Source organism: Microcebus murinus, chromosome 4, assembly GCF_040939455.1.
Source record: "Microcebus murinus isolate Inina chromosome 4, M.murinus_Inina_mat1.0, whole genome shotgun sequence".
In the NCBI taxonomy this organism is placed as follows: Eukaryota; Metazoa; Chordata; class Mammalia; order Primates; family Cheirogaleidae; genus Microcebus; species Microcebus murinus.
Genome location: NC_134107.1, coordinates 78,739,350 through 79,027,707, shown reverse-complemented (window position 1 = coordinate 79,027,707; position 288,358 = coordinate 78,739,350).

Here is a 288,358-nt window from a genome sequence, read left to right as displayed (position 1 = left end):
AATTTATCTAAGGGCAACTTGCTGCTAAAAAAAGAGCTCCGCTTGAAGCCTTCTAGCTTACACAGCAGGAGTTTCTAGAAATTTTACCTCTAGTAAGGAAACTCTTATTTATGGAATCAAAGATCCTTGTTAACATTTTGACTGCTTGGCTTGCAGGCAGAAAACTTTTATTTTTTTCTGTTGCTAGATTGGTACTGTGTTGCAGGAGACTGGAATGTATGTAGAATTAAGCATCGGTCCTAAATCTAGGAAATACAGTAAACCAAGTGAGCACAAAAAATATCTTAAAATAAAATGTTTTTCTTACCAATTTAAAAGTAATAAATACTTTTTACAGAGAGATTTGTAAGTAGTAGCTATAATTAAACTCTATTAAATACGGTATTCTTCAAAGGTTGGTCGTGGGCATGCCCATGCTGGAATATGGGAAGCTTAGTAATTATATTAAGGGAAATTTCACTCAGTCTAAATATTTTTTTTACTAAGTTGACAAAAGGGATCAAACACACATTATGAATAAGAACACTTTATTTTTTAATTAGATAGAAATGAGGGGGAAAAAGCTAATTCCAATATCAATTAGTAGTAAATATCCCATGATAATATGATGTGGTTTACTCTCAGATTATTTTCTACAAAAGGGTTCTGGATTTACTTCTCCATCCTATCTGATAAGTATGGAGAAGAAATGGATTGGGCTATCCCTGCCACATGGTAGATAGACCAAAGAATAGTTTCCTTAACCAGTGAAGAGCAAATATAAAGACGAAGGATGTACTGGTAATGTTTATGAGATATAAAAATAAGAACATAATTGATCATTGGACTAATTCTTTGGTCCTAAGCCTATCATTTCTCTCTTCTTCTGTCTGCCTTTCCATCTCTTTGCCCTCTCCTTAACAAGTTTTAAGTATTAAACACAAAATATAAGCTAAGCACTATCTGTACAAAAGAGACTTACAATTTAGTGAGAAATAGAATCATCAAAAGAGATAAATAAACCACAATTGAGGCAATGCTGTTACAGTTATTAACATAAATAGAAAAAGTGTTGTGGGGTCAGAGAGGGCCTTTCTGTTGATGGGCTATTTGGGCTGGGTCTTAAAGAATGAGTAAAAGTTTGCATGAAATAAAAAAAGAGGTGAGAAGATATTCTAGGTAATGACAGTAGCATATAAGAAGGTTCAGAGCTGCAAATTAAAATAACACTGATGTAGCCATGTGAAGGTAAAAGTTAAGCAAAAAGTTAGATGTACAGAAGGCATTGATGAGTGATAGCCTATGGCTGGATTTTGTTCAGTAGAAAAGGGATGTCTTTATTTTTAAATTTTAAAAATATAGTCAACATATAATTAAAGAGCTTTTAAAATGAGAAACAGGATATTTTTATTTAAATATAATAACTTGGGGAGGAATATTAATAATTACTAGAAGGGAAGCTTTAAGAGTCAAAGGCAGACATGATGAGGACCTGAATAAATGGGCAGTAGGTATAGAGAAAAGTGGCCCAACTTGATACACTTGAATAACATTCAGCAGGATTTGAAATGAGGTATATTTGATTTTGACAACTATTGATTTGATCACTATAATGAAATTTGAAATTTATGATCTCAGCATTCCAGAACAGACATTTTGTATTTACAAGAGGAATTTTTATGTATTTTTAAATTTTATTGTCACTCTTTGTGGAGGAGGCAAGTGCCAGGTGCCCCTTGTCAGCTCTCTTTATGACTTTTTGTAAAAAAAAAAAAAAATTGTCTTTCTTAATTTACATTTTGTTCAGCAGGGATTCTCAAACTGTAGTGAGTTATATAATCTATTCTGTAGCTTATAAAAAGTGCAGCTCCCAAAAATATCAACCTGCTTATTCAATCCTATGACACAAACACTTTAAGAACAAATTTTTTATAAAAGTTTTCAATTGTATATTTTCTGTTTTCTATGATATATATCTTTTTAGGTTTCCATGACTTGACATATTGGTATTAATGGTTATCTTTGTATTTACACCCACATTTAATTCAAACTTTCATTGCTTTTCTGTCAATATTAAATGGTATCCTTTGACTCCCACACCTAACCTGCCCAGTAGTCAATGAATTGAGTCACTTTTCCTTTTTTTCTTACTCTTCTCTTCTCATTTTAGTTTTTTCTATTTGTCAAACCATATAATATTGACATATTCTTTTATTTATGTTACCACCCTTAATTGGGTCTTGATTTACAATTTGAAGTGATAAATGATTCAGTATCTTTTCTTTAAAGTTTCTCCAGGTATCTGTGGTTGGGATGGCATTGATCCTCTAGCAGAATTCTCAGAAACAGCACCTATGCCCAGTGTACTCTGGAGTTCTCAGATGTCTCAACTGGTTTTCTATGTTCTTGTACTTTAAGGACAGTTTGGCATAATATGAAATCCCTGCTTCATATTTTCTTTCATACATTTCTTAAAAAGTGTTCCTTCACTGTTGCCTGGCTTTGTACATTTTTTGAGAAAGATCAATATTTTTTTCTTGTTAGTTATTTGATCTTATTGTCTGGAAGTCCTAAGGATTTTCTTTTTCCAAATTTTAAATGTCAATACTTTTAACTAGAATATATCTCAGATTGATTGTGCTTGTCAAGACTATGAGGTACCTATGAGCCCTGCATCAACGTGTAGTTTCAGTCTCAGCTCAAGAAAGTGTCCTTGGATTATACTATAGAGAGTTTTATTTCCCCTGTTACGTTTAGTTTTGTTTTTCTATTCAGGTACTCCAATGTTTGTATGCTGGATCTTCTGTACAATGTCCCCCAGTTCAACTTACCTCCTTTCACTCTTTTCTTGAATTATATGTATTCTCCCATTTAATTTTCTACTTTTAATATTCCTTATTTCCCTATTAAATGTTCATACCAGTATATTCTTGCTTGGATATCTTGGTCTTTAATCTTTATTTCTCATATGATTCAGCCCTTTTTCTTATATTTCTTTCCTGAGTTTAAACAAACAACTATGATTAAATTTTTGTAATTTTTAACCCATACGGTTTTAATTTTTGAATGTCTAGCTTAAGATTTTTTTCATATCTAAAATGGCTCCTATGACAAGATATAATTCCATTTGAAGAGTTGTATTACTATTTTTTCTGATAGTTAATTTTTGAATAAAATATAAGCTATAATATTGCATTTACATTTTCTATTTACAGTAACTTTGTAAGACATTCATTTTTTTTCTTTTTATATCTCCTATATTTAAGCATCTGTGAAAAGGATTCGTACTTTATAAGTGCCTCCTTGTCTTGATTAGAGGAAGCACATTTTCTTTCGTAAAAGATACTTGGTCGTGGTGGTAGGGATTAGGCATGTTTTCTGTTTATCTTTTTATTTTTTTAGAATTATGAAGTTTTTGTTTCATATTTCCTTCTTCCCCTACAATGCTATTTTTCCATGGTTAATCACACGTACTCTTTACCTGATTATACCCAGAATCTATGGTTCCTTAAAGACAATACTCCCCACCAATTTCAAACCGTACCCTACTTAATACAAAAAAATGTGCTCATTAGGTTTGTGCTTAGTATTAGATTTTCTGTTTCTGGCATTATGTCTGTGTTTCATCTTATTCCTCCATGCCTACCTTCTCTTTTTCATTGGAATCTTATATTCTTCCTTCTTACATTCACTGGGCCCATTGTCTTGAAATTTCCCTACTTTCAGGTAATTCGAAGGTATTGGTATTCTCTCATTTCTAGGAATGCTAAAAGTATGGTACATATATTTTTCTTTTTCTTCTTGATTTGGGTAAATGTTTGTATAGATTTAAAATGAGAAAATTGAGCAATTCTCAAGTATTTTTAGGGGATTTTTTTTTTTTTTTTTTTTTTTAGGAAAAGGTAAAAGCAAAGTGATATGCTAAAGTGAAGATATTCTGCCATGGTTGAACTGAAATATTGTGGGTGAGATTATAAAAGATTTTTGATCTTTTACAACTCCATCTGACAACATTTGACAGAAGTATAGCGTAAGACTAGAGCTAAAGAAAAATTCCATTTCATGTCAGTTTAATGAAACAAAAGGGAGCTCTGGGCCTGGACTATAAGCCTGGGAATAAAGTACATGATACTAGTATGCCATCCTGAATTACAATGACAGACTGGATTAACCAGGGAAGAAGGTTAGTAAGACATCTGCTGAGATTTGTAGCTTATGAATTCTAGAATCTATTAAACAGAAGTCTTTACGTTTTTTTTCTTTTTCTCTCTACATGAAATTTTATTTCTGTTTCTCCAAGGCTTCAGAAGAATTTGGCTAACTCTTACAGATTGGTATTGGATATATGTGAAGAATCAAGAAATAGTACCAATACCACATTTAAGGGAGAGGTAATAGCAGCAGTAGACTAGACAAATGAGTTACAAGACCGTAAGAAATGATTTGCAAGGCTCTATGGTATTCCAAAGCAGAATTGCTAACCATTATGATAGATGACAACCAGGATAGATTTAAAATTTTATTTTTAATTTTATCATGGGTACCTCATAGTTGGATATATTTATAGGGTACATGTGATGTTTTGATATAGGCATACGATGTGTATTAATCAAATCAGGGTAATTTTTCAAACATGTTCATTAAGAAACAGAAATTGTCGAATACGAACAAACTTGTATATATGCATTAGAAGTTAGAGTTCAGGTTACTCTTCTAAGTGGATCACAAAGAAACTTGATGTTCACAGGCTAGATAATTTGTGAATATTTGATATGCATATTAATCATCCAGGGCTCTTTTGTTCCAAGTAATTAAACCCAATGTGAATTAGTTAAAGCAAAAATTAAAGAAAATACCATCTTTCAGAACCAAGTCATTTAAATGGTAAGTGCAGGTCTTGCCTAAAGTTCTTAGTTGAATGGAAATAACTGTGTTTGTGTGTGTGTGTGTATGCTGTATAAGGACAGATTATGTAAGTATGTATTTGTCTAATATTATAATTGTGTGTATTTTGCATTGCATCCTACAACTATCTCAGTCACTCAAAAAATGCCAAGAAATAGTTACTTGCCTCTCATTTTTCTTGAGGCTATGTAGTAGAGATATCATAACTTTTCTGCACTTTATACCAAGAAACTAAACACTTGCCTTAACACAAATATTTAAGCCTTCATGACCTTGGATTAGGCAATGATTAGTTATGGCACCAAAATTACAAGTAGCAAAGAAGAAAATATATAAATTAAAATTCATCAAAATTCTAAACTTGTGTACTTCAAAGGACACTGTCATGATAGTAAAAAGACAATTCACAGAATGAAAAAATACAAATTTTACATTTATTAATGACTTATATCTAGACTACAGAAAGAACACTTAGAACTCAACAATAAAATCACAAATTATCCAACGAAAAAATGGCCAATGGAATGAAAAGGCATTTCTTCAAAGAAATGTGTTTTTTTAATGTTGGCCATTTGTTCTCTTCAATACAAATGGCCAACACACTAAAAAAATGTCCAATATTACTAGCCATTAGGGAAATGCGCATAAATGCCACTATGAGGAAAAACTTCACATTCACTAAGATAACTATAATTAAAAAGACAGTTATGACAAATGTTGGCAAGAATGTGGAGGAAATGGAAACTGGAATCCTCACACACCATTAGCAAAAATCTAAAACGGTGCATTCACATTGGTGAACAGTCTGACAGGTCCTCAAAAGACTAAAAGTAGACTTACTACCCCCACTCCCAAAAGAAATGTAAACATAGATCCACACAAAAACTTGTACATGAGTGTTCATAGAAACATCACTGTTAAAAGCTAAAGGGTGGAAACAACTTTGAAGTCTATCAACTGATGAATGCATAAACAAGACATATCAACACAATAAAAATTATTTGCTAATAAAAGAAATAAAGTACTGATACAAGCCACAACATAGATGTCCCTTGAAAACATTTTGCTAAGAAGCCAGTGAAAAATGATTATATATGATTAAATTTATGTGTAAAGTCCAGGATAGGCAAATCAGTAGAGAAAGTTAGTGGTTGACTACAAGGAAAGGAGAAAATAGTATGTGAGTACTAAAGAGTGCAGTGGGGAGACTTTGGGGGAGATGATGAAAGTTTTCTAATATTGATTGTGATGATGGTTACACAACTTTGAATCCACTGAAAACCACTGAACTCTGTATTTTAAATGTGAAGTTAATGGTATATAAATCATATTTCACTAGAACCATCATAAAAAATAAGATAAATTATATTCTTTAGACATGTTTGATTCTTTTGAAACTAGGGAATAAACTCCCTCTGTATACTCTAAATTATGGAAAGTTCACTATTAATATAAGCAGAAAGATTATTTTTCCTTTCCTCACATGAAAATAGAAATCAATCAATCGGATCTCATAGGGAATCCAAAAACAGTAACTAAATTGAGCTCCCAAGATTTGAAGAGCTTTTCCAGAGACTTATAAATGCTGTCAGCTTCTTCAAAGCTTGTTCAGAATACTAAGTAGCTTGGGAATCCAGGTTATCTTTGTCATGCTTTTTGTGATAGAGTTTACTTCAGGACTCAGCATTCTTGTCTATTTTCCATTTGTACCTTTTTGCTTCTTATTCCTCATTCTCTGGACTGCTTTTTCAAACTTCAGACAAAAAAAAATCTCATTGAATTTCAATTTAGACATCAGCATTTTGCTGCTCTAATGCTTGATATGTAATTTTCATAAGTAGGCATAAAGCTCTGTAGTTCTTACAAAAGAAATGTATTTATAGCATAATCATGTAACATAGTGTGTATCAATCAAATAAAAACTGCTTCAGTAAACAGAAGTTAAAAAAATTCACTGCTATGGCTTGAATGTGTCCTCTCCAAAATTCAGGTATTTCCAAGTGTGAGAGTATTAGTATTAAGCAGTGGGGCCTTTAAGAAGTGATTAGGACATTCCCTCCTGAAAAGAATTAAGGCCTTTATAAAAGAGTCTTCATGCAGCATCACGACAGCTTGCTCTTCCACCTTTTGCCATGTGAGAATGCAGCATTTCTCTCATCTGTTTTGTGCAGTACTTCCCAGATAAATGAACATGCCAGCACCTTGAATAATCAAGGACTTCCCAGCCTCAACAACTGTGAAAAATAAATTTCTCATTTTTAAACTACCCAGTTTCAGGATATTTTTTATAGCAGCACAAACGTACTAAAGCACTTATCAAAATAGTATGTCACCTGAACCAATTGGATTTTTGTCAATTAGTATCTTAGCATTCAAAGAAACATACTTGTTCAGTTCAACAAATACTTAGTGCAGTGTTATCAGGGATCATCTGGATTCTGGAGACAAAATATGAATCGAATACTGTCTCTGTTTTTCAGAGTTTTAGACTAAACAAGCATCCATTATAAATGTGTTCGAGAATTCCCCCAGTTGATATGCAGATTCATGTGGAAACATGATCTTCCACATGAAATTTGCCCTTCCACAGAACTTGTGTTACTAACCTTTTTAAATAGTCATTCAGATTAAGATTGATGTCATCATTCCTTCTGGTAAAACAATATTTTGCTTTCTTCGCACATATTCCCAGTACTGTTATTCTAGAACTATAACCAGAAATTATTCAAAGTCATAAATGTGGCTATTAGTGTTCCTGGACCTTATTTTTAATGTACTGAAGTCCAATTTCCATTTTGAATACAAGCCTAAATGTGCACATTGTATCACTGAAACAGAAAATGTCAATTTGACAAAAGCACTATTTAATCCATGAAAGAGCTATGCCTAGGGTAACCATAAAGTCAAACTTGACTGCCTTGATTGCTTGGAGATAAGACTTTCAGGGATCTTTAAAATATGAGGCCATGAAATATACTACCATAAACATGGTCTCACCTTCTAGTTTTCCCATTTCTATGTGCAATTGCTTACCCCATGATGGGGTGGGAAATAAGCATTAAAATAGATATTCAAAAGAAAATTTACTTTGAAGGGAGGGGCTGTGATGACAATAGAAGGAAATGAAAAGATCAGTGTTAACTATCAACTTCTATGGTGTCAGACATTTGCTGTTTATGGGCCAGAAATTCTTTGGATTATAGCAATTTTAAGGCAGAAGCTCATCCTGTGGATTATGAAGGGATAGCTTCAAATCCTCTTATAAATACTGTCAGTCTCCACAACATTCAACATTTTGCATGACAACATTCAGCTACTCACAGAAAGAATAGCCAAGTATCACTGGTTAGTTGGACTCTCATACTGACCAGAACTGAATTTTTATTGCCAGTATCTTAAACCCTCAGTGGTGAGTTACTTTGAAAATAGATCCATTAATGTTTAATAGTTCATATGATAAAAGTATATAAAAAAAGCATGGGTCTTAATCACTAAAAATACTTATTTCTTTACAGTAACACTGTCCAAAAGCTGAGAACAACGTAGCTTAATTCAACTAAATAGTTATTGAGCACTATGTACTCAATGATGCAAAATATTAATATATAGCAGCTAGAGGAGAACATACTGATAGAAGTGAAAATTGAGACAAGATAGCCTATCAGTGATAAAAAGACAGAAAGTGACAAAAACAAAAAGAAATAATTAGAGTTCTCTAGCACTACTTAAAATATTTGCAAATAGACAAAAACCAGAGGGCATGACTTATAATTTATCATGTCAACTCATGTATGACAATAATTGTGGATCATTGAAAAACTTTAAAAGTTCGATTTAGTATTTTAAAAGATAAAGGAATGGTGATATAGCTTGGCAATCACTTTTTAAGAACAACTTAAATTATTTCTGTTATAAGGTCAACTTTAATTTTCTTGAAATTCACATATAAACAATAATTCTTTCTCTAATATTACAAAACAAATGAAATGTCAGTGTGCATGTATCTGCAAGTGTGCATGCACATATTATTTATACAGTTAAGTCTTACTTAGACACAGCCAAGAGATCATGCTCTATTCTTACCCAGACTTGTTCAATGAGTTCTAACATCACATCTGTGTGTATCGGTAGGGGAGCTTGTATGTTACCCTGAAATAAATATTTGTAATGAAAACACTTCTTACAACTGTAGCTACACGACAGCCTGCATGCAAATAAATATAAATTGAAATATCCAGTTTTACTCAGGATGGCATCATTTTTAACCTTAAAACAATGACCCTTTTAATAATGCCATATATAACCTGGGTTAGTTTCACAATAGGCAGCCAACTATTAACCAAAACTTGAGGGTAGGTGAAGAGTTTATAAATCCTCAAAATATCACTGTTATTACCAATGACAATGACTAAAATTAGTGCTTTTTCAGACTAGTTCATTGGAGTTCAAAATAGTTTGGTCTAATAATATATCCCTTATTAGAATGAAAATACTCAAGGGACAGAAGCATTTCTTAAGCTGCTATCAATGTCCTCATTAGTGGGGTTTAACTGACAGCTAGCAGAGGTGCCCGAGGGAAGAGAGGGCTGGAAGGCACAGGGACCACAGATGAGCAACCTTGGATCCACAGTTTGGGCCCAATATTGCCCTTAACTTACTCTATACTTCTGACAATATTAAGCTTTTTCCTCTTTATTTTCTTTGACTGGTTTTCATTAAAGTCTCACTTTGTTGGTCACTGACTTTGGGGATTCTGTGAGACCAATCATGATATATTTGAACAAGTCAATTTAAAGATAAATTAAAAACAACTGAATTTTCTTCTAACATTTTATAATGTATTCATCTATAAGTTTATATACCTATAGTAGTTTGGAGCTGGAAAAAAAACACTTTAAAAATAAACTGCATTTATATTTTCACTTCTCAAAATTTAATTTGTAATAGTAATATATCTATAGAACTTAAAAAGTAATATAGTATTATAAGGCTTATTATGAACAATATCTATCCCCTATCTCTACCCCCCTTCCTTCTCTTTAGTCTTATTCCCAAGATAAATCAGCTCAAGATTTTAACTTTTTAAATGTTTCTTTTTGTATTTGCTTCCATGTTTTAGATGAGCACCACCCTTAGATCAGGAAAGCATGGATTTAGTTCTAGGAAAGTGGTCTAATGATCAGATGACAGCTGCCAGGCTATGTAAGTATTTCTTTCTTGGGATCATGTATGATTGAACTGTCAAAATGGTGCCAACTTGCTGATTTGGGGTGACTTTCATTTACATCAGACACAGAGTGAGTTCAGATTCTGAGCTACCCACAGTCCACTGCTGACCCTTGGTCTAGAGCCATGCACTAGGCCTGTGCAATGGATGTGAATCCACTCACCCACCCGTGTTCCATCACCCCACTGGCTCAGGCCACAGCACCCAACAGTAGGGTGCAGTGATGATAGGCACTTACCCTGTATGACCCTTGCTGCTGGTACCACCCACTAGTGCCATACTATTTGTCAGGCAGTCCTCCAGGAGTGGCTATCCCATCTCCTCCAAGAATTCTCAAGGCTTTTGCTTTACAGAACCACAAGCCCTTCTAATCAGTTTCCTCTATGGCCTCTAATGGATGAGGAGTCATCATGCTCCAGGGTCAGTCTTCAGCTGTGCTAAACAAGAAACACTCCTTCCACAAATGGGACCACTCTTCTTCTTCCATCCATCTCTCCTCACTTACCTTCCTGCCAATGGTGGTGGACAGAATTCAGGGATGTGGCCAACCCATCCAAGTAATTCAGGGATTATAGTCTAAAGAGTACAAGAGTTCTTCATGGTTGGAAGGGTGTTTTTCTACATTTACACTATAAAATTTTAAATGGTAAATATAACAAAAGAGGAAACTATCATTCACATACTTCTGCATACTCTAGTTACCTAGAGTAACTTGCATTTGTGATCATCATCAATGTAATACACTAACAACTTCTGAGAGTCATTTGAAAGCTATATTAACAGACAATAATGTAACCAGCATTAAATGAGTGGAATTACGAAACTACTGTAGAGAAAATCTGTTTTTCAGTACAGACAGATCCCGAAGAGGCATGGCATTATGACTGATAACAGTATTGCTATCTTTTTCTCATATAGCGGGCTATGAAATTTGTCAGGATGGCATTTTTGTTGGTAAAGAACAGAATATGGTTCCTAGACCTGAATAGGAGATGACACCTGTACACTATGATATAAACATGTACCTCTTTACATATTTTATAAATCAAATCCCTATATTTGGCATGGGCTCATTAATTTTGCCACACATTTTCAACCAAATTGTTTACATAAACTAGGCCTCACCAATCCCATATATCCCTAGGGGAGTTCCTGCTTATTAACTAAGCAATGCTATTTCTTGATTTCACAATTTTTACATTATCTTTTGAATTTCTGCTATGGAAAACCAGAAGTGATCTTATATTTATATTTCTTGCATTTTATGCCCTGTCCTCACACAGAAACACTTTCCTTACCCTGCCTTTATCCTAGCAATTTCATAATTTTTGGTTAAATATTTCAGTTTGCATTTTTATGATATATCATTGTATAATTATATTTTATTTTGTTTTTCCTAGGATTTGTTCATTTGTAAAATAAAGATAATAAAATTACCAAGTTGATATGGTTGCTATGAGGTTTAGTAAATTAATATGTACAACACACTTAATATGTACTTAATATGTACAACATGGTTACCTGCCATAAGTTAGCACTCCACAAATGCTTCGTATTGTTATTTTAATACCTAGCATTTATTCATTCTCCAAACTCTTGGAAAGAGCTGAAAATCTTCTCAATGTCGCCAGGTGATCAAGCAATTATAGGATTTTTTTTTCTTCTCTGTAACCCTCATAAAAATTGTATCTGCCTGCACTGGTCTCTACTGGGAACTTTCTAGACTATTACATAGTTATCATCCTGGTATTTCTCTTTGAACCTCTTGAATATTAGAGTCTTTATTTATTGAATTATAAAACTTTCTCTTTCTTAATTTATTGTCTCATTTTTGTGGAACATCTCAATAAACTATTTAAAAATGTGCATGGGAGCTAAAATGTCCAAGTTCATATCTGAAAATATCTTCACTCTATACTGCACTGGAATAGTTTGTCTCAGTGTAAAATTTTAAGCTGGCAAACAGTACTGTTTATACTGGTTCCAAATCCTTTGATGTTATATTGATGTTCTCTCTTGGATAGATGTATATATGCATCTATATGAAGATATCTATATATAGGCATAGATATTATCCCTTTTAGAATGTTTAGGGGCTCCACTTTATTTTTAGAGTTCTAATACAGCACATGTATATGACTTGTTATGGGTGACTTTTTATTAATTTCATTGGGTCCTCAGTGGCCTTTTCAATCTGGAATCACATGTCACATTTATTCAGGGAAAGTTTAATTTTTTGATAATATATTTGATAATAGCTTCCAATCCATTTTATCTTTTATACTTTGATATTCTCAGTTTAAATCTCTAATTTACTATGCTTTAGTCACCATTTCTTCTAGCTTTTAAGTCAGATCCTCAACTTCCTCAAATAATCCTTAAAAATTATTATATTTCTACTAAAATGCACTTCTACAAATTTCCAATACCTAGTTCTAAATTCTCTGAATGTCCCATTTAAAAATATACATATAGCATGATGCCATATCTTCTCTTAATATAGTTGCTGGTAATTCTGTATTTGTTGTTTCTAAAGTTTTCTTCTCTCCAAAATGTCCATCTATCCTCACAGTGTTTTCTGTTTTGTTTTGCATGCATATACACACACATCTGGCTTGGCCTCTGTCTTTAAATTTAGATAATTTCCTCAAATGTGTTAGCTGTCCACTCCTATGTAAGATTGACTTATTTAACAATTAATCAGAATATATGTAGTATGAGAAGACTCCAAATATGAATGGGTTTTACATCAAACCATTTTATTTGATTAGCCATATATACCAGAATTAGAAGTTTTTTGTTTTGGTTCATACTGTTCCTCCCTCTAATATAAGCCTGGCTTCTCAGGATAATAAGCTGAGTGAGAGAAGTGGGAGGAAGTCTCAGAGATTAGGAAGAAGACATTTACCTAGTCTTCCTGTTTTAATATATCTTCACATACCCTCAAGCTCTCTTAACTTTGCTCAACATGTTCAAGTCTAGAAGTTATTAGTTTTAATTTTCCATAGAGTAGACTGTTTTCCTGTCAAACTAGAGGAGGGATGGTCACCTTGCTATATGGAGTTAAAAATGATATGTTCAACAAAAAAAGAACAAATTAGGAGTCATCAACTTATCAGACTTCAAGCTATACTACACAAAGCTATAGTAACTAAAACATCATTGTACTGGCAAAAGAACAGAGACATAGACCAATGAAATAGGACTGAGAACCCACATATAAAAAAACAACCTCATAAAGGCATCTAATCTTTGGACAAAGCAGACAAAAACACATACTGAAAAAAAATAATCCTTGTTCAATAAATGATGCTGGGAAAACTGGATAGCCACAGGTAGAAGACTGAAACAGAATCCACATCTCTCACCTCTCATAAAAATCAACTCATAGTGGATAATAGACTTAAACCTAAGGCATCAAACTATAAGAATTCTAGAAGAAAATGTTGGAAAATTCTTATAGACATTGCCATAGGCAAAGAATTTATGAATAAGATACCAAAGGTAATCACAGCAACAACAAAAATAAATAAATGGGACCTGATCAAATTAAAAAGCTTCTGCACAGCCAAGGAAACTATCACGAGAACAGACAGACAACCTACAGAATGGGAGAAAATATTCACATGCTATACATCCAATAAAGGTCTAATAACTAGAATCTATATAGAATTCAAAATCAGTAAGAAAAAAATTAAACAACCCTATTAAAAAGTTAGCAAAGGACATGAACAGAAACTTTTCAAAAGAAGATGGACTAATGGCCAATAAACATATGAAAAAATACTCAACATCTCTAATCATCAGGGAAATGCAAACCAAAACCATAATAATATGTTACTTATCTCCAATGAGAATAGCTTTTATCAAAAATTCCCAAAACAATAAATGTTGGCATGGATGTGGAGAGATAGTAAGTCTCACACACTGCTGGTGGGACTGAAAAGTAGTACAACTTCTGTGGAAAGCAATATGGAGACACCTCAAAGAACTAAAAGTAGAACTACCATTTGACCCAGCAATTCCAGTACTGGGCATCTACCCAACGGAAAAAAAGATATTCTATAAAGAAGACATCTACACTAGAATGTTTATAGCAGCATAATTCACAATTGCAAAGATGTGGAAACAACCCAAGTGCCCATCAATCCATGAATGAATTAATAAAATGTGGTATATATGTACTATGGAGTTCTACAAAGCCACATAGAACAATGGTGATCTAGCACCTCCTGTATTATCATGGATAGAGCTGGAGCCCATTCTACTAAGTGAAGTATCACAAGAATGGAGAAACAAGCACCACATGTACTCACCATCAAATTGGTATTAACCGATTAACACTTACATGCAAACATAGTAATAACATTCACTGGGCGTCGGGCAGGTGAGGGGGGAAGGAGGGGATGGATATGTTCACGCCTAATGAGTATGCACCATCTTTGGGATAGACACACTTGAAGCTCTGACTCAGGTGAGGCACAGGCAATATACATAACCTAAACATTTTTACCCTCATAATATGCTGAAATAAAAACATGATCTAAGTGCTTTTTTTAACAGTTCAAAATATTCTTCCTTGTTTCACTCCCCATTCCCTTATCCCCACATTGTGAGTGAACTGTTGTCTCTACTTTCCAAGACTTTTCATGGTTTTGCAACAAAAATAAGTTTGCTTATTGCTGGCTTTTGCCTGTGCCAACTTTTCGATTTCGGCTTTCTCTGCTGTGCTGGGTTAGCTACTACTCATCATTTCCCCAAATTTGAAAGTCATTTCTCATATTATCTCCTTAGCTTTTCCCCAAAGTGTCTATAACTTAATAATTTAAAAAACCGTTATACTCAAAAAGATTTTTGATAGAGCATACAAAAACTGAGAATGTTCTGCCTACTATGTTTAATAATTTCTTTATTTTATAGTTGAATAAATGTTTAGGTAGTTTATATGCTTGACAGTTTGAAGCACATAGTACAAATTCCATTCCACCTGTTGTAATTATTGCTGATGGTGTTAATACACTGCTGTTACTGGAATTTCGTGTTCTTGCAATTGTTCCTTCCAAGGTCCCCCAGAAAGATAATGGCAAAGGTGGAACTCAAGCTCTAGCCTTCTCGATTTCCTCCTTCATTCATTTCATAAATAAGGCATACTCAAAAGCTTTGACCCTTTCTTTAAATAAAATTATCTCTAATACATACATCTTGATGCAGGGCAGAACATATAGAAGCCACCAGTAGATAACTTGTAACCTGGAATCTAAGCTTATTTTGTGATTTTTAGTGTGCAGCTTTCATCTTAAAGTACACATGGATTTAGATTTCTGATTCCAGTTTAGAATGACTATCTTCTTAAATATTTTGGGAGCATCCACAAGGACATAAACTATTTTTTCAGGTGCTAAGACTGAAGATATTCATTGTAGTCCTACCCTGAAGAAGTTTACTTGCTAGAGCTTAAAGAAATGAATCGTAACATAATCAGATACCTGAGCTAATGGCCCATGAAGAACTAATTGAGAGAACAGAGAAGGTAACAAACATTTTATCAGAAGAATCAGACTTCCCTATAAAGGTGTGAATTTAGTTTGTATGGACAGTAAGGAGTAGGCATTAGACTCACATTGCAGCAAAGAAAATTGGGAGAAGAATGTCATAAAGACATATGAAGTTCTGTTCATATGTTCACTATGATCACAGCAGGGATTTATACCCTTTTGTAGTCAAAGTCTCATACATTCCAGTCAATTCTGATCATTCCTTGGCTCTGTGACTTAAATTTTGCATGCTACAAACCAAATGCTGATTTACACACATTGCATGAGCAATTCGGCTCAGTACACAGTTTGAAACGAAAGTAGATTTTATATGTCTATTAAAATAGTAAAACATTTAAGGTACACTAGAGTAGTAATGGAAAACCACACATCTAGAAGATATGTGTAAAGGTGTTGGGGGCTGATTCTGGTGTTATGCCTTATACTAATCATTCACTATAGTCTATATGTGCTGCCTGAAGCAGCAGTAGTCAGCATTTTCTTTAGGCACGGTTGCTGCCTTGTGACATGATAAGAGGCCTGAGTTGTTGCACATAAGCAAATGCTCCCAACTCCCACATGGAGGGCCCCGTGGTGGGAGTCTGGAGGCCATGAGAACAAGAACAAGAAGAACTCTCCCAAGAACTGGCCCCCGATTGACGGTTAGTAGTGAATGATGGGTAAGACTCCCCCCCATGGGGGGGAAGACCTAAGACAGACACGACCGTGGGGGCAAGGAATGAGCTGCTGCCTGGGATTGAGACCAAGCAGCACTTCAAATGGCTGCATTATTTTATGTTGTCTATCTCAGCCTTGGCTTTTGAGCTCTGTCCAGCACCTTAACTTTAGTAACCATTAGAGGTTTGCGACCATGGGAAATTGTTCCCTTTTGAAAAAACTCTGAAATTAACTGATATCACTGCTATGTTCAGATGCTCACGTACAAGGAACTAACCTTGGGTCTTGGGGGGCATAAAGATAAAGCGATCGGTGCATTGGCCACTTGAGTCATTGTCGCGTTTGAGTTATTTTATGTTCTGTGTTCATCCCCTGTCCTGTAATCGGGCCACATCAGAAAGGACTATTGGAAAATAAGATGAGAGAGCTAGGATGAGAATTGAACTTGATTCCATCAACAATAAAAAGCCACAAAGAAGATATATTTTAAAATGATGCCATCAAGCAAATTAGTGTCATAATGAAATTTGCTTTATAGGACATTATTTCTACAGTATGGAATATAAGGTAGAGTGAACAGAAACTCATTCTTTGGCCTATGGTGTCCGTTTTTTTTTTTGTTTTTTTTTTTTAGCTTCAGATAATCTTAATTTATTTTTATTTTTTATTTTTTTTTTATTTCGGCATATTATGGGGGTAAAGATTTTAAGGTTTCAATAAATGCCCATTACCCCCCTCCCCCCACAAGTCTGAGTCTCCAGCATGACCATCCCCCAGATGATGCACATCTCACTCATTATATATGTATATACCCGCCCCCCTCCCCCCTGCCCAATACCCTATTACTGTAGTACCTATATGACCACTTAGGTGCTGTTCAGTTAATACCAATTTGCTGGTGAGTGTATGTGGTGCTTGTTTTTCCATTCTTGGGAAACTTCACTTAATAGTATGGGTTTCAGCTCTAACCAGGAAAATATAAGATGTGCTATGTCACCGTTGTTTCTTAGAGCTGAATAGTACTCCATGGTATACATATACCACATTTTATTAATCCATTCTTGGATTGATGGGCACTTGGGCTGTTTCTACAGCCTTGCAATTATGAAATTGTGCTGCTATAAACATTCGAGTGCAGGTGTCTTTTTTGTAGAATGTCATTTGTAGAGTGTCTTTTGGGTAGATGCCCAGTAATGGGATTGCTGGATCAAATGGTAGGTTCACTTGTATCGCTTTAAGGTATCTCCATATTGCTTTCCACAGAGGTTGAACTAGTTTGCAGTCCCACTAGCAGTGTAGGAGTGTTCCCCTCTCTCTGCATACACACTTAACCTATGTCAATTAACTCCCTATAATTTATATGCCAAGTTCTCCCCTTACCTTAACAAGAACTGCAAACTAGTTAGCGTTATCCCCGATTTTCACTCCCCACAATTCTATAAAACTTGGCTCATACCATAATGCAGGGATGGTCTTCAGGTGTGATGTGCCTCTCTTTCACACAGACTAATGCCTCCCCCTTTCTCTCTCAGCCCAGAGTCCACAAACCACATACTTAAATAGCATCATTCACTTGACCTGTTTGGGAAAAGAGTGTTTAGAAATTGTTAGAAATTGCCATTCTGAAAGTTGACATGAAGTAATGAGCACACCAAGCAAACAATTTTCAGAACATACGCTCTGCCAGCACAATCTATTTTAGACAAACAATGGGAAGCTTAAAATAGCCATAGTGTCATGGTGGCCATTTTGAAATGAATAAAATGTTTTAGGTGACAAAAGGACATGTTTGCTCTCCTTCACAAGGTCACAAGGGAGACTGAACAAGTTTCTGTGATGTGCTCTTAGAAAAACAATAATGTGACCATGACTTCGTAAGTATGAAAGTCATATTTGTAGTTTCTAGAGGCTTTTGGGTGTTATTTTTTTTAACTCATGATAAATGTTCCTTAGCAACTTAGCAATATTTCCATATAATTATTCTTCCTTTTAAAAATGTACCTCTTTTTATAAGGTTATTACTTTGCATGTCTCAGTATAAAATAAATCTAAATACTACATATGTACATAAGAGTAACCTATTTAGCTGCAGCATTATGAAGGATGGCATTTTAAAATCAATAGTGTGAGGCATAGAATTAATTAAACTGTGCCACATAAATTTCTAAAACCTCATTATAGTTTATATCTACACTGTATGAAAATTATCTCTTGCCTATAGAAACTTAAAATATAAGGGTTGGAAAAAATTATAAAGACTTTTTACATTGCTCACAGTACTGGCATAAATCAATAGCACACTTAAAGGATCTACATGAACAGAATTTAATAAAAGGGCGCATCATAGAGTTTGGGTGAATCAATAAATCCATAATAGATGGTAAACTACCCAAGGACTATTAATAATGGGAAGCCCTGACCACCATTCTCACCACTGGCCTGATAGAACAAGGGGCTAAACAGAATTTGGCAGAGGAGCCAATGAAGACAGGCTAATGAACTTGAGTCATAGCCGTAGAGGTGTACAGCCATTGCCCAAACTACTAGCCCACCATGGGGAGGGACATGAAATAGCAAGGGACAGTCATATCTTTCTTTCCTTTTACACAGTTTCATATAATGTTAGTCCTTTTCCAGAAATCAAGAGAAAGTGGGGCTCATATATTGTTCTATAGAGATTAGCCTCTTGGCACAGAGCCAAAAAAACTAGAGAGCAACAATTGTGGGTACACTAGTGCTTTTGACACTCAACATTCATCACTAGATAACATTCCTATAATTCATTAAGATGAAGAAATGCCTATTTTCCCAGGAAGGAAAAATGCAATGTCTCATCAGCCACCATATTATAGCAGGGCATGGTTATAAGAATAAAAATTAATGACCAATTGTATCGGTATATACATCTGTAGAATAAAAAGAGGGTAACAAAATTAGTGAACATAAAACAGAGCTACTACAGTCCACACTTCCTAGCTGGTAATAAGACCTACATCAGTAATCATTGCTTACTTTTTATACTTCATATTCTATCTTCCTCTGCCCTCTGCCAACACTGCTAACAATTATTTTATATTTTTCTTTTCTAAAGGGATGACTCAAATATCTAACACTATAATTTCCAAGTCCTTATAGGACCTAACTTCAGAAGGCTATTTCTGCTTCTTATTAATCTTTATTACTGAACACAGGAATACTGAGTTATACCCAAGTGACTCTCCATTTTCCATACATAGTCCTACATGCTACATTATGCAGCCATCTAAATTACTCTAGGTTGTAGGGATCAAACATCCTGATCCATATAGTGGTTCAGAGGCATGCTGATTTGGTAGCATGAGAAGGGTAAAATCGTCTGTGGGCAATCTCAGCTTCTAAAATGAAGATAGTCAAGGCTGTGTTTTCTAGAGAAATTACTATTTTTCTGGAGCACTAGTACCTCCAAACCCACTAAGCCCGAGACTAGGAACAGGAAGAAAGAAATTATATTACATTATTAGGTATAATTATATTATACATTATACTATAAATTATATTATATAAAAATTATATTATTACATTATTAGGTACATTATTAGGTATAATTTTAAGGAAAGGCCACTGCACTTGCACCTCTTGATTTCCAGATCCTTGAAAACTGAAAAATCTGAAAAGGTCACCCTAAATTGGCCTTTAAGACATATATTATACACTGTAGGAAAGTATACCAATGTAAGGAGTTATTTTGCATCTTGCTCTGTAATTGAGACTTCAACAGGTCTTTCTGTAATTCTGTCAGTCCAGATGATTTTGAGTAATGGAGAGCATGGTACAACTAGTCAATGTCATCAGTGAAGGTCCATTGTGGCTTGCTGAAAGAGACTTACTGATGTCTACAGAATGGGTCAGCTTCTCAACCTGATTACTGATAAGCTTCTTCATCCTGGAAACCAACCAGGTGGAATTTATATGAATATAGATATAGTCACAGTATGCTTATTCTTTAAATACCTCTCTGGAAGACTCCGTTACGATCAGACTTTATCTTTGTTCCAAGTCCCTGGAAAATTGGCCAACCCATTAACCATTCTCCATGAGTCTGCAAGGATCCATACTCCAGGCCATTTCTTGTTCTAGACAAAGTAGACAAGCAGATTTGCTGTCCAAAGTTCTTCTCACTGTTAAATTTACCTTCCATTTTATTGACCACGGTCATCTGTAAGTGAGGTTGTGGTTCAGCACTGTGTACTTCCAGCAGTGCCAAATACCATGCAAAGTCATTTATATGCCAGGACTAGACATAGTTAACTGGGCCTTCTGTTAACTGGACATAGGAAATCCCACATGAGGCCATACATTTAGGTTTAGAGTGAGAGTGTTTAAAGCAGATACTATAGAATTATGAGACATATTCATATACAACCCTCTTGTACCTCCAAGACCTCCTTGAGTGCATTCATGATACATGATATTCATTTAATAGAATGCTTACCCATATGACCAACTTTCTAGTTGAATGGATAACACGTTTTATAATGGACATCTTAGGTTCAATATTCACTTAGTGGTCCCAGTTCAGGCATTCTATCTCTACATTGGTCCAACTGAAAGATAGGAATTGTTTTACTAAATGTACAATTTTTGTCAGCAGATTATAGCATGACCTTATTTCAACACTTGTGAGTCTTTGCTGTGATCTCCCATTGGGACTCTCTGAAGGCTTCAGTCTGTATCTCTATATATTATGGATTGTTCAGGCATGGTTTAGTCTGCTGGATCACCTAATCCAAGTGGCAAACCTGCTTGTACCACAGCCTGGATGTGATATAAAGCTTTTTTTCTCTGGCATTGCTAAACTGGAAGCATTATGAACTCTCTGGTAAATGTATTAGAGAATCATATCCTTTTTTGTCTCTGAAATCTAGAAAACTTCACCAAATATTCTTCTTCCAATGTAATCAGGGGTTCAATGAAGAGCAACTTGTCTTTCACTGTAAAAGGGATCTCCTATGTGCTCAGAAAACTTGACTCCTACAATTTTCAAAGATGTGGCATACCATTGAACTTTCTTATAAGTTCTGGTACTCTTTTGTCTAAGGTATCTAGGATATTTCTAATTTTCTGCTCACCAGTTCAATTTGCATACTATCATCAGAATATTGGACAAAGATGACATTCAGAGGAATAATAAGATGATCAAACTTCCTTGATCTATGTGATGACATAGAACATGACAGCTGATGCAAGCTTGAGCTAAGACAGTAATGGTATACTGTTTTTCCTGAAAGATAAAGGCAAACTGTTTCTGATATCTTTACTGATTATACTGAATATCAATCATGTCTTAGATCAAGCTACATACCAATATTTTGTTGATACCAGTCTGGAATAGTAGCTATGACTACTACTATTGAATAAATAAATTTACAATTATCTAGTCTTCTTCCAATAGTTAATTTGACTTTCTCATTAGGTCTAGAAATGAGTTACATGAAGATATATAAAGGATCCCTACTAATGCAGCTTTAACATTACTGATGCAAGTATTTTCTACAATTCCTCCAACAATGCATTATTGCTTTTGGTTACTATTTGGCTGAGAGGAAAGATGAGGCATGGCAGGTGACAATTCCAGGGATCCTTCCTACCATGGTACTCCACTGATATAGTAAGAAATCAACTGGAGATTGTGCAAGTTAGTATCTATTCTCACTCTACATTCTAGGACAAAGTAAATAACTGGAAGATAGGTCCATAGATGCACTTGACTCCCTTTGAAATTGACTTGGACCTGTGACCTGAATACCATAATCACAGAGGTGATTAGACCACTCCAAGCAGTTTCATATACGTAAAAATCAATGTAAGACTCATACTATGTTTGTGTGTGCGTGTATGTATGTGTGTGTATATATATATATAAAATATTAACCTGATCCTTCCCAACTTCCTTTTTTTTTCATTTTAGGTTTTGAATAAGAATTTTAGGTTTTGATTTTTATTTCAGCAGAAAATATGGCTCTAGGGGTATGTCTACCTTCCTACCTTCAGACAAGTCTTTTCTTGAAAATACTCAATGACTCTTGCTTTCTATAAAATCATGCCTCCCTCATTAATTCATTCAACATATATTTACTGAGCACATGCTAAGAGCTAAAAAAAAAATCACATTCAGCCGTAAGGATAAAATGAAACTTATATTCTAAGTTGAAGACACACATAGTTAAATATTTAATTATAGTATGAAAATAAAGACAAAGAAAAAGTATACTAGAGAAAACACATATAAAAGTGACATTATTTTGTTTGAGGGTCACCAAAGACCTCCGGGGAAGCAGATTTTTTTTTAACTGAAAGCTGAAGGATACATAAGGCATCAATCAAGCGTAGGGATGTAGAAGGGAGGGAAGGTGTGAAAGAGTAGTGAATCCTAAATTCTAGGCAGAAGAGTGCAAGAACAGTTTTAAAGAAGGTAGATATAAGGTAGGATTCAGGAAATTATACATCAATGATCAGACTCATAAAATTTTAGTATATCAATGAAAGTTTTTATATTTAAAATAAATATACAATAAAATATATTTTACACTATAGTAGGAAGTGGACATCAATGCCTGGAGTAGCTCCTATAGTGTACTTGTTGACAGACACAGATTTCAGCAGTTAAAACAAGCTAGGTTTCTTATAATTCAAAAAGTTGGACTTAATTTTAAGCTTTTCTATTCAATCCTTCCTTGTATACAAAGTAAAACTGGTAATTACCTTAAATTGTGATGGTAAATTTATAAACATATACATGGAAAACCAAGATTAGATTCATATAGCTTTGAGGATACATATAGATTCAAAGATGTATAACAACATATTGGAATAGTATTCAAGAGGGGCAAAACATGGAAGGGGGAACTAAGCAAGAGAAGGAAGACCTTCAAGGAGTAATGAAGATGTATGTCATAAGCTGAGGTGTATGATTAACTCAATGTTTGTATCTGAAATACACCAATTAAGATGAAATCAAAAACATCATACTCAATAAGATGTATCTGAAGATGACATACGTGTGAAACTTGTGTGTAAATGTAGATAGTTGCCCTTGAAGTATTTATGATATAGTGATTTTTGTATGTGAACCTCTACTATGAGGAAAATACAGACTTAAACCTAAGGCACAAAACGATAAGAATTCTAGAAGAAAGAATTGGAGAAACTCTTACAAACATTGCCCTAGACAAAGAATTTATGAAGACGACCCTGAAGGCAATCACAGATGTAACAAGAATAAAAAAATGGGACCTGATCAAATTAAAAAGCTTATGCATAGCCAAGGAAACAATCATGGAACAGACAACATACAGATTGGGAGAAAATATTCTTATGCTACATATTCAATAAAAGTCTAATAACTAGAGACTATATAAAACTTAGGAAAATTAGCAAGAAAAAAATCAAACAACCTTATCAAAATTTTGGCGAAGGACATGAACAGAAACTTTTCAAAAGGAGACAGAATAATGGCCAACAAATATATAAAAAAATGCTCAACATCTCTAATCATCAGGGAAATGCAAATTAAAACCACAATGAGATCACTTGATTCCATTGAGAATGGCCTTTATCAAAAAGTCCCCCCAAAATAAATGTTGGCATGCATGTGGAGAAATAGGAACACTTACACACTGCTGGTGGGACTGCAAACTAGTACAACCTCTGTGGAAAAAAATATGGAGATACCACAAAGAGATACAAGTAGAACTACCATTTGATGCAGTAATCCCATTACTGGGCATCTACCTAAAGGAAAAAAAGACATTCTATAAAAAAAAGACATATGCACTAGAATGTTTATAGCAGCACAATTCACAATTGCAAAGATGTGGAAACAACCCAAGTGCCCATCAATACATGAGTGGATTAATAAAAAGTGGTATATTGGTACCATGAAGTTCTATTCAGTCACAAAAATCAATGGTGATCTAGCACCTCTTTTTTTTTTTTTTTTTTTAAATTTCGGCGTATTATGGAGGCACAGATTTTAAGGTTTCAATAAATGCCCTTTCCCCTCCGCTCCCACCAAGTCTGAGTTTCCAGCATGACCATCCCCCAGATGGTGCACATCTCACTCATTATGTATGTACATACCTGCCCCCCTCCTCCCTCCCACCTGCCTAATAACCTATTACTGTAGTACCTATGTGTCCACTTAGGTGCTGCTCAGTTAATACCAGTTTGCTAGTGAGTATCTGTGGTGCTTGTTTTTCCATTCTTGGAAAACTTCACTTAGTAGCATGGGTTCCAGCTCTAACCAGGAAAATATAAGATGTGCTATATCACATCTTATATTTTTTCTATATTGTTTCTTAGAGCTGAATAGTACTCCATGGTATACATATACCACATTTTATTAATCCATTCTTGGATTGATGGGCACTTGGGCTGCTTCCACAGCCTTGCACTTGTATCACTTTAATATCTCCATATTGCATTCTAATAGTTTCATACCTTAGTTTGAAGTCTGTTACGCAGCATGAGTTGATTTTTGTGAGAGGTGAAAGGTGTGGGTCCTGCTTTAACCTTCTACAAGTGGCTATCCAGTTTTCCCAGCACCATTTATTGAAAAGGGATTCTCTTCCCCAGCGTATGTTTTTGTCTGCTTTGTCAAGGATTAGATGGCTATATGAGGATGGTTTTATATCAGGATTCTCACATCTGTTTCACTGATCAATATTCCTATTTTTGTGCCAATACCATGTAGATTTAATTACTACAGCTTTGTAGTATAGTTTGATATCTGGCAAATTAATGCCTCCCATTTTGTTTTTGTTGCCTAGAATTGCTTTTGATATTGAGGGTCTTCTTTGGTTCCATATGAAGCATAAAATTGTTTTTTCTGTATCTATGAAGAATGATGTTGGGATTTTAATAGGTATTGCATTAAATCTGTAGATCAGTTTGGGTAGTATAGACGTTTTAACGATGTTGAGTCTGCCGATCCACGACCATGGTATGGATTTCCATCTGTTTACATCCTCTGCTATTTCCTTCCTCCGTGTTTCATAGTTCTCCCTGTAGGGGTCTTTTACCTCCTTGGTTAAGTATATCCCTAGGTACTTTAATTTCTTTGTTGCTATTGTGAAGGGAATTGAGTCTTTGATTTAGGTCTCAATTTGATTGTTGTTGGCGTATATGAATGCCTCTGATTTCTGTGTATTGATTTTGTATCCTGAGACTTTACTAAATTCATTGATCAGTTCCAGGAGTTTCTTGGTTGAATCTTTGGATTTTCTAAATATAATATCATATCATCAGCGAACAGTGAAAGTTTGATCTCTTCTGCTCCTATTTGAATACCTTTAATTCCACTTTCCTGTCTGATTGCTATAGCCAGGACTTCCAGCACTATGTTGAACGGAAGTGGAGATAGTGGGCAGCCTTGTCTGGTTCCAGTTCTAAGTGGGAATGATTTCTATTTTTCCCCATTCAGTATGATGTTGGCTATGGGTCTGTCATATATGGCTGGTATCATTTTTAGGTATGTTCCTTCTATGCCTATTTTCTTAAGTGTTCGTATCATGAAAGGGTGTTGAATTTTGTCAAAAGCTTTTTCTGCATCTATTGAAAGAATCATGTGGTCTTTGTTTTTGCTTCTGTGTATGTGGTGAATTGAATTCTCTGAGACTTTGCTTGTCTGAGAATGACTTAATTTCTCCTTCATATATGAAGCTTAGTTTTGCAAGGTATAAGATTCTAGGCTGGGCATTGTTTTGTTTCAGAAGAGTGAGAATGGGGCCCCAGTCTCTCCTTGCTTGTAAAGTCTCATTAGAGAAGTCTGGTGATATTCGAATTGGCTTTCTCTTGTATGTTACTTGCTTCTTTCATCTTACAGCTCTTAGAAGGGCCTCTTTAGTTGATATTTTGGTCAGTCTGATGACTACATGTTGTGACGTCTTCCTGTTTGCATTGAATCTCCCAGGGGTCCTCTGAGCTTCTTGAACTTGTATATCGAGATTTTGAGCAAGGCCTGGGAAATTTTCCTCTATTATATCTTCAAATAGCTTGTCTAACCCGTGATTGAGTGTTGTCTTCTTCCCCTTCTGGTAGCTTTATGACCCTCACATTAGGTTTCTTCACATAATCCCACATCTCTTGTAGGCTTTGCTCTTTTCTCTTGTTTCTCTGCTCTATCTCTGTGACTGATTTATTTAAGTGGAGGGTGTTATCTTCAATCTCTGAGATTCTTTCTTCTGTTTGATCTACCCTGTTCTTGAGACTTTCTACTATATTTTGTAGTTCCCTGAATTGATACTTCATTTCCAGGAGTTTGGTTAAACTTTTCTTCATTGTGTCGATTTCTTTAGTAAACTTTTGTTCCAGGTCCTGGAGGCTTTTTGTGGTTTCTGTGTGTTCATTACTGACTTGTTCTTGCAGGTCCTTGAATTTTCTTATGAACCACATTTGAAATTCCTCTTCTGTCATTTTGGTTGCCTGATTTTCGTTGGTGTCTATTTCTAAGGGGCTGGTGCTCCTCTTTGGGGGTGTGTTTTCCATTTGGTTCTTCGTATTGCCGGAGTTCCTTCACTGAATTCTTCCCATGTCGATCAGTTGTTTCTTTCCTTTAGGTTTTTGTTTGGGTATTCACACACCTTGTTTAGTTTCTGAGCCAGTAGGTGGTGTCTGTTGGTGAGTTTTGACCGCTCCCTGTATAATGAGTCAGTAGGTGTTGTGAAAAGGGTGTGCAGGATGTCCTCCCTGTCAGTAGGTGGCGCTTGCTTGGAGGAACAGGCTACACTGTTGTGTCCTGTTATCAGCTCTTGTTCCTGTAGAGAGGCACTCTAGTGCCTCAGGTGGTCGGTGGGGCCCTGGGACTTCCAGGTGTGTCCTTTTCTCCCCCTCAGTGAGGGCTGTTCTAGGAGAGAGTCTGTGCGGAGCTGGGTTGGGTAAGCCTCCCCTCAGGCACCACCAATGTCATTAGCAGGAGTCAAAGTTCTGTTCTCTGCTTCCAGGAAAAGCTGTCAGGGAGGGGTTGGAATGGCCCCACTCAGTCACAAAGTCTACATGTGGGGGTGGGGTTGTCTGAGACCTGCAATCTGGAGCTGGCCTTGCTTCTTTCCACCCTCCCCAACTCCACAGCTACTCCTGGGCCTCTGCCAGCAGGCCAGACCACAGGCCACCAGGCCTCCCCTGACTGTGATGCGGTGGGGAGGTTCCCTGTGCAGGAAGGCCACCTGGGCTGGGCTCATGGCCTCCCTTTGGGAGGAGGGTTGCCCTCTAGAATGCTGATCTGCCCCTGAAGGCACACACACCTCAGTAGCCTGTTCACGGATATCCTTTTTGTGCCCTGGGCAATGTGAGACCTCGGTACACAGAGCCTGGTCTGCAGGTCTGACCTCTGAGCCCCAGAGTTCAAACTATATCCTCACCGGGGAGAGGAGTGCCAGTCCCAATTCACCCACAGGGAGCCCAAGCTGGGTCTATGTCTCTCAGCCTCAGGGCCTGCCCCGTTCTCCTGGGATCACTGTGCCAGCAGCACCTGGGAGGGCTGGCGGGTAGGGAGCTCACAGTCTGAGTTTCCCTTAGTCAGCTGCTGGGCCCCAAAAGGGAAGGTCCCGTTCCCTGAGGTGCCTCGGGCTGGTGGCTATATTGTCTCTCTGGGCAGCTGTGGGTAGGGTCGGCGGAGGGGAGAATGAGGCAATATGGCACCTGCTGCATGGCTCGGGTCTGTGCACACGGAGATGCCCAAGGGATCTGGGAGCCTGGCGCCGTGTCCGCCACTGGCCCACTGCTCACTGGTGGTGGCCATCCCTGAGCTGGTGTCTGTAGGTCTCTCTACCCGCTGGGGAGCCGACCAGCAATCCGAGATGCAGAGAAGGGAAAACTTGGTCGATCCACCTACCCTTCCCGCTGGTCTCCGGGCCACTCTGGCGGTCTCAGCCTCCAGCTCTCCTCCGCTGCCACCTCCCGTGGAGTCTCCCATGGTCTCAGGTACTCCTCCTGCCGACTCTCGTCCGCTGTATGCTCGTCTTCTTGCTTCTTTCTTCTAATTTCTGCTAGCATCTGTCTTTTCTGCAGAGACACTCTATCTGGCAGTGTTTCTTGTCTCCCATCTTGATTCCCCCTCCCCTAGCACCTCTTATATTACCCTGGATAGAACTGGAGCCCATTCTACTAAGTATCACAAAAATGGAAAAACTAGCACCAGATGTACTCACCAACAAAGTGGTATTAATTGATCAACACTTACGTGCTCATATAGTAGTAACAGCCATCAGATGTTGGTTAGGTGGGACAGAGGAGAAGAGAAGGATATATTCACATCTAATCAGTGAGATGCACACTATCTGGGGGATGGACATGCTTAAAGCTCTGACTTGGGTGGGGCAAAGGCAATATATGTAACCCAAACATTTGTACTCCCATAATATGGTGAAATATAAAAAAAAAAGAAAAAGAAAATACAGTGCTAAAAAGAGGCCAATTTAAATACAAAGGATTATGGCAAGATAAAACTTCAGAGGGACAAAGAAGTCAAATCATACAAGTTTTTGAAAATGATATTGAAGATACGGGCCTTTATGCTAAGAACCCTGGAAAGATATTAAAGCGTTTTGGAAAAAAGTATTGGCATGATCGTATTTACATTTTCATGGATGCAAGGAGCAGACTTGTAAAGCTATAGTTTAGCTGAGAGATGACTGTAGATTTGAAAAGGGTAAATATTGTAGAAAGAGTGAAAACTGGATAGAATCCAAAAGTATTTTTAAAGTTCCTTTCACCCTCCCCTTTGATTATCAACTTTCTGTAGACAGAATATTTAGACATTAATGTTTACAAAGAATATAGTGGTAATACTTTTAACAGAACAGCGCAGGAATAACTTGTTCATTGTAGAAACTATGAGGCATTGAGAACAACTTTTAAATGAAATCGGTAAGCTTCACTGGCAGGGTGTAAATTGAACACCTTGGCATTCCTCTATTCCAGTGCCACCTTTTATTTATTTATTTATTTTCTTTTTATTTCTTTCTCACCATTATACTAACAAGAACAGTGCCACCTTCTTAATAGCTAGGTATGGAAAGAGTAAAAGAAGTCAGATTGAGTGTAAATGATTATTACTTGATTTATAAAGAAATCAGCACTAAGAAATCTTTAGACATTAATAGAATATCATTATGTGGCTAAGTCATACAACATAAAATTTTTAATACAGAAAGCCATGCATTTTTCATGTAAGTACTGGTTTCCCATTATGTTGAGAACAATGGGGAAGCAAAACTCAGAAATCATTAATCAACCACTTTACAAGTTCAAACAACTATAATGAATCTCTATAATGGACAATTTTTTGCACACATTAAATCACATAAAGTTATATAAACCATTGTCATGAAATGATCTGATTCATGTATCTGGACAATTCCTTAGGTTCTGTTATTTAAACCTGTGGACCTCTTATCTTATGCCATGTCTCCTTTCTTACTTCAAAATGTAATTGTGTGCCCTGATTAAAATATTACAAACTACAGATACTTCCCTACACCCAAAGGCAAGGTATACCATAGGGAAAAACAAAAACAAAACACAGGACTCTCAACCTTGATTAATCAAACTCTTAAACTCATGTTGGCAATAAAAATATTTTTGTAAAATGTGAAATAATGGCACTTTTTACCAAGATTCAACAAGTATTAATCAATTGGGGATTGTGAGGGTTGGTATTGTGTGTTACTCGGCCAAACTATATTCCTCCATTATTCAATAAAACACTAATCTAGGTGTTAACTGTGAAGATATTTGTAGATGTGATTGAAATCCATAATCGGTTGACTTTAATGAAAAGATATTATCCTCATCTTGGTAGTCTTGATGCAATCAGTTGAAAGACTAAGAGCAGAACCAAGGCTATTCTGAAGAAGAAATTCTGCTTGTAGATAGCAGCTTCAGCCCACGCCTGTCACCTGGAGAGTCCCAGCCTGCCATATCTCAGATTTCCCTTGCCAGCATTCACAAACATGTAAGTCAGTTTCTTATAATAAACCTCTTACTATGTATTTCTTCCTGGTTCTATTTCTCTGGTTGAATCCTAACTGATAACAGAGATATTTTGTAAGTATCAGCTTATGTCCTGCTGGTTAAGAGGGAGAAGAGCTCTGTAGGACTCTTACTGGTACAACTTATGTAAGAAAACATGGTTCTACCTTTTCATTATTAACACTCCAATAAGGAAATTTTCTGGGATGTGAGGAGAGCGGGAAGAGAACACAAAAATATCCACTTGTAGAAGGCTAAAGCAGGACCCACACCTTTCACCTTCTCACAAAAATGAACTCATGCTGGATAAAAACTTAAACCCGAGGTATGAAACTATTAGAATTCTAGAGGAAAATGTTGGAAACACTCTCCTAGACATCGGCCTAGGCAAAGAGTTTATGAAGAAGTCCCCAAGGCAATCACAGCAACAACAAAAATTAATAAATGGGACATCATCAAACTAAAAAGCTTCTGCACAGCCAAAGAAACAGGAAAGGAAACAGACAACCTACAGAATGGGAGAAAAATTTTTGCATCCTACGCATCTGCTAAGGGGCTGATAACTAGAATATACTTAGAACTCAAGAAACAATCAGCAAGAAAATCAGCAAGAAAAAAATTGAATAACCCCAGTAAAAAGTGGGCAAAGGACTTGAACAGAAACTTTTCTAAAGAAGACAGAAGAATGGCCAACAAACATATGAAAAAATTGCTCAACATCTCTAATCATCAGGGAAATGCAAATCAAAACCACAATGAGATATCACTTAACCCCAGTGAGAATGGCCTTTTTCAAAAAGTCTCCAAACAATAGATGCTGGCGTGGTTGCGGAGAGAGAGGAACACTCCTACACTGCTGGAGGGACTGCAAACTAGTTCAACCTCTGTGGAAAGCAATATGGAGATACCTTAAAGCGATACAAGTGAACCTACCATTTGATCCAGCAATCCCATTGCTGGGCATCTACCCAAAAGATCCAATGACACTCTACAAAAAAGACACCTGCACTCGAATGTTTATAGCAGCACAATTCATAATTGCAAGGCTGTGGAAGCAGCCCAAGTGCCCATCAATCCAAGAATGGATTAATAAAATGTGGTATATGTATACCATGGAGTACTATTCAGCTCTAAGAAACAACGGTGATATAGCACATCTTGTATTTTCCTGGTTAGAGCTGGAACCCATACTACTAAGTGAAGTTTTCCAAGAATGGAAAAACAAGCACCACAGATACTCACCAACAAACTGGTATTGACTGAGCAGCACTTAAGTGGACACATAGGTACTACAGTAATAGGGTATTGGGCAGGTGGGAGGGAGGAGGGGGGCAGGTATGTACATACATAATGAGTGAGATGTGCACCATCTGGGGGATGGTCATTCTGGAAACTCAGACTTGTGGGGGGAGGAGGGGAAAGGGCATTTATTGAAACCTTAAAATCTGTATCCCCATAATATGCCAAAATGAAAAAAAGTAAAAAAAGAAATCTATTGTAAAAAAAAAAAAATTCATCAAACTAAGATGCCATCCTAGTACCATCTGATAGTATCTGGCCTACCTCTTCCTTCCAAATCTCAAGAATAGCAATCCTTAATTTCATTTTCCATCATTACTAGATTACTAATTTACCATCCAGGTGTTTTTAGGCCGATAATTTGATTTTTACTGCTTTATATTCATGAAAGTGAAGTGGAGGTGGGGGGACAGAAAAAAGATGGAAAGTAAAAACACAGCTTTCATAAAGAATCAGAGATAACAATGGAGAAACTTAACAGAAAGAAATATACCCTGTTCTCTAGCTTACAGATATAGTTCATTTATCTAGAACAGGCATCCTCAAACTATGGGCTGCTGGCCACATGCAGCCCACTGAGGACATTTATCTGGCCTGCCAGGTATTTTTGCCACCGCTGCCTGTCCTGCTTAGCAGCCGACTAGTCCTGGGCCCACAGCGCACATGTGTGGAATGTGCGCCGCACTCTCCAACGGCCCTCCACTGGTCTGAGAGACAGTGAACTGGCCCCATTTAAAAAGTTTGAGGAACCCTGATCTGGAACATATGGTCCTCTATAAGGCAGACACTGCTGAATTACTAATTTCCCTTCTCTTGTGAATAAATCCATCATTTCCCTACTATGCAATACTTTCTATACCACCTCATTTTTTCAAATGTACAGTGAAAGACAGGAATTCTCTCTCAGAATGTCTTCTCAGTTTCAGGATTTGTTCTGAGGTTCTGTATCTTTCCTGAATGAGTGGCACATGGAATGACCAGCCCTGGATTGAGGCTCTCCAATACTGTCTTATCTCAGTAAAACATAACAATGGCAATAATCATCCAAGAGTTATGCAAAGTAGCTATTAGAAATTCTAGAGCTAAATGGCCGTACAATGTAATAGAGAACACCATTATGCATGTTAAAAAATAATTCTGGGTGCTATTCTCCATTTCCAAAATTGGTTATGTTTCCTATAGCCCTCCAATTTCCCTAGTCAATTATAAATAAAGATCTTTGTAACCTGCTGCTTGCTGGAGCATTAGAAGTACCTGCTGTCTACATAGGTCAAACTAGAAATTTCAAAATCATAGGGAATATCTCCCTATAGTTTTCAGTTTGATAGCTGCTACTGACTCATAAATGGAGTAGTATCTTTATTTGGTGTTTTACTAGGTAAAGGGAGCTCCGGGGGCTTTCTCTTGGCTCTTTCTACAATAGATATTATCCCATAGTCAAAGGATGAAGGCAAATGGAAACGGTATGATGTTGAAATATCAGCTCCAAATACACATGCAGAAATACATGGTATTTGTTTGAGCATCCACTTGAACTATCATGCCAATATTTAGAAATATCTTCGGTTCAGCTGACTTTATAAACATCCACGATACCAGTTGTAAGAAATAAATTAGAAAAATCTTAAAAATGAGCCCACTCTAAAGCCAATTTAGCTTGGTAAATAGTGATACCTCCTCTCTGGAATGAGTGATGAGGACCACTCATTGAACATATTCATCCTATTATTACTAATTCCTTATTCAATAATAACTCTCCCTTCTTTGAAGAGAATCTGAGTACAGGATTATGTTGCAAAACAACTCTTAATTATGGTGAGTCAAAGCAGTCTGATTTTGTTTGGGATTCACATGTTATACAAATCAGGCAAAATTTCAGTGGATTTCTTAACTACTATTATCCTTCAGATCTTACCAATTAGTCCCAACCAATGTTATCTCTGGATGAATCTATTCTGGTGTCTATGCAGTACCTGACATTTGTGCAGGTAAATGTTCCACTTTGTATTTGCTAACTGCATGGCCCTTCCTGATTTCTGACACAATAGAGTCCTCTCATTTCTTATGAAATCAGATGTAAAAAGCATTTCTAACCAGAATTTACAGCTTACAAAGAAAATTCACCAAGGCATTTTTCAAAGAATCTTAAGACTCTCTTACACTGTATTTCTCAAAATAAAAATGACTGTCTTCTAACCACACTCAGGGAAAAAAATAGGGGACATATGTAGGTTGATCACTAGTAAAACATATTCTTTAAACATTCCTATCTCCAAACTTTTGATTTATACCTCTAGATCTCAAAGTTTGATCCTCTAACCATATGACAAGAATTCTCTGAAATGCTCCTTAAAAAAATGCATATTTCTGAGCATCAATCTATTCTTAATGAATCAGATTTTCTGTGAGGTCTGAGAACATATAATAACAAACAAAGATCTTCTGAAGAACACTACAATGTGACAGCCACTGATAATTTGACCAAAACATTTTTGGCATTCAACTTCAGTTAGCATGATCCCTTTCAATCTAAACTATAATCGGACAGTTGAACAAATAGTTAGAATTATTCCCTGAAAGTAAGGGTAAATTCACTAGATCTAAAATTAAATTCTTATTTCCCAAGGGAAAAAATTCACTCAGTATCCATTCCGAGAGATTTTTCAGATATCTATTGATACAAATTAGAAAGACCTTGCAATTATTTTAATGTATATGAATTCTCTGTAAGAGTGTGACTTTGCAATTAGAAAAATGAGACATATTGGGTCCCATGTAATTCTGGAGAAATGAGGACTTGAGGGCTAGAGCATGAGAAAAATGTACTGTATTTTGTAAGAAACTTGCTAAGTTAAAGAAATTATAGCATCTTCAAAAAAGGAAGAATCTGATGTGACAAGGGAGAAGATACTGTTTCATCCAATAACAGATGTTCATATAGGTTAGAAAGTCAAAGAACTGAAAGTCCTTGAAATCTTTATTTCCATCATAATTCTCAGGGCTCTACTCATTTATGATCAATGTCATATTTTCACTTAAAATATATGTTGAGTTTATGAATCTGATATTAAAATTTGGAATTTTATAGAATTAAACTGTGTTTTCAGCATAATAACCAGGTACGAGTTTCTTCTTGCAAAGTCATGGAAAATCCTTCAGTTTTAGTCTGTGCTATGAATTAAGAATTTAGGATTGTGTGTTTGTCATTTTTTTCTAATTCGTTTAATGCTACTAAAAGCAGAATCCTATTTCACAGTTTTTGAATTCTTCATGCCCTCATGTAGTTCTAAGGTCAGAAGCAACTTAAAACCTAAAGTGATAACTGCATCAGGCATTTTATTCCAGCTGAATAGAGGTGACAACTCAATTAGGTATTTCATCACTACATACTAGGGATGTCAGATTTGCTTGTCCTTGTTCTAACAAAATTTTAATTGATTCATGCTCAAATTAGGCCAGTTCACAAATCTTTTTTTCTTTTTTTGAAATCTTCCTTACCCCCATTTCTTTTATTTATTTCTTTTTAAGTTTCCTTCTAGTCTTTTATTTTTATTTTATTTTTTTTTATTTCAGCATATTATGGGGGTACAAACTTTAAGGTTTCAAATAATGCCCTTGACCCCTCTCCCCCCACTTCCTGAACCCAATTTCTTATATCAAGTTAGTTTCTTTATTGCAAATAATGATAAATAATTTTGTTTAACTTAAGCAGAAAATGAATTAATTGGAAGGATAGGAGAGGTCACATGATCTAGAAGATAGTCCAAATTTGGTAGTCAGGAAACAAAGCAAAGCAAAATGAAAATGAAATGCTTGTTTATAATAATGCATCTCATCCCCTTACTACTACATCTTTATAGCCTACGCCTGCCTCTAGAATCACAGCTCTTGGTACCTTATACTCTCCTATTGAATTCCAGCACACTTGGCCAATACTCACCTTGGTATTATTGCTAGACTCTATTTTTCTTCCAAATCTTTTAACTGAACTTGCATTTTGTAACACTCATTTAAAAGTTAAATCCAAGGTGAAAAGACGCAGTTGACAGAACTTAAGCAATATTCACTTTCCATAGGAGCTAGAGAGCTGAGAGAAGAAACATCTACTCTCTATTTTCTTCATCTTGCAATTCCTAGCAGAAGTGGTTGTCACTTTCTAGGTAGCCAAAATTAGAAAAAGTTCAATTTTCATTTAAAGTGCCAAGCATAATAAAATTTGATCATAGCCATAACTTAGGTTATAAATAAAGCAAAGGCTCGAAGTTTTCAGGAAGAATAATATATTTGAGGCAGGCCTTGAAGAACAAGTAGATAAAAATATAAGATAGACAATTAAAAATTAATATGATTAAGTTCTGATTACATGGCCCAAGGTATACTCAGGTTCTAGATGATTATAAGAATATAAGGAACATTTTTACAAGGGAGGAAAGATTTGTCCTAAATATGAATACATGACCAGATGAAGGTGGTCTAGAAAGAGCAGCATGAAGGATAGGGCAGTGACTCATTCATGGGCATAAAACCACTTCTGTTTCTTGTCCAAGCCATGTTGGTTTTCATTCAGCACCAGTTTGTTGTACATTTCAAAATTATTCATTTATTTTTAGTTGATAAAAATTTTTGAAGCCATGAGAAATTCTCCAAAACCTAATTTTTTGATGTTTATGCTCCCTCAGCTACTAAATTTGTAATTGTTAAGGTGATTAAATAGAATGAATAGATTACAATAGCTTCCAAAAATCCCAGCAAGATAAAGTTTGACTATCATAACTGACACAAATCTTTGCTTTCAATTCAGTCCTGAATCCACCCATTATCATCTATCACAGAGGTAGCTGAAAGGAGTGTACCTATTGTGCTACATTATATTTTCCCTGCACAGTCTGAAACAGTTCATTCCAGACAAAATATGCACATACTCATATATACACCATATATAAACTATTAATATTTAATAAACTCTATGTCAATTATATGAACTGTATATTTAAATATAATTACATAATATATACATATTTATTTTGTGTAAAGTCCTTGTTTTACCACTAATAATTTTTATCAACTTCAATTCAGGTTGAGTAACATAGTATTATCTGTGAGTAAACTGTTGACTCATTAGGAGACGTCAAAAGCTAGTAAGAATGGTTTTTACCTTCATGGAGTTTGCCATCTAATCACTCTGGATAAATTATATAACCATTCTAGCATCTAGATATATTACCTACTAAATTAGGCAAGTTTAGTTATTATGCAAACTACTATCTCACCCTCTTTCTCCAGACCACTGGGAGTGACATTGAGTAACCGCAATTGAAATAAGAAAGAATGATCATTACTTGGTTTTTTTTTTTTTTTTCCATAAAAATTTAGGAGGAATAAAATCAGCAGAGCAAGTCATGCCAAAATCCAGGTGGGAATGTAAACACCATTAAGTCAAACGTGGAACAGTGAAATTGTTGCTAAAATTGAAAGCAAGTTTTGAAAGCTGAAATATGAATCCAAAATCTGAAAGGCAGGGAGGCCAGAAACATTGAAGGGGGTTGGGTGAAAATGGAGAATGGTCCAGGCCAATTTCCTAAACAGGTGCTGTGCAGTTGGCATTTACATAGTATATGGATAAACCAGCGAAAGCAAAGGGCTTGAAATAAGAAAAATAAAAATAATTTTCTGCTTAAAACATAAAATTCTAAAGGATACTTTCTTACTCTAAAATTTTTGTACTACCATCATTGAAACACTGTCAACACAGATAAAAAATTTGGTTAGAATGTATTATTATCATCATCACTTTTCTTTAATCTGCAGCAGATATCTCAGCTTGAACCTCTGCTGGGCTCGTCTAGAAAACTGGCTGAATGAACTGGCCAAAAGTTTATTTTTGTGCAGTATCAATGGGCCTCCTGAGAATAGATTCAACCTGAAGGAGGAACACATCTCACTAAGTTTGACCAAGGAATAAAGGTCTGTCTTCAGGGATGAAGCTAAAAACAGCCTGATGGTTCTCAAGAGCATCTGTCTCTTATTTCAATACCCACTGGCATTCATGCTGCTTCCTTACAGAGAACTATCTGACAAAATGCAAGGAGGTGGGACTGGGGCAGCAGAAATGAAGACAAAACTTAAAGTAATGATTTCTAAAACTGTAATATTTACTGTGGAATAAGTAGTGCATCTTGATCACCCCTTGAACTGATGTAAAATAAATTATGAGAAAAGAATGTTTGCCTACTTTATAATGGAACACAGTTAACCCTTTGCACTCGGATGTCAAGTGTGGATTATGTCGAGTGGATGATGAGAAAAAAGCAAGTGAGTGCAAAGGGTTAAGCTTTGGCATTTCAAAGGTTCCATGGCCTATGCAGGGGTCCTCAAACTATGGCAGGCCTGCAGGCCACACGCAGCCGGCTGGGTGTTTTTGCCACCGCTGCCTGTCCTACTTAGCAGCTGACTCATCCATGGCCTAAAGTGTGATCGGTGGAATGTGCACTGCACTCTCCAACGGCCCTCCAAAGATCTGTGGGACAGTGAACGGGCCCCCTGTTTAAAAAGTTTGAGGACCCCTGGTAGTATAACAAGAGACAAAGGTGACAGGAGGACATGGAAATTTCCAGTGGGTCTCCAGAGGAAGATAGGGAAATAGCAGCTGCATCTTGTAAGATATAATATGCTTCTGTGGACATGGGAGACACCGTCTCAGGCCCTCATAAATATTTGACATTCTACAAGAGCAGATGGGGGAAACAACCAGTGGGATTTGGATTTCTATAGTTATTATAGCTTCATTTATACCCATGGGCTGCTTTATATAACCTCTAAAATTATTCAAATGTAAAATATCCAAGAGAAAAGGGCATTGTGAATTTTTTTGTGAGTGGGTGTGTTTTCAAATAAGGATTGGCTTAAGAGAAGTTGACAGTAGCCTGTTAAATATGTACCATTAAGTAGCATAGTTAAGACTCAGAAAACATTTGATTTTGTAATATAATTACATATCACACTTTCATCAAAAATTAGATTTTTAAAAAAATTCTAGATTGAAAGAAGTTTTCAGAAAAGAGTCTAAAATTAAATATCGAGTGACCTTTATTCAACAATTGTCAGCAGCATCTTTCTCTGGTAACCATTAAGCTAAAAATATCGATTCATTCTAGGTCACACTTTTTATTTCAGGAATTCTCATCACTGCCTGATAAGAAAGTCTTTACCTTCTCTTGCCCTCATTCTGCCATTTCTCTTTCACTCTGTTCATTCTCTGATATTAAACTCTTACTGCTGCTTAACTCCTCATACTACTTACTTGACTCCAGAGTTTTCTAACTAATGCTATATTTTTTCTTTCTTCCTTCTTGATTTTATTCTTTACAAATTTTCATAAGCCTTCTCACTCTTCTTTCCCTTTTCTATCGTGTTCTTTCTACCACACACCAGCGTACTTAATACATGCCAAAATATTCACATTTTCTAACTGAACTAGAGGATTTACTTCCAAAACTGAGTATAAAGATACTTAGGGAAAGCCTATATTGCAAGTGACAAAAATAATAATAAATAAGTGGGCTCAACGTTCCATAAATTATTTTTCTTCAATATTATAGTTTCACATATGTATTTCTTAAAGTGAATTACACTTTTCCAAACTCTTAGGTTTATATCTCTGTCCTTATACAAGTTATTAAACTGTATTAAATCCCTTCAAAGTGAAATCTTGTCATAACTGGTTTCTAATTCCCTCAGCAAGCAAAATACTTTGATATTTTTATGTGAATAGACATTGTCGTCTCATCCCACCAGTTTGCCAGACATGTTAGACAATTCTGGTGCCCACCTCCATGAATTGTTGCCAGCAATGAAGCAGATGTTATTGTTAAGTCCATGTCACAGTTCTCAGCACACAGCCGGTGTAAAAGACATGTGGATCTCTTTTCTTCCATAATACTGGTCAAATTTTAAAAATTATCTTATAATGTAAAAATTGAGGCTTAGAGAGTTTAAAAACTTAGAGAGGTTTGCTCACGGCCAAATAGCTACTAAGACAAGAGTTGTCATTTAAAACCAGATGTATCCAAAACTATAGCCAGTATTCTTAACCTTTATAGACCTATTCTGATTTATATACTCAATATTTTCTTTCATCTGGGCTGCACTCTGGTCTTACTTACCCTTCTAATGGCTGGAATACCTCTCAAGTAAAAGGAAACTGAGAGAAAAGATCAATCAATCTAGACCCCTTGCCTCTCAGTTCAACACTGTTTATAATTCACTTATTGCTGCCAAGTAAATGATTCACCCTGAACAATGGTAGACAAATGTGTGTACCTGAATGAAACATTTTTTTCACTCGTTAGGGGTAGAGTTAGGGGGAAAGGGTATAACTAGAGCCCTATTTACAGCTCTATAACTAGAGCCCTAGAATTTACAGTATGTGGCTAGCATTTGGATATATGGAATGTATTAATATCTTCATTTTGGATAAAAAACAATCACATGCATAAAGTATTATAAGTAGTCTAATATTCAACAATCCTTCTTGGTAAGGACATGATGAGCCCTGAATGTAAAGCTAAGGAATTTGAATTTTATAAGGTAAGCAAAATCAAGTAAGTAAAACTTTTGGTAGGAAAGAAACAAGATTTTGATATAAGCAAATTTATTAAATGAAAATGGATTTGAAATGCTCCTAAACTGTTTTCAATCTATACTCTTCCTGTATAAAACAGATCTCTACCAAGAGGCTCAACATTAGTGAAATATATATCAGATCCAAAAATCATATCCCCAACTCATTTGGGAAACTGAGATGAGAAGTTGGTAAGGGGGTGATCTTGACATGTTTTATAGTGGTTTGATATTCTTACGAATGTTGATAAAAATTCTATAGACTTAGGGAAGTCAAAGGGTATATTATTTCTCTAGAACAGATGTGGCCCTCAATTTCACCCTAATTATAATAGTTTTTCACCAAAAATGAATGCTTCCTTTTCTGTTTTAGAGCAGAGATTCAGTGTTAGCTGAGTTCTGCGTTACTTATTCATCCACAGATTCACTTTCTGAATTTTCACTAGCCTATGGAAATAGGTGCTTTTGTTGTAATTTTCTCTCAGATAGTATAGTTTGCCCTTAATTAGCAGATCTATGCTTGAAGGAATTGGATAGGATAGAGAGAAGAAATGTCAATCTAGCCCATTATTAATAGCTGGTATTGCTGGATACTAAAGTATTCATGATACGCTTTATTTGTTGCATTCAGATGGGCTGCACATTAAATATAGCGAGGAGCAGATCCCAAAGACTGTGAGTCAATACATGTGTTAGTCAGTTGGTAACTTTTCCTAAATACTCGGTATACACAAAAGTCTCCTTTCCATGCCACAGAAAATTTCAAATTAGCTAACAAATCACAGGAGGACATTGTATAGTGGAAGGGATATGGCAAAGACAAAAATGTTAACTGAGAAACAATGGCTGAAAGCTCTAAACACATGATCTATTCCCTTATCTCTCATTACTCCTCTCTTGCACTCTGCTTTCGTCACACTGTAATATATGAAATTTCCTCCATGTATGTGCCCTCTCACACTTCCAGAACACTTCATGTGCTTATGACTGTAAGTGACTTGTCTTGCATTCAAACTCTCTAACTCAGGCAGAATAAATCTCCCTTCAGGAACCTTTCCCTCCTCTTCCTCTTGACTACATCAGTTGCTCTTCCCTTGTCTTAACTCCATTGCCTCCATACTTAAAAAAAAAAAAAAAAAAAAAAAAAAAAGAATTGAGACAGAGTTTCGCTTTGTTGTCCAGGCTAGAGTGAGTGCCGTGGCGTCAGCCTAGCTCACAGCAACCTCAAACTCCTGGGCTCAAGCGATCCTCCTGCCTCAGCCTCCCGAGTAGCTGGGACTACAGGCATGCGCCACCATGCCCGGCTAATTTTTTATATATATATCAGTTGGCCAATTAATTTCTTTCTATTTATAGTAGAGACGGGGTCTCACTCTTGCTCAGGCTGGTTTTGAACTCCTGACCTTGAGCAATCCGCCCGCCTCGGCCTCCCAAGAGCTAGGATTACAGGCGTGAGCCACAGCGCCCGGCCTTATACTTAATTCTTGCAAAGCTCTTACCATGCAGATTCAAAACGACCACCTTTTCCCATTAGACTGTCAGCTCATTGAGTCTGGGACCAAACTATATCATATTTCAATTATTAGCATAGTTTCTGGCTTATCATAAGAGTTTAGAAACTATTTTTTTTTTTTTTTTTTTTTTTTTTTTTGAGACAGAGTCTCACTTTTGTTGCCCAGGCTAGAGTGAGTGCCGTGGCGTCAGCCTAGCTCACAGCAACCTCAAACTCCTGGGCTCAAGCGATCCTCCTGCCTCAGCCTCCCTAGTAGCTGGGACTACAGGCATGCACCACCATGCCCGGCTATTTTTTTGTATATATACTTTTAGTTGGTCAATTAATTTCTTTCTCTTTTTTTTTAGTAGAGACGGGGTCTCGCTCAGGCTGGTTTCGAACTCCCGACCTTGAACAATCCGCCCGCCTCGGCCTCCCAGAGTGCTAGGATTACAGGCGTGAGCCACCGCGCCCGGCCTAGAAACTATTTTTTTAATATATTGAATTTGGAAATATTGAATTGGCAGTCAAAATGCTCATGCCTAAGTTCCACAGACAGTTATCTGAAAAAGAGACAAGCCATGTGTCCATTCCAAATCTATAAAAGAATCATACGTGTTTTACAAATTCATAGTAAGCATTGTGTGAGATAACACATGAGGAAGTGCTTCGTTACTATAAAACAATATAGTATTTTAATTATTAATTTTTAACTTCAAATATAAGGACAAAGTTATTTATCTGAATTGATATGTGTTGATGATTGTATAACAGAAATTGAATAGACATCCTGATAAGCTGAAAGTGATATCATTTGAGAATAACGTATAAAATAAGAGAAAGGAAATCAAGATGTACCACTGTTAATACCTGGGCTGTGAAATTATGTGAAATAATGAACTACTAAAATGAATGCAGAGAGACAAAAGTAGAGATCTTAAAGTGATTTTGCTTTAGAAACTTATGCTACAAAAATAGTCTTAGAGAACTCTTAGGGAAACTTAAAAAGTATATAACAGTAGAAAAAATGTATTTGTTGAAAGTACAAAATCTATGAGGTTTTTAAAGCTTAAGAGAGAAAAGGCTGCTAAATTTTGTCAGGAGAAATTCTTGGCATAGATATCATTAGTAAAATCTACTTAAGAGCTGCCATTTTACATTGAAATAGAATTTACGTAAGTTACCAAGCAATTGGCCAATCCTTTTATCAGATTGATTTGAACTAAAGTCCCTAAGAAATGAGTATCATTAAATAATATACTTTGTAAATATGACAGTTATGTATAGTGCAGTATGAGTTTCATATTTCTTGGTCTTTGCCATTTTTCTGATTTCTTAGCTTCAGTTACAAGATTATACTTTAAATTCAGCTACTAAACTGTACACACTTTACAGTCTGTTTTCCCAATCTATTTTGACCACATAAGGCAAAAGTCACAGTTATCCAATTAATTCCCCTAATTAATAAACTTTATTTTCCCTTCAGCTGCTGATGGCGTGCTCCATGCTGTTCTTCTAACTATCTGTCTCCAGCTTTTCCTCCAACCTACTTGCATGGAGCCTTGATGGTTTGGGCAGCATGCCAAGATTTTCACAGCTTTTACAAACACATTAAAAATACATTAAAACCCTTTCTGCAAATCTTTCCATGTGCACCACTGTGTCACAGTTGTATCTCTGCTTAACTTCTTATCCATACCTTTATTGCCTCTCACTTTAACTACCCCATTCACTTCTGCAGTAGCCTCTCAGGGTTCGTATTTTCAAGCTCCATGATATACCACATGAAGCTGATCTCAGGCTACCAAGACACACGCCCACACACACAACTGCTATTCCCTCTTCCTTCAGCAATTCCAGCGTTCTTCACTAAAACATTTGTTCCAGACATTTATTTTCTTGTTTTTAAACTTGAGATGGACTTCTTATAGTTTTCCTGATGGAAATCTGTAACCTGCAATTCTCTCTTACCTAATCCTAGCCTTCCACTAACTACTTTGATATTGGTAAATGGAATTTCTCCTCTGTAAATCCTGTTGCGTGGGACAGTCTTTCTTATTACTCTCCATCTTGTTAGCTCTCCATTTTCAAGTTCAACTGAAAGCAGAATATTTTTCTCTTGCCTAGCTTTTGTTCTCTTTCTCTTCTTCATTTTATACAATTACAGAGGTAAGTATCATGGATGCACTGAAAACTGTCAAAAAATGTGAATCTCAAAGGACACATGCATCATAGATCAAAGTTGTAAATACTGTCTGTCTCTGTTTTAGATTGGCTCCAAAAGATCACTTTCCCAAATGGAATTGTTAGTACTTGGTGTTACAATAATTGATGTGCACAAATCTTGAAGATCTTTCTTATCTAAAAAGCCTCTATCTCTCTATTGCTAATTTCTGTATCTAGAAGGCATGGTTACCATAGCTGAAATTTCACATCAGGAAACCTTGAGCCTTAAAATAAAGTATACTCATTGCCAAGATCAAAGCATAGCATATGGTAAATGCAGCCTAGTGTTATATTTTCCCTGGGCTTTAATGGTGTGTTGATCCTTCCATCCTTTCAAATTTATAAAAAACACAGAAGAGGAATATATTCTAATGTATGCATACACATACATATGCTATAACTGAATAGCGGTGAAAACAGCACAGTCATCCCTTAGTATCTATGGGGGATTAGTTCCAGCCCTGTCCCTCTACCTCTATGGATACTCAAATCTGTACATGCTCAAGTCCTTTATATGTATTTGCAAATAACCTATGCACATCCCTCTGTATTCTCTGTGTAAGTAATCCTCTAGATTACTTATAATACCTACACATCACTTCACTCCTATGGATTCAACATAGTATTTGGTATACAGCAAATTCAAGTTTTGTTTTTTGGAACTTTGTGGAATTTTTTTCCAAATATTTTTAATCTGCAGTTGGTTGGAACTACAGATGCACAACTCATGGATATGAAGGGCCAGCCATATAGAGGAAAATTCATTGTTACAACAATAATATTATAGGGTGCTCATTAGGCAATAAACCCAGTACTCAACACTTTAAAAAACACTAGCTCATGTTGTCCGTGATATAGGTACTTCTGTTACTCTCATTTTCCTAAAAGAAAAATGGTTTTGAGACTGTAAGCAGCTTGCTCAAATTTGCACTAATTTGGGACCCAGCTTAAGATTCAGATTTATGTCTTCTGACTCTAAAATCCAAATTCTTATTGAAAAGTCATCTAATAAAACTTCATAATTATACTTTAATTTGGTTTTAAAGGATTAATAGAATTATGATATAGACATGGTCAAAAGGTACTTCCAAAATTGAGGAAAATGAATGTCTTTAAAGAAGAATGCATATCCCAAAGATATGCATCAAAAAAATTTAAAGAGAAGCTTCATTCCATTTTTCAGAATTAGTACAATAAAACAAAGAAAGAATTTAGAGATGAAAAACACCTATATGAGGAAAATATGTAGCCCTCCTTTTATGAGAATATAGAACTAGAAGTACCATTTAAACTCAAGTTCCACATACTGTACTAAGCACTATTTTGAACACAACATAAGCATATGGTAAATAATGTACAGTTGATTCATAAGCAAATTAACAGATTGACAAACAGGAAGAAAACAAGGTAGCTCTTTTGCTTGCAAAATATTAGAAATGAGCAGGGGCATATAATTTTTAATAATTTCAACCATAATGACTTTAAATATAGCATCTTATGGTTTATAAAATTCACAAACAGTGAGGAAATACAGAGCAGTTGTAATTATCCCCATTTCTGCAGGGCAAACTAAAGCTGACAAGTGACTTTGCCTCAGTGAATCAGTAACAGACTGGGATACAAAATCTGATCATTTGATGCATAGAGAAACAGCAATACCATAATATGTATGTGAATGACACTGTCTCAAGATACAGGCTCATTATTTTAGAGCAGCCAGTCCATGCTGTATATAGGCTTCAGCAGAAGTGATACAATATTGCCCACATGAGATGAACTGATTCTTCAGTATAGAGGCTCACCAGGTGATGTCTGGATCATGCCTCCTTTTCCTCCTTTCTGTTTCTGACAATGTGAGAACCATTTGGCTCACTGAGGACAGGATATTTGGAATCACCTGGCTGTGTGCGCCATGCTGGTTCACTTCCTCACACATAGATAAAAGTGTAAAACACATTCATAGCTAGGAGGACTTGGAAATCTCAGGAAAGTCTTTCCACTGATCGCCCCCCCCCTTGTCATGTGCCCTTTTTCTTTATTTTAGGGAAAGAATCTGGCTTACCAGATGCTATAGTTTACAATGTTAACAGCTGTGAAGGAAAGGTTAGAAAAATTAGACTTAATATGGAAACAAGTCTTTGGAAAAGCAAACTGAGGCTAGAGCCAGGTCTTGTACTCCTGAATGTCATTCCCTGGCCCACTTCATTGTACTTTGCCCTTTGCATTCAAGTTCCCAACCACTGATATCAGGATACTCTGAATTCACTGAGGACATAGCAATTATCCTTTATGAAACCCACATTCAGTTATTCAAGTTTTAATGCTCTGGGCACCTTTAAGAGATCTTTTCATTATAGGCACACAATTCCCAAGAAAGAGAACAAAGCATTTCTTCCATCTAATACCCTGTACTAAAGGTTTCAACTTCAGAGATTTGCTAACTGCAGCTTAAATAATATGTACTAAGGGTAAGCTCTTAATCCTCAGGTCCACCTAGGGGAGGGGCTCTTTTGTGTGTAATTCTTGTTATTCATGCCATTCCTACTGCGCCCTTTTCATTAAATCAATGACTTTCTTTATGACTGTGGTACAGACTGTTCCTCCTTTGTTATCTAGACCTGGAGTCTCCAAATCTACTAATCATTTTAATTTGCTAAGTAGGATAGAGTACAGGATGAGTGGTTTGAGAGCCTCTGATTTGGAGTAATTATCTAGTATAGTCCAAAAGAAACCTTTTGAGTTTCCTTTTTCAAACATTATTCCATTGTGCTATAGAATATGCTATAGGGAACAATCCTCTGCTAGCAGGGAATGGATGAGTTGACCTTAATGGAGCTCTTTCACATCTAAAGAGTCTAGGACTCTTTAATTCAGTTATCCTTCAGGCATGGAAAGAGCTTTCCATCATTACCCCTAATTTGTCTAACTATCAGTGTTACTTCAAAAAAGCATCCCAAGATATGTTGCACATTTCCATCTTGCTTGAACTTCTGCTTCTTGTCACTGGCTGCCCCTGTTGATATAGCATTTCAACCCTGCCAAAACTCTTCGTGGTGTTCCTCCAGATTGTTATTGAGAGACTTGATAAAATGTCTCTTTCCATGACAGATGTGAAAGCAATTGTCTCTCATTTTATGACAGGTACATTTCTAGCATCACTCATTGCTGCATATTTATCTAGGTTAATATTCCAGAGATAGAAACCAAGCAGTTTATATGTATAATTTACACATAATCTTCTGCTTCTCCTGTTATTTGAAATTCAAGATTAGTGTCTTGTGAATGTTTATAATCTTGACTAAGCAGAGCTCTAGGCAAAACATACCCTGATGCTGTCTTCTCTGAGTCAACAGTGGAGCCTTGCCAAATGAGTGATTTTTGGATAAAATGGGAAAGATTTAAAGAAACAAGAATAAATACACTCATCCAGTATTCCTCTGACAAGTGGCGTGCAGGTGGTGTTTAATAGCTAGTATTTTATGTGCAGAATTTACAAATTGTAATGTGCAGTTATACATCTTACTAAATAAATTTAAAAAGATGACTAGTTATCCTTCCATGACAACTGGCTTTGGGAATAATTCACCTGGTTTCAGGTATAATTCAACATGAGTGTGTGAATAAAATCATATGCAAATAGAGAAGATGAATATATTACTAAACTTTTTTGTTTTTGTTTTTGAACTCTAAACAGGTCAGTTCAAAGGTGGCTTACTGAAACATTGTTGAGGATGTTATGTCGTTCAGGGATGCAATCAGCAAGTAGTGAATATCTTTCCAATCCTTCATTTTATTAATGTGCTGCCTGAATAGAAAACATGGCCACTGATCCAATACAAAATGTGTGTCTGGTTTTCTATCACTAATTGATGTGTCTACAACTGCATTACTCTATCAATTCCCCATCTTAACTATTCCCACCCAAGGACTCGAGATCACTCTCTAGTGGCTAATATAGTCAGTATAAACTCCAATACTACAAATATAGACATCAATATGGGCTCTGAGATAGAGGCAGAGATGCTAAAATATATTTGCTTCCTTTCTCCCCTCCAAATTCTGTGACTGATCAATCTTAATAAATTTCCTCATGATAAAATGGAAATTATAGTAGAACCTTATAGGATTCTACTTAGTAACAAAGCAGATTACAAAAATGGGATAATTGACAAAGAGTAAAATACATGATGTTAATTATTATAAATAAAACACAGATGAAAAATTTTATATTGGAGCTAAACTTTTCATTTATTTTATTGGAAACCTTAATCCAATACATTTTTCCCTCCCCTTCCCACTTCTTATGATAAACATACAAACACACCAAATCGAATCAATCCAGAATTCTAAGATACTTATCTGCTCTTAGTCCTCACCACCACCTAGATTATCTCGCTAATGTGTCTGTCTAAAAGGCTCTCCTCTCCCTCCTCATTGTTTAGTGGGCTAATTCCTGTTATTCTCTGTGATGTACCTTTGGTATAACCCCCATTTGAAAGCTTTCATATCATCCCTTTTCCTGCACAAGATGTGTTAGAAGCCCTTGCTCCAGTCTTTCATGGTATTTTAAAGGGACATTGGCATCTATAAATTTGGATACCAATGATATGTTCATGTGTCTAACTCTCAGTGGTCTGTCAACTAAGTATATACTTATTTATATAAGTATTTCCAGATTTCATTAATCTTCTTTGAGTGAATAGTTGAAAGAATGAATTGAACAGATAAAATTCAATGCTTTTGCTCATAAATTTATTGCCTCAAATTATATACCAAGAACATATAATGTGTAGAATTATATGTTCTGCAATAATCAGAAATCCACAAAAAGATACTCATACTTTTTAGTTTAATAGAGATTTGAATTAAAGAGATTGCTGTTTTTCTTTTGAGACAACCCCATAAACTTTATATTCTGTATTAGGGCATCCCACTTACAGGAATAAATAAAGATTCAAGACTTATATCTAAAAGGCAATGCCTATTCTTCACAGTCAACATGATGTTGATAACAAATAAAGCCTGAAGAAATCATGAATAAATACTCAATGTAAAACCACTTTGCTATAATTAATCCATGGTAATGATATGGAGAAAAATCCTGAGAGTCTTTGCTACTGTCTGGTTGAGAGCAGAAAGATTGATATAAAGAAAAATGAATAGCATAAAGTATCATAAATAAGAATGATTTATAATCATTAGAAACATATCTAGAGGTAGATGATGATTAACAATATTTAAAACAAAAATGAAGAGGTAAATATGCCACACACACACACACACACACACACACACACAAAGCCCAAGGCAAAATGCAATTAAGTAAAAGGTAAACAAGAAAGCAGAACATAGGAAAAGCCTAATATAATCTGAAAAGGGGGACAATGCATAAAGCAAGTCTGAATAAAGAAACCACAATATAATTACTGCTACATGAGAGCTCAGAATGTCATGGCTACAAAATCCCAAAAGAGACTTTTAAAAGTGAAATATCTGAGAGACTACAATATGTAATAATTGCAAACATAAAAATCTTATTTAAAAAATCTTAATATTTATAATTTTACATTATTTACAATACAGAAAATAAAGTTATGAGTCAGAGAAATAAAAGACTACAAAAATAATCTCATTATTCATATATACTCCCTATGTGTTCAGGATATGCATTTTTACTTTTAAAACTCTGAAACAGGAAATAATTATAGTCAGCATTTCATGAAACAAAAATTTTATATAACATGTCTATATTATTTCAAATCTTAAATTAATAGGGTTTTAAATGATGCAACTTTACCATTTGATCATAAATTAAGCAAATAATTCTACGGTGACACCTTTGTTTTCAACTTAATGGTTATTTATTAATGATTGCTGCTCTCCTTGGAGGATGTTAACAATGTAGATCTTGACAAATTAACAAGGTAGTCCTAGGTTTATTCTTTCTTTCAAATTTTAAATTTGTTTATAGTTTGCCAAAAACTCCTAATGAGAACACAGACAAATATTCTTCAGTGTCACTTCACTTCTAGATTACCTCTGTTTGTATCAAAAGATCTTTCTAAACTGAGGCAGATATGAACACTAATCATCACACCCCCAGAAACCTACTCCTTGTACATGTCATCTCCTGCATTGCCTATTTAAATATAGCAAAAGATTTCATAATCAATTGCATGTGTTTAACTGTGAAAGTTTCTAAACTCTAATTATTTATACTATATATAATAAAAAGAAATGGATTCAATAGATCAGGGATGAAAAATAAGCCCCCCATGTTTGTACTGTTCCCCATTCTTCTGTGGCTGAGGTAGAAATCGGTGACAGATCTGTAAACTTTTTCTGTTCCTGAGACTCCAAATTTCTCTCAATGCACAGTTTTAGGCAGCTACTACCAATTGCTTAAAGTTAGCATGTGGGTGAAAATTGATATAACAACTCTAATTAGAATACAAAGTGCTGGCACATAACTGAATTATAGATGCAGAGATCACAGGTATCTGGGCAAGGAAATTACAAAAGAAAATAGCAGGTAGGATTAAAGAGGAATATGAGAACTAGATACACCATTTCTCAGAGAGTAAGCCATGATACAATCACAATGTTGCCTAAACTGGTTGTGGAACCTAGAGAACACATAAGTGTTACTGTGTGTGATAGCTAGAACATATCACGAGGGCTATTCTTTCCTATATTAACTCATTTCATACTGACAGCAACTAATGTGTTGGGTCCTATGATTATCATGTATTTTTCCTTGATAAGCAGACTGAGGTCCAGAGAAGGTAAATAACTCACCCATCTTAAACTGGGTGATAAAAGGCACATCCGGACTTTGAACTAGGTAAGCCATCTTCAGAGCAAATGTCTCTAACTCCTAAACTGTGTACCTCCTACTGCCTACACAAAGGTCTCTTATATGAATCGAATGAGAATGTGGGTGAAAGTGACTTTTAACACACTAACAGATGTAAGGAATTAATATTAGTAGTGAACCCCAGAAATGTGTGGGGTGGTTAATGGTAGGGCTTACAAATAAGCAAGCCTATTTTAATATAATATGTGGATATGCTCTGGCCATGCTGTCAGTACATGCTGAAAGTATCAGAAAACTGTATGTCACTGAAATAATATTTGAAGTTTAACACTTCTATATATTATCGTTAAGAAACTGAACAGGAGAGTTAATGCAAAATCCTAGTGACTTTCTATTTATACTTTACTACAGATAGTCTGTTGTTTCATCTCTCTCAAACCTTACTGGAAACTCCTTGAAGGCAGAAGCAGTGATCTGTACAATATGGTATTCCCTGAGGGCTGTATCTCAGAGCTTTGAAGATAGGGTAGGTATTGACAGGGTGGGTAGTCTACAAATATTTGTTGAATGAATAAATGAGTTAATTATAATTCTATTTGTATAGGGCTCTTACTCAAACAAAGTCAGCATCATTTTTGGAGGGCTTCACTTCGAACTTATGAAGAGTCTCTAAACCTGTGCCAGGGACTTGTTTATACAAATAGAAGCCTGTGGAGGTCTTACCACCCACACACACCCACACACCCACCCACACCCACCCCCACCCCCACACACACTCCCCCTGTAGTAGTTGTCACCACAATTCTGAGGGTGGAGAAAGCAGGGTTCAACTCAAATGTTCTTTAATATCTGCATCTCTACCAAGTGGAAGAGAAATTGGTTATGGCAGTTGTCAGAATACAAGGAGCTGAAAAGCTAGAAATGGACTAAATGCTGTCTTGGATTTTAAAGAAACAAGCTAAATGTATCAATAACTTAAGAGTAAACCAGGAGGACTAGAACAGTGAGAAAGCAATGTAGAACTGTGAGCAAGTCTCTTGTCTGGAAAATAAAAACTCATTTACACATTTTTTTCTTCTTTGTAAGTATGTGTTTTGAGAAACAAAAGTTATACCATTCTTTTTTCTGGGTTTATAATAGTATAAAATGGAACACCTTCCAGTGGGAATTTAAGATTCCTTACAAGATATAAACAAAGACAAAATATTCATTTTTGGCAAGTTTGCTATTATTGGCAACTTTACAACTCTTTCAATGTCAATTGATTTGGAACTGTAATTGTTTTAAAATTCTATGTATCTAAAGGTACACTATATTATTAAATTAGGCAACAAGTGGTGAAACATTTACAAAAAAGGCTCATGTTGAAATTGAAACAGAGACTATTATTATGAATTTATAAACACAGTATCATAATAAAAGTAATTGAGCTAAGCCCTAGTACCATATGCAAACAATGTTTGTGGTTATGAGTTAGCACATACCAATACCCAATAGCTGATCCTAATGTATTTCTAAGTTTTAATCTTGAGTGTGCCAATTATATCTTCCCTTGATATTTTTACTGTTTTGTTCTAAAAAAGAATGACTACAGAGTTTAAACTAGCACTTTATTTGAGATATCCCTTTAAAATAAATTTCTCTCGACATGGATTTATAAGCTGGACTGCAGTATATTTTAACCTCACGGTTTAGTTATTTTTATGCTATTTTAGATGTTTCTAAAAATTTTAAGTGTCAAACCACATAAATTTCAAATGTCCCTTAAAGCCATTTAGGCATTTTTCTCATTACTGATGATGAGTAAAAATCATTTTTGGAGGCAGCAGTATGAGGGCCTCACTATCTCATTTACCCTAGATATGAGTTTGTTTCATTCCCATTTTTTTATAGGCAATAATGCAGCTGTGCTAGGCATTTGCCAATTGTTACTCTTTTGTGTGTGCACACAGGAACTGATTATGATTTAACACTCCAACACTCAGGCAAACCATTCTTCTTACCCACAGAAAACGGATACCAGATCTTTCTTAATATTTCTGAATGCAAGTATTCTCCAGGACTTTCCTAGCTGTCTAATTATTTTCTGAGCCCAAATAACAGGAAGGAACCTGGAAAAGAGACTTTCCAGCTCTCCACCCCATCCCCCTGACACACAGCATGATATTCATGTGCTCAGCATGTGAAAAATGTGAAACAGGCTACAGATGAGAAACAAATGTTGATATTATTCCTCTCACTCGCCCTCCTCTTCACTCAAGGGAGAGTTAAATGAAAATGAATAGGAGTACAGTTATTATAAAAAGCTCAATTCTACTCCAGATTTTTAAAAATTAAACTTTAAGATATACTATACTTTGTAAATATTATCCTTGGGGACTTTACAATACAAGTGAGAGCTGACGTGAGGAAGAGCTAGATTTGGGTGTTGGGGGAAATGAGATGAAGAGTAGAAGCCAAGAGCCACATCCACCAGCAAATACTGAGCAGATATTTAGTGACATCAACACAGGCCAGAAACGTTCCAGGGTACCTTGGTCCCATCTAGATGTTGAACTAGCAAGGCTGCAAGCTACAACCTCCAAAATTAACTTCAGAGCAAATACTGAGAAAAAAGGAAACAATGGGTATCAGGAAATGAGTTTAAAAATAAAAATAAATAAAAACAAAAACACCTGATAGTTCTTGGGGAGACTCAAGTCTGTGCTGAGGTAACTTCTGTGGATGTCAAGGGCGTATGGGAAGAGAGTGGCTGCAGGATGAGACAATGAATGGACAAAGTAGCAAAATAAGATGACTGGTGGGAGAAAACCTTTTATAATTCTTCATCCTGCACTCCACCTTGCCATCCTCCTGTTACCTTGACACAATGTTTGTCTCTTCATTGAAGGAATCAGCTGTGCCTCATTTCATCTTCCAGCACAGATGTCTTTGGGGTAAGGGCAGAACAAAAGCACACAGGGGTGAGAAGCTGGTGAGAGTAGGTGTGGACTGAGCAGCTCTTCTTGGGTGCTCATTCCCCTTTACTTCCCTCCCCGCTTCTCTTTCTAAACTACGCAGGCTACCTTTTCCAATGAAGTTGTTGCCTAGGGTTAAAGACTTAAAACTTCTCCCGTTATAGAATCATACAGATGTGTTGTTACAAAGTCAGGGCTCTAATTTAGGAAATCGGGAATGCTGATGCCTAGGATGGAAATATATGGGTAGAAAACTCCAAAATTGTACTCTTCTGAGCCTACAGAAATGTGCCATCCCTGCCCATTAAAACCAGCACCCTGCTTTTATGCAGAAAATACATAATTGTTTCACTTCAAAGGCAAAAGTGACTACACCTCAGAATCTGTCCCCACCTCCTCTCCTGGCTGCCCCATAACCAGTGTTAAGTTATAGCATAACCCATCCAGATAAAAAAGATTAAGGACTTTGCAACAAAGGTGCTATCATGCTCAGAGAATCCATGTGACATCATATGGTTAATTTCACTCCTAGGATTTTACCAAAGAAGATTAAAAGCTGAGTTCTCTTAGAAGCAGGCACCAAAATGGGATTATATGTACAAGAGATTTATTGGTAGAAAATGTAAAAGGTAAAGGGGTGGGGGTGGGGGCACCTTATGTGGTGAGAGCCTTTATGCCATTATGCAGGTCTGACACCTGTGACAAAATAAAGGAAGGATTCGGTAGGAATAACCTCACACTGCAGTTCTGAGAAAGTCTCTGCCAGATGAATAGGATACCCAAACAAATACTGCCTGCTAGAGGAGTCCAGTGTTGTATGAAAACAGCTAGGGTCACTTACTTATTGGCTAGGAACAGCCTGGGGTACTGACAGAAATGCCACTGCAGCAGATACAAAGGTGGGACAGCTGAAAGTCCTCAGTCAGTTATGCTCCTGGAGCAAGTTTTCCTGAAAGGAGATCTGAGCAGTACAATTGCATGGCCCTGAAAATAGCACACGACTACACAAAGAACTATATAGGAGTGCTTACGGAAACCTTATTCACAATAACCCAAAGCATCAAATAATCTGTCACCAGATGAATTGTTAAACAAATTATGGCATACCCTTACAATGAAATATTGTTCAGTAATAAACTGGGTCAAACTAATGTGAAACAACATGAATAAATCTTAACACTTTTATATTGAGTTTGTGTAGCCAGAGACGCAAGACAGTATATTACATAACTCCATTAACATGAAGTTCTAGAACATACAAACCTAATCTACAGCAATAGAAATGTGATCAACAATTGCTTAGGGCAGGAATTGCAGGGGAATCCATTAAAAAGGGTCAGAAGAGAACTTTCAGTAGTGATGAAATATTCAAAATCATGATGGATACCATGATTGCATAGATATGTACATGTTTGGAAAATTGTATCTAGCTGTACTCTAAAAATGGTTATATTATATTGTATGTACTTTACATCTCTAAAGTAAAGAGTAAGAACTAGGCATGGTGGTTCACATTCGTATTCTCAGCAACTTGAAAGTCTGAGGCAGGAGAATTACTTGAGGCAAGGATTTCGAGACCACCCTTGACAACATAGCAAGACTTCATTTCTAAAAAACATTTTTAAAAAAATTAGCCTGGCAGCTCCTGTAGTCCCAGCTACTTGGGAGGCTGAGGGAGGAGGATCCCTTGAGCCCAGGAGTTTGAGGCTGCAGTAAACTGTAATCATGCCACTGCACTCCAGCCTGGATGACAGAGTGAGATCCTGTCCCTAAAAAATAAAATATATTTAAAAAGTGGCTTCTTGAACAGTGTATCATAATAGAAACATCCCTTATTTTTCTATATCAACCAATAAAAATTCAATAAATGTTCGGAGATGCTATTAGGTATTAGTTCCCATATGCCAACCCTTCAAAAACAAAACTTTTAAAGTATATGTCAGGAGGATGGGATGAACAAATTCACACCCAATGGGTGCAGTGCACAATGTATGGGGGCTGGGCACACTTGTAGCTCAGACTCAGGTGGTGCAAAGGCAGTATGTGTAACGTAAACATTTGTACCCCTGTAATATTCTAAATTTAAAAAAATAAATTAAAAAATTAAAAATTCTAAATTTAAAAAAATTAAATAAATGTCATTATTCTTATTCTCTTAATGAAGCAATGGAGCCTCAGCAATACTAGTTATCTCACATAAAATCACACAACTCCCTTGGGGTAGAGCCAAGTCAATGTAAAACCAAATTGTAAGCTCTCACACCCTGCCCTATTGCCAAATTGTAAGCTCTCACACCCTGCCCTATTGCCTCGTATTTTGATAACGTAATAAAAAGCCAGGAAACTCTTCCAACCATCAGTTTACATACTGGGCTTGAGTATGGTTCAAAGAAGAAAATCAAATCAGGTAATATCCTAAAATGCTTATATAATTATTGTGATTATCACCCCCATAACTTAAGTGCTACCCTATGTAATTGTATTAATAATGCCCAACCATAAATTGATAAAATCTATTTTCTGAGTTGTTCACCAACAAATTCATGAGACAGCTCTTCTCAAATTTTGTTTTATCAGCTATTTCCAAGATTTTTTAATACACTAAAGAGTTACAAAGTTAAGGGAAATAAAATTGGGTTTCAAAGGAGATTTGAAGACAGAGCCATTGATTTAAAAAAGACAATCGTGTGTTAAAAATGCTCTTGAGGAAGTTAGGAAAGGCTCCTTTTGTATGTACACATCGAGAAGGTAAGAACCCAAAAGATAAATGACAGTAAGGAGGAAAATTCAGATCAATACACTTGGAATTAAGAAAAAAAAAAAGGCAATTTAAAAATGGATTTCAGAGTAAATAGAAATCAAGTGATTTATATAAACCAGGATAATGTGTATGAATTTGTTCTTAGTTCCAGTGAAGAGGCAAGTAAATAATGCCACAAATATTCTAGCCCGCATATAAAACAAAGCAACAAAAAAGGAAAGAAAGTAAAAACTTATTTCAGTACAGATAACCTTAGTAAGGATTGCAGAATGTTAACATTTCTTTTTTCTTTGATCCTGCTTTATTTCCATTTTTTATTTTTCAGTTACCACATCATTAGAGGGCCAAGCCAATACAGTAATATTCCCTTCTTAACCTTGGGGAATAAGTTCCAAGGACCCCAGTCGATGCCTGAAACCACAGATAGTGCTGAACCCAACTGCCATAAATTGGAACGCATTTCTGTTCATGCCTTCCACCCATAAATTTAATGCCTCTTCCATCTTAACTAAGCACTTAGGCACTGTAGTTGTAACTTTTGCAGTTTGAGGTGCGACAGCAAAACTAACACGGATTTCTTTTTCCTTTTTCACAATTTCATGGACAGAAAATTCATTCTTTACATAGATTTCAGCAACCTTAGCATACAATTTCTTTTCTTTCCTTATTAAAGGAAGCACTTTACAGCTTCTCTTTGGCATATCCAAATTGCCAACATTATCACTCTTGCACTTTGGGGCCATTATAAAGTAAAATAAGGGTTACTTGAACACAAGCACTGTGATATCATGACAATGTATCTGATAAGCAAGCCAATTACTAAGTGATTCAACTAACTGATTAAAAAGCAGGTTGCATATATAAAAGCATGAATACGCTGGACAAAGAAATGATTCACACCCCCGGTGGGATGCAGCAGGATGAAGTGATTTCATGTTTCTCAGAATGGACCCAATTTAAGACTTAGGAATTATTTCTAGAATTTTCCATTTGTTTTCAGGCTGCAGTTGACTCCAAGTGACTAAAACTGTTGAACATGAAACTGAGGATTGAGGCACTTCTGTATTATGAGTTAGTAATTGCTAATCAATTTGTTTTACCTGGGATTTGAAGCTCATATAAAAAGCAAGTTTCCATTTGCACTGAGGTACATCAAATTTGTATTTCATTGTCCCCCTATGTATTTCTAGACATGCAGCATTCTATTAGAAGACAATTCCAATTTAATTTTTTGTTTATTCAGTATATAGTGATTTTTGTCTCTGAATGACACATTTGATAAACATACTACTGCTACTATTAAAAAAACCTCAAATCACATGATCTGATTATTGCTGCAGAAAATATTTTATCCCATATAAATGGGGATCGCTTGACTTCTGGAAAAAGAAAGCCCTCCATCTCCCATTCTTTATTTTACACCACAGAGTGTGCCAATACAATTGAACCGATTTTTTTGTAAGTTGCTTTTTAAAAATTTTTAATTGCCTATATTTGAGGTTTACAACATATTTTGTTATACATATAGACAGTGGTTACTATAGTCAAGTTAATTAACATATCTATCATTTCACATAGTTACCCATTTTTGTGTGTATGGATTTAGGCAAGAACACCCAAAATCTACTTTTAGCAAAAATCTCAAGTATAATACATTCTTACTAAGTATAATCCTCATGTTGTACATTAGATTTCTAGACTTGTCCTATTATTTATCTGCTACTTTATATCCTTTGACATACATTTCCTTCTACCCTACCTTCTGCCCTGGTAACAACTGTTTTATTGTCTGTGTGTTGAACTTTTTTTTTTTTTTAAGATTCCACTCCACATATAAGAATTGAGATCATGCAGTATTTTATTTTCTGTGACTGGCTTATTTTATTTAGCTTAACGTTCTCCAGAATCATCTATGTTTTGGAAAATGGCAGGATCCCCTTTTTAAAAGCTGAAAGATATTCCATTCTATATGTATGTGTGTGTATATATATTTGAGTATGTATATTTGTATGTATATCACATTTTTCATCCAGTTATTCATCAATGGACACTTTGGTTGTTTCCATATCTTTTTTTTCTTTATTCTTTCAGAATATTACAGGGGTACAAATGTTTTGGTTACTGCATGAGACAAACTTATAAGTGCACCCACCATGCAGATAGTGTACATTGTACGCATTAGGTGTGATCTCACCCATCCTCTCCTCCCGTTTGATTTCTGTTGAGTTTTACTTCCATCTGTGCATATATATGAGTGCTGTTCAGTTGGTTCCAATTTAATAGTGAGTACATGTGGTGTTTCTTTTTCCATTCTTGTCATACTTCACTAACGAGATTGGTCTCCAATTCCATCCAGATTGTTACAAAAGGAATTAATTCATTTTTTTTAATGGCTGAGTAGAACTCCATGGTGTACACAAATCACATTTTATCCACTCATGAATTGATGGTTGGGTTGATACCACATCTTTGTGATTTTGAATTGTGCTGCAATAAATTTTAAAGTCCAAGTGTCTCTTTAGTAAAATTACTTTCTTTTCCCCCCTGTGGGAAAATACCTAGTAGTGAGACTGCTAGATCAAATGATAGAAAATTCCTCAAATAACTAGAGGTAGACCTAATATTTTCCATAGAGTTTGCACTATAATAGTTTGCAGTCCTACAGACAGTGTATAAGTGTTCCTTTCTCCCCATATCCACATCAGCATTTATTTTTGGGGGACATTTTGATAAAAGCTTTTCTCACGGGGGTCCCCAGCCATCTCTGACTTCTTTCTCTGTGGTCCACATCTGAGCTGTGACTCTTCTCCCTTCTCCTCTGTCCAATATCCTGCCTTTCTGCCAGGATAGTCTGATGAACAGTGTCTGTAGATGGTCATCTTCATGTCCCTTTCAGCCAGATTTTAAAATGCTCTTTGGATACAATTTTTTAGATGTAAGACCTAATAGAAATAATGTTTCCTATACTACATGACAGTACCCTCTAGCTCCTTTACTGTCAGTCCTAGAAGGTTTCTTTTTTCATTAAACACGTTGTAAGGTCTCAGACCCATGCTTGGATATCGGACAATATCTAGTAACTTCCTTGAACCCAGATTAGTAGCTGGCAGAGCTCTCATGCCTAAGTAAGTGGTCTCACAATAGGTTAGCAGCAACCATCACCATGCCAAAGCAATGTGAGAAGAACTTTGCACCAACTAATATGAAGGTCAGTTCATAAATACTCTTGAGATAATTAGACAGGATACTTTCAGAAATTAGCTGGGGGGTCACTTTGAGGGGGAATCATTTTCAGCAATTAAGCCAAAGAGGCTCATCATTATTTGAGTTAAAAATACACTGAGCATCTAACATTCTGACATATAATAGCAGCTAATTAAATGTTAGTGACCTATTTGTTTCTGAAACAGTATACTATGCTATTTCCTTAAAGCTTAGGAATTGGTAGAGGTGATGTTGCCAATAGTGATACTTTATATTTTAATTTGGATCAACATGTATTTTTCACAGACAATAGGCATATTCTTTATATAACTATACTTGAAATTTTTTTACATTTCATATAATCTTTGTAACTATGAAAAATTAGGTAGAAGTAGCATTATAATCTCACTTTATAGTTTGAAAAACGGAAGTCTAAGAGGATATGAAACATACTATAGTTAACCACAAAAATCTTTAGGATGAAAAAGAATCTAGATATATCTTCCAACTTTATGAGCTATTTTTCCAGTTTGTATTAATGCCTCAGGTAGAATCAGTAGCATGAACTAGGATATCAGAGAATAATCATGAACTTCATTTTAAGTCCTACCTTTGTGTGCAGAAAGTATCCTTTTTCATAAATGTATACAAAGTATCAGACACAGGAAAAATGATAAACCAATAATAAAAGGAATTTGAGTGGGTCTGAAGAGGATGTTAACAACAACAAAGGGCATTTAAGCATATTACATTCTTCTTAGTTCTGGCCCTGTGAAGCAAAGGTGGAGATGGGATATTTCGGTAAGCTATTTATCGAGGAAATAAGGAAAGCAAGTTATGCTATGAAAATATCTAGAAAAAGAGGGGACATTAGGAGAAATTCAGCATTAGTCTGATGCTGGGTAGAGCTTTGAAGTGTGAACTGTTCCGTAAAGGTTGTCTCTCTTAGAGGCAAGGTAGCAGGCTCATTATATTCCCATGCCTGTCCAGACAGGTGGCTGGCTGTCATCAGCCTAGTCAAGCCTCAGAAGATGCAGCAGGTGGGAAACATTAGCAGCCAGCATCTGTAGCTGGGGGCAGGAAAGCGATCTTGGAGGATCCCCAGCAATATTTACTTCAATGTTTCATATGTTTTCAGTCTGTGAAAAATTCATTTAATGGAAGTTACAGCAGAGGCTTCTATTTCATTTGGACCTCAGTATTTCTGTGAATTTTCAAGTGTTACGGAAGAGTATTATGTTGAAAGAATGACTGTATTGCACAGAATCCATTGGAGAAATAAGAATATGATTTTTAAATGTTTTGAAGACATTTGAAGAATCATCTCATCCTTCATTTGTGATAATTCTTGAAACTTAATTAACTTCATTCCAGCATAAAAATATAAAATGAAACATTCAAAGTATTAGTGTTAGATGTGCTCAAGTGAAACCTTTGCCATTCAATTTCTGGGAAATATTTAGATAAAGCATTTTCAGAATTTAGACTTAGAAAATAATTTTAGAAATAAGAACATTTATAAAGAATCAGTGATTTAAGAACTATTATTATTCAGAAAGCATATTCATTCCAAGAACAATTTAAGAATAATCAAATAACTTAATCTTTTCAGTTCCCTATCTAAAATAAATATAAAATGAAAAAATTATATAAATGCTATTAATGGAAATTAATATAAATACTAACAAATTCATTTTACTTTACTCTTTCCTAATCGAAAAGTCAAACAATCTCAAATCCATTTTGCTTTTAAAAATATGATAAAGGAAGTATGAGATAGTCTAATAATTTATTTAGAAGTAGGAAAGGAAATACAATTTCTATTTAAACAGATGTGGAAGCACTTCAGAGATAAATTTACAGATTGCTGAAAAAGGATCTTTCATTTAGTCACACACTTATGCAACAAATATTCATTACTAATCTGCAATGTGCCAGATATTTTGCTAGGCTGAGAAATGCATAAGTCACAAAACAGATAAAAATCCCTGCCCTCATAGGACTTATGTTCTTTTGGGTGGACAAAATAATAATATGAATAAAACATAAAATATGTTCAATGGTGATAAAAGTACACACAAAAAAGATTGTTATAGAGTATGGAGAAAAGAAAGGTACAATTTTAAGTAGAGAAGTTTAGACAGCAAGTCATACAGTTGTGTGAAGGGAGAGCTATCAAAACCCAGGAAACAAAAGACCCTGAGGTAGAATCCTGCCCAGCATATTGGCTGAATAGCCATGAAGCCAGAGGCTGAGTTGCGTGCTCCTGGGGAGAGTAGGATGGCTACCTTTAGAGAGGGAAGGCATTCAAGGACCTTGTAAAGATTTTTGTCTGTTAGTCTGAATAAGAATAGGAGCTATTGGAGGATTTTAAAGAGGAGACTAATAAGGTCTAACCTGTATTTTAACACGATCACTCTGGCTGCTGATTTGAGAACAGTAACAAAATTATAAGACCAACCAGTTAGAAGTATTTTGCAACATATTAGTCAAGAGTGAGTGGACTAGAGCAGGGTGGTAGCAGTGGAGATGATTAATAGTGAATTAAACCTGAATCGAGTTTAAAACTCTAAGAATTTGCCGATTTCATGCAGTGTGAGAAAAAGAGAAGAGTTAGCGGAAAAACTCCAGGTTTGGGCTTGCATTCCTGAAGGATTGGAATTGCCAAGGAGAAGACGGATTTAAGTGGAAAGGGAGAAAAAAAGCTCGGTTTTGGACATGCTAAATTTGAGATGCATGTTAGAAATTAAAATAGGCAGTTGAATAGTTAGATCTAGAATTCGAAATTCCATTCAACAACTCTCATTCCATTGACTTCCATTCAGCAATAGTTTTCCCTTTTGGCCATATGTAAAAGCTAATATTCTAATTCTGCACTTTAATTTTACAAAACCATTTCTGAAGGAAGATATGCCATTATTATCCAATAATATAATTTTTAGGGATACAACTGACTGAAAATATTAAGAAGTACAATTCTGGCAGGATCAATTCATGTCTCAGTGTCTTACACACTTTCTAACGATTTTATTGTGAGATAAAACAGAAAAGGGCACTAGCAGTAAAATAGTGTAAATTTAAATACCTTTATTCTTACAGTGACTTAAATTGAGAAATTTATTCCTCAAATATGTAAGGATAGTAATGTTTTATTTGCATAAGTAAAAATGTACATGATATATTTATTGCTTAAAATATTTTTGGCTTGATATGTTTTGATAAGATACATAATTACATGTGTGCATATAATAGGAAATTGAATAAGTCTTTTCCTATTATCTTAGAATTGTGTCAATGCTAAGAATCATCTCAAAAATGGAAGAGTAAATGTTATTTAACTGGCCTTTTCAAAGAGAACAACCAAATAAAATCATCAGACACATCACTGCTGCATTGCTGTAAGGCTGCAGAATGTGGTCTTTACCACCACACCTCTCTAACTTTGCTTGTCTACAAAAAGTTAAAAATTTGAAAATCACAAGTTTTTATAATGAACTAAGTTAAGGGGACTCTAAGATGTTTACTCAGAGAACACAGCCCTGCTAGGAAGAGTAAATGGCTTATTATTAGGTTGAAGTCTGCTTTTAGCATTGAACTTCCCAATCTGTCCTCTGAGAAAGAGCAAAACAGCATGCAGTCCCCAATATATAGAATCTAGCCTAGTATATCAGTGAAGCTTTCATGCTGCTAGGAACTGGTCTGGCACTCACAGCTGGGACTGAGTTATTATGTTTAATTTAAATAATATCACAGAACATCAATATTACACAAGAGCATTCTTCAATGGTGATGAGTGAAGACAGCAGCAGCAAGACCACTTCATAATCATGTGTGAATACAGACAAAAGAGGAACATTGTCCAAAGCACAAAGATGACCCAGTCCTCCCCTATCTTAGCTAATATGATGGATGGTTGCTTCTTCACCAAGTATAGCCTCAGACTTGCTGCTCTAGTTTTTGCTTTTTCTAGATAAAATGTATAAAGATACCTAATCTTAGAATTACTACTACTTATTTCAGCTCTGCTTCCTTAAACCCTCCACAAAAATCACCTAATACAGGCCCAAATCCTTTAAGTCCTAACACATTCTTACCTAGACTCCTACAGTTCCTTCTAGAATACATTCTCCTTTGCTGCTATGAGCAATGAACACAACTTGTCAATTACAGTTGTGTCCCTGACGGCCTTTGGCTGGAGGGCATTGATATATCCAAGCCTATTTGAGTAAGATAAAGAAATGTGGAGATAGAAAACAAGGAGAATGGCAGCAATGAGGCATCTTTCACTCTAATTTCACAGAAATGCTTTAGTTTCCCAAGGCAGGTGGCTTGACTATTTACCCTGCCTTTACAATATCCACCCTCCCTTACCAAGAGGGCTCATTGTGAAGCCAAAGTAACCCAGAAGTTTACAAGAGTAAACTACAACAACAGAGGAGGTTTAGGGGAAGTCTGCAATATACCTCTTAACTAAGGGAAATTGGCTGTTAGGAGGTGCCTCAAAAATTGACATAAGAGCACCATGGGGGAGCTGACATCTAGAAACTTAGACACATAGAGGACATCAAACCAAAGGGAGGAAATGCAGTAGAAAGAGCAAGTTGAAGGCTTAATTTTCTTCCATGCCTCCTGCCAATCCTTATCATTCTAGAGGAAAATGTTGATTCATATGATACACAACAGAGTGGTGGTGTAAGTAAAGTAAAAGACCAGACCTACACTCTATCACAGTCCCACCATAAACTCGCAGGACAGGAAAAGCATTCAAACATTTATGAGATTGTGGTCTGAAAATTAACTAGATTGGAATTAATTACTTTTAGCAGAAAGCAGAAAAATCTGTCCAAAGTATCACTAAAGACTAGAAAGAGATGTTCAACATAGCATAATTAAAAGCAAGAGTTGAAGAAAATAATTATGTTTCTACTTCACTCAGTTCAGACTGTTTGATAAATTGGTTCTACTAAGTAGAAAAATATCACTAACTTTGTACAACTAAGAGTTGAATGATTTTGCGGTTCTTTTCTTTTTGGTCTATCTGTACTTGTAATTTTATTTTTTCTAGAGTAAACAATTGCTTGTATATTTTAATAAATAAAATTAAGCAATTTTTTAAAAGGCAATGGTTTCTACCAAATTATTGTGTGTACAATATTGTAAATAAGGGGTTTCCCTTTTTGAGGATGATTGGCACTGCTGGGCATTGAAATGTGAGATAATAAACCTAGCGAGCTCTGCTCTCAGACTACCTCAGTTAAACACTACCTCTGCTACTTAGGACCTTGGTCAAAGTACCTAACTTCTCTGTGCCTAAGTTTTCTTTTCTGGAAATGGGTTAATGATTAGAATAACTTAAAGGGCCAACATGAGAGGGAACTGATGTATTTTTGGCAATCAGCACAATGTTGACACAGAGTGCTCAATACTTATATCCATTCTTTTTCAAAAACATTAACAGGGTAAGAAATGTTGTAGAACTGTAGGACAATGAACTCTAAACAATTATGTAGGTAGCTGCTAAAATTTCTCCCATTGATGTCGGAGGTGTTAAAATAACGTATCTCTATTGGTTTTCAGAAAATTTGTGGAATCTATAATATTCAAAGAGATTTAGCAAATTATTGAAGAGCTGAAAAGCATACCCCATCTAAAAGATATTAAATATCTTTCTTTGTGAAAGACACCATCAAGAGAATGAGAGATAAGGCACAGAACAGGAAAAAAAATTTATAAAAGACACAACTGATAAAAGGCTCTCATCTAAAATATTAAAAACTCTTAAAAACTCAACAAGAAAATGAACAACCCAATTGAAAAATGGAAAAAAGACTTGAATAGATACCTTACCAATAAATATACAAATGCAAAATAAATATTAAAAAGATGTTCTACATGGTCCATCATTAGAGAAATGTAAATTAAAATGGAATACCACTACACACTTATTAAAATGTCCAAAATTCAGAACACTGACGACCAAATGCCTGGCCATGATGTGGAGCAATGGGAAGCATCATTCATTACCAGTGAGAAGACAAAATAGTACAAGCATTTTGGAAGACAGTTTGATAGTTGCTTATAAAACTAAACATATTCTTACCATATAATCTAACAATCATGATCCTTGGTATTTACCCACGTGAGTTGAAAATTTATGTCCAATTTATGTATAGTTGCCAAAAATTGGAAGTTACTAAGGTATATTCAGTAGGTATGAAATTTTAGATTGGTGGTATTTTCTTTTAGAGTTAAATGTGATTTTCTTATATTCTGGCTTATATTATCTTTATTGGAAGGTTAGGCTATAAGTCTAATAATTGCTCCAATAAAATTGTCTTTTTCTCATGCTACTTTCATAGTGGTTATCTTTATATTTATACTTGAAATTCAACAGTTTTACTTGAGTGGTCTTTTTTCGTTTTGTAATTAGTAAATACCTTGAATTAGTTTTGCTGTATTTCATCATATTTAGAAAATTCTCATTTCTTATGACCATTAGAGGCCAACACTCTGAACATGCAGGCCTTGCTAGGTTTCCCCACTCAGTCCATTAGTATTAGATCCTACCATTTTTGTCCAATAGCATTTCCACACAGCTGTGATCATGCCTATCCAATGAAGTCTCAGTAAAAGGCCCAAGAGAACAGGGTTCGGAGAACTTCCAGGATAGCTGAACACATGGAGATTCCCAGAGAGTAGCACAATGGGTGATCATGTGGGAGCTTTCTATCCCTTTCCCCCATACCTTGCCCTATGCCTCTCTTCATCTGTATCCTTTAAAATATCTTTTATAATAAATCAGTAAATTTAAATGTTTCCCTGAGTTCTGTGAGCTTCTCTAGAAAATTAAACACAAAGATGGGGCCATAGGAACCCCAACTTGAAGCTGGTCAGTCAGAAGTTCTGGAGGCCCAGATTTATTACTGGGGTCTGAAGGGAGAGTAGTCTTGTGGGACTGAGCCCTCAACTTTTAGGATCTGATGCTGTGTAGATAGGGCCAGATTGACTTGGAAGATACTCAATTGCTTGTTTGGTGTATGAGAACCCACACCCACACCCACACATTTGGTCACTGAGTCTTCTGTGTTGATTGTGGTGTGAGAATAGAGGAAAAACACCTTGTGTTTTTTCTACTCATACTATCTTCCTGCTTCTTTTCTCCCTTTGAGACACCTATTATGTGTATGTTAATTCTTTTGAGCATGTTGCTCTCTTAAGTTCATTTACTTTTTATAAGCTTCTATGTTTTTATGTCATTGTCTGGATATTATGGTTAAAACGGGATTTTTTCCCCCTAAGATTACTAATTCTGTCTTCTGTTCAGTTTGTGGTTGCATAAAGTTCTTAGTTTTAGATGCTATGGTTTTATACTTTGTCATTTGATTTTTTTAATGGATTCTTTATGAATTCTCTATTATAATTCCCACATTTCATCTACTTTTAGTCATTTTATTGAATATCCTAATCCTAGCTATTTTTAGTCCTTATCTGTTCACTCCTATGTTTGGATATCTGTGAATATGCTAAATTGTTTTGTTGTTTTGGATAATGGTCATATAATCTTGCATCAACAGATCATTGAGAAATGATTTTTGCTTTCCACCATAGAGGGTTCAGACCTCTATTAGGTGGACAGTGTGCAGTACTGGTTATATCAATCTCATAAGGGACTGTGTTTAGTCATGACTGGACTGTAGTTTTAATTAACTTTTAGACTACTTATTGTTTACTCCTTTCCTAAGATGTAGCTCTTCACAGCTTTCACTGAGAGCTTGGTAGGTCACTGTCTCTTCAGCGGTAATAGACTAAAAGTGATTGAATTCTATTCTTAATAGATTTTGTTTTTCTTGCTTATCTCTTTAACATCTTGCCTCATACAGGTTCAAAACTTAAATATCTACTGAAGAGGAGATTGGTATATGTTTGAAGCCATTCAAGTCTATGTAATCAATAATCCTTAGAGTGAAAAAAAATGAAAATTCTGATTTTTTTTTATCTTTGAGCAATGTCTTCAACCTACTCATTCTAATTCTAGTTTTCCACCTGAGGGTGGAAAATCACAGTACACCTAGAATCAGTGAATAATTTTTGTTCCCTTCTCTTTTTGAATCTTTGGTTCCTAAGCATCATGAGATAGTTGAAGATTTCAGTCTGTCTTCTAGATGAGTATTGAACAATCGAAATATGTGATGCAGAAATTTTCTAATAACCCCATTTTGCAAAGTTAAAAAGACACGTAACATTTTAATAATGCATTCTAGTTAACCCAGTAAATCCAAAATATAATTTCAGCATTTAATATAAAAACATGAGATATTTTATATTCCTTTTTGTACTAAGTCTTTGAAAAGCTCATGTATATTTCACTTATAGCACGTGTCAATTAAAGTACCCACATGTTCAGTGCTGACTACTCACCTACAGCTACTAGCTGCTATACGGGATAGCCCAATTCATCCAATTCTACACACTTTTGACAAGCTCTTTAGTCAGCCTTGTATTTCAAAATTCAGCCAATGTGTTAGGAGACTAGTTACATTTGAATCCCTGGATTCTCTGCTTTTGTCACCCTGACCACGTAAAATACAACTGTGCCAAGCTTTGCTAGATTCCCTTTCCTAGTTGCAACCTTCTGTTGCACTCTGACCAACAGCCTCAATTAGCATAAAAATGAAAAATAGCCCCAAGAGCAAATGTCTGCCAATTCTCAGCTCACCTCTTAAAGGTTCTCTAATTTTAGTCTAATCCATATGCCCCCACCTCTTTGATGTCTATGATTTTCTGTTTTGTTTAGTTTTTATTAAGTATGATCACTGGCCTGCCTCAAGTTGCTTCATCTTATCCAGGTGTAGTTATAATACCTAAGTTTACAGTTTCCATTAAAGGATTTTTTTCCCTCTGTTTTAGGAAAGATAATTGCCTATAAAACAATTTAAATTTACAAAGATTATAGTTTGTTTTATCTGAAATATTTTAGTTGCCAGCTAATAAACTGGGCCAGGGATGTTGGGTTCTCCTGCTGTTTTTATTATCCCAATAGGCTTGATAACTTGAATTCACAGATAATCAAAGCTAATAGCTTTGTTTCTATGATCATTTTAACAGAATGATAAAACATGTTTTTAATAAGAAAAATGATATTGAGGAAGCTGTGGTTTCTGCCCTTTTCATATAATTTTACAGGAACAGCCACTTCTATGTCAATATTCTGTTAGGATCTAATACTTAATTACCTTATTTAACTTTTCTGTTCAAAGAAATATACTTTATAAATGCATATCAATGTACATCAATGGACAAGAGAGAATGCTACTCCTTGTCATTAGAAGCAAAAATAAAATAAAATATCTTGGTTATTAAAAATCCCCATTCTCAAAACTTGAGAGCAGTGGTTTTATCTCTACTTTAAATTCTGTCAATTGCTTCTGAAAAGTAATTTAGCTTCATGGGCATAGAGGCCATTCACTTTGAGAAGCCAGGATTCTCAAGAGAAAGAGAACCACTAGGCTATATATATTTGCAAAGTGGTATACTGAAGTCAGAGGTACAATCTTGGCCTTGGTTCTTACTTTGAACCTCATAGACCTATATTCTATTTACCTCCATCTTCGCAGCTAAGCATGAAGTAGTGAAAACTAGGTAGAAATTGTTAGGTAGATAGCAAAGGATTCTGGGTCTCTGAGGGACAAAAATGGGTGCCATTGTGGTTCACTACCCCTCCAAATGGGCTTTCATAGAGGCTCATAGGAGATCCACATGCCTATTAAGACCTAGGTCACCTAACTCCCACTGTCCAATCAAAGTGGTTCCATGGTGATGTCTGAACCACAGGGAGGTCACTATCCTGACACTATGAAACAGGACCCACACCATAACCAAGCTCTGTTTTGCAACGACAATGGGTCCAGCCATCATCTGCATATATATCTCAAAATCTTGCCCTTGCTTTATAATCCTGTCTTTCCCTCCTCATTAAACCTCATTTTTGACACACCTTATTTTGGTTTGTCTAGTCATTTTTCATCTATGAATGCACCAAGAATTGACATTTCAGACTGGAACTGAACATATTCATGGTCCCTAGGTTGGAAAATGAGAACTTTTTCCACCACCATATCCAGAAATAAATAATTATTCCATAGTTTCACACAGTAATTGTGATAAATACAACAGAAACAAGGCTATTTTAAATGCTACCATGCCAAATAGAAGTAGGTTGATCTGATAATCATGTAAAACTGGCAGTAAAAATGCAAAGAAAATGAATTTCCTGAGCAAATCAGTATATAAAATATTCCCCCTTGACATATGGTCTTTGGGCAAAGAAGTTTGTTTTTTTAATCTAAGAAATAAATTATGTACACTTTAACATCTGCCAAGTTAACCAACCTTTAAAAAGGAAATCTGACACCAAAGAATGCCATTGCAACTATCTAAAACTCTACCTTGTTAAAAATTTTAAAAAAGGGGGAAATTGTGTTGCATCCTGCATTTTTTTAAAGCCTAAAGTGGTTATTAATGACTAATTGGTTGTAGAAGGAAGAGCTAACATTAACATTCCTTACGTGTCTTATCAGAACTGGATTAAAAAAAAAATCAAAATAAAATCTCTTTTTCTTTGCCCCTAGTGAAATAATGTCAGTAGGGTGAGCTATTCGGCAGCACATTAAGCAGAGTAATGACTATGAAGTTTCTTAGATTCTCAAGTAAAGTGAAAACTATTATGATGAAGAAGAAAAAAAAAACACACACACAAAAAACAATGTTATGTGTGGTTGGGCTAGGAAGATCACCAGTAGCCCAAAGCTAAATATTTGGCCTTTTAACTTTCAATTAGTCAATGTGAAAATGAGAACATTTATAACTTTTGCAAAGGACTTTAGACTTAGTGAGTAGTCTCACTGCCACCACTCCATATTCCAGGCTGTGGATTCTAGAGACAATTTATCCTACATACCAAATCCCATACAATGGTAGAAGCTGGCAGGGGCACTATATTTAACAAAATTCTGAGGCTGAATTTGGGTCATTTTGGAAAAAATTTCATGATTGATGCATCATTCGTGGTCTGGAAGGCAACAGAGTTTATGCCAGATGGTTCAAATGAGATTTAATGAAGGTACTACTTAGAGAGCTGTGGGTAGTGTTAAGGGAAACTGTGAAGAGTGGCAGGCGATAGAGAAAACCCTAGGGATAAAAAGGCAGGGTGAGCTAGCATTACCATATTTTCTGAGAGCTGAATCTACAGAGGTGCCACAGTTGCTTGAGAAGAATTGTAAGGGAAAACTGTGGGATACTTTCAAATTGGAGCACTGCAAGAAAGGATTGGGGAAGAAATGTCTCAACCTCTCTTTCTTTCTGCACTCTTATCTGCCAGTATCTCCCTATGGTCAACCCAGGAGGAAGCTGATAAATGAAAGGTATAAAAAATGACTTTCAAAACAAAAACAAAAGCTCGATTTTAGAATTTGCCAATACCTCTGGTGTAACCACTCCCCTCATGGCTGCTTTCAGTGTACGGATATGATATCACAGAATTGGATTGGGTACAGATGCACAAAACTGACTTTTGCAAGCTGGCATGAGTTGGTTCCAGCACATCACTGGGTTAAACCTAAACAAACCCAACAGCCGGTCAGGAAGGAGTCCAGAGGATGTAGTATGCAGGAGATTTAGAACAAGGCAAAGACTAGGGGAGAATGGATTTGGGGTGGGGGTAGGAGAGATGGTCAAATAGACAATTACCACATAATGGACAAGGCCTATGACTTGGGAAGAATTTTCCTATAATTGGGCCTAACTAGGGCTCAGACTTAATTTGGATATAAATCGTATATTGTTCTCCCTTTTTAATGTAATGCCTGGCTAGGAAAAATAGTTCTATTACATATGCAGCCAAAAAATTCATAAGAAAAAAAATCTTTTGACCAAAACCAAAATTTGAAGCAAAGTTTCAGAGATGAAAAGCCACTTAGCTGGGAGTTTAGCTTCTGGATAGGTTTGCAAAGAGAAAATACATTTTAAGCTTAGAAATTGAGCCTTTTGATTTTTTTTTTTTTTTAAATGGAGGGGGGTAGTTGGAATAGTTTTCAATAAGATCCAATGGCAGAAGAGGGAAGAAAGGATTTGCCTTTCTACTTTCAGAAAGTTTGTTCAGAGACCAATAGGGAAAAATTCAGTCCTTTGTAAGTCACCTTCTTGACAAGGCTTTTTGAAGATGAATGCAAGCATCCAATTGGAAGTTGTAATTAAATATCTTTTTAAGATTTTTTTTTTTAAACAGAGTTGATGTTCTTGAATAATCTAGCTCCCAAATATAATTGTTTCTTATGAAATGATAATTATAAATTAAAGCATTCCATTTATTGAAAGTCTAGTAGGTAGCAGAAACTTTTTACTTGTAATATATACTGGGAGGTTAATATGGGACTTTTTTGTCTCAGATTTGATTGAGGATGCAAAATGCCATGAAGAAACCGACTTGTGACTACTTATGTCCTACAAAGTTGCAAATTGACGATTTGCAATATTTAAAACTGTGTCTTAAATTGATTTCCAGATCCTTATTTCAATACCTAACTAGAAGTTTAAATGAGTTTTAAGAATTTGGGAGAGTAGATTACTCTAGGAAGTGTTGTAAATTTTCCCCTCCTTTGCAGAAAGAGATTTCCCCTCACTTTAATCTGGGTTAGAGGGGTTTTAAGAGCTGTACCAAAGGTTTTCTGTGAATTTCTTGGCATTTGGGACAGAAGTAGATATTCTACGATGTTAATCAAGAGATGCCTCTTGCTGAATCTGAAGTTGAGAGGGTGGTGGGTCTGTCACATGAACAACAGGGAGTAATGATGGCAGTAGGAGTGAGCTTTATTTCCACCAATAGTAGGGACAAAAAAATGCATAAATATTATTCATGGGTCAGAGTAGGCATCCAGTAAAATAGGCTGGAGTTCTCTTAAGTTCTGCTTAAGGCAGGAACACAAGGGTAATGTGACCTTGACAGAGAAGATGGATGGCCAGAGCCCAAGGACTGAGAGAAGAAATATAAGTGACCAGATGGAAAAAAGCAAAAAGAGAAACACCACCTGCATCTTTGGAAGAACAGTGTGAGGCTGCAAAAACACCACTGAAAGAGAGTGAGCACTGAATATATAAAAACCCCAGGAAGTCCCAATATCAAATCAGGATGAGATTTGGCAAGTAGATTTCTTTAATTATCCTTATTTTGCTCAAATTCCAGTGTATCCAAATATTAAAGTGGTCCCAAATCATGGCTAGTCAACTTGAAGTAAAGAAATGCAAAAAAAGAAGAAAAGCCAGTCAAAGCCCTGAACAACTATAGCCTTCTCAAGCATAAAGCAAGCTTAAAGTAGGAGAGGAAGTTTCAAGTTTATTGCTACTTAAGAAAAAAAATCTCTAAAATAATACTATTTTGTGACTAGAAGTGAGTGTCTTTGAAGTGCCATAATAACTGAAAAAATTACAGAGGCATGAAAAGCATAACCCAGAAAAATATATAAATATGACCACATTACTATTTAAAAATAAGAGATTATATTTGTAAAACACAATTGTTTGAATATTAAAGGAATTATAAATTTATAGGGAAACAAAATCAGCTAAATAGAAAAAAATGAGAAAATGCCATTACTAGGCATTTCACAGAAGAGAAAATATGAATGCACAGTAAGTGAAAGATGATCAACCCCTCTAAGGAGCAGAGAAATAAAAATGAAAGCCAAAATGAAATGTTATTTTACACATACTGGATATGCAAAAGAATCCTGACAAATCAAGTGTTAAGAATGCAGAGAAAGAGAAACTTACATACTGCTGGTGGGAGGGGGGTATTGGTACAACTTTGGAAAACTATTCAGAATTATCTAGTTAAGTTGATGCAGCAGTATTACACTGTTTTAATTTAAGCAATCTGAAAATGTAAATCTCTGAATTCACTTCTTTTTATGATTTCATGTTCATGTTTTCCACTTGCAAAATTTATGTCATTTGGTTAGAGTTTATGAAGGGTCAGACTCAGTGGTATAAGTCAGTTGTAGTTTTTCCTCATTTTTTGTTTCAGTCCTCCATCCAGCCCACCTCCCTTTCTCTGCCAGCCCTGCACCCAACAAACTTCCTGTGTTATTATGATATAAGGAGAAATATTACATATTTGATTTCTGTTCTTGGTTCCTGGCACACAGCTCCTTAGAATCCCCAAATAATAAGTGCCTTTTTGTATGAAATGATCAATGTCTAGGGGCTCCTTGGAAAGTCTAGGGATATAGGCTAGTTGCCAGGGAAAACAATCATGTTATTAGAGAGTTGGAACTTTCAGTCCCACCCCTCAATCACCCAGAGGGAAGAGAGGCTGAAGGTCGAGTTGATCACCAATGGCCAATGATTTCATCAATCAATCATGCCTACTTAATGAGGCCTCCATAAAAAAAAACAGATTTGGAGAGCTTCCAGATTGCTCAATACATGGAGGTTCCCGGACAGTGGTACACCAAGAGAAGGCAAGGAAGGTCAGTGCCCCTTCCCACATACCTTGCCCTATACATCTCTTCCATCTGGATCTTCTGTAATATACTTTATAATAAATGGCTAAACCTGTTCCCCCAAGTTCTGTGAGCTGCTCTAGCAAATTAATCAAATCCAAGGATAGAGTGATAGGAACCATGATTTATAGCAAGTTTGTCAGAAGCACAGGTAAAACCACCTGAGGCTTGCCACTGGCATCAGAAGTGGAGGGCATTCTCGTGGGACTGAGCTCTTAATCTTTGGGATCTGATGCTGTCTCCAAGTAGAGAATGTCATAATTGAGTTAAATTGTAGGACACCCAGCTGGTGTCCATGGAGAATCAATTGGTTGGTGTATAAGAGAAAACACTCACCTATCAAGTGTCAGAAGTGTTGAGTAACTGCATGAGAGTAGAAAAAAAACACTTTGGTTTCTTTCTTATCTCCAATACTTCCTTTGACTTCTATACCAAAGCCTTCTGCAATTCCACTTGCAGGAAGCTGAACATGCCTAACTTCCTACAAGCTTCAAGTTTTTTAACTGTATCAAAAGTGGTTAGTAACTTTTCAATGAATCTTTCCAGATATTTCTACAGCAATTCCCACATTTTTAAATTCCTTTGATAAATTCTATATTTTATAATACTTATAGTATTTTTGCTACGCTGATTGAATACAAAGAGATACACATTTTGATTCTGCAAATCCATTCTTAAGTATATATTCTGAACTATCTCTTGTCCCTATACATCAGGAAACAAGAAGAATTGTGTTTTGGAATTCCAATGTAGCATATCTGTAAATAAGACTGAATTCAACATGAATACATATCAAATATAAAATAAGTAATAATTATATAGTTTCTTACAAATAATGAACATATTATAGCTTCCACATCAACATGGTCAAATCTCAGTAAACATAATATTGACAAAGTCATAGAAAAATATTTACTGGTTTAACTTATAAAAAGTAAATTATCTTTTGAATTTAAGTAATACTTTGGTTTGGCTGTCCCCACACAGCCAGTAAAAGAAAGAAAAGGAATGATAATCACTAAATTCAGGGTAGCAGTTATCTCAAGAAGATAGACTATGCTAGGAACTGGGAGAAACTAGAAAGCAAGTATTGTGGATTGAATTCTGTTCCCTGACAAATTCACATGTTGAAGTCCTAACCCTCAGTACCTCAGAATGTAATTTTACTGGTAGACAGCATCTTTACAGAGGTAACATGAGATCTTTAGTATGGGCTCTCACACAAGGTGACTCACAGTCTTCAGAAAGATCCAATCCTGCTAACACTTTGATCTCAGACTTCTAGTCTCCAGAATTGTAAGATGATAAATTTCTTTTGTTTAAGCCATCCACTTTGTGGTACTTTGTTATGGTAGCCCTAGCAAACTAATGCAGTAGGTAAATGGTGTTCATTTTGTTATTATTCTTTATGTCTTACTCTTGTATTATCCATACTTTAGTAACTAGTCCATATTTAATAAAAGTTGAAAAATGTTTAGAAGAGAAATGTGATGGTTAATGTTCAACTTGACTGGGCCATGGAGTGCTCAGATATTTGGCTAAACATTGTTCTGTGTGTGTCTGTATTTGTGGCCGAGATCAACATTTGAATCAGTAAACTTTAGGAAGCAGATCACACTTCCCAGTGTTATTGGGCCTCATGCAATCCCTTGAATGCCTGACTAGGGAACAACAAACAAAACTAACAGAATTTTTTCTCTCTGCCTTACTGTCTTTGAGCTGGGACATCAGTCTTCTCTTGCCTCTGGACTCATACTGGGAATGGAACTATACTATAATCTTTCTTGGGTCTCCAGTTTGCTAACTAAAGATTCTGAGACTTAGTCTCTGTAACTACTTAAACTGATAAGTCTGTTTTACTGGACAACACAGATTGATAACTGTACATCATATGGGAGATATGGTATTAGGGTCAGGATGTTACATAGCCCTATGAAATCATAACTAGTGTTTATTGAATGATTTAAAAATGTTGAATATACTCATCTCCACAGACCATCAATTTTAATCTGAGACTAATAGTACCTCTAATTTATTGAGTGCATCCTAGGTATATTAGATATTGTTCATTTTACTTAATTCTTACAACTATGTGAGACAGATGTTTAAGTGTATTTTACAGATTGAGAAACTAAGGGCTAGAACAATATTTTAATCCCACAGAACAATTACAGAGATCTGTACATGGTCTTCGTTACTGTTATGTGAGGACCAAAATCCAGGATATAGATTTTATCAAGCTTAAATCAATTATGTCCAGGAACCAGTATTAGTCACTAAAAGGCCAGAAGACTTGCCTTTAATTTCAATTTTCATTATTTCAAAAATTTATTCAATATAGAGATATTTTGGGGTCACTTTCTCTGTACCAAGTTGTATGCTAACCTGTCTATAGAAAGAACTATCAGGCATATGTGAGTATTGACTACCTCTTTCTATTCATTACTTTGAGGAGTTGTTAATCATTAATAATCCTATATATTTTCTGAGAAATGGGAAACATTATTTTTAGCTCATATGATTATTGTGATAAATAGATATAAAAACAATTTAAAAATATTTAAGAAAAACATGAATTACTACGGGGAAAAACCTCAATAGTCATTAAGGTACTGGGTTCTTACTAGAACTAGGCACATCTGCTTAAAAAGTACTTTTTCATAATTACAATTCTGTCTTTAAATTTAAAATAAATTGGTTAGCTTAAAACAAGCCCAGCATTAAAACACTTTTCTTATCAGAATGAATGTGTGTTTTCCCCCAAAGAAAGCTTGATAAAATTCATTTAATTGTGCAATTTTAACTTCCCATTATTGGATAACTGAAATTAGTAATGATAGGTGTTTAAATAAGCAAATTCCAATTACTATTAACATAAGCAATTCATTATTCCAAATGTAATCAATGTAGCTATTAAAGCACTGTAAACAGAATCATTATGAATGTGAATTACATTACTACACCATAAGCAGTGTATCAGATTTACCTTTTTTGGGTGAGATTTATTTTTTTCACTTTGTGTATTTATGCATTACATAGGCTACATATGTGTATGCAAATCTGCCATTTGTGAACATTTACCTTTGTCACTTTTTCCTTTTCAAGTTTATCAACTAAAGCTAAAATACCATTACAGATTTGCAAGTAAGAGATGCCAGCAAAAATCTACTTTTATTTTAGACTAAATATAGCTAGTAGTGGCTTTTGAGTCTAATTTTAAGATCTCATTTCTATAATTATTTTACTTTTTAAAAGAGGTATGATTTCATTATAATGTTATCATTCAGGTAGATGGAAGTGTCATTAAGTGTGGACTTAATTATCATTTAAAGACAGACATTTCAGATATCCTTAATCTGCCAGTTGCATAGGAGATGGTGGTGGTGGGTGTGTGTGCGTGTGTGCGTGTGTGCGTGTGTGCGTGTGTGTGTGTGTGTGTGTGTGTGTGTGTAAAATGCAGGGAGGAAATAAAAGTTAAAACAATGGCACCACTGATCAAACCCAGGGCTCCCCAAGTCAAACCCAAAAGACCTCACACCACCAATCACATGGGTTTAAGGAGTATTAGGATTAAACAGGCAACCAATAATTTTGAAAGAGCCAGTATAATTATTTCTATCTCACATAGAAAGCTGATTCTGTACACTGTTTAAATATGATGTTTTCCAAAGCTGTTTAGTTTTTCCAGGTAACAGTAAAACATTAAAGTTGTACTATGCACCATATTTACTACTAGAGAGTAAAAAAGACAACTTCATCTAAATGCTGAGTGGATATTATGGAAACAAATGTCGTCAAATAATTTACCAACAAGTGATAGAGCAAGATAGTTCTAAACCAGTTTTTTTTTTGAAGTCTTAATGGTTAGAAAAGCAGGGAAATTGCTTAATTTTCTCCAACCTTCAATTTCTATGACTATAATCTGCCTTTTATTTGCATAAAATAATTTTGTTATACAGTGATCAAACAAAATTCTATTCTGAAATGGACTTTTAAGCCAATGAAAAGCCAAATTTGCCAAAACAATGAAATTTGGCCTCATTATGGGTAGAGCTGTTTTTCATCATATTACCTATTTTCTTGGAAAACAATCACCTAAATTTCCCCTCCATACCACCACTGCCCAGAAGTTGAGACTTTGACACTTAGAGAGGAGAGGAAAGCTCATGCTCCTTCCCTTGAGGCAATGAGGTTGTAAACTGGTCCCTGCAACACAACTGGCTGGAAGGAGGAAAAAGGTATCCCAGGAGCAAATCCCTCTAAAAGACCTTGGACTAGACTAATTACTACTGATTTAGAGTTCACTGTTTCAAATTCCCTCAGTTTACCCAAGTCCTTAAGTACATTTTATTAAATGGCCAAGCCTGGAATCAGCAATCACTTTGGGGAAAATATATAAGGTTCCCACATCTTGCAAGTTAAAGTAGTTTAGCAGAAGTAGAACTTTCCTGAAGAGTATGGTTGGCAAAAAGAGAACACAGGAAAAATAGGGCAATGGTCTATAGACCTACTAGCTAGTTAGCTGAGGTAACGAGTAACTATAACATGTTTGTGAAATATATAAGTATATAAGTAACTGTAACACATTTATGAAATATATAAGCATGCCTCATGGAGCCCTAGATAGATCTATAGAAGAAAGTCTATAAAATAGTGATTTCTTATAGACACAGATGGGACTTACAGCTTGACGATTTGTTTTGCTTTACTTTGGTGTCATCAACTGGGAATCATTGTTACATACAGGTTTGTGATCCAACACAACCCTACAGCACAAGATAGAATTTCAAAGTTTCCTTGTTCTGAGGCATAAATGGTACCAGGGTTGCTATAGGCTGGAACTTGAAGCAGTCATTACTGATATTTCATTCTGAAAAGGAACTAATGCCTATCATGGCTCTTATTGATGTTCTAAGACTGATATGGGGATAACTTTTTGAATGTAATGATTTAGTGAAAAGGCCAACGTGTTTGGTCTACCAAGTTTGAAACCTAAGTTTGAGATTACAAATACTTAACATAGAAGTCGATATCATACACAAGTATAGCCTTATCTGTTCTAACTTGCTTTATGGTCCATTAATATTCATAATATTTTCAAGTTATTTTAAATTATCATACTCCATAATTTGAATTACATTGGGTTTTGACTATAGCAGCTGAGCCTTCGTATGTCTATTAACATTTCATTTATTTTTAATTAAAAATTAAAGAGAAAATAACCAAAAAAACCCAACATACCACTATCCTATGTCGGAATTGGGTCTGCTAAGTAAGGACTCATCATCTGATCCTACGTAGTGGGAACAAGATTAAGTGGAGCTCAGAGACTATTCAATTTCCATTTGGTTTCATCACAGATGGAATGCTAGAACATCTTTAGGGCTAAAATAGTAATTATCAAAAGAGTGTTGATACCAAGATTCAGCTCAAGCGAATATAAATAAATGAGTGCACAGGAATTCAAAATGGCTTGACAACTGGGTTAATTTTCTCTCGTGGTTATAAATGCTTTGCACAGCAGTGAACGCCTGTTACAGGGCTTAAGAAAATTAGCGAAGAGGAGAACTTTGCAAATGTGAGCTTGTATTCTCTTCCTAAGGCCACAAAATGAGATCTGCCAGACACACATGATGAAGTAAAAGTGGAGAATGGGAAAGGGGAAAGGGAACCAGTTAGAGACATTATGTATTAAGCTTTAAAACTACACACTTAGGTATCATCTCTTACAGAAATGGGAAATCAGGCTGAGGCTAAAAAACTTGACTAAAATCATTTACATATTAAATAGCAGAGTGCCGAGTTCAAACCTGCGTCATTCCACATAAGGACCCATGCATTTCCACTGCCCCATAGTGCCTTATGTTTAGGATATCTCTTTCAAACATTCCCCCAATCCACTCTTTGAACCATCACTTTGTTATGCCCTTTTGTTTTCTTGAGTTTTGTTTTGGTTTTTGAAATTCAATGAAAGTGGAATTTAATTTTATAACCTTGCTGTGTTCAGATTACATCACACATAATAAGGGAACTCCTGGTAATATACATGGTTTTTCATAAATCGAGATAGTATTAAGAATGAAATGTAGTTAGAGGAATCACTCAGCTTATTAATTTAGTTAATATAACCTAAAAAGACAAAAACAAGCTGATTTTACTTTATGGCACACCTGGCTTCCTGCTGCGTTTTTTCAAAAAAGCATCACTGTGAATGAAGCCAGAGAAAAAATTTGGAGAGTGGATTTTCCTTTAATAGAGGCAATTACATTACATTTCCCATTCTAGCCCAACTCTTTGTTGTTCACCAGGACTAAAATAATAGATTCATCTGCCCTAAAGGTAGACATTATTAGTTGCTCACTTGTATCAAGGAAAGTTTGCCTCATTAGCAGAAGGCTCCCCCATGCTGTGGTTAGTCATAGTTATGCAGTAAGCAGAAAACTTCATTAAATCAGCACTTTAATGTTCTCTTGTTCTCTTTTTACCTTTACATTCAGAATTTATGAAATTAGCTTGTTCAACTTCACCTTTGAGGAATTTGCACAATTGATTAGCTTATTGAATGCCAGCCAATTCATGTGTTTATCTTTTCTCTGTAAATATACCCAAGTCTATAGTAAGAATCACATGCCTAAATTATATAATTGTACATTTATCATGGGTACAGAAGCTACATATTGATTATTACCAGTGCTTGACAAGAGAAGATGTCTTTTGACCAGTTTCAAGTTTCTCAAGCTATAGTTGAATCACAGCATCAATGTATGCCTCAAGATAATTCTGAGCTTTATCTAAACTGTTTTCTTTTATAAGAAGCATTATGTTATCCATAAAGGATAAAACAAACTTGGAAATATTTTAGAAATAAAATACAGAATTTTCTGAGCTTTGCACTAGATGTTTGACTTGAAATCTGGCTTCTGCTCTTCCAAACCATGATTATTTGGCTATTCAGGGTAATTCTGTAAATAATGCACAGTACTAATTCCAATAAGAATTAGACTGACCTTGGTCTTGCATAGACTCTGATTTAATTAAAAAACAAAATTTCTGGAAATGATTTCATGGATTAATTTAGTGAATATAAGCAATCATGTTAGCCATTCACTAAATCTTTTTGCTACGGTGTTTTATAAAGCTTTTTCTTGTTTTGATTTTGAAATTTTTGTGGAGTGAAAACTAGATAAAGAAATTATTATATATAGATGTACAGGCTGTTAGAGATAGTCAATTGAATGTGCTTGTTGAAAAAAATTCAGTGCAAAGACCAAAGTTAATGATGCACATAATGCCTTGGAATTGTGCATAAATTCTGACTGTTCATTTTGTTGACTATCGCATCTTGGGCCATTTAATTGCCCATTCTGGACTTCAGTATCCTCATCTTCATAAAAAGATTATAATTTTGTCCCTCTTATTTGCACGCTAGTTCTATGTTTCTTGTTGACTGTAGCCTGTTGGGCCACTTAGCTATCTATTCTGGAATTCACCTTCCTCATCGTCATAAGAAGATTATAATGCTGCCCACAGAATTATACAATAGGATTAAATGAATTATTTGATATTTGTTCAAAGTATAAAACATTATGCAATTAGCTACTTTTACTACTACAAATACACACTTTCATTGTCATCTCCATGAAACATCCAAATTTTGAGCTGATTTTTATTCCTAAATATCTATTTTCTATAACTTTTGTTAAAAATCATCTTATCGTCTCAAGTTTTCTATTCCCCTTTTGCTTATCACACCTGTTGTCTTCTGGTTTGTCTATTCAAAAAACATGTACTTACCTTTATTCACTAATTTCTATTTTAGGTCATATTGTCACTTTTTAAAAAGTGTAATTTTATTTTCCTATTCATAGTTGATAAATCTATTACAATATTATAACTCCTTTCCACAAAGTTAAATTTCTCTTCACCCTCTCCCAAAAGTGCTACTCAAAGAATGTGATAGATTTGTAGAACAGTTCAAGTTTCTATTGGAATCTTGTTAATTTTGCCGGTTATAGAAGCAAGGTGCTCCTGTAATATATGAGTGTATAGTGCATGCACAAGGGCATGCATGTATATGGATATGCATATAATTGTAAGTACCTATTAATAAATTGGAGAGAAAAAATGGATTTATAAGCTGAGGATTGGGAGCAGCAGTTTGGTAGAAATAGTGACAATAGATCCTGCAATATGCTCATCTTGCTGGAGACCCATCCTTTTTTAAAAAAGATAGAAATTTAGTAATTTGCTAAGTTTATCTACTTAGAAAAAAGTCAAGTAGAGAACTACTCAGCTTTTTTCCTTATTTGTTTACATTTGTGAACATCTGAGAAAAAATGGCATTGATCGAAGAGAAGACAGGCAGCCATCACCTTTTTCATTGATGTGCATACACTTCCTTTTTTTTTTTTTTTTCTTTTTTTTTTTTTGAGACAGAGTCTCGCTTTCTTGCCTAGGCTAGAGTGAGTGCCGTGGCGTCAGCCTAGCTCACAGCAACCTCAATCTCCTGGGCTCAAGCAATCCTGCTGTCTCAGCCTCCCGAGTTGCTGGGACTACAGGCACGAGCCACCATGCCCGGCTAATTTTTTATATATATATATTAGTTGGCCAATTAATTTCTTTCTATTTTTATAGTAGAGACGGGGTCTCGCTCAGGCTGGTTTTGAACTCCTGACCTTGAGCAATCCGCCCGCCTCGGCCTCCCAGAGTGCTAGGATTACAAGCGTGAGCCACCGCGCCCGGCCTGCATACACTTCTTAATGTGGCCTGCAGAAGTACCAAAGTGCTTTTCCCTAGACTCATGTGCACATCTTGTCCTAGGCCTGCCGAAATTAGACTTGATTCTATTTCTTCGATTAAAATTAGAAGAAGCAAAATGAAGACAATTTGAAAATGGATGTTATAAGGACCAACATTTTCCAGAAGAAAGTAACATAGTATTTCTACCATCTGATGAAAGATAAGACTAAGCTTATATAGAGGACAATCAATGCTTATAAAAATGTTGACTATTCTTTAAGTGTCTATTTCCACTTCAACAGCTTTATTGAGGTATAACTGATGTACAAAAAATTGCACATAGTCAATGAGCACAATTTGATGAGTTTGGACATACGCAAACATCTATAACCATCACCACAGTCTAGGCAATAGACATATCCAACACCTCCCAAAGTTTCCTTGTGACATCTTTATCCCCAAAAAGTTTATTCCACTCCCCTCAACTCCAGAACCATATATCCAACTGACCACTCAAGACCTCCACTTAGATTTCTAACATGTATCTTCCTTGAAGTTAATACGTATGCAAACTGACCACTTAATCTCCACTACCCCCCAACTCCCACCATAGTCTCAGATATGCTCTTCCCCTCAGTCTTTTCATCTGAATGAAAACTAACTCCAATCTAGATGCCTAGTTAAAAAAAAAAAATGGATCTTTTTTCACATTCCACATGGAATTTGTCAGTCCATCTTGTTGTGTTTATTTTCGAACTACATTCAAAATCCAACAACGAACACCTCTATTGCTGCCACCCTGCTTGCATTTAGCATTTCTCATCTGATATATTTCAGCATCCTTCTAAAACTGCTCATAGTTTCCTCCCTGCATATTATTCTCAATACATTCATCAGAGGGAACTGATGTATTATTCTTTTTGTTCAAAACTCTGAAATCTTCTCATGTCACTTATAAGCCAAAGGCCTACATGAATGCCCTACATAACCAGGCTCTTTGACGTCATCTCCTGTCCCTCATCCCTTTCTTATTCTAATTATACTGTGTCAACACCAGCCACATTTCTGCCTCAGGACCTTTGCACTTGTTCCCACTGCCTGGAACACTTTTCTTCCAAATTATCAATAAGTCTTGTTCTCTCACCTCTCTAGTTTTTATTCAGAAGTTCCTTTTTTAGTGAAGCAGTTGTTAGCCATGCTAGCAAATACAAACACTGCAAGGAAGCCCTTCCTTCCATAACTCTTATTACTATTAACTTAAAATTTATTTATGTTGTTTATTGTTTATCTCCTTTTACTAGACTTGTCTTTATTACTAGAATGTAAGACATAGTGAAGACATGGATGGTGTTCTGTTTTATTTCTTGTTGTATCACAGAATCTAGACTTTTACCTGGTAAAAGCTAATTTTAAAAGCATGTATATAGAAAATGCACAAAACAGTCATATGGTTGTTTCTCTATATGATTCTTAATATACTGGGAAAATTAATTTAAAAATGGATTAAAGGAATGATGTTCAAGTAAGCAGTTAGAGGAAAATGAATTTTAAAGTGAATTTAAAGAATATTCAGGTTAGAAATTAGAGTAATATGGGTCATAATAAAGAGGTTTTTGCTTATAAGGCTGTAGGGAACAGAAAGAGGAATAAATGGATGTGATGTGACTTTGAATCAAAATGGAATCTTATCCGGATTTCCTTTACAAGTATTTGCGACCCATAAACTCTCTAGTATCCTTTGAGTTACCTAGAAAATAATTTAGTTCCCCTATACTATGAGGTTATATACCACGTGACTTTAGTAGGATTTCAAATATCAGAAAAATAGGGTTTATCCAGAGTTTCTGAGTTACTAATATCTATTTCAATTTAAAAATTAATCCTAGTCAGCATTGGAAGACAAAATCAAAGTGGATAATTTATAGCTTGGTAGCTCTTACTAACATTTTTACTTATAATTTTACATCCATTCTCACAGATTTCACACCTTATAAATTAAAATAAAACCTTTAAATAAACCTTTAATTCAAATTTGTTACCAGTGTCAATTTCTAGAATGAGTATTCTCAAGATATATTGACTATTTGCTTTGAAAAAAATGTTCGGAATGAATTTGATGGCTATATAATTTCTAAAATTATAAATGGGTGCTCAGATAACTTAAGTTTACATCATGGAAATATTAGAGTCAAGTTACATTAGGAAATATATATCCTTAGATAATACAAACTTTTGCTATAAATTTAGTTTTTATATACCTGTGGAAATCTAATTTATCTTTGGTTTGATCTTCATATCTGTTACAAAGCTACGGCCTATCTGATGACAGAAACATCTAGGGTAAAGTTCAATATCTGAATATCTGTAGATATAGTTAAAATTTTGCTCCAAATTCAATCTATAGCCAAGTATTAACCTGTCAGGCTCTTTACTGTCCACTTTTTCTTTAAAAAAATCTCTTTTCTACATTAAATTTATAAAGATTATATTTCTAGTTTTATTTATCTAGTGGAGCCTCTTCAAATATTTTTATCTAAGGCATTTATCTTTTCCCTGCATCCATTTTTATATCAGCAAAGAATATTTAGAGGTAAGTAAACACGTTTGTAAGAATAATGTATGTTATGAACAGTGATGAGTTTGGGGTGGAGATGGGCTAAGTTCGAGAAAGTTCAGAATCTGTTAATGAGTTCATAGCTATAAAGCATTCAGTACAGAGCCTAGTGAATAGAAAACATGCTCTAAGTGTTAGATCTGCTGACATAGTGACTGCTAAATTCTGGCCATGCAGAGGAACCAGGGTGTTTCATTTCATTAGATTTCCAGGTACAAATATAAAAATTTCAAATGTTTTCCCAATGAAACTTTTGGGAAAATTTCCCAAATGCTGAGAATATGCAAATATGAGCTCAGATGTTCAAAGTCTATTTTGTCTGTGATTTTAAAATAAAGATATAATAAAAGGCTGCAGAAGAAAACCATCTCAGATATTGTTGAGGGAAAGGATTTGGTAAATTTGACATGATTCTTAATAATTTGGTTAATGTAGACATTGCTATTTGATGGATTTTAATTATTAAACTGTTGGTTACACTATGCTATTTTAAACTTTTGTAACAAATAATCCACATATATAATCTGGTGCTTATGCTTAAGTCTTAAGATTTCAATCTAAACTAGTGCAGGAGGTTAAAAAAAAAATACACAAATGTCATAAATAGCTTTACAGCATTATAGAATTGTATTATTTGTGACCTCTTAACATCAACTAACAGGTAACATAGGATATTCTACACCTGAAGATTGCAGTAATACCTCCAGAACCTCTGCTAAATAGCTGTTACTTTAATGTTCTCATCCACAAACTGAGAAATATTGAATAAAATAATTCATTCAGGCAACATTCGTTTAATGGCTGCCTTGTGTCAGACATTGTGCTAGCTGCTGAGGGTAGACGATATTGGGGTTTAGAATCTAGTGCAAAAACAGACATGCAAACAAAATCATTTAATTTGGCAAAATGATGGCTGTAAACCGGGCAAGTTAAAAAGGTCTATAGGAGCAATAGGGGGTTGTTGAGGACAGTATTTCAGTATAGTTGAGCATGAATGATTTATCAAGCAAGCAGAACAAAGCAAAGCAAAGAGGAAGAGATGGAAGGACAGAGGGTGAACAGGAGGAAAGGGGAAAGGAAGGAAGTGAGAAGGGAACAAGAGAGGGATGGAAGGATGAAGGGGGAAGAAAAGAAAAAAAGGTTCAAACTTCTAGAAAGAACATGATGTGCAAAATAAATTGGAGGTACAAAAAGGCTGGCTATATCTGAGAAATTTCCAGTGGGAAAGGACAAATTATGAGGAGCATCAGAAAGCAATACTGCACAAGGAAGAAAGGACACAAGGCTTGATTTGTCTTCTATTAATAATATATTTAGAGTTCTTATAATTCATTTAAACAATGGAAGTCTGAAGAATATTGAGGAAGGAGATCACAAGGTCATATTTGCAAACTCTAAAAATTTCTATGATAGAAATGTGGGAAATATATTAGAAGGTAATGAGATTCAAAACTCAGAGAAACCAGAGAGAAGATTAGTACAGATATCCAAATGATTGGCAGCGAGGGGCAAACTAAGAACTTATTTTTTTTTAGTTCGTGCTATTTACTGTTTTGCATGTGTTAACTCATTTATTTAAAAAATGCTTTAAAAATTTGTCATTGATAGTGTCATTGTCATTTTACAGATAAGAAAACCAGGGTAACTAGGTTAAATAATACAGTATTGCTAGGATATGAACCTAGGCACTTTGACAGCTAAATGTGTATTCAGAACCACTGGCCTTTACTATACCTTAATGACAATACTACAATGATACAGAGCAGTAATAAAGAGGATAAGAGGAAAAAGTGATTGCTCATTAGGTATTCTTTAGGAATATATTCACTAGATTATGGAGATTGACTCCCAGATTTCTGGCTTGAGGTACTGTCATTAGAAAAGTTATATATTACAATAAAAGCTATTGTTGGTAGAAAAAAGTGAGACCAGGTTTGGATATAAATTTCAGGTATGTTAGGCAAATATTTAGCAAGCACTTACCAGGTTCAGGAGACACCACTAATTCTTTATAGGTATAAACAAGTCTGAAATAGAAAACTGAATTGCAGAAGAGCCAGTCCCAGCCTGCCCTTACTGCTCGCCACCTTTGAATTTCATTTAGAATCCTGTTCAGAAATATCCAGAAAAACATACTTTTACTTAACATTTTCTTTACTAACCTCACAAACCTAGGTTTCATTCCCATAAATTTCATCAAGAGGATGAGGTTAAGCCCATGAATATTAATAGCAGGTCAATTTTCCACCACTTTCTTCCCTTTCAATTCATCTATATAACACAACTTTATAATTGGCTCAAACTTAACACCTGTAATTGCTTCTGTCTAAACAAAGAAAAAAAAAAAACCAAAAAACTTAATAACCTTATTGTTCTGGCCATTCTTTTAGAGTACACTTTCTCAGAAAAGATCTAGATTTTACAACTCAATTTGTGAATTGGGTCTTCTTAAAGAGAACTGGGCCGGGCGCGGTGGCTCACGCCTGTAATCCTAGCTCTCGGGAGGCCGAGGCAGGCGGATTGCTCAAGGTCAGGAGTTCAAAACCAGCCTGAGCAAGAGCAAGACCCCGTCTCTACTATAAATAGAAAGAAATTAATTGGCCAACTGATATATATATATAAAAAAAATTAGCCGGGCATGGTGGCTCATGCCTGTAGTCCCAGCTACTCGGGAGGCTGAGGCAGAAGGATCGCTGGAGCCCAGGAGTTTGAGGTTGCTGCGAGCCCAGGAGTTTGAGGTTGCTGTGAGCTAGGCTGACGCCACGGCACTCACTCTAGCCTGGACAACAAAGCGAGACTCTGTCTCAAAAAAAAAAAAAAAAAAAAAAGAGAGAGAACTGATCATTTTTTTCTCTAAATAATCTGTATATCAAAAGAATGCTTTTAACAGAGATCTTTTTAGAATAACATGGTAAACATCTTCTCCTTCAGTAATAATGGCTACATCCTTATGTTGATTATCCTATTTATGAAGATTGACCCTAATATACGTCTGCACCAAGATTCTACTCCCATGATTATAATAATTTAATTGTTACTAACACTGGATCAGGAATCAAACAAATTTTGATTGATTACTACTTATGTTTTCTGGGTTGGTTCCCTCATCCTAAAATCAGAAATAATTTTTACTTCATAAGGTTACTATATGAATAATATGAGAGAATCAATCCAGAGAGTACCACATAGTGCTTAGCATGTAGTAAATACTAAACACAGATTAACAAAAAGAAATTATTACATTCATCTTCACTTTTCTTCTTTCAGTTTTTTTTCCACTTTTTTTTCTTTTTCATTTTATTACTTCTGCATATTATGAGGGTACAAATGTTTAGGTTACATATGTTGCCCTGTTGCCCATTCTTCCACAACATGGTCCGTCCTACCTATCAAACTATACCCTTATCCATTGTACCCACTTTATCATTGAATTTGTCTAGAAAATTCTATATATTTCTATTTATATGTTTCAATTTGATAAATCTTTTCTAGTAGGGTACTCTTCTTTGGAGCTCTTAAATTCTGCAACTGAAATTATCCTCTTATAATGTGATCTGATCATGACTGTTATAAGCCTAAAGATCTGTGTTTCCAGCATTTATAGAACCCTGGTTATGCACTTCAGCATGGGCCTTACACAACTACCTTTATTTACTCCTCCTTCCTTCCCTTTCACCCTACCAGAGTCAACTGAAGATCCAGCTCCACCAAATGCCTTTTCCCATTCACAATGACATATCTAAACACCTTGTTTCCTTGTCCTGAATATATGTTTCCAGAAACATCGTAATTACTTTTCAAGATATGCAAACATCACCTCCTCAGAATTGCGTATGAGGTCACTTGCTCCATGTTATCACAAACACTCTTTGGGTTTCTACAGTAGCACTTGCTATTATAATTAAATGTTACAGGCAAAGTAGAGTTCAAATTGTACCACCCATGACAGTGGCTAAAAGCAAACCTCTCTCCCCACCACCAGACCATTACAGTAATTAGTGTCGATGCACCTCTTTCAGAACTTAGTCACATTTCTCCTTCTGATGTCTCTTCAATATTTAAGGGCCTGGTTATTTAAAACAGTGTGTCTGTTATCTCTTACTGCTTTAACAAGGCCTTTGCCTCTGCTTCTAATTTCCAATTCTGGTTACCAGCTTGAATTTCTGCTTCCACCTAGGAATAAACCCTACCCTGATTTTGCCAATTCAAGTCGCAGATGTTGAAGTTTGTCCCTGGACATCACTGTGGCTAGAGTCATATTACCCTTAAACCAACCCCTCCCACTCAACCCCTGGCCTTCCTGAACATTTACTAGCATGCTCCTGGCTTGGTGAATGTAGAATTAAGCAGAATTTCATTATGAACTCCCTCCCACTTGATAACATTTTGTCTGGACAGTAGCCAGAACATACAATAATCCCAATGCATTGTGCCTGTCAAGTAGACTAAATAAACCACTCTCCACACCTGTAGCTGGGTCAGCACCTGCAACATCTTTTCCACCTCTTGGATCCATTTTACTTAGGTTCTAATACCTCCTTATTCGCTCCATTTCTATCTTGCTGAATATCCATGTGTGACAGGTGTGAGTGATGGTTTCCATGGGAAGGAATAAAAGATATGCTATTTTTTTTAAAAAAAATCTATTCAGTATTTCTTAAATAACAGGTGGAGAAATGTGGTTATTTAGAAAGAATAGATTTTGCAGAGGCTTTGTTATTTCTCTATAAACAAACACTCATACTATAAAGGTACATAAAAGACATACTGAAGGAATACTGTGTTACTTTTTCTAACCCTTTACTTTGGGAAATTGTGTGTGAAGAAGAACAAAAGTAAGAGAAGCTCTCAGATCAAATCTCTCATGCTTAAAAAGCGTGATTTCTTCCATTTTGATGATTTGTATGGCGCTTCCACCGTGAACTCCAACAGAGCTTGCCCTTCTCAGCACAAGGTTACTAAGATAGGCCATTTTCATTGTATTACTTTCCTCATCCCATCCAATTTAATGCTTTTAATTTAACCACTTCCTCTTTATCAGGAGTTCATGCTTCCCCCTTGCCTAGTGCGAAATATCTATGGCTTTCCTTTGAAAAAGGCCCCAGGAAGTAGACTTGCAAAGGTCTAATAGACTCATCAGATATGGTTTTCAAATGTTAAACGCAACACTGACATTCAAAAATTCATCTTGGGCCTCATACAAGAGAAAAAAAAATCATGTCACTTAGAGCTCAGAAAAGCACATCATCTACTGACTGAGGATATGAAATCTGTCTGGTTCCTGGCAGCATTTTTAAATCTCAGTCAAAGAATAAAGGTGGCAACATATTCTGGGGTAAAATGATATTGGATTTGTTTTAAAAGAATTCTGAAGAGAAGAGTTTTCAACAATCATTGCAAATAATCACGATTAAATTTACAAATATATTTAATTCTCAAAATGTTTGTCGTTGGTACATATTTATCATGGATTATAGGATTCCTGCACTAAGAAGAAACTCAGAAGAAACAGTCTCCCCATTCAGTTATGGAATTATTATATAATAGGGAGCTGATATTCTAATTTTAAATTTACTCTGCCACACGCTATCTTACGTCTTTTCAGAGTGGAGCTGATGTACTAAGTAACAATTTGTTTACATGACAATTACTCCCAAAAGAATAAGAACTTTTAAAGACAGCTATGTCAAATTCATCTTTGTATTGCAGATGCCTAGCCTGTATTATGGTTTATATTAGGTACATTCAATAAGTATTTGTTGAATGAGTTAAAATAACCTTGAACACAAACAGTCCAAATATGTAGGAGTCTTTCTCCCTTGACCTACACACAGCTACACTGAAAACCTTCTTTCTTTTATTATTCATCTTGCCTCAGCTTGCTTCACAAAGCTGGACTCTCTGAGGGCTTTTGTGATTTTTATTGTTATTATTTTTTTAAAAAATTTGGTCTTAAGGTCTCTCTCCAGAGTGGCTACAAACCTAGAGAGCCATTCTTTAGGAGAGGCCTGGGGGAGCTAGGTTGGGGTGTTGGTCAGATGAGACACAATGAGGAAGTGAAACCAAAATGAATAAAACACAAGAAAGGTGGTACTTACAGATCTCAGTGAAGTTGGGGTGCCATGCAGATGGGGGACTGATGGGACGGCTGGAGGCCTCAGGAAGTTAAACCAGCAGGAGGGAAGAGAGAGAGCCTCAATTAAGTCCACGGGCTTTATCCCTTAGGCTGTCCCATAGCAGTCGTGGATTAACGAACACGTGCAAACGGGGAAACTAATTTACAGGACTCTGGTGTTGATCATTTTATCGTGCTCTGGGGCACGTGGGAGTTTGTGTCAATAAGATGAGGAACAGGTGGACCCCATCACAAACAATGACACAGGGAGGGGAAGTTTTAAGTTGGTGATGGGGCACAACTGCGTTTTCAAAAATGTATGTATTGCCCATCAATACATGAACAGATTAATAAAATGTGGTATATATGTACCAAGGAGTTCTACTCAGCCACAAAAAACAATGGTGATCTAGCACTGCTTGTATTACCCTGGATAGAGCTGGAGCCCATTCTACTAAGTGAAGTATCACAAGAATGGAAAAACTAGCACCATAGGTACTCACCATCAAATTGGTATTAACTGACCAACACTTAAGTGCACATTAGTAATAACATTCGTCAGGTGTTGGGCAGGTAGAAGGGGGGAGACGAGGATGGGTATAATCACACCTAATGGGTGCAGTGTGCACTGTCTGGGGGATGGATATGCTTGAAGCTCTGACTCAGGTAGGGCAAAGGCAATATACATAACCTAAACATTTGTACCTCCATAATATGCTGAAATAAAAAAATTAAAAAAAAAACTTGTTAGGCATAGAAATGGATGCTCAGGCAGCAACTATATTAATAAATGTATGATAAGGGTGTTGATATTTTGATAGTATGTGCCAAGCCAGACTATGCACTCATTGATTCAGTAAGTGTTAAGTCTCTACTATATGCCATGTGGCTGGTGCTCAACCACTGCTCTTCTATACACTGTACTGAAAGCTTGTTACATGAGGTCAAGGTATAGATTGCCCATGCTCAACTTTACATAGAACATAGTTCTCTTATTTAAGCCAGTATATTCCCTGAATCTGCCAGCGATTTCTCATGTACATGTGTATGACTGTCACATATGGTATAGCATCAATAAGCTCAGGGAAAACTGTGCTAGTGACATAGGACGATGTCAATAAATACATTTGACTGATTTATCTGCCATGCTTAAAATATATATTTAAAAATCATCTCATTTTATCTAATAGTAAATTCTCTTCGCTCAACACCTACCACACGTTTTCACATCAATAATCTTAACCTACTTTTCTGATTTTACTCTCTTTGAAACTTAACCACAACTAAGAGGTAAAGTCACAATCCCCATTGGGTTTTGGATATTTAGGTGGGGCCAATATAGAGACGAAATGCTTCCCTTGAGAAGTATTTTTCTTCCACAGTTCAACTCTTAAATTTTATAATTATTATGGCAGCTGTAACTCTATCTCGAATGGGAAGCAGGTTTTGCTTGAAAGATTTATCCTTGTCACATAAGATGGCTTTATAGCCATGCATACTGTTTATTGACCTGACACTGAGGTTGTATTTTTTCTCTGGGGCAAAAAATAAAACGTTGTTATAGAATTTGATTAGTAAAGCTGATGCTTACATCCAGCAGCATCCCTTGTTAAAGAGATAAGGAAGACACTTCTAACAGAGAAATCTAACTAGGATGGCTGTCACTAATAGCTCTCTTTTCTTGGTCCTTTTACCCTTGCTTCATCTTTTAGGGCTCATGATCTTCACAGCAACTCTCTATAAAAACCTATTACCAAAAACACTCAAAATAAAGCTATACTTCTCCCTCTGGAGATTACATTTTTACAAAATCAAGCTAAAGGAATCAACTGGCTAGGTAGGATTTCAAGCATGTCAAATGTACCAGTTAGCCTCTTAAAGGAGTTTTACTAAAGAAACCTTTTCCTTTACTTATCCTATGGAAGAAAGTAAGTGAGAATAGAAATAATAAGGCTGAATCTTTGAGTGTCTTGAAGGCTAAGACCTTTAATGTAGCCACCCAGGGCATAAAATGACCTCAGCTATTAAAAGAAATAGTGCAGAAATAGACAATAGCAACTTGGTGCTTCCAGATATCTTCTTTGTACAATGTTTCTTTTGTTCTACCTAGAGATTCTTTGTCTGCTCTGATAATTCTTTAACTGCATTCTAAATCAGGGCTTGCTATGTACTTGAGGTGGATGAACTCTAATCCAGCCAATGATTCAAAGATTCTTTGGAGTAATTCTGTTCTTATTCTTTATCTCTTCTCTTTCTAAGTTTTTACTAACTTCTCACTTATACTAGGATACCCATAATTTAGGAGGAGAAATAGAAAATGATTTACCATAGGAGTTTAAGATTAGGTCCTTCATGTGTTAGGGCTGTAAAGGTTACTACTTATCTGTTAATCTAAAAATCTGCTAACATAAATGAAGATACTGACTTCTGGAGATGTTAAGTGATTGGTGAAAGTTCAAATGGCTGCTTATTGCATGTTATTTTATGATTATTTATGTGAATAAAAAAATAATTATAGTGTGTATCTCACTGCTTTTCCTAATCAGATGTTCCATTCTTGTTCAAGTCAGTGCTGTAATTGATTCATTTTCTACCAGAAAGTCTCAACACACTGGTAGTTGTGTTTAGAAACTACTAAATTGAGTATATTTCTATCTCCTGATGTCCTTAGTAGCATGTCTATTAATAGTAGACAAGGTAGTAGACAATATTATAAGTGATCATGAGAGTAAAGAGTTATTAAATGATATCAAGCCCCTAAATGCACAAACCCTACCTTGACCCTTTTTCTTTTTGTTTCATTTAATAAATAAATACATGAGAGACATCATGAGAGGGAAGAAAATCATTATTTCATCTAGGCTTATATCCAAACTTTTTATTTAGTTGTCAAGTTTGGAGAGACTTTTGTGGCCTATGAGATTTCTTTTTAACCCTTAAGCCTAAACCTGAATTTAGGGATTTACCCACTCTCTGACTAGCCCATAGAAAGTGAGAAAGGAGTGCTGGAAGGCTAGCTGGATCAGCTTACGATTTATGCAAAAGCCATACTGTTTTACTCCTCAGTGACAGAGAAACCAAAAGATGATTGTGCTTCTTACTATGCAGAGCAAAAATGTGCCCTAACTGTATGAAAGAAAGAAGAGAGCACAAATATATGATATATTAACATACAGTAATTCTGTGCAATGGGTAATATGGGCAAGTCAGCATCATGGACTCAAACCTAATCAGAATAGACATTTCCATGGAAATTATGGGAGTGAGGTGGGGAGCAGTTAGAAGTAGAAGAAAGAACTAATACTCTGCTAAATGTCTATACGCATATGCTTATTTTTGAAGACATAAACCATATTCCTAATCCTTAATCTATCGATGTTAATGGAAATAATTAATATTTACCTAGAATTTAACTATAGAGATTCAATATAAAATACATGATTCGATGCAAAAGTCAATTGTAATATAAAATTCCTTTTTCTATATAAAATGTCCTTGTCAGGATATTTGGAGATGTGTAAACTATACAAATTTAGTTTAGCATTTATAAGGCAATTCTACTCTATGTAGACTAGAACTAGAAATTTAATCTCTAAGGTTTTTCAATACACACACACACACACACACACGCACACACACACACACACACATACACACACACACACACACAAGTGTAGTTCCCAGGCAATAAACTGAGGTCAACTAATGTCCATGGTTTTTATTTTTAGTATAGGTCAAACAGTGACCTCAAATCCCCTTTAATGCCAAACATATAATGTCCCCTTTAATGCCAAACATATAATGAAACAGTACAAGGTTCAATCATTTACATTTCAACAAGAAATATGTTTTATTCTGATATGTTGGCAGTGGTTCAGTGCTATGACCTGCTTTCACACACTGACGTTTTGCAAGGCTTTGGAGCAATTGGCTTGAAATTTAGAATACTTATCTCCGAGTTTCATGCCTCTGTTTATGAAGGAGTGCTTTTGTGGAATTTTGTCCAGTAGTTTCTGTTGAATTCCCACCTCCATAAAGTTTTACAAAATGACAACACAGACTGTCAAAGTACAGTTTTTGCTGTAAATAAAAGTAAATTTATTTTTAACTTATTATATAAGATCATATTTGGGATGGAAACAGGCATGTTTATGCGTTGCCCTCATTAAATCATTTTAATCAACAATGAACACTTGAAACAGCACATTCTATTCCTGCAATGTAGGAAAAATATGACATTAATGGAAACCAAGCATTATGATGCTATTTAAACTCTTTAAATTACAAGCCCTATTTTTATTTTCCTCAATTATACTCAATATTACAGGTTAATCTGGTCTCCCTTGTTTATAAGTTTCCTAAATTTGGGAAATGATTCTACACAGAGGCAACATGAGGATGGTGGTTAAATACCATATTCTGGCCTTAAATCATGTAACTGGAATCCTGACTCTACCACCTGCTAATTATATAACCTTGGGAAATTTCCTTAATTTCTTTGTGTCTCAGTTTTCTCATTGAAGAAAAACAAGATAAATACATAATGTTTTCCACACAAGGCTGTTACAAAGACTATATGTGAAAATGTATGTAAAAGGCTTACAATTTTTTGTCATACATAGTGAATTTTGAATTAAATTTTAGAGTTAACATGTAATAATAGATAATGGATAGCACTTCTTTTTATCCTATAAACTATATGTGATTTAGCTCTCAGGAGATTATTTTAGAAAATCTAAAGCAGCGTCTTATCAAAAGGCAAAGTGAGTGGTATAGAACATAGTCAGGGTATTTAAGGAAAACAACTGGAGTCTAGCTACACAACTTAGCAATTGAGTGCTTTCAGGAGAAAGCAATCTCTGTTTTCTAAGTTTCTCATCTTTAAATTGGGTGGAGTTATCTGAATCTTCCTTAACTATTAATGAGACAAAAATGTCTTCCACCAAAAAGTTATACTGCACTTTAATATTACTGTCTCTAAGGAAGTTACAGGAAATGTAGAATTAAACAACTTTAGGAAATAGAAAGGATTGAGGAATTGTCTCCACTATGTAATGTGTGCACCATAGCATCAGTATTTATCTTCACTATTAAAAATCAAACTTATATTTGAGAGCTCAAATATTAAAAACCAGGATAAAATTTAGTTTAAAACTCCCATCAGCTGTGATATTAGATGGATATATAAAAATCTGCATAAATGTTTTTATCAGATAGATGACTTAATTAAATTAAATTTTGTAATTACAATGCCGATCTTTCATCAATGAATTAAAATGTATTATGTAAAAACTCCAAATTAGATTTGGGTTTTATTGTAATAAAGATTCACACATGGCTAATGAGACAATATGACATTTATATTTGCATATAGTATTATAAAGTGTTTTGTGCAACACTTATACAATCATCAAATTCTGTGCAGGATTTTATAATTTCAATGAATATATTTTGAAAAGACAAAATCAAATGCAAAACCTGATTTTAGGTAACTTTAAAATGCTACTCTATTTTGCTAAAAGTAACACATATTTATCCCAATTGCTCTGATATTTCAGTTAAATGGTATGCTATGATCTGCATGAAGATGATTCTGAGCTCAGATTCATTTTGTTCATATTCTCCCATCTGCCACCCACTCTTGATAGGGGTATAAGTGTCCTTCTCTAGCCTCTTGCATTTATAAAAAATGAATTAATTGTTTCCTTCCCTTCAATTGTGAACTTGAGTGATACACAAAGAGTACATCCTCTGTATGAAGGAAAATGGATCTCACAGTGATCAAACATAATCAATACCAGCTATCCAAAGAGAATAAGTCTCTCTGACATGTTCCAACTATACTCTGGAAGTCACTTCTACTTTTCTAAAGCAACATGGTGCTCCTTTGACATTCAACATATTTTAATAGAATAAAAACTATTATTTTCCTAAAACTAATCTCCATAAGTCATCCAACTTAAACTTTCGATTCAGCTTTTTGCACTGAATTCACAGTTTTATTTCTTGCCCCACATAAGAATCAAAGTTTTCCTATCCCCAAGATAGCTTTCATCTTAAACAAATAAATTTTCTCTCCTATTTGTTTCAATCCACTAATTCTTGCTTCCATTCCAACATAGTATTCTTTATCAGTCCAGGCCTCAGTGGTTCCTCTGTGCTCACAGAATATCCAATCCATCCCTGGACCAACCTGTCAGTTGGTACCTAACATAGATCTCTAGAAAATATAACACAAAATTATGATGTAAAATAGGAATGAAGAGCAAAATTTAAAGACAAAATCTCTTTGTCAAGTATAGATTTCAACTCTATCTTGGTCAGGATGAAAATAGAACATAGTGAAATTGTTAAGAAAATATAATCAAGAAAATACAAATCAAAACTGCAATGAAATATCACTTATCTCCAGTAAGAATGGCTTTTATCAAAAAGTCCCCAAACAATAATTGCTGGCGTGGATGCAGAGAAATAGGGACACTCCTACACTGCTGGTGGGACTGCAAACTAGTGCAACCTCTGTGGAAAGCAATATGGAGATATCTTAAAGCGATTCAAGTAGATTTATCACTTGATTCAGCAATCCCAATACTGGGCATCTACCCAAAAGAACAAAAGACACTCTATAAAAAAGACACCTGTACTCAAATGTTTATAGCAGCACAATTTACAATTGCAAAGTTGTGGAAACAACCCAAGTGCCCATCAATAAATGAGATGTATGCCTCTCTTATACTTTATCTCTTTTTAAATTGAAATTTGTACTCCTTTTTCATTTGTGTTCTAAATACAATTGTGCCTTCTGAGGATATGGGAAAACTATTAAAATATTCACATACATGTCCCTTGTATCACAGGTAAATTTTACTAATAAAATTGAGGTCCATCCTTAAGCACAGAGTTCTTTTTTCTTTAATCCTTTCCTTAATAATGCTGGTCTAGGCAATACAAATTGTTGGAAATACATTCACTATTTGTTTTTGTCAGTGGTACAGCAGGAACCAAAACAACTTTTCTAAAGACCTGATTAGCTTCAGAGTCAAGACATAAATATCTTTTTTTTCCCCTTACCATATCTAGGAACAAACTCTTAGGGTCCAAAATAGGTCCTTTCCAAAATGGTGGAAAAGGACAATACACTATCCAGCACAAGTGTAGTGTTCATTTGTTGTAGCTGAAACTGTTACTGTGGTTACTTACCAATTCTCTTGAAACAAAGGCAGATAACAGCACCCAGAGCATCCTCCTACTCACTGTGCTGGAGATATTCCATTGCTCAAGTGGTGGGGCTGAAAAGATTTTAAGTAGTCATTTGTTATTTCATGTTATGGTGCTAATATAAAATGAAGAAACTATTTTCCATGACAAAATGCTAATTAGAGTCTCTGCTAATGAGGTTTTTGTCATATTAATGAAAATAATTGCCAATATGATATAAAACTAGTATGAATAAAAATTACTAATGTGGCAGCCCTTAAAATGTGCTTGTGTGCCTGTGTGTGTGAGAGAGAGAAGCTAAAAGAGATCCTGAATTGTTATTTCAATCACATCAGAGATATAAAATGAAAGCCATTAAAGAGAATCATAAGTGATAATATTAAATATACACAGAAACAAAAAGGAAATCCAATGGAAAAGGATCTCACCGTATCATGATCCTAAAATGTATTGTGGTAAAAATTAATTTATATTTTTTTGTAAAATAAAAAATAAATAATTTGACCAGAAAAGCATGTTGTCATTGTTAATATTATGCATAAGAACTTATAATATTACTACTTATAAGAAGAAATTTTTATGAGATGATGTATCACATCATTGAATGCATCAGTGGTTTTTATCATGATGAAAACAGAATCTATTCACTTTCTTATGAATGCATTTGTATCTATTTAATTATTTAGAAAATCTGAAAACTAGAAGGTCCCAGAATGGCATTTATTCATGTTGGGCATCTTCTGTTTGATCTATCACCTACTTTAATGTTTAATGATAGATAACAACATTATCTATCAAGAAAAAAATATTTACTTTCCACATGCCAATAAATTACCTGTGATAAATTATATGTAAGGATCATTTATTCAAAAAGTGTTTGCTGACTACTAATTGATATCATAACCACTTCAAAAGATACATATTAATTCTGAAAAATAAAGCCTAACAACTTACCCACATGATAAAAGTGTGATATTATAAATTGCTATTAATTAATCAGATACAAGGGAGAGTCCAGTAAGAAGAGGCTAGAGAGATGCTGTGACCATCACAGGAATTAATCAACAATATCCTCCAAACATTGCTTTCCAGTGCCTGCCAAGTTATCTTCATTCTTTCTTCAGGGTATCATCTTTCCTTTTCAGTTAATCTCCAGTAGATTTTTTAAGACAGAATGAAAGGTAGATATACTTTGAATCTTCAAGTGTTCAAAAACATTACCATACTACTTTCAAATTCAATTAGTAATTTCAGTAAGCAAAGAATATTGGTGAGTTAATAATTGTCTCTCAGAATTTTGAGGTATTTTTCTCTTTTGTTATTACTGTTGGGAAGTGCGTGACATTTTGATTCTTTTTTTTATAAGACATTTTATTTTTTCTTGAGTTCCTAGGTCCTTTCTTTATCAATTTACCCTCAGTGTTTAGAAATATTACAGTGAGGAAACTTAATGCCACCTATCTATCTATACATACACATACATATATATGTATGTGTGTATACATATACATGTAAATAATTATGTCTATTTTCCTCAGATTGAATGGGGCCACATAGTTCCCTGAGCAATCCTGAGATTCATATCTTTCAGTCAGGGAAACATTCTTACACTGTCAAACAATGCAATGCAAACAATGCAACAATGTTGACAATGTCACACAATTGTCAAACAATCCAACAATTGTCAAACAATGCAATGATGTTGACAATTTTATCTTTTCCATTTCCTTCATTGCCTCATTCTATATCTATTGATAAGATATTGGTCCATCAGAGCTAGAGAACATTATCCTAAGTGAAGTATCTCAGGAATGGAAAAACAAACATCACATGTTCTCACTGATATGTGCGGACTAAACGATGGGCACACATGGTCATAAAGTGATGTAAGGACATTGGAAAATAAGAAGGGGTGAGGTTGGATGGGAAGTGAGTGATAAAAACTTACCTATTAGGTACAAAGTTCGCTATTCTAGTGATGGACACATTAATAGTCCTAACTTCAGCATTATACAACTCATCCATGTGACAAGAACACTTGTACCCCCTAATATTTTGAAATAAAAATTATAAAAAACCCAAGATATTAGTCCATCAGTGTAAATTCTCTAATTTTATTATCTTTTCTTATTGTCTATTTTAAATCTTCTTTCTAGAGACTTCCCTCATGGGAAAATAATACCTCATCTCATCTTCCACAGTAACTGGGGCCTTCAAGTACTGAGCTTTCCATATTTCTTTGAACGAATCATCCTTTACATTGCTCTTTCATGACATTGCTGAATATTGTACTTGTCATGACAAGTGCATTTCCAAGTACTGCATTAAGCAGCAATATTTTGAAATGATTCTTTTCTTCTGAGCAGTAGGTCTCAACAGTTGGCTTAAAGTGTTCAGTAAACCATGCTGTGAACATGAATCCAATAGCACATCAGCAGGATAATTCACCATGATCAAGTGGTTTTCATTCCAGGGGTGCAAGGATAGTTTAAAACACACAAATGAATAGTGATCCACCATGTAAACAGAATTAACAGCAAAAGTGATACGATCATCTCAATAGATGTGGGAACAGCATCTGATCCAGCATCCCTTCATGATAAAAACTCTCAGAAACCTAAACATACAAAGAACACAGCTCAGATAATAAAAGCCATGTATTACAAACCCACAGCCAGCATTGTGCTGAATGAGGAAAAGTTGAAAGCATCCCCCCTAAGAAGTGGGCCAAGACAAGGATACCCACTTTCACCACCCCTTATTCAATACAGTACTGGAAGTCATTGCCAGAGCAATCAGGAAAGAGAAAGAAAGAAAAGAAAAGAAAGGAAGGAAGGAAGGAAGGAAGGAAGGAAGGAAGGAAGGAAGGAAGGAAGGAAGGAAGGAAGGAAGGAAAAGTGGGAACCAAATTATCTCTACTTGCTAATGATACAATCTTATTCCTAGGAAACTCTAAGAACTGCTCCAAAAGACTCCTAGAATTGATAAATGAATTCAGCAAAATCTCAGATTATAAAATCAACATACAAAAAATCAATAGCATTTCTATTCACCAACAATGACCAAGATGAAAACCCAAATAAGGGCTGATAAAAACCAATACCTAGGAATAAATTTGACTAAGGAGGTGTAAGATCTCTACAAGGAGAACTACAAATCACTAATGAGGGAAATCGCTGATGATACAAACAAATGGAAGAATTTCCCATGCTCATAGATTGGAAGAATCAATATTGATAAAATGACCATACTGCCCAAAGCAATCTATAGATTCAAAGCAATTATTATAAATATACCAGTATAATTTTTCACAGAATTAGAAAAAAATCAATCCTAAATTTCATATGGAATCAAGAAAGATCCTGACTAGCCAATGTAATCGTAAGCAAAAAGAACAAAGCTGGAGGCACCACATTAGCTAACTTTAAATTATGCTAGGGGATACTAACCAAAACAGCATGTTACTGACATAAAAGTCACACATAGATTCCATGGAATGGTATAGAGAACCCAGAAATAAAACCATATACTAGATAAAATGGTAGTTCTGTTTTTAATTCTTTGAGGTATCTCTATATTACTTTCCATAGAGGTTGTACTAGTTTGCAGTCCCACCAGCAGTGTATGAGTGTTCCTATCTCTCCACGTCGATACCAACATTTGTTGTTTTAGGGCTTTTTGATTAAAGCCATTCTCACTGGAGTTAAGTGATATCTCATTGTGGATCTGATTTACAGTTCCCTGATGATTAGAGATGTTGAGCAACTCTTTATATGTTTTTTGGCCACTATTCTGAGAAGGCAATTACCCAAAAGAAAAAAAAAATGTCATACTACAATAAAGGCATTTGCACTTGAATGTTATAGAAGCACAATTCACAATTGCAAAGATGTGGAACATCCCAAGTGCCCATCAATGTGGTATATGTATATCATGGAGAACTACTGGGCCATAAAAAACTGTGGTGAACTAGCACCTCTTGTATTATTCTGGATGGAGCTAGAGCCCATTCTTGGAAGCGAAGTATTACAAAAATGCAAAAACAAGTACCACATGTACTCACTAAGTTGGTACTAACTGATCAACACTTAGGTGCACACATGGAAGTAATATTCATCAGGTGCCAGGTAGGTGGGGGATATGGAGGGGATGGGTAAATTTACAACTAATGGGTAAGGAGTGCACTTTCTGGGGGATGGGCCTGCTTGTAGCTCCGGCTTGGGCAGTGCAAAGGCAATATAGATAACCAAACGTTTTACCCCCATAACATTCTGAAATTAAAAAAAAAAACAAAAAACATATAGCTACAACAAACTGACCATTGATAAAGAGGACAAAAACACACACTGGGAGAAATTCAGCATATCATTCAAAATACAGTGCTAGGAAAATTGAAGGGCTATATGCAGAAGAATGAAACTGGATCCTATTTCTCACCAAATACAAAAATGAACTCAAAATGGATTAAAGACTTAAATGTAAGACTTGAGATAATAAAATTATAGAAGAAAATCTAATAAAAACTCTTCTGGACCTTGGCCTATGCAAACAATTTATGACTAAGACACCAAAAGCAAATGCAACAAAAACAAAACAGACAAATGATACTTAATTAAATTAACAAGCTTCTCTCTGCACAGCAAAAATAAAAATAATCATAAGAGTTAATAGACAACCTACAGAATCGTAGAAAATATTTTCAAACTATTTTCCCAACAAAAGATTAATGTTCAAAATCTATAAGGAACTTAAACAGCTTAGCAAGAAAAAGCAAACAACCCCATTAAAAAGTTGGCAAATGACATGAACAGGCATTTTTCAAAAGAATATATACAAATGAACAAAAACATATGAAAAAGTGTTCAACATCACCAATAATTAGGGAAATGCAAATTAAAATCATAGGGAGATACCATTTTACTTCTGTCAGAATGGCCATTATAAAAAATCAAATTTTGTGTCTATGCAGTGAAAAGTGAACACATATACACTATTGCTGAGAAAGTAAATCAGTATAACCTCTACAGAGCACAGTATGGAGATTTCGCAAAAGACTAAAAGATCTACCATTCAGTCCTGCAATCTCACTACTGGGTATCTACCCAGTAGAAAAGAAATCATTGTATCAAAAATATACCTTCACTCATATTTATCACAGAACAATTCACAATTGCAAAAATATGGAATCAACCTATGTGCTTCTCAACTGTTGAGTGGATAAAGAATACAGCATACACACACACATACACACACACACACACACACACACACACACACACACCATGGATCACTACTCTGTGATGTGAAATAATGAAACAGTGTCTTTTGCAACAACTTGCATGGACCTGGAGGGCATTATCTTAAGTGAAGTAACTTAGGAACAGAAAAATAAATGCTGCATGTTTTGCTTGTGAGTGGGAGCTAAACTGTGGCTACACAAGGGCACATGGAGTGGTATAATGGAAACTGGAGACTCATATTGGGGAAGGGTGGGATGGGATGAGGAATGAGAAATTACCTATGGAGTACAACGTATACTACTTGGGTCAAGGATACACCAAAAATCCAGTCTCCACCACTATATAAATAAGGAGGTTTATACAAAATAAAGAGGTTCCTCAAAAAATTAAAAATAAAACTACCATATGATGTACCAATTACAGTTCTGAGTCCATATCCAAAGAATATGAAATCAGTATGTCCAGCATATGGCTACTCTACCATGTTTATTGCATCACTATTCATAATAGACAAGATATGGAATGAACCTAAATTTCCATCCACAGATGAATAAATTAAAAATATAGTATATTTACACAATGGATACACATAATTCACCCATAAAAAACAATACAATCTTGTTATTTATGGCAACATAGATGAACCTGGAGGACATTATATTAAATAAAATAAACCATTATTCTGTCTTCTTTTGAGAAGTTTCTGTTCATGTCTTTTGCCCATTTTTTGATAGGGTTGTTTGATTTTTTTCTTGCTGATTTTCCTGAGTTCTAAATAGATTCTAGTTATCAGCCCTTTATCAGATTTGTAGCTTGCAAAAATTTTCACTCATTCTGTGGGTTGTCTGTTTGCTCTCTTGACAGTTTCTTTGGCTATGTCGAAGCTTTTTAATTTGATCAGGTCTCATTTTTTATTTTTGTTACTGTTGTGATTGCTTTTGGGGTCTTCTTCATAAATTCTTTGCCTAGGCCAATGTCTAGAAGAGTATTTCCAACATTTTCCTCTAGAATTCTAATAGTTTCACACCTAAGTTTCAAGTCTGTTACCTAGCATGAGTTGATTTTTGTGAGAGGTGAAAGGTGTGGGTCAGTCTTCTACATGTGGCTATCCAGTTTTCCAAGCACCATTTATTGAATAATGGCCAACAAACATATGAAAAAATGTTCAACATCTCTAATCATCAGGGAAATGCAAATCAAAACCAAAATGAGATATTACTTAACTCCAGTGAGAATGGCCTTTATCAAAAAGTCCCCAAACAATAAATGCTGGTGTGGATGTGGAGAAAGAGGAACACCCTACACTGCTGGTGGGACTGCAAACTAGTTCAAAATCTGTGGAAAGCAATATGGAGATACCTTAAAGCGATACAAGTAGATCTACCTTTTGATCCAGCAATTCCACTACTGGGCATCTACCCAAAAGATCAAAAGTCACTTTATGAAAAAGACACATGCACTCGAATGTTTATAGCAGCACAATTCACAATCGCAAAGCTGTGGAAACAACCCAAGTGCCCATCAATTAATGAGTGGATTAATAAAATGTGGTATATGTAGAAGCACACCCAGGCACTGGGGGACACCAGGAAAAAGGAGTTGAGCCTGCTTGCAAAAATTTCAAACTTTGGAAAGCTGCGTACATTTCTTATTTTCCAGTTCAATATTCCAAGCCAAGATACACTAACAACGGAAAAAGAAAAGGAAGAAAAAGATCTTTCCAAAGTGTGAAAATTGGCAATTGAGTGACATTCACAGTCTCTCATCTACTGCCTGGGCCCCCCCTTGTCATGCAGCTGCTGCAGCCATTCTGGAGGTGGAGCAAGATGGCGGACGAATAACACCACCAGACAGAGTGTCTCTGCAGAAAAGACAGATTCTAGCAGAAATTAGAGGAAAGAAGCAAGAAGACGAGCATACAGCGGACAAGGGCCGGAAGGAGGGGTACCTGAGACCCTGGGAGACTCCACGGGAGGAGGCTGCGGAGGAGAACTGGAGGCTGAGACCACTGGAGCAGCCTGGAGACCAGCGGCAAGGGTAGGTGGATTTGCTGTTTCTCCTCCCCTGCATTTGGGACTGCTGGTGGGCTCCCCAGCGGGTGGAGAGACCTGCGGACACCAGCCCAGAGTCCGCCGCCGCCAGCCAGCGGTGAGCGTGTAGCAGATGTGGCACCAGGTTCCCAACTTCCTCCGGGCACCTCCATGTGCACAGACCCGAGCCGCGCGGCAGGCGCCATATTGCCTCCTCCTCCCCTCCCCGACCCTACCCACGGCTGCCCAGAGAGACAATACAGCCACCAGCCGGAGGCACCTCCAGGGAACGGGACCTTCCCGTTTGGGACCCTACAGCTGACTCAGGGGAACTGAGACTGTGAGCTCCCTACCCGCCCGCCCTCCCAGGTGCTGCTGGCACAGTGTTCCCAGGAAAATGGTGCCGACTCAGAGGCTGAGAGACATAGACCCAGCTTGGGCTCCCTGTGGGTGAATTGGGACCGGAAATCCTCTCCCTGGTGGGGATACAGTTTGAACTCCAGGACCCAGAGGTCGGACCTGCAGACCAGATCCCCTGCACCGAGGGATAGCATTGCCCGGGGCACAGAAGGGTTATACGTGAACAGCCTACTGAGGTGTGTGTGCCTCCAGGGGCAGATCGGCATCCTAGAGGGCAACCCTCCTCCCCGGAGGAGGCCTGTGCACCCAACCCAGGTGGCGTCCCTGTGCAGGGAACCTCCCCGCCGACATCACAGTCCCGGGAGGCCTGGTGGCTTGTGGTCTGGCCTGCTGGCAGAGGCCCAGGAGTAGCTGCGGACTTGGGGAGGGTGGAAAGAAGCGAGGCCCGCTCCAGATTGTGGATCTCAGACAGCCCCATCCCCACACCCAGACTTTCTGGCTGAGAGGGACCATTCCAGCCCTGCCTTGACAGCTTTCCCTGGAAGCAGAGAACAGAACTTTGACCCCTGCTAACGGCCTGAGGGCAGGCTTACCCAACCCAGCTCTGCCCAGAACAAGAGCTGATAACAGGACACAAAATCAACAGCATAGCCTGTTCCTCCAAACAAACACCACCTACTGACAGGGACGGCATCTTGCACAACCTTTCCACGGCACCCACTGACTCAATATACAGGGAGTGGTCCAATTTCACCCACAGACACCACCTAACGCCTCAGAAACTAAACAAGGTGTGTGAATACCCAAACAATAACTTAAGGAAAGAAACAACAACTGATCGACATGGGAAGAAATCAGTTCTCTCAATAAATGTGAATGGCTTAAACTCTCCACTCAAGAGACATAGGTTAGCTGAATGGATAAGAAAATACAGGCCAAGTATATGCTGTCTTCAGGAAACACATCTAACCTGCAAGGATGCATATATACTAAAAGTAAAAGGGTAGAGATCAGTATTCCAAGCAAGTGGAAGCCAAAAGAAGGCTGGTGTGGCAGTTCTAATTTCAGAGGATTTAGTTTTTAAACCAACAATAGTAGTGAAAGACAAAGAGGGTCATTATATAATGGTGAAGGGCACAGTTCAACAAGAAGAGATAACAATTTTAAATATATATGCACCCAACTTAGGTGCACCCAGATTCATAAGCAAACTTTACTGGACCTAAGCAAATGGATTAATAGCAACTCCATAATCACCGGAGATTTCAACACCCCACTGACGGCACAAGACAGATCCTCCAAACAGAAAATTAATAAAGAAATAATGGACTTAAACAAAACTCTAGAACAATTGAGTCTGACTGACATTTACAGAACATTCTACCCAAAATCCACTGACTATACGTTCTTCTCATCAGCTCACGGGACATTCTCTAAGATTGACCATATCCTAGGACACAGAGTAAACCTCAAGAAATTTAAAAAAATAGAAATCATACCAAGTATCTTCTCAGATCACAGTGGAATAAAAGTAAAAATCAACCCTAACAGAAACTCACATTTCTACACAAAAACGTGGAAATTAAACAACCTCCTACTAAATGATTACTTCATAAATGAAGAAATCAAGATGGAAATTAAAAAATTCTGTACTCCTACACTGCTGGTGGGACTGCAAATTAGTTCAACCTCTGTGGAAAGCAATATGAAGATACCTTAAAGCGATACAAGTGAATCTACCCTTTGATCCAGCAATCCCATTGCTGGGCATCTATCCAAACTATCCAATGACACTCTACAAAAAAGACACCTGCACTCGAATGTTTATAGCAGCACAATTTATAATTTGAAGGCTGTGGAAACAGCCCAAGTGCCCATCAATCCAAGAATGGATTAATAAAATGTGGTATATGTATACCATGGAGTACTATTCAGCTCTAAGAAACAATGGTGATATAGCACATCTTATATTTTCCTGGTTAGAGCTGGAACCCATACTATTAAGTGAAGTTTCCCAAGAATGGAAAAACAAGCACCACATATACTCACCAGGAAATTAGTATTAACTGAACAGCACCTAAGTGGTCACATAGGTACAGCAGTAATAGGGTATTGGGCAGGGGGGAGGGGGGAGGGTATATAAATATATAATGAGTGAGATGTGCACCATCTGGGAGATGGTCATGCTGGAGACTCAGACTTGTGGGGGGAGGGAGGGAAATGGGCATTTATTGAAACCTTAAAATTTGTACCCCCATAATATGCCGAAAAAAAATGTGGTATATGTATACCATGGAATACTACTCAGCTTTAAGAAACAATGGTGATATTGCACCTCTTGTATATTCCTGGATACAGCTGGAACCCATTCTACTAAGTGAAGTATCTCAAGAATGGGAAAACCAGCACCACATGTACTCACCAGCAAATTGGTATTAATGGATCAACACCTAAGTGGACATATAGGAGTAACATTTATCAGGTGTCAGGAGGGTGGGAGGGGGGAGGAGGGGATGGGTATATACAACCACAATGAGTTAGATGTGCAATGTTTGGGAGATGGTCACACTTGAAGCTCTTACTCAAAGGGGGAGGGGGGACATGGTCAATATATGTAACATTAACACTTGTACCCCCATAATATGCTAAAATAAAAAGATAAATAAATAAAATAAACCAGGCACAGAAAAACAAATACCACATGGTTTAACTTATGTAGAGAATATATAGAAGCTCCTCTCATAGAAGCAGAGAGTAAAATAGTGTTTATTAGATGGTGGGGAGGGGCCTAGGAGGGACTGATAGGGAGACTGGTAAAGGGATGCAAAATTACAGTTGGATAGAAGAAATAAGTTCTTGGGTCCTATTGTACAGTAGGATGACTATGGTTAACAATATTGTATTGTATATTTCAAAGTAGCTAGAAGAGATGATTTTGAATGTTCTTACCATAAAGAAATTATAAACGCATGAGGTGATAGATATGCTAAATACCCTTTTCTTTTTTATAAATTGAATACATGTATTGAAACATCACACTGTGTCACATAAATATGTACAATTTTTATGTGTCAATTAAAAATAAAACAAAAATGTGAGATAAAGATTGATAGAGGAATAGGCATGGAGAAGTAAACAAATTCTCTATTATATTTGGAAATTTCACCACCCTTATTCAGCCATTGGTATTTCAACAGACAGAAAATGAGTGAGGACATATGACCAAATAGCACTCTCAATCAGCTTAATCTAATTGACATTTATTAAAATACTTCATCCAGCAACAGCCTATAACACATTTTTCTCAAGCTCACAAGAAACATTTGCCAAGACAAACCATTATGGGCCGTAAGACACATGAATAAATTTAAAAGAATAGAAATCAATGTATATATGATCAAAACAAATCATAAGAGAATTTATCATAATAGGATTAAACTAGAAGTAAATAACACAACTGGGAAATATAAATCATTGAAAAATTAACATATTTCTAAACTCTTATGGTGAAAGAAGTCTAAATAGAGAAAAAACTGCACATACACACATGTACATGTGTATATATTTTAACTAAATGAAAATTCAACTTCAAATTTGTGAAATGCATTGAAAACAGTGCTTATATGGAGTTTTATAGCATTAAATGCATATATTAGAAGAGTAGAAAGATCTAAAATCAATAAAGTCCCTCCTTAGGAAACAATAAGAGAACAATTAAAAATTAAACAGAATAAAGAAAGAAAGTTGAAGCAGAAATCAGTGAAATTAAAAACAGGAAAGTAGTAGAGAGAGTCCACAAAACCAAGAGCTGTTTCTTAAAAAAATTAAATGAAAGTTATAAACTCCTAATTATGCTAACTTCAGAAAGAAAAGACAGAAATTATCCTTATCATAAAGGAAAGATGGCTCAATATCAAGAAAAGAATAACATATAAATAATATAAATAAGTCTATGCTCAAGGATTTTCTAAATCAGTCTAAACAGTGCTAGAAAATTGGTTGTACATGTAAAAAAATCTACAGACAAACCTCATACTTTTCACAAAAATTATATCTAAATTGATCCAAGCCCTAAATATAAAGGAAATAGCATAACATTTCAAGAAGAAAGTATAAGAGAAAATTTAGTGATATCATATTTATTATTTTTCATATGTAACCCCAAAATTACAATCTATGAAAGAAAATTGATAAATTAGACTTTATTAAAATTTAAAACTTCTGTTGATAGAATTAAAAAGAAAAGTCACACACTGGAGAAAATATTTGCATACCACATATCTGAAAAAAAAGACTTACTTTCAAAATATATAAAGAACACTTAAAAATAACCAAACAAGAATCCACTTAAGAAACAGTCTAAAGATTTGAACAGATGCCTCACCAAAGGATACAAACAGATGGCAATAAGCATATGTAAAGAGCTCAGTCAGCATCATTGATCATGAAGGAATTGCAAATTTAGATAACATTGATATACATCTGTATATCTATTAAAATGGCTAATTTTACACACGCCTGTAGTTCCAGTTACTTGGGAGACTGAGGCAGGACGACTGGTTGAGCCCAGGAGTTTGAGGTTGCAGTGAGCCGTGATGATGCCACTGCATTCTATCCTTGGCAATAGAGCAAGATCCTGTCAAAAAAAAAAAAAAAAAGCAGGAAATAAAAAATGTTGTTGAGAACACATAGGAAGAGGAATTCTCATTCTGTTGTTGGGAATGTAAAATTGCATAGCCACAGATGGTCTCATAGTTTCTTACAAAGCTGAATATAGACTTACCTTATGATCCATCAATTGCCCTTCTAGGTATTTAGCCAATGGTTTGTAAACTTCTGTCCAAACAAAAACCTGTACACAGATGTTTATTGCAACCTATTCTTAGTAGCCAAAAACTGGAAATTATTGTCAATAGATTTTAATCGATTGATAAAAAATTGAGGTTCATCCATATAATGAAATGCTATTCGGCAATAAAAAGAATGAGCTTTCAAGCCCAGCAAAGATAGGGATAAACATTCAATTAATATTGCTAAATCTTAAAAGGCAACACACTCTATGGTTCCAATTATTTTACTTTCTAGAAAAGGCAAACTATAGAGACAGTAACATGAACAATAATTGCTGTGGTAAACTGTGGGAGGGAGGAATAAGTAAAGCACAGAAGATTTTCAGTGCAGTAAACTTCTACTGCAATGATAGATACATAATATTATGCATTTTTCAAAACTCATAAAAAGTTAAAGCACAAAGACTAAACCTTTCTGTATGACGTTTTAAAAATAAATTATTTTGAGGGTTAAAGGAATCCCAGGATGAAATGCAGAATGTGAGAAAATAATTCATTGTATGGAAAATTGATGAAACAATTTTACTGATGGTGGTATAGGGAAAAGGGACTACCTAAGTAACTTTGAAAATGAATAAAGTCTGTAAGAATAAAGACAAAAGTGACTACACATAGAACTGTAAGCTAGTTGATAAAGTTGTTTCCCAGGGGTACAGTTTAGCAATTCTGGTACTTCTCTGCATGCACATGAGAATTAAACAATTAAATAAATAGTTTTGGATGGTGTAGGCCAGTTTTATCACTGTCAGAGTGGGAATTTATAGGTAAGCTAGGGTATCAAAGTAGATTAGAGTTGCAGGAATCAGTATCTGAACTCATGTTAGGTTTAATAAAGATAGATGGTTACATATAAGTTTAGTATATACATGTATACTTCTTTTTGTGTACACATATTTTTGTGTTCTGTCACCAGATAACATCTAAAATAAATGACACATCTGTAGCAATTAGCACATCTAGTACAAAAATCTTGGTTTCTAATGTCATTCTCTAAAAAAAAGAACAAGAGCACTTTGGAGAAAGAGCCAATTCTCATACTGGGCAAGATTATATACAAGATGAACCTGGAAAAATTGTAGTTGCAGAAAGCAAGGGAATGCTAAACAAATAAGAAAAGAGAAGATAAAAAGAAAGGAAAAGAGAGGAAAGGGAAGGAAGAAAGAAAAAGAAGGAGGAAGAAAATAAAGAAACCATATTTGCATTGGTGGTATAGTGGTCAGCATAGCTGCCTTTCAAGAAATGACATTGATGAAAGAGCACTCAATGGCCAAAGCTGGAATGATCTGAAGCAAATAAATAAAATATTACTGGGTCATAACCCAAAGTATGCAAGAAACATGTATGAGTGCATTCTGATATAAATAAATAAATAAATTTATGTTAATTTTTGTTAAAGTTGTACTCAGCAAGGATGGACACAGATGCCCAAGGTCAAGGCTTGATCAGCTCCTGCATACTAGAGGAACCTAACTGAAGATTGGTCAAAGAGAGAGTTTTTGCCGCAGATTTATGAGACTCCCTTGTACTACTGTGTTAATTTTTCAGTAAATCTAAAATTGTTTTCAGAATTTGTCTATTAAAAAAACAAACAAAACCTCCATAAGGAAAAAATATATAAGGGCTGTCCAAAAATGAAATGGGTTACCTCAGGATAAAGTGAGTCCCCTGTTCCCTTGTTATGTTACTAAATTTTCATAATCAGAGGTTGGGTGATGTATCAGTTCAGATTCTCCAGAGATTAATCATCACAGATGAACACTCATAGAAACTGTTAGAAAGAGAATTAGAGCTTTTTTGTGGTAATTAATTTTATCTAGCCTCAAAATTCTAAAATTTTATGTTTCTATCATTTTGAATACCCAGAAAGGAGAAGTTAGGAGGACATTATTTATCTTCTATCACCTATAGCCCAGATTTCCATGGGACAGAATTTAGAATAATCATATGAATATTCATTTTTACAAAGTTTATTCATACAACAGTATTAAATTGATTCTTACAAAGACCCCAAATAAATGTGTATATAGTTAATATTATTAATATACATCAGTCTTCAAATGAGTATTTTCTGAAGCTATCCTGAAAATCTAATATTTATAATTTTGTTTCCAAGTGGAAATCCATTTTGTATTTTGAACAGTCACCTTATAAGCAAACAGGCATTTGTAAATTGGGAACTATTGGCATAATCCTTGTCATGAACACCTGATATAAATTACCACAGAAGAAAGTTGGGATTCAGGAGCATTTGCATTTATTTATCACCATATTGCCGAAAAATCATTAATAAATATGGGATAAAGAACCACAGGTTTTATCTTTAGCACATGATAGTGTTTATCATTAATCAACTAGACATTAAGTTCTCCACAGGGATTGATATGGAATTAGAAAAACAAATTTGGTCAATCATGCTGTTGATCATTGAGGGTATATTAGATCATTGAATATTAATTTAAAGTGTTTCTAGGGGAAAATTCATTCTGTATTCCAAACTGTCACCTTACAAACAAATGTTTTAAAAATAAACATCCATAAGTTAGAAACCTTTTATAATGCTTATCGTGGATACCTATTACTAATTAGATAAGGAAAATAATAGAGAAATAATAACCGTTCTTATTGGTCAAGCTGGGCCCACTTGGAAGAAGTAATCAAAGTGATGACATAGTGTTAGAAGTCCTCTGTAGTAGCATTATAACCTCCTTGCTTAGCTTTATTTTTTCCATAGCATTTTACAATTTCTAACATATTCTACATATTAGTATGCAATAGCTGCTATAACAAATTACCACAAAATAAGTAGCTCAAATAACAGAAACTTATTTTCTCACTGTTCCAGAGGCTAGAAGCTTAAGATCAAAGTGTCAGCATGTTTAGGTTTTTTGGACTTTGTTTTGTTTTGTTTTTTGTTTTTTCTAGGGTCTATGAGGGAAGGGTCTGTTCCAGGCTTCTCTCCTTGACTTGTTTATTGTTGTCTTCTTCCTGTATTTTCACATCTTTCCTGTGTATGTGTCTGTGACCAGATGTCCTCTTATAAGGACACCAGTCATATTGGATTGGTGGCCCCATCCTAATGACATTATGTTATTTTGATTACCTCTTTAAAGGTCCTACATTCACATATAAATTCTGGAGTACTGGGAGTTAAGACTTCAATATGTGAATCTTTGTAGAGAAAGGATTCAGCCTATAACACTATATAACTCAGTTTTTTAAGTTTATTATTTATGTCTCCCCCATGACCATATCCATAACTAGAATGTAGGCTCTGAGATAGTATTTTTTCATGTTTTGTTCAATGATGTATCTCAATTACTGAGAACAGTACCTGACACTTCATAGGGATATAAAAATATTTCTATATGTTGAATTAATATTCATAATGGCTTCAAATATTTATTGACTACTTAGGGCATGCCAGGTATTTGGCATGAATTGTCAAAATTATATGATGTAGCAACTATAATTAATATCCTCATTTTAAAGTCGAGACAATTTAAGCTTAGTGATCTTATACACTTGTACAATGCATCACAGTTCACAAGATTTGGAGCTGGAAATTATGTCTAGGATATCTAGGTGTATTATCATCATGCTTGGACTGCATACTGAGCTGTCCCCCAGTAGGTAAACCAATGACTTTAGTTAGTGGTGATGTTGTAAACCAGCGGATCAAGGGGAGTCGGACATCAGAATCCATTCAGCCGAATCAGTTTATTGATACTTGTGCAGGGGCTGTCACAACTCCATGCAAGGAGGGAGAAGCAGCCCTGAACGAAGATTTTGCTGTCCTTTTATACCTTAACGATGCAAGCAAGCAGTTACAGAAGTGGAACTTAGCAGTTAGCTGGTGTTTGAGCAAGCAAACAACCATAGAGAAGTAGCAAGCAACCATGGAGAAGTACACAAGCATCCATGGAGAAGTACACAAGCAACCATGGAGAAGTACACAAGCATCCATGGAGAAGTACACAAGCAGCCGTGGAGAAGTACACAAGCAACCATGGAGAAGTACACAAGCAGCCATGGAGAAGTACACATGAGCTTTTCAAGAACAGGCCCTTCCTCCCCTCTACTCCCCTTCCCCCCCACTTTACTTCCTCTAGGGATTTTCCACTAGCAGTTATTCTTAGAGCAAGACAGAAGCCATCTTAGGTCTGTCTGCCTAGGTCTGTCTGTGGGTCAGGCTCGTTTTAGTGGCCTGGCTATTGACTACTCCAGTATAACGGGATGAAAACAGATGCTCATCTGAAAAACATTGTTAAAAAGAGTTAATATAGTCTACTTGAAAATAAATGAAACCTTCATTAAAATAAAAAATGGGTTGTAATAGGCAAAATAACAGCCCCCAAAAGATGTCACATGTTATGCCCACAGAACCTGTAACCATATTATGGCAAAAGGGACTTTAAAGATGCAATTAAGACTATGGATCTTGATATGGGAGGATCATCCTACATTATCTATGTGGACCCAGTATAACCATGGGAGTCCTTAAAATTGGAAAAGGGAAGCAGAAGAGTGGGATTCTAAAGAGAAAGATGCAACATGATGACTCAACCAGCTGTTGCTGGTTGTAAAGATGGAGGAAGGGGACACAAACCAAGGAGTGCTGGCAGCCTCTAGAAGCTTCAAATGATAAAATGAATTCTTCCCAAGGCTTCAGAAAGGAAAGAAGACTTGCCAACCTCTTGATATTATCCCAGTGAGATCTATGTGGGTCTTTAGACCTACTGAATTTTAAAATAATAGTGTTTAAACTATCAAGAGCAATGTAATTGATTACAATAGCAATAAAAAATAATATAGGGGTTAAGAATATGATTAGCAATTTCAAAAAGAAGGGAGAGATTAAATCTTAGCTAATAGATTAAATTACACTAGTATATATGGGAGTGAAAATAAAAATAAAATTAGATACCTGTCTCTGTTCATGAGATACATAAAAATTAAAATAATAATATCTAGTGCTGGTGAGCCCCTTGAGAAGTAGACATTATCATGCATTTTTATCATGTAATGTTTACCAAAGGCACCACAAACATTCAGGAATTAAACATTTAGAAACTAATCCTAAAGGATTAATTAGGCAAGTGTACAATGATACAGAACAGAATGTCCAGGGTACTGAAAATTATAGCTCATAAATTCCTTAGCCAAGATTGAATTTTGTTAATTTGTTTACAGGATTAGGATAATTACCAAAACAAGAAAAAAAGTAAAAGTGAAGTGGGATTCGAATTTGTAGTAAATTTAGAAAGGTCCAGTTGAAGTGAAGCTTCCCAATTTTATGATAGTTTAAGGGTAAATGTGAGGAATACTAGTTCAGGGTTAAATATATTTTGGAAATTTGAGTTTATCTAAATTTGTTGACCATACCAATTCTGAATATCCATCATAAATATTATAGGTTCACAACAGAATAATTATTTCTAAGTCTGTACTTGAAAAGAAATATATTTGTTTAGAAATTTCATAGCTCTATCACCATCTCCCCACCATATAAAAAAGAAAAAAAATCTAAGGTTAGTTATTGCAACTGCAGGAATATTTGATAACATGTGATTTAAATTAAAGATGACAATATCTCCTAGATACACCAAATACATGTTTCCCTGAGTCATTGTACAAGCACTTATCAATTTTTAAACAATATATTTGCCCTCTTATTGAAAACTAATTGATTTTTCTCTATTTTGAATATTTTTAGATAAACTAATTTGACAGAAGTATTTCTTTACTTTCTTCTGTCTATTAACTACAATTGTGTGTTATGTGTATGTGCATATGGGGTGTGCGTGTATATATTTTAAACTAGGCATTCAATTAATCCTCTCTGCCCTAAACTTGTCTGACAAAATTTCTGCTGTAGCCAAAGACAGATACGTCTTTGACAGCATAGCCAAACGTACTGCTCACATTCATTCATAAGCTGGATATCTTGTTATGCCACTAGAACATTGTCAAGCTCACAGTATAGCTAGCTAAGGGCAAACCACAGAAGCTTTGTAGTTTTTGAAATGTTTTTATCTTATCAGATCATGGTTGTAATATTCCATTTAATGAAGTCATTGTCAACTCTGAGACTACAAAATATCTCCTGGGAATGGTAACACTATTCATTCATCAGGGGACCAAGATAATTAAGTCATCCATCAAAGCTGCTGCTTGCATAGATGGGTGATGTTTTCTTGTTGTCCTGACCTTGGTGTGTCTGGTGCTCAGAAAAAGCCTATGATGGATATATGAGCAGTCATAACTACCTCAAGGCTTGAACAGCCCAGTGTGCTCAAAGTGAGAACAGTATATTTATCCTTCTGTTTTCAATCATCTTGACTTTCACTTACAAAGTGCCACTTAAGTCCAACCACTCAACCTGAGTTAGTTATTTCTTCCTGGTGTTTCTGTGGTCCTTTCCAATTACTTGTATTAGAGTCCTCAGTACAGTATATTATGAATGTTTGCCTGTCTGACCTACTCCATCCAGTGTGATCTCCTCAAAAGGTTGGATTATATCTTATTCACTTTGTTTCCTTTGCAATGAGCCTACCGACTGTCATATAAAAGCCAATTAATAAAGAATGGATATATTGATTAGTTTAATTTTTATTTTGAACACCATTTGGTATAGATATTGCTAGAAGAATGATATCCTATGATAGAAAAAGGAAAATAGAAAAAAGAATTATTTACTGAATACCAACAATGTGACATAAAATATCTTAGAAAAGATGTTATCTCACTAGATTTAAAACCATGTAAAATTTGTTGAAGCCTCGACTATGCCAGTTGAGAGCAGAATAGTTTTTGGAAAACAAATTTCACTCTTCTGTCAGTTTACTCAACTTAAAATTAAAAACTTTACAATCTCTACAGCCTAGGATGGTTGTAAAAAGAAAATGAGGAAAAATACTTTTAAATGATTTGTGAACTATTAATATAGTATATAGAGAAAGATTCTTTGCTTGACCAAACTTTAGTCAGGCCCCTCAATATTCTGCTAGACCATTCTGTGCACTTCCTTGTGAAATACCATTTTAGCAAAGAATTCTGCCAAGTCAGTTTAGCAAGAATCCCCTATCCTCAATATTTGATTAGAATCTTTATCTTCCACCATCCCCCAAGTGATGTCTGATCACCCTGGCCTGCCTTCAGCAATAATCCTGTTAGGGCAGTTTAGCCAGAATCCCCATTACCCCTGATGTTTCTTCTCAGTAATTTTTCTAGGTACTGACCCTCACCCTGTTCCTTGGCTATAAATTCCCATTTGCACATGCTATATTCAGAATAGAGCCCAATCCTATATTGAGATCTCTTCCCCTTATTGAAATAGTCCTGAATAAAATCTGTTTTTACTACTTTAACTATTATTCAACTCTGGTTTTTCTTTTATAATACAACACAAAAAGCATTATTCTCTTGATTGAGCTACTCACACTTGGCATAGCTGACCACTTCCCTCATCCTTGAAACATTAGATATAGTTTTCTCCAAACTCCATGCACTTAGTCTTTCACAATTATTCTTGTTCATATCTCCTCATATCCCTTGCCTCTTCAAGCTGGAGTTAATTCTTACACCTCTTCTCTCTACCTACATTTGCTTTTGAGAGGATCTCTTTCAATGTTATAACTTTAAATTCCATTTGACCCTAAAAATTCCTAAAGCTTTATTTCCAGGCCAGTCCTCTTGCCTGAATGCAGATTCACACATCTGTCTATTAAGCATCTCCACTTGGGTATGTAAGAGATGCCACAAACTTATAGCATTGTCTAAAACTGAACATCTGTTCTACCCGTCCCCCATCTGTTCTACCTACAGACTCCTCAACCTTAATTAATGGCGATTTCTTTCCTCTAGGCATAGAACCCCACAGTTTGGAAATCATCCTCTCTCTCACACCCCACATCCAATTCATCAGAAAATCATATTGATTCTGTGATCAAAACATATACTATATCTGACCACTTGCAGTACCTCCACTGCCCCATCCCCATTCAAGCCACCATCATCTCTGCTGGATTATCATAATGGCTTTTTTACTGATCTTTCTGCTTCAATCCTTTCTCTACTACTTGTCATCAGAAAACCCTTTTTATCTTACAAATGGTAAAATCAAAACTCTTTACAAAAGTCTACAAGCTCTAAGTGATCAGCTCCTCTTATACCATTACCACTATTATCTCTCTGATCTTATGTCCTACTCTATTCCAATCCACTTCAGCCTCATTATTTCTCAAACACACCATCCATCCTCTAACCAGGAGGCCTTTGCACTTTCTGTGCCTTCTGCTTGACTGCTGTCCCACAAGATCCTCTCCTCACTTCAGAATAGCCACAAGACCCTTGATAGATCTACCTTTTAGATAGGCACAAGACCCTTTCCTCACTTCATTCATCTCTTTAAGCAAATGCCACCTTCTCAGCAAGGACTTCTCTAAAGGATTAAACACATCCTTATTTACTCATTTATTGTTTGCTCCACTCTTCTGCCAAAAAAATGTATGGTCCATAAAAGCATGTATGGGTGTCTGCTTTATCAGTGCCTCTTTCTTAGTACACAGTGAAGTGGCTGGTATAGAAAAGACACCCAAGAACTGTTTATTAAGTGGATGAATGAGTTATGACAAAAATATACTGTCCAAGTAAGCACTAATCACTCATGTTTTATGTTTGTTTTCAATCTTTTGCCTCACATCTGTTTGGTAAAGTCTGCTGTTTGATATTGCCTTATGTCTATTTCATCCCCTATCCTCTTTTGATTAATTTCTGAGCTTCAAATTTATATTTGGTTGAAAATTTTACACAGTGCTGTTATTTGCACAATTAGTAACAACAATATAAAAAACAAATATTAATTAGGCTCAAATATTTGTTCTTTTCACAGGAAAAAGCACCATTCATGGGCACATGCTCTTTAAACTTACAAATTTTTAGCAGGTAACCATACTGACAACATCAAACTAAACAGTAAAATTTACAACTAAAAATTACAACTAAAATAATGAATCATAATAATTTCATAATGGCTATTGTGCCTAAAAATTAAGTAACTATAGTAAACAGCATATGTAAATAACTATGTTTATATTACTCTTGTTGAGTCACACCAAATACGTGTAGATTTCCTTTTTTTCTTCAGTACCTGAAATTAGTATTAATAATTAGTATTAATAATTATATTTTCCCTTGATAGTAAATACAACCTATATTTTAAATAAACACTTTATTTTGGACTGCCTTTAGATTTTGGAAAAATCATAAAGATAATAGTGTTATCATATATCCAAACCCAGTTTTCTCTCTTAGTTGTTAGTATGTAACATTGTCACAATTAATGAACCAATATCAATAACTTCCATTAATTATTATTAATGGACATTAGTACTTCATCAAGATTTTCTTATTTTTTGTCTCTTATCTTTTCTCTGTTCTATGATCCCACTCAGTATATCATATTACATTTAGTAATCATGTCTCCTTAGGCTCTTTTTGGGTGTGACAGCTTCTCAGACCTTCCTTGTTATTGAAGACCAGGATTTTATAACATGTCCTTCAAAGGGGATTTATGTAATATTTTTCTCATAATTAGTTTGGATTTTAGTGTTTTTTAGAGGAAGACCACAGAGGCCAAGTGCCATTTCATAATGTCATATTAGTGTAATTACTATTAACGTGACTTCTCACTGGTGATGATATTAACCTTGGTCACTTGGTTGATGTAGTATTTGTCAGGTTTCTCCACTGTAGAGTTATTTTTATCCCTGTTCTGCAATGTACTCTTTGGAATGAAGTTATCATTATATCCACACTTGAAGAGTGGATAGTTATGCTACCTTTATTGAGGGTAGAGTATTTACATAAATTATTTGGAATTATTCTACATGGAAAACTTGTCTTTACTTCCCCCATCGACTTATTTAATCAATCACTTATAAAAACTTATAAGCACCATTTATTCAAGGATGATCCTTTCTTCATTAGATTGCCTTTGCTTCTTTGTCAAATATCAACTGAGTATATTTGTGTGGATCTATTTCTGGGTTCTCTATTTTGTTCCATTAATATTTGTGCCTATTCTTTCATCAATACCACACTACCCTGATGCAGCTTCACAGTATGTCTTGAAATCAGGTAGTGTGAATCCTCCAACTTTGTTCTCTTTTTTTTGGTATTGTGTTGGTTACTCTAGGACTTTTGCTTTTCCATAGTAACTTTAGAATCAGGTTTCTTTTTTTATATATTTTTTTATATATCTATATATAGCTTTCTGGAATTTTGGCTGGGATTGCATTGAATTTATAGATCAAATTAGAGAATTGACCTCTCTACTATTTAGACTTCTCATCCATGACTCTCTCTCCCTTTATTGAGATTTTTGATTTTGTTCATCAGCAACTTGTAGTTTTTTGAACATAGATTCTATACATACTTTATAAGATTTATGTGTCACTGCTCTAGCTTAGAAGTTGTCTTGTTTTATAAATTTACCTTGTAAATAAAAATTTATGAGAGACTTCCATGTATATTTATTTTCATAGTTATGAATACCTCTATCTTAATTATATTTATACTTTATTTAAATATACACAATTCACATTTAAATTAACTGTATAACATTAAGGTCATTAAGGTAGTACATAGCACTTAGTACATCTTGTTAAAGTTCAAGGAACACTGACTGCAATAGGAATTAATAGACTTGAAGACTTGGTGAGAGAAGTAGAATGGAAGTCACTAGTCCTGGTTCAGCCACTGACTAGAAGTATACCTGACCTGACTACTTCACAGATCATCATAAGAACTACATGATCTATGAAAGCATTTTGCAAGCTTAAACGTCTATAATATACAAAGTATAAATAAGCAGCACAGGCATCAAACTACAAGTAATTTTAGCATTTGAAACTCTTGGTTATTTAATGATGAATACCATAAAAGTAAATTTTAGAGAACACTTAATGTTACATATTAAACCAAGACCACACCCAGTCTACTTCCTTCTTCTCTAAACCAACTTTCCAAGTTATACTTTTAATTTTTAACAGACATAATAATGTGTTTGACTATGGCCTAAAAATATGTACATATTTATAAATATTCAGTGTGAAGAACAGCTGGGACACCCTTAAAATAGTATATTATGTGCATTGCTCCTCATAAATATTTTAAAACTCTCATTAAAGGGGAAAAAAACTTTATCCAAAAATTCCATTTCATTGTTGTAGCATATCTACAGCAGCATATATCATAAATATATTGAAATTCTATATAACAAATAGGAGAGTTATAAATGAGATCTAAAGGGAAACAAATCTTTTAAATTACGGTACATTTTTCACTTTGGAATTATAATGATCAACAATGATCCATAACAGATCATTACCCCAAACTGTAATAAATCCTCTGCCCTCATAGCATAAGCACTTAAGAAAGACTTTGGGCCACAGTGGCCAGGCTTATATTTTACCATGTCTTCACATCATCTAGGATATATATCTGTGAGCCTGTAATATACTTAATACATATCTCTATGGATGGCTGAAACTAAAATCTATTCCCAGAGGGATAAAAAATTCAATAACAATTGTTCTTCACATTCCAAGAGAATTGAAATGGCCAAAGGAATAATCAAATACAGACATAATAATACTGACACCAGATAACTTTTCACCTTTAACCACTGCAAGGAAGGCAAGCTGTAAAATCTGCAGCCTTTGAAAGTGGATCTTGATGTTTGTCTTCATTTATGTGCAATGCATTGAGTTACTTCTGATTCCTTCTATTCACATATCCAGACATTCTTCCTTGGCAGAGAGAGGTCAGAAAGCACCAGGAGATTAATTTTATTCCACATTTAAGCAAATATATACAATTACTCTTACGTAGTTTTATATTATAAACATTATTATACCCATGACTATATAAATTTAATTGAATCCAACAACATAATTTATCATTGGGGGGAAAACAAAAACAGGGGAAAGAGAGAGGGGGAGAGAGGAAGGGAGATATTGGAGAGAGATTGAGAGAACTCACTGTTTTGTAAGGCCAGATCAAAAGAGTAGATAGAAAAAAATAGGACTCTAAAGAATCAAAATAGAAAGTACATATGCACAGAAAAAAAATAAAATCTACTGAAAACTTTGATCACTGTGCTGGTGCAGTATTATAGTTTTAAAGTTTTAGTATATATCATTAAAATTGAGAAATATTGGTGCTACCACTGATGCATCATAAAGAAATATTCAAGCCATATGGGATGGCAACTTTTTATGCCTTCACATATAATTAATCCAGGCAATACAAAAATGTTACTATTTGAACATAAACTGATTTGGGAATAGACTGTAGATAATTTGCTAGACGTACTTAGTAATTTATATTTTTACTTTTATTATTATTAATAATGTTATTAATAGCTAACATGTATTGAGCATTTACCACATGTCAGGCATTGTGCTAATTGCTCTCTGTGCATCAATTCATTTATTAGCAATGACATTACTGAGGTTGGTGCAATTATTTTCTTCATTTCACAGTTGATAAAACTGACATTTAAAGAGATTAAGGAAGTTGGTCATAATATCATACCTTATATATTTGGAGCCAGGACTGGGACACAGGTCAGACTGACTCAAAGCTCTATGTTTTGTCTCTTTTCCTTTTTTTTTTTTTTTTTTTTTTTTTTTTTTTTTTTTTTTGAGACAGCTTTGTTCTGTCACTCAGGCTGGAATGCAGTGGCATGATCACAGCTCACTGCAGCCTCCAACTTGTAGGCTCAAGCAATCCTCCTGCCTCAGCCTCCTAAGTAGCTGGAATTACAGTTTTAAAACCCCATTCCTTTAATCACTATTGTCATACTATGTTTCTTGAAAGTCAACTTCATGGCATGCACTGTAGTAGGTAACAGGGAAATCAAAATTAATCAGATGCTCTCTCTTTACATCGTGAATTCATAACCTAGAGAGACAACATAGAAGCAGTGCAGAGTACTGTAGTAAGTATGATGATGGAGCTGTGAACCTGATAAGGTATAAGAAAATACTGCACAGAGGGACCAGTATTAGAGCAATCACTTCAAGAATCTGTAAGCATTTGTTAGAGAGAGAAAGTGCCCATGAGCAGTCCCTAGAAACCTAAATAGAACCACTAAACACAGAGGTAAGAAAAGAGAAAACTTTTTTTTTTCTTTTTTTGCTTCTGTAGCAGGAGGGTCGGCGCAAAAGTAAGACTGCCCTGCTTTTGGCGGTTGGCAGAGATTTTATATGCTGGTTGCAATAAAAGGGTATAAAAATAGGAATGTGATGAAGAATATCAGGCAGATGTTCTGCTAAAATTAAGTAAGCATTTTCAGTGTTCAGAATGATATGGCCTAAGGATAAGGAAGTCTGAGAAAGCATGTCCTGCTTTTTTAGTTTTAGAAAGAAAGATGGGTCATTTGGGCTCAAGATATGTGATGCTTTGACAATAAAAAGTTTGCCGAAAGCACCCTAAAGTCACTTAGGTATTACAGAAATCAAAACCTCCTTTCAATTATCAAAAGGAAGTTTTTGCCCTCATTATTCCCATACCCAGGCCTACCCAATTCAGAATCTTTGTGCAACCATGGTGTTTGTAGTCTCTATCTACATATGGGTTATGGAAGTGTTCTTGGGATACTTTAGGTTACAGAATTATTTGTTAAATGGTCTGTCAAGTGAGCATATGAACATCATTTAAGACTCTGGGCCTGGATGAAGGGGATGAGGAGGTAACAAAGAAAATAATTATTAACGGTCTTTGTACAATTATTCTTAACCGTAATCTGAGAATTCTAAGATTTGGTCAGGAGAAGTGATCTTATCCCCTGCCAGAAGATTTTCAACTCCTTTTCTAAGGTAAGTTTTTCTAGTAGCATGCTAAGCTTTCTAATTTTTTCCACTAGTTTCCTATATCATTTTGGTGATTTTAAAAGTTCAGGAAAATCTCTATGTACACAAAAATAGGAATCCATACTGGGAATTATACAGGTGCCATATTTGCAGGCTAGAATATTTGTCTATTGCTGCTTTTGTGTACTACAACTTGACATTGTTTGGCTACTTCTCAAAGTATATATTTATGATTTCTGTGCCATTGCCTGTCTGGTTGATATTCTTTTAACAGTAACATGGAGGACTAGATTAACAAATCAAGACTCTTTAAAATCAGTCACCACAGGTGCACTGGAGCAAAAGGCTTCAATCTAGTAGTCTTGTTGAATGATCAATTTATCTAAATTCATTGCAAATTCATTATTTGTTTCTTCTGTAATTTTAAACTTATAAAATATGAAGACAGTATTATCTATATGTGAGACAGGTCCTTTGTTGCTATCTGTGAACCTGGTTGCATTTTCTAATGCCCTTTTGTAGTAAGTATTGTTGCATAAATAGGAGTTATCCCAGAGGCTGGTTTCAGCTACTGGATATAAGAGTAAGACATCAACATGCTGGGTAATGGTTAAATGTCCAGGACTTACTCTTTAGGTATTGGTTTAACATTTGTGAGAAATATAAGAGAGTTTCTGTGAAGTCTTGGAACATAATTGTCCAGGTGTATTGTTGATTCTCTCCTATGAATGTAAACATATATTGGCCAGCAGGGTGAATATGGTTTCTAAAGAAGGTTGAAATTAATTCAAGTACAATGAAATAAGTAGCATCAGGTGAAGAGACAAAGAGAACTGCACTGGGGTATGAAATGGTGAGAGAGTGAAGGATGACAATTCAGTTCCTGATTGAGATACCAAACAAAGCAATATCTCTGGCTATTAAGTGTTGTTGTTGTTGTTAGCAAGCAAAACATAAGGCATGAATAATTCACCCCTCTAAATTAGGTATAAGACTCTAATATGTTTCCATGGTGGATATTTTCAAATTTTCAATGTCTACCTGCCTCCCAACCCTCCCAAAGATCTCATTAGAGATGCCATGTCCTCAGTAATTCTGCACCTTGAACTTATTAAGAACATATTTACTGTGAAAATGGAATCCTATAATTAGATGGGACCTATAATTTGCCAACATGTTGGCAAACTTTTTCTATAAAAGGCAAAATAGTAAATATTTTAGGCTTCATGGAAGAGTCTGTTGCAATTATGCAACTCTGCTGTTGCAGTGTGAAAACAAACATAGAAAATAGCCAAACAAATGGGCATGGTTATATCCTAATAAAACTTGATTTAAAGAAACAGGTGTTTTTGACTGGACTTTGCCTATAATCCATAGTGTGCCCCCTGTTCTACACTGAAGGACTTCTTGGATGCTCTGGGAAGAATTCTAAGAATGGCACCCAGTTACTTTCACCCCTAATTAATCCCCTCCTCTTTGAATAGAGGTAGAACTTCATGCAATACGGTGAAGAATCATTCCTGTAATTATGTCTATTATATGGTAAAAATGGAGATTATTTGGATGTGCCGATCTAAACATATGAAACCTTTAAAATTAAAGAGTTTCCTCTAGCTAGGAGCAGAAGACAATGTCAAAGAGATTTGAAGCATAAGAGAGATCAACACAAGGAAGTTTTGCATTGCTGAGATGGAGAAGGCCTATGACAAGAAATGTTGAGAATCTCTAAGCCCTAAGAGAGGCTCCAAGCTGACAGCCAGCAAGAAAATGGGGACTCTGTCCTAAAACTGCAGCAAACCAAATTCAGTCAATAACCTGAATGAGCAGGAAAGCAGATTTTTTCCCCCAGAACCTCCAAGAGCTCAACATGGCTAATACTTTAATTTCACTATTGTTAACCCTAAGCAGAGGACCCATGTGAAAATATCTGGAGTTTTGACTTACAAATATATGCAGTAATAAATTAGTGTTGTTTTAAGCTGTTAACTTTCTGTGTTTTTACACAAAAATAGAACACAAATACATTTTACCTCCTTATGGATATGATGTTGAAGCATTTTAGGTAGTGGTGGAGAGGATTTAACAGTAAGCTTGAGTCATTCCTCACTTAATATATATCAAATAAAATATCTGTGACAGCATCGAGACCCAGGCTTTTAGAGACCTCTCCAAATTCCACCTTGAACATGGTGAAATATTCTAAGCATAGGTTTAGATGAAAATAAGGAGGAGGTAACTAAGTTTCCTCCATCTGGAAACTCTAACCATAATAGGCCATCAGAACTACATCTAATTATAGGATTCCATTTTCACAGTAAATATGTTCTTAATAAGTTCAAGGTGCAGAATTACTGAGGACATGGCATCTCTAATGAGATCTTTGAGAGGGTTGGGAGGCAGGTAGACATTGAAAATTTGAAAATATCCACCATGGAAACATATTTTTGACTCACAAGTCAAATGGAAATTTTATTTGATGCGACAGCCTTCATATTTACAAAAATGCCCTATCTGTCCTCAAAGATAAAAGTTGATGATTGAAGCATGGCCTTGGACAAAGACAGAGGGTAATTCTAGGAACAGATCCATAGGTAATAGTCTTAATTTTGATTGTTCCTTTACATTGGCCACATCTAGGCAGTTATTTCTCCAGTGCTCCTTAGTTTTCAATATCTAATGTCCTTGGCAATGGGAGTTGTCTCTTTGGGCTTTTAATTGCCATGTAGTTGGTCTGGACTGTGTGTCTCTTTTATTGTAGAATCTCTCTTAAAGGTTCAGCTAAGAGCTGCAATTCCTGAATGGTAGAGATTTATAATTCTAAATTTCTCTTTTATTTTTCAACTAAGTTAGCTATTTCTGGTTTTAACCCAGCTACAAATATATGGGACAGAGAAGTTGGTGTGAGAATTTCAGCCTGGAGACTTGACTCTGAAGCTCATAAGACAAAGTCTAAAAGAGATCCATCTTTTTGATGCTCATACAATTGAATCAATGTTCATTCAACTTTGGCAAGAAGCCTTGAGGGATGTCAATCATGGGCACTACTCTTACCCTCTGGGCCTTAGTATATTCTAAGGATGTAAATTTTAATATTAGGGTTTTTTTTTCTTAGTCTTTCTGATACTGAGCCCATTTGAACTTTTCAGTTTATATTTTGGCATCCATAGAACCAAAGAAGAGATTGGCCAATTGATATTAATATAAGTCAGGTAGCCAAGGGGTATAAGTCCTTAGGATAGCCTTGAATTCTTCAGTAAAAATCTCCCTCTTATTTTGATTATTAAAAATGTTTAATGATATTCCACAACTTTGAGAACTATTGATCTAGAGTTCAGCAAACTGTGGCCCACAAGTCAAATCAAGGCTGTTGCCTGTTTTGTAAATAAAGTTTTATTGGAACACAGTCATGCCCATTTGGTTATGTATTTTTTATGGTTGCTTTCAGGAGTATAGTTAAGTAGTCTAACAGATAGCATATGGCCCATACACCTAACATATTTTATATTTGGCCCCTTACAGAGAAATAGTGTAGGCTCTGGGGTCAGCCTTCCTGGATTGAAATTCTGGTTCTGCTACTTACCACCAGGGTGTGGGTGAATAAGGTACTTAATCTTTTTGTGCCTCTATTTGCTCAACTGAAAGACAAGGTAATGCTCATAGAGTATTCTATACTATGCATAGCAAGTAATAAGTGCTATAATCTTAACTGTTGTTGGTAAGACTTTATTCCAACTGAATGTACTGTTGCCAAGAAAGATTATTTACTATTATATATTGTTTGAAGTGGACATTAGCCATTATTGTTTGTCATTTTCTCCATACCAGAGAGCATATGGAATGCCTTATGCATATCTCATTTGATTCTTAAAGTAGCCTTATGAGTTATTAATTGCTAATTTAGTACAAAGTGAAGGTGAAGGATAGCATGAACCTTTATGATTATATACACAAATCTCATAAATCTTGAATAATAACATGTTTAGATGCTAGATACCTGCAGGGTATATTTTACCCAAGATCTTAGAAGAAATGGCAAAGATCTGTGTGGTTACTTTTCCCATACAGATCTTCTGCCTGGTCTTTTCCCTTGGGAAGAACTGAACTGAAATTTATTTAATATGTAAACTTTAATGTGTAAACTTTACTTTGTAAATATTTGTGAGATGTTTGTTAGTCCGCATTATTTACTTAAAATTAGAGCAATGTTCCTAATCTACTTTAGAGGGTAATTATGAATGACATTAAGTGGCTCTGTAGGTCTCTTTAGTAAACAGCCGCACTGTATGGTATAGCAGAGAATCTTGGAGGACAGCACGAAGTGCGTCGCACAGATAGAAATCTCAGAAAAAGAAAGATATAAGGTCATAGCTTATTCACTCATTTAAAAATGTTATCCCCATTTCAGAGATATGAAAACTCTGGTAGTTGACCTGATTTTTTTAATGTCATGCAAGATTGTCAGAGCCAGTTTTTAACTTAGGGTTTTTGTTTGTTTGTTTGTTTGCTTGCTTGCTTCTTAACCATTTCTCTCTATTGCCCTCTAAAATGTACCCAACTGTGAAATTTTCACTGAAAGTTTATTAATTTCACCTATTCCTCACAACATTGAAAAGGATAATTCTGTATAACTGTAGCAATCAATTTTATTCCATTAAACATAAAGAGTAGTAACTGTATGATACCATTTTATCCAATGCTTTGAAGATACAGAAATACTGACATAGCCCTTTAGGAGATCAGGATCTAGTAGAAAAGGCAGATAAAATATAAATACAGAAGAAGATGGTGATAAATGCTATAAGTACAGACAATATGTTCTGATAATACTTCCACAGAGAATAAGGTAAAAGATCTTCCCCATTGCTATTTCAGTTTTCTGTTATCCAGCATAATATTAAAACTGCAGTTACCTCTGATATATTGATTCCAGAAATTTTGTTAATTGATCCGTGCAACTAAGATATATCGAAGTTTACTTGAATTTTCATAAGAATCATATTTTGCTAGATCACTTCTGGTTCTAAGCCATAAATATATGCTACAAGAGTAGGAAGTACAACTTCCAAATCTGATGGAAAACTATCAAAGATTGATAAATTATATTCATGGCTTACCCTACCAAAGATATATCAGACCAAAATGCACAAACGTGTCTGGTTCTCAAAATAGCATCTATAAATTATCAATAAAAAAGTTCCCAATTAGATTATAGATGGTATACTTTGTAATTTCTTACATTTTTCCTGATTTTATGTTTAACATAAAGAAATCAATCATGACATCCCCATCTAGAGGCAAACCAAAATGTAATTTAGTATGAAAACGTTAATCTTTGTAGTTAGTACAAATGCTATAAATTTTCTGTTATAAGATTATAATTCATCTTATGTTAAAAGGGAGAGAACATCTATATGGAAAAATTAAATTTTACTCCAATGACAGCTAAGATTGTGATGCATCAGAATACTAAGAAAGGAAAATGTTCTTAAATTTCAAATAGTAAAATTAATATGTAGTGAATATAATAATTGATCTGGATTAGTAAACTAAAATAATCCATAAATTCAGGAACACCCAATATAACCATCAAGGTAATCTGGAATTAGTATCAGAGTTTGGATAACTGAAATATTACAATTTAGTTGTATTATATGCTGCTAGGAACAAGATGATGACAACAGGTATTTTATTTTTAAAAGAAAGATCAAGAAAGAAAGACTGAGAAAGAGACAAACAGAGATGGGGACAAAAACTGTGAGACTGAAAAGCAAATATTCCCTGGGGGTAGGGGAATCTTTATTGAAAATATTGCAGATTTGGTGTTTTTTTTTTTCCGCTTAGCTATTTATAACCTGATCAGTTTCTTTTTTTCATAGACCCTTCTGAGAATTTGACTGCCTCTTCAGAAATATGCACTGTTTCTGAGAGGTTACATATCTCCTAAATTTAATTTATGGTCCATCCCTAGGTTAAGAATACAGGTTATAAAGGCTGAAAATTTCTTTAGCTTTCTAACTGACAATGTTCACAATCAGCCATCCACTCTCAGTACACCAGCAAAATCAGGTTTCTGAGGACCAGACAATGTTCTTGGTTAATTTAGCCATGTAAATGTCTGTGAGTGTGGTCCTTTCTAGACTTACCAGGCTTTTTTCAGACTACTTTTTATTTTGCTATGTACTTCATATGTGAACACTGAATCTCTAAAAACAACAATATAAAGAGAAAAATACCAAATTTATTATCTACAAACACTTACTTACATGTGGATTATTCTTGACTATAGAATATACAAGCTGTTTTTTCAAAAAGATTGTTTTTCACTAAAATTTCAAGAAACAATCTTCAAAACTATCTATCTCAATGAAACTCCTGAAATTTATAGGGGTTCCCCCTCCAGAAAGCACTGTTCATTTCTGAAAAATTTCAAGTGAATCTTTTAATTAAATCCTGGTATTCTCACCACTGAGTTTAGAGAATATACAATTAATCCATAAGGGTTGTCCATGTTACTCAAACTTTTTCCTCCTTAGCAAAAATATATTATTCAATGTACAGAAAAAAATATAGAAAATTGCTGTCATATTATTATGGATACCATGTCTCTTATTCGGGAACTTTTTGAATAGATCATAAATATGATATGTAATGTATATAACATGTATATATTATCCATTCAATCAATATATACATATTACATTGATAACATATGATCAATGTAATATATATACATTGGTAATATATATAATCAATATGTAAAATCAATATGAAGTCAATGCACTATTTCTACCATATATGGATACCAAAACACATTTATATGCATAATCCATGTAGGCATATATATCTCGCACTCAACAGTTTAATGTTTGTAAAAGCAAAGAAGAGTAACTCTACTTATGGAATTATTCTTATGGAAATGTAACTAGGGGGGAATGTGAATGTATTCATTTTGTCTGTCATAACGAGCAGTGCTAGCCAGGTTTAATATTTCTGTTGGGACTTATATGATAGTAATATCACTTTTTCATTACAAATTGCTACCCAGAATAGGTGAAAAACGAGAATATCAGGTCATCAGCTATGCCAATAAGAAATAAAAGTGCCCTGGTATGACTCTCAGAGGGTCTTTCTTATTCTAACAACATACAACATTGAATTTATGCTGATAATGAGAGAGAGCCTGAAGAGAAAGAAGGAACTTCCTACATAAGGTGGTTATGTAGGTATATATGTAGGCAATAACCAACATGGTGCTTAGAGGGGAAAGAAATCCAACCACATTCTAGAAAAATTGCAAAACTAAGCATAAGGGAGAGGTGGCATAGCCAAGACTCCCATGTGAGGCCCAAATAAAAGCCCTCTTCCTTGCTCATTAGTGATTAGCAAGTTAAGGTGTATAATTTAATATTACTGAGGAATTCTCCATGTCTATGTACAACTAATATGTCTAATATCTGCCACACATGCTATGTGGTATTGTATCTAAATGAAACTTCTTAGAATAATTTGCCCAGAGTATTTGCATGTGAAACAGATGACACTGGTGAGTGCAGTATGTGACTATTCACAAGTAGTATTTATTAATATGTATCTAACGAAGAGGTGTAATCTTAAGAAATCTATATCAGTTACCTGTATCACATATTATTTTCCAAACACAGTAACTAATATCTAATGATCTCTTACTTCATCATTAACCCTTAGACATCTCAAAATCAATTCATCATTTTTTTTCTCAATTCAGCTCCTAATTTGGGGTTCTTTGTGTCATTAATAATAAATATTCACTCTGAAGTCCCCAACAGAAACATGAAAGTTAATTGCTTCTTGGCTTTTTGGCTAAGATCAGGTGGAGAAACATGAAAGTTATCTATTCTCTCATTCACCCATCAGTTTCAGGCATTTATAAAATTCCTTATATTTTAACTTTTTAAGACCACTTAAATTGACGTCCATTATCCCCAAACTTACTATGACCTTCATCTTGTCTCATATGAATAACTATATAGCCTTTTATACGGTCTACCTACATCATTTCTGCAGGAATAAGAACCTTGATAGTTTATAGGATCAAGACTGTAGGTTCAAGTTCAAAACCCATAGTTATCAGCAAAAGTTAGTCCCCACATCATAATTGCTTTTCCCAGTTTATATTTCTTCCCTTAAAAATCCTTGTGTTTGCATATCTGTGCTAATCCATGTGCTGTTTTCTCTGCTTAAAAGTCTCTTATCTTACTTTTTATATGTAATTTTTAATTCAAAATATTAAGGGCACAAGTGTTCTTGTTACATGGATGAATTATATAATGCTGAAGTCAGGGGTTGTAGTGTGCCCATCACCAGAATAGTGTGTGTTGTACCTAACAGATAATTTTTGATCCCTTACCCCCTTCCCAGCCTCCCCTCTTCTGAGTTTCCAATGTCATTTATACTACTTTATGACTACATGTACCCATAATTTAGCTCCCACTTATTAGTGAGAACAGGTAGTGTTTGTTTTTTCATTCCTGAGATACTTCACTTAGGATAATGCTCTCCAGTTCCATCCAAGTTGCTTCACAGCAGCAACAAAAACAAATAAATGAGACCTGATCAAATTAAAAAGCTTCTGCACAGTCAAGGAAACTATCATTAGAGTGAATAGACAACCTACAGCTGGCAGAAAATATCTGCATGCTACACAGCCAATAAAGGGCTGATAACAAGAATCTAGATAGAACTTAAGAAAATTAACAAGAAAAAAAATCAAACAACCACATTAAATAGTGGGCAAAGGACATGAACACAAACTTTGCAAAATAATGGGCAGCAAACATAGAAAAAAGTGCTCAACATCTCTAATCATCAGGGAAAATGCAAATCAAAACTACACTGAGATATGACCTAACTCCAGTGAGAATGTCTTTCATCAAAAAGTCCCCAAACACAAATGCTGGCGTGGATGTGGAGAGAGAGAAATACTCTTACACTGCTGGTGGGACTGCAAACTAGTACAACCTCTGTGGAAAGTAATTTGGAGACATCTCAAAGAACTAAAAATAGAAATACCATTTGAACCAGCAATCCCACTACTAGGCATCTACCCAAAGGTAAAAAAGACATTTTACAATAAGGACATCTGTACTGAAATGTTCATGGCAGCATAATTCACAGTTGCAAAAATGTGGAAACAACTCAAGTGCCCGTCAATATGTGAGTGGCTTAATAAAATGTGTTATATATACCATTGAATACTACTCAATCAGGTTGCTTCAAATGACATTATTTCATTCATTTTTATGGCTGAGTAGTGCTCCATGTATATATATCTATACCACATTTTATTTTTCTTTATCCAGTCATCAATTGATGGGCATTTAAGTTAATTTCATATCTTTGCAACTGCGAATTGTGTGGCAATAAACATTCATGTACAGGTATTTTTTTTATATGACTTCTTTTTCTTTGGGTAAATATCCAGTAGTGGGATTGCTGGATCGAATAGTAGGTTTACTTTTAATTCTTTGAGAAATCTCCATACTGTTTTCCATAGAGGTTATACTAATTTACAGTCCCACCAACAGTGTACAAGCATTCTTTTCCCACCAAATCCAAACTAACGTGTGTTTTTTTGTTGTTGTTTTTTTTTTTACTTTTTAATAGTAGTCATTCTGATGGGGTATGGGGATATCTCATTCTGGTTTCAATTTGCATTTTCCTGATAATTAGTGGTATTGCACAATTTTTCATGTTTCTTGGCCATTTGTGTATCTTCTTTTGAAAAAAAACTGCATTCCTGTCTTTTGCCTACTTTTTAATGGGGTTGGTGGTTTTTGGTTTGTTTTGTTTTGTTTTCTTGCTGATTTATTTGAGTTCTTTGTAGATTCTGGGTATCAGCCCTTTATTGGATGTATAATTTGTGAATATTTTCTCCCATTCTGTAGGTTGTCTATTTACTCTGTTTTTTCCTTTGATGTACAGAAATTTTTTAATTTAATAAAGTCTCATTATTTATTTATTTTTGTTGCTGTATTTGTCTTTGGGGTCTTAATCATAAATTCTTTGCCGACGTCAATGTCTAGAAGAATTTTTCCTATGGTTTCTTCCAGAATTTTTATGGTTTCGGGTCTTACATTTTGTGCTTTGATTCATCATGAGTTAATTTTTGTATATGGAGAGAGACAGGGATCCTATTTCATTCTTCTACACATGGGTATCCAAATTTTCCAGCACCATTTATTGAATAGAGGCATCTTTTCCACAGTGTATATTTTTGTGTGCTTTGTCAAAATTCAGTTAGTCATAGCCATATGGTTTTATTTGGGGATTCTCTATTCTGTTCCACTGGTCTATGTCCCTACTTTTATACTAGTACACTATTTTAGTTACTGTGAACTCATAGTATACTTTGAAGTCAGGTAATGTGATGCCTCTGGATTTGTTCTTTTTGCTTAAGATTGCTTTGGTTATTTGGGCTCTTTGATTCCATATGAAGTTTAGAATTATTTTTTCTAGATCTGTGAATAATGACATTGATATGTGGATGGAGACTGCATTCAATCTGTAAATCACTTTGGGCAGCATGGACATTTTAACAATGATGATTCTTCTAATCCATGGAATGTTCTTCCATTTGTTTCTGTAATCTACAATGTCTTTCATCAGTGTTTTGTGTTTTGCAGTTCTCCTTGTAGAGCTCTTTCACCTTCTTGGTTAAGTATATTCCCAGGCATTTTATTTTCTTTGCAGCTATTGTAAATTTTATTACATTCTTGATTTGACTCTCAACTTGACTGTTATCAGTATACAGAAATGCTGATTTGTGTACATTGATTTTTGTAACCTGAGACTTTGATGATTTTATCAATTCTCGGAGTCTTTTGGTGGAGTCTTTAGGGTTTTCTAGGTACAAGATTATATCATTGGCAAACAGGGATAATTTGACTTCCTTTTTCTTGTTTTGGATGCCTTTTATTTCTTCTATTTCTTTCTCTTGCCTGAGTTCTCTGGCTAGAAGTAGTTACAGTGGGCACACTTCCCTTGTTCCAGTTCTTAGGGGGAATGTTTTCAACTTTTCTCCATTCAATATGATGGTGGCTATCATTTGTCATATGTAACTTTTATTATTTTGAGGGATATTCCTTATGTGCCTAGTTTGTTGAGGGTTTTTACCATGAAGGAGTGCTAGATTTTATCAAATATTATTTCTGCGTTGAATGAAATGATCAAAGAGTGATTGTATTTATTTTTGTTTATGTGGTGAATCATATTTATCAATTTGCATATGTTGAACCATCCTTGCATTCCTGGCATGAAACCCACTTGTTTATCTGAATTATTGTTTTGATGTGCTGTTGAATTGGTTTGCTAGTAATTTGTTGAGGATTTTTACATCTATGTTCTTAAGGGATATTGGTGTTTTTCTCTTTATGTTGTATCCTTTCCTGACTTTCATATCAAGGTGATACTGTGTTTATATAATGAGTTAGGGAGGGTTCCCTCCTTCTCAATGTTATGGACAAGTTTCAGTAGAATAGGTGCCAGTTCTTCTTTCTAGGTCTGGTAGAATTTGGCTGTGAATCCATTTGGGGTCAGAGCTTTTATTTGTTGGGATTTTATTTTATTTTGTTTTACTGTTTCAATCTCACTACTTGTTATTGTTCTATTCAGGATGTCTATTTCTTCCTAACTCATGCTTGGGAGATTGTATATTTCCAAGATTTTATCCATTTTTTCTAGGTTTTCTAGTTTGTGTATAGTTTTCATAGTAGTCATGAATGATATTTTCTTTTCTGTGGTATCTGTTGTAATGGCTCCTTTTTCATTTCTGATAAAGATTATTAGAGTCCTTGCTCTTCTATTATGTTTTTGGTTAATCTAACTAGGATCTATCAATGTTGTTTATCTTTCCAAAGAATCTATTCATTGTTTTGTGGATCATATACAGATAGACAGATATAATTTGTTTTCCATTTTGTTTACTTCTGCTCTGAGCTTTGTTATTTCTTTCCTTCTGCTAGCTTTGGGCTTGGTTTGTTCTTCTTTTTCTAGTTATTTGAGGCATGACTCTAGGTTGTTATTTTGTGATCTTTTTGATCTAAGCATTTAAGGCTATGAACCTGCTGTTTAGGATTACTTTTGCTGTATCCCATAGATTTTGGAAGCTTGTGTTGATTCTGTCATTCAATTCAAAAATTTTCTGAATTCTATTGATTTTGTCAATAATGCAATGAACGTTCTGCAGCATGTTGTTTAATTTCTATGTATTTTTGTAGTTTTCTGTGTTCTTCTTGCAATTGATTTCTAGTTTTATTCCACTCTGTTGTGAGAAGATACATAGTATGATTTTGATTTTTATAAATTTGCTGAGACTTCTATTGTTTCCTAACATATGATCTAGCTTGGAAAACATCCCATGTGCTCATGAGAAGAATTTATATTCTGCAGTTTTGTTTTAATTTATTTTTTTATAAAAAAGATATATTTTTATAGCTTTTTCTTTTCTTTGTTTTTCCTTCTTTTTTGAGATGAATATTCTACAGTTTTGAGGTAGAATGTTCTGTAAATGTTTGTTAGGTCCATTTGTTTTAGAATCTTATTTAAGGCCAGTGTTTCTTTGTTGATCTTCTGCCTTGATAATCTGCCTATTTCTGTCAGTGGAATGTTGAATTCTTTGGCTACTATGATGTTGATATGTCTTTCTTTCCTTAGGTCTAATAGAATTAGCTTTATGAATCTGAAATCTTCTGTGTATATTTAGCATTATTATGCCTTCCTGTTGAATAGATACCTTTATCATTATGTAATGACCCTCGTTGTCTTTTTTATAAACATTGTTGATTTAAAGTATATTTTATCTGATATTAAAATAGGTACTCCTTCTCACTTCTGCTTTCCAGTTTCATGGAATATTTTTTCCACCCCCTTACCTTGAGTCTATGAAAATCTTTGTGATTTAAATGGGTTTCTTGGAGACAGCATATATTTTTGCATATGTGTGTGTGTGTGTGTGTGTGTGTGTGTGTGTGTGTGTTTAATCCATTCAGCTAATCTATATCTTTCAAGGAGGGTATTAATAACATTCACATTAATGTTAGTATTGATATGTAAGATACTGTTCTGATCCTCATTTTGATTTTTACCTATTTTCTTTGTTCTCTCCCATGTATTACTGTTTTAGAAGTGCTGTGAGTTTTAATTGTTGGGTGTTTTTAGACTGGTGGGTATCAATTTTTCTATTACATGTATAGAACACTTTTAAGCATTTCTTATAGGTCAGGTTTAGTAATGACAAATTCTCTTAGTGTTTGCCTGTCTAGTAAAGACTTTATTTCTCCTTCATCTATGAAAATTAGTTTTTTAAGACACAAAATTCCTGGCTAGCAGTTATTCTGTTTAAGGAGAATAAGATAAAACCCCAATCATTTTTAGCTTGTAATTTCTATTGAGAAGTCTGCTGTTAGTCTGATGGGCCTTAATTTGTAAGTTACTTGATGTTTTTGCCTCCTGGCTTATAGAAATTCCTCCTTTGTGTTGACTTTGGCCAGTTTGATGTATATGTCTTGGTGAGTCTCTCTTTGCAATGAGTCCCTTTGAGAGGATTATGTGGCTCTCTCATGTCAAAAAGTTTGCCTATGGGGGAGGGACAGCCTGGGTTTCATGGTCTGGCTAGTGGAAGTGGGTTTCACTCTTTTGCCTCTTTTCTTGCTCTGTGGATCTCCTTCTGGCATCTGGATGCAAGTAGCATCCTAAAGTAGCTGAGCTCACAGGCAATGGTACTGCAGGCTAAAAGCTTCCCTGTCTAGGATCTTGTCCCACACCAAAAGTGTGGCTACTTGTGGGGAGAAGAGTGCTCTGTGAGTGGGCTGTATTCAGAACCACACCTCATTCTCCTTTTAGTTCTGATCATATGGGCTCCTTCATCCCAAACATTAGTTTATAAATATCCCCTCTGTGCCCATGAGCAACATGATCAAGTCCTGAGGGTAAGAGTTCTGGCCTGCAGGCCTGTCCTCTGATACCCCAAGTTCAATCCCTGACCATGCCAGGGAGAAGTGTGCTTGTCCCGAGTTGCCCATTGAGTACTCAAGCAGGCTTAATGTCCCTCTCCTTCAGGGTATGCCCTGCTCTGCTGAACCAGCCAGGCAGGCAGCACTGGGGAGGGCCGATGAGCAGGAAGCTGATAGTTCAAGCACCCTTTGGTCCACTGTAGGTCTTTAAGAGGAAAGATGTGAGTTTCACTCTCTGTGGAAGACTCATTTTGGTGGTCATGACAACAGAGGGAAAGCAGTCACTCCTGAGAGCCCCACCTCAATTGTCATTTGGGGCACCTAGGGCAACTCATGTGCCACTCCTGTGTCAGTAGCTGTGGGTAGGGAAGGGAAGGAGGAGGGAAAAAAGTCTGAATGGAGGAGAGCTGGCACTCTGATTCCCTTTGTCCTGAGGGGCTACCCTGGATTGCTGTACTCTGCCCCCCCAACCCCGAAGTCAGCCCACTCAGAATGTTCAAGTTCGGGGGATCACACATTTCTCCTGGGACTCACTGGCCCCTTGTGGTCAACTCAGTCTGGGAAGGTGTTGGGAAATGTTTGTGTGGGGACCAGTGACAAGAAAACTGATGGGCTGAAGCTCCCTGGCAGGACAAAGGCACACAGTGTTGTAAAAGCAATATGGTGACCACCACTACAGCTCAGGTCTGTGGTGACATGACAGGGAATGGACTCGAGGGGGCTGGCAGCCTTGTGCTTTGTTCTCAAGAAGCTCCCAGTTCACTGGCAGCAGGAGCTTTTGGCTTATGAGGGTAGAGAAGCTCTCCAACAGTTTGGGAGTCTGCAGTCTGCCAGAGGTGTGAGGGGAGGCAAAGCAAACGCCTCCACCTACCCTTTCTACAGGGCTCCAAATTCCTCAGGACTTGATCTCTGCTGAAACCTTGCTCCTTCTTGTTGTTATCTGCAATGATTTCCCATGGAATCTCTAATAGGTTCCATCACTTTTCCCTCAGAATTACATCTGGGTAATGGTTTTTCTTTTGTTTTCATATAAAGCTTTTCCTTCTTTCTTATGATCTGGCGACCTGTGTCTCTAGTCAGCCATCTTGCCTCCCTTCTACAGAGTGCCTTAGCTTATTTTTTTAAGTAAGTCCACACATGGTTCAACAATGATAAATTATGGATTCCATGATATCGAGGACCGAGTTTGTCTTCTTTACTTTCTTGTCAAAGTCTATCAGAGATATTTTTTGAATAAATGAACTTTGGCATAATCTCTTCCAAGAAGCCTTCTCCACTGGATTTATATGCCTCTTCCTTGTGCTGGCATTTGAGCACATCTTTGCCATAATCAATGACAGTATATTTTCATGTTTTTCTGTTTCGATGACTAAATTTTTAAGATTGGTAAATAGGATGTTGCTTATTAAAATTTGTTAGAGCAAAGAAGGAAGATAACTAGGATTTATTGTTACAGTGGCACTTAGTATAGAAGCCACAGAAACAATACATTACTCAAAATAATGTATCACTCTTTAGAAACAATACTATCACTATTTTAAATATTTAACCTCTGAAATTTTTAACTTCAGCATATTACAGTGGTACAAATGTTTAGGTTACATATATTGCTTTTGCCCCACCCATGTCAGAGCTTCAAGCTTGCCCATCTCCCAGACAGTATGCCCCACATCCATTAGATATGAATATATCCATACCCTCCTCACCTCTCCCACCTGCCAGACAATCAATAAATGTTATTACTGTATGTGCACATAAGTGTTGATCAGGTGAGACCAATTTGATGGTGAGTACATGTAGTGCTTGTTTTTCCATTCTTATGATACTTCACTTAGTAGAATGGTCTCCAGCTCTATCTAGGATAGCATAAGAGGTACTAGATCACAATTGTTTTTTTGTTTTGTTTTGGTTTTTTTGTGGCTAAGTAGAACTCTATGGTGTAAATACAACACATTTTATTAATCTACTCATGTATTGATGGGCACTTGGGTTGTTTCCACATCTTTGCAATTATGAATTATGCTGCTATACAACCTGTATGATTTTAATTGTTCAGCCTACATTTTCAAACCTTTTGAGAGTGATCTTTCACAGGAAAGGTCTTCTGTTGCAGGGAGTCTTCAAAGGCTGAACAGAAATAGGTCCTAGTGGGTTTAAGCAGTGATGCTTAAACATTGTTGCACAATAGAATCACCTCAGATAATGATTTAATTGATCAGACAGCCGGGCATCAGTATGTTCTAATGCCTTTCCAAGGGATTTTACTGTGTACCAGGGATTGATAACCACTAAATTGGAAGAATAGACTGAGTAAGGCAAAATTACCAAAAATTCATGTCTAAGATATACACTTTCTCTTCTTGAATTTTATGATTCCAAGTGTTCTTAACTAGCAAAGAGAAAAACAAGATTTTTAATTTGTGGCTGATTAGCCTAATTATTGTAACAGCTTGCATTACTCACTATGCTGAGGAATTTATAAATATTATCTCATTTAATCCTCAAAACAATAATGCAATTATGTATTGTTATCTTAATTCTGCAGATGAAAAAAATGAGTCTCAGTAAAATTAAGCAATTTTCCATGAAATAAATAAGGGAAACAGGAACATAGCAAAATCCAGCCAACTCCAAAGCTCATGTTTCTCTCTTTCTAGGAATGAATTGTGAATTGTTTTATCCAGGGAATAGAAGAGGGCAAGACTAAATTTTTTTCTGTCTATGGCCAGGTAGGTTGAAGGAAAAATAGAACTTTCTCTACCATAAACTTCAGTAATATCCATACAGTCAGTGATGGATGATGTGAAATACCTTGTTTCATCAGTTTCTGCATTAACACACCTAAATGTGAGGTTTCCCAAACTTCCCACCTCCTATCTGGGCTCCCGCCTGCTACAGAGGTGACCTTGACACAAATTCAGAGATTAATGATCTCTCTACTTTCTTCAGCTCTTTCCTTCTGGTCATGTAATAGAGGCTAATTTGCAAGGCTCTCTTTGGAATCCTTCATGCCAGATATCAAAAAACGTTATTGCTTCATTCAAAACTATTGAACTCATACCACTATTCCTGATTGTATGATGAATTTTGTGAAGATTTTGCTTGAAATCTTGGTTCTGTTTAGAAAAATTATCTTACATGCTTGTTCACTATGCTCAAATCAAATATGATTGAGATCTGTTTTATTTTTGTACAGCCTTTGAAAACGCCAGAACGATTGACTCTCTGAAGGGCCACAATGTCATTAAAGATTTTGATCACCGCAGTCTATATTTACCATTTGCCTAAATGGTGTGATGTTCATCTTTATTGAGCACAGAAATATTAAACCAATAGTCAAAAAGCTAACACATTATTAGAAAAGCCAGATTAAAGAGCACGTCAACCAGACAGGTTCTCTGAGCACTGACTGATGAGAGGCCTGATAATGTCACCAGTATTATCAAATTGCCAAGAAAAAGATGTGTAAGAGTAGAGTAAAGTGTATGACTATAAAGTGTATTTCAGTAGATGAGGCCAGTTAGTGATCTGCTTGCAAAAAAAATTAGTATTGGCTAATCTCCCTTCTAAGAAAGGTATTCTTTTGAAATGATATGGCTTTAGTTTTCCTGAATTATGGAGAAGGTGTTCAATGCTATCACCAAAGGCACATTCATCCTTTATGCTTCACATTGTTCTAATATTGTCCCATAATAAATGTTGAATAAATATTTGATGATTATGTATTTGAAGTAAGAGGGGAGGCCAGGGCAAATGATTAGCTCACTTAAAAACCTATAGGTTTTTTTCTGTTCCTCCAGAAAGTATGGAATATATGACACATGCCTACACGTCTGTTGGTAGAGGGTGAATAACTTGTGTGCATTATTGTAGTCTCTCAAATCAAAACACCTCACGTATTAGGAATAAGAGAACATAGTCCATTTCCCAAGCCAACTTCATTAAATCTATTGATGATTTATACTTTAGTAAGTACTCTTATCCAAAATATATGATTATTTTCTCTTAGTTTCTAAGGGAATGTTAAAAGATGGGAAGAGGGCAAAAAGTAGACTTGAACTGCTTCCCCTCTAGATCAAACCATACCATTCACTGCAAAAATCTTTAGAATCCCTGCCTCTGCTGCACCTGATAGCCTCATCTCCCTGCAGTGGCCAGAGTGATCTCAAGCTAAATCATGCCACTTCTTTGTGATAAACAAAACAAAACAAAACAAAACCATCTCTATTTCTCCATCTTCCCTGAATACAAACAAAATCTTTACTTTGAAATATTGTGCCCTACATGTTCTCCTCCCCAACTAGCTTCCACTTTCAAAACTCCTCAGGAAATAAACAGATTACAGTCTATGTGTTTAAATATACCCCACATTGTATGTTCCTGTGTGCTTTCAAAATATATGAAGAACTTCGGGGCTCTCACTGAATTCTAGTGAGTTCCGGTGAGTTCCTGTTCCTCAGCAGGCATCCACTCAGTGTGTTTTAGGTCCTCTTTCAGACAAGTATCTCTGATCTCTACAAGCTGTCTCATTTGCTTGAGAGAGAGGGATAAAAGCCAAATAATCTTGTCTCTAGGCCTTTGAGCCACTTTTCTAGAATTCCCTCATTTATAGGCTCTGCATATAAAGATTAAAAGGGTCTTGGTGGTAAAGCTAAAAAGAACAGCTTGGCCACCTCCTTGTAAAGAAGCATCTAGCATTTCTGTTTAGAATATGGGAGTACTTCCTGCCTTTTTGTTATGCTTTGGAACTTTAGCCAACAGAAAACTTGTACTCAATATCCTTCAATGGTAATGAAATGGCTATAGTAGTCTTCTTTACCAAAATTTCTACATGCAGCACAATTTTGTAGTGGACCAGGGCTAGCAATCTATCCAAGTGACACATTAATCACCCTAGGCTCAGAGACATTAAGTAATTATCTTTAAATCATAATTCCTTTGTGCTACAGAAAATAAGACTTGAATTCAAATTCTGGCTCTTCCATTTACAGGTTAGGTGACCTTGGATTGCTATGATTGTTTTCTCAAATGTGAATTGAACATCTCATATATCTTACATGGGTATCATGAAAATGAAATAATATCAGCCTTGTAAAGTTCCTGGCCCTGGCATATGATTCATAGTAATAAAAAAACTCTAATCATTGAATAATTCTGTATAAGACACAGTACTTAGGACTTTATATTTTACTACATAAACCTAGAAATGTATTTAATAAGTCACTCGAGACCTTACTTTTACATTTATGCAAATATGATTATACTATGGAGTAGAGGGATTTATTTTCAAAACCACACAGGAAGACTTCATTGACATTATACATTTGTAGTCTCTATTTGGGGCTACTTTTTCAGTCTGACAGATAAGAATTAATTTTTTCTTCAAAATAAGAACCCTGGTGAAAAAGTTTAAAAGCAATATTCTTCAGCATTCACTAAGCTGGTCTTCTGAATAACTTTGTAAAAACAGTTCTTATTTTCCCCACTTTGCAGATTACACAAGTTTTAAACTCAGAGTGACTTCTCTCAAGGAATTGTAGCTGCTGGATAGTAGACAGAGACAGGTCATAAACTTATTTCTTTTTATTCCAAATCCTTACTATTTTTGGAATATTTCTTGTGAAAACCGGACACTAGTATAGGCTGTCTCTCCTTTTCATGATTGCCTATTTCAACAATGAACTTTTGTTAAGCTACCTAAAAAGGTTTATATTTGGCTTTTTGTTACAGTAGTCTGCTCATTGATCACTGTACAGAGTCAAGGTGGGCTGGAACTCACACCTTATTCCTTTTTACCAGTAGCACAGGGCTGCCATCTACCAGTAATAAAGAAATTTGCAGTTTTTCCTAATTCTAACAGAAGGAGAAAGAAAAAAAAGAAATGCTTTTCATTATTTTGCTTTTGGACTAAATTTCTAGAAATGTGTTGAAATGTTCAAACTGTCAACCCACACTCAGAGTTGAGAATCTCAAAAGAATCAGGCCTACAGAACATTTCTACCCAAAGTAAGTCCTAGAAATTTGGGAATGAAATCTGTTTTCCACATGATCATAATCATGAAAAAGGATACCTTGGAAGATTCACATATTAAGGGAAAACTAAAAAGAGGAGCAGGTTTCTGAAAGAAGTATGTAAAAATTGCACCAAGTAGGCACTGGCATTCTCTCTAGACAGAGACCCAGAAATTCCCACGTGAAATAGCTCCTAAAAAGGCTATATTAGTTTACTTGGACTGCCATAACAAAATACTGCAGACTGGGTGGCTTAAGCAACAGAAATTTATTATCTCACACTTTTAGAGACTCTAGTCGAAGATCAAGGTGTCAGAGAATTTGGATTCTAATAAGCACTCTCCTTTTTGCTTGTAGAAGGCTAACTTCTCACGGTATCTTCACACAGCTTTTCCTCTCTACCCACCCACAGAGACAGATAACTCTGGTGCCGCCTCCTCTTTTTCTAAGGACATCAGTCCTATTGGATCATGGACTCATCCTTTTGATCTTATTTAACCTTTATTACCTTCTTATCGGCCCTATCTCAAAATGCAGTTACACTAGAGATTAAGGCTTCAACATTTCATTTTGGGGGCGACACAAAATTCAGTCCATAACAATGGCATAAACTAGTTTTAAATGCTTTACATTTAAATGCTTTGGCCAGGCACAGTGGCTTACACCTGTAATCCTAGCACTCTGGGAGGCCGAGGTAGGAGGATCGCTCAAGGTCAGGAGTTTGAGACCAGCCTGAGCAAGAGTGAGACCCTATCTCTACTAAAATAAATAAATGAAAGAAAGAAAGAGAGAAAGAGAGAAAGAAAGAGAGAGAGAGAGAGAGAGAGAGAGAGAGAAAGAAAGAAAGAAAGAAAGAAAGAAAGAAAGAAAGAAAGAAAGAAAGAAAGAAAGAAAGAAAGAAAGAAAGAAAGAAATTAGCTGACAACTGAAAATGTATGTGAAAAAAAATTAGCCGGGCATGGTGGTGCATGCCTGTAGTCCCAGCTACTTGGGAGGCTGAGGCAATAGGATTGCTTGAGTCCAAGAATTTGAGGTTTCTGTGAGCTACGATGATGCCATGGCACTCCAGCCCAGGCAACAGAGTAAGATTCTGTCTCAAAAGAAAAATTAAATGCTTTAAATATATTAATTCATTTAATCTCCATGAAAATAATGTGAGATAGTTAAACTTCTTCCATCTCTATTTTACAGAGAAGAAAATGATATCATAGACATATAGTAGTTTTCCAAGAGCCGGTATTCAAACGCAGGTAATCTGTTCTTAAATTATGTTAAACCATGTTCTTAAATACTCTGTGTATTGTCTTTCTGTCCCTAAATGCTTTAGATTTGAACAAAAGAAAGTGATCAGAGATGTGGTATCTAGGATATACCCATCTAGAAGCAAACTCTGAAGTAGAGTGATGTTTCAAAACTACTCATCTAGGTAACAGGGTAGCTGAAGTTTATTCCCAGATCTCTCAGACTGCTTATGATTTTTCGAAAGTCAGTTTGCTTCTCTCAGCCTTCGTTTTTCATTATTGAGATTAAAAAAATACACAGTAATTAGACACTTCTGAAAGACAAGGATTGGAGGTATATATGCCTTAGATGATGAGAGGGATGATGAAAGTGTTTGTAAATTTATTCAAACTGGTGTGTTCTATCTCAAAGGCTTATCATTCTGGGTCAGCCTTACATAATAGGCTTTATAGATATGAAATGCGTATACCTCCATGAACTATAAAACAAGGCTCTACTAAGCATTGTCTAATTACCTTCCTCATTCATAGCCCAGGAAAAAATCTCTTATGTGCTCTTCAGATATGGGATTACAAAATCCTGCTTAATCCTATATAACCTACAATACTTTAAGAGAAACAAACAAGAAAATACAGTTCTGTGAAGGGAAGAGAAGTACATAAAATCCAAGGGTAAGAGATGAGAGCTTTCCTAATGTGATATTAAATCCAGGATTTTGTTTTTTATTTGTTGTTGGGTGTTTTGTTTTTATTTTTTTTGTCTGTATATAGCATGCAAATTCAAGAAAATAAAAAATCAAGGTGTTGCTAATATGCTAACATCTTCCATAGATAAATCTTAGCTTCCATTTCCATAGAGAAATATTATCATGTAATGTTACTAGACCTTTTTTCTAAAAGCAACAAGCAACAAATCTTTACTTCTTTAACATACAAATAAAGTATGTGCTTGAAAAAAATCAATCAAAATCAAGGCCCTAGGAGCAAGGAAGTAAATCATCGATCTATCTTGTCACTGCAATTGGTATAGTCCCATAAACTGTTTGATTAACCTTTTGGTGCCAACATGTCTGAAGCCCCATTATTATGATCAATTTATTTTGCATTAGTGTTCTCACTAGTAAGCCTAAACCAGGGGTGGGGAACCTGTAGCCTTAAGGCCACATGTGTCCTTCTTGGTCCCTAAGCGTGGCCTTTTGACTGAATCCAAGGTTTACAAAACAAATCCTTTTATTTTATTAATACATATTTATTTGTCTTTTATATTTTTATATTATTTTTTAAATGAACATATTGAAAATAACAAAGAATAAAATAACTTTCAACAAAATGATCCTCCCAGATTGATCAGCACAATTAGAACATTAGTAACCCATAAGGGCTAAATTGACAGCTACTAAACTCATGATTTAGTTCTAACTTCCCCAGCCTGACTGGCACTACTACTGCACCAGCCTGGTTGATGAGAGTGTATGGGAGTTGAGTATGCCAGTCTGTTATCAGCTTTTGACAACTGTGCACCGTGTTTCTGTTTGAAGTGGAATTTCTGAATAGTTGAACAGCTTGACAGTACTTTTTAATTCTGTCTGCTTAACAGCCCATCATGTCAAAGAAGACCAAGAGAACGCTGAAGGAAGAAAACAGATTTTTTTAATGAGGATTGGGAATTGCAATATTATCTTGTTTCTGCTAAAGATAAGATGATTTGCTTGCTTTGTGATACTGTAATATCAACATTAAAGAAATTCAATGCTCATGAGCATTATAACACTCATAAGGACCACAAATATTTTAAATTAGAGGGAGAGGTACAAAAGGTTATATTGCAGAAATTAAAACATGAAAAGCAAAAGCAAAGATAATTCTTTCAAGCGGCAATAGGAGCTGGAAATAATGCCACTGTAGCCACTTATAAAGTAGCTTATATACTTGGGAAAAAAGGGAAACCATTCAGCGATATGGAAATTGTGAAATAATGCATTGCTGAAGTTGTAGGATGCTTAAACCCCAATAACATTTCAAAGTACAAACAACTGTCTCTCTCAAGGAGAATCATAACTGATCAGCAGCAAGAATTAACTTAAGAGGACTACTTTATGCAATCCTTCAAAAGGAGAATATATATTATTCAATGGTTTTAGATGAATGAAATGATACTACTGACTCAGCACAGGTTTTATATTTCATTTGGGTCATAACAGATTTTCTTTGCTACAAAGAGTTACTTGCTTTGGGCAATCTTGGAAACAGAACATGGGGAATAGATATCTTCAACAACTGTCAAGCAAATGTCATGAAGTTGAAGTGAATTTGGTAAATTTAGCGAGTGTATGTACACATAGTGCATCTTCCATGACAGGAAAACACGAAGGGTTTACTGCACAGATACAAAAAGTATTCACAGATTCAGATGCTTTTCTTTCTTTTCATTGTATCTTGCATCAGCAAAATCTCTATGCTAAAGCCACTATTTGAAGTGACACTTTGCAAACAATTCTCAGGATTGTTAACTATATTCATGGAAATACAACATGGCATTGTCAGTTTTGTAACATGCTAAAATTGAATAATGAAGTATTCGGTGTGGATTTGCCATATCATTCTAAAGTGTGTTGGCTATCATAAGGACAGGCATTGGCTAAAATTTTATCTCTGTGAGAACAGATAGTTAAATTTTATGTAGAACAGAATCAGTAACGTGAATTACTGAAATAAGATTTCTATAGGAATGCAGCATTTCTTTGTGATATCATGTCAACTCAAAACGACTTGAATGTTTCCTTGCAAGGTATTAATAAAACTGAGTCTATATATGATATGTGAAAAAAAATCCAAGCATTTCAAAACAGCTATTTTTTTTTCAAAACACTTCAGAAGGAAATTTCAGATGAATGTTTTTCCCAGTTAGCAAAGGTCATTGATGAGCAGGATTATATATGTGAATCATTTGAAGAATATGTAGCTGTTATACATCTATTAATTGGACAATACAATGAAAGTTTCACTGACTGGAAATCATGGCATCACACTCAAATTAGCATTTCAGTCTCAACTAATTAATATCACCAAGGTGCCCTAAAGAACTGCAGATGGAATTGATTGAACTCTCAATAGATGACACTTTAAAGCCATTGTTTGATGCTAAGAAAGATTCAACTGAAATATGGAAAAGGGAAGTAGAATGCCCATGCCTTTGACAACATGCCCAAAAAATGCTTTCTTGCTTTTCAACCACTTATTGCTGCGAAGCTACAATCTCCTACCTAACACAAATCAAGACACCCTTAAGGACACAAATGACTCATAGCCATAGCTAAAACTGCAGACCTTCATGTTGCAACCAAATATTCAAACTATCCAACAAAGGGAAAACACAACAAAGTTTTTAAAGGTTAGTTAACTTTAAAATTAGCAAATAGTTTTCAATTTTTGAAATTATTAAGTACATAGTAGACTTTTACAAAATAATGTACATTTTTTTTTTTTTTTTTTGAGACAGAGTCTCACTTTGTTGTCCAGGCTAGAGTGAGTGCCGTGGCGTCAGCCTAGCTCACAGCAACCTCAAACTCCTGGGCTTGAGTGATCCTTCTGCCTCAGCCTCCCGAGTAGCTGGGACTACAGGCATGCGCCACCATGCCCGGCTAATTTTTATATATATATATCAGTTGGCCAATTAATTTCTTTCTATTTATAGTAGAGACGGGGGTCTCGCTCTTGCTCAGGCTGGTTTTGAACTCCTGACCTTGAGCAATCCACCCGCCTCGGCCTCCCAAGAGCTAGGATTACAGGCGTGAGCCACAGCGCCCGGCCTAATGTACATTTTTAAGTATATCTAATTGAAGTTTCTTGACTGCATCCTTACTTGATTACAACTAAATTAATTTGGCCTTTCAATATGAAAAGGTTCCCTGTCCATGGCCTAAACCTTGGGCAATAAGAGGTTAAAAAATTCAATAAAATATTAGAAAATATTCTTACAGTAGAAAAGAATTCACTGGGATGTCAAAGTATTACTGAGACAATATAAAATCTGTCTAATGTAAGTTATATTACAAACAACCCTTGTAATCTTATTTATTTCTTTCACAATGGCAGTGCAAATAGCAAAAGCATATGCTAAAGTGCACCATAAATATTTCATAATGCTTGTCATTTACAATTCTCAATATATACTTTATTAATTTGCATTTATTTTATACAAATATATACAAATAGGAACATGGTCAAAAGGAAAATATCAGTAAGAATAACTAATATAGGCAGAGAGTAGAATGGTGGTTGCCAGTGGCTGGGCGGGGAGGGTTTGAGAAATAGGGAGATGCTGGTCGAAGGTTACAAAGTTGCAGTTATAAGATAAGTAAGTTTTGGGGATCCAGTCATAGAAATGGTGACTACAGTTAATTGTACTATATTGTATACTTGACATTTGACAAGGGAGTAGATCTTAAACATTCTCACTGCACACAAAAAATGGTAACTATGTGAGGTCATGGATGTGTTAATTAACTTAGTCATGTTAATCATTTCACAGTATGTACACATATCAAATCATCACGTTGTGTACCTTAAATGTATATAGTTTTCGTTAATTTTCCCTTAATAAAGCTGGGTGAAAATAAGAAGGACTTAAGTAATACTACAGTTAAAGTATGAAGATCATTGTGTATGAAGCTAGATAATAATTTCAAGATCAACTAAGGCTTTTCACAATTGGCACTGGTACATACAGAGGTTAGGCTCTTTTGCACCATTCCTGAAGCTCGACATTTAAACTGATTTTAAAGCTTAATAAATTACTTCTTTAGGTTTCATGTAGTTGCAGGACATTCAATAACAGTATATAGTCCTCCTCCTGAAGATAAGAAATGATGATTTTGGAGCTGTCTTGCATGGTCCCTGCAAGATCAAAGCCATTAAGGGAATAATTTGAAAGAAACTCGGGCCTGTTCTCCTTCTCAAGCAGCCTCCCGTACTCTCTTTTCTAAGATAAATGTTGGAGATGGTTGCAATGAAGGTAAGTGAGACAAAAGTGGATTTAATGGTCACGATGGACATTTCTATTATATGCCCGGTATAAAAATATGCACATTAGATAAAATTATTAATGAAACGTGGAGATCAAATGGTATCCATCACCCATGAGGTAGAATATGTACTACACAACTAACTAATATCTATACTTTAAGTTCAACAGAGCCATAGGCATATGGTGACATATATGAGGAAAAAATGAATTTCGTGGGTGGTAGTCAGGAAGGCCTTACAAAGAGTACACTTTTGAGATGGCTTGAAAAGATAAATAGAATTTTAGGTGGCAGAAAAACTATGGTGCTAAAATATCCAAAACTCAGGGATTATCATGGAAGCAAGAAAGCCTATAGTATACTGTGGTATGGTAAATAGTTCAGTGTTTGAGAATGAAGAACTAATGTTTGAGAATATGGGCTGAATCGTAGAGTGGAGAGTGCTAAGAAATGGTGTGTGGTTGCAGAGGGTCATCCTAACAAATGCATCCATTTAGAATGCATCCTATGGGCAATAAGGAATTCCCCAGATGCCCATGCTCTAGTGTTTTCCAACTTAATATAAATCTGGAAAATATTTTTCTCCTAATTTTATGGTATAACTTATTCTTGCAGAAAATATTTATTGAGGAAATATTCTGGCCATGATGCAAAGGTATAAAAAGATGTGTGGTAATTGATGATTGCTCTTAAGGAGCTTAATGTCTATCTGGGAAAACAATACTTACAGGAATGAAGAGTTAGGCACATAGTGATATAGTTTGGATATTTGTCCCCTCTAAATCTCATGTCAAAATTTGATCCCATTCCATTCCAGAAGCTGTAGCTAAAAATAAAATAAAATAAAATAAAATAAATTAATGCATATGCCCCAGTGTTGGAGGTGGGACCTAGTGGAAAGTGTTTGTGCTATGGGGGTAGATCTTTCATGATCAGCTTGGTTCTGTCCTCCAGTCACTTGCTGTCCTCATAAAAAGGTTTAAGGAAAACTGATGTGGTAGTCTAGTTTTAAGACACTGGAAGGCCCTGATGAGACAGAAACTCCATAACAAGATCAATGATGGATCATAAAGTGTCAGGGGTAAAGTCAGTGAATATTCTGAAGCCATTAGTAGTCCATAAGTCAGAGCCTGATAGTCAACTAACCTGGTAGTGATGAGCTGGACCAAGTTCTAGATTCTGGGAAAATCTAGATAATTCATTATCATTAAAGTATATTTGAAAATATTACAAATGACATTATAACAACTGTATGTACTGTCTTATGCTTTAGTGCATATGATAATTCTGCTCTCAGATATGTTATACTGGTGATTTTATACATTAAATATCTTTGTTATCATAGATTTAATAAAATGCAAACAAAAATTTGCCTTTTTAGAAATTCAAGGTAAGTTGCCTTTCATGAATTTTTTAAAAAACGTTATGTCAAAATAATTTCTGTGTAGTTTTCCCTCAAAGTATGTAACCAGATAAGCTATATGCAATCATAATGGCATCATGAAGGGTATTAAGTGTTGAGTTCATGAAGTTTTAGAATGCTCGAACCAAACTTTTAAAGAAAACTATGCTTGCAGACATAGGTGCCTGCATATCAAAAGAAAAGCAAACATGACAAATCATAAATATCTGAGAACCTTGTAGAAGCTCTGTGTTTTTTGTTACAATATTGTTTCAGCTTTCTTGTAGTTTTGATTTTTTTTAAATAAAAAGTACGAGAAAAGAGTAAGAGGAGAGAAGGAGGGAGGGAGGGAGGAGAGAGGAAGGAGCAATGCACCCTTCCTGCTCACTATTGCAGCCTCCAAGGCTTGTCGGATAAGTTGAACCCCTGCCTTGGCAAACTTCAAGTTATTCAGTGGTAGTTTATTTATGCACCTGTTCCAGAAAGGAACTAACAGGCCTTAGAACTAGGAAAGATGGTTAAGTTCAAAAACCAGGAAACCAGCTGAGAAACTGGCAAAACGTGAAAAGTGAAGATATATACACTACTCATAGTAGCTGGAAAAAATTATAATAATGACATGGAAATTCTCATAATAAAAGCTTGTAAGGCTACATCATCTTTCAGAGTGACTACATACATCTGTGTTTTTTACACACACAAGATAAAAAACACAAAAGTTATGCTTCAAATTCTACAAAACTTATAGTAAAGTTGCATTTGGTAGCGATGGCAGAGTACTACATCTTTATGGACTTACAAGGTTTTCAGACCTAAAAGTTCTTTGATATTTCTGTGGATAATTTATTTGAATTTTTGCAGGGAACTGGAGTAAATACTGAAAAATGGAGAAACTATAGCATTTTTCCCTCTACTGCAGTATAGCCAAATGGTTTTATTAATTGTGGTCTGACTAAATGTAGAGTATGCTTTGATTCACAGAGAATAAAGGAAAATAGTGAAGTAGAAGGAATGGCTTTAGTTAGAGATATTATTATTCAATTTCTTAGCTGTACTTATTCTTAGGAAGTGCATGATAAAGTACATAGAGGCAAAGTGTCAAGATGTCTGAAACTTATTTCAAACAGTTAGGAATAACAAATAAGAAGGAAAAATATGACAAAAATATTCATATGTTTAAATCCCATTTATATTTTTAATATCAAATTTTAAATTTGAAATTTATAATATTTAATTTTTAAATATAGTTGGATATACAAGTGTTCACTGTACTATTGCTTCATGTTCCCTTTATGTTTAAAAAACTTGTACGCTACTATATTAAAAGAACAAAAGTAATTTTTTTATGGAAATAAATTGGCATCTATATAATTTGCAAATATGTAAAAATTTACTTAGGTCAACCTGTGGCAACCCTCTATATTTATTTAGTTATGTTCTATTTTAAAAAGGTTTTCAATGATTCGTGTGCCTTTAAATCACTTTTAAATCATATTTGTTAATCTTTGGTTTGGTCAAGAACTGAAGTATTGTTTACTTCTACAGCCTTTGGGGTTATTCTGTTCCCTGGTGGTTCTTAAAGCCAGTTCTTAAAAAGTTTCCCCCCTGCTGCTATTTAAACTGATTTTTATGTTACTCCAAATTAAATCCATTATTTCTAGTCTATCAATTTTCTAACTTGAATCAGCACGCTTTAGGATTCCCATCTGCTATCTAGTGTAAAGCCAGTTTTTAAATCTGTCTTTTTCTCCCCCTATCCTGGCCTCCTCAGGTGCATTGGAAGCTCCATTCACAGACATTTTGGTTACTAAACTCTGCCTGCCAGAGATGTCCTGGCCATTCTGTGCAGAATCCAGCATTGGGCAACTTCTCATTCCCACAGATTTACTACCAAACTTACATCATAAATGTTCACATTTCAAGGAAATTTAAAACTATGAGTAAAAGTTAACTCCCAAGAGAGACATGAAAAGTCCCTAGGATATAGATACAACAGAGTATAATAAAAGGACATAAGTGAAGACTAATTGAAAAATTCCTGAGTCGGGAGCCAAGAGAATTAGAATCATTCTATCTGTGGCCCGAATGTATTATACAGCCCTGGCCAAGCCACTGCACATTACTTTGTTCAACTATAAAATAAATGAATTAAATAGACTCTGTGGTTCATTTCAACTTGATTTTAAAATAATTCTATTGTTTTATGTTTTAAAAAGTAGTCTATGCACTACTTGTAGAAAATTTAGAAACTATTTTAACTTATAATAAAGAAAATAAATGTTATTCAACAAAACACCTCTTAGAATTATCCACCTTTAAATTGTTGGTGTATATCCTTCTAATCTTGTATATCTTCTAATATGTGTGTGCATGTAGATATAAACAGATTTATTACAAAGTTGGTATATGCAGCACATTGAGCTTGTCACATGATAATATTCTATGATCGTTTTTCTGTATATTAAATATCATTTGGACACTTGCCATTTAATGACTATATTGCATAATATGGATGTGATAATGTATATCTACCAACTTTGATAATCTACTTTTCTTAGATTTTAAAACAACAAAGAAATATCTCCATTAGCGTACAATATTGCTTTGTATTTCATGGGCTAGAGATTTTATCAAAGCAAGTTTAACATCACGCATCAAGATTCCATTATTTTTAATAACAAAACAAATAAAAGATTCTTTTCTGGAAGTATCTTTCTCTTGAAGAAATAATATACTGGTAATCTTCACAAGATCTTGGAAAGCAGTACAATGGAATTGTATATGTTTTTAAAAAATTTTTTTTTAAAATTTCTAAAAAATAATCATACTCTTTTTAGTAAAGATACTCATTTTGCTTTTGGCAAATAATTCTCTTACATATAGTTTCTTATATTTCAGAACATCTTGTGAGAAGTGGCACTAATGGCCTTTGTTCTAGACTACCTAGTCAAAGTTGTTTGGACAATGAGCAGCCTCAGAAGAAGGTAACAGCCTCTTCCTCCAGAGCAGAGAGTAGAGTTTTTTGTTTGTGTGGTTTTAGTTGTTGTTGTTATTTTAACTGTTCAGAGTAATAAAGATAATGTCTCTCTCAAGGGCAAAGGTCAGCAGATTTGTTTGTAACCCATCATAATAAAAGATTTGGTTTCCTGTGCTTGATATTCTTCAGCTATGCTTCTGAATATACCTGGGGTTCTCCACTTTGCCCCCACCAGAACTGGGAGACAGGGTGATGTGAATAATATAAATCCCATGTTGACCCTGTGTCATATGTAATACAGCCCCCTCCCCCCTTTTTTTAAATCCAAAAATCCTCCTGTTTTCTGCCAGCATCCATAAAATCGTAGCAAACTAACTTATTAGCCAGCAAGAAGGGTAAATGCTCCCATTCTTTATAGTTCTTTACTGTTGCCATATTTTAAAAAAGAGTAAGCTTTTAAGAATAAAGAAAATTAAGGTCTTTTAAAAAACATTTGTAAAGAACAAATCATTACTATATGTACTGACTTCTCAGATTACAGCCTTGCTGCTAAATAGTACTTGATGGTAACCAAAAAGCTACCAAAAAGTAGGGATTGTTCAGTAGTATCTACATAGTATTGGTGAATACTAGAAACACTTTTTTTTTTTGGCATTTTCCACATCCCATACAAGTTATTACAGAAGCCCTACAAAGTAAAAAATAGAAATAATTAAAAAAAAAAGTAGGTGGGAAACTCCTAATTAACTTTAGGTTAACGGTCAACAAATTTAACATTATAAAAACAATTACATACTTTTTATAATCCACATACAGTTCCCTAAACATATTTAAGAAATGCCATTTTGTTAATAATAAAAAAGAGTTTCAAGTTTTCCTTGAAAGACGTATCTCCCACCACATTAAACTATTACCACCTGTCTTAAAAAGATAATTCTGAAAATAAAGAACTTGTTATGTTCCCTAAATCCAATATATGTGTGTGTGTATGTGTGTGTATAAAATTCCACTAAACTGCTCATTCCCTCCAGCATTTATACTATTGAAATATTCCTAAGTAGTTATTACAACCCTCATACTTTATTACATAGTTTATTTAGAATTAGCTTCTTTACTCTCTTCTCACTAATTATAACTATCTCCTGTAAAATTGTAAATCTCATCATAATCTTACCTATAATACTTTTTCTTGGAATTAAGCATATTTCCAGTCTTTACCACATTCACCTCACAATCCTGGGCCAGAGTGTTGATATCAGTCAAGCAAAAGTGAGGGCTTCACTGTTTGTAGCAACCTATTTAGAGCTCGATTGAACTTTAAAGGTCAGCTGTCCTACCACCTTCAATGAAAGGTAATGAAGCTGAATCTCTTGAGTTTAAATGTCTTGTCCAACTCACAAATAGACTATTTCAAGATTATCTATGCTATTGGATGGCAATATTTGAGGGAAAAATAGCACTCCACTATTAACAGGCAAATTCTTGAGGGAATTCAGGAAATGTCAGCTCTATGAAACTTATAAAGAGGTAGGAAGTGAGCAACAGCTGCCATGATGATCACATTTGAAATTTATGTGCATGTGATGACATATAGAACCTTTCTAAAGCAAAAAGACACTCTTGAAGCTCTTACTCGAGGGGGTAGGGGGGCATGGGAAATATAAGCAACCTTAACACTTGTACCCCCATAATACGCTAAAATAAAAAATAAAAAGAAATCTGGTCAGTGAAAAAAATCATAAAGCACAATTTATAAAAACCCAACACAGAAATTAAATTTTTATCATGTGAAAATATCTTTCAGTTACAATTTACCAAAGCAAAAAAGAGGTTTGCTCTTAAATAGGTAAGAGTACTATTTACATTATTTATTTATTATTATTATTATTTTTTTTTTTTACAAAGAAACACTTTTAAAGATGCATTGCAGATGCTGAGAGTCAGACCACAGACCCTAACTTGAGAGTCACTGGATGAGGGAGATCTAGACATGTAAAAACAAAAAGAGCACTAATAGGTCACATCTACTGAAATAAAAATCCACATGGGGTACAAAGAAAGAGCTGTTAATTCTACCTGGAGGTAGGGAGATCAAGAAAATTTTAGTAGAGAAGTTGATTTTTTTAAGCTAAGTTTTGAAAGATGAGACAGCATTGACAGACCATCAGCATGTGTGAATAGGTGTCCTCTAGAGAAAGGAAGCATCAGAATAAATATGCAATGGCATAAAGTCATGGAACCAGCAGCACGTTTAGTAAAGTTGTGATACTTCACTTTGGCTCACCACAGGTGCTGTGTAGGCAAACATGAAAGAAGCAGGGAGAGCAGGAGGCAAAACAACGAAAGATGCCACTGAATTTGAAGGTGAAAAAGGTAAATAGTTTATTAAGGAATATCAACCCACTGGAATCAGAGTAACCAGCTGTCCTGGTTGACCCGGGACTTAGGGGTTTCCAGGACACAGGATATCAGTATTAAAATGAGAGCAGTCCCAGGCAAACTGAGACAGTTGCTCGTTCTAACTAAAAATAAACAAAAATTTGGTTGGTTGTCATGGGTGCTGTTTTCTCAAACCTTGTTGTAATCTATACTACATTAAATTCTTTTTAATATTTGTTAGATTTGCTCTCACATTTGGTTAATGGAATTGGCTAAATTCAATTTCTAAATTATAGCCTATTTATTATCATAAAAATTAAAAAAATTATAATCTGAAACTTAATTCATAGGTTTTCTCCTTTCTCCAACCTAGGTGAAGCTATTGTGTAGCTCCAGAAATCAAGGGGCACTGAAAGTCTTCTTTCTACAGATCTCTCCATCCCCACCCCACCCCCACCTCATCTTTTAGTGGCTAGCTCCTATTGTGCATTGGACAAGAAGGAAAGGAAAAAAAGGGGGGGAAAAGTTCTGCTTGTCAGGTTTAGATTCAAGACTTTTCATTAGTGAGCAGTTTCATTGCCCAAGGATTCCTTTTTATTCATCAATAGCTTCTTGCTTCTCTATGTCAACAAGAGTAGCTTCAAAAGGCAGCTGCAATGAGTCAGTCCACTCTGTCCCACACAATGTTCTAATTGTGCTGCTTCCAGCTACTCCCTCTGGATCAGCTACATTGCACAGTCACCTGCAAATCACCTAGCCAGACACCACTCAGGTTGGTAGTAGCAAGTATACCAAAGTAGTTGAAAAAGTCTCCAGTGTCAGACTACATGGATTCAAAAGCTCAGTTGGCTAACTAGCAACTGAGGAATTTAATTTAAAAACTCTGCACCTCAGTTTCCTCAACTATAAAATGGGGATAATAATAGTGTCTTTTATATTAATCAGAATAGTCTAAAATATCCTACCAAATAGACCTACATGTATAAGAGCTCAAACACAAAGTTCATGTTTTACTCACATAGTAATCCAGGGCAGGAATCAAGATTATGAACCAAAGTTTTCATTGTGATGATGCAAAAAGTTTATTTCTTCCAACATGTAATTTTGTTGTCTTCCAGGGACTTGTCTTTGATATACCAGCAGGCTAAGGGCAAAGTGATTAAAAATAATACATGCCAACTTCTTAAAGGCTTTGGCCCAGAAATAGCACCTATCTCTTTCTCTCCCATGCCATTGGCAAGAAGTTGTCTCAAGGCTACACCTAGCTTCATGGGTGGCTGGGAAATGGTGTGCATAGGATTGTTTAGAGAATTAAGTCAAATAATACATAAAGAGCTTTGAAGAATGTCTGGCACAGCCTATTATTATAATCATTCATGACTTTATGACTGTTCATTTTAAAGACCTTTCTCCCTAGCACATACAAGGGTATCAGTTTTAAATCTCAACAACAGGAAAGATACTAAACAGACAAAAAAGAAAATGGTGCCTTTGTTTTATGAATTCTAAAAATAATAAAAAAAAACTTGAGAAGTTTAATATTCATGTATTCGTACTCTAGAAGTAACTTCAGCACATTTTATAAACAAAATCTTGCTGGTAATGGAAAGAGTTTGTGCAAGTTATCTATATCCTAGAAACAGTGACACTTCCCATGGAACCTGTGCAGCAAGATGCAGTCGTGGCTTTAAGATCATTTCTTTTGATAGCCATGTCTGACTGTTTTTCCTTGGCCATGTAAGATTAATTGACACTGATTACTTCCTTTTCATAGTGAACTAAGGTGGTTAGGGGATAACACTGCTGGGCTCTCCACTCTTTCACTGTGACCTTCAACACAGTTGAAGCCAACTCCTCTCAAACTCTTTCATTAATGAGCTGATGTTTCCATTTTGAGTGTACTCTTGCAAACTCATCATGAAATTTCTGCCTGGCAGTTTTAGAAGTTAATGGACTTCAAATTACTATTCAGCAAGGTGTATACATTTACAAATCACCAGGTAGCCACTGTTATGGCTTATATTTGATTAATAAAATTATATTCCCAAATAAACAAAACATGTAAGCATGCTAATTATATTACTTTTTAGCTAAAGCTAGTAATTGTCTCCCCACTGGGCAGCTTCCCACTTTTATTTTAATAATTCTCTTTCCTGACAGAAAACATTTTTTTTCAAAATTACCAGGTAGCATATCACACCTACAAAGCTAAACCCACACAATCTACTTCAACCCCCTCTTGTGACTATAAAAATTTCAAAGAAGCTGAATGAAGCCTTTCTCAGAGTTCTCGATTTTTATATCATAAATATTTTTGAGTGCTCAGGATAGACATGTCGTTTTCCAAGATCCATAGAGCAAATATCAAGGTAGAAGTTTATCTTCCCTCACTAAAGAGAATTTTACTTCTGGTCTTTCATCCTAAAACTTCCTCCACTAGTTAATAATTTACATGTTTTTTTTTAGTTCATTGGCAAGTTTGACTTTCTAAAGATGTCTTACTTTCTGTCTATTAGAGTTGTGTGAAATTATTCAAATTTTAGCAAAAGCATGTTGCAGAAACTTAAAAACCCAGAAAAGATGAGTCATTACTTTTATTCATTCATTCAAAAATGCTAACTGGACACTTACTATGCATCAGACACTCTTCTGGATCGAGAAATACTGTGTGAGGGTAGATAGGAAAGTCGCCTCCTCTTTGAGTTTACAGAGGAGACACAACAGATGAGACTTAGGTAGGAAAGCAGAGGAGCGAGGATGTTTCTGATAGGAGAAACCTTTTGTGCAAAAGTTGCTGTGGCTCAAAGATTGTGTGCCACAGGCTTTTGAAAGGAAGACTTCTGTGTATTTGCAGAAAGAGAATAATTATCTTTCTGGACCAGATTTGGACTATCCATGTATATCTAGGGCCACACTGCCTTACTATTTCAGAAACTCTGTAGCTGTATTTAAAGCTCATGAATGTTATTCTAAAATTATGGCGATGATCACTTTGCTAGTTTTCTAGTCTTTTCTGAGTTGTGCTCGGAGGCTGTAAGATCTGACATATAGAGATAACTGGAGTACGGCCCTAAAATTCACTCTCAAAGGGAAATGAGAGAAGATTCCCTTCTCAGTGCAGGAAGGGAACAGCAGCTGCTAGAATGAGGGTGGGAAACTCAACCTCCACCAAGACCCTTTTCCCCCATCTCCAAGATCTTCCCTATGGATAAAAAAAATCTTAATCTGCAAGGGGAAAAAGAACAATCTCAAACCAGTAAAATTAATATAAATGCCTTTTTTATCCTACAGATTTGTTATAAAGTTTAAATTAAAAAATAACATGTAAGAACATGCTACAGAAAGTTAATACTATCAGAATCTTTCATGAAGACAAGAATTTATGAATTCAGGGGAGAATGTGGCAGTAAATCTAAGAAGTTACTTGTCTTGAAAAACTGCATGTCCAAAGGAAAGAGAAAAAACTGAAAAGTACCTATTCTAATCCTGCTTTCTGAAGTTACTCTGAAAGTAATACTGGGAGGAAGGACATTACTCTTTAAGGGCTTCGCTGTTTTTTTACTCTAGAGTGGTTTACAAGAGTTGCTATAGCTAGTGTTAATTGGATAATTTTTTTTTTTTTTTTTTGAGACAGAGTCTCGCTTTGTTGCCCAGGCTAGAGTGAGTGCCATGGCGTCAGCCTAGCTCACAGCAACCTCAAACTCCTGGGCTCCAGCGATCCTTCTGCCTCAGCCTCCCGAGTAGCTGGGACTACAGGCATGCGCCACCATGCCCGGCTAATTTTTTACATATATATATCAGTTGGCCAATTAATTTCTTTCTATTTATAGTAGAGACGGGGTCTCGCTCTTGCTCAGGCTGGTTTTGAACTCCTGACCTTGAGCAATCCGCCTGCCTCGGCCTCCCAAGAGCTAGGATTACAGGCGTGAGCCACCGCGCCCGGCCTGGATAATTTTTATGTAATACTTTTATGTAAGTATACTTAAAATAATTACAAAGAAAGGCAAAACTCTTGTTCAGCTGGATGAATTGCCACAAAGTAAACACAAACAAATGAACGAACAAACAAAAAACCATGTAGTCCACTCCCAGATCAAGAAACATAAAATTACTAGTAACTCAGAAGTCCAACTTGTTCCACCAGGAAAGAAGGCACAACCTCCCTCTTTCTGGATAAACATTATCCTGATTTCTAACACCAGAGATTAGTTTTGCAATTTTTGAAGTTTATATACATGGAACCATATGTATATAGCATTCAATCTGGCTTCTTTTACTGTTCTAGTTGTACTTTGCCTGATGTGATTACTGCAGTAGTATCATGTGAGTACACCATAATTTATATATGCTTTCTACTACTGAGGACATGTGTGTTGTCCCAGCTTAGGCACAATTGATATAGCACTGTTACTAATGGTGTTAATAATGTTACTAACATTCTTTGGTGAGCACATGTGCTTTTTGATGCTTTTTTATTTTGGAGTATATACCAAAGACTAGAATTGCTGATAATTGGATATACATATATTTAGCTTTAGTGGATATTGGCAAAACATGTTCCAAGGTGATTATTTTTCCCTACCGTTAGTAGAATGAGATCTCCACTAATTGCCACTTCATTGGCTACTCCACTTCATTGCCAATAAGCTATACTGGCAATTCTTATATTTTTAACCATTTTGGTGGCTTTTGAGTAGAATCCCTTTGCAGTTTTAATTTGCATTTCCTTGATGTCTAATGATATAGAGTCTACCTAATCGAAGTGTGAACCAGGAAGCAGCATCTACATTACCTGAGAGTTTGTTAATGTTTGAAAGGCATTGACGTAGAGTACTTTTTTTATATTTTATTTTATTTTATTTTATTTTATTTTATTTTATTTTATTTTATTTTGTTTTATTTTATTTTATTTTATTTTTAGACAGGGTCTCACTCTGTCACTCAGGCTGGAGTGCAGTGACATGATCACCGCTCACTGTACCCCCAAACTCCTGGGCTTAAGTGATCCTTCCATCTCAGCCTCCTGAGTGAGTAGCTAGGATTTTAGGTATGTCACCATGCCTGGCTAATTTCTTTCTTTTCTTTTCTTTTCTTTTCTTTTCTTTTCTTTTCTTTTCTTTTCTTTTCTTTTTTCTTTTCTTTTCTTTTCTTTTTTTTTTTTTAAGAGAAAGATGAGATCTCATTATATTGCCCAGGCTGGTCTTGATTTCCTGGGCTCAAGCTATCCTCCTGCTCTGGCCTCAAAAAGTGCTGGGATTACAGGCATGAGGCACTACACCCAACTCAGAGCATTTTTTATACACTAACTGGAAAAGCTGAATACCATGTTTTAATAAATGCTTTTAAAGTTCACTTTCTGTGTGGGACTCTATTAACAGAAAGCTGGAAACAGCATCACTCCCAAGTTTATAGTAAGAAAAAGCCACACAAAAATGCAAGTTCACAACTTTTCTTGAACCAAGGAATTGAACCAAATAAGTATCAGGATAACTAATTAATCTAAAATCTGGAGAAATAAAGGCACCTGCAGGAGATCAGTGCTTGTTTACCTGAGGCAGGCAAATCCAGATAGTTGTAAAAATAATTCAGGTAAAATAGTTGAATTACTGAGGCCCAGTATATCCTGGCTAGAGTATGAAGCCCTAACTAACCACTTATTTCACCTAGTTGGAACTCTAGTACAATGTTTACTAGAAATCATTATCTTTTTCTTATCTAAGGCAAAACTTTTCAATAATTCACCATTAAGTATGTCTGGTGTTGGATTTGTGTGTATACTCTGTACCAGATTAAGGAAATTCTCTTCTATTCCTAGTTTGCTAATTTGTTTCTGTTTTTGCATGAATGACCATTAAATCTTATCAAATGCATTTTTACTATAACTAATTATATATAATTACTCTTTTTATATTAATGCAGTGAATTATAGTATAAAATTTCAAAGGTTAAATAATGTTGGCATTCTTGGACTAAAGCCACAAAATATTGTATTATCATTTTTATATATCATTGAATTTGACTAGTTAATATTTTAACAATTTAACACAAATGTTATCAAAATATTGGTATACAGTTTTCTTTTCTAGTAATAGCCTTGTCAAGGTTTGGTATGATTATGAGAGCCTCAAAAAACAAGACGACAGTGTTTTTTATTTTTCTTTTCTCTTGAGAATTTTTATGTACCTTAAGTGATCACAAAAGTTTACCATTTATTAATAACATGCCTGTGATTTAATTTCTTTGGAAATGTTTTAAAAATAAATATAAGGTATTTAATAATTATAAAATATTCAGATTTTTCTCTTTCCTCTTGTGTCAGTGCTGCTAAATTGTATTTCCATGAGTTTTTCTATTTCAACATAATTTTTTAAACTAAAGTTATTGAGCTTATGAGCTTAAAGTTATTCATAACATTCTCTTATTCATGTAATGTTATACTTTCTATTGAGGCTTTCCTTTTTGATTCTTGATGGTGATAAATTTGTGTTGTCCTATTTTTTCCTTTGTTAGCTTTGCTAAATGTCAATTATTTTTATTAATCTTTTTAATGAACCAATTTGTGGCTTTTTAGGTTCTATCTGTATTCATTTTCAGTTTCTCTGAGTTCTGTTCCTAATTTTCTTGTTTTCCACTTTAGCAATTTGGCTTTAATTTCCTATTGCTTTTTTCTATGTTTAGGAGATGGAATTTAACACGATTGATTTTCAGCCTTTCTCTTTTTATAATTTATACATTTAAAACACCACATTTTCTTTAAGTACTGCTGTTGCAGCATCTCCATGGTTTTGATAAATCGAATCTTCATTATCTATCATTTAAAACTGCTTTCTCATTTTCATTTTGATTCCATCTGCCACCTGGAGTTAATTCAAAGTATATGGTTTAATTTCAAAGAAGTTAGAAACTTTCTAGTTATCTTTATGGTCTTAATTCCTTTCTTAATTCCATTGTAACAACAGAAGAAATTCTGAATTTCATTGAGGATTATTTTTATGACTTAGCATATGGTCAATTTTGGTAAAAGTTTTATTGTTTACTTAAAATAAATTAAAGTTTGTTTTTAAGTTCAGTGTTTTATATCTGTCACTTAAGTAGAGTGTATTAGTATTTTCAGCTCTGTGATGATGGAAATATTTTATATCTGTGCATTCGAATATAGTAGCCACTAATCACATGTGGCTATTGAGAACTTGAATTGTAGCTAAACTAAGAAGCTAAAATTTTACTTATACAAATGAAATTAATTTAAATATAAGTGCACTAACCAATAACTGTAACAAATTTATATACTATATACATATATTTTAAAAATAAATATAAATACAATGACCAGCTACATTTAGTTAGAATTTTTAATGTTTTATCTTTATCCTCTTACTTTCTAACTTTCTGTGTCCATCTATATGGACTTCTAATCATAATTATTTAATACTATTTTCAACTAACTCTATTATCCAGATTAACTATACAGCTATTTCCATGGTCTGTTTTTTTATTTTTTCCTCCACCCTTCAGTTACATGGTCTTTTTCTTGGCATGTCTTGTAATTTTTAATTGATTTTTACATAATGTATAAATCACTTAAAGGCTTGAGATTATATTATCATCTAGGAGATATTTACATTTTTTTCCTATGCTTATTGACTTTAGAGTTGATCATCTCAATCCAATATGGAACTGAGTTGAAATAAAGCTCACATTGAAGTGTTTTAAAAGATTAATCTATCTCTGGTTCACCCCTGTCCCTAAAGCTAACCCTTCAGAGTTTTTAACTGAGGATCTTATCTCTTTACATGGCCTCTTTCCCTGACATATATTTATCTGCACTGGGCGATACTCTTCTCTTAATGTTTTTTCCCTTAGTTTCTACACTCCCTCGCACATACTTCTGTTTCAGCAAACGGCTTGAGTGAAACAGGTATATGTATGAGGAAATTCAAGCCTACAATTTTTGTCACCCTAGCATTGAGAAACATCAAAACCTTGGCTGAAATGTCCTCCCAGAAGTAGACCACTCCCCAAGATAAAAACCTATATTTTAAACTTCTTAGTCATAACACAAATTATAAAATGTTCCCACATAAAAAGCTATTGTAGATTATTAGCTAACTACTTTGAGACTCTCCCTTTTGGAAAGTCTTAGTCCATTTAGTAATTCTGAATTAGCTTTCCAATGTCTTCCATTATGTGATATTTCATTTTCATTCTCTAATTATTTAGAGGAAATGTTGTGATACCGAAAACTAATTTATTCTATCCATACATGAACATACAGTTTGCTGTTTGTCTAGATTATTATTTTACATACAATTATAGAGGGTAGAGTTAAAAAGTCTTGTTGCCTTAACTTTATCTCAGAATATCTCTTTCCTATTTAATTACATTTAATACAACTGCCTAAAAATATTTTATTTCAGAGGTGGTAAAGTAGGAAATTAATCTAAGCATAGAAAATGCTTAACCTATAATTGGTAATTTTTTCTTCTAATTATAGATTTAATAGCAGCTGATCAAAACTCCATTGAACCTATAATAAGGATAAAATATGCAATGATTTCCAAGGTGTGAATAGCAGACCTCAATTATTCTCCCCAAAACAATATTATCACCAAGAAAATAACACTAGTTGACAAGTCCATTCATTACCTTCTGAAGACCTCCTCAGAGATACCTGTTTCTATTTTTATTTCTCTACTCAGTTATGATTAATTGAATTATCTCATATTTTTAAATTGATTACTGTCTTCACATCTATACTACACTTTTCAGAATACCTATATATTCTGTTCATTGTTCTTTTTGACTATACAACTGACTCCCAAGAATTTTGAAGACTCATTTTTATCAGTATCTAGACATGGTCTGGTACCTAATAGGTTCTCTATAAATCTTATTTTCTATTTGCTGCTATCCTTGGTAATATATTTTCGTGCATCAAGGTGGTTACACACTTATTTTCTTATATGTTATATGTTTATATTTTCTGATTATCAGCAAGTAATGCTGATTATTTTCTGAGAAATATGACTTTTGATACATCCTACTCAGGTGGACTGAAACCTAGATTCATATCTGAAGGTACTCCAGAAGATTAATAACCCCTAATACTGCCACAGCTTGCTAAACAATTCTAATCTGATAAAGGCTGTCAAGAAAACACTTAAGAAATTAGGGATTTGGAATCAGGTAACTTTAATATCAAGTATCCATTTCATGTAAACTGTTTTAGCTGTGATGATTACTACTTGATATGTGTAAAATTCATATTGAATAATATCCAAATGTCTTTGAAGTCAAAGATCTATACAAGCTGACTCTAACCTATATCAATAGTGTTATCTTTCACTATATATACTCTCAACTGCAATCAAAGTAAAATAGTTATGACTGTCTAAATCTAGTTCCATACTTTTCCACGTCTGAATCTTCTTAGACCTATGGATCATCAGTAACAATCATTTTTGACAACTATGCCTCTCAACATCCTTACCTTCTTCAACTTTCAACTCTTAAACTTCTTCCATCAAGCCTTCCATTCCATTGAGGATGAACTTTTCTTTCATTTAAAGTTGTAGACTTTTGCTTATAGTTTCTCTTATGTTATAGTTATAGTCATTATCTTTATATCTGATTGTTCCTAACAGCTTTTAAGTTTCTCCAAGATGAAAACACTCCTACTTATTTATTGCTGTGTAACAAACTACTCTAAAATGTAGTGTCTTAAAACAATACCATTTATTGATCAAAATTAGAGAGTGGTATGGATTGACTCTATCATAAGGGTTACAGTCACAATTTGACCAGAGCTGCAGTCATCAGAAGGCTAGATAAGCAGGAAGATCTTTCAAGTTTTTAATTTCCATTTCTCAAGGAAGTTGACAAAAAGGTATAAAACATTTGTTGAAATTTACTATCCACCACAGAGAATGTAGCAATATCAATGATCACATGGCTATGAGAAGATATAGTTCTGCTCAAAAAGTACCAATATCAACCTCAAAAGTTAGTATTTTCAGAAGGATATAAAAAATAACAAACAACATGGGCAAGTGCAAAAAGTACATTTATATATTATTTGGTGAAGCATGTATTTTATTTGATAGAAATTAATTTTATTGTTTTCCAAGTATTCTTATATATTATTGAAAAAGAAAGTTATATCTCTTAACACTGTCTCCTTTAAAAGAATAACTTTCAAGATAGGTGAGTGGTGCCATATAATTATTTTGGTGTCATCAGATACTTCAAATAGATCATAACTTATAATATTATAATAATTATTCAACATTTTAATCTAATTCACAAATTAAAATAAAGCTTTAGAAAGTTTATTTTGTTGATGATAAAACATCTGATATTATTTTTAGTACTACTGTAAATTCTGTCAAAATATAAGCATACTTTACATATTATAATGCAAATATAAATATTGGTGGAATACAGCATCATGGTAAAGGTAATATTCTACCTAAATTAATAAACATATACAACAGAAATATACTTGAAATTCTTTGTACAATACACATAACTTGTTAGTGTATCTAAACAAGCTCTGAATGCTATACAACTAAATAGATGCTATATGATAAATACACACAATTTCACATATAAAAAGAACAATTGTACAAAATTTAGATGACCAGGGAGAGGTTGAATATGATTTAAAAAGTACTTGTGTTTACTGTCTTTAATAAATTGAATTTTAGAAATTTTGAACCTTTAATTTACTACTCTGTAAATCAATCTAGGTGTCTTACAATGATATTGGATTGGGAAGAGAGTGATTCATTTTTTTACTGTTAGATTTCTTTTGTTAGAAATCAATGGGAAATCTTTAATTAAAATATTCAATATGAAATAGAATGTCATAAAAACTTCAGCTGCTGAAGCTTTTAGACACTTTGAATTATTGAAAACTATGTTTGCAAATAGAAAAGCAATAAAATTTGTCCTTATAAAAGCAAGGGAGAAACTGAACAAATTAAATGATGAAAGCCCAATTTCATAAGTAGCCTTTGGATATCTCTACTTGTGGAATTCTCCTTTATAGTCTATACAAATAGAATTAAACTGAGATCTACTATTTTAGAGTATCTACACTTAGTAAAATATTCAAAAGAATCATAAAGAAAGACAACACATTTGATGAGTTTTGTCCTTTAAAAAAATTAATTAGGGAAGTTACTCTATATGATGGCAAAAAAATACCTGTGAAAGTATTTGGACCACAATATTTACACATTTCAATATAAAAAATAACTAAGAATTTTTCTATGTGACAGAATTTGTTCTTAGTTTATAGGATATATTGTTTCTTTAGTTTGAAATATTAATGTATACAGAAAGTGGTAAATTGAAAGTGTCAATAATTTTAAATTTATTTATTAACCACTCTTTGCAATAAGAATGATGCAGGCAATTTTATTAAATGTAAAATTAAAATATCAGGTTACAAATACAGTCTTTAGAAAAATACCTTTTATATGGTATTAGAGACATTTCATAAGTTAATATACTTATAAAGTATGTGAATATACATCAAAATTTAATTATATTGCTTATTCTACTTTTAATATTTACATATCAATATAAAGTTTTTTCATTTGCTATAAAATATATGAATTTATGCTATTTTTTATATTTTAGAAATAATTTTGATCTTGAAAGTACTTGTTGAGTAGAATCTTTTATGTGTCCATTTGCATAAAAAATTTGTTGATTAATAAATATTTTAAAATATTAGAACTATACAAATATCATTTTAAATATTCTATTAGTCTTCCTTCACTCCCAAACATATCATGAATGGACAATTAATTATATGGTCAATATATTTTTATTATCTTTATGATACTATCTTTCTAATCCTTTGCTTCATCACCTTCAAATTACAAATATTTATAATCTTTGACATACTAAGAATGATTTCCTTGGAAACCAGAGTCTTTATTTTTCAGTCAACATGAACTACCACTTAATTCCATATTGACCATGTTCCTGGGAAATGTTGAAAAAGACTGTATCTCCAGTTTCTTTTTGGTAAAATACAGGTTTAGAACACTGATATAGGATTGAATCTAATTTTCACTAATTAATTACAATGGAACCTTAAAAAGTTGCATAGTCTCTTTGCAGTTCTCATTCCTTTATCTGTTTCATAAAGATAGCAATGCTTATTTCACAAGTTTTATGTAAACATAGTATCAGAACTCACTAAATTGGCAATGATTCAAAAGCTTGGTAGTATGTTGTTGGTGAAAACAAAAGGAAGCATGAATTCTCATACATTGCAGATGGGAATGCAAATAGATACAACCCATATGGAGAGGAATTTGGCAGTCTTTTACAGAACCACGTGCACATTTATCTTTTGACTCAGCAATCCCAATCCTAAGTATACACCTGGAAGATACACTGCCAAAACCAGAAAATTACATATATACAAAGTTAGTAATTACAGCATAATTTATTATTGCAAAATATTGGTAACTAGCTAAATACTAGATTCATTAAATAAACTATGGTACATACATGCAATGTAATCCTATAAACCCTTTTAAAAATAGAATGAGGAAAAATGTCCATAAACAACTCTAGAGGAATTTCCAAGAGATACTGTAAAGTAAAAAAAAATAATTTTTTGTATCCACTAACCATGTTTTGTTAAAAAGAAAAAAGAAAGAAAACACATAAAGTTGCTATCTCTCAAAAAATACAGAAAAGATAAACCAAATATAATATAATTTATTATCTTCAAAGTGGTAGAGTAGGAGACTAAGAGACAGGACTGAGGTCAAATGCCGGGGCTTGAAGACTAGGTGTATGTGTTAAAATAACCCTCAAACAGAAAGTAACTACAGCAAGAACTGGTTTCTACCAGCTTCTCAGCTATCTGTGTCACCTTACATAACCTTTAGCTAAATACATCATTTACATCATGGTTTTAAAATTTCTCCTGCCCTTGAAATCGCCATAACAGTTCCAAGACAACCATATAAATTATGAAAATGGGAGGGAACCCAATTCTAAGAATTACCCAAATTTTTAATACAAGTCAATCCCTTAGCCTTGAATATTCCTCCCCTCAATTAGTAAGACTTCAAAAGACCAAAAATCACTTTCCCCATGCAGCTGCTCTTTTTTAAACTGACCCACTCTCTCCTCTGAGAGTATAATTTCACTTCCAATGAAAAAAGCTGTCACTTGCTTGGCTTATATGGTGCATCCTGAAATTCTTTTCCTGACGATCACCAAGAAATTGGAAAAACCTCCACTTGGAAGCTGCTAACAAAGGAGGTAGGGGAAACAGAGTGGAATGGAAGGAGAAACATTTCTCTGAGTATGCATTTTTTTGCATAATTATGGGTTTTTTTGAAAAGATTGTACATTAAAAAAGTAGACAATAAGGTTAAGGGGGGGGGGAACTAAAACTGAGACAAAACTATAATAAATGAATCTAAATCCTTTCAAAGAAATGTCATAAACACACTGACAGAAAAGAAAAAAAGGAAAGAGAAAGAAAAGGAAGGAAGGAAGGAAAGAAGGAAGGAAGGGAGGGAGGGAGGGAGGGAGGGAGGGAGGGAGGGAGGGAAGGTGGGAGGGAGAGAAGAACTCATCCCAGTAATTTATAAAGGCAATCTCAATCTTGGCAGTATTGGTTGGTGAAGGGAGGGGACAACTATGAACAAATCCTGGCCCCTTTAAAACACTTCAGTGTTTAGTCACATGAGCAAAGCAATTTTGACATCATTTTAGATATACAGAATTGAGAAAATAAGTAAATATATTCGTGGTGGAAGCCAAGGTTGAAAAAGGAAAATAAAAATGTGAAATGAGACAAGAAAGAATCTTGTAGGGATGGATTAGACTTAGAGGTATTGCTGTGAAATTATAGCTTCTAATATATGTGTTTGAATTTGTATGTACATGTACATATGTGTTAATATTCACACATATATACACACATAGACACACGTGTGTGTGTATAGATACACATACATAAATAGATATAGCTCTATAAATATATGGGCATATATCTATATGCATATATTCCTAGCTCTGACCACTGCAGAGGCCTAGAAACAAATATAGCTCAGTAAGAATGAACACACCTAGCAACACACAGATCTTGGTGTTTTATATTTCCCACTAAAAGGAAAAAATTGTTCTTGGTGCTATTGTGTCATTAATAGGAAGCTCTCAAAAAATGATGGGGACATGTCACAAGGACAAAGATACTAGTTTGTGGGGGGTCCACTAGTCAAATCTGGGAAAATCTGAACACCAATTAAGCAAAATAATGAATAGCAAAAAACTGAAAAGAAAAAAAAAACTCATGTACCTATACCAATAATGACTAGGTAAATAACAAATACATATGCATATAAGTGCATAAACACATTTATAAATGGGTGATGCCTATGGCTTAAAATAGAATAAGTTCCAGCTAATGAACGTAGAGTAGTTTATGTAATTGAAAAATTATAATTTTGTAAACATATGATAACATTTGTTAACTTCAGAATCATCAGGGTGGGTGTCTGTAATCCTAGCACCTGAGGAGGCTGAGGCTGAAGGATCAATTGAGACTAGGAATTCGAAACTAGTCTTAGCAAATGTGAGAGACCCCCATCTCTACTAAAAATAAAAAAAATTAGCTGTGCAACTAAAAATAGTAACAAAAACTAGCCAGGTGTGGTGGCAAGCACCTGCAGTGCCAGCTACTTGGGAGACTGAGGCAGGAGGATCACTTGAGCCCAGGAGTTTGAGGTTGCTGTGAGCTAGGCTGACACCATGGCACTCTTGCCCAGGTAATAGAGCTAGACTCTGTCTCAAAAAAAGTCATCATCAATGGATGATAGTTTTGGGGGAAATTTCAATGAGCACAGAATATTTGCATGCCTTAAAAGTGTTATTCACAAATTGCTTATTAGTTGCAACGAAAAAAATAGTGAAGTATACAGTACAGAAATCATGTATCATTTTGGGTATTCAAAATCAATATTAACAATAGGGGCAGATGGACACCATGTGCCTTCAGATATAATTTTCTGAGAAGGACACATCACCTAAATATTATTCCAGTGAGAAATATATAATATGAACCTAATGATAAGGAAGCATCAAGCAAATTCAGATTGAGGAACCATCTATAAAATATAAGTAGGAAATCACTATTTTTTAAATAATGTCAATGTCATAAAAGACAAAGTAAGTCTGTGGTGATTTCCTAGAATTTAAAAAGTCTAACTAGACAAGATAACTTAATACAATACCTATATCCTACACTGGTACAAAAATAAATGCAATAATGGATATTATTTGTTTGAGTAAAACCATTGAAATACAGACTGTAGATTAGATACAACTATTGGATCACCATTAAATTCATTGTAGTTATTTATTGTTTTGTTATTATATAAGATAATGTAATATTTTTAGGAAATATACAGGAATATCTGTCACTAAATGGCCATATTTTACTCTGCTTATTTAAGTGGGATAAAATTTTAACAGTAAGTGAATCTGCATACTTTCCTTATTCTCGAAAGTTGAAATACTTTCCAGTATATTAAGTTATAAGCAAAACAAAGTTATAACAAAAACAGCAATAATTAACATTATTAAATATCTGGTATATGACATAGTAAGTACTTAAAGAATATTATCTTTAATTATCATAATAACTCTCTTAGTTAGGGCCTCTGTGACCTTCTTTTTACAAATGAAGACATTGAGTTTAGGGAGACAGAGAGTGGAAAATGGCAAATATGAAAAACTAAATAAAGAATAGATTAGTTTTCTTAACTTTGCACATTACAACTTTCTTCTTTCTTAAATTATACAACCCATTGCTTTAAGCCATTTGTTTCTGTACGCACACACATACATCTTTTTTGTACTCTTATTAAATTCATTGTCTGAAAAATCTGCAGTTCAGAATAAAAAGACCCTGAAAGGACCAAAGGCTACAACTAGTCTGTCATCTATTTATTGTCTTTTCCTTCGAATGCCTCGCTGTGAATTGTTTATTTCATTGCCACTGTGAGTAAGCCAAGGTTGTTTCTTGTTCTAAATTTCATTTCACTGGTATTTTTGTAAATCTCTGTGAGCAAGCAGTCATGAAGAGACCCCACAAAGACCTGAATGAAAAGCGCACTCTTAACACAGACTTCAGATCATCCTTGTTGCATTCAGCAGAGCTCTCGCAAAGCTGTTTTAGAATCAATGCAATTGAAAATCATCAAGGTCTTTCTGCTTTGTATCTGCATGACTTTGATAGGAAGCAGTCTTTACATAAAAAATAAAATAGTTTAAGGAGAAAGAAAAGTTGTGAGATTGATTTCATTTTTTTTTTTGAGATTCTAAAAATATTTATTTTAGAAGTGTTTAAACCACAAGAAAAATACACTTTCTTCAGAATGCCATTCTCTAAGCAAGCAATAAATTCAAAAACCAGACTTAGAATTATTTTCAATGCTTTTCCTAAAATCAAACAATGAAGAATTACCTTGAAGAAATCGCTATTTGGATAAATTGAATACCGTAACAATGTTCTGATGTTAGTCACTTACCTGAGAGATAAACCTCCATCTATCAATAATTAATTCAAGTTTATGTTTCCCCATTTCATCCTTCTTCCATACGATTAAATCATGATAATCTTACTATTGCTTTCTCCAAGCATAACATAAAATAATAATGAGATAAATAAATCTTCAAGAGGTATATGATTTTTGAAAATCAAGGTTAGAATGCAGTCTCAGGGACCAGAGCTTTGGGAAAGAAGTGTGCTCAACATGTTGGATTATGATACTTCTTCACATACTAATCCTTTCAGGCACAGATAGAGATTCTCCACCTCCTGTTTTATGTTCTAATTCTCCACCCAAACGAGGCAACTGCTGTTTCCCAAATACCTTGTGTGTATTTTTATGGAATTCTGTGGTGTCAGCTTTCTTTTTGTCAACATTTGGTTCATGTTTTCTTGGTATTTCTTTCTTTGTGCTTTTATTTTTAATTTTTCAGAGCTCTGCTCTGTTGCCCTATAAATATTAAGAATAAAGTACAGTTCTGCCTAGTGCTAGAGCACAAGCTTTGCCTGTGCCATCCTGATTGACTCCCGAAGTTTGAACCCCAAGGTTATTTATGGAACTTTGCCTTCAAAAGCATCTACATGATGAAGTGCCATCTCTCCACAGGGCTAAGTACTTCATGAAGAAAGATTATGCATGGTCACTACCACTAAAAGACTGCTATAGCAAATTGGAAATCAAAAGTTTCCTTTTCAACCTCTCTGCCTCAGCTTTGAAAAAGAACTATAGGTCTACAAAATGAAGTGTAATATCAGAGGATGAAAGCAATCAGAAAACTTCCCAAAGCCATTAAATGATACTATAGAGTTATGATTTCTGAAAATATTTGTAACAAATATGATTGACCAGAGTTAATTGAAGTTATCACAAAGAATCCCAGAACAGAGTGGAGAATTAACATGTAAATTGTTTTGTTGTATTTACATCAGGTAAAGTGGTTTAACAAAATCAAGACAAATGACTGTGCCTTAAATCTATTCCAGATGTATTGCAATGTGTTCTGTTTCATTATCGACTTATTTTATTATCTACTAGAGTTGTTCAGTATGAACACCCTCGCAACCCACCACACACATTTTTCTGCATGCTTATGAGGACTTTTTGGATTAGAGTTTGATTAAAGTGGGCAGATTACAGAAGGACCTGCAAGATAATAGGATGATTCATAGAGTGAGTCAGAGATACGCACAACAAAAATCAGCCAAGAGGGCTGACAGGGTAATACAAACAAAGGTAGGCTCTTCGAAAAATTGTGTTGGTGGGAGCTTCCAAATCAAACTCCTTTTATCACCGACATAAAAAAATAAAGAAGAAAGGGAAAAATATCTCAAAGTTTCAGAAATTAGCTTCCATATCAAGATCAATGAAACATGGCTAGTTGGACTCAATTCAATTAATTCCTGAATAAAATTGATATATGTCCTGTGTATCAGCACAAATTCTTCCCTTGACCATTGTAAATACTCCCTTGTTCCTCACATAGGCATCTTTAGGACCCTGTCAATCTGCCTTGTTTTATACCTTACAGACAATTACATCTTTCTTCAAGTATCATGTGCACTATATTTTATAGTACTTCAGGTGAAGTCTAACTACTTTATATACAGTAAGAACATCTCTTTGATTTATACTGTATTTCTCTAGAATCTTGCTTGCCTCTTTCTATATAGAATTGTAGTGGATTTTAAGCCATGGGGAATAGATTTGTAATAACTCCCACATTTATTTGGATTATTTGCTGAGGAATCCATTTTTTTCTAGTGGGGTTCTTCAGAATTTGTTACCTTATTTTTATTTGAACTAAATTTTAGTTGCATCTTAGCAAGTGCATTAGGAAGAAAGCTTCTTTTTCTCAAACTTCTGTTCTTTTTTCACCCATTAAATCTGTCTACAATCATCTTCAAGCCTCTTTGCACATACTGAACAAAAATTAGTGAAAGGTCTAGGTATATTTTACTCATTGATTTAAAAGTGAAAAAAAAAAACTGCAAAGTTGTTGCAAAAGCAACTGAACAAGAGCTTTTAATTTAGAAAAATTTAAATAAAATTAAAGCAAATAGATGAATACTACCTGAAAGAATAATAGAAAAATATGCATTTTTACTTTCTTTATTTCTTCTTTCACCACAATTACAAGCTTGTAAAATATATTGTTCTATTACTTTCCCCTGATCGCTGTTATTATTAATTTCTCTCCCAATCCTCACCTTTAGTTGGCCTCATACTCTTTCAGGCCAGAAAAGAAAAAGCCAATATGCTTGAAAAGCACAAGAAAAATATATTTTAAATGGATCTATATTTATATGGACAATAAACCAACTTAGTTATTTTATGGCTTAAAGATCACAAAAATAATCAGAAGGAAAAGAATTATAGACTTGGATGTCTTCTATAAAAAGTAAGCTATTATTCCTTCCCGTACTTTCTCACAATAGTGCTAAATTGGATAATAAAATTGTTGCTTTTGATTTTAGAGTTCCTGTAGTCTAGGGAAGAGAGGTAATAAGAGGCTTTAAAAAGGAGAGGTCAGTGGAACCCAAACTTGAAAAGGCCACCTATACAGGAATGGGAGCAGCTTTGCTAGACTGCTCCAATCCACGTTAGTAAACACCATGCATCTCAATGGACAGAGAACTGTGGAGAGCCCCACAGCATCTGCAGACCATTTGGGAACTTGAGTGAGGACTATACCTCACCAGAGAAGATTTCTTTCATTAACTGTCTTTCTTGGTTTTGTCCTGTGAATACTTCCCATGGTAATCATTATATCACTATTTCATTTGTCCAGAGAGACTGAGGTCTATCTGTGATCTGAAACTTTGCTTGGCCCCAACAAAATTGACCCCTTAGGAACAACTTCTTCCTTTATCGATGACTAAGTTACCTAAGACAAAGATTATATGCATGAACACCTAGTCTTATGTTTAAATAGGACTGAATGGAATTTGAGATGTTCCCCTAAATTTGCACAGTTATGAAAATACAACCTGAGACATGAATTAATAACTTGAAGCTACTAATAAAATATTAAAGCTATAATATAGAAAGCACCATTCTCTAAATGAGGAATCAGTTGCTAACAGAAACCCCAAACAGGAAGTTATTTTCCCTAACAAAAGGGATTGTTATGTCCTTTCTGTCCCTCAAGGCACTACTGTGCCAAATGAGAAAACAAGCAAGAATTGATCAAATCAAGGAAATACCCTTATTTTTGATAATATCATCAAATCGGTATATCAATCACAGTATCAATCATTTTCAACAAATCCTTTTTCATTATAAAGTCCTAAGCTAACCTCCTTAAACATTGTTATACAAACTTATTAAGACTCATTTCAGCTAGAATCTTGACAAATGAATTATGGTATCAGTGCAAAAGGATGCCAATACTATAATGTATAGTTGGGGAAGGGTATAACATGGCATGATGTTTAAACCCACAGGCTCTGAAGTCAGATCAGAACTTGAACTCATGCTCTGAGTTAGAATTCCAGCTTTGTCATATACACTGCTATTATGTTAATGGAAATGATAATATTAATAAAATTTCCAGTTTTGTTATGTGCCAGGCATTGCATTGGCTGCTTTGCAAATATTATATACTATACATAAACATGTTTTTCTCGTGTTGCTTTCTTTATCTGTTATGTCTTTCTACTCTTTCCCTCATACAAATATCCCACAATCTAAACTTTAAGGCCAAATAAAACATCATAATCTCTTAAATTTTGTAAATCTGCATGCAGTGACATCTTCTTCTACCACCATACCCGGGCATAATTAATCACTCCTTCTAATATAGTCTCATAATGCACTTTACATAATCCTATTGTTTCACTTGTTCGTGAGCCTAGATGACAAAAAACAAAAAGCCATTAGCTTTACAATATGCCTTGTATAAGTTTCTCCCCTATTGTTCCTCTCATATTGTTCTAGACATTCAGTATACCCTGAAAAAAATTGGCTCATTGAAGATGAGGGTACATGACAGTGAATTCCAAACAGTAAACACATGAGAACAACTGATTCTGGAACTGTATAATGTGGTTCACAATGGTTCAAGGTTGAAAAGGAAGAAAATAAACATATTGTTCAGTAAGTGCATTGGAGAGAAATATACTGACAGGAGAAACAAAAGCAACAGGAAGAATCATACGATGCTTTTCAAATAGGGCAGAGAAGCTTTTTCATTAAAATAATTAATTATTTAGCAAATGGATGCTTATAAATTCCCTGCAACTAAAATATGAAGACAGAAGAACCAAGTTGAAAAATAAAACACTGACCCCCGGTCACCTGTGAACAAAAGATCAGCAGGTCTCTACCAAAAGAAAAAGGATCAGAAGATGAAAATCAGAATGACATCTCTTCATGTAATGCTCATTGACTCAAGTGCTTAAGAACTCTTTTGTTTTTCAGAGAGTTTTTATTTTTATTAAATCAGGAATGCCTACAGTTCTAATTCAAACAACACTCTAAATATTTACCATAATAGAATGGTAGAAATAGATGATTACATATGGGTTTGTTCAGTGCTGGGGAAAATTGATTAAGTGAATCATTTATTTTTTTCAACATATTTTTTTGAGTCGGCACCAATTTTAGGTACTAGAGATGTAGCAATCATTAAAACAAAGTCCCTTGTCGCGCCCACCTCGCCAGCAAGGAAGACGCGGCAACTGGAGTTCTTCTGACCGTGCTTTATTGGGGGATCCCTTAGGCTACATTTTACGGAAGACCCAGAAAAGGGGAAGGGCAGTTCCTTATATACACTGCAAAGCAGGAAACTCATATCATTGGTTACATTCGACACACAGGCGCAGAACTTGTTTACCAGCGGGAGAAGCAAGGGCGAGGCACCGGATATCAGCGCCATATTTTAATGGCGTTATCACCGCGCCCCACAGCTCCCCCTGTTTTATTTAATAAATGAGCACTGAGCAGCCGCTCAGCCCCGTCCTTCGACAGAGCGATCAAGGCTGCAGAGCCTCATAGCCAACAGCTGTCACCTTGCCTCGTGCAATGAGCAGAACTCGGAGGCGTGCAAAGGCTGACTGCCAGGCAGACAAAATGGGCAAGGCCTCTGTCTTAGGCTACATGGGTTGCTTCCCCATCATGGCTCAAATCTACGACGCTCAATGATGGGGCCCCATGCATTCCCGTCATGGAGTAACCTTACAGCCAACTCGGGGGGCTGCTGGGGCGATAACAGCGCCTTAGTTTAACATGTTTAGCCAAACCTGTGGGTTTTGCCCAAGCTCTAACGCAGCAAAAGCCTGAATCATCAATATCTGATTACGTTGATTCTGACGCGCCATTCTGACAATACATGTGAGCCCTAATATGGCAACAAGCGCAAGGAGACCTGCCAAGGCGCCCATACCAGCCCATTCCTTAAGATGATTGGCAGCCTGTGAAATTCAGCTAGTTAAACCTTCAGCAACAGCAAGATCAACCCGTGTAGAATTAATATGAATAATGGATTGCTGTAACTCAAGTAACAGTCCCTCAAAACCATGAGACCAATTAGACATTAGGTAATGGGACAGTTGGCGAGACAAGTTTGCTGCACGGGACAAATTATGATAGGGGATGGAGGTAACACATAAACCGGGCCACCGCTGCTCGCATCCCAGCTGCACAAGCTGCAACAACGAGTCCACTTGTTCTTGGACTAAGTCCACTCTTTGATTAATGATCGTAATTCCTCCTTTAAGCTGCGAGTTGACATTCACTTGGGTCGCCAAAGCGGTGAGGCAGGTCCAGTGAGATGTTGGTGGTGAGGAAACGAGGAAAGACGGTGGAGTCATGGCGGATCGGCATCGGCATCGGGAAGACGTCCATCACCGCCCACCTGGGCTCCGCCTCGGACCCCGTCATCATCAGGTCCATCAGCAGGCTCAACCACAACAGGCTCATCGTCGCTGGGATCTGGGCGGACTAGTCTGGTCAGCCGGGCTGGTACCCAAACAGGGTTCTCTTGGTCCTGTGGGAAAACACAAACAGATCCCCTGGATCTGGCCACTACCGGATCCGGGCCTTTCCACTGGTTAGACAACACATCCTTCCACTTTACCAGCTCCTTCTTAGGCTGTCCAGGTGCAACATGCCTGTCAGCGGCGGAGCGCCCTCTGGCGTCTAGGTTCAAAAAATTCAAAGTAAAGAGAGCAAGGGAAAGGCGTCCTTTTGGTGCCATTGCCGGTAAGGCATCTCCCCCTTTTTGTTTTTGCAGATACATTTTGAGTGTGCCATGGGCACGTTCCACAATGCCTTGCGCTTGAGGGTTGTAGGGAAGACCGGTGCGGTGCTCCACACCCAAGCGAGTGCAAAATTGTTGAAAAGCTTTGGAAGCATAGGCTGGGCCATTATCAGTTTTGACAATCTGGGGTTTACCCCAGGCTGCCCAAGCCTCTAGGCAGTGGGTAATTACCTGACTGGCCTTTTCCCCAGGCAGAGGAGTAGCATGAAGGACACCTGAGCAGGTATCAATAGAAACGTGCACATACTGTAATTTGCCAAATGAAGGAATGTGGGTGACATCCATCTGCCAAAGTTGCAGTGGGCGCAACCCTCGGGGGTTAACCCCAGTGTGAGTAACAGAACGAAAGGGAGCGCAAGATGCGCACTGCAGAACTATGTCACGAGACTCAGCGCGAGAGATGTTGAACTTGAGGCGCAGAGTTTCGGCTGGCACGTGATACAACTTGTGAAACTCAGTAGCAGCAACAAGCGGGTCTGCTACCCAGAGGGCCCGAGTGGCGCGGTCTGCCAAGTTGTTCTTTGCCACCATGGGTCCTGGTAGCAGAGAATGGGCTCTGATGTGCTGAATAGAAAATGGGTTTTTCCTGTTTAGAATAGTATTCCTAATTTCTGTAAATACAGAAAAGACTGCACTTTTGGCAAGAATGTGAAAGGAGTTTTCTAACTGTTTAACTGCGTTGACCACATAAAAGGAGTCTGAGATGATGTTGATAGGTTCAGTGATAGTACTGAGAACCAGACCGACTATGGCACACTCTACTAGCTGAGGAGAAGAATAGTCAAACTGTTTTGTATACACCTTGTCTTGAATGACATAGCTCCCAATACCTGTCTTAGAGCCATCGGTATACACATCTAAGGCATCAACCAAAGGTAACAGTGACGTTACTCTTGGAAAAATGAGCTCGTTTCTCATTGCAAACTGCAGTAAGGCATGTCTGGGATAATGGTTGTCAATGCTTCCTGGGAAAGTACATCTTAATATGGCCCATACATCAAGAGTGGCACATAAGGTGTTTACCTGATTGGCAGTATATGGACAGATCAGGCTATCAGGAAAGCGTCCGAAATGAGAAACAGCCAAGTTAATACCCTTTAATGCTATCTCAGCCACACAGGTAGGATAATGGCCAATCACTTTTCCTGGAGAGGCTTGAGGATGCACCCATAAAAGGGGACTATCCTGCCAAAGCACTGCCGTAGGAAGCGTAGGAGAAGGGAGTACACAGAGGGAGAAAGGATCATGGTGTTGAATGCGCACTAGTTGCGCCCTTTGAATTGCTTCTTCTACCTTATGAAGAGCCTTAAGGGCCTCAGGAGTCAAAGTTCTAGGAGACGTGATGTGTGAGTCTCCCTCTAGAATCTGAAATAATGGCTTCAGCTCTGCTGTGGTAAGACATAAAAAAGGTCGAAGCCAATTGATATCTCCTAGCAGTTTCTGAAAATCGTTTAAGGTCTTCAAGGCATCTCTTCGGATGGACAGTCTTTGGGGCACAATCTTGTCAGGGAGAATATTACTGCCAAGAAACGTGCCTACCTCTCCCTCTTGCACCTTTTCAGGGGCAATCAACAAGCCTTTTCTTTTCAAGTGAGCCTGAAGGGATGCGTAAGCTTGGTGAAGCATGCCCTCATCACGATGACATAAGAGAATGTCATCCATGTAATGAATAATCTTTACCTTTGAAAACTTCTGCCTAACCGGCTGGATAGCTGAGGCCACATAAAGTTGGCACATAGTGGGACTGTTAGCCATGCCCTGAGGCAAAACCTGCCATTGATATCTTGCATCAGGCTGCTCGTGGTTTGTGGAGGGCAGCGTGAATGCAAATCTGTTCTTATCCTGCGGATGCAGAGGAATAGAGAAAAAACAGTTTTTGATGTCTATAATAATAAGGCTCCAACGTTTAGGCAATGCTGAGAGAAGGGGCAATCCTCTTTGAACAGGCCCCATAAGCTGCATCTGGGCATTAATTGCTCTAAGGTCATGCAACAGTCTCCATTTACCAGACTTCTTTTTAATTACAAAAATAGGAGTATTCCAAGGAGATTGAGAGGGTTCAAGATGTCCAAGAGTAAGCTGTTCTTGTACTAAATCACGGGCAGCATGTAACTTCTCTTTAGGCAAGGGCCACTGAGGCACCCACGCTGGCTCCTCTGTTTTTCTAGGGTATGGGCAGAAGCTCCTCAGTGGCGAGCGGCCCCTAAGAAAAACCCAGCCCTTCCCAAGGCGGGGCATGCGGAGGTGGGTGGTACCGCTCACAACCTGCCGCTTTCTGAAAAACTGGTTTCTCTTTCTTTTTTAGTTTCTCATCTGACTCTAGGCTATACGGGGGCGGCCACTTAGTACCTCCGCCCGCTGCACCTGGAGCAGTTTCAGGAGCGATCTGTGTCGCCTCCTGTGTATCGAGCCGCCGGAGCTCCCTCCTTAAGTCAGCGAAAGTAAGGCACGGAGGGTCTCCTCCCTCGGAGTCAGAAGACTCGGACGAGGACCCAGACTTGTCAGAGTGAGGCTCAAAGTGCAAGTCTGGAAACTGTGGTACCGGGGGCAGGGGCGTGGCCAATGCCCCTGAGCTAGTCCCCGGCCTTGGTTGCTTGTTTATCAACTTCTCCTTTTCACTTATCGCTGCAGCACCTCCCCCACAACCTCCTTCTGAACACTCGGACTGAACCTCCGCTAATTGCTCTGCAGCACTCTGAGAACCGAGAGGATCACATTTCAAACAATCTAAAATCAGCCTATGAAGCAGAAGCACACCGGGTTTTAAATCTGATGCTCCCTTAAGGTCTCTCCCTAGTTTTTTCCAGGACGCTATCGTCAGCGAACCAGAGCATAAAAACCAAGGAGCAACCCGGTCCACTTCCTTCAAAAAATTCTTTAAATCACGTTTCTCAATGTGAATCCTATTACTAGATAAAAGGTTCTTCAGAGGCCACACAAAGCGCCGAAGCGGTATGTTGCCCATAGTGACTTGGGGAAAGGGAGAGAACGGCCGTCCCGCACGTCAGTTCTGAACTCACCTCCTAATGAGGTCGTCTCCGCTGGTGCTTCAAGGTTGTTTCGTTTTCCCGGGTTTCGGCACCACTTGTCGCGCCCACCTCGCCAGCAAGGAAGACGCGGCAACTGGAGTTCTTCTGACCGTGCTTTATTGGGGGATCCCTTAGGCTACATTTTACGGAAGACCCAGAAAAGGGGAAGGGCAGTTCCTTATATACACTGCAAAGCAGGAAACTCATATCATTGGTTACATTCGACACACAGGCGCAGAACTTGTTTACCAGCGGGAGAAGCAAGGGCGAGGCACCGGATATCAGCGCCATATTTTAATGGCGTTATCACCGCGCCCCACAGTCCCTACCTTCGTGGAATTTGTAGTGTGTTGGAAGGAGATAGAAAATAGTCAAATAAACCTACAAAAAAATATATTAAGTGTGGACAAGAGTTATGGATAAAAATGAAGCAGATGAGGGAAAACTAAGGGCTGCTGTTTTATACGGGGTAATCAGGTAAGCCAACACTGATTGATGCTAGAGTAGTAATCTAAACACCAGAGCAAGCAAGGAATACGACAGATTCTTGGGGAGGTGAATGCAGAGCTGCAAGATTTGAAGCCAAGTAGCCTGACTCCAGAGGTTATGGTCCTAATCAGTACTCTACACTCCCATGTAGGGCTGCCATGAGAATTAAATGAGATAATATCCACAGGGCATTTATAATGGTGCTTTCAAACAATTCTATTTATAATTAGAAAAATTATAAATATTTATATAGATCAAAGCATATATAGACCTTTTACCTCTCTTTTTTTTTAATTTCAGAATATTATGGGGGTACAAACATTTTGGTTACATATAATGCCTTTGCCTCACACAAGCCGGGGCTACAAGCGTGCTCTTCCCCAATGCAGTGTGCTCCACATCCATTAGTTGTGAGTTGACCCTCCACCCACCTCCCACCTGACTGGCACCCAATGAATATTACTACCATGTGAGCACCTTAGTGTTGATCAATTAGTACCAATTTGATGGTGAGTACATGTGGTGCTTGTTTTTCCATTCTTGTGATACCTCACTTTGAAGGATGGACTCAAGCTCTATCCAGGATAAAATAACAGATACTAGTTTACCATTGTTTTTTATAGTTGGGTAGTAGTCCATGCTATGCATATACCACATTTTATTAATCCACTCATGTATTGATGGGCACTTGGGTTGTTTCCACAGCTGTGGAATTGTGAATTGTGCTTCCATAAACATTCGAATGCAGATGTATTTATTATAGATAGACATTTTACCTTAACATAATTTAATAATGACACTGTCAGTTTTAAAAATAGGGTGGAAATACAAAATTGTGACTTACTAATAACCCTCCAAAATAATATGTTGAACATAAATATTATTTGGCTATGAAAATATTGACAATATAAAAGGAATTTTCCTACCAGACCCTGTATGTAAGAGGTAAAAATAAGAGTCAATAAGAACAGAAACAGAGCCAATGGAGTTTCCAGCGCAGACATTGGTTTATATTTTTCTAGGTTTACTGCTAGAAGATTTTATCCAACTGTGTTTTACCATGAAACATTCAATAAAATGTAAATAAAAACCCTATCCCATAAAATTTTCTCTTATTTGTAGAATCTACACATTCTGGAACAGCACATGCCCATCAATGTCCTCAATGCATTCCCAGAGCCAAGTGACAGATGTACCATGCTGATTGAGAATGCCTCGCCTGCCTGTAAGACTGCACATCATGACCAGATTTGTAACACCCCACCAGTTACAAAATGCTCTGTTGGCACAGTCTCTTCTGGCAGTGGCCAAGTGATTGCTCCTGAATTCACACTTACAGGAAAATCAGGCAGCCTTCTTGACTGTGAAGGCATAACTTATAGGCAAGCACAGATGAGCTCAGAGGTGCTATATTCTCACGAACACCACAGACTAGTTCAAATAAGTGTCAATTTTGTTATTAGATGGAGGAGGTTACGAGTTGTGATAGTCATTAGCCTCCATAAATTGACTGTTTCTGGGTCAACAATTTCAGGTAAATGGCCCTCAGCAGCTTTTAACCACAGAATTCAAATACAGCATCAATCATTCCAGCACTTTCTCACCATATACATCTCTGAGCAATACCTTTTGTTTCCCCAGAACCATACCCATCCTGAGCACCTCTAAAAGGTCCACAGAGTGAGCCAAATGTACTGACTTGCAATATTTTCTTTTTCCATTATATTCTTTTTAAAAGCCATATTAACCTATTTTATTTATCAAGGTTTCCCCTCTCTCTCTGAGACTTAGAAAAAGTTACAGAGATTTCAGAAATTTTGCCAGGTTATTAGAGTCTCTGTGCCTTGTTGGTAAAGCCTATTCTTCCTGAGAGCCCAGGGACTCTCTTTGCCCACATTATTCCTCAGTGAATTCCCCAGATAAAAATGGAGGTGTCATTTAACATAAACTGTCACATTTAATCTACACACACATGCAAAGACACACACAAAACAGGACTGTATGACAGCTATCTCCTTTTAAATATAGAAGAACACTGAGGTTCAAAAAGGTTTAGGTAATTAGCTGATTTCAAAACCCTTGTTCACCCTGCTGCGCCCTCACTTTTTTCTTGTGATGAGAACATAAGAAAATGATTAGGAATAAAAGCATTGAAGAAGTCAGAGGCAGATCTTGTCTAACACTGGGGCTGTACTAGGTACAAGTCGAAGATGATTCTACCTTTTCCCATGTGGCCCAGCTTTTTGTTTTTTAGTGAGCAGCTTCAAATTATCTTCCCTTTTCCTTTTCTCTTCTGTTCACAGGCATTTCTATGATAGGTATAATCACCAACAATGAAATATAGCCCTTTTTCAGTTCCTGTACATTGCATATGAAATGCCACATTGACTATGGCTACAGTTTGATTCTGGGAGCTTGTTAGTAGAAGGAGAGTAAAACAATACTGAGTCCTGATTTTTGATTGTTTGAATTAATTTGTGGTCCAATTGCTCAAAACAAGGGTCAGAAGTGCCATTGTGCATTTAATGACTCTGACAGCTGTAAAATATTATTACTAGCAATCTTATATTTTATATAGTAATTATATTTTAGTAAATATCAAATCTCTCCTGATTGATATCATCTGCTGATAAAATATGCCAAAATAAAAATGTAAACATATGAACACACTTATGCTTGCAGCAAAGTGGCTTTCAGACGCTCAGACCTAATGCCTTCTAGGAAAATACAAATATGTTTAAATCTGCCCTTTTCTTCAAATGTTTAGCTAATATTAAATACACACATAAAAAATTAAATGTAATGAATTAACTGTAATAGAAGAGATTAATAAAAATTAATAATGTCATAGGTTCCCTTAGAAGCAGAGTCTGGCACAGGGAAAGGAAGAAGGAGAAGCTAAGTGAGAATGTGCTCTTCTCAGCTGCAATCTAGCTTCAACCCATACAACAAGAAGCTCTAAAACTGCAGTGTCCAATACAGTAGTCACTAGGCATCTGTGCTTATTGCACAACTGAACATTGCTAGGGTAACTTAAGAATTGAATTATTTTCTTTATTCAGGTGATTTCAGTTTTTAAAATTGACTACATTCAACTTTTGGAAACAAGTATATTTGGGACAAATTGAACATGTGAATCTACTTTTTCAACAATAAATTTTATGAAATCTAAACCCAGATCAAGTATTTTCATGAAAATTTAGTTGTCAAATTGAGACATGCAGTAATTTAAAAATACACACCCAAGTTTGAAGACTCATGTGAATAAATGGAAAATATATCAATAATTTTCATATTGATTATGTATCTAAAAATACTATTTTGAATGCTTTGGGTAAATAAATTATTAAAATTAATTTCACTTTTTTTTACTTTTCATGTGGCTAGTAGAAAATTAAAAATTGCAGGTATGACCTGCCTTATATTTTTATTAGGTAGCAGTGTTCTAAACTAATACTATACAGTAGAACTTTTGGTGACGATGGGAATGTGCTATACCTGCATTGTTTAATACAGTAGTTGCTGCCACATGTGGGCCTTGAGCCCATATGTACCTATTGAGACTGATAGACAGAAATTTTAATTTTCATTAGTTTAAACATAAATTTAATAGCTACACATGAGCTAGTGGCTACCATACTGAACAATGCAGTCACATCATAACACTGCAGAACTGGTCACACCTTAAGGCAAGGGGCTGTTTTTTTTTAACCTCAGTGATAGCCAATAATTGACCAAAGACTTCCTTGGATGGGTTGAGGGAACTCCCTTTCAGCCAAAAGCAATTCTTTGAAAGGATATCTTTAAACTGTTAGCAGTCAACTTTCATAGGAGCTGGTGTAAGGGCTACAGGCCAAATAAAAGAAAGATAAACAGAAGTGTCACTGGAGGAAGAAATTTATAATAAAATAATACATACTTCAAGATATAAATCAAAAAATAATATATTCAGATGTTTGAACCTATTCACATAATTATTATTAATTTGATAGCTACTGATGTAGGATCATGATACAGGGGGATTTTATGGGGGTTCAAATACTACAACATTGTCGCTTTCAGAAACAGGATTTCCTGAAACCTAAAATAGCTAAATCTTGTAAAAATCCTAAATTAAAAAAGATAATCCTTCCTCAAATGACAGAGTAATTAAATTTTTAAAAATTCAGCCTAGGTTAAAATGGTGTAAAAATGTGCTTGTGAATAACAAAATTAGGTTCTAGAATTGGATAATGATAAACAAGGATTTTATCTTCAGAATATCTAGAGGAATATTTGAAAGTTATGAAGAACTTTAGAATTTTCTTTATTTTGGGATTCTGTCTGTACATTCATGGTTGACTCTCCTGACTCAAACGCTAATGCTGGTAATACCCTTTCCCAATCCTTAGAAGAGGCAAAATTCTCCCACCAGAAATTTCCAACCTCCCACCCAAAATTTCCAAAACGTCTCCTGGTTACAATATAAACCCACCGAGAATTATTAGTATAAGCAAATTAATCTCGAGTATGTGAATTGGAGACATGTTTATATTTCATGATGAAATACTTCACATTCTCTGGTTAAATTCCAAGGACACTCTAGAAAGACTCTCACACACATATATGCATACAACACATACATACATACATACACACTGAAGAGATGATTAAGAAGAGTATAGAACTAGTATAACAATATAAAAGCTGCCAAAATACTACATACCACTAATAAGTAGATGCATGTTATTTTATCAGTCTAAAATGAAATATCAACTTCTGTTTACTCTTCTAATTCTTCTAATTTCATGAATTTTTATAACAGAATTGTGGAACTCGTGGTTCCAAAAATTCCAGATAGCATTCAAGCGCAGTGCCAACTAGAACATAGTGGTATTCTAAAAAATTGACAGAAATACAGAAAGTATAATAAATAACAGAGAGGAGAAACATCAACATAAATTTTAAAAATGAAATGCTTTTCTTTTATATCATATTTGCAACCTGAGTTGCAATAGTTTGCCTCCCTTGGACTCAGGACTATAGTTGTTTAGATTAGACCTTCATTTAAGATATATAATGAGAATCCAAAAACTTCTTATATGGGCCCTCATACTACTAATACATAAAAAAAGGGTGTCCATAAAAAACCATTGAGGTCTTAGAGTAAAAACAATCTAACTTTCCCCTTTTGGTACATCCAGGTTATTATATATATATCTTAAGTTATGCAATTCAAAAAACTTTAAAATACCCTTGACTTTGTCCTCAAAGAAAACAGACAACAAAAAGGACAGGCATATAGGGAAAACAGGTTTTTCTCCTCATTAGGCAGACGATTGAAGAAAAATGTATTGGAATATGTCCATCATGCCTAACTGCCTTTGCAGACTGCTTATATTTGCCCTATAACCTGAACATGCTGAAAAAGGCTTTTAGCTACTGCATAAATTATTTTTTCTTGGGAAGAAGCCATAAGGAACCAGAGGAGTCTCAGTGGGCAAAAGCATCCAGACAAAGCTAAATTTATGGGGAATTAATTGTTACTAATAATTACAATAATTACTACTCAGAGAAAAAGTTATCCTTCATTAAGATCATCTCCTTTTCTTATGCTCTGAACGTCATCGTTTCCAGTATCTTCTTGGAATACATTTCCACAATTTTAATCAACCTCCCACAACCATTTAATTTATAGTTGTCCTCAATCTTCCCCTCCAATTTTTACTTCATCTTTCCAGATTGATCTTATAATTCCTCTCCTTAGTTACTCCAGGGGAAAAATGTAAAATGTGTCATACCACATTTAAATTATCTGGTTGGCTTTTAAAGATCTTAAGAGCTTGCTCTACCCTATATTTTCATCTGTATTTTTTTTACTGTTCCCTAAGATGCTTTCTTCTCATTGTTCTACTCAAGGCTACGTGCTTAATGACCTTCCCAAATTCTAATGAGGTAGTTTCAAGTGCCGTAGAGGAATATTCTGGATTCTCCACTTAGTTATCTAAAGTCAAATTAGTCCACTATTTTGCTCCCATGTTACAGTGTCATGTCATTTTTCTATCCCATACCTTTTGAACAGAGCTGCCTAGAATAACTTGATATGTCATTTGTCATGAAGAATCTTTACCTCACCTTATAGAAGTGCTGGGGAGGATCAATATATTTTATATGTTCAACTGAAATGGTGATGCTCATTAGAGTATGGGCAGAAAATTATTCAAGCATCAAGAGGTTGGGCTGAATATCACAAGGAGGTAGGTGTTCAAAAGGAGGGGGCATCCAGGACAAACATTTCAAAGTTAAAGAGAAACACAATAGTGACAAGCCTAATTCTCCCATTTTTTTTTTCTGATAACAACTGCTGTAATACTTATCAAATATTGTAAGATGTCACTATGTTACAATGTAGTTAAGGTTAGAAAATTACTGTGAAAGATTGCCTCTTTAAAACAAAGCTTTAATCTTTAATCATGCTATCTTACTTTGGAGCTAGTCTGGAGACAGCAGCTCCAGTTCCCATAGTATCTAAAGGAGCATCATAAAACCTACTAAATTTCTTGAGCCAGAATAATCTTTGTGTGTGTATGTGTGTGTGTGTGTGTGTGTGTGTGTATGTGTGTGTGTATGTATGTGTATGTGTTTCTCCTGGACTCCAAAGAGACACTATTATTATTAAAGTATTCCTAGAACCTGAGACACTATTATTATTAAAATAGTCCTAGAACCTGTTACATATTTCATCTCTACTGGATCTTAGTATGCTTACTCATGCTGTTTTCTTCTATCTGCAATATTCCTGGGACTCTTAAATACCAATCAAAACCCTATAAATTATTTGAGGATTAGCTCAGTCCTGCTTTTTTTTTTTTTCATTTCTACGAAATAGGAGGGATGATTTAATTACACAGAATGGAAACCAACAAAAGTAGAAGTATTTTTTTACTTCGAAAAATAATGAACAGAATTTCACAAGAGATTCTAACTCAAAAGATTAAGTGTTGATACTACTACTTCTCTCTTCTTTTCTCTGAAATCTTCTCTCTGCTTTTGTGTGAAAATCTACCCAGTCTTCTTATTGTACAATAAAGAATGTGTCTGGTGTTTGTCTTTGGTTCCTGGGAGATAACCTCTAAAACCTTGGAATTTCCCAAATGATCTGAGTGTCTTTGTTATTCATGGTTAGTTCCTAGACCATACCTGGCTGTATGATAAGGAGGTAACTCAGGATAGAGACTGGTCATGCCAAAAAATGAATCATGTGGTTAGAGGGCTGTGGCTTTGAGCCACTGGCTATCAACTCAACCTTCCAACTGCTAGGGAAGATAGAAGGACTGGAGGTTGATTTCAATCATGTGGTCAAAGATTCAAGCAGTCATGCCCACATAATGAAGCCCAAATAAAAACTCTAGACACCAAGTTCAGTGGAGCTTCCTAGTTAGTGAACTCTGATGTGCTTGGAGGGCAATGCACCCTGATTCCACAAAGAGAAGGCATGGAAGGTCTGTATTCTGGAGCTTCTCAGAACTTGCCCTCTGGGTCTCTTTATTTGGCTGTTCTTGATTTGTGTCCTTTATAAAAATGTCATCTTAAGTTTAGCACTTTCCTGAGTCCTTTGAGTCATTCTAGTGAATTATCAAACCTGAGGGGGTTGTTAATGGGAACCTTGAAATTTGTAGCCAGTTGATCAGAAGTGTTGGTGATCTGTGGATTCTACAAGTGCAGCAGGTGTCTAAAGGGAGGGCAGTCCCTGTGGAGAACTGACCATTTAAGGCATGTGGTCTGAACTAACTCCAGGTGGTTGCTGCCAGCATCGAATGGCAATACACCAGTTGGTGTCAGAGTACTCATACATCTCTTTGCAGATCTGATTTTTCTACCTGCACATTGCTTCTTTACTCTACCACAATTTTGGTTTGAATGAGGCTTTGACTTGATAGGCACCCTTGTAATATTCTAGCTTCTTTTGTTGAGGCATAAAGGTCACCAGAGCCTATTTTCTATCCACTGGACTCAGAGGCAAACCTCAGTGACTACTGGCAATGTTTTACTAAATTTTTACCAAAAAAAAAAAAAAAAAGATGTGGATTTAGACAAAGTCATGAATTATTTTCCTGGTTAAAGCAACTTCTCAGTGGTGAAAGATATTTCCTGTGCCCTCTTGCCAAAGTTTCAACATCTAATGTGACAATTTCCCCTGCACATCTTGTGAGACAATTTTCATCCTCTAGTGTTCTGAAAGGAAAGCAACAAACAATCCTTGCTTTCCAGATTAAAATGAGTTCATTAGCCCATCCAAAATGTAGAATATAATCTAAAAGTGATACTTTTATGTGACAGACATTAAGCATTTTTTACATCAATAAACTTACATTACTATTGGGCACTGAATCAGAACCTTCTTGCCATGGCAGATGAAGTTCTGCCCCTCCACAAACTTGCCTTCTGTATAAGCTACCTACTTCTAAGTGCTCAACTGAGCCAAAGTGGAGCAATTTTCTTGTCAATCAAATAGTAGACAAACCAAAACTTTTGGTTTTGTAAATCACAAAGGGAAATGCTCCTTTTGTTTTTCCACTTAAAAGACCCAACTATATTATTATTCTTTTCTATTGGAGTGAAAAGTCAAAGTATTACATCCTTTTGTTTCTCTAATTTCTCCAATTTCCATTGCTTGAACTTTCCATTGAAATTGGTCTTCCAAAATGGGAAAAAAATAATGGTAGACTTCAAGTGATATGGAGAGTCTTTTTTTTCTTAGCTCAAGTAACAGCCTTTTAGAAAAAGATTAATGACAATGTACCTATTTTCTATAGAAAAGATTATCAAATTTCATCAAAATCTTCCATATCTTTTTCTTAGCTCTCAACAAAAGACATCCAGACATTCATTCAGGAGCCATAAAGAATTTCAGGGATTATTTTTGAGTGATATCTTCCAACTGCTCTAGCTGTACATACAGCTGATGGAGTGAATTATATAGGACACTCTCAAACTTTAACACATAGACAATCATCAGGCAGACATCAAAACAGAGAGTGCCAGGCCTCATCTCCAAAGTTCTTGACTCAGTGGGTCTTGGAAGGGGCCCAATAATTTGCATTTCTATCAAGGTCCGGGAAATACTTCTTAATCCAGTTCATATGTCCTGATTTTAATTCAAAGAGTATTATAAGTATTTGAATGCCCAACCAGATCCTGAAACAAAATCTCCTGAAAAGTGAATATGTTGTGCCTTGAACAAGTAACTAGAAGAAAAATAATCTTTCCTATCTAATTTGTACATCTTCAGCAACACATGATTTCAGAAATCACTTCCTTACTATTGAATGGTTCTATCTCTCAGTATCCTTGGGTTTGATTTCCTGAGAGAGAATATGATTAACCCAGCTTGGGTCAGAAGAACACTCTTAGTTCAATGAGCAGTGAACAAGAAGCTGGGATTACCTGGTACCAGTATGGCCACACCACCTTTACTAGAGATACGGGAACCCAAAAGGATAAAAGTTCAGAAGCAAAGATTTTGATGAATGCTACTACACAAGACCTACCTCATAATATATTTGTTTATTATTACTATTATTGTTACTTGCTAGTTCTCCTGTAAGTTTTAACTGTATAGTTTAATTGGGAATGTTTTACATTCATCATCCTCACCTGACACAGTGCAGGACCCACAATAGATGATTAATAAATCATTGGTAATAGATTATTATTAAAAATGAAGTTGTAATTAAGTCTTCACCTAGGATGAGGATTTTGGAGATGATTATGAAAAAAGAGACTGGGTAATAAGGAAAATCTTTACCAAAATATACCAAAATATGTGAAGTGCAAACATATAGTAACTGAGAACTGGCATGATACAGTGGAAAGGGCCCTCTGTCAATAAGGCAGGGGACTGAGATTCAATTACTAGGTCAGTCTCAACTATTGTTTATATATATTATAAAGTTATTTTCTGATTTAAGTTTCTTTATTGTAAATAAGAGATTTGGGGGAGATGGATTTCAAGTTGTGCTTACTCATTTCATTCTCCATAGATTTTTATGCTGTTTATGTGTGATAATTTCAGTGATCTAAGTTAAGAGTAAAGAAATATCAGTGTTCTAGGAGCATGGTAAAGGAAGGCATTAAGAAAGGAATAAAAAGGAAACAAATATTTATTGTGCCCCATAGTTTATGTAATATACTTTATAAAGCATTCTTAGTTGTATTATTTAATTTTATCCTCATAAATATTCCATCAAAACTGAACTAAGCATTCAAGTAAGTATATGGGCTTATATAATTGAAAAGTCCTTCAGGCATGCCTTAGGTTCAGGGTCTAACAAAATAGTATCCAGCTTGTATTGATCAGCTATTTCCTGGGTTGCCTTCACTTTCAGAAGGGTGGTTCCCCTGAGTGATACAATCACTGTGGCAGATCCCTCCCTACCATCCTGCAGGCTCACAGTGTGAAAACAAAAATAGCTTAAAATCAAGATCCCAGGCATACAAAGGGCCCAAATCAGGCCTTATGGTTATCCTTGAACTAGCCACAGTTGCTCTATTAATGGAATACATTGATTTAAGCTCAATCTACTTACTGGAGCTCAGGTAACACAAAATACATTAAAAAAATATAGCAGAGATAAGTGAAGAAAATTTCAGGCACCATTTCTGGAATTAGATTTAATGAAAGTTAGGCAGAAAAACAGTGGATTTATTGATGCCACAAATGTTTAATAACCACTGTTCATAAGCTAGACACTGTAGTAAGCCCTGGGGATACAGCACTAAATAATCAGGCAATGTCTTCACCTTTCATGTAGATTAGGCTGATGGAATGGGGGCACAATCTATTTCGAGAATTGATTTCTATTTGTCTTCTTCCAGGATCCCAGATCCAATGCAAATTCATTGAAGTGGGCCCCATATTCTAACCCACCTTTCCCATAATATTTTCCTCATATCGAATTTATAGGTGCCATGGGGCCAAGAAGCTAAGAAGCTGTGCTAAAATTGGTGCCTAAAATATGTAGAACAGAAATGAGGACAGAATTCAAAATATAGAATGAGGCTAAATGGAGTTTAAATGTTTACTTTTCTAGATTTATTGAGTATTAATAGTAAAAACTGATTGAAAGAGGTTCAAATCTCTAGATAGAAGCTATAATGCCCTTTATGCTATTTAGATGAATAGTCCAACTTGCCCTGTTTCTTCATTTTTATTTGTAATGCTATTTATTCTGCTTTTTAAATAACTTATGTGCATGGCTTTTTGTGCCATCTACAACTATATAGTTTGCAATCAACAGTGACGTAATTTACAGTTGAATTACCCTCACTAGCATGTCTTTTCTATTGGGGGAAATTCTTGAGCAGAAAGATAAAAGTTGCAAATAACGTTATTGTTCATTTCAGGAGCTTCCCAGGAAACCATTTAAAGAATATTAAATTGTTCAACCTTTCAACAGACAACATCAAAGAACTGTTTACTCCCTAGGATTCCAAGATTCTTTGCACCATTGACTTAAAACTCTGACTTTGTTGTGTCCATCAATCTTCAACTATTAGATCATGAATCTTACCCTAATCTAGCCCCTGCCTTGAAAGATCTACCTACCACTAGATTCCAAAACCTTATAACTCTTCTGACTTAGCCCTCCCTACTTAGAAATGCCACTAAGACTCTGTCAATCTCCCTTATCAGCCTTGCCCCACAAGGTAGTTTTGGTGGCAATTTTGTGGAGTCAGAATTCAACAGTCCTGAGAGAGTTTAACCACTGCAATTCTAACATGGAGTGCCTGCACACACTTGTTGAATCGATTAATGAAGGAATTGCAGGTTCATTCAGATTCTGAATAGATCACATTTCATAGTGCTGTACTTAAACTGTAAAAATTCTGTAGCAAATTACCAAGAATCATGTTAATAAAGCTCTCAAGGCTGTATCGTGATTTTATTGTCTTCTTTAAGAATAATTCAAAGAAATCTGAAGAAAGAAGTATGTATGGTCTGGAAGGAAATCTGCAAATCATGTTCAGACAAAGAATGGAACTAAAATTGACCAATATGACTATTCACTGATTCTTGATAGAGAACTGTATCTAGGAGTATAAATTTAGATTCTTTATGAAGTGTTTTCTGATGAAGTGTAAAAAGTCAATCCTTTAAAAAGCCCTCAAAAGCTTTTGCGCAGTCATTGTTTATTTCATCAGCTGTAAGTACAAAAATAATTGTTGAAATTAATGCAAGAAAAAAAGGTATTCGAAACACAACCTAATATCCAAGAAATATTTATTTTAAGCTTTTTGGCCCAGTTAAGTAACTGAAAGTAATGTCTTGTCTTATTGCCTTTTTAATGGAATTGCCTGCCTAACATAAGCTAATATTTTTTGTGTGTAGTTAAAATGTCAATTTTCCATGATTACATTAATCTTAGTGCCAGGATTAGAACTCAAGATTTAGAGTCCTGGCCTAGGGTTGATTAGACAAGAGAAGAATAATAGCATTGACTACTCTGTCTTACCAAGAGAAATAATGCAAATAGGTACAGCCTTAGGGTAGCAAAATTATACATTGGCCTGTCAAAGTCCTAATATCCCAGGGGGCTCTCTGTATGGAGAGAAGGTAAATGCAATGAATGGTTAGAAAAATAAGTGTCAACCTCTATACACCAGTGTCAGTCTGCTTTTGAGAGAAAAGGACTTTTTCCTTACACAGAAAGTGGGGAAACCCACAATTGCATCCTAAGGTAAGGTATTCCTATAGACAGGAATAGTTCAGATGGAAATTAAAGACAAAAGGTAGCCTGGTGATTTGGGGCTTGTTCCTACTGGGCAGTTAGACAAAATAGATTGTGAAATGCTTTTGCAGACAACAAAGCCCTATAAAAATGCCAGCCCATTAATCATGGATGATTTTAATTACTGTGATATTGATTAGTATAGCAACTATGCAAAATCTAAGCCAGAGACTGTGCTTTCCTGAGCTTGCTTTTTTTTCCCTCTCCTCTCAGATTCATGAACAGCTGGCTTAACCAAAACCTATTTTAAGACCTAAAAAGAGCAAACATGAATAAAGTAAAGTTGAAGGTTGTGGAAGGCTACAATGAGAAATTATTGAAGACAACGGAATTCTGGTTTCTCTTAGAAAACTTGGATTTTTCAAAAATGCTCTGTGAAGTATTATGCCTCTAGGGAATGATTCAGTCAATTTCTTATAGTAAATGCATGATTGGTTCTATTTGGTTTTATTCCTTAGATTGCACATTTGTAGTTATTTTAAAAGATATGTACTTGATGTACTTTTTAAAGTATATATGTGCATTCTATCATCTCTGCTTTTGTGGAAACATTGTCTTCCTACACATGATTTTAATAACCAAAATGGCAATAAAAACAAGTCCTTTGATTACAATGAAATAATAATATATCTGATAATATCTTGTCAGATTTACATATTTAGGTCTGCTACAACCCAGATGTGCAGGGAATCATAACTTCTTTTCTATAACTGATGTAATGGTCTTCACAAGCACTTAACCTACTGTGTAGTAATAAATAAAATTCAAATTTAAAAACTTCAAACTTTCCATTTAATGTTCTTAATTTCTTTGGGGTTTAAATACTCTCTTAATTAATTTAAGATTTCAGGTAAATGCTCAGGATTTCAGATGTAAATTTCCTGTCCACATGGCCCCTCAAAATGACCTCTGCATGTCTAGGGCAGAAATCTTAATAGACCTCAGGGAGGGTGAGGAAGGCAGATGGCAGGGAAGCCAAAGAAAACTTGATGTTCTTACATGCAAGTCCTCACTCTGCTTTCCCAAGCAGATTGTTTAAGCAGCCAGGTCTCCTCATTTTTTCTTTTTTTAATCCCTGAATTAACATCTCTTTAGATGCTTCAGGTCCTAATTAGTATTAAGCTGGTAACTGATGATGAATTCCCAAGTTTTCTCCATTTGGTCATAAAATTTCTATGCAACTTCCTTATCCTCAGCCCAGGCTAATGTCCATTTATTTCAGTGTATCTTTGGTTCTCCATAGGAACATGGAGAAACTTCTGGGTTCTCTGCCTTCTTCAGTGGGCTACAGGGAGGCAGGAGCCCCATCGAAGCCTCATCAATTCAGTCTCTTCCCCCAATATTACTCACAAGCCAGTCTAGTCTCTCCTCCTATGGTTAGGCTGAGATGAGTGAGGAGCTTCTCATACAGGACCACAGCTACTCAGGGGCCTTGCTATGAAAACCAGCTTCTCGTGATGGTAGTGAGGTAGGATTGGAAAATGAGAGCATTGATGTGAGACTTGCTTAACCCCTGTGTCTTTCTCACCTTTTCTTTGAAGGATGGTACATTTAAAGCAACAAGCATATTAGTATATGAAAATGCATCTGAAAAATTTACTCTAAAAAGTTCTCTCATCTCAATAACTAATAGTTTTGTGCCAAACAGTGCTAAAAATGTCTCATTTAATCCTCAAGCAACCTTGTAGGTAGATAGCAAATATATTCATTATAATGAGAGGTTCCAGAGGCTCCAGAAGGTCAAATAACTTCTCTAATGCCACACAGTATGTGGTAAAAGTGTTATTCACATATCTGACTTCGGATTGACATCCTTCAGATTGATCAAATAGAAGAAGGCAAATAAACGACTCACCTACGTCTATACCCCCATGAAGAACAAATATCTAGGAAAGTAAAACAAAGCCAAACAAACATAAAAACTGAAAACTTAAAGTCTGTAAATTGTAGAATGATGTAATAATTGTCTCTTATTGGAATTTGTAATGCTTGTGTTGGGCTAATCATAGTAGGGAAATCTATTAGCAAATACAGGAAATTAATGCTTTTCTCAGATTTTCTAAGGATGTCCATGTGTAGACATAAATAAATCTCTAGATCTTGAATACAAATATTAAGTTACCTTGTACTTAAAATATCTAAAGTGGCTTTTGTTTCTTACACTAAAGTTGAATTAACAAAATACAGAGAATGGGAAGTAGTTCCAGGGAAAGGCCTTTCAGATGGATATTTTGGATTGATTAAAACATGGCCTGAAGGGAGTGATCACCTCATCACTGGGGAGAAATGGAATGCAAGTGGCCCATGACATGTGGTCACTCACATCATGCAGTTCCATTATCAGTGAGTAGGATTTAAAGTTCAAGTGGCTGCTTCAAACATACACTATGATGGTAATGAGGAATACAGAGACTGTGAGGTGAGCTGGCTTCTTCTGATTGAACTGGATGGCATAAAGAAAGAAAATTATAGCTCAGGGTCATAAATACTGGGCTTTACTTCTTCCTGTACTCTGCTTTCCAAACTCACCTGTACCAATAAGTTTAGTTTTCTTTGAGTCCTTTAAAACAATCTCTTATCTTTCATAGCCACTGAGATAACAATAAATCAGACACAGAAACCAATTCAAAGAGCTACAGCATTACAAGGTAATTTGAATTCCTGACCTTGCCAGGTCCCCTGTGAAAGTCCCAGCACTGACTGGAAAAGAGTGAGACTTTCAGAATCATAAGGGAACGTTTGGGTGAGTTATAATAAAAATAAGTCTTGTAAACTCTAGATGCCTTAGATATTCCCTTACCTATAGAAGTAGCTGTTGCTTCACCTTTTTGTGAAAGAAAGTCATGCCTTCCTTGAAGACACTGAAATGATCTCAACTGCATCGGTCAGGGTTCAGCAGAAAACAGAAAGTAGAGCAAATACTTGAACACGGAGAGAATTTAATATTATGGAAAATTGCTAAGTAGAAATATAGCTGTTACCAGGTAGCAGAAAGAATAAAATGAAACTCTGAGGTATTATAAAACTGGCATTGCAGAGCACGGCTTCTGTTCCTAAGTCTGAGAGAACAAAAGGAGAGGTTGGAATTATTAAAACTTAGAAATAATAAGGAGGTGGCCTAAGCAGCTGAGAGCCAGACCTCTGAATTGGGGACACAGGCCAGCTGTGGCTGGTGAGTCCAGGTGGCCACATAATAAAGCTGCTTGTACCAGTGTGGGGGAAAATTGCAAACTGGATGCATCTGCTTCAACTGGAAGCCACTTCTTCCGGGGTAAGGAGCCATCACGGGGTTACCCTGACAGCAACCAGAAAAAAACAGAAAACTCACATGGAAGAAACTGGAAGCAGCAAGAAACTTCCCTCTCCTCTAGCCTTGCAGTCTCCTTCTAGTGCTTCTTATTGCAGATCCTAACTTAGAGCCAAGTGATCAACCAGCAATGTATTTACAGATACCCGGCTTAGGTATCATGAATCATACAGAAGGACAGGTTGGAAGCTGAGAGACAATCCCTTAGTAATTGGCATATCACATTAGGCTGTTACCTCAGAGGACTTGCTGATCATTCTCATGGCTTGTTCCTGCCACCCCGCCTGGTTTTCAAATCCAGAACCAGAGTTAGATCCTAATATGCCTCAGGAGGATAAATGCAAAATCTAATTTGAGAGGAGATGGTATACACAGCAGAAAGAAACAGCTGCAAGATTTGCCTGATTTACGTTGTCACAAAAATAGGGAATATGTATAGGAATGGATTCTGCAGTGTCTGACTAGGGAAGAATGAACACAATATTAGAGAAGCCAAGTTTATTATTAAAGATGCACAGATCCGAATTTTTAGGTTCAATTCCACCTCCATCATTTACAAGTTTTGTGACCCTGGCCAAGATGATTAATTGCTCTTTGCCTAATTTTATTCATCTATAAAATAAAGATAATAATTGTCCTGACCTCATGGGGTTATGAACATTAAATTAATTAATATATGCATCTGCTTAGAGAAGTATCCAGAACATAATATTATAAGAGTGTCAACAAATAAAAGGGACTCCAGCAGCTAGAAGGGACTCAAATTGTTTGGACACTTAAATGAATGTTGGATTCAGCACTCCCCTGAATTAAGTTATTATAAATTCCTCATATAACATTCTGGAAGAAATCCAATAATTTAGGAAGATAGGAATGCTGAAGTATATTTTTCATGTGTGACCTGTTCATCCCCTTCCCCATTTATATCACCCTTAGGGCCACCAAATAAATATGATTCTAGGCTTCCCAAAGGGAACTGTGGACATTTACTAAAGCATGAGTCTACATTTTACACTGAGGAAAGAGAACAACTGTAAGGGAAAATGCATTTGCATAGGCAATAGGTTTCTTAGGCCAAACTAAGATGACTGCCACAGTGTTTTTTCCTGCCAGGCCCTCAAGCTATCTCCTGTGTGAACCCATGTGATCACGCCTTCCCTGGTATGTTGCCACCATTGTGCAGAGCCATACATAAGCACCCACCATGTCCTCAGCCATGCTTTTCGCTGCTGCTGTATTCCCCCCCCCTCCACAATAAAGAGCATGTCTCACCTGCCCGCTGCCACTTGTCTTTTCTTCCATTTCCCGAAGCCTGCGCCAGAGCATCGTCCTCACAATAATCTTGACTTTTCAAGGATGACCACACCGTGTCTTCCAGCTAACAATAACATTCGGGGTCTCCTATGTGACTGAGGTTTACTATTCAGAATAAGAGTGTATATGGACAAGGTAATAAACAGAGTTTAGCTTGAATTCAGCTCTGTAAAACAACCCTCGGTTTATTTCTTTCATTCTTGATTACACAGTTGAAACAGATGTACTAGGCAGCTAACAGTTCCCACTTGGGCTCCCTCATGCATAGAATGATGACTGTTTTGCTTGCAAGGCCTAAGTAAAAGCCCTTGAACCTCCCCCTCTCTACCAAAATAATGAACCAAATTTAACCTTGTGTCTCTGGTGAACCACAACTATTAGTGCCACCAGAAGTCTTCAAGAATGCCCAAGTGATGATTTCTATCCTGTCTCTGTTTAAGTAGCAAAAGATAGAAGACAGATTGCTGTTGCAAAGAGAAGATGGTTTGGTCTTGGAGAATGAGACTCAATTATTTTAAACTTGATCAGGTGGTTCAATGTAATTGGGGATGCTGTTTCTCCTGTGATCTCTTTATTCCAGCTAATCAACATTCTGTTGACAACTAGTGAGCAGTTTTCAAGGTACATTTCTTTTCCTTCCCTGGTCTTAATAAGCAGATGCAGTTTTCTTTCGGGTCAGCAGTACACCTTTGCCATTCCACCTGCAGTTCTCTGCATAAACTGGCTTCGAGAATCTTGACTGCTTCATTATTCTATAGGAAATTATGCTGGCCCGCTGCATTGATAACATTGCATTGACTGAATCTGGCAAGCAAGAAGACCCTAAATGCCTATTTATACATGTTTATACATGTGAGAGCATGGGAGGCGAACCTCATGAAAACTCAGGGTCCTATCTCAATGTTTGATGGTGATCTGGGAATGTTGAAATAACCATCCAAAGTAAAAGATGATTAACTTATTTTCAACAACTATTACTGCCTGTTCACCAGCTTCCTCAGTACAGGAATGTAGGCAATGGTGGGAGTTGACATCATGTGATTTTAAAACCAAGAATCTAATGACATCACCTATTCAATTCTTCTCATCCTTACAATATTTTTCAATCACCTAAATCTTGTATTATATTTTCACCTGCTTTAAAAAAATGGTTTCTGTTACTGCATTGCACCATGATGGATACTGAATTGCTGCTATTAATGCACTAGCACAAATTTAGCAGACTAAAACAAAACTCATTTATTATCTTATAGTTCTTGAGGACAGAAGTTTGAAATGGGCCTCACTGGACTAAAATCTAGACTTCTAAGGGCTGCATTTCCTTCTGAGGGCCCTAGAGGAAAATTTACTTTCTTGCTTTTTTCAACTTCCAGAGGTTGCCCACATTCCTTGGCTTATACTTCCTGTCCCTCCTTAAAGCCAGCAATGGTCAGTCCAGGCTTCCTCACATTGCATCACTCTGACTCTAACTTTCCTGCTTCTTTCTTTCACTTGTAAAGATCCCTGTGATTACCTTGGGACCACCCAGATCAACCAGGATAATTTTTGCATCTGAGTTAAGCAAACTTAATACCATTGGCATCTTAATTCTCCTTTGCCATGTAATGTAACACATTCATAGGCTCCAAGGATTAGGACGTGGACGTCTTTGGAGAACAATATTCTGTATATTACTGATACCTTTCCTTTCTCCCTGACCTCATGTTTCCATGAATACAAAGTTCCATTTAGTCACCAGGTTGGCCCCTTCCTGACTTCTCAGAGTAGTGACAGTGACTTTTACTGAACTTGAAAGAGAGGCAGGAAGCTGTTTATGACTGGCTGGGTGAATAACCCTGGGTGCCTAATGCAGGGGCAAGTATTAACCAGATCGTTATCAACATATCTAAAGTACACTGCCTAAAAATTATTATCAGTCATTAAATATTATATGCCCAACAATCTGTCTCCAGTGTCTGCATCTCAATTCATTCTCAACTCTGACAAAGAAAATAGGAGTATAATATATTAACTTCATAATATGCCAAAAGAAAAAAATACCTGCTACATAGGTGGTTATAAGCATTAGAGGTTACATATTTATTTTTTATTTTTTCCAGCATATTATGGGAGTACAAATGTTAAGGTTACATATATTTCCCTTGCCTCCCCTCCCCCCTCGAGTCAGAGCTTCAACTGTCCATCCCCCAGATGGTGCACATCACACTCATTATGTATGTGTATACCCATTCACTCCCCCCCCACACCTGCCCAATACCCGATAGATGTTATTCCTATATGTCCACTTATGTGTTGATCAGTAATACCAATTTGTAATGTGAGTACATGTGGTGCTTATTTTTCCATTCTTGGGATACTTCACTTAATAGAATGGGTTCCAGCTCTAGAGGTTACATATTTTTTTTTTATTTCGGCATATTATGGGGGTACAGATTTTAAGGTTTCAATAAATGCCCATTTCCCCCCTCACCCCAAAAGTCTGAGTCTCCATCATGACCATCCCCCAGATGGTTCACATCTCACTCATTATGTATGTATATACCCGCCCCCCTCCCCCTTCCCACCTGCCCAATACCCTATTACTGTAGTACCTATGTGTCCACTTAGGTGCTACTCAGTTAATAACAGTTTGCTGGAGAATATATCTGGTGCTTGTTTTTCCATTCTTGGGATACTTCACTTAGTAGGATGGGTTCCAGCTCTAACCAGGAAAATATAAGATGTGCTATATCACCATTGTTTCTTAGAGCTGAATAGTACTCCATGGTATACATATACCACATTTTATTAATCCATTCTTGGACTGATGGGCACTTGGGCTGTTTCCACAGCCTTGCAATTATGAATTGTGCTGCTATAAACATTCGAGTGCAGGTGTCTTTTTTGTAGAGTGTCATTGGATCATTTGGGTAGATGCCCAGCAATGGGATTGCTGGATCAAATGGTAGATTCAGTTGTATCGCTTTAAGGTATCTCCATATTGCTTTCCACAGAGGTTGAACTAGTTTGCAGTCCCACCAGCAGTGTAGGAGTGTTCCTCTCTCTCTGCAACCACGCCAGCATTTATTGTTTGGAGATTTTTTGATAAAGGTTACATATTTTTAAATGCTAAAAGTTAAGTCCTTCACAGATAATAGTTATATCAATACTATCATTGTCTTGGCTAGTGAAAGAAGATAAGTAGCAATAGAAAAAGGTTTTAGTGTTCAAATAACTATTGTGGGATATGTAAAACTATTTTGTGAAATGTTGAATAGAAGTGAGGTTTTCAGTAAAATCATAATTACTGCACATTCAGTTCCAATATATCCATCTCTTGTCACTAATAATACAAAGGTGAATAGGTAGTACTTTTTCTGGAATGCCTTATCCTTATGATTCTTTGTAAAAAAGAAATTCTTTCAATTCCTCAAGGACAGTCTAAATTGCCAAGTATTATGAAAGGATTTGTACTAATCTATTGAGTTAAATGTAATGAACTGACATGGCCATAATATGAGGTATATATAAATATCTCTTGTTATCTGGTAACTCTATCATCTACACATTAAAATTTTATTCTATTTATTTTACAATAAAAACTAGTGAAAATTCATTGTTTAATTCTGGGCCTAAGGAAATAAAACAGTATGACGTTTACTATGACCTTTTCTTGATCCATTTTTGTCATAATTATGAACAGATAATATATTATCTCCATAGAGAACCATTCAGTGACTTCTTTGCTGACCTATATCCTTAGTTTTCTGAGTAGATTTCTTATATTTTTGTTTTGTCAATTTTTATATTTTCATAAAAACAGAGTAGACATTTTTACAAAACAAAATTATTAAATGAAAGATGGGGGTTGCCAGTTATAAAGTTACATTATCATACTAAGTAACATTTTAAAATTATATTTATTATTGTTCTCTGTCTTTCCGGTTGCATTTGAATTATTCCACCATTTTTTGGCATTAGTAACCATTTCAATATTTTTTCAACTATCGTACACTTTATGTAAAGTGCCATAAAATGTGTTGGTTAACTAGGCCAGAGCCTCTACCTACCACTTATCCCCAAAACTTGGCTAAGTCCCATTATTTCCTTAGCGATGACTTTATATACCCATTCATCTAGGTAGAGTTTTGTGAGTGTTCCTTAAACTGTCTTGGATACCCTTTCTGTGTAAGTACACACTATGTTTCTTTTATCAACTGCCCTTGTTTCTGCTACTCCTTGTTTATTTTTCTGTCTCTGTCACTAGACGGTAATTTCTCCCAGAGCAAAACATCATGTAAACTTGATCACCATTTTACCCAAAGTGTTTAGCACAATGACTAATACATCATATTGCATTTATACACATAAATGCATGATATTTACTATTTATTTTCTTAAGCTTTTCAAATATTCATCACTGACTTAGTGATTCATGATGGAGACATGTACTAATAATAAGGTGGCATTGCACAATTAGTACATTTTAGCGGATGAATTGCACTGCCAACAAGCAGGTTTATTTCTTAATGGATACATTTATTTTAACATTAAAAAAAGAAGACAAAAATGTTACATTAACTTCTCACTTTGGGTGGTAATTTGAACATGGCATGGTGGTAGGCTCTTTTCCTGTTTCCCCAAGAAACCGAAAAGACATAGCTTCATGATAACCATGCAGCAGCCAAAGCAGCAAATGGAGAGCTTTCCTCAGGTTTACCATGTTTTTATTCTTGTCATTGTAACAAAACCATCACTCACTAACTCCTGGTCATTTCTACATAAAGAACCAATTTGCAATTCCTAATATTTAACACACAGTTTGAAATTCTAGTTGTTTCCATCTGAAGTTAATCAGTTTTGGTAATATTCAGCAACTTTGTCAAATGTAATATCCCTCATTTCTTTTCAAATCAGCATGCTGTATATTATCTAATTTCTATAATAGCATTTTTTCCTATAATCTAGTACTAAGGTCATCCTTATGGTAGAATAAATAAGACCAATTACTGGATGAACTACAAAATAAAGAGTTTCCCTTGAGTAACTTTCATTTCCCTTAAGTTTCCCGAGAAACTTCAGGTGTACTAACCAACAAACACCCAATATCTCCTATTGTATGGTAATTTAGAATCCCATGAGACGAGGCAATATCAACGCCCTTTCTAAATACATATATACACATTTAAATTGACATCTTCTATCACTTTATCTTAAATTTGTCTGGAAAATGCTAAATTAATTAAACAAATACGCCAGTCTTTCTAGCTATAAAATTTGTGCACTCCTCCACCCTAAAGGTTAGAATCAAAGTTCAGAGGCTAAACATCAAAGTTCTATAATGTAACATTAATTCTGTCGATAAATGCATATTAAGCTATTAACATGGATACCAGGGACTATTCTGGGAACTACGTATACAGTAAAGAAATAAACAAACAAGAAAACCTCCTCCAAAGTTTAAACTACCTCTCAACAAAGCAGTAAACACATTACATTCTTTTATCTTGTTTCTTATTTTTTCAATGTAACATACTGTCTTAACAGCTTGCCCTGATATACAGTCCATCTTACTTTCATATCCCGTCAGATCTCCAGTCCCCATTAAAATTCTGTGGCCCTGTATCTTTACTGTCTATGTCTATACTATCAAATAATCCTATTCTACATCCCATTCACTCACAGTCCCAATAGATGAAAAATAGTACCACAAACTTAGCAGCTTCAACCAACATCTATTTGCTATCTGACACTTTTTATAGCTCAAAAGTCAAGTACTAGTTAACTGGGTCCTCTCTTCAAGGTCTCACAGGTCTGAAATGAAGGTGGCAGCTGGGACCACAATTTCACATGAGACTCAGAATGCTCTTCAAAGCTCATTCAGCTTGTTGGCAGAGTTCAGTCTTTTATGGGTGTAGGACTGAGGGTCTCATTTCCTTGTAGGCTGTCAGCCAGAGATCACTCTCAGCTCCCAGAGGTAACTCTCAGGTCTTTGCCATGAAGTTTTCTCACAAGATGGCAGCTTATGTCATTAAAATCAGCAGAGTAATATCATTCGAGTGTGCTAAGATACAATATTATACACCACAACCTAATCACAATCTATGTTCAAGGGTTGAGGATAATACAGAGCATATATACCAGGGGGCAGAAATATTGGAGACCATCTTAGATTGCTGACTACCACAATACTCTTAAAGTTTCCCATTTTATCTTTTAGAGGTGGCCTTATTCTTCAAAAGACTTGCCGTGGACAAATAATGTGGAAAAGGTATGGATTCTATAATACAGAAACAATTTAGCTCAATTTAGAGAAAATTTTTCCATTTTCCTAGAGATTTTTTTTCCTTCTAGAAAAGCACTTTTGCTTACTTTTTCTCCTAAAAAATGACAGCAAACTCTTTTATAAAAAGCAATCTATGAAATGTCACTTAAGATTATGTTTAAACTACCAAAATCAAACTATATCAATGCTGATGGTTTATAGTCCCAAAACATGAGTTTTAAGTCAATGGTTTCCATGAAATTGGATGCTAAAAAATGTTTCCCTCCCAGTTCATTTCAATTCTGCTCACACCAGAATGTATCTGAGTCTAGAATATTAAATACCATGTCAATATTTTTAAATGAAGACATTTTACATGGTTTTATATCCAAATAAGAAAAAGCAAAAATTCTGATTTTATTTTAAATCTACCAAATATCTAGTAAGACCTCTTCTTATGCTATTTTGTATTATCTTTACTTCATGATAGTAATTATGTTTGTTTTTCTCTAGGTATGTACATGGCAGACCCTGCCCTAACTTTAATATAAGACATAAATCATAATTCTGTACTTTATAAGATATAAAATAAATCATCTTACTTGTGGTTTATTTTATATTGCAATATGTATCTCAAAAATAACACTCAAATCCCTTTTGTTAATGATATCACTCATGCAGAAAGAAACCACCCAGTTTAATAATAATAAAAAAAAGATTATTTTGTCATGGTTCAGTATGTCTGAGTGACTTACAGTTATTTTTTTCTCCACTCAAAATATATTATTTAAATATCATGTCTATGTGCTTCAACATTTAATGTCTGTGTTTGAAATGAAAAAAAAACAACCTTCTCTCTTTATTAGTTATGAAAATGTTTAGGTCTGGATTTATTAATGAGGAAGCTAATTTAATAACCTTAGAGCTTCCTCTGTAAGATGTTTGAGTTGGCTCAAGCTCTTCTAAATCATCCTTTAGTCATTCCCTGCTGAATTTACATATTATAGCATTTTTAAGCTACTTTGCCCTTTCTTTCACTAATCAATTTTAAAACTCTTTTAGCTTTCCCTTATATCTAGATGTGTTCATAACCATCAACAAAGATGAAAATTTATCTATTTATTCATTCATTCATTAATCTATGTAAACATCCATTCATTCAATATTTGGAGAGTATCTATATCAGTCAGTGTTCTACCAGAGAAATAAAACTAGTAGGAAATATTAGAATAAATATATTAATTTATATATACAATTATGTATTTATATATGTAATTATACACACACACACACACACACACACATTACAGGAATTGGCTTATGTGATTGTGGAGTCCAGCTGTAACTTCCATTCCACCACTTGATTAAAATACTTCCTCTGCTGAAGTCACAACTTGGTGAACATTGACATGGGGCAAAAATAACTTACTGTCTTTGCAAATGCAGAGAGGTCTATTCACATACCCCACATACCTAGATCTCACATACCCAGACCACAGTGTCATCAGTTTTCCAATTATGTCTTTTCCAAGCCCCTGACCATCCAGCCAAACCATTGACCAGAGCCCATTGATCTGGACTCATATATCTAGTCATTTCACTTTTCAGGCAACATGGCCAAGCAGTGTACTTCTCAAAGTGTTGCCCATTGGGAGGATCTCTTTTAACTTCTCTCCTTCAGAGATGTCTCAGTTCTGAAGCTGTATTTCATTTCCAGGTAACTCCTATATAGCATGCAGGACCACCTGTAAGCCAGGCCTGTGTTTTCTCTTCTTCAATCAAGTGTTTGTAGGGAACTCCTCATGAGGCTATAGGTATGGGCTGGGAGAGAGTAGGTAAGTAATATAGCAGAGTAGGGGTAATGGGATTTATACAGTTTCCCCCTGTGGCTTATTTGTGCCTTCAGGGCCTGCTCAAACTTAAGCTAGTATATACCACTACCATTTGATAATGGAGTTCTGCTGTGTGTGCCTAAAACTTTATGGCTTGATAGGTCAGACAACCCAGGTTCATAATGGGCCAGCTCAAGTCACATAGTAACCTGGTGACCCAGGGTTAACTACTTAGCCCCTACTAGGGTCCATTATGAAGCCAAATTATTTTCTATGGTAATTCACAGTAGACAAAGGGCTTTGCTCCAAAATACTAAGGGTCTGTGTTGTAATTCACCTGATGAGACCTTTCAAAGGCTACAAATAGCATCTCATCTGCCACTGACACTTTGAGCACCATCAAATTTGCTGGCTCGTATGGACCAAGTAGCAAAACAGCTTGCATGGCAACCTGGACCTGTTGCAGTGTCTTCTCTTATTCTGAGCCCCATGAAAAATTAAAAGCTTCTTGGGTTTACTTAGTAAATAGGTTAGAATAGCACACCCAAATAGGAAATATGTTGCCCCCAAGATCCAAAGTGGCCTACTTGATACTGTACCTAGTTTTTTGGTTGTAGGATGAGCCAGATATAGCAACTTTTCCCTCCCCTTAGAAGTGATATCTTCACATGTCCAACACTACTGCACCCCTATACATTTCACTGAGGAGGAAGGCCCCTGAATTATTTTTGGATTTATGTTCTATCCTCCAACACATAAAATTCTTACCAATATATCTAGACTAATTGCTATTTCTTGCTCACTACATCCAATCAGCATTATATTATTAACATAATAGACCAGTGTAACATCTTGTGGAAGGAAAACATGATATACTCCAGAGGTAAAATACTGAAGATGTATTGTTGGCCTTGCTGAAAGAAAACTGCTTCTGGAGAGCTTTATAAACAGGTATGGAGAAAAAAAGAATCTGCCAGATCAAGAGCTGCATACCAGGTACCAAATCATGTGTTAATAGGCTCAAGCAATGAAATTGCATCTAAAAGAGCAGCTGCAATTGAAGCCATAACATGGTTAAGTTTATGACAATCCACTATTATTCTCCCTGACCCATCTGTTTTCTTCATAGGCCATATAGACAAGTTGAATAAGGACATTGTGGCAATCACTACCTCCGTCTATTATAAGTCCTTGATGATGACATTAACTTCTGCAGTCCTTCCAGGAATGCAGTATTGCTTTTAATTTACTCGTTCTAGGAATGGTGTCCATTTGTCCTTTTCCTTCCGTAACGAACTTCACTCCATAGGTCAGGGAGCAAGTGTGGGGATTCTGCCAGTTGGCGAGTAGTTATACTCCAACTGTGTACTCTGGGACTGGGGAAATAAACATAAATTGGATTCTGCAACCCACTGGACTGCTGTGAGATAAACCTGAGCCTAAAGTTTCACTGATTACTGTAATAGTTAATGTGTCACCATAGCTAGGCCATGGTAGCCATATATTTGGTCAAACATTTTCTAGATGTTTCTATAATTGTATATTTATATGTAATTAACATTTAAATCAGTAGACTTTGAACAAAGCAGATTATCTTCTTTAATGTGGGTGGGCCTCATCCAGTCAGTTGAAGGCCTTAAGAGAAAAATTACTCAGCTCCCCTGTATAAAGGGGACTTTTACCAGCAGGCTTTCTTCAGACTTTAAACTGTCTCTGACTGCAATATCAACTTGTTCCTGGTCTCCAGCCTGTCAGCCTACTTTGGAGATTTTGTACTTGCCAATCTCCCCTATCATGTAAGCCAATTCCTTAAAAAAAATACTTATATCTACCTATCATCTATCTATCTATCCACATCTCCTGTTTGTTCTGTTTTTTTGGATAATCCTGACTTACACAATCACCTAAACTCCATAAGCCTCTACTATGATTGGTTTGATTGTTGAACTGCAGTGGCACTGTGTGTGTCATGGAATTAGTGTCAGTTCAGAATCAATTTCCAGGCCTCAAGTATGTCCTTTGTATTTAGAGATGCCAGTTCCATGACAGCAGCTTTCACAGTAATTTCTGAGCTACTGAGGAAACTGAACAGAGTTCTTCAGTGATGCTTAGACTACCATCACAAATTTATTTCTCACAGTTGTGGTGAATAGTGTGTCCTATGAACCCTCCAAGTGAGTAGCTCTTCCATGATTAAATCTACTCTAAAATTCCAATCTCTCTAAGCCTTTGGATATTTTCTCTACAGTACACGAAGACAGTTCTGGCTTTTACCACTGGAAATAGAGCCATTAGTGCCTCTAAATGTAATCAGAGAACCAATTCCATGAATCTCAAAACCAATTCAGAAAACTTATCCCTAAGATTGTAGAATTTTTTTGGTGCCAAAATAAGTCAGGGTTATACCATAAAAACAGAACTAGTATTAGAAAGACAGAGAGAGAGAGACAGAGAGAGAGAGAGAGAGAGAGAGAGAGAGAGAGACAGAGAGAGAGAGAGAGAGAGAGACAGAGATTGATTGATTGATTGATTGATTGATTGATTGATTGATTGCAAGGAATTGCTTGCTTGGTTGTGGGATCTGGCTAGGCAAGTCCAAAACCCATGAACAAGACAATGGGGAAGGCCAAGCTAAAAATTCTTGGGCAGGAGCTGAAGCTATAGCCAGTAGATGGCATTTCATCTACCTTAGGGAAACCTCAATTCTGTTCTCAAAGCTTTTCAACTTACTGTATCATGCCCACTCTGACTAATTAGGCCCACTCTTCATTTAAAGTCTACTGATTGTAAATATTAATTATATCTATAAAATTCCTTCAGAGAACCACCTTTTTTGTTTGATTGAATAACTGGATACTATAAACCTAGCCAGTTGACACAAGTTGACAAACCAGTTGACACAGTTGACAAACTGTCCATCACTATATCAAATGCATGCAAAGCGCCATGACAGACACAATGAGGGACTGCTACTATGATGAAACTGCATTTGCCTAAGAATGTACTCCCCCAAGTAGGAATCCCTATTATAGACAACACTTCTGCTTATTCTGTAAAGTGGGGACATAAAGAAAACCAGTTTTATGTAATTATGGAAATAACCCCACACCACTCATGGATTAAGACCTTCTTCATGTGGACCTTCCCTGACTACTTCATTGACTACTACTTAAAACATCTATTATCTCTCCTACAGAATTCCTATAAGGAATAGTTTTTATGTTCAATCAAAAGAGTAAATTTGTCCTATGTTACTATTTCATGAGCACTGTTGCTCCCCAAGTCTGACTCCAGAGGGTAAACTCCTAACTATTGCTCTATAATGATTCTCTAAAATAAATAGTTGAATGTAGAGTAGGGTACAACTAACTCAGAATAGAGAATCAGAAAAGACAGCATTTCTTCTGGACCTCGACAAATGGGTAGGACTAGGCTTTCTCAGATGGAAAGAATAGGAAGGCTGTCCAAGCAGAGAGACCAGCAAATACAAAGGCTCAGTGGAATGAAAACACGTGTGCTGTGTAGGGAATGGTGAGAAACTGCATGAGGTGACTAGAGCGGGTGATGAGAGGTGGGGAGCAAGAGTAGTCATGAAATAGTAAAGCTCTCCATCCCTACTCATTAGAACTCTTGTTCCTTGAATGAAGAAAATATATATAGTGCTTGGGTACCCCCACCCACCTCCTACTGTGCTTCGGACATAAGACAGGTATGTTGACATGAAGTAAAAGGCTTTGTCTATTACTGATTTAACCCACAGTTTTTAATTTAAAATTAAATCAAAAACATTTAAAATTCCTAGAAGCTTATAAGTAGGGGATATGAGTTATATTGGTCTGAAAAGAGGAATTAAAGCAAACCTTACACTGTTACTATCCAAAAACTTCATTGACTTTTTTATATCAACCCTTCTCCCTGCGGAAGGGCTGACATACATCACTGCCTGTGAGGAGCTAACCTGAGACTCCTAAACTCAGCTTCCCAGTGCCTATGCCTAAGAATGTCATTACTAATCCAAAGAGCTCAACTAATGGAGTTTAAAGCGACAGAGTCTTTTATAGAGTAATAAAATCTTTTAAGATGTACTTCAGGGGCTTCTAATTCTCCCAGTGAACATAGTAAATATAATGAACATAAAAATTATCTTTGCAGCTGCTGTATGTGTCAGTAACAATAACAAACTCTCAGCACTGCAGAAGACCAAAATAGCATCTGGTATTTTGATTCACCCAATTTAATCACATGGAGTTTGAACATTTACCATTTTACAAGTTTTGTTTATTGATTTCCAAGATTTTTATAAGATGATGTGAAATGCTATTGAACATACACTTAGCATGCCCCCATCTGCTCACCCCGTAGGCTCTCTACACATTACCAAAAGGGCTCTCATGTGTAGCTTCAACGAGATACTTAGCATTATATAGTAAAGAACTCTGTGAGGAAAAAAGAAGTCAGATGGTAGACTCTTAAAATTTATAAGGGTATGATTATTTCTATCACAGTATTAGTAAGCAAAATTAATAAACTTTTCCTAGCCTCAGACTTTCACATCTGCAGATATTATCTTACCAATGCCTACAGAAATTTACTAATATCACCAATGATGCTGTTCCCTACACATCAGATCTTGAATCAGAATTGAAGAATACAACATTTTTTTTTAATAAATCACAATCTTTGGGATTTTTTTCAACAGAGACAATAATAAATCAATTTATAAAACTTATAGTCTGATGAAAACTTTCTGGAAATAATTAAAATCCATTTGTACAGTGTGGATTCTTCATGTGTAGATTTTTATGTCTTGCTTCTGCATTGCTACTTTATAATACTGGGAATTGTAAGACTGGCTTTTAACTCATGAATTTCAATGTGGTATATTAGTCATTATTTAATATCAAATGGCTCTCCTTACATGTATATGTTTAATGTCTAGAAAATGTTCACAGGTTAAAAGTAAATGTTTATTTTTTCTTTAATTTTTCTTTTATTTTATATGCCCTTGTTCCATGAAAAACAAAATTTGACCAAAGATGTTTGTATTTTACATGCCAGCCCTGTGCTAATAAGAGGTTGAAAATCAAAGAAGACATAGTTCCTGATATAAAAGAGCAGGATGCCTTTTAATAAAGGGGCTAATACTGTCTCCTAACATAAATCCTCATTAGTATTTTTTCAAGATTGTTGACCAGAGATAAAGTTTTTACAGCAGACTTTTACAAAGACATTACAAAAATGTATTTTAAACCCAGAAGATACCATCCCTTCACCTTGAGTCTGAAGGCTGAAATAAAAAAATTAAATTAAAAAAACCCCAGAAGATACATTCTAAAAGAGAGATATAATAAAGTAAATAATAAATTAAAGAACTTGCTTTATCCTGGCTACCAGAGAACTCATGTACTATGCTCTAAACACCCCACCCCCCATGAAAAGCTAAAGCCAAAACATGTTTGCCTCTTGGAGCTCATTTGTTTGGTATTGGTGTCCTGGCTTTGAAGATAATGTTCTGCAGAGATGTGTTGATGCTTGGTGTGTACCAACTGCTGTTTTGATAGTGCTCATGTTATGTGCCCAAAGATAAAGAATTGTTCTGAAATAAGTCTCTCAGCATGATGTAGCTACTATTGTTATTGTTGCTCCTTGTCAAGATTTGCCACTCTGGAATATTCTTGTTAAGAAGAAACAGAAGAATTTGATGTCTAAAGTAAATTAGTCTCTGGGCCTCCAGAGGATATCTTACATGTCTATTCTTTTCACATACAGATTTGTCATTTTCTCTGGAAAACAGGAAGCTAAAAAGTGACCAGAAATGGCTTTCAAGTGTTTATAGGACAGGGAGGAATAACAACTGACTAACATGAAGATGCTACCTTCCTTGAGGGCATGGCAGGACTAGAAATAGGCTTTGAAATACAGCTGGAGAGATTTACGTTTTCGCATGAAAGGAAGTTTACTGATAGAGATATGAGACTCCATCCTTCCTGACTGTCCATCTGTCGTAAATAATTAATATGTAATCCTGCTCAGTGGATGACAAATGAATGAGAACATAACACAGAATGCTTCACGACTTGATCTAGATTTGTATGAATCCCTCAGCCACACACAAGCCAAGTAATTGATCATCTTCATTATGAGACTAGAGAGTATCTGGTTAACATGCCACCTCAAAACATGTACCTAGCAAAGCAATAACTTTTAAAAACTTGCTAGAAATATATGTGATTGTTCAACATGCTTGGCCACTTCTTGTAGAATTCAGTAAGTTCTGTAAGAAAGAGACAAACTGCTTGCCTGACTTAACATAGAAAAAAAATAAAACTTTAATAAAACATTTTTTTGCCTACAGCCAGAAATCCTAGAATACTGATCATCTGATCATCATAAATTTTGCAGAACTGCAAAGTCAAAATTATTTGTCTGATGGTAAAGCTAGTGCATGCAAAAACCAGGAGGCAAGAAATGGGATTAAAAACTGGAATCAAAGAGCCCAAAGAAATGGGTCTGCCCTGCTAGGCATCTCTCAAATACTTTACTGCCCGATAAAAGTAATTTGCTCCATCATCTAGGATGCAGCCTGTTAGTAGGAGCTGATTTGTTACACTTCATCGTCTTAGACTGAGGGTCTGGGGAAAGCCCTGAGGCCTGCCATGAAAAGAAGCTGTAAGAGCAGAGGCAGTTTTAGGGGTTCCTCCTCTATGAGATATCTGGCTTAGTTTCTAGCCCAGATTATGACCAGAAATTTAATTAGCCAGTTAGTAACTTTGGTAAATTCCAGGGGGAAAAAATAGGGTCCTTTGTTGTTTAGTAAAGATGTCTACTCCTAGATCGTCATAATTATACTAATATTAAATGGGCTTCTAATGTAACAGAATTCCTAAAAAGAGAAATGCACCTCTAGCCCCACTGAAGCAAGGTCATGGAAGATAAGAGAGAACAAATATCCTCCCAGGAGACAGGATCTGGTGCAAGCAGGTAGCAAATTAGGCCTTGTTATTTTTGTCCAACAAAATTTGAAATATGCTATAGAAAGGTGCTATCTTATTCCAGCCAATCTCCAAAACTGTTCTCAGGACATTAGCGGACCACCAATGTCCATGCTCTCGTGTGGTCCCTTCTGTACTCAATCTGGGCTGTCCCTATGACTACCTTTAACTAAGATAATGCAGTGGAAGTGATCCTGTGACAGTTTGGAGCCTAAGCTTTAAGAAGGCCTAGCTCACTGTGCGGCAGGGCCATTGTCATGGTGAAGCTGAGCAAAGAGGCCAAGCAGAGGTTGCAACAGCTCTTCAAGGGCGGCCCGGCCTGTTTGCAATCCACTGGAGCCTTATTCCTCTTGTGATTTACCTGGGATTAAAGAGGGGGACAGATCCTGAAATGCCTGAAGCAACTGTTTTGAGCCCACTTTGGGGGAAAAAAAGGCTATTTAGTCATCTGGATTTGGAAGCAATCAGTGGACAGGAACAGCATGGAAGAGTATGTGCTGTGGCTGGGATAAGAGCTGAGACATCATTGAGAGTCACCATTTGGATGGCACAGGGCTCTTACTTCACAGATGCATCTGTGGCAGTGCGGAACCTCTACTGACTTATTTATAATAGAATGTATTAAAATAAATATTTTAACAATGTTAAAAAAAATGAAGGCCTAGGAAAGCTTTCTAGGAAGCCCTGAGCCACCAGGTAAGGATCCTACCTACATCACTGGAGAGACCACAGAGAAAGTTTGTTTGGAAAGACCCACTACATGAAAATAGAGAGGGCCTGGCATAGCAGTGTGGCCCTGGATAATGCCAGCCAGCTGCCATCACCTTGCAACCACAGGAGAGAAAATGAGTAAGACCCACAGAATCATCAAAGATAATAAAATGGTTGTTTTAAGCCACTACATTTGGGTGGTTTCGTAAGCAGCAATAGATCACTGGAATGGAAGTTGTCACCTCCTTTCATTGTTTTACATTTCTAAATAAGTGTTATTACTGTGGTTAGCCCATTTTTCATCCCATACTATATGGAAGGTTTTGGAATTAGTGCAAGTTAATCATTTAGGCACAGACTATGGACTGTGTGAAACCACATTTAGACAAGAGTGATTAGCATGCTCACCACCCATTGATCCTGGATCCAGAGCTAAATGCAGCATCTACTTATGAGCTGGGGCTGGGAGGAAGATTATGAGAGAATTTGTGGTTTTATGTGGAACAGTTGTAGTGTTAGAAGGAAACACACTTGAAATAATTTGTATAAGGAAAAGAGCTCATTTCTGGGATGAGGAACAATGTTTATTTACAGGCCTATCCTAGCATTATTACCCTACTTTTTTTGGTAACATAACCTTCTTTGGTAAGGAACCACTGCATATAGTTTGAGTGGTACAGATGTCATCCTAACACTACCACAGTATGCTGAGCTTCTAGGGAAGACTGTGTAGGGATTGGTTAAGGAACAGAATGTGAGTCTGAGACTGCTACCAGTCTGCTTGCCTACCATGCAGGCAGAGCCTTGATGAGAGGGAAACTAAACCAGATAGAGGAAAATAAGTCTTAAAGAGAAAAAGGAGGCAGAGAGATAAAAAGAGAGTTTTGACAACATTGTTAATCATCCAAATGAGTGATACTTACCCTTCTCAGCAATATAAACCAATAAATTATCTTTCTTCTTGCTCTTCTTTCTTTATTAGTATTATGATTGTTGTTATTATTTGCTTTTGAATTGTTTTTTTCTGCCATTTCATGGAAGTAATATGACTAATGTTGTCATCTCTCTAAAATTTTACTATAACTTTTCTTGAGAATCAACTATAACTTTTATACTAGACAAGTAAAATATAAATTCTCTATACCATATCTTTGGCTTGGGAGAGGTCTTACAAGAGGATCATAAGCTGTGATGTTGCCCAATGTCATAATGACCCCTATGGATCCTTCACAACTGAATTTTGTACAGTATTTTTGTATGTCTCAGAGAGTCTGACTTCCCAGGTTATGTTTTGCCATGGCTGTCTGGAGGCATGTGCAACTAGGAGGGCAGTACCAGACCACCAGGTCTGGATCACAGAACCCAAGTGCAGGAACACAAATCTGGTTTGAAAACAGGCTTCAGTCTGGGGGTGAAATCATTGGGAGCCAGAAAAAAGAAATAGTGAACCCTGGGTATAAACTAACCCAAGAACCTGTGGCCTGAACCACAGCCCTAAAAGCTGAATAGCAAAGCCTAGACATGAAATAAAAGTGTGTAAATCACCATGATAGGATAAGAGGATGCAAAGATCCTACCCAAAAGAATCTTGCTAACAGTCCTAAAGGCCTGGCCTGATGGCTCATGCCTATAATCCTAGCACTCTGGGAAGCCAGGGCAGACAGATTGCTTGAGGCCAGGAGTTTGAGACCAGCCTGAAAGACCCCGTCTCTACAAAAAGCTGGGTGTGGTGGTACACACCTGTAGTCCTACCTCCTTGGGTGGCTGAGGTGAGAGGATTGTTTGAGACCAGGAGTTTGAGTTTGCAATGAGCTATAATGATGTCACTGCACTCTAACTTGGGTGACAGAGCAAAACCCTGTCTCAAATAAATAAACAAATAAATAAATAATTTTTAAAAACCTTAAAAAAAAAGGAAGAAAAGAATCTTACTAAAAATATTAAAGACACATGCCCATTGCTCATATGGTGTGTGTGTGTACATGTGCATATAGACATAAATTGAAAGAAGACATAATGAAGACAGTAAAAACAAGAAGGGACCTAAACTGCCTTAGTAAAATAAGAATACCTTGAGTTCACTTTTTAAATAATTATTTTCCAAAGTGTGCTCCATGGAATACTATTCTTACATCATGTCCCATAGTTAATAAAACTGAGAAACAACACGTGTCAATAAGATCGGGTAACAAAACACAAAATATAATACATGCTGCTCTTAGAGATCCCCAATAGTTATAACAACATTAAAGGTTATTAGAAGTTTTACAGTAAAGAAACCATTTAATATTTGTTCATCTAAGATTATTCAACTCATTCAGCAGGTATTAAACTCTCAGCAGATCAGTTCATTAGCACTTGGTCTGGAAAAAGATTGTTCTATTGAATGCTTCCGTGAAATTACCATGCTCTTTAGCATGGCACCTAGGTTCTATAATTCCCTCCAAATTAATACTGGTCCAGCCACATGGGTCTACTCTTAAATCCTAAATGGGATGTATATTTTTATAACATCATGCCTTTCTTGTATCCAATAACAGTCTTTACCGATTTTTTAATTGAGCTCAAAATTCTACTTCCTCTGTGATGTCTCTCCCAATTCCCATTCAAAATGTGATGTTTCATCCTCTAAATTTTCACAGCAGTGGTGAAGTCTCTTTTAAGTACCAGTTTGACTTAACATTAGCATTATTTGTTAAGCTAAAATACCTTTCAATATTACAGTTTATCATATTATACCCTGATGTCTAGCAGAGAGTAACATGAATATATGAGGAAAGCCAAAAATAAGTTAAATTAAATCCAATCCTACAAAGTTATATTTAGGAATTTACTAAATGGGAGCACCACACAATGATGATGTAAGAAAAAATTATATGTGGCTATATCCAGGCATAGAATCTTTTTACTATTTCATATCAGATAAAAATGCAATGCTATGGATTCCTTGGGTTAATCAAGTTGGCTCACTGTTACTCCCTTGAGATAATCTAGCATCACCTCTTCATATTGCACTTTTTCAAACCAGGGAAGCTGGAAATGACACTCTCTATGTGTTTAAATATCAGAAATTCTCCAGTGCAATCTCTGGTTCTCATATTTTTCTTTGCATAATGCTCTCCTGGAAATAATGAGGCACCTGGGCTTCCTATGTAACTCATCTTTTCCCATCAATACAGTGAAAAAAAATTCACTTTAAAATTAATGGGGGATCTCATATTGATTTGTATGTAAAAATATGATGGAAATTATGCCTGTACCTGAGAAGAGTCATTGTCATAGCAGGGTGGCACAAAAAGGAAAAAAACAAAAAACAGGCTTTGGAGGCAGGCAGTCCTGGACTGAAATCATGCCCCACTACTTATCCACCATATATTATCTATGTGGTTACGAAGCTTGCTACGTCTACATATTCAGAGAATGAGAGTAGTAACACTTATTTTGTAGTATTATTATTCAAATTAAATAATTATAGGTAAAATGCCTTACAACTAGCCTACCTTATGCCAAATATTTTCCATATATGAAGCTTGTGTTCTTGGCTTTTTATGACATGATGTATAGAGTTTAGGCCTTTATGGAGGAACCTGATATTTGTTTATTCTTTAAATAATAATTTCTTGATAACCTATTTATACTATGCTAGGCCCTACGAATAGGACATGAATACATGTCTTCCTATTCTGAAGGTTAGACAGATACATGATCAGATAATTATCAAACTTATAAAAAAGTCAAATAGATGCAATAATAGAGCTAGTCTTAATTTGAGAACACAAAAATCTGGTAACCATTGAAGTCTTGGAGGGTGAATAGCACTGCTCTTCTCTACTTCTCTCCTGAACTAATTAAGTAATATGATAAGGAATAAAAATAAATGGAAGTGAAAAATATTCCTCTGGGTACTGATGAAATGTGTGGTTGTGTTATATAGTTCAATGTGTAGCAATTGGATTTACCGGTTCCTGTATTGGGACAGTCACCAAAAGCTGTGTGTGCGCCATCCCAAAGGAAGAGATCACAATACTCTGCTTGTGAAATGACCCAGAGCAGTTATGATGGCAAGCTCTCAGCTGGGAGGCTGGATTGCAGAGAAGGAAGGAAAAAGTAAGCCTAGCAAGCCTAGCTCATCTTTGGAAATTAATCAAGCAAGAAAATATCTCACCTTCCTGGGGTTGAATGAGGAAAGAAGAGAAGAAAGATGAAGGAAGCCAAAATAACTCACCAGAGTTCTCTTGACATTAGAGTAGAAAGGAAGAAGTCTCTCTCTAATACAAGTACCTAACCTACTTTAGGCACCATGACCATGTATTTGTGTTTGCCATCACTTTCCTTGTTTACACCTGTTTTCCCAGTGTAATTATGAATTATGTTCCTTTCCACACTCAAAAGAGTTCAAGTTTGCATTACAAATTTTGTGATCATTAGCATTGTTTGAAGGATATTTTTTCAAGAACAATTTTAAAATTTATAATGTATTGAAACATAATCTATTCAACTAAAAAGTTTATTCAATATTATGTAGAGTTATAATATTCAGTAATATTCAATATTATCATTTTCTTATAGAAAAAAATGCAAAGATACTCAAGCACATGTATTTACATTCTAAGACAAATTGTCATGTGTTTAGATAATGTGAGCTATTTGCTTTTCAGCATGTTTATGAACAAGTCATAAAATTCAGTAAGACTTTTTTCTAGGCTTGACTATGAAAGAATATTTTGTAAAATTTTAAAAATTAAAAAAATATATAACCCTTACCTCTGGAAAAAATTACGTATTTCAATAAAATTTCACCTTTCATATTTACCAAGTAGCACTCAATTCCACTGTAAAAATATTTAAAAGCTTAAGTTAAGTTAGAAATGAGAGGACACTTCTTCCTTTCATGACATTCTGAATTGTCTCAATTTATGTCCATTGAGCACCTACTAATGTCCCAAGTGTTTTATGTGTGTTACCATTTTATTATCCACAACATCCGTATGAGATACAAGTAAAAGTTTATACATGAGAAATTTAAGACTCAGAGATGGATAAGATAGTATTTAACCAAAACCATGCTGCCAATAATTAACAGAACTCAATTTTAAATTCCAATCTACTCACTGAGAAATTAAATGATCTTTTTTTTATTATTACTTCATCTTATGGGGGTACAAATATTGTTAGGGTTACATATCTTGCCCCTCCCCCTCCTCACGCACCCTGCTATGCCAGAGCTTCTAGCGTGTCTGGCCCCCAGGTGGTGCGCACAGCACCCACCGTGTAAGTACATACCCTCCCCCTCCCCCCTTCCACCTGCCCACTTCCGATTACAGATTTTTTTTTTCAGACATTTTGGTTACAATGTATATCTTTGCCTCTCCCAAAAAAGGGATAGAGGTCATCCTTGATTTTTTGACTCACTACCTTGCCTCCCTTGCACTACCATACTTTTTATTATACTCAAAAAGGGTCTTACAGTGTTTCATTTAAACCATTACCTGAACTTTAGCTGTTTTTATATTATTCAACTTATAGGACAGTAATGTCAGTCAGAAGAAATCAAGTGATGATTTAATGATAATCACATTAAAATCAGTTGTGTACCTGTTAAGAGGAAACAAATCATAATTTCCTGTTCCCAGAAAACTTCCTCCTCTCCCACAATTTTAAGATCAAGGACAGAAACAAATGAAAAGAGGAGAGGCATTTCTACTGCTTCTGTTCTCTTCTATCACTCTCAAGCATTATCATTTAGGGCTTCCACTATTAAATATTAAACCACTGTTTAGAGTAGTGTAAAATTATTCCTTTTTGCTACTCAAATTGTTTTTACTTCCACCTTACTCTAGTCAATAGATCTTTTAATCGAGGGGGGGAAAAAGCATTTAAGATTTAAATTGTCACATAGCACTTCTGAGATTGCTCCAAATTTCAAGCTAATCTATTTATATTTTGTCCTTAACTATGCACTGTTAAAAAAAATTCTCAATCCTTGTTCATATTAAAAGGTTCCATATAGATCTTTAAGAAAAAGTTCTTATGAGCAGAGAAAAAATATTTCTTTTGACACAGACAGTATCTATACATTACCAAATGCAGTAACAATTTAGAAAGCATCCGTTCATTTTAAGAATTGACTCTTAAACAAAAATACACAAACATAAGAGGCTGTAATCCTTGAATTGCAGAAAATATAATTCTAAATTTATATACTTTGGTAATTGGGGAGCTATTGTATCTAGGTATACAATACTTAAATGTTAGAGAGTGGATGGAAAACAAATTGTGTAGGACTAACAAGAGTTGATGAACATTGTTTTGCTGGGTTCATTTGTTCATCAATAGTGTCCAAGAAAAGTAAACCGTCATTCACATAAGACTTTTCAATATCTTCCATCTTTGAAACAAAATGTCTCTTATGTTCAACCTATTATAGATTCTTCCTGGCACATTTTAATCAAGACTTTTTTCTTCTCAATATCTCTTATTCAAAACACTCTAGAAAAGCAAATCAATAACTCATTGTTCCAAAGACTGTTTCCTTTATTTTCCAAATGTCAAATTATTTTGGCTGTTTTTCCCAAGATTAAACCATTTTTCAGGGTTTTACTCTGAACCACTTCCTAATTATCCCTAATGATTATGTGACGAAAACTTGAACAGAGGACTCAATTAGAGTCCCACTCATGATAAATAGACTAACTCCTACTCCTAACATGGGTAACCTCCAACATGATCCTTAAAAACTGTAACAAAATCTATGTTATGGCCATGTATAGACAAGTCCAAAATATGGACAATGGCTGATAACATGTGCCTAGGAATTTTTCTGAATTCTTAGGTAAAAGAAATCTGTCAAAGTTATTACACCCTTAAAAATCCTATTTTCATTAGTTATTTATATTTATTATATTTCTTGCTCTTCAGTTAGCCATGGAATTACATGCCTACTGATACAAGGAAAAAGAACAAAGAAAACAAAAGAGTCAATTTTTGACTTTCAAGTAAAAGAATATAGAAAAATGGATGGGAAATGACAAAAACCATTGCCAAACACCAGAGAATAATTATTTCTTGGGGGTCAGAGAGAGCTGGACAGGAATGAAGAGATCATTGAAGTGCCTATGGCTGAGAAAGTAGTCTGAGCCCCACATATCGCTGGGTCCCTCTCCTACCTCAGTGGGACAAGAGACAACTGGAGCTTCTACATTTATGAAAAATAGAATTTCCAGAAAAATTTAGAGAAAATGTTTAATTTCCTAGAAAATAGAAAAGTAGAGAAACATACCTCATATTAGAATCCCAGAGAGGCAGAAAGATCCCAGACATGGCTGTGTGTCTCAAATCTACCTGTTTGCATTCCAAAACCCATGCCTTTAATCCTTGTGTGGTGCCAAATCAATGTAAAAAGGAGACACTCACTAGATATTTACTAAAGACAAAAAACTTTATCTTATTCCTTCATAAATTGCAACTGCTTAGAATAAATCTTTCTTCAAAAAAATTTTTTTTGAAGATGAATCATCTATTTTTCTTCTATTTTTAAATGTGGCCCACAGAGATACCACATCCTTGTCTTTGATAAGGTCATTAAAGACATTATATCAAATTATTTTTTATACAGTTTTGTTTACTTTCTGAAATAATTTAGGGTTAACTTTTTATATTCAGTTGGTTTTTCTCTCTGAATATTCTTTGGTATTCTCTACTCTGTTAGAAATTTATTCTTAAAGTGTTATCCTGAGTAATTTTAATAATCACTCTCTTTGTTCTGTTATAAAAGGCATTTAATTTTTTTAGAAAAATATATTTTTTTATTAAATGCTCGTTTACATCATGATTACTATTCCAACCCAATTGTCTAAGTAAGAACTCAGGGAATATTCATGATATAAACTTAATTGGGTAAGGAAGATATTTGACCCCATTCAGCTGGGAGAAAGGTGATTAACAAGGTCAAGGATAAGAGAAAGAGGTAGGGATTTGGAGATTTCTATGTAGAGCATATTCAGTATAAAGGTAATTTTCAGATGTTCACTAGGCTTAGAGAAATTCAGCTGTAGGTCTCCAGAAAGAGGTCAAACCTAGAGGCAAATATAAAAAGAAATGGGCAGATGGCTCGAGTTCAAAGCAAAGAAAATTTTTCTAATACTCATGCATGCTGACAGACTGTGGAAATTTCAAGATCACCAGAATAACTGCTCAATTTATTCTGAATCTCTTGTCTTCTGTCATTTTCCTACCAATATCCTTTTGTGTGTGTGTTGCCAGAAGATTTTTTTATTTTTGGTTGTTACATAATAATTATACATATTTATGGGTTAACCAACCTCTCACTGTCCTCCTCTTCCTGCTCCCCTTCTGAACCTCTAATAACTATAATTCTATCCTCTGCTTGTATGAGCTTAATTATTCTAGCTCCCAAATATGAGTGAGAATATGTAGTATTTTTTTTTCTATGCTTCACTTATTTTACTTAACATAATGCTCTCCAGGCCCACCATGTTGCCATCCATGACAGGATTTCATTCCTTTTTTTATGGCTTAGTATTCCATTGTATACATATACCACATTTTCTGTGGAGAGATAGGAACACTCACACACTGCTGGTGGGACTGCAAACTAGTACAACCTCTGTGGAAAGTAGTATGGCGATACCTCAAAGAGCTACAAGTAGAACTACCATTTGATCCAGCAATCCCATTCCTGGGCATCTACCCAAAGGGAAAAAAGACAATCAATAAAAAAGACTTCTGCACTAGAATGTTTATAGCAGCACAATTCACAATTGCAAAGATGTGGAAACAACCCAAGTGTCCATCAATACATAGGTAGATTAATAAAATGTGGTTTATGTATACCATGGAGTCCCACTCAGCCACCAAAAAACAATGGTGATCTAGCACCTCTTGTATTATCCTAGATGGAGCTTGAGCCCATTCTAAGTGAAGTATCATGAGGATGGAAAAACAAGCACCACATTTTCTTTATTCCTTCATCTGTTGATGAACATTTAGGTTGATTTCATATCTTGGTTATTGTGAATAGTGCTGCAACAAACATAGGGGCGCAGAGATCTCTTCAATGTACTGATTTCCTTTCCTTTGGACAAACACCCGGTCAAGGGACTGCCTGATCACTTGGTAGTTCTGGCTGTACTAATGTACATTCCCGCCAACAGCGTATATCAGGTTCTTTAATAACATTGCTCTGTTCAAGGTCATTTTGTTGTAACATTGATGAGAAAAAAGATTGATTCTCAGCCAAGGCCACTATCTGCGTGGAGTTTGCACATTCCCCCCATATATGGTAAAATTGGTTTTGTTATATGTCATTTTGCTTAAAGTCGCAGTTTCCAAGAACCTATTGACACCATTAACTGAGGACTTACTATGTAAGTCCTCTTCTCTACATCCTCTCCAGAGTTTGTTATTTTTTGTCTTTTTGATAATGGCCATTCTTACTAGGATGAGGTGATATCTCTTTGTGGTTCTGATTTGCATTTTCCTGATGCTCCCGCCAATATTCTTGATCTACTTTTCTTTGAACAAGGTTAAAACCCAACTCCTCTGTTTTGTACTTGTAGAGAACCTTTCCAAGCCAACGACCTTATTATTGACTGTTCTTGATGAAACAAAAAGCAAAAATTATGTGAAATATCAGAAAGAAGTTAAATGTTTTAAAATTCATGAAATATACCAAACTAGATTTATAACACCTTTTTTTTTTGCAAAAAGCAGAAATATTTAAATTTTGTTGTATTTTAAAAAATGCCTATGTATATAAGGCCTTTTGTTTCTATGTATTTAAGATGTGTTTACTTGAGGAGCAGCTACCTTCATAGATTAAACATTTGCTTTTTGCTTCTCAAATTACTAAACTGACAATTTTTATACAATATTCAAAAGTCTGGATGGTTTACGTTTTAATTTACACAGTATTCATATGACTGGGTGTTTTTAATTTTTAGGCTCGGAATGAAAGATCATTTGCTATATTGCTGTACTTGACAAACTGGTGCCCATTGAGATTGTTCCCACCAATGAACTTTTAGGTTTCTCTCTCTAATGAAGCAATACAAGTTGGCTTCACCATGAATTAGCAAAGGTACCATTAACAGTAGTGTTCAATTAATGCTAACATTTTCAATTTGTCTCATACCTAAAATCTTAATGGATCCTTCTTAAATATTAATAACAGTAGGTACCATTGTAATAGCTGCTATAGAAACTCAAAGGGAGGTGTTAGCTATTATTAGTTTAAATTATAACACTAAAGAAACTCAAGGTTTCAAAATAAAACCCTCCACCATACATCTCAGAGGAAAAGGAAAATCTAAAACTCTAAAAAAAAAAAAGAAAGGAAACTGCAGTGAGTGGAACTAGGTTGAGGAGAAGGAAAATAAAGCTTTTCTAAATATTTTCTATTTTAACTTTTCCATTTAAAGAAATAGACCAAAACCCTAACTTATTCCAAGGCTCAGAGATGTTTAATTATTCATACAGAACAAAATAAAATAGCCTCCAGGTGCAATTAGACACCTGGTGGATCAGTGTCTCAGAAGGAAATTAAGGATATGTAATGTTTTTTTCTTTTAAACTCTTATAGACGTTCTATGAAAAATACAGCTAAGTCTTATCCCAGACCTGGAAGGAGATACACTGTAGATGTTTTCACAGAAAGGTTGGCCTCCTTGATTAGTATTTATATATATATATATATATATATATATATATGTTTTTAAAGTGGCCTTCAACTTTTATATATTTGTTCTATCAAGCCCATTACCCTTGAAAACTGATTAGCCTGATTTCTTCTAATTAAGATAGAGAGGAAATCTAGATAAGAACATCTGATGGTGTAGCCATTCAAAAGTTACCAATGGCACAAGGAAAGTTAAGGATTTGATTGCTACCTCTGCCCAAAGAAAAATAAAAGCCACCAAAGCGATAAGAAAAATATCCTGGGACATAATCCCCATATTGTTCTCTAATGTGATAAACATCCCCTCTTACTCCCCACTCTAACTTTGCTCAAGCCATTCCTTCCACCTGGAGATCTCTCCCCAAACCACAGGTATCATCCCCAACCAAATTCATGTTACCAGTTTTTGGGAAAATACTAATCCAACTATTTTTAACCTTAAAAGGGCTGTCTTCCCCTTTTCTGCACTGCTATCTTTTGTGAAACTTTGGCTTGCATTTTTCTTTAATATTTATATATTATTTAATTATATAGTCCCCCAGCTGGCACAGAAATACTTTGAGAACAAAACATCGCTGTCATATCACTGTGATTTCCATAGCTCTAACTACTGTCATAGAGGAATCTGTAAATACTTGAATCAGCTACATAGTGATCTCTGAACTGTGGCTCCTCACTTACCAGCTACATGATTTTGGGCAAACATCCGAATGTTATTTACTTCAGTGTGTTAACTATATGGACTAAGTAGGATCTTATATGTACTTAGCACAGGCCTAGCTCACAATAAAAATGTAATGAATGTTAAGAATGTCTGATTCATTCAATTATGAAAAGCATATTCGATTAGAAAAGCATAGATGTGCTAATTTGTAGAACTCTAGAGGGTAGCATTTATATTCACATTGCAGTCAACGTGAATACCACCATAGAGCTCTTCTTTTATTCTGTGCATTGCACAGATATATCATGTTCGCTATCTTTTTCTTTTATTTGTTTGGCTGTCTGTGTATCTTTAAGAATACAGTAATGAAAAAGACATAATTTCTCTGTTCTCCTGTAAATTACCAACTATTATAAAAAGAAGTCTCATTTTATTACTGTGAAAATGATAGTGATGAGGATCCCCCAACTTTTAGTGTGGGAGTTGAGTTCTTTATCCTGATGGCACTTTGAGACATTTCTTTGCTGCCAACTACCAAGTTCAAAGTTTTGATAGAACACGTCAGATAGACATGATCTGCCAGCATGTGTCATTCCTCCCTACTGATTAATCTCTACAGATAAAATGAACACTTAAAACCGTGGGATTCTTCAAGTCCAAAGGGGAGCAAGCCTCCAAAAAGTTAAAACAGCCTTCAACTGTGTTTCAAAACCCTGTTTCTCAGCTGTGCCTTACAAGTTGTGAGATATGCCTCTCATTGGCTAAAATTTGAGAATTCACCTCTGTTTAATGGCTCTTTTTCTTTTACTTTCTATTTCTTTGCCCTATGCCATCTCCTTCTTATTGGTCCTTTATCTCCAAATAATAGCTTTCTTCAAACTGAGATGGGTGCCTCACGTGTGGCAACCAATAACAGATTGCTGGTAGAGGATTCTGTTGAGTGAGCATAAATGGCCATAGAGGATACAATATATTCCTGCATATCACTATTCCTTGAAAACAGCTAACTTTGAACTCTTTCTTTTGAAACTACACCCTAGATTTCAGATAGATCCAAATGTCAATGATTTTATCCCATTAAATATTTAGTAGAGATATCATGTACCTACTTAAAGTTTAGAATTTACTAAGGCAAACAAATAGGTGGGAAATTAATAATGTGCTTGAGTAGTAGACTAGTTATAAATGCATCTGAATCTCTACTGGGCAACATTCAAGGGGGAACCCTTTGATCTATGTGACAGTTCTCTGTGTCCGACACCTTCCCCTCTTGCTTTAGCAAAAGTCAAATACAGGCTCTGCAACTCCATGTCACCCTGGAGAGATCCTCTTTTCTGCTCCCCTCCAACATCCTTGCTTGGCTACCACACCATTCCTTTGACATCATTAGTGTCAATTATATTATGCCTTTGCCCCTATTTTCATTAGTCACTTAAACAAAACAAACAAACAAAACACTTTCATCTCCCAAATCAGACCTTCGCATCATATTCTAGTCCTAGCAGAGGTTATTTTAGTACCTTTCCTTTAACCTCTCTCCCACCTCTCTCTAGTTCCTAAAATCCCCCCACTACATCCTGTGGAACCTATTGCCATCCATCAGAAAAAAATCCTACATGTCTTCAACCTCTTCACTAAAGGTTTCCTTTGCCTTCTTGCTTTTATAGAAACCCATTCTCTCAGACGACTTCTCTTCCTTGTCAGCCTTTCCAAGTGGGGAAAGTCTATGCTCCTGTTCTTCACTTGGGAGACAGGTGTGGTCCATGGTTGTCATTGCCAATTTCAAACTGTTTTTACTCCATTCTCCCTAAAAAGGCACAAACTTCGAATCGCATGCCATAAGCCCTCACTCACTCCTCACTGCTTCTCTTTCCTATACTTACCTGTAAAGCCCTTGTTCTTGCCTCCTTGTGCCTAGATCCTGACTCACTGGCAGTTTCTCTTATACTACTCCTATTGCACTTTTGGTGCCGACTGAATTAAAATGTACCTGGGATTTTGGTTTTATTCAGGTATGGTAAGGACAACAGATCAGGAGATGATTGTCATTGTAAAGACAGTTGCCACCAGTTCCCAGGAGAAGGAAGCACACAACACCATGCAGGGCCACTGGAGAAGGACGAAGGTGAGGAGGCAGAAGGAGGTGAAGGAAAAGCAGGGGCCAGAGCCTTTAGGGAAAGAATGGGCAAGGTAGGATAGGTAAATTTAGTAGGTTTAAGATAGGATAGTTTGAATGATTTTGGTGGAATCTGGGCTATAGCTGCAGCCCCTACTTGTCCAGTACCTAACACTGGGGTGAGTTAGGGAAGGGGAAATACTGGCTTAGCCTGTGAGAGTCTGATAAAGGAAGTGATAAGGGGTTTGTGTTCTGGGGTCTGATAAAGGAAGTGATAAGGGATTGGTTGATTTGCATATCAAAGGTGTATTAACACTAATGTTGTTTGCTATCTCTAGAATTTTGCTCACCCTGGAAGAGCCAGTCACTCCTTGGGTTTGCAAGGCCTCCAGAACATCACAGTATCATACAATGTTGAAAATTAAAAAAAATAAAAAACATTTTTCTATACCCATAACATCCATGTTAATGTTCCTTCCCAAATCCTGGCCTCTAAGATTGTTGGTGTAACAGAGAATGGTTGTGCTGATTGATTTTATGTTTTTAGTCTTTTACCTGTGCACTCTGTTAACATCGCTTATCCTAGATTTTTGTAGTTAGGTGGGCCCAAGAGACTGCACTCTGGCTATTGGATGTTGACTGAGTGAAGTCTGCCACTCCAGGCCTGGTGATTGTGCTAAATTTCTATAATGCACTCTCCCATCTCCTAGACAGCTATTGCACTTCACCTTCTCCCCTCTAAATGTCCAAAAGCCTCTTCCCATAGTCATTCTCAACTAATGATTTTGTTTCAATTTTGCTTCCACACAGCCCTAACACCCCATCTACCCAACTTTTCCCACATCTGTGCCCATGCACTCTCTGCCTTCCCGCTGCCTTGCCTTATGCTGTTAAAAATGCTCCAGACCCTAGACAAGACAACCACTTCCACTTCTCTATCCTACCCCTTATCCCCTATGTAAGGCCACTGCCCCTACAGTTTTTCCTTACTCTCCCACATCACCAGTTCCTGTCCCACTCAATTGGATAGCTTCTGTCATCACACAGCATGTTATAATTTCTGCTCCTCTGTTCCCTCCTAAATGCCCCTCTCTTTTCAGAAATGAAACATTTCTTCTCCAGCTAACTTTCCAATTTTGTTACTTAATACAACTAAAGCTTTTAAAAGATTTGTTTACACTTATTTTTCTCCAATTTGGCATCTCTTGTTTTTTCTCGTGAACTAAAAATAAAATCCTAAACCCTCTGCTAACTGAATGGACCCCTTGTGGCCAGGGGGGCCCAGAAACACCTTAAAACTCAGTTCCCAGCCATGATAGGATGGGAGAGATAAAGCACAATTACATGCATATGACTTCCTCTCATAAATATTCATGATTCCTTCTATAGCTTGTTAAATATGTATATCTGACCACCCTGCACAGTGTAAAATTCTATTCCCTTTTGTCATTCTTTGGAAGCACATGTGCCTGGTTTGTGGCCGGGGCTCTGCTTCATAACCCATTGGAAAGGCCACTTAACAGGTTGCTACCCTTTATGAGAAATAAATTTCTCCTTTTTCCAAAGTATAAACCTAATATATATAAACCTAATATATAAATATAAAATATATATAAACCTAATATATATATATATATATATATATATATATATATATATATATATATATATTTAACATTCTTAAACCCCCCTAATTTAGACTTTTCCCCTTTACCACTCCACTGGAACTTCTATCATTCAATGCAGGCAATAATTTCTGATTCACTTAATCCAATGATTAAATCCATTTTCATTTTATTTGACCTATTCATAATATTTGACACCATTGATCCATTGATCACTCCTTTTCATGGGAGGAAAAACAAAACAAAACTTTCTTTTCTCAATTTTCTAAATTTCACACACTTCTGATATTTTTTTTCCTATCTGACTTGCTCTTTCAAATCAGTCCTTTTTTGCTCATTATTTCTCATCTTCCTTAACTTTTCATGTGCAGATATTCCAGGTCTCAGCATTTTGATAATTTCTCCTCTCTTTCTATACTTACTCCCTTGTTGACCTTACCCAATCTTATAAATACCAGCCAATGATGGTGTTCAGGCCAGAGTTCTCCCTGATCTCCAAATTTATACATTAAAAAAAGGTATAAGTAAAAATAATATTGGCACTCCATTTGGGGTCAAATTGTTTGTTTGTTTGTTTTTGTTTTTGTTTTTTTTAGAAACAGGATCTCGCTCTATCACTCAAGCTAGAGAGTGCAGTAGCAGAATCATAGCTCATTATAGCCTCTAACCCTGCACTCAAGTGATCCTGCAGCCTCAGCCTCCCAAGAACCTGAGACCATAGATGCTCCCCATTCACCTGACTATAATTTGTAAGAATTTTTTGTAGAGATGGGGGTCTCAGCTATGTTACCCAGGCTAGTCTTGAACTCCTGGACTCAAGCAATCTTCCATCTTTAGCCTCTCAAAGTGCTGGGATTACACCTTGAGTCATCACACCTGGCCAAAACTTCCTTCTACTATAGCATTCCCCATCTAAGTAAATGGCAATCATTCCAGTTTTTATTAACATATCAAAAAAAGCCCACATTTTTCCTCTCATATGCCACATCTAATCCATCCACATATCTGTTCCAAATACATCTAAGATCTGACCACAGGTCTCTGCCTCCATCATTGTCTCTCATCTGGATTAATTGACAGCCTCCTAATTTACTTCCCTGTTCCTGCTCTTATCCCCCACAATCTACTTTCAACACAGAAGCATACCTTCCTGTGTTACTCACAATGAAAGTGAATTCCTCACAGCAGCCTACAAAGTCCTAGGAAGGGTGTCCCTTACCGTTGAATCTCTGGTCTCACTTCCTCTGACCCTCCCTATTGTTCACTCTGCTCCAGCCACACTGTCCTTACTGCTCCTCAAATATGCCAGGTCCACTCCTGCCTCAGGGCTTTGCATGTGTTTTTCCCTAAACCTAAAGCGCTTTTTTCCCTAATGTCCACATGGCTCATTGCCTCGCCTACTCTTGGTCCTTGCCCAAATGCTCCCTGTTTAGTGAAGCTACCCAAAATATCCTATTTAAAATCGCAGGCCTCTCTCATTGTTACCTTCTCCTTCCCTCCACTGTCTTTCTTCATAGTGCTTTGAATCATCTGACATATTTTATATTTTTGATGACTTATTTGATTCACTTTATGTCTCTCTGAACCCTTCTTCTCTCCTCTCCCCCAAAACTTCACCAGAATTTAAACTCTTTGAGAATAGAGATTTTAATCAATTGTTCACCACTGAGTCTCCAGTGGCCTAGTTTAGTGACTGGTATGCAAGAGGTGCTCAATTAATGTGTTGAATAAATGAATATATATCAAAAGAAGTATAAAGAATCAAGCACTTTTCCTTCCTTCAGACAGACATTCAGAGCTCTTTTATCTTTCCTTTCTGTATCTTATAAGCAATTCCTTATTTTATGACACATTTTCTACTAATCATTATATCTCAGTAGGAATTTTAGTCACTCAGTTTCTATGACGTTTCCCTCTTAGATGCAGAGTTCACCTATAAATTTCAAGAGCGTGTGTCATCTTAAACAGGTATCAGATGATAGAAGAATGTTAGTGCCTCTTTTCTGTGCTCCTGAATTGGCAGTCTTATCCTGTCCCTTTTTGAGTTATCTCTTCTGCCTGTGCCTGTGCACTTGCTAACATTAGTACTTTGTATACTATAACCAAGAGAAAAATGGGCTGAGTGCATCATATTTAAACCCAGTTATGCAGGCAGAGTTTTGCCATTGCTGGGTAAGACTGGCCAGGCTTACAGCTAGCTATTACCCGCTTGGCTGATTTAGTCTTCCCTTTCAGCCACATAAAAATGCCACCTGCTATTCACTTGATTGAAGATAGAATGATGTGAGCATCTAGTAAAGAAGACAGAAAAATAACACAGCATTTGTGATTCATGTGTTCATATTAATTCTCATTCCTTCTCCCTTTTCCTCTTTCCATTTCTCTTAGTCATATCTTTTTCAAAACAGACTATGTTTATCCCAATATTGAGCCCATTATATTATTGTATTTCTGCTTTCATTCTGGATGATTTGTTCTCAAAATACATCTCTCTATTCAATTGGCTCTTCTATGAAAGGATTATTGATAATCAAAGTCACATCAGAGATTTTCAGTGAGGTACAGCATATTCCCCCAACAGTCTAAAGAGAAGATTTATAATGTCATTGTAGAATATCATTCAAATACCTTGGCCCATTAAGTTGCAATTGATGCTTAACTAATGTGCTTTCTCTTGAAGTGCCTATCTTTTCATAGCACTGGATAGCAATATGCCAAGGAGATAGAGATATGATGGGTGAGAGTTCAACTTAAAAATGCTATATGGGAGAGAGGCTAGCTAGAGTTCAAAAAGAATTTTATGTTTATACACAATCACATCTAAGGCAGCATATGTCCTTTAATCAGATGAAAATTTTTAAATTCTTATCTACCTATGCTAAATCTCATATTTTCACAGCTGTTTTTTATAAACTAAATTAAAGACGCATACGAGAAAAGAGTATTTGGATTTATAAAAATGTAAATCAGTTACCTAGCAATAGAAAAAGGTTAATATATAGTCTTCACATTTTCAGATCAAGCACTTTGCAGTTCTGGCTTATTTTTAGCATACCTGTGCCTTCGGTTTTCCAAGATAGCACTATTGGTGGGTCCAACTCAAATCATTCTCTTAAATGAGAGACTCATATTTCCATGAATTGCTTGCAATACATTTCCACACTGACACCTAGACAATACTGCAAATTCAGTGCCTCAAAAACTCAACTGTTTCTCTGTCTCAGCTCTATGGCATAGGTATGAGTCTTCATGAGTTTGAGTCCCAGTATAGACACTAACCAGTTCTTCTAATCTATGTAAGTTTCTTGAGAGGGGGTGGAGCAAGATGGCCAAATAGAAACCTCTAGCAATCATCCCTCTGAATGAACACCAAATTCAACAACTATCTATGCAAGCAATAACCTTCAGAAGAACTAAAAATCAGATGAGAAATCACAGTAGCTGGTTTTAAAATTATATCAATGAAAGAGGCACTGCAGAAGGCAGAAAAGACAGTCTTGCATTGCCCTCACCATGGACATAGAAAGTTTATTCATAGAAATAATAACAGAGAACTTTCCAAACCTAGAAAAAGATATCAAAATTTAGGTATAAGAAGGTCACAGAACATCAAGCATCTTTAACCCAAAGAAGATTAACTAGCCCTTAATAATCAAGCTCTCAAAGGTGACGGGTAAAGAAAACGTTCTTTAACTTAAACGATACAAAAGCAACTTATGTAACCAAAACATTTGTACCTTTGTAATATTCTGATATAAAAGAAAAAAAAGAAAATAAAAGTCCTAAGGGAAGCAAGAAAAAAGAAAAAGATATATAAAGTAGCTCTCATATGTCTGACAGCAGACTTTTCATTACAGTCCAGGAAAGAGTGGCATGACATATTCAAAGTGCTGAAAAAAAAAAAAAAAAACCTTCACCCTAGAATATTATATCTTAAAAAAAATCCTTCAAATATGAAGAAGTAAAGACTTTCCCAGGCAAACAAAAGCTGAGGGATTTCACCAATGCCAAACCTATCCTACAAGAAATGCTAAAATGAGTTCTTATATTTGAAAGAAAAGGACATTAATGAATAATAAGAAATCATCTGATGCTATAAAAGTCATTGGTAACAGTAAGTACACATATACAGAATATTCTAATGCTGTAATTGTGGTGTATAATCACTTATAACTTGAGTAGGAAGACTCGAAGACAAACCTATCAAGAATGACTATAACAACTTTTTAAAGATGGATAAAATAAAAATATATGGATGGAAATATCAAAACATTTAAAAATGAGGGGGAGATGGAGTTAAAGGGTAAAATTTCTGTTAGATTTCTCTTATTTTGCTTGTTTGTTTGAAAGCAGACTTGTCATGTGTTTAAAATAATTTTCTATAAAACATATTTTTGCAAGCCTCATTCTAACCTCAAATCAAAAAACCTGCCACAGGCACACAAAAAATTAAAAAGCAAGAAATTAAAACACATTACCAGAAAAAATCACTTTTAACCAAGGAAGACAGGAAGGAAGGAAGAAAGGACCACAAAACAACCAAAAATCAAATAACAATGTGTCAGTAGTAAGCCCTTACCTATCAATAATAACACTGTGAAAGAATAAACTCTCCAATAAAAACACATAGAGTGGCTGAATGGATTGTAAAACAAGAGTCAACCATATGTTGTCTGCAAGAAACACACTTCACCTCTAAAGACACATACAGACTGAAAATAAAGGGATGGAAAATATATTCCATGCAAATAGAAACCAAAGAAGAATAAGAGTAGTTATACTTCTATCTGATAGAATAGATTTCAAGATAAATACTGTATAAAGAAGGTCATTATATTATGAAAAGGGATCAATTCAGCAAGAGGATATAACGATTCTAAATGTATATGTACTCAACACTGGAGTCCTCAGACATATAAAGCAAATATTATCAAAGCTAAAGAAAGAGATAAACCCCAGTATGTTATGCGTTAGAGATCTCAATACTATACTTTCAGCATTGGACAGATCTTCCAGAAAGAAAATTGAAAAAGAAACATGGGACTTACCTGCACTACAGACCAAATGGACCTAATAGATATTTACAAATTTTTCATTAAACAGCTGCAGAATACACCTATTCTCCTCAGTTCATAGATCATTCTCAAGGATAGACCATATGTTAGGCAACAAAACAAATTGTTAAAAAATTTAAAAAACTGATATCATTTCAAATATTTTCTCTGACCACAATGGAATAAAACTAAAATCAATAACAAGAGGAACTTTGGAAAATATACGAACACATGGAAATTAAGCAATATGTTCCTGAATAGCCAGTGGGTCAATAAAGAAATTAAGAAGAAATTTTTAAAATTGCTCAAAACAAAACAAAATATCAAAACCTATGGGCTACAGCAAAAGCAATAATAAGAGGAAAGTTTATAGCAATAAGCACTTACATCAAAAAGGTAGAAAAGCTTCAAATACACAACCTAAAGATTCATATCATAGAACTAGAAAGACAAGAGCAAATGAAATTCAGAAGTAGAACAAAAAATAATAAAAATCAGAAAATAAATAAATGAAATTAAAACTAAAAAATACAAAAGATTAATAAAACAAAAAGTTGTTTTTCTGAAAATATAAACAAAATTGACACACCTTTAGCCAGGCTAAGAAGCAAAGAGAAAAGACTTAAATAAAATCAGAGATAAAAAAAGGAGACATTACAACTGATACTACAGAAATCCAAAGAATAAAAGACTACTATGAGCAAATATATGCTAATAAACTGGAAAACCTAGAGAAAATGGATAACTTCCTAGGTACATAAAACCTACCAAGATTGACCCAAGAAGAAATCCAAAACCTGAATAAAGCAATAGTAAATAATCAGATAGAAGCAATAATAAAAAGTCTCCCATTAAATGAAAGCCCAGGTATTGATGGCTTCACTGCTAAATTCTACCAAGTCTTCAAAGAAGAATTAATACCAATCCTACTTAATCTATTCCAAAGAATCAAAGAAGAGGGAATACTCCCAAACTCATTCTACAAGGCCTGTATCACTCTGATAGCAAAATCATACAAAGACAGACCAACAACAAAAACAAAACTATAGACCAATAAATCTAATGATCATAGATGCAATGCTCCCCAACAAAATACTAGCAAACAAAAGTTAACAACATATTAAAAAGATCATTCATCATGATCAAGTAGGTTTCATCCCAGGAACACAAGAATGGTTCAACAATATACACAAATCAATCAATATGATATATCAGATCAACAGAAACAAGGACAAAAACCATATGATTATTCAATTGAGGCTGAAAAGGCACTTGATAAAATTCAGCATCCTTTTATGATTACAAAAATTCTCAAAACTGAGTATAGAAGAAACATAACTCCATGTTATAAAAGCCTTATATAACATACCCATAGCTAGTATCATACTGAATCAGAAAAATCCAAGAGCCTTTCCTATAAGAACTGAAACAAGACAAAGATGTCCATTTTCACCATTGTTATTGAATATGGTGATAGTAGTGGAAGCTCTAGCTAGAACAATCAGACAAGAGAAAGAAATAAAGGGCATCCAAATTGAAATGAAAGAAATCAAGTTATTCTTCTTTGCAGATGGCATAATCTCATATCTAAAGAAACCGAAGACTACACACACACACACACACACACACACACACACACACACACACACTCACACACACACAAGCGCACGCACACAAAGAAAAAATTTAGAATTGATAAACAAATTTAGTAAAGCTGCAGGACATAAAATATACAAAAATCAGTATAATTTCTATATATCAACAGTAAACAATCTGAAAGAGAAACAAAGAAAGCAATCCCATCTGCAGTAGCTACAAATAAAATAAAATACCTAGAAATAAACTTAACTAACGGAAGATCTTTACAATGAAAACTATAAAACACTGATGAAAGAAATTGAGGAAGACACAAAATAATGGAAAGATAGTCCATGCTCATAGATTGGAAGAATCAATAATGTCAAAATGTCAATACTACCCAAAGTGATCTACAGATTCAATGCAATCCTCATCAAAATGCCAATCATATTCTTCACAGAAATAAAAAAAAAATTTTCTAAAATGTATATGGAATCACAAAATACTCAGACTAGCCAAAGACATCCTGAGCAAAAAGAACAAAACTGTAGGAATACTACTACCTGACTCCAACTTACACTACACAATTGTGGTAACCAGAACAGCATGATACTGGCATAAAAACAGACACATAGACCAATGGGACATAATAGAGAACTCAAAAATAAATCCACACAGCTATTGTGAACTTATCTTCAACGAAGTTGCCAAGAACATACAGTGTGGAAAGGACATTCTCTTTAACAAATGGTGCTGGGAAAGCTGGATATCCATACGCAAAGGGTTGTATTAATAACTAGATCCTTATCTCTCACCATATATAAAAATCAAATCCAAATGGATTAAAGACTTAAATCTAATATCTGATACAATGAAACTACTAAAAGAAAACACTGGGGAAACACTTCAGGGGAAACATTGGTCTGGGCAAGGACTTTGTGAGAAATATCTCCAAAGTACAAACAACCAAAGCAAAATTGGACAAATGGGATCACGTCAAGCTAAAAAGCTTCTGCACAGCAAAGGAAACAATCAGCAAAGGGAAGAGACAACCCACAGAATGGGAGAAAATATTTGGAAACTACCCATCTGACAAGGGACTAATAACTAAAATATACAAAGAGCTCCAACAACTCAATAGGAACAAATAATCCAATTTAAAAAATGGGCAAAGGATCTGAATAGACATTTCTCAAAAGAAGACATAGAAATATCCAACAGGTATATCAAAAAATGCTCAACATCATTAGTCATCAGAGAAATGTAAATCAAAACTACAATGAGATGTCATCTCACCCTAGTTAAAATGGCTTTTATTAAAAAGACAGGCAATAACTCATGCTGGTGAGGATGTTAAGAAAGGGGAACTCATCTACATTGTTGGTGGGAATGCAAAGTAGTGCAACTACTATGGAACAGTATGAGGTTCTTGAAAAACAAAAAATAAAACTACTTTATGACCCAGCAATTCTACTCCTAGGTGTATGTCCAAAAGAAAGGAAATAAGTACATCAAAAAGATACCTGCTCTCACCTGATTTTGCAGCACTATTCACAATAGACAAGATATGGAATCAACCTAAGTGTTCATCAATGGTTGAATGGGTAAAGAAATTGTGATAAATAAACACAATGGAATATTATGCAGCCATAAAAAGAATAAAACTCTTCCATTTGCAACAGTTTGGATGGAAATTAAGAATATTATGTTAAGTGAAGTAAGCCAAGCACAGAAAGACAAAAATTACATGTTCAGACTCATACGTAGGAGCTTAAAACAACTGATCTCATGAAGAGAGAGTAGAATAATTGTTACCAGAGGCTGGGAAGGGTAGCAGGAAGAGGGAGTTAAAAATAGGTATGGTTAATGGATGCAAAAAATGTAGTTAGATAGAATAAAAAATATTTGATAGCACAAACCAAGTGATTAAAATGAACGATAAGTGTATACTTTAAAATAATTAAAAGCGGTAGAATTGTAATATTCCTAACACAAAGAAATAATAAATTAAAAGAGGTAGAATTGTAATATTCCTAACACAAAGAAATGATAAATTCTTGAGGGTGATCTGATTAATACACATTGTATGCCTGTATCAAAGATCACATGTACCCTATAAACATATACAACTATTATATACCCATCATTAAAAATAAAAAAATTAAAAAAAATGTTTCTTAACCTCCCTCTCATATTTTCTTCTGAAAAATGAGGATAACAAAAGCATATATGCCTCAGATGTGTGTTGTATGGCTTAAATGCTGAGCTCATAGCAAGTGCTATATGAGTATTAGCTACATTATTATTTTTATTTATTGTCTATCTTGATTAATAACAATGATCATCTTTCAAGTCACCAAAGCTAAAAATTGTAAGGTTATATTTAATACCTATCCCTTGGAAATAATTTAATTACAAAGTACTATTTCTATCACAGTAAGAGCTTTCTTATCTGCACCTACTATTTTTATTTTGTCTGTCCTTATAGTAGTTCCTACAAAAAGTTATATTTTTCTGGATTACTGAAATAGACTCAGCTGTTCTGCCTTTTTCTAATCTGCCATACTGTCTTTTGACTTATCTTGCTAAAAAATGACAGAAGATCAAATCTTTCTCTTTCCCTAAAATCTTCAACATCTCCTATTACCTATAGAAATGTTCCCAATGTTTTAGAATGGTATTCTAGGTTTTCCACAATCTAGTTGTAACCTACCCTCCTAAGCTTTACGTTCTGCTATGAACTCTACCCTCTTCATACCTAAATTTCAACAAGTATTTCATTACTTCTGTGTCCTTCCTCATACACTTCCCCCAACTTTCCCTTCTTCTTTACCCACCCAAATTCTATTCATTCTTTAAGCCATATCTCAAATTTTCTTTGGGAAATACTTTCTAATACAGACTAGTTAGTGTATTTTTTCTTCTCTCTCCCCATGCTTTGCCATGATTAAAGTACTTACCCTTCATGCCTTGCATACATTATTAATTTATATGTGTTTCCATATTCAGTTATATGCTCCTTGAGAGCAGAAACTGTATTTTTTCCAATTTTTACCTTTAGTATTTTTCATAGTGCCCATTATGGAGAAACTCAATATATTTTCAGCATACAATCCTTGACATGATATATCTATTTGTGGTTAACTGAGAGATTTAGATTCTAGCTTCCAAAAGTGATTTGAATATGGTATGGTACTATGTGTGTATTAATCAAATGCCTCTCCACTCTGAAACCAAGCAAGCACATATTACCTTTACCACACACTGACACTCAATTATTTCTGATCTCAGCTCTGGTAATTACTAGCAAGTGTCCTTGGGATACTAACATCAACTCAGCTCCTCTGTAAAATGGTAGGATGTGTATATTTAGAGGAGATTGACTTTTTCCTTGCAACTAGTGTTTAATTTTTGAAGGACCTCATGGAATTATAGGTCTTGAGAATATAGGAGGAAAGCCACTATACTAGAAAAGCTCTGAGGTTCATTTTTAATGCCAAAATTTCAAAACTTCATGACACATTGTCTTAAACAAATATTTCATTTGGGTGTATGGATGTCTTAGTTCTCCAATTACCTTGAAGTGTTCCTTAAGGTCAGGGACCACATATTACATATATATTTTTTCTGAATCCATGTTTAATGTTCAATAAACATTTGCCAAAACAATGAATGAATAGACACTATTCCACAATTACTACATCCAACATACACCTGAAGGGTAGAAACGAAGGCTTATGAACCTCAGGGGCATCTGGTCAACAACGAATGCCTTTTAGCAGATGTCCTCTGAACTCTAATAGTTCCTGTTAAGAACATTTCTGCTCCATTACACATGCTATTTGTGCAAGAATTTTCTTTCTGTGGCTGACTAAAGAATCTTTTCGTCTTCATGCCTTTGATTGTGCTTAGTATCTTTTCTCTAGTTACTATAACTCCTAGAGTGCATTCATTCATGTATATATTCATTGCCAATAACATAAACAATTAATACATATTTTGTATTTTATATATATTATAGACTATATTCTTACAATAAAAAAGAATGATGGTCCATGGAACACCAGTGTCTGTTCCTACACTGCTGTCTGATATCAATTTGGCCATAAATGTAATTGCAAGCGGAGGGTGGTATCAAAAATGAGTGCAAGGGCGTGGGCAGAAAAGCTTCCTCTGTAGAATATTAGGTAGGACACAAGATGCTGAGGCAGAGGAAGAGGTAGTGCCAAGAGAAAATGAATTTGCCTGAGGCAAGTTAATTAAGTGAAATAAACACAGGAATTTGTGCTTTGAGGGAATACTATATGGAATATTTTGTCAAATTAAGTACATGTTTTTAATTTTTAATTAAGTATATAATATATGCTTCTGCTTTTTGGTAGATATTTGTGTGTGTATGTTTCGACAGGTCATTTTGCCTAGATTTTATTTTCTTTATTTGAAACAGCTTGTACCTTTGCTGGAGCACTACCTATAGACAGGTACATTATGAATTTTTTTTTAAAAACCACTTATATAAGACTGAGTGACTTTCCTATATTATTTGTTCCCTTTGTCGCATTTTTCCCTTCCACAGGGAAGCTTATATCCCTCCCCCATGATGAGTATGTCTCTACAAAAGGATCTAGAAGTAAATTGGTCTACTTAGGGATGCAGGAATTCATTGACTCAACCACAGCTCATTGTGTATGCAGGTGTATGGCTGTGGGCACCTATGCCTGCTTATCTACCTGTGGCCATTTGTCTCCACACTTTGAGTTTCAAAAGCTAATCACAAAGTAGAATTAACCCTTGAATAATATGGGTTTGAACTGCATGGGTCCACTTATATTAGATTTTCTTTTGCATCTGTTACCCTGAGACAGCAAGACCAACCTCTTTTTTTCCTCCTCCTACTCCTCCTCAGGAAGATAATAAGGATAAAGACCTTTATAATGATCCACTTCCACTTAATGAATGGTAAATATATTTTCTGTTTCTTACTATTTTCTTTTTTCTAACTTACGTCATTGTAAGAACACAGTATATAATACATATAACATACAAAATATGTATTAACTGACTAAGGTTTCTAGTCAAAAGTAGGCTATTAGTAGTTAAATTTCTGACGAGCCAAGTTATATACAGGTTTTCAACTGCATAGGGTGTCAGTGATCCTGACTCCAGCGTTGTTCAAGGATCAACTGTAGTGTGTGAGTGTGTGTGTGTTTTCTCACTTTATAGTCTCTGTTTTACTTCTTTATAATCTTCAAATTTTTCTTTTGCTGCTTCAATCACTAAGGGAATATGTGAATATTTATAAAGTTGATTGTAGTTCACTGAAAACAAGCCTATAAAAATGATAAAGTCAAGATAAGTCAAGAATGTTTCACCCTACAAAAGAATTCACTAAAAGATTCCTTCAATATATTTCAAATACTAAATTTATACCAATTTATTTAATTAGGACTTTTCAGCTAAATATGAAATTGTTGAGTGCACTTTGGCTCTAATTTGAGATCCTGTTAATGTCATCCAATGTTTATATTCTTGCTGAAAATCACAAGTCACTCTTTCCTTCATTTATTCATCATTCTCTTAAAAAATTAAGTCACTAGTATAACCTAATTGATTTTTAAATTGTCTTAAAGTCCAAGAGAGAGAGACACTAGCAATAAATAGAATTACTTCCATGAATAATAATGGCCCCACAAACAAAACACAGACATTCACAATAACAGAGAAAAAATATTACTGGGCATTTCTACTCAATAGCAATGTGGTCTCCTGGGCAGTCAGAGGGATTTGGGCTTTGCACTATCCATTTGTAACCTCTGTTAAGTGTATTATTGCCTCTAAGCTTCAGTTTCTTCATCATTAAATTTGGAATTACAATATTTACCTCAGAGTATTGTTATAAGGGCTATTCAAGCTAGTGTATATAAACCATTTAACATATTGCTTGGAACAGAGTAGGTTCTCAATAATTATTAACTCTTTGTTGTGTGATTATTAATACTATTTTATTACTGTTATTATTATTATTTGCCTTATCTTGAATAATTTACATTTTCTCCTTTTCTTTCACAGGTATGAACCAGCCTCTTTTTATTTTTTTCCCTTCAGTCATTAGCCTTCACAACTCAGTGGTCAGTATTTCCACTCAGGTAATTCTTCATGCTATAAATAGTGCCATTTATCAAAACTCACCAGGTTTTTTTCCTTGTGTACAAGAAGAACCCATTCTGGAATATTCTCTGTCCATTGAAATGTGCACTTAGGCAGTGATATGAAAATCAGTACAGCAGGAGCTAATGATCTGGTTCTATTAACAACTGCTCATTTGGGTGTTAAGTGACCTGAGATGAAGAAAATGCAATTTTGCCTGCCAATACAGTAAAAAATGGTTGCCATTATGGTTATATAGCAATTATTATCGATGATACTTTTTATAGAATCAATTGAACTACATTGTAGCCAATTAAATCCCTGTTTTGATGACATTCAGTGAAATGAAAGTTTCATATCTTTCACAGTTTGTGCAAAATTAGATGATATATACAACTTAATGCCTTTTAATGATAGGAAGTCATCTTGTTCACCTGACAAATGGATCTTCTCTGTAACCAAACAATTTTGATTTGTGCATTTAAAAAAGTGTTGAAAAGTTTTCACATCTTCAAAGAAGAAAATGGTCATTCTTCTGTTTTGCATTTTTTTGTTATTTTTTATAAATATATGCTGGGATTTTGTTACATATGGAAACTGGCAACTTAAAGATGTCATTTGTAACTAATTGTCTTTCACACAACTTTATTATCCACATAAAGATATATTATTAAACACTCATGCAATATTTTATCTAATATTGTTATGTGGGTCTAATGATGTCAAAGTATGATTTTATTTTCACAAGAATCATTATGGAACACAGATGTGTCAAATAAACTTTTGGTTTAAGTTCAGTTTTCCAAACATTTGGGTTTTTCCTGATGATCACCATGTTTTTAAATCAAACCACAATTTTGCTTCTGAAAAATAGGTACCCTAGGATCCCCTATGCCTAGTCAATTTACTGTAACTCATTATGGATGTTTTCTAAACATTTATCTCATCAGAAAGTTTTCATAGCTTTAAAAGGTCACATGTCACTAAACTATTCAGCTAGATCGATTTCTCATCCCAAACTTCCTAAGAAGAAAGTTGAAATGAGAGAGAATTCTGTTTCTTCTATGCCCCTTTCCAATTGTTTATATTTATTTTTGTTTCAAGCATTACTGCACACTTTAGTTTGTGCTAAAAGCTAAATATAGAAAGATAAATAGGACACAAACGTTTCCTTTCAGTTTTTCATAGTCTTATCTTTCCATATACAAATAAGGCAGTTTTCCTTTGACTAGATATTGATAAAGGGGGACTGGGTAAGCAATTTAGCAGGACATGGATTGAGCCACTTAGATAGCTATAAAAATTCTGTCATTAATAGAGACACTGGATATTCTGTTCAACACAATTTATGTCTGGTTTGAAGGACAGTGGCCAAATCTTTGTATCAGAAGACCTGTTAGGACACTGATGGTCAGTGTCCTATTTAACTGCAGATATAGGAAACTGTTCTAGTCTAAGGAAGAAAATGAGAAATAGGCAAGGTAAGAATAAAAAATATTTTTCAAAAACCAAAATTTTGTCTCATAAATTTGTAGTTTTAAATATCTTTAATGACTTCTTTCAATTTGTAAGCACCAGGAAAAACATATGATACTCTTTTGTTATTATAGATTGATTGGATCTTTTGATTATTTTACTTAAATAAATATATAAGTTGGTATATAACTTAAAATAGCATCTGGATAAAAGACCCTCGTGAGACAGGTACCAACAGGACACAAAAGTGGAAAGATAATTCTTTGTTCCCTTACAAAACCCTGGATCATAAAGGAGTAGAAAACTGATCAAAATCTACATATCCCTATTAAAATTTAACTTGCCAAAATTTAGTTAAGTCATATAATATACAAGTAATACTCTATATTTTAAAGTAATTGAAGTTCAAGCTAAAATTTTTCATAAAAGAATATTCCAGAACATAGAAATTTCACTCCAGACAAGTGAGTTCTTATGTCTACCAAAAGTCATAGACGAGAAGATTCACAGCATTTTTATTCCTAGCAGCCAAACTCTAAAAAAAAAGGTGTCTATAAATATTAAAATAGGTAAATAAATTGAGAAGAGGTTAAGTTTCTAGGCAGAGAAAATATAATAAATGAGAGAGACTATGGTTCCTTTGAGCAACTAGCTAGAGTTGGGGAAAACACAAACAGAGGAGGGTCGTTTTAAATAAATATTAAGGAATTTGGACCTTTAACCAAGAAAGCCATTTATAAATTTTAAACAAAGAAGTACTAGGATCATAAGGGTTTTTAGTTAAGAAAAAAGTTATGGCTACAGAGAGCAAAATGGGTAGTGCAGAGGGAGCTTTTGCAGATCCAAGGATATTTGCATGATTAACTCCCTGATAGCATTCAGAAATCTACTTAAAATTAACTTCTTTTTTTTTTTTTTTTTAAGAAATTACTATGAAATTCCATAAAATTAACTTCTTAAATAGGCTTTTCTTAACGTCTCTTTCTAAAATATGTACCACTCTTATACCCAATTTGGCTCTATATCTTTCTTGTACTCCTGATTATTTAAACAAATATTATATTTTGAAAGTAAATTATTTGTCTTTTGCTTTCTTCCCCAAGATGTAAGATCCATGAAAGCTGAACATTTCTTTATCTGTGTTTTCCTTGTGGAATCACTAACACCAAGAACAGTGTTAGTACACAATAGGTATTCAACAAATATGTTTTATGAGTTAATAAGTGAATCCCCAAAGTACTGTATTATATTTTAGATATAGTTGAGTTTTTATAAATGAGATTTTTATGGTACTCCTCACCTACTGCTTACACAGTTAATTCACGCTGGTTCTTAATATATACACAGGATATACATGGGGACAAGTGACTGGCAAGGGTAAAAAGGGATCTCAACTATCTAAAATCAAGCTGGGTCACTTGTTCATACAATAAGCACCCCCCCCCCATTTCTTTACTGACAATGTCATTTCCAGGAAGTAGCAAAAATTATCAGGGATCTTCAGTGCTATTCTGATCCTCATTCTTACCATCAAACTGTCAGAGTCGAAACTGACAAGAATATTGAATAAAAAATGACCATTTCATTTTAGAAATAATGATAGGGAGCAAAAGGAATAAATGCATACACGCCCCCTAGTACTTTGGGTGGCAGGATCTTATAAATTCATACAAGAGAAAGATGATTTTTTTATTATGAGCTTCTGAAGACAAGATAAACTGCATTAGAAGGCTTTCATAATAGCAGCCATGACTATGATTAATAATATACTGCAAATTGTATCAAAGAGGAGTTGGGGCACATGAACAAAGAATCATGTTTTCTTCATTTATTCAATGAAAACGGAAGTGATTACTATATGATAGACACTATGTCTGGTCATACTGACAGAGTGCCTCTTCTTGTAGAGCTTATGATCTATCTAATGGGGAATATATATAATAACAGAGATGATAAAAAACATAGTGTCACAAGTGCCATTCAGAGAAAGTTGATGATAACATGGTGCATGTATGTAGACCACTTAACCTGGACTTGAAGGAAAAATGTCCTTAGAAAATAAAGTACATATGTGGGCTTGAGAAATGAGTAGCTGTTAGTTAGACAAAGTCTGGGAAAACTTCAAGAGTTCTAAGAAGAAACATTTTAAGCTCATAATGAGAGACCAGGTGATCGTTCCAAAGATTTCATTTTTTCCTAAGAAACATGCGTAAGTAATGGAATAAATAACATAGAAAGATGTGGTGTAAATGCAAATTTTATAGAATAAAAAGTAAAATGAATTTATTGATTAAGCAAATTCTAAGAATGGCCAAAAGAGATTTTTTTGTTTATTGATGTACTAAGAAACGGAGAAAGATCAAAGAATGGAGAAACCTATTAATGAGGAAAGAGCATCAAATATTGAGAAACAACACAGAAAAAAACTAAACTTTTGTTTCTGTTCCAAAGGAAAAAAGTCTTTAGAGTGGAAAGGGTAGAATAAGCTGCCTTTGGTCAGGGAAAATGAAACACAGATGGGTGGAAATACTTTAGGGAGCCTTCTAGATTGAATAAATATACTCAAATCTCCTAGCACATTCTATATTCTGTCAGTGGCACTAAAATTCAACAGAGCAAGAGTTACAGCATGTGTGGCTCCTCATTAAAAAATAACCTTTGGCTAGAAAGACACCCCACTTAGTAAAATTAATCAGATTGCCCTTGAGAATGATCACATATTTCTGTCTTTTGGTACATTAACTAGGATTCCTGGCAGGGATATAGGGGTCAGGGAAAACTTTGTAGGTAGGGAGAAGGGATTTAAGTAATTTGTGCATGGTTTTGATATATTTTTCTTTGAGAAAATATAGACATTGTTTATTTTATTTATAAAAGTTGGCAATTTTACAGTTTATCAGAAGAAATAAATCCGTGACATTATTTCCAATTTGGTAGTCAATTTAATGTACTTTTGAGGCTTTCCAAGTAGAAGTACAATGTGAGTGTAACGTGCAATCTCTGAAATTAGACTGCTTGAGTTCAAACTCTAACACTTCTTCTTTCTGTATAAACTTGGGAAGTCACTTAACATTCAGTGAACCAGTTTTTTTCAAGTGGAAAAATATATTTGGTGATAATTGTTGTCAAGGTTTATCTCAGAAGGGTCTGAGATTTTTACCCTGCTTTCAAGATAACTCATTAAAGTGTCACATTTTCTGAGGTTCTGCAGAACACACGAGACTCCAGATTCAGCAACAAAGGACTCTACTACTCACAGCATAGCAAGTGGTATGAATTCTACATTCTCATAAGTTTTCCTTGGTCTCCAAGTACCTTAGGGACAATGTAGTACTGGATCCAGGTAAATGCTGTATACACAGCAACATGTGTCATAGATAAAGAAATCTAAACTTGGGAAACTGCCCAGTCTTCTACAGGGGTGGCTAGCAAACCTGATCAACCCTAGCCCACATGGAGAAATTGTCTTTATTATCATGGACAACAAGCCTACCCTCTGACTGTAAGGGAGATATTACCTCTATCTCCCAAGGTTGTTTTCTATACTAACATTCATGAAAGATAAAGAACAAAAGCAGTCAAAAGGCATGGAGAAATATAAGAGAACCACAGAGAACTGTCTCCCAACAATAACAACAGTATATATCCCCATAGGCTTATTTTAAAAAGATTAAATGAATTAATGGTTGTAAAGCATTTAGAACAGTGCCTGACATAGACAACCGCATGTAGTTAACACTACTATTGCAATCCCAAATAATTGACTGGATATTACTTTGAGACATGTGGAAAGACAGAATACTACTAAAACATCCCCAAAATTGCATATGTGATAGGATTTCTGATACATGATATTATCGCTGGAGTATGACTTCTTGTATTTATTCTTTTGCACCAATCTTAATAATTACCATTTCCAATATTCTTCATTGCCTTGTATTTATCCAGATTTCCATCTGGTATCAATTTCTTCTGCTTGAAGGATGTTTGTTAATGTCTTGTAGTGAAGGTCTTCAGTTAATTATCTCAGCTTTTGCAGCTCTGAAAAAGTCCTTATTTCTACTCTATTCTGGAAAGATTTTTTTTCAAGGTTAAGAATTATAGGTTGAATTTTTTACCTTTACAATACTCTCAAGATGTCCCATTGCTGCCTTGTGGTTTTTATTGTTTCAAACAAGAAGTATGTGCCATTATTGTTTGTACCAAAGTTTGTAATGTGTCTTTTACCTCTATCTGCTTTACCTATTTTCTCTGTATGCAGACTCCAGGCAATTATTTTTAATGTGTGCTGTTTTCATGTATGTGTATGTTTATGCCTGAAGTTTATTTAATTTTTTGTATCTGTAGGTTTATAATTTTTATCAATTTTGGAAATTATTAGGCCATTTCTTAAATAATTTTTCTGAAGCCTGCTCTACTTGACTTAGGTCTCCAATTATACATGTATTAGGCCAAAATCTTACTGAAGCTCTGTTCATTTTTCTAGTCTTCTTTTTACCTTTCTGTTTCATTTTAGTTTATTTCAACTTCTATGCCTTCAAGTTCACTAATTATGTTCTTGGTAGTATGTAATCTGCTGTTAATTCCATATAGCATAATTTTTCCTCAAACATTGTAGTTCTCATCTTTAAGAGTTTAATATGGGTCTTTTAATATATTATTTATATCTCTAGCTAATATTTTCAGTCTTTACTTCGGCTTAATGAATATATGGAGTAGAGTTATAATAACTATTTTTGGTCAAAAGTCCTGAATAGACATTTCTCAAAAGAAGACATACAAATGGCCAATAGGTATATGAAAGATTGCTCAACATCGCTAAACAGAGAAATGAAAATCAAAACTACAATGAAATATCTCACTGCAGTTGAAATGTAATTTATCATAAAGACAAAAATTAATAGATACTAGCAAGGATGCAGAGAAATAGGAATGCTCATACACTCACTGTTGGTGAGAATATGAATTAGTACAGTCACTATGGAAAACACTTTGGAGGTTCCTCAAAAACCTGCAAAGAGAACTGCCATATGATCCAATAATCCTACATCTGGGTGTATACCCAAAAGAAGAAAAATGGGTACATGAAAGAGATATTTGTACCCCCATATTTATTACAGCACTATTCACAACAGCCAAGATATGGAATCAACCTAAGTGTTCCTAATGAATGGATGGACAAAGAAAATATGGCACATATATACCATGGAATGTTATTCAGCCATAAAAAAGAATGAAATCCTGTAATTTGCAGCAACATGAATAGAACTGGAATAAGTTATGTTAAGTGAAATAAGCTAGGCATAGAAAGACAAATACTACATGTTCTCACTTATATGTGAGAGCTAAAAAAGTGGATCTCATAAAAGTAGAGAGTTGATTGGTGGTTACCAGAGACTGGAAGGGTAGCGGAAAGGGCAGGCAAAAATGGATGCAAAAATACAGGTAAATAGAAGGAATAAGGTCTAGAGCTTGATAACACAGTAAGGTGGCTGTAGTTAACAATAATTTATTGTATAGTTCAAAATAGTTAGAAGAAAGGAAATGTTCTCAACATAAAGAAAAGATAAATGTTTGAGATGATGGATATTCCCATTACCCTGATTTGATCATTACACATTGTGTACATGTATCAAAATGTTACATGATACTGTAAAAACATGCACAACTATTATCTATCAATAATTAATAAATACATACATAAAATAACTATTCTAATCTCCTTATCTACTCATTCCATCACATATGTTATTACTTGGTCAATTGCAATTATTATTAACTTTTCCCTCGTGATAGATTTTTTTTCTTCTTCCTTGCATGCTTAGTAATTTTTTTATTGAACGTGAGTGAGATTTTGTCAGTTTTACTTGTTAAGTGTTGGATAATTCTGTGATTATTCCAATATCCTTGAGCTAGATCTACAACATAGCTCAGTTTGAGTTTTTCAGGTCTTGCTTTTAATCTCTGTTAGGTAAGACTAAGGCAGCATTAGTCTAGGGCTATTATATCCTACTACTAAGGCAAAACTTCTCTGAAATACTCTGCCTGAGTCCCTCTAAATTATGTGGTTTTTCACTTTAGCTGGTAGAAACAGAACTATTTCTAGCCCAGCTTTGAATGGTTTCTTCACATGCAGGCACTGATGAGTTCTCAATTTAAAACATTTGGATTACCCTCTGAAGATCTCTGGAGCTCTGCCTCTTTGCAGCTTTCTCCACTTTGGTGCTCTGCTTTGAGATCTCCAACCACTTTGACTTTCCTGGTTTTTTAGCTCCAAACTCATCAACTGAAAGAAACCACTAGACTGTGCCTGCGTTTCCTTTCCTGGTGACCTGACCTGGAAACTTACTCTCTAGTAAGCTTGATAATTCAAAAGTCTTACTCACTAGCTTCTCGTCTCTTAGGGACTAGTGCCCTAATTGATGGCTAATATCTTTACATTTCTTATTTTATATACTTTATTTGGATTTTTAATCATTTTTCATGGGAAAGTATCTCTGTTCTTTACTAGTACATCTTGGCTGGAAGTACAAGTAGTAAGTGTAATTTTTTTTTTTTCATATCTTATAATGAAAAGTTTCATCTCTTAGATATCTACATAATTCTTCAAACCAATGTTTTCCTAATGACAAAAGCATGACTTTGCAAAATCATCATAGATAAAATATGCATTTAAATTTCAAAATAGACCAATTGATTTTTAGGTAGCAAAGCATGAAATATTAATTGATGTAGTTTCAGATTCTACAAAGAAAAATATTTAAAATTATTTGAAAAGAATATTAAAATTCTCTTCTCTTTTCCAACTACATACACTACTGAGGCCAGTTTTTTGTTTTGTTTGCTATACTTCAATTAAAACAGTGAATAGAGATATATTGAATAAAGAAGAAAATATGGTAATCCACCTATGTTTTATTGAACAAGATATTTAGTCAGCAAAAGTACAAAATAATGTCACTCTTGTTGTCACTTTTTGTTTGTTTGTTTTGGAAAATAGAGTTAATTTTTCCTTAAAAAATACCATTTAGTTTAACATGTAAAAAGATTAGTGTTGTTTTAAATAAATTAATAAATAACAGTTTTAGGATTTCTCAGTTTCAGTCTTTTAACATCATTAATATCAATAGATAATAACATATAAACAAAAGCCCTTTGAAGTTTTCAATAATTTTTATAAGTGTAAAGGGTCCTGAGATATCAAAATTTGAGAATCACTATATTAGAAAAATTAGAGGGTCCCTTTCCCTAAAGCTGTTAAAAGAAAAGCAGGCAGCTTATGTTTTGTTGATCTATTTGCTCCTAAGAATCTGTTAAGCAAAATATCTTATGTATGGATTACACTGGGGTGAGAAATTCCAACATATAGATATTCATTTAATTACCTATAATACTATATAACTAGGAAAGACAAAATTCAGTAATCCTACACATAGAAATAGGTTTAGCCAAGGTACATTATCTGTTTTATGGTATATTAAGAGTCAGAACATAATTACTACCTGAACTATGTTTATAGCAATATCACTTTATGTTCCAGTTTTCAAAGAATGAGAAAAAAATAATATTCAGAAGAGAAAAATCCCTAAAATATATTCAGACTTAAATCTACTTTAGTTTTCTTTCCTATAACATTAGAGTGTCACAAAGAGCAATACCTTCAGAACCATTTTCCATTAATTCAGGAATATTTATTTAGTATAATTTATTTAGTAAGAATGCCAGTGCAGAATCACTGCATTCAAGGAACTTAAAATCTCACAGACTTTCAATAAAGTGATATAAAAAGTAATTTAAAGTAGTATAATAAATGGAATTATGGTATAGAAAATCAGAAACTTTTAAAATTTAGATAAGTCATAAAAAATACGCTAAGAATAAATCCTTATTGGAGCACAGTCTTTAGGAAGCAGTACTATACCAAGAAATTCTGACTCTTCATGACTTTAAAGAGCTATCTGCAATAAGAGTGTTGAAAATTGGCCTACTGGGAGTTGACCTCTTTTAGTTTTTAAGCAAGGTAAATTCCAGGGAACAGTCCCATCTTTCTGATTTACATATTGTTCTCTGCTTCCAAAAATATTCCCTAAAATGATTTATTACAAGCCAACAATGATACTTAAATCAAATCTGAAATATTTAAGAAAAAGAATAAAAATATTTAGAAAGAAAAAAATGTTATTTTCACTCCAAATCACAGCCCAGTTCATGGTATTTATTCTAATAGCTAATCAGGAAGGAATAAGCAAGTGTAGCTGTCAGCAAAGCCAAGAGAATGAGCTCTACATTTTATTGTTTTGTCAGTTTCTCTGGATTTAAAATAGAAAGGATGCCATTGTACTCTTAGGGCTATTTTTAACTCACTAGAATGATTTATTTCTTTCCTCCTTAGGAAACAGCATACATCAAGTAATTCCCATGGGAACTTTAAAGAAATAAGAAAGTGTTTATTTAATTTTATTTTTCATCTCTTCACCTTGAACTTTAAGAATCTATTCCATCTCAGCCTCTGGGCTAATTGGTTTCTGAGTGACATTCACCTTTTGTTTATGTCATTTGCATATTTTAATGGCATAGGCAACAGGGTTTTTTAATTACCCAAGCATTTTTTGATATTATAACAACAGTATTTGATTTCATTTGCATTGGATGTATTTGTGATTTTAATGATAATGTAGCTTGGATGCTGAAGATTTCAGTCTCCAATTATATAATATCATTTGGGAAACTATGATATAAAAATATCATTCTTTAATATTGATATTAGTTTTATTGTTCTCAGTGTACTATTCTTTATACACGTAGCCAAATGCTTGTCGCCTAATAGCTGTATCTGAAATGATAGCCTATATACACAATCTGATCAAATACACTCCATATATTTATTGATCTTATTCTAATGTAATATTCTACATTTGTTTCTAGTTTTTAAAAAATTATAGAAGTTTAAGTCCTGCCAATTAACTAAACTATCCTTGAAATTTATTTTATCTCAGAAAGGTATTTTTATTTCACATAAAAAGTAATTCGGGCCAGGCACTGTGGCTCACGTCTGTTATCCTAAAATTTTGGGAGGCCGAGCAGGAAGGATTGCTTGAGGCCAGGGGTTCGAGACTATCCTGGACAACATGGCAAGACCTCGTCTGTACAAAACATTTTAAAATTAAGCCTGGAGTGGTGATGCACGCCTGTGGTCCCAGCTACTCAGGAGGCTGAGTTGCTTGACAGTAGGATTTTGAGGCTGCAGTGAGCTATGGCTGCACCACTATACTCCAGCCTGGTGACAAAGCCAGATTGTTTCTCTAAAAAAAAAAAAAAAAAAAAAAAAAAACCCATAAAAAAATAGTGATTCAGTCAATTTGGTAATATGAAATGAGATGATATTCTAGGTTTGTCAAAAAGTTAGATAACTAGAATTACAGGAGCTGGCTGGACTGAAAATTTTTGTCATAGAATCATAGCATTTTAAACAAGAAAAGAACTTTAAAGGGCAGTGTTCCAATTCTTGTGTTCCAAAAATGAAGCAAATAAAATTCAGAAAAATCAAATTGCTCAGTAACATATTGTCAGTCTTTGGCAAGATTAATACTAGAACCTGGTTTCTGTGCAAATTTTTGCTGCTTAGTAAAGTAATTGGCTAATTCATATAAAGAAATCATTTCACTTTACTTAATTAAAAAAGAAAATAAAGAGATGTAGGCAGTATTTAGAGAAATTTTCCTAAACAAAACTATTAATGAGGCAGGGGATGATACAGGATAATGTTAGACACATGATCAAAGTAGAGGCTGATAGAAGTTGTACAAATTGAAAAGATTTCCATTGCTACAACCAAATGAAAAGGTCACACTGTAAATTTAACGTATTGAAATCAGGCTTTTTTTTAACCTCATTGACAAGTAAATTTAATAAAAATTATTAAAATGTCAATTACTTCCAGAGTGTACTAGTACAGAAACTCTGAACTTTGTAGAGGGTGAATATGCTACAAGGACCTAATGCTACTTAATCTACAGCAAATCTACCATGTGACAAATGTCGGAAGTATTCATTAAATTATATTTATTAACCAATTTATTGACTGAATGCCATTAACAAAAGAAAGGCATAGAAAATATGATTGCAGAATCTACTATCTAACTGACATAATATTAATACAATGAATTATCAGCACCTAAAGATAAACATATGGCACTCAATCACCTTGTATCTTTTTTAAAAAATTTTGTTTTTGAGACAGGGTCTCCCTCTGTTACCCAGTCTAGGGCACAGTGGCAAAATCACAGCTCACTGTAACCTTGAACTCATGGGCTCCCACTTCAGCCTTCCAAGTAGCTGGGACTACAGGCACACACCACAATTCCCTGTTAGTTATTCTTATATTTTGTAGAGATGGAGTCTTGCTATGTTGTCCAGGCTGGTCTCAAACCCCTGGCCTCAAGTAATCCTCCTGCCTCAGCCTCCCAAAGTGCTGGGATTACAAGCATGAGTTACTATGCCTGAGTTTCGTGTCTTCTTTGAAAGAGGGAGGTAAAAAGTAAGAGAATGAATAAGAAGCAAGCACACTTTAAATGACAGACATTGTTTGCAGTCACTGAATGAAAGCCACTCTTTTTATATGGGTTTTAAAGGTTGTCAATGAATCATGCATTCTCTAGTGAGAATTAGTGTCAGGGGAAAGCAAAGACTTACCTTTCCCCTCCTTATGGGTTGGGGGTAGAGCAGTCACCTCACCACATAAAGCGAAGGGGTTTCCAAAAAAAGGAAAAAAAAACACATAGCAATTGAAAAATGCCTTCAAAAAGGGCACATCTCTTAGCTGACCTTCTTTTGCTTAATATCATCTATACAGTGTCTATTTCCAAATTGCTATTTTGATCCAGAACTCCTCCCTGAAGAATAAATCTAACTGCAGATTCAATTTCTGCAATTGGATATCTAGCACTGCAAACTTAATATGTTCAAAACTGAACTCCTTATTTCCATATACTTTCATACACTTTTCACAGTCTTTTCCCATCACAATAAAAATCAACTCTTTTCTTCCAGTTTTTCCAATAAATGTAATCAGAGTCATCCTTGACTTTTCTCTTTTTCTTACATTCTACATCCAATCTATCAGAAAATTCTAGCAATTCTTCCTGCAAAATTCAATCTGAATTCATTTACTTCTTCCCATCCCTCTTCCAACATGACCTCCATGGTCTAAATCTCCATCAACTTTTGCCAAGATTATTGCAATAGGCTCCTCATTATACATCCCATTTTTGCACTTATTTCTCTCCAATCTATTTTTTCAGCAGCTAAAGCAAACCATTTAAAAAGAAGACTTGCCACCTGTACTCGAATGTTTATAGCAGCACAATTCACAATTGCAAAGATGTGGAAACAACCAAAGTGCCCATCAATACATGAGTGGATTAATAAAATGTGGTATATGTATACCATGGGGTACTATTCAGCTTTAAGAAACAATGGGGATACAGCACCTCCTGTATTTTCCTGGATAGAGCTGGAACCCATTCTATTAAGTGAAGTATCCCAAGAATGGAAAAATAAACACCACATGCACTCACCAGCAAATTGGTATTAACTGATCAACACCTAAGTGGACATATAGGAATAATATTTATCAGGTGTCGGGCAGGTGGGGGGGGTATGGGTATATACAAACATAATGAGTATGATGCGCACCAACTGGTGGTCAGACATGCCTGAAGCTCTGACTCGAGGGGATGGGGATGGGGGCAACGGCAATATATGTAACCTTAACATTTGACCCCCATAATATGCTGAAAACAATAAATAAATAACTCAAAAAAAAAAAAAAAGACTTGCATATGCCACATCTCTTCTCAAAACACAATGAAATGCTTGAGTTAATCTTGTAATCTCCCCCTGGCCCAGCACTTACTGCCTCCATAGGTCTCGGAATCTCTCTCCTCTCACCTTTTTCTTTGCTCTGCTCACTTCCTCCCTTTTTGTTTTCCCTTGTATGTACCACACATATTTCCATCTCAGTTCCTCTGTGTTTGCTTGTTCTAAGGCCTGGACCATCTATCTCTTCTCCTTATTTTCTTCTAGTCGCTGGTCACAAGTCTCTTTGGTAGTAGGGCCACGATTAATCCATTTAAAAATTGCAATATTAGATCACTGGCATTCTCTAACCCTCTTACCCTATTTTATTATTTCTATAGCCTTTATCACGATATAATAGTACTTTTTCAATTTTTATTCATTGTTTTTCTCAATTGGAACATAACTCCATAAAGACAGGGCTGTGTCTAAGTTATCCACTCCTATATTTAAGATTTCCAGATACAAATATAAGACAGATATGCTTTAATTTTGGATAAAACAAATAATTTTAGTATAAAAACATCCCCAAAATTATATACTTTTACTGATAAATTATTTGTGTTTATCTGAAATTCATGTTTAACTGGGTATCTGTATCTTTATTTGATAAATCTGACATCCCCACTTATATTTCGGTGCTTCAAACAGTAACTGGCATAGCTTAAGTACTTAGTAAATACATGCTGAATGAATTAAACAATTAATTATGTGGCCCAAAATGGTAGAATACTGTTAAGGTGTCCTTGGGAGAAACTAACTTTGTATCCTCAGGGGCTTAGAGGAGTTTATGAATCAAGAGATTGAAGCCTACTTCTATCCTAGAGAAGTCTAAAGATCAAAGGTTGGTTCAAGTAACAGAATCTACATGATGAAGAGAGAAGGATTAATAGTCATATCAGATGTACTCCCTTTCTCCTGTCTGGCAGGGCAAGCCAGAAATCCTCAGGGGAAGGTAGCCTGGCTCAAACCATCCTGATATCACCTTGGCCAATAAGGTTGTCTGCTATGGTAAGAGGGTCACAGCAATAAAACTCTGTGGGTCAACCACAAAGAAAGAGATATGTGAAGGAAATCATAGCAAAGCATTTACCAGAGGGTGTATCTTCCTAGACAAGAACTTTGGAAGTTTCATGCCCTCCATGAATGAACCAGTATTTGATAGTGAACAGTTAATAATAAATTATAACAATATGACTCATTTAGATATTGTCTGTCTTTCTCTAAGCTTTTTTGACTCTATGTCAAATCTAAAGGCCAGGAAACAAAATAAAGAAGTCAAGGAAGACTTAAAGAAGAACTCACACTCTTATTTCCATGTTATAAGTTCCTGAGCTGTAAGTCAAAGTAAAACTAAAAGAAGAGAAAACACTTCACATTGGATGTAAAACTGAAGTTTTAACTAGAATTCAAATATTGCACATGTGAAATTGAGTCACAATTAAAAGAAGAGATCATGATTATATAACTATTAAATGAGACTATTATTATAACTGAGTAGCTAGAAACAAAGATTTATCAAAGTTTTATTTTATGAATGAATAAGTATGAATGTGATTATAATATATGTTATATATATGTGTTAAACTGTAATTCAAACATATTATATCCTACCAGAGTATAAGATTTATAACATTCTACCAGAGTATACTATTTTCAAAACACCACATTAGCATTTAGCACGTCTAAATATAATTATAAGTCAGATTAGTTGTCCTCACAGAACAGTTATAATGGCAGAAAAATGTAATTATAGTTTAATGAAACAATAGATGAGATATCATAAAGATATACATGGTTAATTGTTAGATGACCTGTATAAACAATTAGTAATTTTGAAGAGGGAATTATAAATTTGGCCATGACAGATAAGGGTTATTATGAGGATGTGAGATTTTAAACGTATAATTAGTAATAAAATGATGTTAATAGGTGGCATAGAGAGGAATCACATCTCAAGTACTCAAAACAATAAGAAAAAATGGATAAGGCAGATGTTACTAAAGGACTATAAAATTTTTTCTGCTTCCAGCCTACCAACAAATTAGTCTGAGAAGTTATCCCACTTAAAAACAAAACTAAGTACTGAGTAAATTGCCAAAAAACATATTTTAAACACATCACATAATTGAATTAAGATATTTTAAAAAAAAATCATCAAGGGCCAAATGTTTAGCTCAATATGAACTTAAATCAGAGTATTAAACCAATTGGATATTAAAAGTGGCTCGGGGCAGTGGGGTGGGAATATACTACCAGAAAAATAGAATTTGAGAGACTAACAGTAATCTGAAATACTGGCTTTTGGGCCATGAGCCTGCACACAACTGTAGAGCTCAATCTGAGATCACCATAGAAAGATCCCTAAGGGGACTATAGCTTCAGGGGAAATGTTAAGGAAAAAAAAAGCCAACCCAACAAAGTAAAACTATAGATCAAACTAGTTATACTTCAGTTCCAGGGAGGGAAAATAACAAATTAATAATAGAAATATGTAATTTGCCCCTGAAAATTTGTAACAACATGGCTGTATTTATGAGGATCTCAGAAATGTATTTATATAATCCATGCACAAGTAAAAATCACAAGATGAAAAATTATATAACAGAATTTTACAGTTCTTCTCATAAAGGGATGCTCAAAAATGCTTTCGGCAAATACCAAATTAGTGGTGAAATAGGAGATACATTCTATTTAAAAGAAGGAACAAGACAAGGATGTCCATTATCATTCAAAATGTTGTGGGAAGTCTTTGCTAGTCCAGAAAGGCCAGTCTATATGTTAAGATTATAAGATTACATATATTTATAGCTAGATTGATCAATCATAGGTAAGTAGATAGACATAAAGTGCTAGATATATATAATGAGCAATAGAATGTATCATCTATTATAACTACTAACACTTGGCTGGGTGGCTAGATATAAAAGTAATACACCAAAACCTGTTTTCTACAGAAGCAACAAACATTAAAACAGTATAATTTTAGAAAAAATAACATTTATATTCCTTATATGTATGTATATTTATATGATACTTATTAATTAGTCCAGAAAAAAAGACACAAACTTTATGGGGAAAAATCTTAAACTTTCTTGAAAGCCATTAAGTTGACCTTGTTAAATGGAGAGATATCTTGTGATCATTGAAAGGATGACACAGCATTATAAAATTCTCAGTTATCTCCATGGCAGCCTATAGATTCAATGCTGTTACAGAAAATAATGTTATCAACTTTGGCAGAATTGACACCTTTACTGTACTCAGTCTTCCAATCCATGGGCATGGTATGTCTCTTAATTTATTTTGGTCATCTGTGATTTCTATCCTCAGAATTTTTTACTTTCAGCATACCTATCCTATATATATTATACTTTGTTAATTAATAAATAAATATTTTATTTTCTTTGGGGCATTTGTATTTGACATTGTTTTTATTTTCAAATTCTACATGTACATTTTTAGTGCAAAGAAATGTGATTGGCTTTGTGTTTGTATATTGACTTGGTGTCCTGTGATCTTGCCGCAATCACTTCTTAATTCTACAAGGTTTTATTGTCATATTTTGTTTTGTTTTTTAAGATTCCTTGGGATGATCTACAATCATGTCCTCTGCAAATAGGGTCCCAGCTGTCCTTTCTGCCTTTTCCCTTTAAAATCTCTTCTCTCAAACTGGATTTATTACAGAGAATCCATTTTTTTATTTTTCTTTCATATAGTGGTCCGGTTTTCTCTTCTGAATCTTGGCACTACTCAGTCTGTGCTCAGCCTCAAAGATGGAATTCAACTAACCTCATTCAAATAATTTTTAACTCAAAATACATCCATGCCTAAGAAAAACACTTTTCTGATAAATAATGAATACAATGCCCTCCATTTTCTTATATATATAACTTCACATGTAATTTCACATGTATAATTTTCTTACATGTATTATTTCTGTAATGATCAAGAAAAATGCAAAGATGTATTCAATGAAAAAATGGGTAGTCTCTAATAAAATTACTCTGAGACATCTGAGAAGACCTCATTTTTCTTTTTTCTTCTTTTTTATTTTTGATCAACACATACTAATTGTACATATTTGCAGGGTACAGTGTACATATTTATGGGGTACAGTATACATCTCAATACATGTATACATTGTGTGATTATCAAATCAGTAAATAGTATGGCATCAACTTAAACATTCATGATTTCTTTGTAATGAGAACATTCATATTTTGAAATGTACAATAAATTATCTTTAACTCTAGTCATCCTACTATGTGATAGAAGTCCAGAACTTATTCCTCCTATCTAACTGTAGTTTTGTGCCCATTGATCAATCTCTCACCATCTCTTCTGCCTCCTACCCTCTTCATCCTCTGGTAACCATGATTCTACTCTTCATTTCTTTGAGAACATTTTAGATTCCTTATATGAGTGAGATCATATGGTATTTGCCTTTCTGTGCTTATTTCACTTAACCTAATGTCCTATAGATTCATCCATGTGGCTGCAAATGATAGGATTTTATTCTTTCTTATAGATGAACAGTACATTTTCTTTATCTATTTACGTATTGATGGACATTTAGGTTGATTCCTTATCTTGGCTATTGTGAATAGTACTGCAATAAACATAGCAGTGAAGATATCTTCTTGACATACTGATTTCATTTCCTTTGGATATATAACCAGTAGTGAGATTATTGGATCATATGGTGATTTTAATTTTAATTTTTTGAGAAAATTCCATACTGTTTTCCACAATGGTTGTACTAAGTAACATTTCCATAAGCAATGTATATGGGATCCCTTATCCCCTTTTTTGAAAAAGCTTGTTATTTGTTGATTTTTTTTGATGATAGATATTCTGACTGGAGTGCAGTGATATCTCATTGTAGTTTTGATATTCATTTTCCTAATTATTAGTGATGTTAAGTACTTTTTCATATATCTGTTAGCCATTTGTATATCTTCTTTTGAGAAATATCAACATGCATTTTGCCCCTTTTTAAATTATGTTTTGTTTTGGTTTTGAGTGGTTTGGGTTTCTTATATATTTTGGATATTAACTCTTTCACAAATTTATAATTTATAATATATTATCCTTTTCTGTAGGCTATATATAAAAAAATGCACAGCTAATATCAGACTGAACAGGGAAAAGATGAAAGCTTTCTTTCTAAGATGTGTAACAAGACAAAGATACCCACTTTTACCACTTTTATTCAACACAGTACTAGAAGTTCTAGCCAGAGCAATTAGGCAAGAGAAAGAGATAAAGAGCATCCAAACTGGAAAAGAGAAAGTCAAATTGTCCCTGTTTGCAGATAACATAATCTTATATTTAAGAAAACCCCCAAAACACCACCAAAAAGCTATTAGAACTAATAAACTACTTTAGCAAAGTCTCAGGATACAAAATTAAAATACAAAAATCAGTACCATTTCTACATGCAAATAGCAAATTGTCTGAGAAAAAAGTAAAGAAAACAATCTCTTTTGCAATACCTATAAAAATAAAATATCTAGAAATAAATGGTAGAAAAATGTGGTAAAAGTGGATATCCTTGTCTTGTTCCACATATTAGGAAGAAAGCTTTTAACCATTAAGGTAAAATATCTCTATAATTAAAAACTATAAAACATTGATGAAAGAAATTGAAGAAGACATATAATAAATGGAAAGAGATCCCATGTTCATGGATTGAAAGAATTAATATCATTAAAATGTCCATACTCTACAAAGTGATCTATAGATTCAATGCAATCGCTTTTAAAATACCCATGATATTCTTCACAGAATTAGGAAAAAAAATACTAAAATTTGTAATACTCCAAATATTCAAAGACTTCAAATAATCAAAGCAATCTTGAACAAAAAAGAATAAAGCTGGTGGCATCACACTACCTGACTTCAAAACATATTATGAAACATGCTAACCAAAACAGCATGTTACTGGCATAAAAGCAGATGCATAGACAATGCAACAGAATAGAAAGCCCACAAATAAACCTGCATATCTATAGCTAACTGATTTTTTAACAAAGCTTCCAAGTACACATAATGAGGAAAGGACAACTGCTTTAATAAATGGTGCTGGGAAAACTGGATATCCACATGCAGAAGAATGAAACTAGATCCTTATTTCTCATCATACACAAAAATTAACTTGAAATAAAGACTTAAATGTAAGACCCCCAAATTGTGAAATCCCTAAAAGAAAACATAGGAGAAAAGCTCCATGACATTGATTTAAGCAAGGAATTTTTTGGATAAAACCTCAAAAGCATGGGCAAGAAAATCAAATATATGCAGATGGGATTACATCAAACTAAAAAGCTTCTGCCCAGCAAAGGAAACAACTACAAAAAAGAGAAAACATTTCTTTCTCTATCACATTGGTAAAAAGAAGTGATTACTTTATATTCCATTGTATAAAACTCACCAATGAAGTTTTCTCATATTTTCAGAAATAAGACTTCAGAAATATATTGATATTTTAATGATCACATTTAATATATTATCCCTCTGAGAATTTCTATGTGCAGAAAATAAAAGCTATTGCTTTTCTTTCCTTTTTTTGGGGGGGGGGTGTGGGGACAGGGATATGGAACTCAAAATACTTAATAGTGAAAATTATGACATCTACATTTCTGAAAGCATCAATAAACCTGTGAAAATAAATTGTCCCTGTATACAAGCTACCCTGAGTAGTACTAGTAATTTTCACCCACCATACGTAACTAGGGTAGTATGAAACACATATTACGTTTGTTTTTATTTTTATGTTTTGCTTTGCTTTTAACTGTAGACTACATTAAGAATACCAGATTGTAGAATCTGCCAGACAATTAATAGATAGTACTATCTGCTCCTTCACTAGGCCCATCTCCCACCACTACCTGGCCCTGAACATCAATAGTAAGTATCCTAAGGAGCCACAATTGGCTATCATTCCATTGCTAACCCAATCAAACAAAGAGATAAACTAAAATTTAATTTAGTTCTGTGGGTGGAAAGAGAAAGTAATAAGGCCTTAACTTTCATATTTTAAACAAATTTTCTACAAGAAATAATAAACAGTCCCTCCATGAGTCATTTAAAATGAGGATGGTGCAAGCACAAAAAAAAGGATAGATATGCACAATGATCTAAACGTCTTTCTGTACTGCTTCTCTTTATACTACTAGGTTTAATTAGGTCCTTGCCACATGTGTATCGATAATGTCAGCTAATGGCTAGTCTGATGAAAAAACAATCTGATGAATTATGAATTATTTCCACTTTATAAGGCTCCTCTAGTTCTTGATGTTTGAGGTCTTTAAAAATTAATAATCACAAGAGTTGCTTTTATACATGGTGACAGAAGCACCTAAAATTTTAGTCTTAAAGTTATTTTCAAATACTAAAATAAAACATAAAATAGGTAAGGGACTGGAACAAAATATGTCAGAGTAAGTAAAAGTTACATACTTCCTATCTCTGAAGCCCTTTGAGATGAAGAAAAATAAACAAGTACAAGAAAAAAATGACCAAACAATGGAATATGTCCAAACTTATTACTCCAACTTCAAAGAAACTATCCTTTATAATAACAATTGTAACAACTGTGACAAAGTGTTCCCAACTGAGTGAGAATGCTAGAAATTGATATGCATCTTTTTTAATTGAGATTATATGATAACGGGGAGAAATTAGCAGGAAGAAATTCAAAATGGATCTACTCAAAAATCAAACAAAAGAAAAACAAATTCCTGTTTAGGAGAATGAAAGCTCAAAATATGGGTGGCAACAAGGAGGCAGAGCAAAATCCTTTGCTTCATGGTGTATTGTGAACTAAAATGTCTGAATGAGCCCAAATATTTTCATTGTTCTGATATAGTTTCTAACTTGAAAAGGAAAAGGGCTGGAGGTGAGCCTGGACAAGATGGGAGACTCAAAACAATCAATATCCTGGGAACCAAAATGAGCTACCGAATCACAACCAGAATAGCAAGATCCAAGGGCCTTTGTGTCACCTGACCTCTCATGGCTGTGTGCATTCCCATCAGAAGAGAGACAAGCGCCAGCAAAAAAAATCATCATCATAATCAACATCAACATTATCATAATTAATTTTATTATTACCAGCAACAACCTAGAGAGAGGGGAAAAGAGAGTCAAGAAAGTTTACTTATGCTAATTTTCATAATGTCATGGGATGCAAATAGTATCAATGGAATGAGAATGTCATTGCTGTTATAGTATTAACTGCAAATATAAATAAAACCAAATTGTGTGCCTTTTAATTTACTTGAGACGAGTAGTGAGGGCAGAAGAATTAAAAATAAATAGAGGTCACAACTCACAATACAAATCACAACTCAGAGATGGTAAAAATGGAAAATAAGGTAAAATAATTATAAGAGAGCATTAAATAAGTAAATTTCAGTATATGAATTACTTTTGAAATTTGTGTATATACACCACACACGTGCGCATACACACACTCCTTGCACCAGTGAAGACTAAGCACATATAGATATTCTAAACTACAGTAGTGAACAAAATAAACCAAGTCCTTCACTCATGAAACCTAAAAGCCCACATTTGATGAAAGCTAAGTAATCTAGAAAGTTTATCAATGAAACTCAGATTTAAAATATACAAGGTAAATGGGGAAAAATAAAAATAGCTGCAGAACTAATAACAGATAAAATTTATTCTAATGGCATATATTCACTAATATTGAGAATGCCACATTATAATGATGAAAGATACAATCTACAATAATGATTTTTAGATGGACACATTACAGAGTTTGGTAGCCAGTATCTAAATTCAAGTATCCTTATATACAACTTTGGCAAAGTATTTAATCTCTCTACACCTCAGTTTTCTCATTTTTAAATTGGGGGTCATAATGATATCTATTGTATAGAGCTTTTTATGAACACCTATAAAAGTGTCTGGCATATAATAAGTGAAATATAAGTGTTTGGTAATAAATAGCATTATTTAAATGTTCAAAGCAAAAACTATAGAAAATATAAGGCTGAAAATCACAGCATTGCTATAGTATAGGGAGGCTTTATCATGCTCTATGCTATAAAAAGATTTATATTTTCAATAGTCCCAAGAATATTCAAAAAATTATAAACATATTAGACTGTGAAAAAGATCTTAAAAATTTTAAAAGTAGAAATGACAAAAAAGTTTTATTAACGACAATACAACAAATCTGAAATTAAATAAAAGTACTAACAACAAAAAATTGAAAACATTATTTTAAAAAGCTATTAGGGTCAAGAGAAAAACCAAATTGCAGGGAAACTATAAAATTACTACAAAATCATGATGAACATGCTACATATTTGAACCTGTGAGCCATAGCTAAATGGAACAATATCCATAACTTGAAAATATTATTGCTAAATAAGAAAAATCTACATATTTCTGTAAAGAGAAAATTAATAAAAAATAAATTCCTTGAATAAGAAAATATATAAGAAAAATAAATTAATCGTTTTAATGCAGAAAAAGGAAAAACCTAAATACATAAAATTAATCCAGACATTTAAAAATTTACAAATACAGGGAATTTTTTATTATTATAATGTATGTTAACTTTATGGTTTTATGACTAGGAGAACAAATCCTATCAGTATCTACAGCTTCTTTACGCTATTTGAGCAATTTAAATAGATACTCTAAAAGTAGAAGCAAAGATTATTAACACTCAGAATCTCAGGACACTCTCTAAGCCACAAGGCATGCATCAGTAATACCATTGATGTTAAGCAATATCTTGTTCGAGGCAAAATGCAAGCAAAAAAAAATATTCATGAAGACTTTCTAAGTAATGTTCTACCCTACCCATCACCGTTATTGTCAACAACAAGGGTTAAAACGTTGTTCACAAAATTGGTAATGGCTATCATTGAGCAGTGGATGATAGAGTTATTGACAAACTGTTTTATTGTACTATACTAGTTTTTATTATCTTAATATCTAAAACCAAAAGTATTTTTTATTATTGAAAAACTAAACTCCAGTTTCCCTGAAAGCAAAGAAGAAACAACAAAATAGGGATTGTTAAGGACGGGCATGATCACATCATTTTACCGTGGCTTATATTTGCCACTTTTAAGAAAACCATGGGAAATTTTGAATTTATCAGAATTTACAATAAGGTTTTTCAAAATATGAAGGTAAAAACTGGCCCAGAATTGTTGTAAAACCCTCTGGTAGCCATGAGGGATACTCATTAATGTTCTGGTATCTTCCTTTCACCACATTCCTTTAAATCAGGGGCAAACACATGGAGGGTAACAGCTTCTGCCCTAAATTGAAGACAATGCAGTATATTCATTTTCTAGGGCTGCAGTAAAAAATAACCACACACTATATTGCTTAAAACAACAAAAATGAATTCTCTTCACAGTCCTGGAGCCCAAAATCAAGGTACCAAGCAGGCCTTACTCCCTCTAAATGCTTTAGTCTCCCCTAGATCCTTCCTTGCTTCTCCTAGCTTCTGATGGCACTTGGCATTCTTTGGCTGATAGATGCATTACTCCAAGCTCTGCCTCTATCTTCACCTCATCTCTTATGTATGCCTCTTTATATAATATTTTGTCTATTATGAGTACAATTTCATTGAATTTAGGGCCCATCCTAAGCCTGTTCTCAACTCGATCCTTACCTTAATTACATCTGCAAATCACAAATTTTCAATTAGGTCACATTCTAAGGTTCCAGACGGACACAAATTTGGGGGAACCACTGTTCAACCCACTTCATAGCACATGTGGTGTAAACACTAAATAAAATTTGATGTTTTCAGCTACTGAAAATTTGGGATTATTTGCTACTGCAGAAAATCCTAAATCATTCTAAATTCTCTCTCTCTTTTCAGTAGGATAATTTATGATCTGAACTAATGAAAGTTCTTTTAAGTAGGGGTTCATGGTAATGTAAAGTTAACATTGCAATATATATTATGAATTGCATTTGCTATCATTAAGCAGTTTTTGCATTAAACAATATTAAATGCCTTTGGTATTGGTAAAATTAATTAATGTCCACTCAAAGAGAAATTACTGAGCTTATTCCCATACAGAACTAGTTTGACCATTTTAACTTAACCAGTAAATTAATTAAACAGAAGTTTAGTCAAATAACTACTGTGTGTGTGTGCGTTTGGGTGTGTTGGAGAACAAAGTCTAGGATAAAGCAAAGGGGAGAGAAACATCTGTTTAGGAACCAATAAGTACCTACCATTGTTATAGATCCTTCTCACATATTTTATCTCATTTTGTCCTCCTAACACAGCTGTTAAGTACCATAATTCCCATCTTACACATGATGAAACTGCAGCTCAGAGAGTTTAAGTAATTTGGCCATGGCTATAAAGCCAGCAAGGAGCAAAGTATGAATTCTAATCTAAGATTACTGATTAACAGAGACCATTTTCTTTCCATTACACTACTACATTATTAGAATCAACTAATTTGATTTAATTGTTCAATGACTTTAGAGACTAGTCAAATCTTTTACAACTGATAAAGCTATTTATAGACACAACTACAACAAGTAGCCCAAATTAGAAGATATCCAATCTTCTATGCAGATGAGCTTAGAATTTGCTTTATGAAAGAGTAAGACTGCTTTATAGCAGACAGAAGATTGGCTAAAGTAAAATCTACTGTGTCGTTTGATTCTAAGCACAGGAACCCCTCAGCAAAAGGGAAGAACAAAATAGCAGTAGGAATATGGACCTGCCTTCATCATTGGCTATTTATCTTAATAGTATAATTCTACCATACTTTTTTACAACGTTTAACAAAGGAATCAGTTCAATATTTCATTAATAAAAATGTTCCAGTGATGAACCAATATGAGTACACTAAAATTTGGTATAAAAATCATACATATCAAAGATCAAAATGTTCAAAAAGCTCTCCACATTTGCCTATAATGCCATGCCTAATTCCTATTACCTTTGCTTAACCTGTGAGTATAAACTGGGTGTTGTCAAGGAGTAAAAGAATCCTTTACATTTATTTTCTGACAGATGGCTAGGAGCACTAGTTCATTCTTCTGGTTATGCCTTTAAAGACTCGAGGGTCACCATTATTTATAATTTCAGAAAAGTAGATCTATTTATCTTGCCAAGAAATTAAAACTTTTCCAAATTACATCTCAAAACACTTAGAAGGTAATGTTTCATTTTTTTCTTTTTAATAAGTCTGGAAAGAAGAAGAAATGACAAATAGATAATCTTAAGTAAATTATGGACTCCAAAAATGCTTAAAACTGGAACACAAGGAATCCGAAAATAATTTTCTGTTATACAAAATAGACATTTTTACTATTGGAATAAAAATTCAAGATCAATCACTGACTTTCATAATATAAGCCTACTATTAAGAAAGCATTTTGTGAAATCTTATGAGACTCATAAATAAATTAAGAGTCATGTCTGTTTTCATTTGCTATATGCTAGATATATTTGTTCTATTTGTCCCTTATTCACTATTTTGTAATTTTAGCTTATGTGCTTAAAAATTAAGATAATATAATAGCAATTATATTATGACTTCAAATGTTTTCCAATATTTCAAGTTTCCTCCAATATTTTGGTTTTATTTCAAAGCCAATTTACTCAAATTTTTACTCAAGTTGTCATACATTGTAGTTAATTTTAAAGTACAAATTTTTCTTAGGTTAAAATTGAGTTTAGAGAACTATAGTTCACAGACACCTCTTGCACATCAAGCAACCTTATTCTCATCAACAATTTTAGAAGTGCCAAAACTTAAAGGAAAAGCCATGCATAATTTCCTCAAAGTCAGATTGAAGCATTCCATTTCAGTGATATGTCTATGCATATAATCAGTTTTCCTTAATGAACTATAGTGATTAGCTAGTAGATAATACAAATAAAATGACTGCATGGGTAAATGATCTTTAAAGTAATGAACATGAAATGATTTAATCATAAATCTGAGGAGCCTGAGGCAGAAAATATGTGTGATGGTGAAAGAATCATAGAGTTCAATGGCTTCTAACAATGACAGAGTTTTTCAGATCATAGACAGCACAGAACCAGCTTGTTCATCACCAGAGAGCTGGGACTTTAGAAAACCTTCCTGTCACTGTTGAGAGGCACAAGCAAGGCAATTGGACAACAGAAAGAGACATAATGAGTGAATAGAAAGTTACATATTTAATATCAAAAGTTTAGATATGAAGAAAGGGTACATAAACACATCAAAAGGAATGCAATGGCTGAGATAGATATTTATAGGCAGTAAGGAGCTATAGATGATTTGGTGTGATGGTAATTTAAGTTATATCTAATGAAAACAGTCATAAGTGGAACTACATAAATAAAATCAATTAAGATTTTATACTTAAATACATACATTGAAAAGTTTTTGGAAAAGAATTTATGATGCTCACCTACAAGGGCTGAACAATCCAAAATTACACATTTTTCTGACCACATAATGTGGTTTAGCCAAACAAAAATTATTTTCATTGCCTTTAAAAAGTTCCAAATTTAACAAATACTTCAGATATTTTTATATGTATTAATTCAACGACATTCAAAAAATATGTCTTGGTCCCTCCTATATGATAAGTCCCATTCTAAAACGCAGGAATAAGACAATAAGCAAAAGATAAAAATTCTTTTCCCACATAGAGTTTACATTACAGAGACAAAATAAAGGCAATAAATGAATAAGTAAAATATACATTATAATAAATGGTAATGAGTGAGGTGGAAGAAATTAAAGCAAGGAAGAGGATAAGGAGTGCTAGTAGGAGATAAAATTTCAAATAAGGAAGTCAAGGAAGGAAGTCTTCTAGGACCCTATGACATCGTAAAAAGACCAGACGAATATGGAAAAATTAAGCAAAATATTTTTTGGTGAAAGAGAGCTTTTGGTGGAAATAAGTTCAAAGACCCAGAAGTAGTTATACACCTGGTACATCTCAGGGGCAGAAAGGAAGCCAGTGTGACTGAAGTAGAGTGATGTGGGCCTTACAGGCAATGACAGATCAGACTTTGTACAGAGTGGGCTGTACTTTGTACAGAGTGGGCAGACTTTGTACAACTGATATCTGAAAAGAACATTCTGGCCCACAGTGGAAGAATAAGTAATTGGTCATCTGACAAAATCCAATTTCAGCCAGATTTTTTAACCTATTCTAGTGTGTTTATGAGAAGTTTTTTACTGTTTTTAAATGCAGAATAAACAAAATGGAGATGAAGAATATTAAACTTGGAATATCCCATGCTTTTATTCACATCTAAGAAACAAAACAAGTATATAAAAAATGTTCAAAACAAAGACAGATTTACATTTCAAATTACTTAATAGAGAAACAGTCCAACAATCTTCAGCAAAATATGACCACCAGAGAGAGGCATGGTTACTACCTTACTTCATGTTTATTATATTCATGACATAAATAAAAAGAATGACCATATTGATAAGTTCAATTCTCTATGTAATTTGAGCTATATTTTGCCATATGTTACTTCAAAGTGTGCCTCTTCTGAGACATTATTGCCAGTTTTAACCAGTCTAAATTTTACCTTGTATCTGTTAGTTTGTAAGATTTTTGTTCTTCATGGTCAGAAATTTTGAGATATATTCTTGTAACTTTCAACACAGAATATACTCATTTACCATTAAATATAATTTATTCTGGGGAAGAGAAAGGGTAACTGTTTCTATAGATGTCCCATTTACTTTTCCACAAAACAATAGGTCACTAACCTTCAAAAAATTAGAAATTAATTTGGAAATATATTAATTTGGTGTCAAATATAAAATTAGTTATTTATATTAACTTCTCTTGCCCAATGTTCCACATAATTTACAATATGCTTACAAATTGTGTAAAACTTTTATGAGATCCTTCCAAGATTTCCATAAAATAATAAAATTCTCCTTCTTTAGATGAATCTAATTATTCTTTTTCTATAGAGTATAAGACAAATTATATATTGACCAGATGGATAGCAATTGCTTTTGAAACATTTGACCTAAGGGCACAAACATTAAGAAATATATCTAAACATATTCTAATAATAATTCTAATAATTAAGATAGTTCCTTCATTTAAATGCTTTCAAAAGAATTCCATTGCCCAAGGTACTTTCTTGATTACACTTACCCAAGAAGTAGTAAATAGATTAATGAAATTTGTTAAATTGCCAATTTATTTTTGCCATACTATGAAAATTCACAGGGAAAGAAAAGGGGGGGTGAGGTGTAGTCTCATTAGAACTCATATGTCACTCTACAAGTGACCACTTTCAGTGGAATGAAATGGAAGAAGACTTAGTTTTTTTATTTTTTAAAAAGTCTTCTGATAGTTGTATTTTCTAAATTTCCTACAATATAAAGGCATTTCTTTATAATAGGAAAGTGTAAATTGTTAAAGATAAAAGAATTCATGGGAAGACTTAGTTTTAAAAGCAGAACTTTCTGTTTTCCATTTCTGAGATCATTAAAAGAAAGAAAGAAAAAAGTTGATTCCCAATAAGGGTATCAGCACTAACCTCCATACCCTCATCATTGTGAACTTTTATTTCTGACTTTTCAAATTTATCCTGAAATCTCTACAGATGCATGGCCAATGAAGAAGAAGATTGTGCTTAGCCTGGGCACATATAGAGTGTACCCAAGTATTTTAACCTGAGATTTCAGAATGATATTTATCAATATTCAAAAATAATCTTGACAGAGTATGAGAAAAAGCAAAGATTTATTTGCAGGGGAATTACTTACTAGAAACTCCCCATAAATAACCTGTAATTAGCTCTTGAAAACCTCTGTGTAGACTAACTCACATTGAAGACCTTATAGGAAAAATAGAATTAGAGGAATAAGATCACAAGCATTAATGTGAAATCCTCACAAATACATTTCATTTTCATAAAAATAAAATAAAGGGAATATTCATTATAAAGAAAAGATTTATGTTATACATTAACCAGTACTGATTGGCAATATATAATTTTTATTTGTCATTTCTTATTTTCACCTTTATGAAGAACAAAATGACTTAGTAAATTGATTTTACTCTGTTGTAGGTATGTATTATGGTGGTGAGAGTCTAAAAATTAATAACAGCTACCTGATAGATGTCCCATAAATAATGGTTAAATGAATGAAATTAATGAATGAGCCTCCATTCAAATGCACAATGCTTTTCTGAATTTATAACACTGAGATTCTAACTATTCCTCAGACACATGTACTGAAAGAAAGCACAGATCAACAGATCTCTTGACATGGCTTCATTCCCTTACTCCTGACAGACACAGGAACATAGTTCTAAAGAGCACCTTGACTTTTCCACAGCGTCTTTTGTCTCTCCAGAGGAGTCATTTCCCAAACTTTTACTGGGTACTCTGCTTTTGTTTATCTCATGTGTCTAATACAGTTTACGTGTTTCTTCTTTTTCTACTATTTCAGCACTATGACTCAAAACTAACCTATGCTGAAATCAAATTCTCAACCTTGTAGAAAAAAGCATGAGGATATAAAACCACTTACAGTCTATTAAAATTGTCCCTACAGGTTAATCACAATCAGAGAGGATGTAATGTCAGCCACTATATATGAATTAAAATATTTGTAGAGTTTCTAAAGAAACTTTGAAAAATCAGTCTATCTTCTCATACCCTGACTGACTCATTTGGGCCATCTCTTTGAACAGGTGTGTTCTCAGGGAACACAATCTAATTGCAATCTGGCCATACGTAATTAAAATGGCAATTACTCCCACCCTCCCCCCAATATATAATGTATTTTTAATTGATTTTGAATTATCTATGCCGCTGATTTTCCTTTGAGTAGATAATGTGGAGGTAAGTTTATATTATAACATAGGAAGAGAAGTAAATTTTTAATATTTGACACAGGCCAAAAGTTAACTATTCTCTTTTGTTTGCTCACTGTGGCACAGATTTACCCATTATCCCTACTTGTAAGCAGCTTCTAATTCTTTTTTTTTTTCCTAATAAATCCAAATGACTTTATTTAGTAGAAAAAAACAAACATTAGATTTTCCCATGAACATTTGTTTGATTTTGGTATACATTATCCTAATGTGAGAGCACCCAAGACTCTGAGTATCCCTGACAATAGGGGGATGTCATTTGCTTTGTACTCTTCCTCACGCTTTTAACCATTCCAAAAGAGCAACTTCAGACAATTCTATATCTCTACAATTTTTATGCTATAATATACCTCCTAATAATGCACTTGCAAACCCCTTATTTTCAACAAGTCATAAAAATATACTCAAGGAACTCTACTGTTTATGAATTATGTCATAACTATATTCCCCAAGATTGTTGTAAACACTATAGGAAAGTTACCCTTATCCCGTACATAGGTACAACGAACAGCCATAGGAAACAAGAACAGCTCACTGGATAAAAAGAAAATCCTTTCTGTTCAACCTAATAAATCCCCAAATTCTTTTAGACAGGGACTTTAGGTTATTACATTTTGTTCTTCAGAGAGCTCCTTTGTGTGGCCTTGAAGAGGGGAAATAAATCAGTTAACTGAATGGGTATTTAATCTCTTTCTAGGTTCAAGAAAAAGGGAAGAGATTAGGATTCATGGTTACTTCACTGAAAAGATCTTGGTCATATAAATTTGTAATTTCCTGGGGATGCTACCATTTACGTACTTTTAGATGAAAATAGCTAAGTTTGCTAATAAAAGGTGGTTAAAAAAACTTTTAATTTCAGAAGCTAAATATTATCTTTATTAAATCTCTTATTTCAGTTATTCATCAAGAAATAATTGTACTAGATGAAATAAGTATAATTTTTCTCAGTTTATAAGTTTTCTTCTGCCACTGATTTATCAACACCCCATGAACCTCACCCCCCAAAAAGCTGATGTCACATCTTTTCCTATATTGTGAGAGCTTACATTCGGTTTTGAGTCTATAGATTCATATGATAAGGAAAATAATAGGATAATTTGGGTTCCTTTAGGAGGAACCCTTCGTTTATGTAGTACATACACAACATATACAAGTAACGAGGGTAGCAGGCAAGTGCTAAGCTCGCAGAGAAGCTCAGAGTAAATAAGAGCATGGAAGGAGGTAAGGAAGACCTGTAAAAAAAACTGCATTTTCTCGGCCCTGTTGTCAGATGTTAACCAGTGGATGTGGAACATGTGGTCATTTTCACAGCATGCTGCACTTGCCAGTTATTCCCCTGTTACTGGCTTCATGAATCAACTTAATGAGCGAAGGTAGAGTTTAGAATTTCATTAAATGCCACTGCACAGCACTTCTGAACATGCCCTATTACCCATTTAAACTGTGCTGAGACTCACTTCCTCTCCTTTCTTTTCTCTCCCCAAAGAGAATAAGAATACCACTTTCTCTTTAATCCTGCTACTATTTACTCTTCTACTAATCAGTCATTTTAAGATCTATAATCATTTTTATGCTTCTCTCATCCCCTAATGAATCTATTACTCAGAAATCAAGAGACTTATAAAGGTAAAGAATTTTGCTATTTTGCATGTGGTGGAGTTTCATTCGATAGCATTGTCATTTTTGGAAAAAAATATACTTTTCCTTATTAGCAAGCCAGCAACGTTTTAACCTACTTTCCATCACTAATACTGCTTTGCTTTTGAGAAATGTTAATATCCAATGAAATTAAACCAAGCCAGCCTGTCTTTTAAGATTTTTTTTCCTTTCACTCATGAAATGCATAATACTAAAGCTGATTGCCTGGCTGACTCCATTATTGGATAACCCCAAAATGTCAAATGATACTGTTTAAATTAGGTGAGCAAAGCAGAATTGCTAGTCCCACACAGGAAATTTGTGAACCATTATAAAATCAGTGAAAAGAAGAAAAGAAGCTTATAGGAATTTAGCAGTTTGAAATTAATAATCGGGTTTTAGCTCCTGTATTGGCCTTTATTTTTTTCCACTTCATTTCCATTTGTGAACTGTAAGCCAATACGTTCAGAAGGAGCAATTAAACTCTCTTGACACCATGAACTGCCCTGCAGTTGGGTCATGATATTGTGGGCAATTAGATAGCCCGAAGGCCATTCAAAATATAATCAGCTTCTTTCTGTCTTCTTCCAAGAGATAGTGAGTGCTTAAAGCTAATCACTAACATTGCTTGGCTGGGGTTTGGTTTATTTATTTGTAGTTGTATTTAAATCCTCTGAAAGCATGTTTTCATTCTTACTAACTTTATTTGGGAAAATGAAAGTTGGTTCTGTTCTTCCTATTCACTTGTAAGTGAGGCAAAACTCATGTAAACAAATCTTAAAACTAGAATCTTATCGTTAGTGCCATACTACTACTAAAGACACGGGACTTTTTCAAAGAAAATAAAACATTCTAATCAAAAATACTGCTCTTTCAAAAGAGTACTGTGCATTGGACATATTCTATTTCAGGTGGTTCTAAAAATGCCTGCACTGTAACTGGCCCAGCTAATAATAGAAAGTAAATTAAAGAAGTAAACCTCAAGAGTTTAGTGACGATGCAGCCATGACTAAGTGCAACTTTGCACCCGAAATAGTCCTCTAAACTATAGAAATTGTTAAGATGGAAAAGAAGGAGTTGGCAAGATAAAAAGGCTTAAAAATGTGGCTTTAAGGTAATCGTAAATTTTCCAAGGGACTTAACTCTATAGTCATTTGTCTTTTGGCTATGCTCCCAAAGAACGAACATCCCTTTATAGTCACCATATGAAAGAGCATTGTAATGTGAATTTTGCCATTTTATTTTCTTTAGATATGAAGTTACTGATTGTCTCAAGAAATTTAATGTTTGTGGTGGGGTTGGGACAGGGATAGAATTTAATTCAAATGACACCCTATCTAGAAGTCTTTCCAAATGCCTCTACTCAAGGCTAGTTTCTCTCTTTCTGGACTTCTAAGCATTTTTCTTGGTCCTCCTTAAAGGTGTTCTTGATGCTGTATAATTTATGAGATTGACTCTCCCACTAGATGTTCAGCTTTAAGTATAGGAATCAGGTATTAAATCAATTTTGTATTTCCAGAACCTGATTCTGTACCTAGCACTTATTAAATTCAATAACATATACATGAATACATATGTATATATCATCTATCATGAACTCATAATCAAACAGAAAATCCTAGAAAATGCTTTATTCCTTCCAATTCAATACCAAAAAACTATTGTGCTACACATGATTCTAGAACATGGATTTTTTTAAACTATTCTCTTAAATAGTTAAGTTTATCAAAGAATAAATTTCAGGTGGCAATACAGTAATTCAGCTACATCAACATTCAAAAACAATCAAGAGAACTGCTCATGATGAGGCTAAATTTTTCTCTCAGGTCTAGCGCATTCACTCTGCTGAAACTATGAACATTCAATATTTGAAATATTTCCCCCATATCAATGTAGAAACATATCACACATTTATTTCTATTTGATATATAAGGATAATTTTAATATAGATTTCTGAGTTCTGGTTCATGAACTAGGCTGTAAGAGCCTAAACTAATTTATACATTTGCCTTTCTAACACATATGTTATAAATGATTCAATGTACATGAAAGTGATTTGAAAATTGCAAACTACCACACCAGTAGGCCCTCAAAATAGGATAGAAGAGCTAAGTTTTAAGTCCCTGAAACTAGACATGAATAATAAAGTTTCAGATACCAAATCCCAGGGAATAATCAGCTATAAGAGTTGATCTATCACTTCAATTTGTTTCCCATGTATTGCTATAGATCTTTCACTGAAAATACAGCATATTGGACTGAATAACTGCAGTTGTGAGCCCTTACTTTTCATGAAAGAAATGACTTACAGTCTAGAAACCATTGTAATACCTCTGGGGAAATCAACAAGATCCTAGCTGTGAAGAAAAGTAATCTATACATGATGTAAAGAAGAATAAATATTGTTAATGATGGGTCAGATAAGGTTGTACTAAGTTAGGGATCATCAGTATATAATAAACAAGTGATCTATGGTATTGTTTAATTTCAAATGAAAAACTAATCTCAAAAGAGCTTGTCAATCAATGACTTCTTAATCAATAGAAATACTCCACTTGCTCTATTGAATTGGAAACTGGTGGAAAGTTTTTAAAAGACAAAAAAAAATGGGGAGTTTTTTTTTAGGACCAAAGAAGAATAGAAATTACCAAATGTCATTTCTTAAGTATATGTATCCCAAATTTCTAATTTTCACATATTAAAAAATCGTGTGTCAAATAAAAATTAAAAGAAATAGAAATATTTTACAGACCAGTTTTCTGAGTGGCTTGTTTTGAATTTTGAAAAATATCTCACTATGAAGCAGTAAATAAGTTTGAAGTTTTCTTTATTGATTTTTTGAGAATTTAAACTTCTAAAAGAAAAGTCTAGCTCTTCCTTTGGTTGTAGTAACTTGATTGTAATCACACAGCAACAATCCAAAAATGCAATCCAATTCAGGACATGAGCTCATTAGTAATTTCCCCTCTCCTATACCTCAGAGTGGAAAAAAGAAGCTGTGAAATTACACAGGCATGCTTTTCTGATTCAAAAGGGTTTATAACATTAGAGATGAAAAGAAGCAATAATAACCAGTCATTTGATGATAAATTTTATTAAAACATTAAAAGATTATTGGGCAGGTATAGATTTTTCAGGTTGGTTTTTTTGAAAGTTGGTTCTGTTCTTCCTATTTACTTGTAAGTGAGGCAAAACTCATGTAAACAAATCTTAAAACTAGAATCTTATCATTAGTGCCATACTACTACTAAGGACATGGGACTTTTTCAAAGAAAATAAAACGTTCTAATCAAAAATACTGCTCATTCAAAAGAGTACTGTGCATCAGACATATTATATTGTAAGGTCTTTTGCAATAAGAAGTTTGTGTTTTTATTTTATTTTAAAGTAAAACTAGAATGCTAAAATTTCTTTGAATGTTTAACTTGATGGTCCTATTAAAATTATTTATTTTCCAAAATAGATTTCAGATATACTACTAATTCCTGTGTGTTGCTGATATATGATCATCTATACATAATTGTATACATAAAACTCATGTATATATGTTTTCTGTATATGTGTTGGTTATATTGTATATTTGATGCATGAATTCTTATATAATTATAGGTATTTAATTATGTACTTTTAGAATGTATCTAATTGTCTTGCTCACCATCATTACACTTAGTATTTATATATCATAGCCCTACTTTCTCTCCTATCATTCTGTTTATACTCAATCAAGTTTTTACCCTACCATTTCACTGAATATGCTCTCTGCAAGATCATGCTACACCGTTGTGTTTGACCATTGATTATCCTTTCTTACTTTAAATGGTTATTGAATTTTCTGTCAAGAGACCCCATGCTTGGTGGTGGTGGTGTTTCCCTCCTCACTGGCCACTCCTTCTCAATGTCCTTGGTAGAAAGCTCTACCACTTCCTGGTTTCTAAATGTTGGCATGCCTCACAGCATGGTTTTTTGTGGGGCGCGGTGTCAACGCCATTTACAAGTTGGCGCCTGTTTCCGGCTTTGCCTAGAGCAGCTAACAAGTTCAGCGCAGGCACCATTGTCGGTTGCCCTGTGGCGCGAGAATGCAAACAAAGGGTCCTGATATGGACTAATGCTTTGGTGGCTCGACAGTTGAGCGGCCTATCGCAGCTTAGGGGTTGTGCTTCTGGGGTATATAGCGGCCTGCGCGCTGCCGGGCTGGGTCTTCCGCATCATGTAAGTCTAAAGGGAACCCCATTAAAGCACTGTCAGAAGAACTCCGGTTGCCGCGTCTTCCTTGCTGGCGAGGCGGGCGCGACAGTTTTTAAACCCCATCAATTTTCTATCTCTATATTCTCTCCAGAAGTTCTCATCAAGCCTTGGCTTTTAATATCACCTATAGTTAGATAACTACCAAATGTAAATCTTCCACTTTGACCTCTCCTATGAATTTTAGACTAAGATAAAAGAAATATTTACATAGCATTTACATTGGTTTCTAAAAGCATCTTAAACTCATCATGTCCAAAAATGAATTTCCTTTGTCCTGTGTTTCAGATTGTAGTAAATGATGCTATCACTTATCAGTTCCTCTCTTGTCTCTTATGATTCACACTCAGGCCATTAGTATATCATGTTGGCTTTAATAAACCTACATTTGACCATGTGTCAATAAACTACATTCTCAATAGACTCACATTTGACTATATATCCTCAAATATTTTCAGGGATCTTGAGATACAATTTCAATACAAGGCATATTAACTTTGGGGAACGCTCATGATGTAGGATTACCAACTAGGGACTGACTTAGATCATAATAGCAGAGAGCTATGTAAAATTATAGCAGCATAGGCATATTTCCTCTTGAAGGGGTAAGCTACAAATAGTCACCACCTTCTCTCTCTCCACATTGCTCTATCTTGCCACCTTATCCCACTTGTGTAAGAAATAATAAAGGAGTGGTACAAACCTAATAAATGAGCATAACAGGGTTTATTATATAAAATTAATATACTGCTTTCTTATATGCCAGCAGTAAACAACTTTAATTTGAAAAATTTTAAAAAGCACATGTAATAGCACCCCAGAATATCAAGTACTTAGGTATAAATATAACCAAAGATAACCAAATAAATAAATTTAGGCATAAATATAACCAAATACAGAACCTATTTGCTGAAAACTATAAAACAATGATGAAAACAATCATAGAAGCCCAAGAAATGGAGAAATATCCACAGTCACAGGTTGAACGACTCATAAATGGTACCAAAACAATTGTCATCCCCATGCAAACAATATAATAAAATAAACCTAGACAAACACTTTACAATATTAACAAAAATTATCTAAAAATGGATCACAAATACTAAACGTATGTAATAGAAAATATGAAAATTCTAAAAGAAAACATATGAACAAATCTATATGACTTTAGGATTATTGATAAGTTACTACTTAAATAATAAAGGTACAATACAAATGAAATAATTGGTAAGATGGATTTCATTAAAGTGAAAATTTTCTGCTCTATGGAATACAAGAGAAAGAAAAATGAAAAGATAAGCTAGTGACTGGGAGAAAATATTTGCAAAACATGTGTCTGATAAAGTACTTGTATCCAAAATATACAAAGCATTCTTAAAACTCTACAATAAACAAACAAAGCAATTAAAAAGTAGGCAAAAGATCTGAACAGATATCTCACCAAAGATACATAAATGGCAAATAAGCATATGGAAAGATGCCCAATGTAAGTAGACATTAGAGAGCTGCAAATTAAAACAACGAGATGTCCCTACCCACCTATTGTAATGGCTAAAATCCAAAAATCTAACAAATCCAATTGCCAGTAGGGATACAGAGCAACAAGAATTCTCATTCATTGTTGGTGGAAATTCAAATAGTAGAGTGACTTTGGAAGACAGTTTGGCAGTTTCTTACAAGCTTAACATAGTTTTACCATAATATGTAGCGGTTACATCCCTAGGTATTTATTCAACTGATTTGAAAACGTATGTCAACACAAAAACCTGAATGCTTATAGTATTTTTATTCCTAATAGCAAAAAATTCAGGCAACCAACCAAAATGTCCTTTAATAAGTAAATGAATATGGTACATATGTGCAATGAACTATTATTGAGGGATAAAAAGAAATGAGCCACACAAAACACAAAAAGACATGGATGAATTTTAGATGCATATTGCTAAGTGAAAGAAACCAGTCTGAAAAGGCCACATGCCATTAAGATTCCAAGTATATATTCTGAAAAAGGTAAAACCATAGAGATGAAGGAGGGGAAATGTTCAATAGGTGAAGCACAGGGAAGATTTTGGGGCAGAGAAAATATTCCATATGATACTGTAGTCATGAATACATACTATGCATTTGTTAGAAGCCATAAAATTTTACAGCACAAAATGTGAATGTTAATGTATGCAAATTAAAAAATCATTTTTGAAGATACAGAATCCCTGGAAAGCAGACTATGACAAAATATTCTAATTATAGTCCAAATATGTGAAATAATCTCACCAAGAAGGGTGAAGGAATAAGTTGTTGACCTAAGTAATGTTGGAAAACAGTGAAATCTGTAAAACTAAAGACAAAAGGTGCAGTGGATAAGCATTATATTCCAGTTGAGAGTTATTTCCCATGGTTGCGTGGGGAGAAATTCTGATACATTTATAGTGAAATTGAACAATTAAGAAAATGTTGGTGGATGGTGGGAGCCAAGTTTTCTCATGGTTTTCAAAGGGAGGTTACAGACAAGCATGGACAAAAGTCTCCAATGATCCATGTGGTACTGGATTAGAATTAGAGCTATCAGGATGAATTTCTATTTAGCTAAACAATAGGTACAGATTATAACATCTATAAATGTTTATAAGTCTATATATACCTGGGTTGGTATGCACACATTTATCTCTTTGCTCTGCCAGCTGGGAAGTCCTAGAAGCAATACACCTCAGTAGAAAGGAGCATAACTATTCCCAAATATTTGTTTCTAATATCATTTTCCAATGAAAGGAATCAGAACTCCTTAGATAAATGTTTGACCCCCACCACCAACACACACACACAGAGGCAGTGATGGAGTATGTCTTTCAAAGAAACACAGGAGACAGTTGAAAGAGCTCCCAAGTGCCAAAGTCATAACAATTTGAGCAATGCAATAAATGAAATTGTACTGGATTATTTTTTTAAGTATAAAATAAATATCTAAGGGTCAATAGTGACATAACTAAATGTTGTAAAAACTAATAAATGGGTGATAATAGACAAATCTTTCATTAAAAATAATTCCAAAAATTTTATGTAGATTCTCTACTCTCAAGGAATGAAAGCATATTGCATATAATGACTTTCTTCCAAAGAGTACAATATGAAGGGGGATGCAGAGGGAGTGAGGGAGAGGTAACTTTAGTGGAGAAACCTGACAAACACTATTACACATGTAATCAAGTTTAACATCAACAATGGTAAGTCATGGTCATAGCATGCACCCTTCACATGATGTGATAAAAACGCCACTTTGCCTCTGTGATCTTCTTCCCCAAAACACATAATTCCAGTCTAACATGCTGACAAGTCCCAAATGAGGGACATTCTACAAAATACTTCACTAGTACTCTTCACACCTCTCAAGGCCATTAAAAATAAGGAATCTAGAGAAACTTGTCAATAGCCAAGCGCACCTAAGAGGAAATGACTACTAAATGTAATGTGGTAACCTGGATGGAACAAAAAGACATTAGGTATAAACGATGGAAATCTGAAAGTATGGGCTTTACTTAATAATAATGTATCAACACTGGTTCATTAACTGTAACAAATGTACCTTACTAATAATGTAAGATGTTAATAGTAGTGGAAGCAGGATGGTAGGGTGTATGGAAATTTTTTATACAATCTTCACAATGTTTCTATATTCTAAAACTGTATTTTTTTAACCCAAATCTGTTCTAAAATAAAAAAGTTGTTTTAGCAAAAAAATATTAAACTTATACAAAACAACTTATCAGTCATATGTGTGGAGCTCACATAATACTTTCAGTTCCTCCTCAGTAAAATATTAAGGCAGAGTGCTTCAGTTCAGGCTGGTGTCCCCTGGGATCTGCTAGGCTATTGTGTTTCCCAAGTTCCGTGTGCCATGCAGTGAACTACATAGGATATATTGCTTTTTTGTGCTATTGCCTATAATCCTCATCCAAAATACAGAAAATAAATTAATGGTTTTCAGCATTTTGTCCTAGCAACCACATCTGATTGTACACTTTGAACCTGAACAATGATGGCAAAAGGAAGTAAAAATTCAGCCAAGCTCTGTATCTATCCTTGGTGCTATATCTCTGTCCCATGGAATGGGGTACAATTTCCTAATTGACATAAAGGTACCACACTGGCTAGTGGTGGCTCTGTACTATCTAAGAGAACATAGTTTGGGAAATTACAGTGCTTTATTTATTAGATACTAATAATCACTGCTTAATGTTGCAGAGCTGTTCCCAAACTGACTACTCTATGCTTTCTTTCTCTTTTAATATTTTTAAAAAGTTTGTTTCAGGAATATCATATGTAAAAAAAGAACGTGTAAAGCATATTTGTTAAGAATAATAACAGAATAATAATGGTAGCTCACACCTGTATCCTAGGTACTTGGGAGGCTGAGGCAGGAAGGTGACTTAAGCCCAGGAGTTTGAGGTTGTAATGAGCTATGATCCCATCACTGCATTCCATCCTGGACAACAGGGCAAAACCTTGTCTTTGAAAAAAAGGAAAAAAACCAATAATAATAAAATAAATAACTCACTAACCAGTATAAGAAACCAAAATTTACCTACAATTTTGAAAACCACAGTGTGTCATTTGCCATTAGGTTCTCTTTTCTCTTCATAGAAGAAACTCCTATCCTGAATGCTGCTTCTCCTTTAATTGATTTAAAAATTTTATTGGTGTATATGCATGGATGACCAAGATATTGTTTTCCCTATTTGCATATTATAAATTTTATCCTACTGTATATGATTTCCAACTAGCTCTGGTTTTATATAAAATTATGTTTCTGAGGTATATCAATTTTAGTATGTACCAAAATTGATTTATATACAACTAGGTCATGTTCCATTGTATAACTGCACCACAATTTTTTCATCTAATCTCCTGCTAATAGATATTTTTCCCTATGGTATTTTTTTTCCTTCTCAACTAAAGTTATTATAAACTTTTTTCTTTTTCTTGGTACATATATGTAAAAATTTCTATTAACTGCATGCTCATGAATTGAATTATGGCATCCTATGCTAGGCATACTTTTATTACATGATCATTGATCATGTTCCCAAGTGATTTGGAAAGAGTATAAGAAATTCACTGTTTTTGCCAACATTTTAGAGTCAGACTTAATTTTTGCCAATAAAGTACATGTAAAATGGTATCTCATCGTGATTTCCTTAATTACTATTGATGCTAAGAATATTTATATTTGTTTATTGGACACCTCATAGTGGAATGTCTGTTCATAATTTTTTCTATTTCTATTGGGGTTCGTTGTTGGTCTTTATCATTAGTAGAAAAAAATAGATATACATGTATACATATATCTGTAATTTAACTGTATAAATATATAGTATGTATACACATATATATCCATATGTATCTATCAGATGCTATTAGCCATTAATTATAAGCATTGGAAATCTAATTTTGTCTTGTCCTGTCACTTTATCAATACGGCCTTTTGATTAACAGAAGTTATTTTTTATATTAATATAATTTATCAAACTTCTTGTTTATAGCTTGTGCTGCTTGAGTTTTATTAAAAATACTTTCCTATCATGATATCAAAAATATATTTTCTTATGTAATTTTCTGAAATTTATATAATCTTGATATTCATTTTAGTCTTTTAACTATCTGGAATTGATATTTTTGGTATGATTCAACATTCCCTAATACTGTTTATTAAGGAAATATCTTTCTCCACACTTTTCACATTTAGGTTAGATTTATATGTCTAGGATCACTATTTTGATCTACTGTCTCACATGTCCATTCTTGTGCTAACACTCCATTGTCTTGGTTCTTCTTTAAAATAAGTCTAGATATTTGGTAGGCAGGCTCCTAACCTTATTAATTTTTGTCAGATGTGTCATGAAAATTCTTTTGTTTTTCTGTAAAATTTCAAGAATTGCATGAAGATAATACTCCAAAAGTAATTGCAATACTATATGTACTAGACATTCTAAAAGTAGAAGTCTGCCCTTGGTAGGCATTTTCTGCTTGAATTGGCCAATGTCCTCTTCCTTATCTTCTCCCTCAGAAGTGCTTTTAAGCTTCAATAGACTGCAGTTTCTTATCTATGATTTGTGCTATCTGATGACATTCCCTTTATCTTAAACTATTTTTAGTCTCTTTTTGCAGTTACAGAATATCTAGAGTTGATTATTTAAACTTTCTTCTTTCTTATAGCTGAGATTGTCCTTTAGCCTTTTCTTATTTCATGTTGGATTTATATAAATTTTGTTACTCTGTTATATCAATATGATGTGTGGTTGTATGCCAAGGCAGGGAATATGCATGGACCTAAGCATACCTTTAGTATCAGGTATTAAAATATATAGAACCAATAGGAATGTTTTCAATTACTAATAGTTGAGCCAGATGTAACATGTCAAGAGCCTTCAAAAATTAGATATTATTTGGGATTGTTAAAGAAAAATACTTTCAAATTAGGGGTGATAGTCACATTGGCAGCCTTGAACTT